The sequence below is a fragment of the Leptopilina heterotoma genome, unplaced genomic scaffold, assembly GCF_015476425.1.
Source record: "Leptopilina heterotoma isolate Lh14 unplaced genomic scaffold, ASM1547642v1 Lhet_81, whole genome shotgun sequence".
Taxonomy (NCBI): Eukaryota; Metazoa; Arthropoda; class Insecta; order Hymenoptera; family Figitidae; genus Leptopilina; species Leptopilina heterotoma.
Window position 1 is genome coordinate 3,317,348 of NW_025111185.1, and position 288,358 is coordinate 3,605,705.

The 288,358-nt window shown below is 24.6% G+C and overlaps 5 protein-coding genes across 9 annotated transcripts; 2 read left to right on the forward strand and 3 right to left on the reverse strand.

The window, feature by feature from the left end:
• Window positions 1–580: 580 nt before the first annotated feature.
• Window positions 581–229,116, reverse strand: LOC122511255 (rhoGEF domain-containing protein gxcI-like). 5 transcript variants are annotated; one of them, XM_043626396.1, is made up of 13 exons: window positions 206,518–206,617; window positions 149,451–150,214; window positions 123,843–124,136; window positions 119,972–120,366; window positions 116,713–117,041; window positions 107,634–107,832; window positions 92,571–92,822; window positions 72,752–72,954; window positions 64,621–64,727; window positions 9,836–10,028; window positions 6,316–6,722; window positions 1,817–1,994; window positions 581–1,489 (listed from the first exon to the last, which is right to left on the reverse strand). In XM_043626396.1, exons 3-11 carry the CDS (start codon window positions 123,912–123,914, stop codon window positions 6,397–6,399), a joined length of 2,076 nt encoding a protein of 691 aa, XP_043482331.1. In that variant the 5' UTR covers window positions 123,915–124,136; window positions 149,451–150,214; window positions 206,518–206,617; the 3' UTR covers window positions 581–1,489; window positions 1,817–1,994; window positions 6,316–6,396. The 5 variants fall into 5 exon arrangements, with proteins under 5 accessions (XP_043482331.1, XP_043482330.1, XP_043482328.1 ...); XM_043626395.1 differs by lacking the exon at window positions 206,518–206,617 and adding an exon at window positions 228,602–229,116 and having other exon boundaries at window positions 581–1,994; XM_043626393.1 differs by having other exon boundaries at window positions 581–1,994.
• On the reverse strand, window positions 193,097–198,566 carry LOC122511322. The gene has a single exon (XM_043626481.1). It carries the CDS (start codon window positions 198,564–198,566, stop codon window positions 193,338–193,340), a length of 5,229 nt encoding a protein of 1,742 aa, XP_043482416.1. The 3' UTR covers window positions 193,097–193,337.
• A 13,305-nt stretch (window positions 229,117–242,421) lies between the features above and the next one.
• On the reverse strand, window positions 242,422–248,544 carry LOC122511256 (PHAF1 protein CG7083). Its single transcript, XM_043626398.1, has 8 exons — window positions 248,306–248,544; window positions 247,670–247,752; window positions 246,633–246,860; window positions 246,236–246,448; window positions 245,797–245,946; window positions 243,612–243,776; window positions 243,119–243,295; window positions 242,422–242,680 (listed from the first exon to the last, which is right to left on the reverse strand). Exons 1-8 carry the CDS (start codon window positions 248,367–248,369, stop codon window positions 242,483–242,485), a joined length of 1,278 nt encoding a protein of 425 aa, XP_043482333.1. The 5' UTR covers window positions 248,370–248,544; the 3' UTR covers window positions 242,422–242,482.
• Window positions 248,545–249,325: 781 nt separating this feature from the next.
• LOC122511257 lies at window positions 249,326–252,602 on the forward strand. Its single transcript, XM_043626399.1, has 4 exons — window positions 249,326–249,578; window positions 250,582–250,735; window positions 251,121–251,571; window positions 251,730–252,602. Exons 2-4 carry the CDS (start codon window positions 250,593–250,595, stop codon window positions 252,411–252,413), a joined length of 1,278 nt encoding a protein of 425 aa, XP_043482334.1. The 5' UTR covers window positions 249,326–249,578; window positions 250,582–250,592; the 3' UTR covers window positions 252,414–252,602.
• Window positions 252,603–263,333: 10,731 nt separating this feature from the next.
• Window positions 263,334–276,369, forward strand: LOC122511258 (phosphoenolpyruvate carboxykinase [GTP]-like). Its single transcript, XM_043626400.1, has 7 exons — window positions 263,334–264,507; window positions 266,849–267,112; window positions 272,718–272,902; window positions 273,559–273,953; window positions 274,182–274,529; window positions 274,956–275,222; window positions 275,434–276,369. Exons 1-7 carry the CDS (start codon window positions 264,254–264,256, stop codon window positions 275,890–275,892), a joined length of 2,172 nt encoding a protein of 723 aa, XP_043482335.1. The 5' UTR covers window positions 263,334–264,253; the 3' UTR covers window positions 275,893–276,369.
• Window positions 276,370–288,358: the final 11,989 nt, after the last annotated feature.

The window sequence follows — 288,358 nt, forward strand, 5'->3', positions numbered from 1 at the left end:
AGTAAAGTAAAACTGCCATTTTCATTAAAATTTTACATTTAAATTTTGCATCCAAAAATTAACGTAGAATTCGAATATAATTCGATTAGAAAAAATTTAGAAATGGAAAATTTTTAATTATACAGAATGAGAGAGTCGAGCTTCAATGACGAAAGATTGGAAACAAAACACACTGTGCATTGAAATCTAAGTTAACAAACATGTCGACAATATTTGCTTTTTGGGCATTTTGTCAATTCTTTCCTTTTCTAATGAAAGGAATTTTTTTTAGAAATGTAACAGCGAAACGGAACACTCGATGATCTATCTATTAAGAAATACATTGAGAGCCTTTTAACGTATTTTTTTAATATAGTTTTAATAAGTCTTGTAAATGGATATTCACATAATTTTTAATCTAAATTCCATTGATTCCATTCGAGAGAATGTTCCTATCAAATTGACAAATATCCAATACAATACAAGAAAAAAAAATAGGCCATCAAAGTTTTTCTTAAAGAATGAAAATTTAATATTTGAATATTCTATTTTTTAGTAGAATTAAATAGTGATAAATATTCCAAATAACATTTTTCCGATTATCTATCATTTTTATTATTTATTCAAATCTTCAATGAAAATCTTGTAATAATTATTAATTATTATTATTATAATTATTTTTATTAATAATGGTGTTATATTGCGTGATATAATATACACTTATTAACTAGTGGACCTCGCATGCTCGCATTAAATTCAAAAAATTTATATTTATCTAAAATTGCTCGTTCATTAACTTCCTCGAGTTTTTATTTATTTATTATATAGGATTTTTAATAAACGATTTTTTTTAAAAACGTGATTTCACAAACTGAATTTCTTTTCGATTTTCGAAACGTCGTCCGTTTCTTGAAAAGCAACAACACGTTTTATTAATTAGGTATAATATTTTTAATCTGTCGACGTACAAAATAGTAATGTAAAAAATTGTGTAAATTCATACGTGTTATAACCTGGATTGACCAAAAGATTTATTGGTCGTCGATTAATAACGACAATCTTGGATATACATATATAAGGTTATTTTTTATATAGATCAAGCGTATTCAAAAATGGATAAGGGTTAAAAAATACAGCGGGTATAATTTTCGGGTACCCATTATTTCTGATTTTTTTTTTTTTAGTTTCTTTTAGAGTTCTACTTTTTTGTCTATACTTTAAAATAGGTGTGAAAATAATTTTGAATCGTGGACTCTTTTTTTGGACCTCGCTAATTTTCGCTTCTTTTTTCTTTTTAATTGAGTTCGACAACTCGAAATTAATACCGACTCGTAGGAAGGCGAGCGAATAATGACTTATCTAAACATTTCTAGCAACTACAGTCTCTTAATATTTTCCTTTTATTCACCCAATTTTTGAACTACTTTTACAATAGTAAAATCGCGAAATTGCCTTGGAGCGCTGAATATTTTTCTGAAAGTAAGAGGGAAGCGCTTCAAAAGACATGAAACTAAAACAAGAAAAAGAATATCACATTTGCAGACTCTAGCATACATTCTTTTCTCTCTCCTTAACTATGTATATCAAGGAAAAATCTTTCGCATGAACAGTTGGCGCAAAAATGCTTATTCGGACAAATATTCCTTTTTTCAAAAAAGATAATACTTTTTTATTAACTTATATTCAGCTAGTTCAATGCTAATAATAACAAAACTGGAATAATTACTTAATCATTTTTTTAAATCTAATTTCTTTCTAATTTCTTTGAATCATAATTGAAAATGCCAACAATTCAGAGATATACAATAAGTTAAGAGTATTTTTCTTTTAAACGTACGTTTTTTTTCTTTATGATCGTTGACTAAATCGCAGGCGAGATTTTCTTTTCTATCTTTGAAATTCACCATAGAAAATAATTCATGTGACCAGATTCTGATGTGTTGTATATTTTATTATCTGTTAATTCACGAGAGATAAAATGTCGCCGATGATTTCTCATGAACGCATCTGCAAAACTAAATTATTCAATTCATGCATGATTAAATAAACAGTTCATATATCAGTTAAAAAATAATGATGTGTTTCAAAATAGTAAAAATAACACAATTCAATTAAGGACGCACACTCGAGTCCCGCACAAACATTAATTGAATATTGTATTATTCATTTACTTTTTCAAAATCATCATTTGCTACTCTCTATCTGAATTAGTAAACATTTTAACAAAATTTCAATCAATCATGGAGTATTTGTTAATGAATTAATTCAATTTTACTAATTAATTACTGAACAAATGGTTTTTTCTTTCTAATCATTGGTAAAATTTAATTGATTTACAGCTGGTAATGTAATTACTAATTCATCAAAATCATTGGATAAAATTCTCGCTAATTCAGATTTTGAGAGTGAATTAAAAATTTGATAATTAGATAGATAGGTTTCGCACTCGTTAATTAATTAAAAAAGAAGTAGAAAAACGTTGCTTTATATGACTGAAAAGAAAGAAAATGTATAGCTATTGAAAAATTAAGTTTGATGACTGAAAAAATTTAGTTCAATCGATTTAATGTGCAAAAAAAGTATTTCATTTTCTTCATAGTTAACAGAAAAATTTGATTATGTATTTCTCCAATTTCCAGAAAGAATTACTTTTCCTATTTTGGTAACAACTTCAATTCTTAATTTTTTCCAAAATTTAATTATTTAGCAAATTTTCAGTAGGAATTCTTCAAAAATACGATTATATTTCAAAATAATTTTTAAAAGTAAAAAAATTAAATTCTTTAAAATATAAAAATTTTAATTAAATATTTAACAAAAATACTTATTTAAATTTTAACTTCAATTTTAAATTTCTAATTTAAATTTGGCTTCCAATTTTAAATTTCTAATTTAAATATCAATTTAAATTTTAAATTTCCAAAAATTTAAATTTGAATTTAAATTTTAAATTTCCAACTTCAATTTGAAATTAGTTTTGGGATTCCAACTATCTTCAAAAAGTTTTGAATATAATATTTTAAAGAACCTCATATTTTTCAAAATTTCTAAGTTCAATTATACAATTTAAATAATTTCTGTTAAATAAATATTTAAATATTTATTTATTCTTCCGCTAAATTAATTCATTTTAAATAATTTGAATGTAAAATCTTTTGAAATTTAATTATTTATAAAAATTACTACTGTAATTCTACCAAAATTCGATTCTTTTTCAAAATTTGAACTAAAATTCTCTTTCAAACTAATTCTCATCAGAATTCAACTAAGAGAATTGAATTACATAAATACACAAATAAATAATTGATTAAAACCTCATTGTTCTTAGAATTTCTAAATTAAACTATTCAAAATCTCAGAAATTTTTGTTAGGAAAATATTTAAATACTTTATTGTTATTTACTTTTCTACAGGAAAAACTTTTGTTTATGTCTAAAATTTTGTTGTTTACTTCTTAGTTTCCTAACTTTTTAAATATTTTTTCTTTTTAAATATTTACAATTTTAAAACTAATTTATTGAAAAGCATTAAATTTTTGCAAAGAATTCTATCCAAAAATTTGATAATAATTGAATTCCTTTGAAGAATTTTATTAAAATTTTTGTAAATCGTTATTAAATTCTATTGAAGATTTTCTGTGAATTATTTAAAAAAATTTTAATTTGTCGGTTAATAATTATAAATTAAAATTTTAATTGTTTTTATTAAATTTTATTAAAATTGTGTTGAAAATAATAGAATTCCTGCGAACAATTTTACTATTTTTAAAAATAATTGAATTTTTTGGCAAGAATTTGATTACAATTTTTGAAAAAAACGGAATTTTTTATTTTTTAATATCCAGAAATTTAAAAAAAATTGTAATGTTAGTAATTGAACCGCCGGATCGTAGAAGGGCATATAGCCAATGTAATTCAAATGGGCTATATGCCCTTCTACGATCCGGCGGTTCAATTGAATTCCTGCGAAGAATTTTAATATTTCTAAAAATAATGGAATTCTTGAGAAAAATTTTTGATAATAATTGAAATAATTTTTAGAATTTTATTTAAATTGTATTACAAATAATTAAATTCCTGTGAAGAATTTTATTATTTACGAAAACAAATGATTAATAATTATTACCTAAAACTTTTGAAAATTGAATTTTTTTGACGAATTTTTTAAATATTGCTTCCTCGTGGATGAAGTATTTTATATCGAGAAATTTAACAAAATTGTATTGAAAGTAATTAAATTCCTGCAAAGAATTTCAATGTTTAAAAAAAATTAAAAATAATTTAATTCTTGAGAAGAATTTATTTTATTAAATTTTTTGGCGAATTTTATTATTACAATTTTTTTAAATAATTGAATTTCATTGAAAAATCCTATTAAAATTTTATTATTAATAAAAATAATTGAATTTCGGACAAGAATTTTATTACAATTTTTGAAAATAATTAAAATCATTTGACGAATTTTATTATTAAATTTTTTTAAAAAAATTGAATTTCATTGAAAAATTCTATTAAAATTGTATTAAAAATAATTGAATTCTTGAGAAGAATTTTATTATTAATGGAAATAAATAATTGAATTTCTGGCAAGAATTTTATTATCTATAATTTTTGAAAATTGAATTTTTTACAAATTCTTGCGAAGAATATTAATATTTTTAAAAATAATTGAATTGTTTCGACGAATTTATTAAAATTTTAGAAAATAATTCAATTCTTTTGGAAAATTAAAAAAAATAATTGAATCTTTTCGTGAAATATTGTGTCTGAAATTCTGTGGAAGAAAGGCATAACAGCATAACTGCATTTGTCATGATAACGAGATAAATTAATTTTAATGTTCTCTCACTTCTGTCAATTCAGAAAATCAACAGATTTGTTCGGTCTTTTGCATTTAGTATTATTATTTAAAATATTTTCAAAATTCTTTTATAACATTTAATAAAACACACGATTTGATATAAATTTTGATAATTTTTCATCGGAATCATGAGTTTTATTGCACTTATGCGGTTATGCAAGTTCAGATTGTATATGAGTCCAACTTCAGACACTTTTAATGTCACAATTTATTTTGGTTTGATTTGTCATAATTAAAAAATTTTTCATACAAAGACAAATTAAACTATTAATTCGTTAGAAAAAATTATAAGAGTTTATTTAGTTATAAAATTTATTTTTTTATAAAATGTTTTTAATTTATTGAAACGAGAAAAAAATTTACTTTACTGTTCAACTTAAAGAATTTTTCAATTTATTTTTTTAAATACTTTCCAAAATTTTTTAGAATAGAAATACCCTTAAAAATAAGTACATAATTAAATGCACAATTTATGCTATAAAAAATTTGTTCCAGTCTTATTAAAATAAATATATTTAATTTAAAGTACGAAAAATGTATTTTACTAAAAACATTTTATTACAAAATTCTTATTGTTTTTATTCATAAAGGTTATTTTCATTTTTAATTATGTCAATTGTTTTTTAAGCTGAATGCAGTTATGTTATTATGCTGGTCTCCTTTTGTCAAAAACGCAATTATGCGATTATGTTTTCCATTATTTTCTACATTAATAACCATTTTAATGATTTTTCAGCTATTGAACTTTGAAGAGCAATATTAAATATATACAAATCTGATGTTATCTCAAATTTGATAAAAATGTCAGTTATGCTGTTATGCCTTTCTTCCACAGAATTATACCTGTATAAAAATTAAAGTTTAATTTTAAAAATAAAAAAAAATTGTAATTTGCATAATAAGAAATGGAATAAGTTGTTTCGCAAAAATTTGTTTAAAATAGATTCGTAAAGAAATTTGTGAATTTTAGATTTCAGTAGATGAGTGCGAAGCCTGAATAGAAGAGAGAAATTAAATTATAAACAGCAGAAAAAGTGTAGGAATGAAAAATTTTTGCTTTTCAACAATTTAAAAAAAAATGAATGTGAAGTTTTTCAATTTTTATGTTAATAGAGTTTCTCTGTAAATACAAATTATTGGAACCTCGTCCAGTTATCAAAGCAGTAAAATTTTCTCAATTTAGTTTAATAGTTTTTTTTTTTTACTGGAAGTTTTAGTAGACTTTTTTTCATGAATTAAAACTTTATAAGAAAAAAAATGCCAGATGTGACGCAATTTAGTAGAGGTCATTAAAATTTGAAGTCTCTAAAACAGAGGAGCTTAGATTGTTTTATCAGAAAGAGTAAATTACCATTTTAGCGACAAAGTTCGAAATTAATTTTCTATAGAACAAAAAAGCTTATCAGACAATTAAAGCGAGTTTAATAGGATTGTGCTTGTTTTTTCTTTAGTTTGGTGTAAGTGAGAGTTTCTCACCAAAGTTGCGCTTTAGTCCCCATGGAAAGACGACGTGAAAAAGTTCAGCTCACAATCAGTGTATATATAATTGTTTTTCTTTTACAGAACGTGTAAATTCTCGCAGCTCTTGGACTTGCTGTCTCTCGCCCAAACTTTGCCCAACAGATTTCGCACTTTAAGACTGGTACTGGTTCGACTGCCGCGATATTTCTTGGGCGAATTATTTTCTGAACACGATCCCAGTGGTGATCTGCTGCGATTCTTGCGGGATCTCTTTCTAAATAGGTCACGCGTCCGTTCGGGATTCTCGAGCTTGAGTCGAATCTGAGTCAAAAGTCCCACGAGAAGCTCGTCCACGTTGTGATTGATCATGACGGAGGTTTCCACAAACTTGCAGTCGTACGAGCAGGCCATGGATTTACCCTCTGCAACAAAGGTTTTGATTTAACGGATAATTAGCCAGCTCTTGGCTCTGGAGAATTCAGTGAATTTGTAAACCTGGGCTTTGCATCGTCCCAACACTTTGGGATCTGTAATGTCGAATGTCTATATTTGCCGAGGCAATCACATGCTTACACAATTGGACCAGGCACAAAATATATTTTCAACTAAATTTTAAGGCTAATTAATTGGAACTTTCAGGAAAGCCTCAAAATGTAAGTCTCAAAGTTTCATCCGCCATGATAAAAAAATATTGAACATTTCTTCAGAATTACATTTTGAGTCATTTCTGAAAGTTTCAATAATTTCGCCCAAACACTGAGAAAAACATTTTTTAATTCAAAAATATATTTGTATTAAACATATTTTTAAATTATTATTAAATAAATAAAATTATTAAATCAAAATTATTATATTTAATTCAAAAAGAATTTTTGGTTGACTGTATAATAAATATATATTGTTTTCTCTGTGAAGTTTTTTTTCAAAATACAAAAAAATTCTCAATGTAATGAAACTTTTTTTCAGAATTACCTTTTTAATTCTTTCCTGAAAGATTCAATTAATTTGAAAAAGTATTCTTTTCAACATAAAAAAAAAATTCTTAATGCAATGAAAAAAGGAAAAAATGTTTTCTAGGAAATTTTATTTTTTTTAATTACACTTTGAGTCTTTCCTGAAAGTTTCAATTTATTTGATCGAAAGTTTTTTTCATTGTAAAAAAAATCTAAAATATTTTAATGAGATTCTTTGAAAGAATTTAATTATTTTCAAAAATTTTACTAAAATTTCTAGAAGGAATTGAATTTTTTTAAAAAATGTTAATAAAATTCCTAAAAAAATTTTCATTTTTTATGAAACAATTAAATTATTATTAAAAATTGTAATAAAACTCTTCTCAAGAATTCAATTATTTTCAATACAATTTGAATAAAATTTCTCGTAGGAATTCAATTACATATTTTTAAAAATTCTAATGAAATTCGTCAAATAATTTAATTAGGTATTTCCAAAAATTTTAATAAAATTCTTCTCAAAAATTCAATTATTTTTATAAATATTAAATTTCTCCATATAAAATAATAAATTTAAATAATAAATTTTCCAAAAAATTCAATTATTTTCAAAAATAATAAATTTTTTTTACAGGAATTCAATTGACAATTTAAAAAAATTCTCGATGAAATTCCATTATTTTAAAAAATTTTAATAAAATTCATCCCAAAAATTCAATTATTTTTATAAATATTAAAACTCTTTGCAGAAATTCAATTACTTTCAATACAATTTTATTTAAATTTCTTGATACAAAAAAATAAAAAATCCTCCTAAAAAATTCATTCACTTTCAAAAATTTTAATAAAATTCTTTCCACGAATTCAATTATTTTCTTAAATAATACAATTTTTCGTAGGATTTCAATTATTATTAATACAGTTTTAAATGAATTTCTCGAAAAATGAAATTAATTTTTAAAAAGTGAATTGAATTACTTAAAAGAATTTAATAAAAATTAAAATTCTTCGAAGGAATTTAATTATTTTCTAAAATTTTGATAAAATTCTTTATAAGAATGGAATTTTAAGAAATAATCACTTATTCCAGCAATGAATTTAAAATTTAAATAATTAAATTCTCGTAGAACTTTCTAATAAGAATTGATTTGAAAATAAATTTCAATTAAATTTTTAGATAATAATTGAATATTCAAACCGTTTTAGTGTGAATGTTTAGAAATATAATTCAATTCTAAAATATTTAAAAAATTGAAATCTTTAAAAATTTTAATTTTTTTTTAAACTGTAATATTATTTAAATATTTACTTTTAAAAATTACCAATTTATTATTTTTCTGAAAAATTATTAAAGTTTTGAATAATTTTATTAAAAAATTGAATTTTGGAAGAATTATTACAGTTGTCATTTTTGGCAATAGTTAAATTTCGTATAGTGATTTTACATTAGAATTTTGAAAAATTATAATTCCTGCGGAAAAGTAAATTAGAATAATTATTAAACATTTTTTTTACAAGAATTATTGTCCTTAATTTAATTTTGAAATTAGGAAAAAATGAGCTTTTTGATGAATTGTAATTAAATTTTTTTTTAATAGTTAAATTCTCGTGAGTAAGAAGATCTTTTTTTCTTTCATTTTAAAAATTATTTTGAACTAGAGCAGTATTTTCGAAGAATTCTAACTAAAAAGCAGTAAATAATTGAATTTTAGAATTTAGAATTTATGTTATTACCAGATACGAAAAAAAGTTGGTATTTTTTATAGAAATCAGGAAAATCTGAGGAAAATACAGAATCAAATTTTTGTGATTATTGTCAATCAACTGAAATCAAATATAAATCTAGTTTTTTAGTCGTCAAATTTATATTTACGATATATCTACTTTTTTACTATACTCTTTTTATAGTCTTAAAGCTGCTTTTTGCTACTTTTTTAAAATTGCGAAGCCTGCAATAAAAAAATGGAATATTTCCTAGGAAACATTTTGAGTCTTTTATGAAAGTTTCAATTAATTTGACCGAAAGTTTTTTTCAAAGCAGATATTATTGTTTGCATGCTCTTTTAAATATCAAGAATATTTCACCGAAAAATATTATGTAAATTGCAATCAATACAAAACGAAAGCAAACTCAATTGCGAATGGTTTTTGTAATTTTAATCAACATGAAAAACTCAATTAAAAAGAAACATACTTTCCACAATCATTTAGAGGTTGATTTCAATTAATTGCCAGTAATCCAATAATTTCTCTTGATTTTGAATTGACAAAAAAAAAGAAAAAAAAAGAATAAAAATATTGTAATTGCTTTTTTTGAAATAACAGTTGTTTGGATTATTGAAAAATATTGCATTGAGAAAAATTTTCTCGTTATGATGCGAGACAATTTTTCCAGTTATTGAATTTAAGGGATGTTTTTTTGTGAATATATAAATTTTAATGATGTGTTTTAATTTAGGATTTTTTTTTGTTTTTAAACTATAAAATGTGTGTATATATGTGAAATGGATTTGTCAAAAGGAGAGATGCAGTGTGAGTGTGTGTGTGTGTGTGAGGTAGCAACGAACAATAATTGCACGTACCTTCAGTCGACACCAATCGGCACCTGACTAGGTCAACTTTGTTTCCAACAAGGATAACTGCTCGAGCGGATACATGATCGCTGCGCCAAAGCGTTTGAAGGACTTCTTCAGCCATCTGAATCGACGACCTATCGGTTGTTGAATAAACAACACAGTAAGCGTGTGGCTCATATGTTGCAATACAATTCTCCGGCTGCAACGAGAAAAAAACCAGGCATTTTATTCACTTCAATAGAAAATTCTAATAAAAATGTAAAAAACCATAAAAAAGACACTTCTTCAAACTTTTCTGCGTTTCAAGTAAAATTAGAAAAATGTAAATACTGCAGAAATTTTCCACTTGAAATAATATAGGGTTTTAGAAAAATTACAACTGAAAATTTACAAAGTAATTCAATTTTAGAAGAAATTAAGAATTTAAATTGTTACCAGTATAAAAAAGTAGTTAATATTCTTTCTGAAAATCAGAGAAATACATAATTAAAATTTTCCGTTAACCATAAAGTAAATAAACTACTTTTTTTGCACATTAAATTGACTGAAATTAATTTTTTCAGGACTTGAACCAAAAACGAAAAATTATGGACCATTTACGGACCAATTACTGACAAAAATGTAAATGTCATAATTTCAATTAAAGAAGAATTTTAGTTAAAAATTCTTCTTTAAACAAATTATTAATTATTTATTAACTATAATAATCTTCGTATTTCATTCTTTCATTTTTTCTGTTAGTTTTTCTAGTTAGTTATAGTCTAGTCTTTTTTTTTTTGCTTTAAAAAATATTGTTCGACAAATCGAAAATATGCAGGTATTTTTTCATAATTTATAATAAAATAATATTTGAAATTAACAAATTAAAAAATGCTAAAAAAATTATTAACAAATAAATTTTGTTTATTGTATTACAAACTAATTGCTTTATTTGCGAAAAAAACAATGCATATTCTCGAAAAAAAAATGTTTATAAATTTTATTTGTCAATTACAAATTTTAATTGAAAATGAAATTGAAATTTTTAAAATTTTTAAAAAATAAAGAAAAAAAATTGAGCAATTTATAAAAGTATTATTATATAAAAACATGAAGATATCGATTGCTCCGAGTCTTCGACTCGGAGTAATTGATTTCTTCCTGTTGTTTAATAATAATCAAAGATGACCGAGTGATAAAATCATTATCATTAATATTTTCTAGAATTTTTTAAGAAAATAATTAAATTCCTTAAATTTTTTTTTATTATTTATGTAAATAATTGAATTATTTCGAAGAAATTTATAAAATATTTGTAAATAATTGAATTCCTGTGACATTTTTATTATTTATTTTATATTATAAGAATATTGTTATTGTAACTTCTTCAACATTATTTTCATCATTTCAATTTAATTAATGTTTAAGGGCATTTGAACCATTATAACGTCACAATGTGTGCAAAGCATGAGTTTTAAAATTGTGACGTCATAATGGTTCAAATGCCCTTAATAGAATTTTTAATTATTTTTTATGAAAATAATTGAATTCCTTAAAAAAAAATTTATTATTTATGTAAATAATTGAATTATTGCGAAGAAATTTATCACACTTTTGTAAACAATATGTAGTGAAATTTTTATTATTGATGAAACTAATTAAATGTTTGCCTTCAATTTTATTAAAATTTTTTTTAATAATTGGGATTTTTACAAGAATTTTTTTTTAAATTTTGAATATAATTGAATTTTATTACTTTTGAAAATAATTGAATTTCTGCAATTATTTTTCATTTCTCCAAAATTGAATTTTTTTAGTGTCTTCAACAAAAATTTAAATTAGAAAATTTTGAAATTCTATTATTTCTAACATTTATTGCTAATTTTATTTGAAAATGTAAGTAAAAAATTAGCCGCGCGAATTGTTGCTAGTTTTTAATAATTTTCGAAAAAGTTCTTTGACAATTTTCTAATCCATCTGTTTACAATATTCAACTTTACGGAATTTCTATTATTCGTAAATTCTTCAATTAAATATATATTAGAAAATAAAAACTTTAAATAATTTTAAAAAAATTCAATTAAACTTTTTCAAAAAAATTAATTTCAAAATTCAATTATTTGTTAAAAATTCACGCTATATTGCTTTTAATACTTAATTATTATCTAAAATTTTAACTGAAATTTATCTTTAAATCGATTTTTATATTAGAAAATTCTACTAAAATTCAATTATTATTTAAATACAAAAAAAAATAATTTATTGAATAATTGAATGTTTTTTAAAATTGAATTCTCATAAAGAATTTTATCAACAAATTTTTAAATAATTGAATTCTTTTGACGAATTTTAATAAAATTTTTATGAATAATTACATTTTTCGAGAAATTTGATTAAAATTGTATTAAAAGTATAAATGAAATTCTGCGATGAATTCTATAATTTATAAAAATAATTGAATTCTCATAAAGAATTTTATCAACAAATTTTTAAGTAATTGAATTCTTTTAACGAAATTTAATAAAAGTTTTAAGAATAATTAATGTTTTCGAGGAATTTTATTAAAATTGTATTAAAAATAATTGAAATTCAGCATTGAGTTTTATTATTTATGAAAATATTTGAATTCTTGCGAAGAATTTTATTATTTCTGAAAATAATTGAATCCTTGTCAAAATTTTATTATTTATGAAAATAATAATTGAACTATTTAGAAGAAATTTATACAAAATATGTAAATAATTTAATTCCTGTGAAATTTGTATTATTTTATGCAAATAATTAAATTTTAATTAAATTTTTAAATTAATTAATTAATTAATTAATTTAGAAAAATTTTTTTTAATTTAATTTTTGGGTAGAATTTAATTTTATTTTTTTAAAATAATTGAATTCCTTTCGAAAATTTTATTTAAATAGTAGATATTGAATATCATTCAATTGAGAAATATTTTTAAAAATAATTGAAATTTTGCCAAAATTTTTATTATTTCTAAAAATAATTGAAATTTTGAAGTTAATTTTTAAAAATTTGTGAACATAATTGAATTTTTGAGAAGAATTTTATTACTTTTGAAAATAATTGAATTTCTGCAATCATTTGTAATTTCTCTAAAATCCTCCAAATTATATCGTACAATTTACGAACTTTCGTCCTTTTTTTTTATCAAATTACGGACTTTACGGACCTTTCTTTAAGAAAACTGACTTCTACGGACTTGTAGCAAATGTACGGAATTTTACAGGATTTATGGACCTAGTTCGAGCCCTGATTTTTTTTAGTCGTAAAATTTAGTTTTTCGATAGCTACATTTTCACTCTTATTTTCTTTCTTTTTAATTAGAAAGCAAGGGTCCAAACAGTTTTCCTAGTTTCTGTCAAACCTATTTTGAGGTCTATTAATTTAAAAATTGAAAACATTTAAAAGGAGAATTTTCTAAAATAAATAATACGCTATAGTTTTTGAACTATAAAGAATAATTTTAAATATGTGTTTGGAAAATAATTTCGCTTCCCTTCCGAGATTCTTGAAAAATCTTTTTAAGACGACGTTATGTCAAGTATTTTCTTATGAAAAGTTTAATAAAATGTTTGAGATTTCTGAAAATACATTTATTTTTTTTTCCTGCTAGTGATGAATGTGTTTTAAAGGAATTATATTGTCCTTGGTGGAGAGAAGAAAAATGAATGAATTCCTTCAATTAGTTTTTTAAAACAAATAAACTTTACCGATCGAGTTAAATTGCTCCTATTTTTCCAATTCCTCTATATTCTAAAACAACATTTTTTCTTGTTCTAAAAACTATTATTATTGCTTTGGGTAACATAATTTAATTTCTTTTTTGAATGTACAACTTGTTTAACAAGATAAACAAAATATTTACAATTTTATCGAAACGGTGATGAGTGCAAAAAAAGAGATATTTTTATAAATCAATTGTATTTTTTTTATCTCCACTATACTCTTCATCACTAAAGTGTATCATAACAATGTGTTTATTATCGTTGAAATTTCTTCTCTAATGAACTCTGAAGAGGAAAGTTACTAAATGCGGTAGACTGAACAAAAATATGGAAATTAATTCAAAATTGGAAAGAAATTATTTTCATATTTAGGTAAAAGTTATATATTTTCAATATTTTCGTTAATTTATTTTCAATAACTTCACCTCAATAAATTGAAAAAAGTGAAAATTTACAGATGCAATTAATATTTAAAACTGAATTTTGGCAATATCCAATTATTATCTATAGTTTTAACTAAAATTCATTTTTAAATCAATAATTATTAGAAAATTCTGCGAGAATTAAATTAATTAAATACAAAATCCTGCGATGAGCTTTATTGGTTATGAAAATAATTGAATTTAAAAAAAAAATGTTATTAAAATTTTTAAAAATAATTCAATTCCTTACAGAAATTTTTGGTTTTGTAGGTTTTGTAGGATTTGATGTTTACCGTTGTGATAGAAGTGTACATACAAGTGACAATTCTAGAGGAGGGGGTGTATTAATTGCTGTCAAATCTAACTTACGAAACTCTCAAATATTTTCTCATATAAATTCAATTGAACATTTATTTGTTAAAATTATTTTTAATAAGGAGCATTATTGTATTGGTGCATATTATATTCCTCCCAGTAATAAGGGGTGAATTAAAGTGGATTGGAGATTCAGACTCTGGTCACGTGGTTACAGAGAATGGAATTAGATAGAAATTATCAATTTAACAATAGAAAAGAAATTCATTAAGATTGCGGACAAAAACGGAATTGCGGTTTGGAATTTAAGGGCATAAAAGTACCAATCCACTTTAATTCACCCCGCTTATTACTGGGCTCCTAATGCAACTATTCAAATGTATGAAACTACATGTGAGTCAATGGAGTGTGTACTTGAAAAATTTCCATCCACAAAAGTGTGTTTCTTTGGTGATTTTAATATGCCCTACGCTGTTTGGAATTCTGATAGCAATCTTGGCCCTTTTTGCAATTTTTAAGCATTTTATGTAAGTTGATCTCTCAACTTACATAAATTAATAACAAGTATTGTATCAGACACACTTCATTTCTTCAATTTACCACAAATTAATTCTTTTTTAAATAATTATTGGTCTTTACTTGATCTTATTTTTTGCAATTTTTATGAATATTCGTTACATTTAGTTCAGGATGAAATTTTGTTAGAAGTTGATAAACATCACCCTCCTTTATTGTTTGTTACTGAAGACAATATAGAAACGTCACCAGACTTGACATTAGGACCGATTACTGATAAGTTTGATTTTAGAAATGCAGATTACGCTGCGGTAATGTATTTTTTGGATAATGTTGATTGGAGCATTATTTTTTTTGTAATTGTGATATTGATAATGCCGTTGAAATGTTTTATGACTATGTGTATACTTCCATAGAACTTTTCGTTCCTTTAAAAACAATATATAATTCTACCTTCCCCCCTTGGTTTACTTCGGAATTAAAAAATCTAATAAATAATAAAAAACTTGCACATTTGAAATATAAACATAGTGGTCTCTCCACTGACTACGAGTCTTTTTCTAATCTACGATCACTATGTAAAACTTTATCAAAAAAATGTTATAACAATTATATATGTTCCACCGAACTTGAAATTGTAAAAAATCCAAAAAATTTTTGAAAATTTGTTAATTCTAGACGTAAAACATTTATAAATGTATACAAATATCCCAAGTTTTATGCATTTGAGAGACACATATGTTGAAAACACTAATGACATCGCAAATTTGTTTGCTTCCTTTTTTAACTCGGTATTTACAACTCCTGACACAAACACTTTTCATTGTCCCACATGTGACCTTGATAAACTTGATCTTAATAATTTTTTCGTAAATCAAGAGACTATACTTTCTCGTCTCAAAACTTTAAATACTAATAAGGGTGCAGGTCATGATGGATTACCTCCACTTTTTATTAAGACATGTTGCTCGTCTTTTGTTTTTCTTTTTCCACTCTACTTACTTTTCAATAAATCAATTTCTTCTGGGACTTTTCCTTCTTTTTGGAAAAAAGGAATTATAGTCCCAATTCATAAATCGGGGGATCTAAGCGATATTGCTAACTACCGTCCTATAACAATACTAAGTGTATTTGCTAAAGTATTCGAAGGTATTATTGCGGATACTCTTTATTCTACAGTTTCAAATGTAATTATAGACGAGTAGCATGGTTTTACAAAGTGCAGGTCTGTTGACACTAATCTTAGTCTTTTTTCTGACTTCATTTTCCTTAATATGGAGAGTGGCCATCAAATAGACACAATATATACTGATTTTTTGAAAGCCTTTGATAAGGTCGATCATAGAATACTTATTGCAAAGCTCAGGAATCTTGGTATTCATGGTAACTTTCTGTCCTTGATTGATTCATATTTGCAAAATAGACCTCTTTCGGTACGTGTTAAAACTATTTTTCTGACTATTTCACCTCTACATCGGGGGTACCTCAAGGCTCTCTTATTGGTCCTTTACTTTTTATTATATTTATTAATGACGTACGGTTAGTTTTTAGTTATTGCAAATTTCTTTTGTATGCTGATGACTTAAAATTATTTAAGGTGATCAATAATCATGATGATTTTCTTGCCTTGCAGCATGACCTGAATAGTCTCGCAGAATGGTGCCTACTTAATAAATTACCTCTAAATGTTTCCAAATGTTTCGTTATATCATTCTCGAGATTAAAATTGGTCATTCACCATGATTATGTTATTGAAGATAAGAATTTGACAAGAAAGGACCAGATCTCTGCCCTTGGGTCAACCCTAAGTACAAATTTCTCGTTTAATGACCATGTTACTAGTATTGTAAACAGATCAATAAGAATACTTGGTTTTATCACGAGGAGTACTTTTGATTTTCATAACCAACGTGCTATGAAATGTCTTTATTTTTCTTTAGTAATGCAAATAATCTTGAATTTGTCAGTAATATGGCATCCGCGGTATGATTACTTAATAACAAGAATTGAGAGAATACAAAATAGGTTACTGCGCTTTATGGCTTTTAAATTAAAGATACCATTCGATCGCTTTAGTCATGATTATTTTCAACTAAGGCGACTTTTAAATATACCTACTCTAACATCTAGATTTTTATATAATGATATGATATTTTTATACAAAGTGATCAATCAGAAGTACAAGTGCCCTGCTCTCTTATTAAAAATTAACTTTTATGTGCCTACTAGGAGATTGCGTAATTATTTACCCTTTTATGAACAACATCACCGCTGTAATTATGCCGCTAATTCGGTTTTTTCAAGAATTAGTGTGGAGGCAAACAATTATTCCGATTTCATTGATTTTTTTAACTCAAATGAGAACAGATTTATCAGTGATCTTAAAAACTCGATTTTATCATTTGATTAAATTTCATTTACTTCGGCCAGTCTTATGATTTATTTCTTTTGTAATTTTCTTTAGAATATAAGATCTCTTTTGTTAAGGACTTTTTTGTCCGTCCAAACTTTAAATAAAATAAATAAAAATTTTTGAAAATAATTAAATTCTTTCGGGAAATTTATTTAAAAATGAAATTGAACTACAGTAGGATCTTTCAATAGTGCAGTCGTCGGGAATATTGTGCACTGTTCGAAGCGTGCAAAAACTAAAACATTCAGGTCCGTGTCAAGAAAATTAAGGGTCCCCCACTACTAAATACCGGGCACCACTAAATACTCAAATCACTAATGACTGCACTGTTCAGAACTGCACTATTCAAAGATCCTACTGTAATTGTTAATTTCTAATAAACAGATTAAATAAAAACTTTTTTTAAAAAATTGAAATCTTTTTCAAAAATTTTATTATAATTTTTAAAAAATTCAGTTTTGAGAAATTCGATTAAATTCTATTAAAAATAACTATTCTGCGACTAGTTTTACTATTTATGAAAATAATTGAATTTCTAAAAAGAATTTTATTATTTACGAAAATAATTGAATCCCTATAAAAAATGTATTATTGATGACAATAATGGAATTATTTTTAAATAATTGAATTCTTTTGAAAAATTTTATTTAAAATTTATTGTAGATGATATCAAAAATCATTGAATTGAGGAAAATTTTTGAAAATAATTGAAATTTTGACAAGAAATTTATTAAAATTTATGAAAATATTTGAATTTTGGAGAAGAATTTTATTATTTATAAAGATTATTATTATAAAAATATAAATCTAGACGAGAATTTTTTTTTTAATTTTTAAATGTAATTATTCTTTATTTTTAATAATTAATTAAATAATATATTAAAATTTTTTACTAATTTCAGAAGAATTTAAATTAATAACATTTTTCAACAATCTAGATTCTTTAAAATTTGTATTTAAATTTAGTAGGGTAGAGTGGGGTAAAAAAGCCACATTTTTACTTTTGATGCTGTAAAATCTGTATTTAAAATTATTTTCTCAAATTTCCAATTGTTATTGAAAGTTTAGTTATTAAGCTTGAAAATTCTTGACGGAAATATTTTTTATCTCATGAAAGGACTAAGTTATAAGAGTTTTACGGAAGCACTGTAAGTGGCTTTTTTGCACCACCTGGTGGGGTGAAAAAGCCACCCTACGATTTTAGCAAAACATGTTATCAATTTAGGTATTTTTATAGTTTTCCTTTATTTATATGACAAATAGTCTTATTTGAAAAATATTTTAATAATTATGAAAGAGTTTTTAGCAAGCAAAATTGAAAATTATATAGAGTTTACCTGTTTTCGATTTGCACTGCCAATTTTTCGTACCTTTTTTAGAAGTTCTCTTTAAGTTTCACCACAGATAACATATTTCGTTGCAACCGTTTATTCATTGTTTATTTTTTTAATGCACTTTGAACTACTTTTTCGTCGTGTTTAATTTATTTTATTAAATAAACACGAGAAATTTTGTAAAATAAGAAGGTTAGTTTAAATAGAAAACAAGTGAATTTCACAAAATATTCAATGGATTTTTTGCCCTGGCTTTTTTACACCCAAGACTAGTTATTAAAAAAAGCAAAAATAAATTGTTAATTCAGTTCAATTTCCAAAAATTAACATTGTATACGTTTTCGGTATGCTTTTCTCCTTATGTACAAACATTTATTTTTATTATTCGTTCACTTAATCAGACTGTAATATGTTTGAAAAGTTCACCAAAATGTTTTCAAAAAAGCAACAAAAAATTAAAATTACAATAAAAACAATATTAATCTAGGTACAACATTCAAACTAGATTCAAAAGTTGCGTATTACCTAATAGTATTTATATTCTAAACAGCTGATAAATCGGCTTAATAGTTTTTAAATAAAACTCAAATGGCTTTTTTACACCATGGCTTTTTTACCCCACTCTACCCTAAAAATTGAAATTTTATAAAATTTCAAATTAAACCCTTTTGAGATTCATCTATTTACAGGATGAAAATTGTAAACGCAACTCTTTTAAAATTCAATTAATTTTGAAATATTGAAGTAAAATTGTTCAAAAAATACTCCAAAATTCAGTATTTTCTTATGAATTCTAAAAACTTTTTTTTCGTACTTTTTAATAAAAATTTCTGACTTTTCCCTGAATTCCCTGACCCGAGGCCTAAAATTAGTAAAAATTGACTAAATCGAAAAAATGCAGGAATAATAGGAATAAAACTAAAAAAAGTTGACTAAAACCTGAAGAGAAAGTAAACATGATATATTGTTCTTAAAATAACATTTACTAATGAAAATTATTTTGAAATAATAAGAGAAACTTTTCGATATATAAACTGTAGTATTTAAAAGTGTAATGAAGAGATTCGGTTTCCATTTTAACGACAGAATCTGATATAAATTATTTTTATTGTCAAAGTGAATAAAAATTCACGACCTAATAGTAATAAAAGTTGAAAAAAGTATCAAGTTTTAGAGAGATATTGTATACATTAGTGGGAAGGTAGGCAAATCGGAGAAAATGGTTATTCGGATAAGGTTTGAAAACTGCTGTCACGTCTGGAACATTTTACAATATCTATATGCGCAGGAAAATTCTAACAGTTATTTTTACAAAGGATCAAACAGGTCGTGATGCATTTTTTAAAGTATCAAAGGCACAATTTATCCAAGAACATGTATATACGATAACATAAATATTTATCATAATTTTCGATCCTATCCTAAAAATTCGTCTCGATTTAAAGCCTCGTCTACACGTAGTTTAAAAACCAAAAAATTTACAAAAGCATAAAAAATTTATCAAATTTCACATTATGCTAAAATGCTAAAATATGAAATATTTCATCGTAAAATAAATTCTTTATTTAGAACATATATGAAAGCAGATTTAGGGGTTGTAAATTCAACACGCAGAGCTTAAATATAGATTGAAATAAATTCATAAACGGAAAGTGCACTTTATATAAGCTATAAAATATCTTCGCATATTTCAAAAGCCATTTTTCAATCATCACAAATGCATTCTTTTTTTTAAGGGAAAATCAAATTTTCGACATTTTGGAAATTAAATTCCTCAAGTTTTTATCAATAAACTTTTATTTTCAAATTTAATAAAAGCTTGCTTGTAAATCCAATTTGCAAGTTTGACACTTGAAGTTTGAAAACTTGAAATCTCATCAAATTGAGAACTTGAAGGTGTTTAAAGACTGAAGAGAGAACAGCGTCGTAAACTATAAATTGGAAGTATTCAAACAATTCGGAATGGAGATCTTTTCATAAAATATATACGATTCACCATTTATTACATGCAACTATAGCAGGATAATCTATATTGTGTGAATTAAGAGAATATTTCTGACAAAGTGTTATTTTCATATGGAATAAGTTAGTGGAAGTTGGCATAATTGTATGCGCAGTGCTTAATGAACAACTGATAGAATCTGAAGTTTGTGGTAGATATGTACCTCTAAACTTGGATATGGGCAACAAAACCAAGTAAGAGTCGACTTCGTGTTTGGTTAAAGCCGTCACAGTACATCAACTATAAGAGCGAAGCGAAACGCAAAGCCCTGTTGTACATAGAAACCCATAACATAAACCCATGTTGCCAACATTCTATGTTGGGTGCGCATCGAGTTACAGAAACCAGGAACTTAAAGCGACAAACAAAAGACGCTTAAGGAAACTTCCTTCTAGCAAACAATTTTCAGGTAATTCTATACGTATATCCACCATTGGAAATCTCATCGTTTGCAAGCAATTGAATTAATAAAATTTCGATTTACTTCGCAGTTCAATTCAGAGAAAAGAAAAGTCATTACGAATTTTAGATCAGAAATAATAATAATTGCAAAATTTAGATTATCCTTTATTCAAAAAATAATTACAGGGTTGTCACAGTTCAGGGAAAAGTCAGGGATTTTTATTAAAAGTACTGGAAAAAATTTAAATTTAAATTTAAATTAAATTAAATTAAATTAAATTAAATTAAATTAAATTAAATAAAATAATAATAATAATAATAATAATAATAATAATAATAATAATAATAATAATAATAATAATAATAATAATAATTAAATTTTAATTTAATTTAAATTTAAATTTAAATTTTAGAATTCATTTTGAATTTTGAAAAACCGACATCAGATTCGTAATCAGCGACCCCAAAAACCCCCGAGTAACGAATTTCAAACGAATCCGATAAACTTTTCAAAAATGTGTCCGCCATATTGGGTTTTTGAGGTTATGTCAAAATCCTGATCTGATGGGGTTAAATGGACCTCGGATTCGGATTCAGCGACCCAAAAACCATAAAGTCTACATAGTGAGACCCCCAGATCAGAACTTTTTTTTTTGTGGCTGTGTTATCTAATAATTTTTGTAATGAATCAGAATATTCTTCAGGGTCAGGGAAAAGGTCAAAATTTTGTCTGAAAATCATGGAAAAATAAAATAAAATTTTTGTGGCAACCCTGAATTATAATTCACAGTAATATATTCTAGAGCATAAAATATTTTGCAATTTTATATGAAGCATAGGATAGAAATACTTTTAATTATAATTTTTGAATTAATCTAAATCGTAAAATATTTTCTCCCCATTTTCGAAACACTTGAAAGTATGTGGTGAATTTTTAAAAACAAAAAAAATTGCAATATTCTTCAAGTAAGATAAAAGCGATTAGTAATTTAATCTCGAGAGTGTCAGAAATAAGTTAGAAGGAATTCTCACCAGAGATTTAAAATCAAGAAAAATTACAAGAAGGAAAAAATTTATGTTCAGAAGATAAAGTATTGTATGTGTGTGTACTTCCACCGTTTACGTCAACATAACTTTTTCTCAAGAATTCTGCATTTTTCACATGCACATATTTCTATATAATTTAAAAAATTGCATTTTGTAACAATGGAATTTTATAAATATTACAAAAAAATGCATTTAATGAATAAAATTTTTGTCGATCGAGAAACGCTTAAAGTTTTTCGAGTAAGAAACTTATTACTTTGAACTGATATAAAAATATGTCAATACAATTGGAACAGTTATAGAGTAGGAGTACAGGTGAAACTGCCTTTGTCTATTACAGTTGAATAGACCGCATGGTTCGATGCACAGATGCGTGGTTAACAGGCTCACAACGCTTCACTGCCCTCAGAAGACCTCTTTACACATTATCTCCTGACCATCCTACTCAAGATACTTTGTTATTGGTCTAAAGTACGGCAAACACAAATAACTTATAAAAATTCACCCCAATTTTATACGAAATTTCAATTTTCTTCTTATAGAGAACTTGCCAACATTCTTTTTCAATTTATTTTCAGTAACTTCTTCAAAATTATTTTCATCATTTCAATCCATTTTCAATTCATTTTTCTACAAATTTTAACTAAAATTCTTCTTCGAATCAATTATTTTTAATAATTTTTTAAACGCTTATCAAAATTCAATTAGAGGCGCATGATTATTCCCCAAATGTTGCCCTCGACCTCCACTCGTGTCACAAAAATCACCGTAAAGAAATGGCTGCCTTTCTCCTCTTGTTGCTTAATATACTATTCGCAACAATAATAACAATTTTATATATGTGACGCTCCACGAGAAAAGGGACCTTATGACAAGAGTAAATAAGGTCCCTTTTCTCGTGGAGCGTCACATATATATATATAATAAAATTCATTTTTAAATCAGTTTTTATTATAAAATTCTACGAGAATTCCATTATTTAAATTTTATTACTAATGAAAATAATGAAAATTGAAAATAATTGAATATTTGAAAATTTTTGAAAATAATTGAAATATTGACGAGAATTTTTTTAATTTTTAAAAATAATTGAATTGTGTTAATCGAGTTGCGTAATTTTTGAAAATAATTTCAACAGAATTGAAATTAAAATTTTTCAAGAACATAATTTATTGAATAGTTAAATGTTTCATAAAGTTGAATTCCTTTAAAGAATTTAATCAAAATTTGTTAAAATAATTCAATTATTTCGAAGAATTTTAATAAAATTTTTAAGAATTACATTTTTTTTAAATTTATTTTAAATTGTATTAAAAATAATTGAAAACCTGCAAGAATTTTATTATTTATGAATACAATGAATTCTTGCAATAATTTTTATTATTTATGAAAATAATTGAATACCCGTAAAAAATTTTATTTTTTTTATGAAAATAATTGAATTATTGCGAAGAAATTAATAAAAAATTTGTAAATAATTTAATTCCTGTGAAATTTGTATTATTCATGAAAATAATTTAATGTTTGCGTAGAATTTTATTAAAATTTTTTTTAAATAATTGAATTGGGGAAAATTTTTGAAAGTAACTAAAAGTTTGCCAAAAGTTTTATTAAATTTTTGAGAATTATTTCATTATTTATAAAAATATTTGAAATTTTGACGAGAATTTTAAAACATTTTTAAACATATTTGAATTTCTGCGAAGAATTCTATTACATTTGAAAATAATTGAATTTCTGCAATAATTTGTAATTTATCCAAAATTGAATTGCAACATTATAGTGTTAAGATTTTCAATAATTTCATATTTTTTCAATTTTTAGTTAGAATTTCTTAAAAGTACGATTACCTATGTTTAAAAACAATTTTTCGAATTTATAAAAATTAAATTCTTTTAAATATACCTAAAATTCATTTCATATTGAAATACGCCACAGTTTTCTATTGTTTTAAATTATTTTCGATAAGTCAACTTACAATTTTTCGAAAAACCTCAGTTTTTCAACATTTTTAAATTAAATTATTCAAAAACTCAATACTTTTTGTTAAATAAGTATTTAAATATTGTGTTATTTACTTTCCACAGGAAAACGACTTATTTGGATAAATTATAATAGAATTCAGAACTCTGAATTATAAAATTTTGAAATTTTTTGAAAACTTCAAAGTCCTGTAACTTTTTGATTTTAGATTTAAAACAAAATGTTATTAGAAATACTTATAGAACTCTTTATGACAATGCCAGGACTCTTTTCAGAATTCTCAGAACTCGGAATTTAAAAATTTTAGAGAATTTCAAAGTCCCGTAACTTTTTTTATTTTCGATTTAAAACAAAATGTCATTAGAAATACTTCTGGAACTCTTCGCAATGATGCCAGAACTCTAATCAGAACTCTCAAAACTCTAAATTTTTAATTGTTGAAATTTTTTAAAGTTCTGTAATTTTTATGATTTTGGGCTTAGAGAAAAATGTCATTAAAATAACTTCTAGAACTCTTCGCAACGATGCCAGAACTCTATTCAGAACTCGCAAAATATTAGTTTCATAACTTTTTTTAATTTGTTAATAACTTTTGAAATTTTGCAGAACTCTTGTTTTTTTGGTAGAGAACTCTAGAACTCTTTATTCTCTTTCAGAATATTAGGTCAAAATTCTTTTTTGCAAAAATCATAGTGCTATGCAAAGTTAGCACTATGATTTTTCATTGTCGCTTTTTTTATTGTTAATTATCAGAACTATTTAAATAATCGTTAGAGAACTCTAGAACTATTGCTAAAGTGCCCAGAACTCTCGTAAAATTTTTGATTTTTCAAAAAAGTAGACTTCAAAGTCTCGTAGTTCAGTAATTTTTGTGTTTTAAAAAATTATTATGAAGGTTTTTTGTCCAATACTATCGGAGGTTAACAGAACTCTGATCAGAACTCATGGAACTCTCAATATATAAAAAATAAAATTTTTTTTGAAACTTCAAAGTCTTGTAGTTCAGTAGTTTTTGGGTTTTGAAAAACTTGTTATTAAGGTTATTTGTCGAACACTATCGGAGGCTAACAGAACTCTGAGCAGAACTTTTTTTTAGTAACATTTTAATTTTTTTGAAAAATTCTTGAATTTTCAATTATTTTTTTATGATTTTGGATTATGAGAACTATTGAAATAAACTGTAGGGAACTCTAGAACTCTCTTACAGCTACTCAGAACTCTAATAATAAATCCATTTTTTCAATAGTGGGGGGCTGCGTGAAGTTAGCCCCCCATTATGAAAAAACCTATTTTTTACCATTTATTCGACGGAACTATTTCTAAAAACTATCAGGAACTCTAGAACTATTGTAGAGGATGTCAGAACTCTAAAGAAAATTTAATCTTTTTGAAAGTGGGGGGCCAACTTCACATACATAATGATCCTTAAAAAAAAAAAAAAAAAAAAATCCGGCTCGCATGTGAACTTTAAAAACTTTAGGGAAAATACATATGATTGGCAGGAATTAAAATACAACGCGGAATTGATTAAAAAAGTTACAGAATTCTTTGTTGCGAGCGAATATAAATTGAATCGTGCTCGCCTAACTAAAAAATGTATTCTCCACTATAAAATACTATACATATTGTATAATGTTGGTGAAGGTATATAAAAAAAAGTTGTCTCTGGTTTTACTCATATCTTTATGAAATAAAAACCCAAAGTACAAGAGCAATTTTACGATCAGGCATTGCAAGAAAATATTTCTAGTTTCAATTTCCTGTTTTATTACTAGTGTGGCTAATGACGGAGACATTGTAAATAAAATTTCCTCACGAGGGTAATTAAAACATTTATTCATCTGAAATAAGTATGAGCTCAAATCCAGTACTACTATTTTATAAGCACATATAGGAATCTGGCCCTTCAGGTTTTGAATTAACGGATGTCCGTCGGAAATGGCGAAACAGCGGCATGCTTTTATGGTAAAAAAGGATTTTCATGAGTAAAAAAAAAAGTAGTAACTGCATTTTCTCATAAATCTTCATATATAGCCAGAACTTTTAAATTTATACCTATATACGACCTTTGACCGCAATTTGCTTATAATAACTGTATATTGGAGACTAATAAAAAGTGATCGTTTCATTAATATATCAATTATAAAATTACTTAATTTTTATATTTTCAGACTCAAATTTTATATTTCATAAATTTTATATTTATGAAAAAATTATATATAAATTACATATAAAATTAATTAATTTAAAAATTTTACGTGAATTTAAAAGAAAATTTATCTCAGTTAAAAATACATAAAAGTATTAATTTTATAAAAGGAAATTTCTACTGACGAAAATATATTGAGCATTTTTTTTCATTGTGATAAAAAAAATATATATATAAAGAAAAATGTTATTCTCTTTAACAAACGCTTTAATAATATCCGTTAAATGGAAAATGAAAATCAACTGATTGCTTGCGTAAAATATAATAACAAAAAATAAAAATGTAAACTTTGTAATAATCAAATCCATTGTTATAGCTTTTTGTAGCCCCAGGGTTACAGGTTACTATTTTCAGTCTATTTTCAGTCTCGTTTTTCAAAGATATATTTACATACTCGTTAAAAAAATAAGTATGGCTTTAAAAGGAGAATTTTAAAACAAGGTACATATCAGTGTAAATTAGAAGGCTTTTTAAGGAAAAATACAAAATTCTAAAAAGATGTTGCTAAATAACAATTAATGTATATATATCTATACAGACATTGGATGGACTTTAAGGCGAATAAAAATATATAGGTAATTTTATTACTTTTGAATATATAAGCAGTTATCAGTTGTTTTCATTTTTTTAATTCTTTTATTTACTTTATTTATATTATTTATTTTATTTATTTTGAACATATTGTTTATTTTCTTTATTTTGTTTACTTTATTTATTTTTTTTTATTTTCTATTATTTATTTTCATTATTTTGCTTATTTTATATATTTTCTTCATGTTTTATAATAATAAAAGATGACCGAGTGAAAAAATCATTATTTTATATTATAGGAATTATTTGGACATTCTTCAATTACATATATCTTAAAAAATAACAACTTTAAATAATTTTTTTTTTAAATTCAATTATACTTTTTCAATAAAAAAAATGAATATTACAGAATTGTTAATTAAAAGTATGAAAAATTTAAATTTTCAAAGATTTTAATTTGAAACGTTTTCAAAGTTCGACTAACTAAAAATTCACTCTACAATTCTTTTAATATTCAATTATCTAAAATTTTAACTAAAATTCCATTTTTAAATAAATATATATTAAAAAATTCTACGAAAATTCAATTATTTCAATACAAAAATAAATAATTTATTAAAAACTTGAAAGTTTTTTAAAATTTAATTCTCATAAAGAATCTTATCAACAAACTTTTAAATAATTACATTTTTTTGACGAATTTTAATAAATTTTTTAAAAATAATTACATTTATCAAGAAATTTGATTACCTAAAATAGTATTAAAAATAATTCTGCGATGAGTTTTTTAGTTATGAAAATAATTGAAGTTTTGCATAAAGAATTTTATTAACAAATTTTTAAATAATTGAATTCTTTTGACTAATTTTAATACAATTTTTAAGAATAACTACATTTTTTGAGGAATTCGATTAAAATTTTATTAAAAATAATTAAAATTCTCCTATCAGTTTTTTATTTATGAAAATAATTGAATTCCTAAAAAGAATTTTATTAGGTATTTATGAAAATAATTGAATTCTTCCGAAGAATATTATTATTTATAAAAATAATTGAATTATAGCGAAAGAAATTTATAAAAAATTGAATTCCTGTGAAATTTTTATTATTTTTGAAAAGATAATTAAATGTTTGTGTTGAATTTTATTAATATTATTTTAAATCAATGAATTCTTTTGTAAAATTTTATTAAATTAGTGGATATTGTACATTTTTAAAAAATAATTGAATTTCTGAGAAGAATTTTATTATTTAAAGAATTTCATTAAATAGTAGACATTTAAAATAATTAAATTTTAATAAATTTTTGAAATAAATAAAATTTCCACGAAAAATGTTTAAAAAATTTTTTGAAAATAATTGAATTGTTACGAATAATTTCATTAAAATTTTTAAAAAGGATTAAATTTTTTCAAGAATTTATGAAATCTTTTAAATAATTTGAATAAAATTTTTAAAAATATTTAAATTTTGTCAAGAATTGATGAAATATTTTAAAGAATTTGAATAAAATTTTTAAAAATAAATTCATTTTTTGAGGAATTTGATTAAAATTTGATTAAAAATAATTGAAATTTTGTCAAGAATGTTATTAAAATTTTTGATAATAATTGAATTTCGGAGATGAATTATATTTATTTTAAAGAAAATTGAAATTTTTACGAGAATTTTGATGGTATAAGTCATTTGACATAAAAATTACTTGACATAAATTTAAATTGACATAAATTCAAAAATAAAAATTTCTGGAATATTAAATTCATGCGTTCATTTAAATATATTTTGTAAATATGAATTTTGGAACAATAATGAAGTTGATAATCAGTTATTTTCTTCGCTAAAAGATTTGAAGCTTTTTTCTACATTCCTAAATATTAGTACTCCATGTATGAATGGGTACTGCTCGTAAAAATGTTATAAATAAAATATGTTATTTCCCAAGTTTATTCCTTTTTCTAAAGTAGATGAAAAATTAGAATCATACCTTTCCTGCATATGATTTAACAAATTTTTTGAAACAAAGAAAATTTTACTCTATTTTTATTAAAAAAAAAAATATTATATATATAGACCGAGTTCATGCCATGCTGAGTTCGTTAAAAAAGATATTGTAAGAGTGCATCCACCGACGGAATCTCAAAGGGAGATTAATGCCGAGAGACCTTTGTAACTGGGGCAGGTGTTCACCTCTGAATTTTAAAGCCCACTATTGATAACTTCATTGATGTTGTTCATTATATGAATACTTTTTTTTTACATTTCACTTTCATATTCCCGTTTACGCAAAACTAATAAAAAGTTTTTTGGAAAAAGATATTATCAAAGTTTATTATTATTTTTAATCTTTTTAATTTTTACTTCTGATTTCTCAAAATCCTTTCTTAAAAAAGACATGAAGTGGAAAGGTCGAATGAATCGAAAAGTATCGAAGTAAAGAATGGGCAATGAGAATGTAAAATCTTAATAGAAGGGTGTTTTTAAAATTGTTTGTACATGTGAAGGTGGCGCTGCAGTCGTATGTTATTTAAAAAGAGCGCGAATATATAAATTTTATTTTTGTTAAGAGAAAGTACTCATAATAAATCTTATTTTGCATTGTCAAAAAAAAAACGTCAACATTTCAAATATAAATAAGCAAATTATTAACTGAAAAAATTTGAATATTATTATTAATGAAATAATGGACTTGGACAATGGACATATAAAAACTAGCACCGTAGACGGCCGCTTGCGGCCGTCGGAGGAGCTAGTTATATTAAGAAAAAAAGGGAATAAATTTTAAAAAGTAGGTTAAAAAGAGTGTTACGAAATTTAAAGATACATTTTTTAAAATTGTGTAAAAGAAAACTCTTTGACCTAGTAAACTCAAGTGAATCTTATTCTTGAAAAGCCACTAGTTTTTTTTTATTTTAAAAAGACTTTTTTGAATTTTAACTCCAGCTATACGACAGTAGGATATGGAAATATTTTTAAAAATCGTGTGAATTAAAAAGTTGTTTTCAAAGAACTGCTTTACTTCAAAAACGTATTAATAATTATTATTAGTTAAAATTTGTATCTAGTACTTTAAGAAAGTCTAAAAATATTTTTTAATTTTGAAACATTTTTTTTCATTAAAATTTTTTTTTGCTAAGCTTTGTGAATTTTTTTAGCGGTGAAGTACGATGAAGTATTCTGCAAAAGAAATTTTTTGCGAATAAACTTTTCTGATTTATCTTTTTAATCAGACATCGTGCAAAATTAATTTACTTCAGTCAATTAATTACGCTTGCATCTTGAACAATTATTCAGGCTTAAATCGGGCTATAAATCTAACATAATCGTGACCATAAATTCAAGATATAATGTAAATATAATAGAGCGAATTTTTTTTTTTGTAAAAAGAGAAGAAAATATGAAACAAGGAGAAATGCCTGATTTAATGGTGTGAATAGTGCGAGCAAATTGAAATTTCTTTTCTAAAAGGTAAATTACAATTTCTATTGGAAATGTATTAATTAAAGGCGGGTGTTTAATCAAATACGTTAATGTTTCGAGAATAATGTAAGGTTTGTAATTGCGTACCTTGTAAAGCTTAAAATACACTAATACGGTGGCAGAGAGTGTAGTATACAATATACATACATATATGTATCAGCCAACAAGGAACATGATTCAACTCTCTGATGCCTTTCCATCAGCGAAACGCTAGAATCCAAGATGATATAACCTTAGTTCCGCAAGATGATGAAAATTTCTCCAAGAAAATGTCAACTGTCGCATATAGTCTAGAATAGCACTCTCTTTGTTCTTTTTTTTATGTTTTCTACTTTTTATTCTCTCAACTATATATATAAAAGTTTCCGCTTTTTCTGTAAAATTTTAGGCATTATTCCTCACTAAGTATATACCTACATATATATATAAGAACAGTCAAATTTTATGATGATTCACAAAAGTAAATTATTTTTATGTTTGGGCTTTCTTGAGGCGGTTGCGTGTTTTAAAAACTTCTCAAAGAATTTCTTTTTATTCTTTTTCTTTTCCTTTTTATTTTTTGTTTTTGTTTTTTTTTGCTTTTTTCTTGAAAGGCAAAAAACAATTCGGGTCAAAATTAACGAACCAATAAATTCCTTTAATATATAATAGGCAGCTCTCGGACAGTCTGGAACTATTTCAACTGTTTTCGACCATTTTAAAAAAATACCACTTTTTCCACTCATTTCGATAAAATGCAACTCTTTCGATTCCTTTTTTAATTATTACAAAAAGAATACCTTTATTTTGATATAAAGAAAAATTGAATTTTTGAGAAGTTACAAATTATTGCAGAAATTCAATTACTTGCAAAGTATAAATAAAACTCTTTGCAGAAATTCAAATATGTTTAAAAATTTGTTTAAATTCTCGTCAAAATTTCAATTATCTTTATAAATAATAAAATTCTTTTCTAAAATTCAATTATTTTTAAAAATTTTAACAAAATTCTTAGCAAAATATCAATTATTTTCAAAAATTTTCCTCAAATCAATGAATTTCAATATCTACTATTTTTAATATAAAGGTTTTCAAAAGAATTCAATTATTTATCAATTTTTTTGATAAAATTCTTCGCAAAATTTCAATTATTTTCAAAAATTTTCTTTAATTGTATTATTCTATTACTTACAATTTTTTTATAAATTTTTTCACAATAATTCAATTATTTTCATAATTAATAATAAAATTTTTTACAGGAATTCAAATTATTTCCATAAATAATAAAATTCTTTCTAGGAATTCAATTTTTTTCAAAGGTAATAAAATTTTTTGCAGAAATTCAATTATTTTCCAAAATTTTAATAAAATTCTTGGAAAAATTATTTTCAAAAATTTTCATCAATTCAATGTTTTCGAATATCTACTATTTTAAAAAAATTTTCCAAATGAATTCAATTATTTACAAATTTTTTTATAAATTTCTTCGCAATAATTCGATTTTTTTCAAAAGTAATAAAATTCTTTCACAGAAAATTCAATTTTCATTTCATTTCATTTATTGTAAACAGGTTTTGTTAAAGATTTTTAAAAAATTTTCTTAAAATTTCAATTATCTTTATAAATAATAAAAATTTTCTCCGAAATTTAATTATGTTCAAAAATTTTAAATAAATTAAAAAGAATTCGATTATTTACAAATTTTTTATAATCTTCTTCGCAATACCTAATTTAATTATTTTCATAAATAATAAAAAATTCACAAGAATTCAATTATTTACAAATTTTTTATGAACTTCCTCACAATAATTCAATTCGTGTCATAAATAATTTAATTCTTTTACAGGAATCCAATTATTTTCAGAAATAAAAAAATTTTTCACAAGAATGCAATTATTTTTAAAAATTTTAATTAAAGTCGTTTGCAAAAATTCAATTTATTTTCATAACTAAAAAACTAATCGCAAAGTTTTAATTATTTTTAATACTATTTTAATCGAATTTCTTGATAAATATAATTATTTTTTAAAATTTTATTAAAATTCGTCAAAAATTCCAATTATTTAAAAATTTGTTGATAAAACTCTTTATGAGAATTCAATTTTAAGAAACATTCAATTCAATTATTCAATAAATTATTTATTTTTGTATTTAAATAATTAAAATCTCGTATAATTCTCTAATAGAAATTTATTTAAAACTGGAATTTTAATTAAAATTTTAGATTATAATTGAATATTAAAAGAATTGTAGAGTGAATTGAGTTTCGACAACGTTTCAAATTAAAATCTTTGAAAATTTGAATTTTTCAGTTTTAACTAACAATTCTGTAAAATTCATTTTTTAAAATTATTTAAAGTTGTTATTTTCTAATATATGTTTAATTGAAGAATTTCCAAATCATTCTTATAATATAAAATAATGATTTTATCACTCGGTCATGTTTTGTAGTTTTGAAAAAAGTAAATAAAATAAACAAACTAATGAAAATAAATAAAGTAAACAAAATAAAGAAAATAAACAATATATGTATAAAATAAATAAAAGAAATAATATAAGTAAACTAAATAAAAGAATGAAAAAAGTAAAAACATCTGCCAACTACTGCTCTTATTCAGAAGGAATAAAATTACTTCAATCAAATAAGTAAAAACTAAAAACGAAAATATCTACAATTTGTAACTACTTTTCAGTGTATACACAACCATTGTATTGTTTTTTTGTTGAATAAAAATAATATAAGAATAGAATAGAGAGTGAAAATTATAAGGGAACTGTGCGAACAAATACAGAATTCTCGTGTCTGACTAAAACCGTATTTTCTACTGGAAAATCGTAAAGAACTTGTCTGACAAAATATACGGTTTTCCACTCGGACGGGGAACAACTTTTTGCAGTGGAAACTGAACTCAATGGTCAGACACATTCATATAAAAATCAATTCTCCAGCTTGTAAATATTTTTTTTGTTATTCCTCTCCCGTCTTTTCAGCAAATTGCATGTAATGCTTTATCTTTTTTTACTTTAATCTTGAAAATTCGAATCAAGTTTCTGCACTCTGAAAATTATATATACATATATATATTAGATATCTTGGAGAAATGATATAAAAGGTCTTTTGTATGCTCTAAAGAATTTTTTCGCCGTAATAAATAAAATTTTTCTATAAATTGCTTGAAAGGAATATCCTTGCCAAAAGAATGAATCGAACCGCAAACAGCGATAGAAAATTTTCTTTGAATTTAACTCTTGCAGTGAGACAAAGTGAAAGAAAATCTTGTCTAGCTACTTTGTTTTTTTCATTTCCATTTACCGTCGTTTTCCCTTATATAGAGATATTTAATTCGATTCAGTTTGATTCAAAAACAATTTTGTGAATTACTATTCAGAAAATTATTTGAATAATTATTCACAAAATTATTTGAATCCAAACAGGATATTTGCTTTTAAAAACGAGAAATTACTCGAGACTTTTTATAAAAGTACTTTAAGATCCTTCTTTCTATAATTAGTAATTAGAATTCGAGCCAAAGTCTTCAAAAATCAACGAAAATGTTCAAATTAAATTCCTATTATCGAAAAAAAACTGTAAATTTGTCGAAAGGCTTTTTGTATATAACTTTAATTTGAATAATGTTATTCACTATATTTTTAGAAAATAGTCGACTTTTATACACATTATACAGACAATTATAGATAATCTCAAGATTTTAAATTCAAATTTTGAATCTATTTTAGCGATGAAGGAAAATATCGGGGTCAGTAATAAATTATATTACTCTTTAATATATATGTATGCTTTTTCTTTGATAAACAAAAGAAAAAAATTTGCACTGCTCGTATTCGAAAGTCGATCACTTAAAAGTTAAAAAATTATATAGTGATTATATATATTTGCTGACACGACTTTTTTCAAACGTTAAATGGAAATTTTATTTAATTTCGATCATATAATTAATCTCGTATGGAGATTTTATTTTTCATATATATTTTAATAAAATCTCTACTTCCATAATCCATAATTATAAAAAATTCAATTTTATAATACGTGTTAATTTTTTTGCAACATTTCACGTTGTTTCAATCCATTTTAAAGGATTTTTATTATCAAAATAGGTATTTATTAATTCAACGATCAAATATGTGTGAAAGACTAAAAAAGACTAAAAAGATATAAAAAGAGCTTTTATCATTATTTTATATTATTCTGTTATTTTTTATTTTTATAAAAAAATTGTTAATAAAAGAATAATTTCTCATTTTAATAAAAATATTGCATTCGAAACAAATTTTGCAAAAATGACTTAATTGACTTTTAAAATAAAAATTTTATAGGAATAAAAGTTTGTTTGATAATAATCAAGTAATCGATTGTTTAATAGGGTTGCCATAAAAATTTGATAAAATTTAAAAAATTTAAAATTAAAAAATTAAATAATTGAATAATAAAAAAAAATAATAAAAAATAATAATAATAAAAATAAAAATAATAATAATAATAATAATAATAATAAATAATTAAATAATTAAATAATCTAAAATAAATATTATTTTAAATAATAATAATTATTTAATAAATAAATAATAATATTTTATTTTAATAATTAATATTTAAAATTTTTTAATATTTATTTTGAATTTAAAATATAAAGTAAAAAAACCGCTGTCAAGTTGAATATTTTTTTTTATAATTTTGGTGCTCATTTCATGAACACTTTACTTCCTCATAGAGATAAAAATAATAGAAATACACGAATAACTTTTTATAAATATGGTAAAAGTGATTGAATTTTTGGTCAATCAATGTACTTTTAAATACCCTACAAGATAGTTACAATAATTTAATAGTTAAACAAAAAAGTTGAGAAAATGTCATTTTTCACAATTCTTGGTTTTTAAAATACCAATAATTTCGAAATTTATTATCGAATTAGGTTCAAAAATAGGTCAATCGAAGCGTTTTTTAATGCTTTACAAGTTGATAACGATAATTTTAAAGTTACTTCTACGTTTTTCAACAAAATTTTCAAAAAAGTCTTATTTTCCAAAATTTTTGATTTTTAAAAGTTTAATAACTCCGGTTAATATGGACGAAAAATGTTCAATTAGGGCTCAAAAGATGCGTCTAAAAAAACTCTACAAAATTATGCAGAAAATTCTACGAGAATTCAATTATTTAAATACAAAAATATATACTTTATTGAATAATTAAATGTTTCTTAAAACTTAAGTCTCATAAAAAATTTTATCAACAAATTTTTAAATAATTCAAGTCTTTCGAAGAAATTTATAAAAAATTTGTAAATATTTGGATTCCTGTGAAATTTTTATTGAATTCTTTTGGAAAATTTTATTGAAATAGTAGATATTGAACACTTTTTAAAAAGTAATTGAATTCCTTAAAAGAATTTTATTATTGATAAAAGTAATTGAATTCTCCTGAAAAAATTCATAAAAATCTTTTTAAATAATTGAATTCTCTCGGGAAATTTTATAATAATAGTAGGATATTGAAAACAATTGAATTTTAATAAACTTTTGTAAAATCAAATTTCCACGAAGAATTTTATTACAATGTTTTGAAAATAATTGAATTGTTACGAATAATTTCATTAAAATTTTTGAAAATAATTAAATTCTTTCAAGAAATTTATTTAAAAATGTATTAAAAATAATTATTAAATTCTAATAAACAAATTATATTAAATTTTTTTTAAATAATTCAATTCTTTGGAAAATTTTAATAAAATTTTTAAGAATAATTGTATTTTTCGAGGAATTAAAGTATTAAATAGAACTTCAAGTATTAAAAATACTTGAAGTTCTGCTATGTGTTTTACTATTTATGAAAATAATTGAATTCTTAAAAAGAATTTTATGAAATAATTGAATTATATAGGAAAATTTTATTAAAATAGTAGATGTTAAAAATAATTAAAAAGAAAATTTTTAAAAAAAAATGAAATTTTGCCAAAAATTTTATTAAAATTCCTATAAATAATTGAATTTTGGCTAAGAATTTTGCAATTTATAAATATAATTGAAATTTTGACGAGAGTTTTAAAAAATTTTTGAACATAATTCTATTTATGAAAAGAATTTTTTTTTAGGTACCTACTACCAGATTTTACAAAAAAAAAAGAAAATCGAGAAATGAAAAATGAAATTGCAAGATAGAAACAAGGGGAAGAAACGAAAAGGAAACTAATTACTGCTCACGAGAACTGTAATTTTTTTCTGAACTATACAATGATTTCTTTTCACGAAATAAAATATAAAATTACTACATTTGAAGAATTGAAAAAGCGATCATCACTAATTGGTTTTAGGTAAATGAAAAATTTTTCAGGAATTTCCCCGTCGTAAAAGATTGTCTAAATTCGATATCTCTAATAATTACTCGACCTAACTTTCTTCACATGTCTGTAATAAATTTTAACTCTCATGAGAAAGAAAAAGCGGCGCACATTTCTCGAGGCTAACTCGAAAGTAGTAAACCTTCGATCTAACATAAATTTCCAAATTGCGCTTTACCCTCTTAATAAGTTTCTCTTGCATTCTCCAACATTTTCGGAAACCTCTCTCCAAACTAAATGAAATTTATTTCAAAATTTACTGATTACTATTAGAAGAGTAGTGTGGAAATAGTAAATGAATATTTATATCGTAATTCAAAATTTCCACGCGTTAAAATTAATTTCATTTTCAATAACACTGTTCATTTGAAATTTCTATCTTTTAGAGAAGTTTAAAGCTTTTCATCCCATCACCCAATGGGAAATGCCAGTGTAGTGCCGATGTTCACCACTGGCTTAGTACTCAGACGATTGTTCGGCGTATTCTAGCCGAGCCTCGACAATTAGTGCTGGCGCAGTACAGAATTTTTGTTTCGCCAAAGCTTGGACAAGCCACGGCGGCAAGTGCTGGCTGAGTATAGAAAAATTGTTCACAACGCTCTTTGCCAACACTGCTTTTTTGACATAAACTTGAAAAAAATTATAAAAAAAGTTTATAAATGTTTATAAATATAAATTTATTGAAAAAAATTAATATTTTACTTTTCAGTTGTTCATTTTTTATTCTCATTAAATTTAATAATAACAATTTAACACAATTGTCTAATTTTGTAAATAATAAATTATTTAAACAAATTAAAATTATAAACAAAATTTAAACTTTATTCTCAATAATAATTTGGTTCCTATTAAAATACTATTATACTTCTTACTATAAATAAAAAATTATTATGCAATATAAAATACGTAATTTAAGAATTACGTAAAATGTTAAATGCAATAAGTAAAGTAATTTAATTTAATTATTAAAAATTTAGTTTAATTTATTTTATTTCAATTTATTATTTCTAACGTATCCCTATTTTTTTCTCATCTTTGACTCAATAATTGCATGTCTGAATGATACTGAGATATTAATACTTTACTGTACACATGTGTCGTTGGCATAGTGGTTAGAGCGTTAGTCTGTTAGTCCGTAGGTCGTAGGTTCGATTCCCCTCGTCAGCAATTTTGTTTATTTTCATAGGTTTGCGATATTTCTAGATTCCAATCGTTAGGTACTAAAATATGAAAATCTAATGCACACTTACTGTAATTGTCTATTATTTAATTTTTAAATGTTATAAACAATTTTTTTCTACTTCAATTACTATATCCATTGTTAGTCTCCATCTTTAATACAATTTCTTTAAGAAGAGAAATATTTTATGAATAATAACTATTTATTAATATTATTTACCATTTTGTTGTTAAATTATTTATAAGTATGAATTTACGACTAATTAATAACAATACGGCATTTATTGCGGCAATATTCTCAGCCAGCACTGGTCCAGTGCTGTCTGGCAGCACTGACAGACAGTACTTCGGCAGCGCCAGACGGCGTTATCATCCCAGTGCCATGCCAGTGCTGGCTCTCAGCCTTGCCGCCTGTGCTGCCAGTGCTGGCGCAGTACTACGCCAGTTGTAAATTTCCCATTGGGCAATGGTGTGTAGTTAAGGTTGAAGGATTTCCCTCCGCCGAGAGAGAGAGAGAGAGAGAGAGAGCTGTGTGATGAAATTGCATTTGCAATAAATTATTTTCTATGGCGAGTTTCACTATAATAATAATAAACCTCACACAAGAAATGTTTCCAATAAACCACGATATTTGTATTTTACAATTTCAGATTCCTTTTGCGTGTATATAATTGACGCAGAAAATATATGTCAGAATTTACTAAAATGGAAGTCTCGTTACAAAATGTGCTGACAGACAAACGACACAAAAAGCTTTGTTATTCACAAAGAGGAGAATTAAGAAACGATCCAAAAGTGCTTTTAGTCAATGTCACAAATAGAGAGCTAAAGAATGACAAAAGAAATGAGTTTTTAATAAAATTGCTTTTGCAAAAGGGAAACTAAATTTTTCCTCTTCAAAAAAAAAATAAGTAACAGAACAGCGTAGTTTTATATATATATATATTAATTCCTTACTTTAAAATCCAAGTGTAAGCAAATGGTAAAATTTAAATAGCAAATATTTGCGACTTTTTCAAATGGAAAAAAGCTGCTGCATATGCAATTTGATGAAATTCCTCTTTTGTAAAAACAAACGAAGCAAAAAAAAAAAAAAAAATTAATATTTTACGAGCAAACAGAAATAATCTTTCAAAAGTAAATAACAATTTATCTAGTATACATTATTTATTTGCCTTTACTGCCGTCCGAGGACGGATTATATTCTTTTATTTTAGAGAATATATTCTATACCTAAGATCCTAAATGTTTCCCTCGAGGAAGACATATCAGAAGGAAGAAAATAAAATTATTTTCGTCAGATGGACTATATTTTGTTCAGACTGCGTACTCGATATTTAATTTTAAAAACAGGGTTGCCACAAAAAAATTAATTTTGTTTTTCTCTGATTTACAGATTTTTTCCTGACTGATTTTGACATTTTCCCTGACCCTGGAGAATATTCTGATTCACTCTATAAATTATTAGGTACTCTAAAAAATGTTCTATTACATTTATTTACGAATTTTTTTAATTCATTATTAAATAAATATTTAATTATTATTATTTTCCTGTAAGTATTAAAATTCTTCAAAATATTCAAATTCAAACCTTTTTTGAAATTTAACAACTTATAAGAATACAATTCATAAAATTTTTCAACAAAAAATTTAATTAGTTACAAAAATTTTAATAAAATCCTTCGCAAGAATTCAATTATATTTACAAGTAATAAAATTTTTCACATGAATTCAATTATTTAAAAAAATTATAATAAAATTTTTCATTGGATTTCAATTATTTTTTATACAATTTTAAATAAATTTCTCGAGAAATGTTATTATTTTCAAACATTTTTTGCAAGAATTCAAATACATTTTACAAATAACGAAATTCTTCGCTGAAATTCAAATATTTTCAAAATCTAGTATTTTAATAAAGTTTCTCAAAAGAATTCAATTATTCAAAAAAAATAAAATTATAAATATGCTGCAAGAATACAATTATTTTCATACATAATAAAATTATTTACAGGATTTTAATTATTTAAAAAAATGTAATAAATATTCGTTTCAAGAATTCAATTATTCTCCTAAATAATAAAATTCTTCACATGATTTGAATTATTTTTAATACAATTTTAAGTAAATTCTTCGAAAAATGTAATTATCTTCAATGATTTTTATTAAAATTCTTCAAAAGAATTCAATTATCAATTATTTTTTAAAATTTTTACAAAAGTTCATTGAGAATTTTTAGTTATTTGTTTACAATTCAATTTTACGGAATTTCGATTATTCGGAAATTCTTCAATTAAAAATATTTGAAAATAAAACTTTCAAAAAAATAATTTCAAGTAAAATTGAAACAAACTATTTCAAAAAAATTAATTCTTCTACAGAATTGTTAGTTAAAAGTATGAGAAATTAAAATTTTTAAAGATTTTAATATGACACCTTTTCAAAATTCAATTTATTCTAAAAATCCACACTATAATGCTTTTAATATTCAATATGCAACTTTTTTTTATTTTCAAAGAGTTTAATATAAAACATTTTCAAATTTAAATTATTTCTAAAAATTCACGCTATAATGCTTTTAATATTATACAAAAATAAATAATTTATTGAATGTTTCTTAAAATTGAATTCTCATAAAGAATTTTATCAACAAATTTTTAAATAATTGAATTTTTTCTAATAATTTTAATATAATTTTTAAGAATAATTACATTTTTCGAGAAATTTGATTAAAATTGTGTTAAAAATAATTGAAATTCTGCGATGAGTTTTTTTTAGATATGAAAATAATTGAATTTTTGTAACGAATTTTATTAAAATTTTTAAAAATTCATGCATTCCTGTGATAAAATTTTTTTAGTTATGAAAATAATTGAATTTTAATATGTTTTTGAAATTAATAAAATTTCCAATTGGAATGTTAATAAAATTTTTATGATTAATTATCTTTTTTTCAGGAATTCGATTAAAATTGTATTAAAAATAATTGAAATTCTTCTATCAGTTTTTTTATTTCTGATGAAAATAATTGAATTCCTGAAAAGAATTTTATTATTTATGAAAATAATTAAGCATTTGCGCAGAATTTTATTAAAATTATTTTAAATATTTGAATTCTTTTGAAAAATTTTATTGAAATAGTAGATATTGAACACTTTTAGAATAATTGAATTCCTTCGAAGAATTTTATTATTTATAAAAATAATTGAATATTTGCAATGAATTTTATTGAAATTTGAAAAAATTATTTAGTTCGTAAAAAGAATTTTATTACTTATAAAAATAATTGATTTTCTGACAAGAATTCTATTATTTTTGTAAATAATTGAATTATAAAGAATTTCATCAAAGTTTTTGAAAATAATTGAATTCGATCGAAAAATTCTATTAACAGTTTCAAGAAGAATAATTGAATTACTGTCAAGAATTGAATTATTTATAAAAATAATTGAAATTCTAACTAAAATTTTATTACTTATAAAAATACTTGGATTTCTGTAAAAAATTGTATTATTTATAAAAATAACTGAATTATTGCGAAGAAATTTTTGAAAAATTTGTAAATAATTCAATTTCTGTGGAATTTTCTTTATTTATGAAAATAGTTTAATATTTGCTTAGAATTTTATCAAAATTTTTTTTAAATAATTGAATTCTTTTGGAAAATTTTTTTAAAATAGTAGATATTAAAAATCATTGAATTGAGGAAAATTTTTGAAAATAATTGAAATATTGCTAAGAATTTTCTTAAAATTTTTGAAAATAATTGAATTTCAGAGAAGAATTTTATTATTTGTAAAGATAATTGAAATTTTGACGATTATTTTTTTAAAATTTTTGGCATAATTGAATTTCTGCGAAGAATTTTATTATTTTTGAAAATAATTGAATTTTTCTGCAATCATTTGTAATTTCTCTAAAATTCAATTTTTTCAGTATGTAATTTAATAAAATTCCCTGACTTTTCTGATTTCTTTGACCAATTCTTCTTTCCCTGATTTCCCTGACCTGTGGCAAACCTAAAAAAAGTTGCTATATATTTACAACTTTAACTCTTCCAAAATTCAATCATTTCCTTGTTGAAATTTTAAAAAATTATTCCTTAATTTTTTAAGAATAATTTCTTTATTCCAACTATTAGCGAATTTGAAGTAGTGCAAAGAAAAAAGTAGCTTTTAGTATCACAAATCTAAAAAAAGTGGTAAATAGTAGATTTTTAGTTGATGTGAATGTACTAAGTTTAAGTTTTGTTTTATTATTTGTGGACGTCCACATGAAAAGGGCCTATTTTGGCACTATTGGAGTTATCTATATGGGCGTATTCCTGGAAAAATTTGGAAAATGTTGAGAGGTCTTAGAACTTTTTTGGTTAAAAATTCGCTGAGTTACGGAATTTCAAAGTTTAGAACGCCACAAACCTCATTTCGAGAAAAACGGAATTAAAGATTGCGATACCAACTAATTGTTGTATCTCTGGTTCTTCTTAGAAGTTATTCAGATAAGAATTGTTTCCAGTTCAGGGCACCTTGAAGATAAAAAACCAACAGGTTTTAAATTTTTAAAAACATCCCCCCCTCTTAATTTTGAAAAAACGAAAAATCGACAACATGGGCCCTTTTCTAAAAAGGACAGTTTTTCTTTTAAAAAATCATTTTTTTACAAGATTAATGATTAGATATAATTTTATTGTGTCATTTGAAGAAAAAGAATAGATATTAAACTTATTTCAAATTTTTTGACAGTCTCTGTTATGAAAAAATTGACGCAAAATCCAAATTTTCATTTTGACAATTACGAAAAAAAGACTGTAACATCAATATCTTTGGTTCTTTTGGGAAGTTATTCAGATAAGAATTGTTTACAGTCCAGGACACCTTAAAGATGGAAAATCAAGAGATTTTAAATTTTTCCACACCTCCATTTTTAAAATACGGATTACTTTTGCAAATAACCGACAAAATGGGCCCTTCTCATTTTTCTAAAGAACCAATGAAATCAAACAGTTAAATTATCGATAAATTAATGAAAACCGCATGATTCGACTTGTCAAAATATGTAGATTCATAATAAAAATAAAAAAAAATAAAGATTTTACTCCAAAATTACTAAATTGACATTATCTCGAAAACTAGAACCGACAATATGGGCCCTTTTCACGTGGACGTCCACATTTATTTATATAATGTGTAATAACGTAGAATGTTTTCAGGACCTTAATTTTTGTCAAATAAAATTATTTATATTGTGAGCACATGTGTTATTTATTTTGTTTATTATTTTTATGTTATTTATCAATTGGAAAGTTTTTTTGGATTGTAATTTATTATAGAATGAATGAAGTCTCAATGGATCTTGTTTAGACAAGAATCCAGAAAATCCAAACAATTTATATTCCATTTTTTGACAGGTCTCGACTTTGAGGTTATGTTGGCCTTCAAAACTTTTCTAATTTTAATCTTTAAAATTTTATAAATTTGTATCATTGAACAATGTGGTAAGTCTATAATCCACACACAATGTTGCTCTTGAATTCGTAATTTCTATTTACACAACTTTTTTATATTTTTCTGTAGTCCTGATGAGCTGTGTTCACAGTGAAAATGCATTCGATGAAATAAAGAAATAATTGCTGATTTTTAACAACTTCTTCAAATCTTTTGGACCCAAGGCCACAATATAAACAATTTTATAATGTGTAATGAATTTAGAGTAAATATATAATAATAATATTATATTGCAATAAATATTGAGGAGATTGATGTCTTAATAAACTTTGTTATAATCGATTGCCTGGTTGTAAAGGTTAAAAGGTGACCTCCCATTATAACTAGAACATCTTACTCACTGGTTTCAACTAAATGCGTTTCTAGTTAATTGACCAATTATGAAGACAATTTAGAAGTTAATGATGTACAGTGCATAAATTTCACAAGTGTTACTGACACTAGCCATACAAGACATTAATCAATGCCGAATTTCACTTTAGGCTTCAATTACCCAAACTTCGATCAAGTAAAAACTATCTTTCCTGACAGTTCATTATTGAACACTTAGTATAGTAAACCATCAAATTATTTCAACACAGACTGAAATCTATGCTCGAGACAATCACTTATTTATTGTTACCAACATCATTACCCTATATAAATGGTTGTTGCATTTTTTCAGTCGAGAAAAATATCAAACCAAATTTTATAGAAATAGAATCTAAATAATAATACCTAATTTTAATCAATTCAATAAAATCAATAAAATCAAAGTCTTCTATAGAATTATTCTGAGTGGATAAAAAAAAAGATATATTTAAAGTGTGTTCTATTTGAAGTTTAAAATTTGTTTCGAAAGCTATGTCGGTATTTGTTCACTAATAAAGTGTAGAACAATTTGAGTAAACTTAAAGGCAAAAAGACGCAAACACTTTAGGAAGCTTTGGTGGTTTTATGGTGTATATGTATATACTCTCGAGAAATAGGAACTCCCTCTTTGCCACATTACTGTAGAAATGAAATTTTCTTCTCCTGCAAATGCTGCCCTCCACTTTCAAGCACTTCAACCCCATCCTCTCGCTTGATGTAAATTCCATTCCTTACATGAAAGGTTTCATAGTTGGTTGGTGCCACAAATGAATAAGAAAAATCTCCAAATAATGTCTCTTTACACTGTTTAATATTAATGGAGAATTAAAGTACTTACTTTAATCTATTTACACTATTTCGCTTTAAATTGAGTCTTCCAATAATTATCTAAAACAGGGTTGACACAAAAATTTCATCTTCCTTTTCCCTGACTTTTTCCTGATTTTGAGACAAATAACACAGGCCTACAAAATTTAGAATTTTGTCAGACCCAGAAACGGAATAAGTCATTTCCGATGTAATTTGTCACTCTGAATCCAAAACTGGCAGCGAAATTGCTCTATCACGTCAGGATTCTGAGATATTCTAACCTAAAAGAGTAAAAAAGCCCATTTTTGGCAACACTCGACTCTCAATAAAATCGACAAAAAATTTTTTTATCATTCGAACAAATTTTTTTTTTCACTAAGGTACAATAATTTAAAGTTTAGGTTACACGACCTAAAAACTGAAAAAAGGAAGAAAAGAATAATTGGAAAGTACTTTAACTTAAGCATCTGATTCTTAATATTTTTGGATCGTTGATTAGAAAACCGATGTCGGATTTTCAAAATTCAAAATGGCGGATCCAATATGGCGGCTGTTAAAATAAAAAATTGATCGGATTCGCTTGAAGCTTTTTACTCGGGGGTTTTTGAGGTCGCTAATTACGAATCTGATGTCAGATTTTCGAAATTCAAAATGGCGGATGTAATATGGCAACATATTTTTAAAAAATTTAACGGATTTGCTTGAGACTCTTCACTCGGGTTATTTATGAAAATAATTGCCTTCTTTCGAAGACTTTTAATCAAATTAAAAAAAAAATTGAAATACTTCAAAGAATTTTATTAAAATCTCAAGGACATAATTGAATTCTTTACAAGAATTTTAATTTTTATAAAAATAATTGAATTTGTGAGTAGAATTTTATTATTTATAAAAATAATTAAATTTCTGAGTAGAATTTTAATATTTCTGGAAATAATTGAATTCTTTCCAACATTTTAAGCAAAATTTTTTAAAATAATTGAATTTTTGCCATTTTGAGGATTTTATTTAAAATTATTTAAGAATAATTGAAATCTATATTATAGCGATGAGTTTTATTAGTTATAAAAATAATTAAATTTTTGCAACGAATTTTATTTAAATTTGCAAAAATAATTGAATTCCTAAAAAGAATTCTATTACTTATAAAAATAATTGAATTTTTGCAAAGAACTTTAGTCATTTTTTTAAAGAATAGAATTCATGCGAGGAATTTAATAACTAATGAAAATAATTGAATTCTTTAGGCAAAATTTTTTTTAAATGTATATTTTAAAATTAATTCAATTTTAATAAATTTTTTTTAATTAATAAAATTTCCACGACGAATTCAATTAAAATAATTGAATTGTTACGAATAATTTCATCAAAATTTTTAAAAATAATTGAATTTTAGAGAGGATTTTTATTATTTTTAAGGATAATTGAAATTTTGACGAGAATTTTAAAAAATTTTTGAATATAATTGAATTTTTGCGAAGAATTTTAGTTTCTTCGCAAGACAAACAAAAAAGTCACAAAAATTCAAAATTTTCCTATGAATTCTAAAAATTTAATTTTCTTCAGTACTTTTAATAAAAATTCCTGACTTTTTCCTGATTTCCCGCACTTTTCCCTGACTTGTGACAACCCTGTAAAAAAATCACAACTTTTTTATTTCGCTATAAAAAAAAAGATGGCTTCTTATTCCCGTGAACAAAATTAAACTATCTACGTAGAACATTTCGTCACTAGCGAGAATGAAACTTTTCTTATTTGAAAATCCGTTTTCCAAATCCATAAAAGTTTAAATCCCTCAAACCGCACTCGCAAAGTTTTAAGCAAAATTGAAGGTATTTGATTGGTAAAATTTCGTATATATGTACATATACATTACTTTTTGCCTTTTTTTAGATATGTTTAGATATGTTTTCTAGTGACAGACACTTTAATATATTGATTGACAAATATAGATGTTGTTTAAGAAAAGGCCAATAGAGAAGGTGTTATTTTCCTGAAATTCGAGTGTAAAATGTCAAAAATAAATCGAGACATGAAAGATTTCACGAGACAAGGGTTTATCATTGTATGAACCAGTTTTTGACCCAGATTACCCACAGTTGAACTTTCACTCCTAATCCTAATCCCAAATGACTGACTCATTCTTTTTTTGTCTTTTCATTTCCTGTTTAATCATTCGTACTATGTGTATAAAAAATGAAATCATGACTTTTTTCTTTTTTTTTAGAAACTAGGTTTCCAATTTCAGTTTCAGATACGTCTTTAGTGTCCTGACGAAAAACTCGAACTGACATTCAATCAATTTTGCTATTCGAACTCGAAGTCAAGACAAAATTTAGCAGAATTCTCTAAAATACAGGATTTCAGCTTCTTTTCGTAATGAATTTCCATCGAGAGGATAAATTCGAGTGTTAGAGCAATGTAAACCTAGTTTACATATTACACTCTAGAAGTTTGCATTTCCCTTCATTCTTCTTTTTTTTGTCTATTTCTCACATTCTTAAACTTTTAATTTCCTGTTTGGAATTGTGCTGTCCCAAATGCATATTCAAAATTTAACGAGATCCTGTCAAGTGTCTTTTACTTCTAGAACCTATTTGCGCAGAGATTTGCATCGTTGGTAATATATTATATTTCACTAAAGATTTTAATCACAAATGGAAATGGTAAATTTACTTCACTCTTCTTGAAATCCAAACAAGATTTTTAAAACTATTGTTGTCAACTTTTTCTTTTAAATGCAAATTTCCCTTTTTCTTATCCTATATGCACGCAGTCATATTTTTTTTCCCCGGAATTTTATTAAACATCACAAACATGATGAAATTGAAATGTTAAAAAATGTTCCGCTATATGAAAAAATTATACGACATTACATACGAAGAGAATGTAAATAAAACGCAATAGTAAAAATAATAATAATAATATGTAATATCTTTTATATTCGGTTGTAAGGACTGGCTATTTATCATTAAACCTGATCCCATGGAGTAATAAAAACCATTTGAAAAATAATTTGAAAAAAACGTTTATAAAAAACATTTACAATACAAAAAAGATTAAAAAACGAAAAACATTTATATAAAACAAAAAACATCGATAAATTAAACTTTTTTTTACGGAAATAATAGAGAATACTGAAAGAGAGCACTCAGTTTTTTCCTCTAGTTTCATGATAGTTGTTTTTAATCAGAAGAGGTTCTTTCTCTCTATTTGTTTATTTATTCTTCCATCCATAATTCTTGAGTTAGTTTTCTTTTGAATTTAACGTCTATTAATCAAAGACTCTCTTCCGGAAAGTGCTTTCTCCCCCAGTTGTTTTCAATTAGAAAAAATCACACTTTCAGTTAAAGTTGTAGGGTCTTTTTTCATTCATTTCCGGGCATTTTTATTTCAACCTCAAATAATGAAACATGTAGCTACAAATGTCAATTAAACAATACAGAAAATATATTTCTACTACTTGCTTATTCATATTACATACGAAAAATAAGGATAATAAGCGAAAAATAACGAAGGAGTAATTTACAAAAAGAAATTACAAAAGTAAATTACTCATACGGTACATATTAGGGGACATTTCACAAACTACGTTCCACTTCTAAGAGGGGTCAAATTGTCTGTGATAAACTGTATACAGAAAAGTCTGGGTTTTGTATTTAGAACGTGATTAGGGGAAGAGGAAAATTGTAACAAAATAACGTGACATAGTTTTCGAATGACTCATTATTTGTTTATATTTATATGGAGTTTTAAACGACATAATAATAATTAATTAACTATATAATAATCTTCGTATTTCATTCTTTCATTCTGTCTGTCCACACTTTGAAGTTAGTTATTGTGTATGCTTTTGTTTTTTTTTCCTTAAGAAATATTGAAGACAAATCGAAAATAGGGTATTTTTTAATGATTTATAATAAAATAATATTTGAAATTAGAAAATTTTTAAAAAATTATGATATTGTTTAATTTTTGGAATTTTTTCTAGGACAATGTATATAACATTTAATTATAGCGTTTCGAAACCAGTACCGGTTTCCTCATCAGAATTTATTTAATCTATAAAATAATAATACACTTATTCTTAATTTATTAATTTCTATACTTCTTCTTAATTTGTTAACTTTAAGTTTTTTTAAAAAGGAAATTACAATTTTTATTTTAAATATTTACATACCATCTATTCTAACAATTTTAATTCAAAACGTCAATTAAATGCTATACCTATAATATACATTTTCCTGTCCTAAAGAAAATGCACAAATTGAACAATATCAAATTTATTATATGAGACAAAACATCAATAGAAAAAACTTTTAAAAAATTATGATTAACACATCAATTTTCTTTATCATATGCTTTTTTCTATAACAGATTTCGTTTGACTGATCTAAAATATAAAAATTTGTCTCCTATTTATTTATAACAATATTAAATAAAATTGTTAATTTTAAAAAAATTATCATTAAGAAATAGGAAATACACCCCTTTTATGCAAAATTTATATTTCTCAATATCATAATATTGTTCACAAACTCATTCTTTTCTTTTGAAAAAAAACATTACATATCTTTTTCAAATTTTGAACATAGTTGAATTTTATAAGAATTTTTTTTTTAATAATTGAATTTATTCGGCAATCATTTGTAATTTCTCCAAAATTCAATTTTTTTTAGTGTTTTCAACAAAAATTTAAATTAAAAATTTTTTTAACTCTATTTTTTTTAAAATTGCTTTTTTTATTTAAGAATTCTTTCATTCTGTCTGTCCACACTTTAAAGTTAGTTTTTGTGTCTTTTTTTTCTTTTTCTTTAAAAAATATTGTTTGACAGATCGAAAAAATGCAGGTACTTTTTCATGATTTATAATAAAACAATATTTGAAATTAAAAAATATAAAAAAATTATGATTAACAAATAAATTTTGTTTATTATATGCTTTTTTCTATAACAAATTTTGTTTGACTGATCTAAATTATGCAAATTTTTCTCCCTTTTATTTATAAAATTATTTATAAAATTATTCGAAAACATCAATAACTTTTTTTTAAATAAATTTTTAATCAATATTATTTTTCCGTAGGAATTAAGAATTTCAAAAATTTCAAATTCAAATCTTTTTAAATTCAATAACTTATAAGAATATTTTTATAAAACATGAAGATAGCGATTGCTCCGAGTCGACCGAGTAATAAAATCATTGTTTTATATTATAAGAATATTATTACAGTAACTTTTTCAAAATTATTTTCATTTCAAACCAATTATTATTTTCTAGAATTTTTAATTATTTTTATGGAAATAATTGAATTCCTTAAAAGAATTTTATTATTTATAAAAATAATTGAATTATTGCGAAGAAATTTATAAAAAATTTGTAAATAATTGAATTCCTGAGAAATTTGTATTATTTATGAAAATAATTAAATGTTTGCGTACTATTTTTGGGAATTTGAAATTGATTTGAAAATAATTGAACTTTGGGGAAGAATTTTGTTATTTATAAAGATAATTGAGATTTTGACAAGAATTTTTTTTAAATTTGAAAAATAATTGAATTTTATAAGAAAAATTTTATCTTATCTTGAAAATAATTGAATTTCTGCAATTATATGTAATTTTTCCAAAATTGGATTTTTTTAGTGTTTTCAACAATAATTTGAATTACAAATTTTTAAATTCTAATATTTTGAAAATTGCTAATTTTATCCTAAAAATTGTTGTTAGTAGCAGTAATAATGATAATAATAATAATATTGCTATTACCGTATTAATTAAACATTCATTATTTAATTAAACTCCCAACATTTGAAAAAGCATTCATTACATTTGTAATTTGAGCCTAAATATTCCGAGGAGATCGATTTTACTTCACGAAACGAGAAACTCCATTAAACTTCTAACACATATATGAGTTATGTATATTGAACGCTTTCGAAAGCTTATATTCACTGGCTTGCAAGAAATTAGAAAAAGAAAGGTCGTCTATCATTTAGAAAGATTCGATTGTTTCTTAACATTTAATCATTTGGATACGTCTTCAGTTTAATATACCTACTTCACAGAAAAAACAATAATAAAATCTTAAAGTGAAAAAAAATTCAGGTCTTTTCAAAAATTATATTAAAAATATTATTTTTATAACTCAAGTTTTTTAAAGAGTTTTATTGAAATTTTTAAAAATAATTGAATTTTCATCATATTAATTCAATTTATTTTTTTAAATTTAACTTTATATATGTAAATATGTTAAAAATTTAACTTTATTTATGTAAATATGTTAAAACTTTAACTTTATGTATGTTTAAAGTAGTTTGCCCTTAAAGTTTCTTCTCCAAAGTTTAATTATTTTCAAAAATTTTAATAAAATTTTTGGCAAGATTTCAATTATTTTCATAATTCTCCTTAATTCAATGATTTTCAATATCTTCTGCTTTAATAAAATTTTCTAAAATAATTCAATTATTTAGTAAAATACTTTTTAGGAATTCAATTATTTTCCATAAATTATTTTAAAAAAATTTTCATATAATTTGTTTACTAGAATTTAATAATTATTTTTAATGCATTTTTAAATAAATTTCTTGTAAAAATTTAATTTATTTCAAAGATTTTAATTAAATTCAATTCTTTTCAGTATCTACTATAGGTACCAATAAAATTTCCCAAAAGAATTCAATTATTTAAAAAGATTTTTATTAAATTCTTCGGGAGAATTTAATTATTTTTATAAATATAATAAAATTCTTTTCAGGAATTCAATTATTTTTAAAAATTTTTAATAAAATTCTTGGCAAAATTTTAATTATTTTCAAAAATCTACTATTTTAATAACATTTTTTAAACGAAATTAATTATTTAAAAACATTTTAATAACATTCTACGCAAACATTTAATTATTTTCATAAATAATAAAATTTTCTTAAAGGAATTTCATTATTTTCATAAATAATAAAATTTATCGCAAAATTTAAATTATTTTTTATACCTACAATAATTCTAATCAAATTTCTCGAAAAATGTAATTATTCTTAAAAATTTTATTCAAATTCGTCAAAAGATTTAAATTATTTAAAAATTTGTTAATTTTGATTGATTTCTTTATGAGATTCCAAGTTTAAGAAACATTCAATTGTTCAATAAATTATTTATTTTTGTATTTATATAGTTCAATTCTCGTAGAATTTTTTAATAAATATTGATTTAAAAATGAATTTTAATTAAAATTTTGGATACAATTGAATATGAGCGCTTCAATGCAACAACTCGTTAGACAAACGAATTGTTGCATTGGAGCGCTCATATTAAAACATTGTAGAATGGATTTTTAGAAATAATTAGATTTTGAAAAGATTTCAAATTAAAATTTTTGAAAATCAAAATTTTTCATACTTTTAATTCTCAATTCTGTAGAATTATTTTTTTTCAAAAAATTTAATGGAATTTTTTTAATAATTATTTGTAGTTTTTATTTTCTAATATTATATTTAATTGAAGGATTTCAGAGTAATAAAAATTTCATAAAATTGAATTGTAAACAATAGGATTAGAAAATTCTCAAAGAACTTTTTCGAAAATTGTTAAAAATAATTGATTTGAAGAAGAATTTTAGTTAAATATTCTAGAAAATAATAATTGAATTGAAATGATAAAAAAATTTGATAAAAGTTATAGTAACAATATTTTTATAATATATAAATATAAAATAATGATTTTATCACTCGGTCATCTTTAATAATTATTATAAAACATGAAGAAAGCGATTACTGATGTTTTATAATAATATTCTTATCATAGTTATTGAATTTCATAGGTTATAATTTGAAATCTTTAAAACTTTTAATTCGTATGGAAAAATAATAATGATAAATAAATAAATGTCATAGAACATTTTGTTGAGTATTTAATAATTTTTAGAGTGAATCGGAATATTCTTTAGGGTCAGGGAAAAAGTGAAAATTTTGTCTAGAAATCAAAGAAAAACAAAACTAAATTTTTGTGGCAACCCTGATTTAAAACAATTGCAAACAATTGAATAATTACACCATTTTTGTTTTCAAATAAATCAAACAAATTTTATTATCAAAATGCATATTAGAAGAGAATTAAAAGTGTAATAATAGTAATAAATTTAATTAGTACGTTTTACATATTGTGGTTGAATTGTTGAACATTCCATTTCTAATTCCGTAAAATTTGAATTTCACTCAGAATTCAAAATCGTGTAACCTAATCTAATATTAATTAACATCAACAAGTGTAGTGAGTATTTACTCTAGTATTTATTCCATTATAATTTATTCATTGCATTTTAGAGGAATTAAAAAAATTGAAACTATTCTTTTGTGTGTATAAGACAAAAATACATATAAAGAGCAACAGTTTTTAGTATGGCATGTATCTATTTTTATGAATCAATTTCCCAGTGATTGTATTGTTAATTGCGTTAATCAATATTGAGGCGATTGATGAGCAGCTTATTGTATGATTAAGTATCTTATCTATTATTGGGAAGTCGTGTCTGACCCATTTTGGCTTTAGTTCGTCCTGTTCACGCTAGATAGGAATTTAATCAATGTTTGCTTTCATATACGAAAGAGAAATTATAAATTTTAATTAGACATGACTTATTACTTCACTTCGTATATCATCCACGCATTTTATCATTTTCTAAAGAGGAAGAGGAAAATTGCAAAACATTCTTTTTTCATTTTCAATTTCAATTACTTTTGATTGTTAAAAAAATAAATCCGATATTTAATTTTTTTTCATCAGTGTTTAATTTTTACTTACAACTATTATTGGAGAGAGGGACTTCAATTTTTCTAATTGAACTAGCAACAGCGCGGCCAACTTCTTCCTACCTTTTTAAATAAAATTAACAATTTTAAAAATAATATAATTTAAAAATTTTCTAATTTAAATTTTTGTTGAAAACACTAAAAAAATTCAATTTTCGAGAAATTACTAATAATTGCAGAAATTCAATTATTTTAAAAGAAAAAAATTCTTATAAAATTCAACTATGTTCAAAATTTGAAAAACATCCCAATTATCTTTATAAATAACAAAATTCTTTTCCAAAGTCCAATTATTTTCATAAATGTCAAAAAAATTCTTGCTCTAATTTCAATTATTTTCAAAAAATTTTCTAATTTCAATGATTTTCAATATCTACTATTTTAATAAAATTTCCCAAAAAGAATTTAATTATTTTAAAAAAATTTTAATAAAATTGTATGCAAACATTTAATTATTTTCATAAACAATAAAAATTTCACGGAAATTCAATTATTTTCATAAATAATACATTTTTTTTAAGGAATTCAATTATTTTCATAAAAAATAATTTAAAATTCTAGAAAATAATAATTTAATTAAAATGATGAAAATAATTTTGATGATGTTAGAGTAACAATATTCTTATAATATAAAATAATTATTTTGTTTAATTTAAAAAAAGGTTTGAATTTGAAATTTTTGAATGTCCCTGTGGAAAATCCTGTTCCAAAAATAAGAATAAAAATAGAAATTGTGCAAATATTTTTCTTCTTTTTCTAAAACAAAATAATAATTTCATTAAAAAAATTGAGATTCATTAAGAAAAATAATACAAAATGAATAAATTTCCTATTTCTTAATCACAGTTGTTTAACAATTTTCAAATTTTGTTTAGAAGTAAAGAACAAAAATTTGCATAATTTCAATTTGACAAAACATAATATTTAACAAAATTTTAGTCTTTTAATGAAAAGAAGTGAAAAAAATTCTGATGATTTCTAATTGTCATTACAATTTTGAATTAATTATAATATAAAAATAATTATTCTTCGTATTTCATTCTTTCATTCTGTCTGTCCACACTTTGAAGTTAGTTTTTGTGTATGCTTTTGTTTTTTCTATTTCTTTAAAAAATATTGTTTGACAAATCGAAAGTAGGGTATTTTTCTATGATTTATAATAAAATAATATTTATAATTAGAAAATATAAAAAAATTATGATTAAAAAATAAATTTTGTTTAATATGAACTTTTTTCTATAACAAATTTTGTTCGACTGATCTAAATTATGCAAATTTTTCTCCTTTTTATTTATAAAAAATATTGTTAAATGTTAAAAAATTATAATTAAGAAATAGGAAATATATCCATTTTATGCATAATTTATATTTCTCAATAACAAATGAGTTCAGAAACTCATTCTTTTCTTTCACTAGCTCCTCCGACGGCCGCAAGCGGCCGTCTACGGTGCTAGTTTTAATATGTCCATTGTCCAAGTCCATTATTTCATTAATAATAATATTCAAATTTTTTCAGTTAATAATTTGCTTATTTATATTTGAAATGTTGACGTTTTTTTGACAATGCAAAATAAGATTTATTAGAAGTACTTTCTCTTAACAAAAATAAAATTTATATATTCGCGCTCTTTTTAAATAACATACGACTGCAGCGCCACCATCACATGTACAAACAATTTTAAAAACACCCTTCTATTAAGATTTTACATTCTCATTGCCCATTCTTTACTTCGATACTTTTCGATACATTCGACCTTTCCACTCCATGTCTTTTTTAAGAAAGGATTACACATTACAAATTTTAATTGAAAATGAAATTAAAACTTTAAAATTTTTAGAAAATTAAGGAAAAAATTTTACTCAAAAATATGTTCTGTTACATTTATTTACGAATTTCTTTAATTGTAAAATTATTCAAAAACATCAATAACTTTTTTTTAAAACTATTTTCATTATATTTCAAATCAATTATTATTTTCTACAATTTTTAATAATTTTTTATGAAAATGATTGAATTCCTTAAAAAAAATTTTATTATTTATAAAAATAATTGAATTAATGCAAAGGAGTTTATAAAAAATTTGTAAATAATTGAATTCCTGAGAAATTTTTATTATTTATAAAAATAATTAAATGTTTGCATACTATTTTTGTGAATTTGAAATTGATTTGAAAATAATTGAACTTTGGGGAAGAATTTTGTTATTTATAAAGATAATTGAGATTTTGACAAGAATTCTTTTTAAATTTGAAAGATAATTGAATTTTATAAGAAAAATTTTATCTTATCTTGAAAATAATTGAATTTCTGCAATTATTTGTAATTTTTCCAAAATTGGATTTTTTTAGTGTTTTCAACAAAAATTTGAATTACAAATTTTGAAATTCTAGTATTATTAAAATTGCTAATTGAGGGACAGGAAAAGTGAATGAATGAAATAACATTCAAATTATTAGTAGTACAGAATTTCAAAAAATATATAGAAAATTTAAGATTTGAAATGAATAGAAAGAATGTTGAGATTAAAATATTCTCAAAACTCTTTATAAAAAATATTAGAACATGTTCAAGGTAAAATTCTGTTTCATAGGAAATATTCCAGTCATATCACATAGAAGAAATCGTAAAAGGATATTGATTTTATACTTGCGTTTGATCAACCTTTCGTTAAATTCACCATACTTTTTTATTGTAAACCTCCTAGTTCACAAAGAGGCTCTATAGCAATTTATCAATCAATAGTTATGTATCGAAAATCGTTAAAAATTCAGTTGTAAAATTCTCGTTTCTTAGGTCTCGAAAATAAATTAACTGATAAAATATTGCTAATAATGATGATAATAACAACAACCTAGATTCATTTGATGTGTATAACAATGCCCTAAGATAGTATAACTAGTTTGGTATATACCTTAATTATTCCTTAACGTGAGAATTGCAACATCTGGATTTTGCATCTTATATATTCGACTATAATGAAAAGCACAAAGCAAACGGAATTTTAAATTATTCATGAAATCAATGATAAAAAAATCTTTTCATTCGATTGAGATGAATGACAGAAGAAATGGTATTTCGTAAACTAATATCGATATACTTTTTCTGCAACTAAAATGTCAGGAGGAAAGAAAAATATAAATGTGTTTGTGTGTGCCGTAAAAGATGTTGTAAAAAAAAGTCTTCTCACGCCTTCTAGATTATTTCTCAACAGCAAACTCTAATCGCTTCTTTCCATGCTAGAAATACTTCTTCTAAAAGTGGAAGCTTGTTGAAAAATAGCTTCCACAGTTTTATGCGTATGGCTTTGATAAAGTTATTCCCATCATCTTGATTATACTCTCTCAAAAAGAAAAATGTTCCGAGAATTGTGGATTTCTTTCTTAATACCGTAACTATAAATTCCAACACTTCATATCGAATATTTATTGTTACTTGTTAGATCAGTTAACGATTTTACCAGACTATTTTTTTTTTATAATTTACTTTACCCGGTTGGAAAATTTTTAACAAAATGTTAAGAAAAATTTTCTAGAATGTTTCTAAGAAATAATTCTGTTATGAAGAACTTTTTCGACTGAGTAGGACAGAAAACAACTCTTTAGAACAGCGTTAGCAGGGTTGCCACAAAAAATTAATTTAGTTTTTCCGTTTTCCCTGACTTTTCCCTGATTTCCAGACTTTTTCCTGACCCTAAAGAATATTCTAATTCACTCTATAAATTATTAGATACTCAAAAAACTGTTCTATTACATTTATTTATAAATTTCTTCAATTGTAAAATTATTCAAAAACATCAATAGCTTCTTTTTTAAATAAATATTTAATCATTATTATTATTCCATAGGAAATCAGATTTTCGAAAAAAATTCAAATTCAAACCTTTATGAAATTCAACAACTTATAAGTTGAATATTATTATCCGAGTCTTCGACTCAGAGTGATTGATATCTTCACGTTTTATAATAATTTAAATTTATAAAATATATATCCTTCGCTAGAATTCAATTTTTTTTACAACTAATAAAACTTTTCACATGAATTCAATTATTTAAAAAAATATAATAAAATTCGTTGTAAGAATTCAATTACTTTCATAAATAATAAAATTTTTCATAGGATTTCAATTATGTTTAATACAATTTTAAATAAATTCCTCGAAATATGTAATTATTTTCAAAATTTCTTGCAAGAATTCAATTACATTTAATAAATAATGAAATTTTTCGTTGAAATTCAAATATTTTCAAAATCTACTATTTTAATAAAATTTCTCAAAAAATTCAACTATTTAAAAAAAATGTAATAAAATTTGTTTTTTGTTGCAGGAATTCAATTATATTCATAAATAATACATTTTTTACAGGGTTTCAATTATTTAAAATAATTGATATAATGCTATTAATATTCAAATTTTATTAGAAAATTCTACGAGAATTCAATTATTTAAATATAAAAATAAATAATTTATTGAATAATTGGATGATTTTTAAAATTGAATTCTCATGAAACAAATTTTTAAATAATTGAATTCTTTCGACGAAATTTAATAAACTTTTTTTTAAAAAAAAAACCTTTTTCGAGAAATTCGATTAAAATTGTATTAAAAATAATTGAAATTCTGCGATGAGTTTTATTATTTTTTAAAATAATTAAATTCTACAAAGAATTTTATTATTTATCAGGGTGGATACATGTCAGTAAAGTCAGGGAAATGTCAGTAAAACAAAATTTTTGTCAGTAAAGTCAGAGAAAAAAATTTTTTGTCAGGAATATCTTTAAAATTGAGATTTTTTCGACTTATTTTCAAAACTTGCGACTTTCCCCGACTTTTATTACAAAAATTTCGAAAAATTAACATATATTTTTAAGTATTAAATGTAACTCATTTCGATTTTCATTGTGCGAAAAATAACTATATAATCAAATTTTTCAAAAATTATTTTTGAATCATTTTTCCCTTTAAATTTTAGAAATATACAATTAAAAAGATTTTGAGTAATTAAAATTTTGTAAAATTTAATTGAAAATAGTTAATTTTTAAGTATTTGTTAGAATTTCTGAAAATCAACTTTTGAAAAATTTTAATTGCAAATTTTCAAAATAATTGAATTGTTAAAAATTTTAATGAAAAATCTTTAAATGTAAATTTAAAAATGAAAATTAATGAAAATAGCTTCTAATTTTTTAAAATTGAGTATTTTCAGTACTTTCAATTATATATTTCCGAAAATTCAAGTACCTACATACAAAAAATAATAACATTTTAGAATTATTTTTAACATTTTGGTGAAAAAAATCATGTTCAAAATATTTCATTAAAATTCATCAAAAAATTAATTAGTTTTTTTAAATAATACAAAAACTCTTCTAAGAAATTCAATTGTTTTCGAAAAATTATATTAAAATATTTTTAAAAACTACTTAATTCTTATAATTTTTTATCATAATTTTTAAGATTTAATTATTTTCGAATATAGCAAATAAAAATTTAATTTTCGAACTCATTTAAATTTCGTTGAAATCATGGTCATATTTATAATTAAAATTCTTCAAAAATTTGATTATTTTTATTTTTTGAAAATATTATAAACTTTCATATTTTCCTGTGAAAAGAATTTTGTCGGGGAAAATAATTTTAAGGTCAATAAATTGTCAGGGGAATCGATAAACTGAAACTTGTGACCTCGTTGTTTATGAAAATAATTTAATTATTGTCAAGATATTTATAAAAAAAATTTGTCAATAGTTGAATTCCCGTGAAATGTTTATTATTTATGAAAAATAATTTAATTTTTGCTTAGAATTTTATCAACACTGTTTTCAATAATAATTGAATTCTTTTTTGAAAAATTTTATTAAAATAGTACCTGGTACTTTAATAAAATTCCCTGACTTTTCCCTGACCTGTGGCAACTCTTGTTAGTAAAAAAAAGAGATTATCACAACATGATGAGAAAGTATAATTTCGATAGTAGGCTTTAACCTACTTAAAGCTAGAATGTTAAAGTTATTTGCTGAAAATCTTGCGAGAAGCAATATTTATCTTTTAAAACTTTTAAAACCGGGAGATAACAGCGGATATAGAGAATAACCAAGATTTATGGATTTCATAACAATGAAAAATGGATAAAATTATCTCTTATTCGGTTGTTGAGCTTTAATACTAATTATAGAATTTCTAGAGAGGACCTAATTTGAATTTAGTTTTCGAGTGCACAGGGAAAAGAAAAGAGTCGCATTCTTATTTTAAACTATGATAAAAAATTGAAAAATTTGCAACTTTTAGTAGACACACGTTGTTCGCTGAGTAGAAGCATTTCTTTCTCTTGGGAAATACTCACTCTCTACTCTCTAGTCAGTACGATGTCTTGAAGCGTTTCAACTTGAAGCAGATTGCAGAAATGACCTTCGCACTTCTAGTGAAATGGATTCTGCCGGAAATCTAGTTTGGATCGAGTCGCCAGAGTAAATGCGGCAACGTCAACTGGAACGGTCATGTAACTTGGGGTCACTTATTCTAGTTGAAACAGCCGACGCGCTTAAAGCGGAAGTTGTTGAAAATGGATTATCGATTAAACTTTTACGTTAGAAACTTTCTCGACAGTTTTGACGAATTGACAATTAATGACACAATATTGACGAAACGATAATTAAACCAAGTTATATAAAATTTTTATTCTACCTCATCAATTATATAATAGGATAACTGAAATTTAGACCATTTTTTACCTATTCAAAAGAATATAGGAGAATATTGGAGAATATTGGAAGAAATTCTACAATTTTAGTCAGAAGTTTGCATATTTTCTAAGCGAACTTGAAAAAGTAGTTAAAACTATTAATACGACTTTACATAGTTATTTCAATTGTTTTGAAACTAGAATAGTTTAGAAGAACCTTATAGCTGTAGTTTAAATTTCCTTTCTTCTTCTTCAAGAAATTTTAATAATAATGGTTAATATAAGTTATTTTTAAATAAACTTGTGAAACTAAATTTTTTTCATTCATTGCATCTAAAGTGTACAAAAAAAAGAAACAAAGAAATATAATATTTATTTTATATGAATTATAATGTAATTGTAAACAAATATTTTCCATTATCCCTTAAAATTAAAACATTTTAGATGAAGACAGTTGCAATTTTCAGAATTAATTAAAATTTCAGAAGGTTTTAAACTAAAATTTTAGAAAATTTCAATCGTTTCGAAAAAATTAGTAATATTTAATTATTTCCTTACAAAATTGTTTTGGTTAAAAATAATTTTATTCACATGTCTTAAAAATGTAGGGTTTCTAACAAATTTTACTTCAATTTTCTAAAGTTATTTGAATTTTAAAAAACTTTTCTATTAAAGAATTATAGACTTAATAAAATTTTGTGAAATTGAGTTAAAAATTATTAAATTTGTTGAAGAATTTCATTAGGTAAAATTTTTTTAAAACATCGATTTTTCATTTAAAAATCAATCGAAGTTTAATTTAATAATTGAAAAATAATTGAATTTACAAATAATTCTCCTTAAAAAACGATTTTTTAAAGAATTTTAATTTTATAATCGAAAAATAATTGAATTATAGAAACAAATTTGTAATAAAATCGACTTTTAAAAGAATTTTACTTGGAAATTAATTACATTTTACTAAAAATTTCCCAAAAAATAAATTTTTGAGATAATTCTAATTTAATAATTGAAAAATAATTGAATTATCCCAAAAATGTTTCGAAAAAATTGATATTTCAAAGAATTTTAATTTAATAATTAAAAAATTATTAAATTTTACAAATAATTCTCCTAAAAAATTGATTTTTTAAAGAATTTTAATTTAATAATTGAAAAATAATTGAATTTTACAAATAATTCTCCTAAAAAATTGATTTTTTAAAAGAATTTTAATTAAATAAATGAAAAATAATTGAATTTTACAAACAATTCTCCTAAAAAATTGATTTTTTAAAAGAATTTTAATTAAATAAATGAAAAATAATTGAATTTTACAAACAATTCTCCTAAAAAATTGATTTTTTAAAGAATTTTAATTTCATAATTAAAAAATGCTGTTTATACTATTAATACGACTTTGCATAGTTATTACAATTGTTTTGAAACTGGAATAGTTCAAAAGAATCTTATAGCTGTAGTTTAAATTTCCTTTTTTCTTCTTCAAAGAAATTTTAATAATAATGCTTCTAATTTATTTTTAAATAAACTTGCAAAACAAAAGTTTTTCCATTCATTGCACCTAAAATGCACAAAAAGAAAGAAATTAAGAAACAAAGAAATATAAATTTATTTTATACGAATTTTAATGTAATTGGAAACAAAGATCTTTCATTATCCCCTTTTCGGAAAATATCACGGATGAAAACATGTCTGTCAACTTTATTAAACCACCTGAATATTTGAATCATCTCCTCTCTCCTCTATATATATAGACGGGTAGACATTTCCTCTACTTTTTAATTTTCTTTTTCATTCGTTTCAAAAATTTGTTCACGAGCGAAACTCCGCTTCTATTACTTTGCAAACTTTAGAGTTTGAAAACAAAGTTTTCCAAAAATTGTTAATTAAAGTTTATAAATTTCCCCTTACACAGCAAATAAATATAATAATTAATATTTATATATTCCAAGAGTAATTAATGTCAGAGTTTTGAATAAATAAAAAATAAAGTAGGTCAAGTTAATATTAACAATTATTAAACAAATATTATGATATTTTACTTACAAAATTGTAATGTACACATTTTTTAAAAATGTAAAAGTAAAAAATCCAAACAAAAAAAGTTGTCTAGTTTACTTTAATGACATTGTTTTGCGTCATTGTGGAGTTTTTTCACGTAAATTTGACTAAAATTCTATTAAAATTTAAAATTGTATAGAATTTTTTTGACAGCGAATTTTTGTTCCTTGTACTACGAGAATTATACAAATACGACTTGAATATTTGAATAACATTGTGAATAGACGAAACTTAATGACGCATTCTCTTTAGCAACGACTATCGAGAAAATGATTACACGTTCGCCAATATCCTGGAACGTTTCACAGAATTCTCCATCCGCCCCGTTTAAACTTTTCGCTAAATTGTCCTTTTTTCCTGTCACTCGTGTCACTCCAATACGCAGCACCATTAATCGTCCAGGATTTTCGATTGATCGAGCGCGTTAGATACTTATGAATTTATGACGGTTATTAGTCACTGTGTCAAACAAGCTGTTATCAGACATTAACCAATCGACGTTATATCTCCATCAATAAACTAAGTGCGGATTTCACATGAAGGTGCGCATAAATCAAAACAATATAACTTTATTACATCATCGGGGGAGTGTTCAGAAGAAGGTTTAAACAAGGTCCAAGAATAATGTGCCCCTGCATTTTCAATGACAGAATCTTTCAACTCATCATGAACTAGAAACACAAAACTTCCTTTTTTCCCTCAATTCATTAATTATTCACTACTTGCAACTACTTGTTTAGCGAGAGAGTGTGTTTTCCGTTTATTTATAATTTACAGAGTGTTTGCTGAAAACGTACTATACGATTTTTCAACTTCCTTTTTTCTGCTTGCTACACATAAAGTTTCCATTTCAAACGGAAATAAAAGGACGAATTTAAAATAAGTAGGTAGATTAAAATGTAGTTATACTAATACAAGTTTGCCGCAAAAAATTGATTTTCTTCTTTTCTGATTTCCAGACATTTTTCCTGATTTGTATAACAAAATTCAAGGTTCAATCATAAAAAAGATATCATTTTTAGAAGCAAAAATTGGATTTAAAACTTTAAGGGTTTTTTATTATTTTAAAAATTAAATTTACGTCCTTCGATTATTTTCGAAAATTACAATAAAAAACAAAATTCAATTATTTTTAACAGAATTTTAGAAAATTTCAATTATTTCAAAAGATTTCAATTTTCAATTTAAGGTCCCGATCAACGAAACGATTTGGAAATTAAATTAATTTTGATACAATTTGGATTTTTCAATACTTGTAAAATTCAATTATTTCTCAATTATGAAATTAAATTCTTTTTAGAAACAAATTTTTTCTAATTTTTTTTTTTAAATTCAATTATTTTTCAATTTATAAATAAAATTGTTTTTAAATTAAATTATTTTAAATTAAGAAATTAAAATTATTCCAAAAGTCGATTTTTTGTAAAAATTTTTATAGAATTAAATTATTTTTCAATTATTAATTTAAAATTCTTTGAAAAATTAATTTTTTAGGAAAATTCTTAGTAAAATTTAATTATTTTTCAAATTATTAAATTAAAATTCTTTAAAAATCGATATTCCTAGAAAAATTGTTTGTAAAATTAAATTATTTTTCAATTAATAAATATTAAAATTCTTCCAAAAATCGATTTTTTATGAAAATTATTTGTAAAATTCAATTATGTTTCATTATTGAATTTAAATTCTTTGAAAAATCGATTTTTTAGGAAAATTATTTGTAAAATTCAATTATGTTTCAATTATTAAATTAAGATTCTTTTAAAAATTGATTTTTTTAGGAAAATTCTTCGTAAAATTCAATTACATATTTTTCAATTATTAAATTTAAATTCATTAAAAAAATAATTTTTTAGGAAAATTCTTAGTAAAATTTAATTATTTTTCAATTATTAAATTAAAATTTTTTAAAAATCGATATTCTTAGGATAATTGTTTGTAAAATTCAATTATTTTTCAATCATTTTATATTCAAATTCTTTGATATTCGATTTTTTAGGAAAATTTTTTGGAAAATTTAATTATTATTGAATCGTTAAATTAAAATACTCTCAAAAATCTTTAGTAAAATTCAATTATTTTCCAAATATTAAATTTAAATTTTTTGTAAAATTTGTGAGCAATATTCAATTTATTTTCAATTCCTCGTTCAATTCTTAAGTTAAAATTCCAATGATTTTTTTAAGGAAAATCGTTGTTTTAAAAAGTTCCTTATGAAATTCTTCAACAAATTTATTAATTTTTAACTCTATTTTACAAAATTTAGTTAATTTTATAATTCACGAATAAAAATATTTTTTAAAATTGAAATAACTTTCAAAAATTGAAATAAAATTTGTCAGAAACCCTAAATTTTTTTTAGAAATTGGAATTTTCTGAAATTTGGTTTTGAAGAATTTTATAATTATTATTGATTTACCGAAATAAAAAAAACAAGTTATATTGTTTTAAAATTCATAGTAATTTAAAAGTTTTTAATGTTAAAAAAATTCAAGAATAATTTAAGTTTTAAAGTTTGTCTAAAAATATTTTTTAACACTAAAATCCATAATTTTTGTTGTAATTCTAAAAATTTGATATTTTTCACTACTTTTTTTTTAAAATTCCCTGAAATTTTCCTGATTAGTGACAACCCTGTAATAGTAACTATTTTTAAATCTACGCAATTACTGAAAATATTGGCAAAAACTCACCGTCATCTCGGAACAAGGATGGTCGATGAAAGTCAGTTCCGATTCCTCATCAGTTAACAGGACGCTGACCGTTTTTTCACCAGACTCGTCGTCTGAAACACATATTGCTACAAACTATACCAAAAACTCTAAGTACATTCATAAATTTTAAAAAATGAATTATGATTTGATAACAAAATTTAATGAAAAAAAAGGACGCGCAATATATGATTATGAATGTAATAAAAAGCATGCCTGTTTTTATGGTAGAAAATTGTAATTTTACTGTAGAAATGAATAAAAGAATCGTGTAAAGGTCATGGCGTATAAAAAATGTCAAAAATCCACCAAACTTACACTTAGTTTTTTTTTAAACAAGAAATGAAGTCACTATAACTTTCAAAATGAAACATATTATGCATTTTTTAATATCAAGGTTTCCTCATAAAATGAAGTAAATAGACTTTTAAGTTGACATTTATGAGGCAATAATTTTGTAGGTAATATAAGCTCAAAATTAATTGAAAATTAATAAGTAATATATGAAAAATATTTACTCCGTCACATCATTAGAGACAAAAATAATAAATTATTTCTAACAACATTTTTCTCTCAATATTATAATTATTGACTTTATTTATTTCACAAAATAATATTTCTGCTAAAAGTTCATATTTGTTTACTAATATATAGTAAATTCAACAAGTATGTAAATTTTAATGAGTATACTGATAAATATTAATATGCTCATATATGTTCGGAATAATAAAACATTTTATTCATCATACCTGTCATAAATAAAGTAATTTCCTTAAAATGAAAATAAATTTATTATTCGCGTTATATTTTTACGATCGTTATAAAAATACCCTGTATCCCTGTATTTCTAAAAAATATATTTTTAAATAAAACTATATCACTTTAAAAATACGGTTTTAATGGGAACTTTTGTTAAAAGTACGATTTTTACGTCTATGGTTTTGTAATAGTATTTAGTTTGGAGAAAAGTCGTTGGAAGAGGCATTAGAGTTAAGTTACGAGTTTAAAAGAGTTTTTTTTCAAAGGATTCGTTTCAACTGTTACATAAACGAAACGTGCCTCTGAATATACCTAATTTTAGTATCCAATTGCTTGGAATGGTCAAACCATTTATTTAAGTTTTTTTCTCTCAAAATATATACAATTCTTTTCCTTGAATTATATTTATATATAAAAGGAAAATATGTAGGATATAATATTTATAAAATATCTGCGGTTTTTTTTTTGAGAATTACTCATCCGTGTACCTACACATTTTGTGACATAAAAATTCTTCTCATTAAATTACAATGTAGTTTGCTTAAATAACTTTCGGGATGAATTTTTAAAGTGCTGGATGGCGGAAATTTCCGTTTTAGTAACGGCAGTATAAAGTTTATATACTAGGATATGTTGTACGTTGTCACCTGAGTTATAGACTGAAATCTAAACTTGTCCAATTTTGACACAAAACATATAAACATCAAAATTTACTGCATGTATTTTGTGTCTCTATAATTGCTTCTAAAAGCAATTCTAAACTTTTTCCTAATTTACAGGCAAAATTTTGATTTTTTCCCTGACGCTAAAAAATATTCTGATTCACTCTAAAAATGATCAGATACTCAAAACTGTAACTTATTCAAAATTATTTTCATCATTTCAATTCAATAATAATTATTATTCAGAAATTCTTCCATTAAATACTTATACATATATTAGAAAATAAAAACTACAAATAATTTTTAAAATATTCAATTAAACTTTTTATTTATTCATAATTAAACATTTTCAAAATTCAATTATCTAAAATTTTAACTATAATTCATTTTTAAATCAATTTTTATAAAAAATTCTACGAGAATTCAATTATTTAAATACAAAAATGAAAAATTCACTGAATAATAAGTTTCTTAAAACTAAATTCCCATAAAGAGTTTATTACTTATGAAAATAATTGAATTTTTATAAAGAATTTTATTAAAATTCTTGAAAATATAGTTGAATTTTTGCTAAGAATTTCATTACTTTCCGAAATAATTGAATCGTGTAAAGAATTTTACTAAAACTTTTAAAAATAATTGAATATCTGCGCAGAATTTTATTACTTATGAAAATAAATAAATTTTTGTAAAGAATTCTGTTGAAATTGTTGAAAATTAAATTCTTTCGAGGAATTTAATTGAAATAATTAAATTCTTTCGAGGAATTTAATTGAAATAATTAAATTCCTGTAAAATATTGAATATATTTATGAAAATAATTAAATGTTTGCTTAAAATTTTATTACAATTTTTTTAAATAATTGAATTCTTTTGGAGACTATTATGTATTACAATAGTAAATATTAAAAATCATTAAAATTGGGGAGAATTTTTGAAAAAAATTGAATTTTTAAAATAATTTAACTATTTATAAAAATAATTGAACTGTTGTGAAGAATTTTATTAAAACTCATAAAAATAATTGAATTCCTGGGAAGAATTTTATTAATTTAAGAAAATAACTGAATTTTTGATAAGAATTTTATTATTTATAAAAATAATTGAATTTTTTTGAAGAATTTTATTAAAATTCTTGAAAATAATTGAATTTTTGCTAAGAATTTCATTATTTAAGAAAATAATCCAATTACTGTGAAAAATGTTATTAAAACTTTTTAAAATAATTGAATTCTTGGGAAGAATTTTATTATTTACGAAAAGAATTGTATTTTCGAGAAGAATTTTATTATTTATAAAAATAATTGAATTTTTTTGAAGAATTTTATTAAAATGCTTAAAAATAATTGAATTATTGCTAAGAATTCAATTATTTTTCAAAATAATTGAATTAGTGTGAAAAATTTTATTAAAACTTTTAAAAGTATTTGAATTTGTTCGCAGAATTCTATTACTTTTGAAAATAATTGAATTTTTGCCGTGGATCTGTCTTATTTTTAAAAATAATTGAATTTTTGTAATAAATTTATTATTAACAAAAGTAATTGAATTTTTGAGAGGAATTTTATTATTTATAAAAATAATTTAATTTTTGTAAAGAATTTTATAAAAATTCTTGAAAATAATTGAATTTTTCCGTAGAATTTTATTACTTATGAAAATAATTGAATTTTTCTAAAGAATTCTGTTGAAATGGTTGAAAATTAATTTGTTGCGAGAAATATAATTAAAATAGTTGAATTCCTTTAAAATTTTGGTTATCTATGAAAATAATTAAACGTTTGCGTAGAATTTGTTTAGCAAAAATGTAATATTGGAAAAAATGATTGTTAGTAATGTAAAATTAAGAAAGAAGAATTAAAAAAACGTGGGGAATTTATTTGAGTTAAATAAAAGTACATTTTCTCAGAGCCTACTGAATTATTTATTGCTCTTAAATAAAAATTTTACTCGGCACGAATAAAACTTTTATCTGAATCAAATAAAATTTATTAAATCAAATATAAAGTTTAATAGGCTCTGAGTGAAATATTTTTTCCCTTATAGTGAAATATTTCTCGGTGTATCATTTCCGTTGACTGTATTCCAAAATAATAACTTTGCCAATTAGTAAAATTATACTACAGTGTAAATGAAATGTAATTTCAAAAAATGTAATTAAATCAAAGTTTTAAGCAAAATATACTAAACCTAATTTCAACTAAAATGAATATATTTATCTAATTCCACTTCACATATTTGTGTGAATAATAATGTGACACTGAAGGTCCTATTTTATTTTCGATAAAATTCCCGCTTTGATATTAAAAAGAAGAATTTGAAATTAAGGAGTGTCAATGCTAAATCCAGAATGATAAGGAGTGTATCCTTTTTTTCTGATCTTATATACATGAGCGAGCGCAAAAGTTTTATTTCCTCAAAGCACAATAGCAGAATATTTCGTCTTATCGGTGAAAATGTTTCACAAAGATAAATCTCGTATAGTAAATTTTTTGTGGAGCTATAAAACCTGATATATACGAAGGGCTGTACAAAAATCCACTAAATCTAAATGGAAGACATTTAAAATTATTCCATTGTATATACTATCTACAACCAGATATTTGTCACTGCTACACATTCTTATTCTCTGAACTCTACAAAAATGTTTAATGGAAAATAATATTTTTACCTTCAAGACGATATAAAAAGCAATTTTTTTTATTTTTACAGCTCAATAAAACCTGAAACCAAACCAAAAGATGTTGTTTCATCTTTCTAGATCATCTTTTTCTTTGAGACACACACATCGCGTTTTCTTTATCTTTAAATACCGTAGAATTTATACGTTCAGACATTTTTTTTCAAATTTCACCTTGGGTACAATTTTGCGCATTCATGAACATAAAAGAGTGATTTTTCAAAAAGTGATACTTTGGAACTTCAATTTTTTAATTTTTTTTTTTAATGTGTGAATCTGTTTCCAATTCGTCGAAGTGTTTGGGCCAAATTATTCCAAAAAGACCTACTCAAAGTATTTTCAAACTGTTTCATGCGCAAAATTGAGTTTTCTTTTTTAAAACCTCACTGAATACATGTGATGAATAGAAAACCACTAACCGGACACTCAAAAAGACTTCACATTTTATCTAGTGAAAGAACTCATAGAAATTTCCAAAATTTCACCACCGGGAAATGCGTCCCATTATGCACTTCACAAATATTTTTTTAAAATTTCATTTCAGTCTCGTTGAAAAAATATTACCAATATATTCAATGCTAATTAAGGTCGTTTTCAATGCAATTTAAGAAGCTTAAGAACATTGCACAACTTTTAAGAATAAGAAAACGAAGAAATTGAAGAAAAGTTTTTTTTGTGAAGGAGAATCAAGATCTGTTGAAGCAAATCACTGCAATTTCGATTGGACGAACGTGTTTAAACTTTCTTTTCCATCTAAGTCTCTTTTTAGAAAATTAAATTTGTGTTGGTTAATTGGAAGTTGACCGAGTCTGTCTGTGTGACTAACATTCTTAAAGAACATTTTTAAGGTTTAAAGGGTATTGAAACTACTAACGACTTGAAGAAAAGATACTTCTACAATTCTCCAGATCATTGTTCTAATCAATAAACTGATCAACTTTAATTTATAAGTTTTTTCTTTCATGAAAATAAAAAAAAAACAAGCAAAATCAATTCGACTTAATTTCGAATAAAAACTTTTTCTTTTGTCATATTTCAAAACTTTTCTGACATTGACCTAGTCACAGAGCTTTTTTTGCATACTGTATTCTAAAGGTTTGCCAGAAAAATTTGATTTGATTTTTTTCTGACTTTTCCCTTATTTCCAAAAAAAAATTTTCGGGTTTTTTCCTGACCGTATACAAAAATATTCTCATCTTATTATCTAAAAATTATTAGATACATGCTTCAAAAAATTCCATAGGAATTAAAATTTTTGAAAATTTCAAATTCAAACCTTTTGAAATTCAATTAATTAATTTAATTATAAGAATATTATTGTAAAATATGAAGAAATTGATGACTCCGAGTCAAAGACTCGGAGTGATCTATTTCTTAGTGTTTTATAATAATCAAAGATAAAATCATTATCTTATTATATTATATAAAAAACATTGTTACTCTAATTTCTTCAAAATTTCAATTCAATTATTATTTTCTACAATTTTTAACTATACAATTCTTCTTTAAATCAATTATTTTTTAATATTTTTGAAAAAGTTCCTTGAGAATTTTAAAATTCTTTTGTTTACAATTCAAATAAATAATTTTTAAAAAAATTCAATTAAACTTTTTCAAAAAAATTAATTATACAGAATTGTCAGTTAAAAGTATGAGAATTTCAGATTTTGAAAGATTTTAACATGAAACCTTTTCAAAATTCAATTATTTCTAAAAACTGAGGCTTCAATAAAATAACTAAATAAATAAATAATGCTTTTAATATTTAAATATTTTCTAAAATTAGAACTGAAATTCTTTTTCAAATCAATTCTTATCAAAAAGTTGTACGAAAATTCAATTATTTCAATACAAAAATAAATAATTTATTGAATGTTTGTTAAAATTGAATACTCATAAAAAAATTTTATCAACAAATTTTTAAATAATTGAATTCTTTTGACGAATTTTAATAACATTTTTAAGAATAATCACATTTTTCGAGGAATTCGATTAAAATTGTATTAAAAATAATTGAAATCCTGCGATGAATTTTATTATTTATGAAAGTAATTGAATTTTTATAAAGAATTTTATTAAAATTCTTGAATTTTTTATCACTCTTTCATTATTTTTCAAAATTATTGAATTCCTGTCAAAAATTTTATCAAAACTTTTAAAAATAATTGAATTTGTACTCAGAATTTTATTACTTACAAAAATAATTAAATTTTTGTAAAGAATGCTTTTAAAAATGTTGAAAATTAAATTCTTTCAAGGAATTTAATTGAAATAATTGAATTCCTGTAAAACTTTGAATATATTTATGAAAATAATTAAATGTTTGCTTAAAATTATATTAACATTTTTTTAAATAATTGAATTCTTTTGGAGACTTGCATTAAAGTAGTAAATATTAAAAATCATTGAATTAGGGAGAATTTTTAAAAATACTTGAAGTTTTGCCATGAATTTTATTATTTATAAAAATAATTGAATTTTTAAAATAATTGTACTATTTATTAGAATAATTGAACTGTTGTGAAGAATTTTATTAAAACTCATAAAAATAATTGAATTCCTGGGAAGAATTTTATTAATTTAAGAAAATAACTGAATTTTCGAGAAGAATTTTATTATTTATAAAAATAATTAAATTTTTTTGAAGAATTTTATTAAAATTCTTGAAAATAATTGAATTTTTGCTAAGAATTTCATTATTTAAGAAAATAATTCAAATACTGTGAAAAATGTTATTAAAACTTTTTAAAATAATTGGATTCTTGGGAAGAATTTTATTATTTATGAAAAGAATTGAATTTTTTTGAAGAATTTTATTAAAATGCTTAAAAATAATTGAATTATTGCTAAGAATTCAATTATTTTTCAAAATAATTAAGTTGCCGGCTAATTTTAAAAAATTATAATATTTTGCAGGAATGATTTTAAAGGTATTAGGGTCATTGAACAAAAAGAATTTTTTAAATATTTTTAATATTTATTGTTAAATAAGCATCTAAAGTATATGAGGTCGTAAAAACTGTCACTTTTTCATCTATTAGAAAATATTAAAGAAAACACATAATTTACTATGAAAACGTAACAAAATTATTAGAATTTATTAAAAACGACTTAGTTTATTATTTTAAATTGATAGAACCAATTATTATTAAGAAATATTACTTAAATGAAAAATGATTTTAAGGTTCTCCTGGCAAATAACCTAATTTTGAAAATAATTGAAATCATTTGACGAATTTTATTAAAATTATTGTATTAAAAATAATTGAATTCATGTGAAAAATTTTATTATTTATGAAAAAATTCATTTTCTGAGAACAATTTTTTTTTAATTTTTCAAAATATTTGAAATTTTTGGAAAAATTTTGTATTATTTTTTATCGAGAAATTTAAAAAAATTGTATTAAAAGTAATTGAATTCCTGCGAAGAATTCTAATCTTTATAAAAATAATTAAATTGAATTAATTTTTGAATATTGAAGTAAAATTATTCATTAAATAATTTTTAAGTAATAATTTTATGATAGTTCTTCGAGAATTAAGTTACATATTTATAAAGAAATAGAAAAACTTGAAAGTTTTGTATTAGAATTCGTGGTAATTTAATTGTTTATGAGGCAAATAAAAAAGACACGAAAATTCAGAATTTTCTCATGAATTCTAAACTCTTCATTTTTTTCAGTACTTTTAAAAAAAATCCCTGACTTTTCCCTGAATTCCTTATCTCAGAATATATGATTATTATAGTTGTAATATTATTAAAACTACATTCCATTTCATATTTTATTTTTATAAAAAAATATTTGAATTACAAATTTTTAAATTCTATTAATTTTTAAATTTTAAAAATTTTAATTAAAAAAAAGTAGGTAAAGAAGAAGTTAGTAAGAATTTTTGCTAGTTTCCGCAGTAAAATTACAATTTTGATTGAAAATGTACTAAAGGTGAAGGCAGTAATGTTTTTAGACGAGTTATAAAGGTTAAAAATAGAATTTTCCGAAAAGAAACTCACCAATTGAAGTATCGTAGGCGTGCAAATATTCGGAAGTCATAAATTGGGAGACGAGTGAACTTTTTCCGACTGCTGAAGCTCCGAGCATTAGAACCCGAAAGGGAGCAGGACCCTGGGAAGCACTACTTTCTCGCGAACTGGCCAAAGAATTTGCTGCTGAATTTCTCGCAGACCCGGGATACGAAGCCGTTAAATGCTCCGTACTGCAAAAAAATATACAAATTAAATTAATTAAATTTCAGAGAAATACGCTTAAGAGGATTTTTTTGCCTTTCCGACAAAACAATATACATTCGTTAAATAATTGCGAGTGGCTACTTCATGAAACATAGTTTCATTAACTGCTTTTATCTACACATAGATAGTTTCGTACATATGTAGATATTTCGTGTCGTTTACACCAATACAAGCATTTTTTTTACAAAAAACTTTGTTTGTACACATTTGGCTTCATTTGTAAATTTTGTGGCAGTGAGCAGGAGTTTGATAATAAACCACATGTCACTGCTTTAATTTACTTCACGGTAAATTTATCTGTCAGATAAGTGAGTAACACTGTTTAGTACGGCAAATACAAATTGCAAAATCTGTCTTGATAAATTGAGCGAAGTCAGTGCAAAATTAGTTCAATTTTGGTCACGAGAATTTAATTACTCAAATAGAATCCTAGGATATACGCGTATTGAGTATTTTCACATTAATTGTATATTACTTGATTTTGACTGCTTGATTGGCGTATCATTAGATTCTCCAATAAATGAGTACGTTTGTTGCGAATTTCGAGAAGATAATGATGTTTTCAACACATTTCACCAAAATTAACGTATTAATGCAGTTCAATTACTTTTACAAACAATTTTTAAAACTTCTCTTTCTGTGTATTCTAGTTTCTATTGCATGTATTAATAAATTTTCATCTTGTTAATCAAAAACAATTTTTTAGCTTGGGAAAAAATATTAAATTAAAAATCATTGATATTTCAGTCATACTTTGTCAGACTTTGCACTCGATAATTAATTTTAAAAAAGCAGCAAAAAGTCGCTTTCAAACTAATAAAAGTAGTAAAAAAGTAGCTATATCGAAAAATTAAACTTGAAGACCAAAAAAACTCGTTGTCATAGACACTTGACAAATCTGACAAAAATTCCTTTTCATATTTTTTATTTTCCAGACTTTCTCATCTAATAAATTAAAAGATAATAAATAAAAAAAAATTATAAGCGAATAAATTAAATTCCTGCAAACGAATTTTATTATTCATAAAAGAATTTCAATATTTATAAAAATAATTTAATTTTTTCGAAGAATTTTATAAAAATTTTGTTAAATAATTGATTTCTTTCGACTAATTTTATGCAAATTCTAATTTAAATAATTGAATTCTTGAGAAAGTTTTCTTATTCATGAAAAGAATTGAATTCTGTTAGAAAATTTTATGACAATAGTAGATATCAAAAACACAGCCACAAAAAAAAAAAAAAGTTCTGATCTGGGGGTCTCACTATGTAGACTTTATGGTTTTTGGGTCGCTGAATCCGAATCCGAGGTCCATTTAACCTCATCACATCAGGATTTTGAGATAACCTCAAAAACCAATATGGCGGACACATTTTTGAAAAGTTTATCGGATTCGCTTGAAATTCGTTACTCGGGGGTTTTTGGGGTCGCTGATTAAGAATTTAAAGTCTGATTTCAAAAATTCAAAATGGCGGATCCACTATGGCGGACACGTTTTTCAAAAATTCATCGGATCCGCCATATTGAATTTTTGAAATCTGACTTCAAATTCGTAATCAACGACCCCAAAAACCCCCGAGTAACGAATTTCAAGCGAATCCAATGAACTTTTCAAAAATGTGTCCGCCATATTGGTTTTTTGAGGTTATGTCAAAATCCTGATCTGATGAGGTTAAATGGACCTCGGATTCGGATTCAGCGACCCAAAAAACATAAAGTCTACATAGTGAGACCCCCAGATCAGAACTTTTTTTTTTTTTGTGTGGCTGTGAAATCATTGAATTGCGAAAAGTTTTTAAAATGAATTAAATTTTACAAAGAATTCTATTAAAATTTTTGACAATAATTGAATGTCTGTGTGCCATTTTATTCAATTTTTTTGAAAATAGGTGAATTCCTAAAAAGCATTTTATTATTTATGAAAATAATTGAATTCTTGCGAACGATTTTATTAGAATTCTTTTAAATAATTGAATTTCCAAGAAGAAATTTATTACTTCCAAAAATAATTGAATTCTTGTTATGAATATTGTTATTTATGAAAATAATAAATATAAATTTTGAAAAGAATTTTATTAAAATAAAATTTGAAAATAATTTAATTCCTGTGAAAAATTCTAATATTTTTGTAAATAATTGAATTATTGCGAAAAATTTTATTATAAAATATTTCAAAAAAATTGAATTCCTGTAAAAAAATTTGTTTTTTTAAAATAATTTAAAATATAGTATTCAGAATAATAGTTTTTTGGTTTTTAATATTAGCGAATTTAAAGCAAAAAAAAAAAAAAAAAAACACAATAATAGTAGTAGTTTCTAGTGGCTGAAATCTAAAAAAAGTACCCAAATAGTAGAATCACGTAAAAACGTAGTGAATAGTAGGTTTTAGTAGATAAGTGCGAAGCCTGGTGATATTTTCAGTAAAATTTCACTAAATGAAATCGCGAGAATAGAGTATTTCACTAATTCGGATTTAGAGACCATTTATTAGCGATTAATTGAAATGCCCAGGCGGAAAAGTCGGACGAATGTCGGAATTTACAACCGGCTGGGATCCGCGCCCGTACAGACCGCAAGTACCGACGGTCTGTACCGATTCGGATCTGAAAAAGCAACCGGCGCGGTACAGATTATGCTCCGACTGTCGGAACCGTCTTCCCACTATTGTCAGTACTGGCTCGGTACTGGATTTCTTCCGCCGGCGGATCTTATTCTTCTGCGGCGTCGGAAGAATGACGGATATGTTGAGTCTGTACTGGCTCGGTACTGGGGCGGATCCGACTGCGGATCTCGTCATTTATTGTCACATTATAAATTAAATAATTATTACAAGTAATTGCATTATTTTAGAAAATAATTATTAATAAATTAATCTAATCAATATATTAAGTAATTATTTATTGAGACTTTTTTAAAAATTAAATAATTAAAAAAATTCGTTATTAATTAATATTATATATTATTAATTAATAATATCTCAATAATAATTGAATAATTGTTTCTCAATATAATAATATTGAAGGTAATGATATTAATAATTTTAATTAATATCTCAATAATAATAAATTTATGGTTATTGATATATTATTAATTAATATTAATATTGATACCTAATTTATTATTAAATCTCAATAATATTAATGTTAATTAATAATATATAAAATTAATTAATAATATCTTAATAATAATAAATTTATTATTATTGAGATATTAATTAAAATTATTAATATTATTACGTTTAATATTATTATATTGAAAAACAATTATTCAATATATGTATTATATAATAATAAAAATATAACAAGTTTCTTTTTTAACGAAATATTGAAATAGTCCTAAATATACATTCAATAAAGTATTAAAAATATAGCGGTATCATTGACGCGTAGTAATTCTACAAGTTTTTTTTCAGCTTGTGACACTTGAGAGTATTTAAGATTTGAGAGTCCCATGCGAGCGTAGCATAGTGGTTAGCGTGCGAGATTTCGGTGCGTAAATATTCGGTTAGGCGTAGGTTCCGTACCCCCAAGCGTTAGGATTTTTCAAATGTCTATGTAATAAAAAATTGCGTTTAAGTGTATAAAAAAATAAAAAAAATGTGTAAAGTGAACTGTCAATGAATTGTCATCAGTATTTATCTTTTGCAATTAATTATTATTTTTTTTATTGATATTTGTTGAAATTATCATTTGGATCCGACCCGGTTGTCAGTCGGTAGAATGCCAGCGCTCGGCTGGCTATTAAATGAAAAATCCACGGTCGGTAGAGTGCCAGGTCCCAGCCGGTTGAATTATACACGGAACGGCTTCTCCCGGCCGGTCAGCGGGCGGTAGAATGCCAGTTCCGAGCCGGTTGCCAGCGCGCTCCTGGCCTAGTCACTATTCGGTAGAATGCCCGTTCACATTCGGTTGGCAGGCGGTTCCGAGCCAGTACAGTTACACCGGCGTCAGTACGGACTAGGATCCGCGCCGGTTGGAAATTTCCGCCTGGGTGTAATTGAATGCGCCAAAAAAATGAAAAAAACCTTTCACATTATATTCCAAAGGGATCTTATTAACGGAAATTATTGAGAGAAATTTTTCTCTTCTTTTAATGAAAAGACCATCAAAATCAATACTAAAATGGCTTCGTTCAATGTTTCTTTAGCGCATTATTTGTAGAACAATTTTAAAGCACAGAATGAAATATCGTGGCAATTCGATTTTACCGAATAAAAACTCAAGTGGCAAAAGCAGTGAAAAGTAAGAAAGCAAAACGGATCAAGTGGACATTTGAAAGGACGTTGTTCCTCTTGTTGTGGAGAGGTCATGACAAACTGGAGCATTGAATTTAATGCTCTGAAAAGTATTGCCACGTCTCAGATATCAAAAAGCTGTGTATATAGGAGGCGAAAATAATGTATAATTCCACTGGAGAAGAAAGGAGAAAAAAAGGAGAAAAATTTCCTCTCGATAAAAAATTTATTTTATTTATAAATATATTTACTCTTAGGATATTAGCAATTTTTTTCACCTATTAATAGAATTATATTTCGAATTAGTTCACACGACTTTAAGGCAAAAATTGGAGATTTTTCAGAGATTTTTTGAATCGTGAAAATGTACGTTCCTGCTCACAAAATTCACACCTGGTTCCAACTCCACTATAACGTGTGTGTTGTCAAAGCCCCTGGAAAAATAATAGCATAAAAGCTTCACTGAGACGAAAACCTTGTGGCCCGTGTAATACTCTGACCAAAATATCAACTATCTCTCATCGTGTTAGTGCTGAAAGAAAACTGTTTATGATTAACGAGCCGTGAAAAACTCCAATAATGTATAAATTACATAAACAAAACTTTCATCTACAACAAAATAATGATCAAACTTTTATCTCCGCATTATAAGTCTGTAATTGATTCATTTTTAATTACGTAATAAAAATAAGGTGTCGGTAAAACCATTTTTCAGTGGCTGAGTTATTTAAATATTTATGAGCAGCAGGGCTGACACAAAAATTTTATTTTCATTTTCCCTGACTTTACCCTGATTTCCAAACAAAATTTTGCCCCTTTTCCTGACTGTAAAAAATATTCTGATAACTTGAAATTTAATTATTATAAAACATGACCGAATGATAAAATAATTCTTTTATATTTTAAGAATATTGTTACTGTAACTCATTAAAAATTATTTCCATCATTTCAATTCAATTCAATTTCAATTTTCTACAATTTTTGAAAAATTCTTTAAGAATTTTCAAATCCATGTGAACCCCTTGATGCAAGAACCAAACATAGACCATTGAAATTGAACGGGCTGCGTCTGGTTCTTGCATCAAGGGGTTCATTTATTTACAATTCAATTATACCAAAAATTTCGATTATTCGGAAATTCTTCAATTAAATATATATGTATATTCGAAAATAAAAACTTCAACTAAGTTCAATAGAATTAGAATAAAAATTCTTTTAAAAATAGTTCTAAAAATTGTTAATTAAAAAAATAAAAAATTCATATTTTCAAAGATTTTAATTTGAAACGCTTATCAAAATTCAATTATTTCTAAAAATTCACGCTATAATGCTTTTAATATTCAATTATTATCTGAAACTTTAACTGAAATTCATTTTTAAGTCAATTTTTTATTAGAAAATTCTACGGGATTACCAATTATTTAAATACAAAAATAAATTTATTAAATTGAATGTTTTCTAAAATTGAATTTTTATAAAGAATTTTATCAACAAATTTTAATAAAATTTTTAATTTATTAATTTATGAAAATAATTGAATCTCTGAAAAGAATTTTAATAACATTGAAAAAGATTAAATTATTGCGAATAATTTTATAAAAAATATATTTATTTGATTTTTTCGAAAAAAAACTATTGTAAACTCTATTTTAAATAATTAAATTCCTGCGAAATTTTTTATTATTTATAAAAATAATTGAATTTTTGGGTAGAATTTTAACGAAATTTTATTAAAATAATTACATTACTTTTGAAAATACATTAAATTCTTTCGACGAATTTAAAAAAAAAATTAAGAATCTTTGCATTTTTCGAGGAATTAAATTATAATTGTATTAACAATAATTGAAATTCTCCGTGGAGTGATATTAGTTATAAAAATAATTGAATTCATAAAAAGAATTTTATTAATAATTGAAAATAATTTCTTGAAAATTAAAAAATTGTATTCTTTATGAAAAAATTGAATCCTTAAAATGAATTGTAATGTTTATGAAACATTTTTAATTATTGCGAAGAACTTTATAAAAAAATGTTTAATCAATTGACTTTTTTCCAAAAAAACATTTGGAAATTCTATTTTAAAGAATTGAATTCCTGTATTAATAAATTTTGTCAATGATTTTATTAAAATTTTTGAAAATAATTTAATTTTGGCGAAGAATTTTGCTATTTACAAAGATAATTGAAATCTTGTCGCGGATTTTAAAAATAATTGAATTTCTGCAAAGAAATTTTATTATTTTTGAAAATAGTGAAATTCTTGTAATGAACATTGTTATTTATGAAAATAATTTAATTTTAAAAAGAATTTTAACATTTCTGGAAATAATTGAATGTTTCGAAATAATTTCGACATTAGTCAATAAAATTGAATTCTTTCGAAGAATTGAGTTAAAATTTTTGAAATAATGTCAAATGTAGATTAAAAGATTCAACTAATTTCAACAGAATTGAAAGTAAAATGTTTCAAAAGAAAATTTAGTTCTTCAAAATTATTAATTAAATGTATGAAAAATTCAGATTTTCTAAAGATTTGAATTTAAACAGTTTTAAAATTCAATTATTTTTAAAAATTGCTATTATATATTGTAATTTCTCCACAATTTTAATTTTGTTTAGAATTATTAACTAAAATTTTCCTACAAATCCATTATTTTTAATAATTAATTAAATGCTTATATATTAAAAAATGTACCTAACTAATTTCAAAAGAATTTGACTTAATAAAATTTTTCAAAAATCAAGTTTTTTCTAATTAAATTCATTAAAAATTGAAATTTTATGAAATTAGAAATTGAAAATTGTTCTTCAAGAATTAAATTATTGAAAAATAACTTTTTGTCCAAAATAGAAAATATTTTAGGTTTTGTATTAGAAATTCGTGGCAATTTAAAGAATTTATAAGTTAAACAAAAAGGACACAAAAATTCATAATTTTGTTTGGAATTCTAAAAAGTTAATTTTTTTCCAGTATTTTTAATAAAATCCCTTGACTATTCCCTGATTTCCCTGATTAATACGACCTTTCTTGACTTTTCCCTGAATTTTCTGATTTACCTGACGAGTTTTAACCACCATTTTTATCAATTTTTATCAATCATTATAAAATATTAACTTTTTATGAAATATACATTTTCTATAACTGTTTCATAAAATTTCGTTACAACTAAGATATTTTCGATTTGAACTATTCACAACATTAAAATAATAATTCATCTCGCCTTAGAATATTCCAAGATATTAGGTATTGGGTTGTCTTGAGTCAAAGTGAGCTGTCAAATTAGTTTAAAGTTATAACTTATAGCTCCAAGGTTTGATAATTTCTAATACTGTTCCCACTATAACTTATTTGGCCAGGATCTGTTCAACGTCAAAGCTGTCGATTCAGCTCGAAAACCCAAGTATTATTTGCAAATGAACAGAAATTTCTTCGAAACTTGGTCAATATCTATATGCGAGAGTTGTCTCTTGTTGTTATTATTATTATTTTTTTTTTTTTTCAATACAAAATTCCAATCAAAGTTTCACACTTTCCTTCAATATTTCCATCAACTGATAGACACTCCATCGGAAGCTCCATTTGGTATTTTAAAAAATGGATGCCACAATATTATTCTTCGCCCGACAGAAAGGCGTTTCGTAGATTTTCAGATAAAACTCAAAGCTACCTTATCGATTTTGAATACATTATTTCGTGAATTATGAACACTAGCTCAGCTATTAGTCGGCTATTTTTAACCGAATGGCAATAAATTACGAACCACATTTGGCTATTTTTAATGGCTAAATCCCTTTTTTTTCTTTTTCTTTTTTTTTTTTTTTTTGATGACAAAAATTACTTTAGTGTAAAAGCGTCGTTAAAGTATCTCAATTTTTCTCGCGTTTCCTCTTAACTGCTTCGCATACACCATTGTTTGAAAATATAAAAAAATTCAGTAATTTTTCAAGCATGAATTTCAAAATTTAAAGTTAAATATTTAACAGATAATAAGAAAAAAAATTATATGTGTGGAAAAAAGATTTTATTCTACATTCACTTTGAACAAAATTGGCTGAATATTTTTTTAGATTTTCTATATAAAAATATAAATAGTTTCATCTTGTATAATGACCATTTTTCTCAGGAGACGAAATTAATTTTCAATAAACGCTAATTAAATGATGCACTCTCTTGATAAATACTGAAAAAAATTATTCTGAAATTAAGAACTATTTCAGAATATTTTATACTTAAACTATTAAATTCTGTTATCAATTACCTATTTAAAATAATAATAATAATATTTAATAATATCAATATTTAATAATATTTAACCGTACAAGGCCTCTTAAATAATGAAACATAATTAAATATTATTTGATTTTTTGTACAAGAAAATAATTAAACATTCTTATTTATTATTTTCAAAGATTTTAATAAAGCTCTTTGTGAGCATTCATTTATTTTAATAAATAATAAAATTCTTTAAAGCAATTCAATTTCTTTAATTTAACTATTTTCAAAAATTTTTAATAAAATTCTTCGCTATAATTCAATTATTTTTAATACTTTTAATAAAATTCATCAAATGATTTCAATTATTATCAAAAATTTTGATAAAATTCTTCTCAAGAATTCAAATATTTTTATAAACATTAAAAATCATTCGCAGGAATTCAATTACTTTTAATACAATTTTTTAAAAAATTTTCGATATAAAATAATAAAAAATTCGATTTCTATAAATTTTAATAAAATTTGTCAAATGATTTCAATTATTTAAAAAGATTTTAATAAAATTCTCCGATATAATTCATTTATTTCTACAAATATTCTAATTTTTGACAGGAATTCAATTATTTTCTAAAATTTTAATAAAATTCGTCAAATGATTTCTATTATTTTCAAAAATTTTAATAAAATTCTTCCCAAGAATTTAATTATTTTTATAAATATTAAATTTCTTCGTAGGATTTCAATTTCTTGATACAACAAAAAAATAAAAAATTCTTTCAAAAATTTGCAGTTATTTTTATTCAAAATTTTACGAAAATTTTTGCAAGGATTTCAATTTTTTTTATGAATAATAACATTTTTTACAGGAAGGCAATTATTTTTAATACAATTTTAATAATATTTCTCAATAAAATTCAATTATTAAAAAATTTTTTAATAAAATTCTTTGATATAATGCAATTATTTCCACAGATTTTATAATTCTTGACAGTAATTCAATTATTTTCTAAAATTTTAATAAAATTCTTAGCTTAAATTGAATTGTTTCTATAAATAACAAAATTCTTCGCAGAAATTCAATTAATTTTAGGTATAAACTTTGATAATATTTATTGCCAAAATTTAATTACTTACTTTCGTAAAAACTAAAAATCTTTGCACAAATTCAATTATTTTTAAAAATAATAATAAATTCTTAGCAAGAATGAACTTACTTTCAGAAATAATAAAATTCTTCGCAGAAATTCAGTAAATCAAATAATGAAATTTAATTTTATATACCTATAATTAAATAAATTATCCTTATTTTAGAATGAATTTTTTTTCAAATATTTTCGATGAACCTATACTTAGAACATTCCCTTTACATATGTTAATTAAACAAAAGCTGTTTGACAAATATTTTTCTTAAAAGGTACTCTAGAATGCATTCCACTCAATTTTCTCACAATTAAAAATAAATATTATTCTCTCGTTGAAATATGTAAATTATGCAAAATATCGTTTATCAATAAATATAAATTTTTAAAAAAAATATACATAGCAGCAGTTTTTTAATTCTGAAAAAATTCTATTTTCTCCTCACATTCTTTATTCTCTAGAATCTTTTTTTTTCATTGATTTAAATCAAAGTAGGATAATAGGAAATTTAAAATTTAAATTTACATTTAAAAATTGAAGGAAGCTAAATCGAAGTTTAAAAGTGGAGGATTCGAAGGAGGTAGAATTTAAAGGGTTATTTTATGGTTCAGAAAAGGAAAAAAAAGATAGACTCCCTTAACTGCAGGGAGAAAGAAAGATAGGGTAACAATAAGCATTAAACCTTTTTCGTTGTAAATTTTCTACTGTTTTTTTTCTCTTCTTTTTCTTCTTGTACATGATCAAGAATAAGCTTTCTTGCGAGGAGGTAGGGGAGAAGAGAAGGCTTATCTTCTATGACATCTTTCCGGAGCAATCGATCTCATGCTGATGTGGATGATTCTCTAAGGTCCAACACGTGTGTCTACGTCACCCCAACTCCACACGTAAACTCACGCGTTCGATCTAGAGCGATAATCCAATATTTCCGGATCATTTTCCGCTTTTCCAAGATGTTGACTCTTCCAGGTAAGAAACTCTTCATTTAAACGAAATCTTCACTCCTGGAATTAGTTCTAAGCCAAAAATAAAGGTAACCTTTTCCTTTTAAACTTTATTTACCTTAATTCAATTCATTTTATCTTTTTCAATTATCTCTATCGATTGAGAATGAGGAAAAAAAGAAATGGGTATAATAACAGTTTGTGAAAAATCTAATATTAATTTAACTTTTCTTCAGGGTTGCCATAGGTCAGGGAATTCAAGGAAAAGTCAGGGAATTTTATTAAAAGTACTGGAAAAAAATTAATTTTTAAAATTCATAAGAAAATTCTTAATTTTTGTGTCTTTCTTCTTTGCTTTATAAACTGCGAAATTACCACGAATTCTAATATAAAACCTTCAATTTTTTTCTATTTCTCACAATAATTTCTTTTTAAATAACTTCATTCTTGAAAAACTATTATATAAAATTATTACCTAGAAATTATTTAATAGGTACATAATTTTACTTAAATATTTCAAAATTATTTGAATTTTGAATATGTTTCAAATTAAAATCTTTGTCAAATCTGAATTTTTCATACTTTTAATTAATAATTGTGTAGAACTTTGTAAAAATTTTAATTTCGCTTCTGTTTAAAATGGTCGAATCTTTTAATAAATATTTGACAGTATTTCAAAAATTTTAATACAATCTTTAATTATCTTAATAAATATCGAAATTGTTCCCTCAAATTTAATTATTTTCAGGAATTTCAATAAAATTTTTTGCAAAATTCAATTATTTTCATAAATAATAAAATTCTCAAAATAGCAAAATTCTTCGCCAAAATTCAATTATTTTCAAAAATTTTAATAAAATAATTGAAAAATAAAGAAAAAGTTTTCCTTTTTATTTTAAATAATTGGCAAAATTTCAATTTTTTGAAAAATTTTTCTCAATCCAATGATTTCCAATATATTTTCATAACATTTCCCAACAGAATTTAATTATTTAAAAAAATGTAGATAAAACTTTACGCAAACATTCTATTATTTTTATAAATATAATAAAAAATGTTGCAGGAATTCAATTATTTAAAATAGAATTTGCAAATGTTTTTTTTTTTTGAAAAAAATCAATTAATTAAACATTTTTTTATAAAATTCTTCGCAATAATTTAATATGTCTCATAAATATTAAAATTCCTTTTATGGATTCTATTTTTTCGTAAATAAAACAATTTTTTAATTTTCAAGAAATTTTTTCTATTCTTAATAAAATACTTTTTATGAATTCAATTATTTTTATAACTAATATCACTCCACGGAGAATTTCAATTATTGTTAATACAATTATAATTTAATTCATCGAAAAATGCAATTATTCTTAAATTCTTTTTTAAATTCGTCGAAAGAATTTAATTATTTTCAAAAGTAATATAATTCTTGACAAAATTTCAATTATTTTCAAAAAATTTTCTTAATTAATGATTTTCAATATCTACGATTTTAATCAAATTTCACAAAAGAATTCAATTATTTAAAAACAATTTTCAAAACATTTTACGCAAATGTTCAATTATTTTTACAAATAATAAAAAAATTTCACAGGAATTCAATTATTTAATATAGAATTTGCATAAATTTAAAAAAAAATTAACTAATTAAAAATTTTTCATAAAATTGTTCGCAATAATTCAATTATTTTCATAAATAATAAAATTCTTTTTAGGAATTCAATTATTTTCTTGAATAATAAAACTCATCGCATAATTTCAATTATTTTTTATACAATTTTAAACAAATTCTAACAGTAAACTGTGAGGAAGTAAGTAACATGAAGAAATGGATCACTCCGAGTCGAAGATTAGGAATGATCAATTCCTTCATGTTTTACAATAATATTCTTATCAGTTAATTAATTTCAAAAAGGTTTGAATTTAAAATTTTCAAAAATTTTAATTCCTAACATGGAAAAAAATGAAAATATTCTAATATTCTTTAGGGTCAGGGAGAAAGTGGAAATTTAGCCTGGAAATCAGGAAAAAGTCAGAAAAAACAAAATTAAGTTTTTGTTGCAATCCTCTTCTTCTTCCTCCTTTTCCCTGTAATATATAGAAACATAGACGAGGAAAATTTGAAAATTTATTTTCAATTCCTGTTATTTAAACTACCAAGTATGTCAGAATATTTCCTAAGATAACAGTTTCTATTTATTCAGTATCTCTATCCAACTGAAGTCGAGTCATATTTGTCTAAGTTAAAGTTATATATTCAACTATTGATAATTCTGAAGGTTCTAATAATAGACTGTCAAGTTTATAAATAATTCAGATGAAAGAACAATGGGATAAAATATCTTAACAAGAATCTTAACAAAGCGTCGTTTTTCCCGAGAGAGAGGGGGATGATGATTTAAGAAAATTAAGGAACTTTTAGCAGACCCCTATAACCTGGGGCTGATTCTCACCCTAGACATGAATTCTACGTATATATAAAGCATTGATCCCAAAAGTTTTCAGTTATTGTAGAATGTAGATCTAACTTTAACCATATTCTAGACCACACTATTATTCTCGATAACGCTCACTAAATTTGTAATCTCTTTTAGATAAATTACAAATAAATATAATACAAATTCAACTATGTGCTCCAATTCTATTTCACCAGACCAAACGAAAATCGAAATTTTCCAAAATTCACAAATTCTCATCCTCCAATTTTGTTCCACTTTTTGCAAACATTTATTTTTGTTATTCACTATCAGGCTTCATATCGATTTTAAAATCGAAAAAAAGTGGCTTTACTCGATTAAAGATACGAAAAGTGTAGAAAAAGTAAAAAATAATATTTTATAATAATAATTAACTATGATAATCGTCTTATTCATTCTTTCATTCTGTCCACACCTGAAGTTAGTCATGATTATTCTTTTGTTTTTTATACGTTTTGATAGAAAATAGAAATAAAATATTTAAAATCATCACGATTTTTTAACAAAATTCATGCTTTTGTCTTTTTATATGTTTTGACAGATATTTACATTTCTTTTTTTTTTTATTATATCATTAATTTAATAATATTATTTTTATTTCTCAAATAATTCAAAAATATTTTTATTAATTTAAAAAAATTATTAATGTTATTATATTATTCATTATTTCCTTTGTTTCTAAAAAATTAGCATTTTGTAACAAACATTTTAGATAATTAACAAATGTAAATTTAAGAATTATTTTCATTGTGACATGTAATGTAAAAATTACATTATTGTTATATATATGTTAAAAGTGAAATAAGAAATTAACTTTAATAATTTGAATGTTCTTTCATTCATTCACTTTTTCTGTCCCTCACATTCTGAAGTTGTCTTTTGTTTATACTTTTGTTTTTTGTTAACTTTAGATAGATTGTATATTATATTCACGGTGAGTGTCGATAAAGTTCAACCCAAAAGTCTTGCCACTAAAATTTTTTTTACAGATATTTGTTCACACGTGAAATTAGAATATTTTTCGCCTAAAATGAAAATCATCTGTCGAGGGTTTTTAAAATGAACTCGATTTTTCTCGTTTTTTTGTAGGTTAATTGCTGTTATTTCATTAAAAATTGAAATATTAAATTTATTTTTTTTATTTCTCTCCTTTAAGGTCTCGTGAACAATTTCCCATAGATGAAGATTTATTTTTGTTATTAATTGTGTTTTAAAAAAATTCTCAAAAAATCTTGTTTCTTTGAGAAATTTTTGGGTTATTTCTTAAAATTTTAAGATTTAAAATTTTAAATCTTCATCTATGGGAAATTGTTCACGAGACCTTAAAGGAGAGAAATAAAAAATTTTAGTGGCAAGACTTTTGGGTTGAACTTTACCGAAACTCACCGTGTATTATTATGTTATGACTTATGATTATTTTTATTTTATAATTAATTCAAAATTGTAATGACAAATAGAAATGATCAGAATTTTTTCACTTCTTTTCATTAAAAGACTAAAATTTTGTTAAACATTATGTTTTGTCAAATTGAAATTAATGCAGATTTTTGTTCTTTACTTCTAAACAAAATTAGAAAATTGTTAAACAACTGTGATTAAGAAATAGAAAATTTATTTATTTTGCATAATTTTTGTTTATGAATCACAATTTTTTGAATAAAATTATTATTTTGTTTTAGAAAAAGAAGAAAAATATTTGCAAAATTTCTATTTTTAATCTTATTTTTGGAACAGGATTTTCCACAGGAATTAAGACATTCAAAAATTTCAAATTCAAACCTCACGGAGAAAAATGGAAAAATGATTTATGCAGTCAGTGTAGTACTCCTGTATAGAATAATATGTGACAGGTACACACTATAGTATTAGAAGTTTCATAGCTGAACAGTTTGGGACTCAACACAAGTTATCCCATTCATCAGCTTAAACAAGACTGTTTATATAGTTTATTTCACAGGATTTACATTTGTTAATTTTCTAAAATACTTGTTACAAAATGCTAATTTTTTAGAAACAAAGGAAATAATGAATTATATAATAATATTAATAATTTTTTAGATTGATAAAAATATTTTTGAATTATTTGAGAAATAAAAATAATATTATTAAATTAAAAAAATAATAACAAAATAAAGAATTGTAATATTATCTATCAAAACATATAAAAAACAAAAGCATGAATTTTGTTAAAAAATCGTTATTTTATATTTTATTTCTATTTTCTATGAAAACGAATAAAAAACAAAAGAATAACCATGACTAACTTCAGGTGTGGTCAGACTGGACAGAATAAATGAATAAATACGACGATTATTATAGTTAATTTTAAATTATTTTTTATGAAAATAATTGAATTCCTTAAAAAATTTTATTATTTATAAAAATAATTGAATTACTGGGAAATTTTCATTATTTATGAAAATAATTAAATGTTTGCATACAATTTTATTAAAATCTTTTTGTAAATAATTGAATTCTTTTGTGGAAAATTTTATTAAAATTGTAGATATTTAAAATAATTGAGATTAGAAAAATTTTTGAAAATAATTGAAATTAGGACAAGAATTTTTTTGACATTTATGTAAATAATTGAACTTTGGAGAAGAATTTTGTTATTTATAACGATAATTGGAATTTTAACGAGAATTTTTTTTCAAATTTTGAACATAATTGAATTTTTTGAGAAGAACTTTATTACTTTTAAAAATAATTGAATTTCTGAAATCATTTGTAATTTCTTCAAAATTGGATTTTTTTTAGTGTTTTCAACAAAAATTTGAATTAAAAATTTTTAAATTCTATTATTATTAAAATTGCTAATTTTATTTAAAAAAGTAAGTAAGAAGTTAGCCGCGGGCTTTAGAGCGCGAATTTTTGCTAATAAAATCATAATAAGCAGAATAATAGTTGTTTGTCTGTTTATGATTTTGTTATAATAATATTTATATTAAGCTTGTCATTTAGATAATTAAGTTGACACGGCAAAACTGTGGAAATATTATATGTACATAATTAATTTGATTCAACATTGTATTGAACGAAATAATTTGAATTTAATTTTTTAGGCCACAATTAGCGGCCATCTGTCATAGTCATTAATGAGAGTGGCATATGCGAGAAATTAAAACTCGCGGAAAGTTTAAATGAATGGGAATGTCAGTTTGGAGAAAAGAAAGGAAATGAGTTTATCTCCCCAAAAAAGAAAGGATAATTTTCACCGGGCTAACTCTAATTCTTCTCAAAGAACAAATTTTAATATACGGGGATATAACTTCTTTGAAGAAGAAGAAGAAGAAGAAGAAGAAACTTCGTACATTTAAAGACGAAAATTCTCTCCTAATAGAAAACTAAAATCTTAATGTAGTGTAAAATTGCTATTTATAAAAATTAAATGATCTCATTTTAATATTATAAATTTATAAATTTTTAAATGGCACTGTATTCTTTTTTTATAACAGAATCAGCAGCACTCAATGAAATATCATTATTTTAGTTTGAGAGATATTGAAAGTTGTTTTCAAACGTTGATTATGCAACTTGACGTCGTTAAGTGGGTTGCAAAAATTTAATATCAGAGAAATAATGAGATACACTCGAGAATAAAGTGTTAATTAAAATAAATATATCATATTATCTCTATCGATTCGAGACTGCACTTTACTCACAGAGGTAACATTTGCAAGCTTTTAACATGCGGAAAACTTGTCCTAGTCAAAAGGACTTTAAAAGGAGATTCATTAAAGGATAATAAATGTCTTTTTAAAAAGAAGTGAAAACATTTTTAAAAAACGTATATAAATATGTATAAGAATTTCAGCTTTGATAACCTAGATTTTGGAAATGATACCATTTTTAATTAACAAAAAAGCTCTGCTTCCAAAAAAATACTCTTTCTAAGAAAACTTTTCTCTGAAAAATAAGTAAGTTCCAAAAAACTTTTTTCCAAGAAAGTTTAGCTTCAAAAAAGTCTCTTTCTAAGAAAGATTTTTTTCCAGGAGAGTCTTGTTTTTAAAAAAGCTAAGTTTCCAAAAAAGTCCCTTCACTGGAAAAGAAGCTTTTTATCCAAAAAATAAATCTATACAAAGTTTTTTATTTAAGAAAATTTTGTTTTCAGAAAAGTCCCTTTTTAAAAAAGCTTTTTTAAAAAACTAAGTCATTCTAAAATGTTATTTTTTCAAGAAAGTCTTGTTTTTAAAAAAGCTCTGTTTCCAAAAAAGTCCCTTTCCTGAAAAATATTGTATTTTATCCAAAAAATAAATCGTATCAAAAAGCTTTTTTTGTAAGAATGTTTTGTTTACGAAAAATAAGTCTTTCCAAAAAGCTTTTGCCCAGAAAAGCTTTGTTTACAAAAAAGTCCCTTTTTAAAAAAAGCTTCCACCTAAAAGTTAGTCGTTCCAAAAATCTTTCTTCCAGGAATGTCTTATTTCCAAAAAAGCTCTGTTTAAAAAAACTTTTTTCAAACAATAAGTCATTCTAAAATGTCATTTTTTCAAGAAAGTCTTGTTTCTAAAAAAGCTCCTTTCTAAGAATGCTTTTTTCAAAAAAATAAAAAATTCCAAAAAGTTTTTTTTTCCAGGAAAATCTTGATTTAAAAAGCTCTGTTTTCAAAAAAATCCCTTTCCAAGAAAAAAAGCTTTTTATCAAAATACTAAGTTATTCCGAAAAGATTTTTATTCTAGAAAATTTTGTTTCCAAAAAAGTCTCTTTCTTTAAAATTTATAAAAACTTGAATTTTTAATAACTTTAATTAAAAATCTAAAGACCCTGGTTTTTTTAACAATTTTAGTTGTTTTAAAATTTTAAATTAAATTATATTCAAAAATACAAAAGTTTTTTAAAGTAAATTTTTAAATACCTGATTATTTATCATGCGGTGAGTTTTATTAGTTATGAAAATAATTGAATTAAATTTTTTAAAACTAATTAAATTCTTTAAAAGAGTTTTATTACCTACTAATAAAAATAATTGAATTCTTGCGAAGAATTTTATAAAAATCTTTTTAAATAATTGATTGTTTTCAAACAATTTTATGAAAATTGTGTTTTAAATAAATGAATTGCTGTGAAAATTTTATTATTTATAAAAATAATTAAATGTTTACAAACAATTTCATAAAAAATTTTTTTTTTTAATAAATGACTTCTTGAGAAGAATTTTATAAAAATATTTTTAAATAATTGACTTTTTTCAAACAATTTTATGTTTTAAATAATTGAATTCCTGTGGAAATTTTATTATTTACGAAAATACTTTAATGTTCATAAAGAATTTCAAAACAAATTATTTTTAAATAATTGAATTCTTGAGAATAATTTTATAAAAATCTTTTTTTTAAATAAGTGAATTTTTTTGGGAAATATTTTAATAAAAATAATAATTTTAATATTATTATTATTATAATTATCGCATATGCTAAATAAATATAATTATACTTGTTAAAAATGATTGATTTGAAAAAATTATCAAACGAATGGACGTATTTTATGAACTTCTTTCTGATTTTCAAAGCATTAATTAAAATCTGTGTCTAGATTTAATATTGATTTGAACCGCATCCATTGCAGCAAACGTCAACTGCAGTTCATTAATTTTCGTTGAAAGATATGATTTATAACCATCATTTTGATAAAAAAAAATTTCAATTTAAATATGAATTTTAAAAGCATGTAACAAATTATATTTTAACTAATTAGAAATGAATGCTTTCTCTTCTACATCATTTGTGCAAAGAACTAAAATAATGCATATTTAATTACGTAAGTATAATATAATATTATACGCGCACGAATTGTATTAAAATTTAGTTTAATTAAAAACTTTGTGCAAAAGGAAGAAAATTAAATTAAAAAATATATTTAAACAATGATAGGAAAAATGTGACGCGCACCTAGGAAAAAAACCTAGGATGAAGGTTATTTTTAGGTTATGTTTGTTCTATTTTTCCTCTTATTAAAAGTCTCTATGTTTCATTTAAAACTAAAATTATGTTTTTATTTATTATTTTTAATGTAATTTAATACTTGAATATTAATAATTTATGTTTAGATTTTATCTTTTTTCGTTTATTTTAATTTCTGAAATTACAAACATAACCTAAAATTTCAAGTCGTTGACGAGCGCGTCGACGCAAAGCGTCGAAATTTTTTTTTTTTATCTTATTTTTTAACCTAAATTCTTCGAAATAATTGAATTTTTTTACTTTTGCAACAAAAAAAAAGTTTTTTGACGCTTAGCGTCTCCTTGTGTAAGTACCTTTCTTTGGAGCATCTCTCTTGTCACAAAAAATGACAAAAATAAAAAAATCAATACAAAGATGAAATGAAATATTAAAATTTTTCTTTGGCACAAAAAATGACATAAAAATGATAAAAATAAAAAACCAGTACAAAGATAAAATAAAATTTGTAAATCGACAGTAAAATTACAATTGTCAATATAAGAATAACGAAAAGAAAATATAAAAAGAAAAAAATCTATTATCAAGCTCATTGATATTTAGAATTGTTCGAAAAAAGTAGTCCTGAAATAAAGAATTTCTTAATGAATGGAAAAATAATACTGTATGAACTCACCTCGAATTGCTGGAAGCGACGCTATTGTTTGAACGAGACCGCCTGCTTTTTAGGGAATCGCCTCTATTTACTACTCCTTTCCCGGTTATGCTGAAGTGCCTCAGTCGATAATATTCCTCCTCAACTCCGGTATTTGGCATACTTGCCACTCGTGACCTCTGCTGGGGCAAGCACAGGTAATTTGGACGTCCTGATGCTCGACTTCCAGGTGTTTTCACTGATTGAGAGCGACTGTGATGCGGACTGCAATATCTGCAAAAAGCAAAACCATATTTCTTTTATTTTTTATTTATGGAGCACTCCGAAGAAAGGCATCTAAGAAATAAATCATTTTAAGGTTATGTTTGTGTATTTTTACGTTATTTAAAACTTTCTGTGCTGAATTTAAAACAAAAATTAGTTTTCACTTATTATTTTAAACATATAACGAAGAATTAAACATCAGTGATTTATATTAAGAGTTGATCCTCTTTCTGTATTCTTAATTAAAAAATTACAAACATAACCTAAAAGCGTCAAATTTATTTTTATTTTCAATTTGACAATTTTTCAACCTTATTCTAAATTTAAATATTTTTTGCAATTAACTTCGAATAAGATATTTAACACCTTATATTTATAATGTAAAGTTTTGAGTTAATTTTTCCCTCCATTTCTAGAAAAAGCAGTTCATTGTATTTTTAATTTCTCTCCATCAGGAAGCGTTGTATTTTTTCATTTGGCGCGGATTCACAGTTAAAATTTCATTCCTCAAGTTTTGCATAATTAATAGGCTCAAATAAGCGTTTGAAACTGCAAGACTCGCGTGAGAATTGAAATGCCATGAAAAGTGGAAAATGTGAAGAGGGGAAAATTTGCAAAAGAATTAACTTTATGTAGTGCTGAGAAATTTACAGAAAGCGAAAACTATGCAGTTTGTCAAATACAATTTTTATATATTTGACAAACTCATCTACTTTTATTAATGAGAAAAATTTCAAGTTTTTTTGAAATTTTCAATTCATTATTTTCAAATTATTTTAAAAACACTGTTAACTTAATTAACTTAAATCAGGGTTTTGCAAACAAAATTTAATTTTCTTTTTCCCTGATTTCCAGCCAAAATTTTGACTTTTTCCCTGACCCTAAAAAATATTCTGATTCACTCCAAAATTTATTAGATAGGATTATAAAATTATTCAAAAATACCAATAACTTCATTTTCAGTAAAATATTTAATCAGTATTATTTTCCATGGAAACTAAGATTTTCAAAATTTCTAATTCAAACCTTTTGAAATTCAATAACTTATAATATGTAAAGGTGACCGAGTGATAAAATCATTATTTTATATTATAATATAAAATGTCCGTGATCGTCTATTATAATATAAGATTATTGTTACTGTAACTTTTTCAAAATTATTTTCTTCATTTCAATTTAATTATTATTTTCCACAAGTTTTAAATCAAATTCTTCTCTAAATCAATTATTTTTAATAATTTTTGAAAAAGTTCTTTGGAAATTTTCAAATCCATTTATTAGAAAATAAAAACTTGCAATAATTTTGAAAAACTACGATTAAGCTTTTTAAAAAAAATTAGTTCCATACAATATTTAATTACTTAAAAGTATGTATGAAAAAATCAGAGTTTTAAAGATTTTAATTTAAAAACTTTAGAAACTTAAGTTATTTCTAAAAATTATGCAATTATTAGTACCTACAAATTATTGAATTAAGAAAAATTTTTGAAAATAATTCAAATTTTGCAATGAATTTTATTAAAATTTTTGAAAATAATAGAATTTTATTAGGTACTCTTGAAAATAATTGAATTTTTGTGATGGATATTGTTATTTATGAAAATAATTGACTTCCTCCGAATGATTTTATTATTTATGAATAAAATTATTCCTGGTTGCCCCAGCAGAGTTAGTTCCTCATTTTTTCATAGTTTTAAATTTATTTTTCAATTATCTATTTATGAAAATAATTAAATCCCTGAAAGGAATTTTAAAATTTATGAAAATAAGTGAATTGCTGAGAAGAATTTAATGCAAAATTTTTATTAAAATAGTAGAATATTGAAAATCATTGAGTTAAGAAATTTTTTTGAAAATAATTAAATTCTTGCAATAAATATTGTTATTTATGAAAATAATTGAATTTTGCAATGTATTTTATAAAAATTCTTGGATATAATTGAATTTCGGAGAAGAATTTTGCTATTTATAAAGACAATTGAAATGTTGACGAGAATTTTTTAAAAAAATTTTGAAAATAATTGAAATTCTGGAAATAATTTAAATATTTATTATAGGTAGTTGAATTTATTCTTACAAAGAATTGCGTTAACATTTTTAAAATTGACACTAATTTCAACAGAATTGAAAAAATTAAAATTTTTTAAAAAATACTTCACTTGTAAATTTGTAATAATTTTATGGCAGTTCTTCAATAGAATTAGTTATTTTAAAAAAATTTTTGTTGGAATTAGAAAAAATTGAAGGTTTTTTTAGAATTCGTGGTAATTTATTAGTGTATGAGGCAAACAAAAAGACACAAAAATTCAGAATTTTCTTATAAATTCTAAAAATTAAATTTTTTTCCAGTACTTTTAATAAAATTTCCTGTTTTTCCTGACCTGTATCACCCTTTATAGTATATTAATTTGATATAAATCAAGAAACCTGTGAAATATTTTTGTGAATAATATTCATAGGGAGAAAAAGAAATATTGTTTTACTATACCTTTCTCGTTTGTCAATTGGAAATGAATGAATTATTTTTCAATGTAATTGAAATACAAACAGAAAATGAGTGAATTGATTCTAATGGGCCGCTCTCTGCGTATGAATCGAACCAGAAGGGTCTGCCTATTCATAGGCTACTCTACTGATTCGTATACTACTTGAAACTGTTTCTAACAACAATGTGCAGTGAAACATAAAACCAACAAGTTTCATAATTAATTATTGATATCGAATATTGCATCTGGAGCTGTGAAAAATGGTTCCAATATTACGTAAAAGTTACACAATATGTGCTCACATCGATAACTGAAACTCAATATTTTAAATAAATGCCTCCCTTTATTCAACTCTCTTTCAAGAAAAAAATCAGATTTCTTTATAATTATTTACTTTCCAATAGAAAAAAAATTAAAAAATCGTAATAAATAAAAATAAGTGGAATTACAATTTCACTTATTATTTTCTTTCACTGAAGACTGCACAGTACAGAGTTTAAATTAAAATTTTATTTTCATTTCACTTCGCACCATTTAAAAGACTTTCATTCCTTTTAATCATAATAAATTAATTAACCCATATTTGTAATTAATAATTAAAAAGAAATAATCGAAAATTTGCTCATTAAAGTGTATTAATTTGTATTACTATCTAAAGGAATGCAATTAATTAACCAAGGTTTTTGGGGATTATTCGCGTGATCTAAAGTATTTTATTTTCAACGGACTTTACGAGGCGAGATCATTAACTGCATTTTAGCCCCCGTTTCAAATATACAATACTAAATTCAACTGGAACACGTAATCTTGCTCTCCAAGCAAAAGCTGTCATCTCAACATCAATTATGTACACCACTGTTTTACAAACTCCAATAATATTGAAACTTTTCGTCCTTCATTGTGCGAATCTTTCTATAATCAAAAACGAAATGAATAGAAAAATAAAATTTTTTTCTTCTCTCTACAATTTATTCAAGGTTTCCAAATTCTAATCTGCCTTCTAACAAAAGTTTCAAGAACTTTTCATATTATATTAACCTCCAATTTTAAATTCCTAAGGGAATATTTTAATTGTAAAGAAATAAACTTTCACGCCAACACTATACTCTAGCTGGCAAATCAAAAAGTTAATTAAACTTCGAAATTTTTGTAGAGTCTGCTTGAAATGTATTTTTATAAACATTCAATCATGGTCTATACGTATAAATAAAGAAAAAACTTTAATTGAACCAATTAAACGGGATGCTGAATATGTAAAAAAAGTATTCAATTAAAAGTTTTTTTGTTTTTTTTTTGAAAAATAAAAAGAAAATGATTGTTAAAATAAAAAAAAATATATTCTCTCTGCATCAGGGTATGTACTATATTTCTGCGTTCACTATGAAAACAATTTTTTTATCAACAATTTTCGTTTTATATAAAACAGTAAATAACTTGGCTGCACTAAAAAAATTTATTTGATTTAAATAACCAATTACTTGTGTATTATTAAATAAATGTTTACTTGAATTAAATAATTTTTATTTAAATCAAATAAATGGATTTCTATAAATTACAATTAAACCCCTTACAAAATTCAATTATTTGCTACAATTTTTAATTAAACTTTATTTATCAGTCAATTATTTTAAATAATTTTCCGAAAACTCTTCGAGAATTTAATTATTTAAATACAAAAATTCAATTTTTTATAATAATTGTAACAACAACTGTCCTTTCTTAAAAAATTCATTAATGTATATTAATTTCAAAAAATTGTTTTCCGAAAAATAATAAAGAATTTCTTAAAATTAATTTTTAAAAAATATTTTATAATAATTTTTGAAAGATAATAGTTTTTCAATTATAATATTGAAAAAATTAAAAATATGAAACACGATTTCTCTGAAATTTTAATAAGCCTTATTCTTATTTTTAACAGAATTTTTTTATAATTTAAAAAAACTAATTAATTTTTTTAAGAATTTTAAATAAAAATTTTATACATGATTGTTTTTTTCAAAATGTTAAAAATAATTCTAAAAAATGTTAATGTCATTTTTTTGTATGTATTTGAATTTTCGGAAAAATGAAATTGAAAATATTGAAAATAATTGAATTTTAAAAAATTAGATTGAAAAATTTCTAAGAATTACTTTTTTCAAAAATATTTTACAAGAATTTTTAGGAAATTCAATTATTTCAAAAATTTTCAAATTCAAATCCTTCAAAAGTTGATTTTCAAAAATATTTTACCAGAATTTTTAGGAAATTTAATTATTTCAAAAATTTTCAAATTCAAATCCTTCAAAAGTTGATTTTAAAAAATTTTACTAAAATATTTGAAAAAATCAAAATTTTAATTAAATTTTACAAAAATTCAATTATTCAAAATCCTTTTATAATTTTTTTCTTAATATTTCAAAAATTTAATTAGAAAAATTAATCAAAAATAATTTTTGAAATATTTGTATATACATAGTTATTTTTCACACATATGTATATTTTTATTTCTTTTTATTTATTTTTAATTTATTTTACTCATAAAAATCGAAATAAGTTGCATTTTATTCTAAAAATTTGGTATTTCATTGCAATATTTGCAAAAAAATGTCGAAAATGTCGCAACTTTTGAAAATAAGTCAAAAAAAAATTCGCATTTTTGAAAATAGTCGAAAAAAATCGAAAAAGTCATAATATCCAAAGCCTGTTATTTCTATCAAATAATTTTTATTCAAGTCTCAATTAAATTATATTTATCTCAAATATTTATTATTAGTAATTATCAAGTAATTAATTATTTCACACAAATAATTTCTTTCTACTTAATTTTCTTAAATTTTTCTAAAGCATTTTTGATATTTTCGTTAACTTCTTTCACTTCTTTTTATCTCTGCGTAAACGGATTTATTAATAAAAAAAAAATTTTCAGAATCCGGGTCAGCGTAGATTAGGTAACTAACTTTTCACGAATAATTTTGTAATATTAAAAAATCATTTTGTTGAATAATAAAAAGACAAAAAAAAATCGTCTGAACGCAGCGGTTAGCCATTAATCAGAGTTGAACATTTGTAGGATTTCTAGCAAAATGACCCTATGGAATTTACCCGAATTCGCAGTTTAAATTTGTAGATTGCAACCCGTTGAAACGTAAATTTTAACCTACAACGCTGAATAATGCTTTTACGGGAAAAATTGACTTTTAATAGAGGCCAATTTTTGCAGATTTAGCACATTCATGGTTTTATAAAATTCCAATGTATAATTAAGAGTCCTAAATACCGAATAAAAAAAATAATAATAATAGAAAAAAATATAGGAAAAATAGAACCAAATAAAAAATAAATAAATAAATGAGAAAATTCTCTACGTGTAAAAAAGTAATAAAAAAACAAAGGTCCAAAAATACATCTCCTCGAATTTGTCCTACATATATAAATATATCTAGATTCTTAATAAGAAAAAGAAGAAGAAAAGTGTGATTTATAAATCACGTTTTTTCTCATTTCACCCAATCCTTTAGGAGGGACAATTTTTTCTTCACCCTAAAAATGTATACAGATTATTTTCTAGCACATGTCCCAAGGTGCTTAGTAGATGATAAGGGCAGTTCCGAAAGTCATGTGTAAGTTCCCTAAAGTTTTTTTAAGGGACGAAATTCAGGACTTAAATAGCTATAAAGGTTCTCTGTTTTATTCTCATTCCCAGAGGCACTTAACCATTTTTTATTTTTTCTTCTTCTTCTTCTTCTTTTTCTTTCTTTTACGAAACTTTTTGTAAATGCTGTTACTGGACTTGTTTCTGACGAGGGTTGTTATCGCGAACCGCGAGCTACCAACTTAAATGCTATTATTATAGATATTCTTATAAAACAACTTTAAATAAATGTAATCCAACGTAATTTCCAACTTTTAACTACAAACAATGAACTTATATTTAAATTAAAAATGTCGCAAGTAACATTTTTTTAAAATTATTGTACAAAATTATATGCAAATTGTTTGAAGTACAATTTTTTTCTTGCACTTCTTTTAATCTTGTTGCGGGAACAATTTAAAAAATGTAATTTAGTTTTTAATTTAGAAACTAAATCAAAAGTTTTTAATAACTTATTTCTTCAGCAAAAGAAAAATTACAGGAATAGAATAGGGAAACATAAATGAAAGCTAATTTCCTGATTTGCAATTATAGTAGTACGGGTGAGATTTTTAATGAAAAAAAATCGATTCAAAAAAAAATAATAATATAATCAAAGAAAGAGAGAAAAATAGTAAGAATAAAAGTTGCTTGAAGAAATAATATTAATACTAAAATGAAAATTTTAAACAGTTGTCAACTCTAAGCAATGCTCATGAACATAAAAAAAATGCAAGAGATAATGTACTTCTAAAAAAGTTGCTATAAACTCGAGTGAGTTTCTCATCGAAAAATGCATAAAAAAAATGTTTGAATAAGTTAGAAGCACTTTTGCGGTTTCAAGTCTATAGTACTTAATTTCTTCTTTTGAGATTTGATAGAAGCGGGAAAAAAAACTTTTGAAAAGATTAAATTTTTTTGAAGAGTTGCCAGTTTATAATAAAAGGTTTGTTTCAAATTTTTTCAAAAGATTTTTTTTAATGACTTAAAACAAAAAAAGTACTCTGCTACTTATTAATAAAGTACGTACGGTTCTTAATTTTTCATAAAAAAAATATATTTCCTTAATTATGTTAATTAAACTAAATGCGAAAAACTGATTAGAGTACCTATTCAGTTACTCATATTATAAACAAGACGACGAATATGCCAACGAAATACATGCATTAAAAAAAATTCTTTTATTCAAGAAAAAAATATTCTATTTAAAAAATGTTTATTTTCTATTTGAAAAAAAATGTTCATTTTATTATTAAAAATCGTTTTTAATTTTTATTTAAAAAAAATTTTCAATTTATTATTAGAAACCATTTTTACTTTATTATTTAAAAAAAACTTTTTATTTTACTATTGAAAAAAAGTTTTTATTTTATTAGTGTAAAAAAAAGTTTTTATTTTAATATTAAAAACTAGTTTATTTTATTATTAAAAAAAAGTTTATTTTATTATAAAAAAAATGTTTTTATGATAAAAAAAAACAATTCTTTTTATCGACGCATAACATTTCTATGATATCGAAAATATTTTTTCTATATGAAATAAAAAAAAAATGTTTCTTTGAAAATAAATAACAAAAAACAATTTTGTTTTATTTTGAATGTCTCTTCAAATTTTTATTTTCAAGCTATATTCTTTTAATAGTTGGTTTGATAATTTATAAAGTATCTATAAATCAAGCGGAGTTTATGGTGACGATTTAAGTGCGTTTTAGTCTCCAGAGAAAAGATCGTTACTTAAAGTAAAGGGATAAAATTTATTCTCCCTTTTAAAGAATTTATTTTTTTTGTTATTAAAAAAAATGTAGAAAATTGGAATTTAAAAAATTTTAATTTAATATAAAAGACTTCTTTTGTTTAATATAAATTTGTTGCTTCTGTTATTAATAAAAAATGACTGTTTTTTTAACGATTCTATAGCATCTATTTTATGAAGTTTAAATTTAAGTACAAATTTTATTAAATTTCATTTTTTTTATTATTAGAAAAAAACTTTTATTATATTAAAAAAAAAAGAATTTTTCGAATTTGAATTTAATAGTAAAAAGTTTTTTTTATTTTATAAAAATTTTCTTGCTTCTGTTAATAATAAAAAAAATGTATGATTATCACACGATTCTATCATCGATTTTGTTCTTCTGTTATTAATAAAAAAAAATGCCTTTTTTTCTTCACATGATTCTATCATCGATTTTAATAAATTCAAATTTAAATAAATAAATTTCTAAAATTTTCAATTTAATATAAAAGAGTTTTCTCTATATAATAAAATTCTTTGCTTCTGTTATTAATAAGAAATGTATAATTATCACACGATTCTATCATCGATTTTATTGAATTTGAATTAAAATATTAAATTTCTAATTATTAAATTTTAATTTAATTTAAAAAATTTTTGCTTCTGTTGTTAATAAAAAAAATCTATATATTTTTATCTATGTTCAAACGATTCTATCATAGATTTTATTAAAATTGAATTTCAATAAATTTTATTAAATTAAATTTTTTTTTATTTGAAAAAAATACAGAAAATTTGATTTTTAAAAATTTTAATTAAATTGAAGAGTTATTTAAAAAAAGAAATTTTCGTTTTATTAATAATAAAAAAACGTACGATTATTATCACACAATTCAACGATTGATTTTATTAAATTTAAATTTTCCACACTCAATATCAGTTACTCATTTTACATACAAAATAATGTTTGAATAGCATTTTATAAAAGGTACTGAAGGTAAATTGCAATAATTGTTTTATTCAGTACAATAGTAAGGCAAATGAAGAAAACTTTGATTTTCCATTGAATCCAATTATCCCGTTTATTGCTTTTATTTGAGGATAATAAATGAGACGAATTTTTTTTTAAATTAACTTCTCTGAAGGTGATATTAGCTTCTGAACACTTTTATTACAATGGTTTTAATATTTTAAACTCTATTATTGGAAATTGAGAGTCGAAATGGTCTCTTTTTTTTATAAATAATTATATAGATCTAATGAAGCAAAAATATATAGATGTCGACCTCGATTATAATATTTTTTTTCTGGGGGAGAAAATTGAGAAAAACAGTCATACATTGTTGAATGTTGGAATGAGTAGAGACTTAAGACAAGTAATTTTCTGGAAGAAAGGTCTCTTCGTGCAGGAAAAAGTTATACAACTTTAAAGTTTTCTATGTCCCTCGTCCCGACTGCTTTTTCTCAGATTAAAGTCTTTTCCCACAATAAAGACAGGCAGTTTCAAGATCATTTTACACGTTTTAAAATGTCAAATATTTTATAACTAGAGAAATTCTTCCATTGACCTTTACCTCCACACGAATGTAAAAGGGAAAAAAGTAAATAAAATCTAAATTTCAAAAAATATTTTTATACAAAAATTTTCCTACGCAATTTTTTGTTTTTACACAGAATTACAATCCCTTCAAAGTGAGAATTGAAAAGTTTTATTAAAAGGGAGAGGAACAAATTTAAATTTCCAGTTCTTTCTCGTTTAAATTTTATTTTTGTTTCTCTCGATATAAAAAAAAGAAACATTTTTTATTAAATAAAATCTACGTTTATTATTACCTCTGATTTTTTTCAACTATTTTTTTTTCAGTGAAAAAAAAATCCCCTTGTTTTTTTGAATTGAGAAGTGTGAAATAGAATGCCGATAAAAATAATTCGATGAGAATAAAAAAAAATCAATAAATCAACCTCTTCAGATCAAAATGAAAATCAACGTTCCAGCTTTTTGATATAGAATTCCTAATTCGTTCGCAGCAATATTTTTTCTCTGGAATTCGTCGATATGGTAGATCTATTGATCGAATAGGTTAAATGCCAACTCGCGTGTAATATGCGGCCCTGTACTTCCCATAATTCACCTGATAAGTAGACTGTGTGAGCTCTATGCCACCAGAGAGAGGGAAGTGAGAAATTTCTAAACTAATTTTATTCAGGAAATTTTCACGAAAATCTAACATTATTGCTTTCAAGAACTCTCTGGATTACTTTTCTCAAAGAGAATTCTCTTATATATTGCAAAGAGTTTATTAATATAAAAGTATTGAAACTAAAATTTTCATTTTAAAAAATAAGAGAAAATTTTTTCATTTGTTACACGGAAAAATATATATATATAGAGTAACTTTTATTATTTAAATTATTAAATCGTAGCAACTTTTATTGAAAAAATAGGAAAAATTGAGAAAAATGAACAAAAGTTTCCATCAAATTAAAAAATTTGAATAAAGACTAGAATTCGAAGGAATAGATCTTCAAAAGAAACCAAGAACAATTTTATATTAAAAAAAAATGAAAGAATTTTGAGTAATAATTCGAAAATCTTGTTGGTTCGCGGTTACATATTATATGCGCGCCTCTTTTCAACGTCAGAGCGGCATCAAAGACACAACTAATTTTCTAGGGAAGAAACTAGATCAAGCTTATTCACTGATGCCTTAACTATACTTAATTGCACATCAAGAGGTTTTAACCTAGAATTTAGGTGTACATACATGAATTTGCAGTCAGTTAGGCTTTAACTGACGTAGGAAATAGTAAATTTAAAGTTCGTGCGATCAACAACTGATATGAAACTGAAAATCATTTGCGCGAGGATTTTGATACCCTTTGAAAGATTAGAATAAACTTTACAAGCACAGAATATTTTTGATAAGCTTAAATTCTAACTAAAAATCTCAAAATAATATTTTTTATATGTAAAATTACTTATTGGTTATAATTTCTAAATACTTTTAAATTTCGTACGTTTAAAATTTTAGGAATAATTATTAGAAATTCATTTTTTCTGCAGAAAAAATGAATTTCTAATAATTGTTCCTAAAATGTTAAACGTGCAAAATTAATGACTATATTTTTATTACTACTTTTAATTTAAATATTATTACAAAACTGGTAAATCGCAAATGTTATGCGCGCGGAACGTGATATTCAATTTATTATTATTGTACAAATTACAAAACTTTTTATTTTACAATGTAAATTTTTAAATAATTTCATAATAAAAATTTTTTAAAATTCACATATTAAGTACATAATTAATTATTATTATTCATATTTTCAAAAATTTTACTGAAATTGTTCGTAAGAATTCAATTATTTTCATAAATAATAAATATTCTTCGGAAGAATCCAATTATTTTTATAAATAGTAAAATTTTTTGCAAAAATTCAATTATTTTCAACAAAATTTTAATAAATTCTTTCGAAACAATTCAATTATTTTTAAAAATAGTAAAATCCTTGCAAAAATTCAATTATTTTCAATAAAATTTCACGAAAGAATTCAATTTTTTTCTTAGTTCGTTATACAAATTTCCCAAAAGAATTCAATTATTTTCTAAAATTTTAATAAATATCCTTCGAAACAATTCAATTATTTTCATAAATAGTAAAATTATTAACAAAAATTCAATTATTTTTAATACAATTTGAATCAAATTTCATGATAGAATTCAATTTTTAATAATATTTTTCGAAAAAATTCAATTATTTTCTAAAATTTTAATAAAATTCTTGTCAAAATTTCAATTCTTTTCAAAAATTTTCTTCAATTCAATGATTTTCAATATCTACTATTATTTTCATAATTAATAAAATTCTTGGAAACAATTCAATTATTTTCATTGAATAATAAAATTCTACTCATGAATTCAATTATTTTCATAAATAATCTAATTCATAGCAGGAATTTAATTAATTTCAATTCAATTTAAATCAAGTTCCTCGAAAAAATTCAATTATTTTACAATTTTTTAATGCAATTATTTCAATATAATTCTATTAATTTCATAACTAATAAAAATTCTTTGGAAGCATTTAATTATTTTTCAAAAAAATTTCAATAAAATTTTTTGCGGTATTTAATTACCTATTTTTAAAAATTTTAATAAAATTTTTCAAAGGATTTAATTATTTAAACAAATTTTAATAAAATTCTACGCAAACATTTAATTACTTTCATAAATAATAAAAATTCTACAGGAATTCTATTATTTACAAATTTTTTATAAATTTCTTCACAATAATTCAAGTATTTTCATAAATAATAAAACTCATCGCAGAATTTCAATTAGGTATTTTAAAATTTTTATAAAATTTCAATTGTTTTTTAAAAGTTTTAATAATATTTTTCGAAAGAATTCAATTATTTTTTAAAAATAATAAATTTTTAATAATTAATAAATTAAGTTTCAGTTAAATAAATGTTCTATTAGAATATTTTTTATTGTAGTCTGTCAAATTTAAAAATATTATAATACAAGAAATATTTCGTTCATTTGAGCGAAATTGTTAGCTCGTTTTATCTACTTTATTTAAGACAATTATCTAAGTACGGAAATCATTAAATTTGTGATGAATTTAAGACAATGCCTGTTAAATTAAGATCTAACTCGATTTAAATTTCACGTTCCTTGATAAATCAGATATATAAGCACTTTATTTTCAGTTTTTCACACAAGTTTAACTTTTAATTAATATCTTATAATGAAAACTCAATTAATTTCGATTTTATCTGAAGACAAGTTGTCATTAAAAAAGAGAATTACGCAAAACTTTTTCTTTTTTTTCCTAAATAGAAAATTGTTAAAAAATTATGATTAGGAAATGAAAATTCTCATTTTACTTATTTTTCGAATCTCCAGCAGAATTTTGTTCGGAAAATTCTGTTTCTTTTAGAAAATAGAAGAAAAAATTCCTATTTTTAAACTAGTAAATTGAATTCACAATTTTTGAACAAAATTTTGTTTTTTTCGAGGGGGAATGTATCGAAAATGTCCAAAATATAAATTTACCAAAGTATGAAATTTCCTAAATAAAAAGTGTTGAATTGTTAAATAAGTTGTTTGAAAAAATAAGGCATCTCCAATATTTCACATTATTTATCTCATCTGAATGATTGTAATACAGAAATCCTTCGATATGTAAATAATTTTTTTCCGACTTGTATTAATTCTGCCATAATTAAAATTTACAATTTAATATAATTTCACTGTTCACTATTTTATAGTTTAAATAAAATTTTTAATTTCACTAATTTACAATTTAATATAATTTCACTGTTTACTATTTTTTAGTTTGAATAAAATTTTTAATTTCACAACATGGTTTTGAAATGAGCACACGTCGAATGACAATTTATGAAAATAACAACGATAATAACTGAAAGTTTCCTAACTTGAAGTTGCATTTTGAAATTTGAAAAATAAAGAAAAAATGTTTGGAAAAACGACTATTGGAAAAATAATACTTATTTGGTAAAAATGTCATTTGGGAAAATAATAATTTGGATCCTCCGGAATTGGAACTTTTGTTTTGGAACTTTTGACTCCATACCATAAATTTGTTTGCAAAAAAAACAATTTTTTTATGTACAATGACCAAAGTTATCTATTTGTTAATTAACATTGTTTGCAACAATTTAAAAAAATTGCATTATCCATTATTATTTGTCTGGTGGACATACTAGACCAATTTAAATTGATTTCGATCATGTGCAATGGAAAAATAAAAAAATACACATGATTTTTTCTAAAAATATTGTATATTGTTATTAACTTTGAGTAACAAAAAAATATAAACAATTAAAAATTCAAAAATCGGTTTAGAGGAATCTGTTATATATTTTATCTCCTTTAATTTAAGACCAAGAACCATCAAAATCCGATAAAAGTAGGCTCTAGACAATTTTGAACAGTAAATTGTAAAAAAATCCCACTGTGCACGGCGCGAGTTTAACGTCATGTAAAGCTCTACACAGCTGCAGTTTTTAATTAATAACTTTTTTTCTAATTGAGACTCAGTTTTTTCTCAATGGTTTTATACTCGGAAACAATTTTAATTTTATTGTTAGGACGTGAAGAGCGTATTTGTGTATTAACATTTTATGAACAAATAATATAAAAAATTTATTTAAATAGTGCAATTTAAGACGAAGAAAACACATATTTTGATTTTTAAAGTCGTCAATTGAAACTAGAGAAAATTTTTTTTTTAATTTAGCAGTTTACTAAAAAATTCAATTGTTAATAACTTTTACAAAAAAAATTTTTTTGGCTTAATATTTTGAGGGATACTTCTTAACGATATTAAGAGTAAAGAAAAAATATTTTGGTTCAAAATTAAAATTTTTTAGATTCAGGTGATCCGTTTGGGAAATTCTGATTAAAACAAATTGCAAAGCATTTGAAATAATATTTTTTTATTTACGTTTCAAAAAGTGAAATTCAACGTGTAATATTTTTGGTAATAGCTTAATACTCAATAATATATGAGTAATAAATAATTATACAGCAATTTTATAATTTAGAGCAATTATACAGCAAGATATTAATATTTGAGTGCGGGAATATTTTGGAAATAATAGGTAATACTTGGTAATAATGATAATAAGTGGAACAGGGAGTCAAGTGTACACTATTTTTACTAGTAAATTCCCCCTCGATTTTTTTACGGGGGAAAAAGTTATTTTATATCTAGTATATAATTTAATATGTAACATATTTGCTACAGAGTATGATTTGAATTATTTTTGAAGACCTGCCTTTTCACAGAAATGTGCATCAAACAGAATTTTTATTACATCAAGAGAGATGTAAGGCAAAGCCGTGAGAGAGATACTTTCCTTGTACATTCTGTTTTCTTCCTTTTTCATTTTTAATGAAAGGAAAAGAGGAAGAGAAGATATAAAACATAAAAACAGAGTACACTAACCTCATCTCGATGTCATGAATCTCCTGGAAAGTCAAGGTGTCAGCAACGTCGAGTAGTTGACGCATATTTTCTTCACGACGCATCGCATCCGAGTCGGCACGGAGAAGTATTGTTGCTGCAGGTGCATCCAGCGAAAGTGATGGTTGCTGGACCACAATTGTGGCTTGAGCTGTTCTTTTGGTCCCACCGGTATTTCCGCCTAATATTCGAAAAACACAAAAACAAAAAACAAACTTCTAGTATTCATTTCCTGCAAAAATCAGTTCGAAAAATTAGAAAATCGAGAAAATTCTTTATGTTAATGAGTCCTTTCATTTGTTAATAAAGAAAATTTCTGCAATTTACGAACTGAAGTTAATGCAACTTTTCCAATTTTAATTACTATCTTTTGATGGTTTTTCTGAAAGTGATACTTTTGAACTTCGATTTTTTTATTTCTTTATTCCTACGGGAATTTTTCTATTTATTATTATTAATATTATTATTATTATTTGCTAACTTCTTCCATCTTTGATAAAAAAATTGTTCTAAAATTTTTTCATAAAATTCTTCTTAGAAAAAATTAACAAATATTTTACAAAATTATTTGAAACAGTTCAATTATTTTCAAATATTTTTTCAAAAACTTTTCACAAAAATTTAATTATCCACACAAATAATTAAATTTTTCGCTGAAATTCAAATATTTTCAAAATCTACCATTTTAATAAAATTTTTTTAAAGAATTCAATTATTCAAACAAAAAAAAATTAATTAATTAAATTCTTCGCTGAAATCCAAATATTTTAAAAATTTACCATTTTAATAAAATTTCTCAAAAGAATATTCAATTATTTAAAAAAAAATTAATAAAATTCTTCGCAAAAATTCAATTATTTGAAATTTAATTTTCAAGATTTTTAAAAAGAATTAAATTATTTAAAATATTTTAATTAAATTATTTGAAAAAAATTAATTTTTTTCTAGAATTTTGAAGGTGAAAACATTTGTTAATAAGAATTTAAATTAATTTCATAAATAATAAAATTCATCGTAAAAATTCAATCATTTTTAATACAATTTAAATTAAATTAATCGAAATAATTGAATTATTCTTTTAAATATTCATAAAGTTTTAAAAAAAAATTTAATTATTAACAAAAATTTTAATAAAATGCTTCGTAAGAATTCAATTATTTTCTACAAATAACAAAATTTTCCACAGAGATTCAATTATTTAAAAAAATTTAATAAAATTTCTTGTAAGCATTCAATTATAATAAATAATAAAATTTTTCATAGGATTTCAATTATTTTTAATACAATTTTAAATGGACTTCTCGAAAAATGCAATTAATTTCAAAAAATTTAATAACATTCTTTATAAGTATCTTTAATAAACTAAAATTATTAAAATATTAAATATTAATACCTACTTTTAATAAAATCTTTCGTAAGAATTCAATTATTTAAATACAAATAACAAAATTTTTTACAGGAATATCTACAATTATTTTAAAAAATTATAAATAATTTAAATTTAAATAATAAAATTCGTCACAGGATCTCAATTATTTTTAATACCTACAATTTTAAATTGGATTTCTCGAAAAATGTAATTATTTTCAACAATTTTATTAAAATTCTTCGAAAGAAATCAATTGTTTTAAACAAATTTGACGAAATTCTCCAAAAGTATCCAATTTTAAAAAATAATCAATTATTTATTTTTGTATTTAAATAATTGAACTCTCGTAAAATTTTCGAATACGAATTGGTTTTAAAATGAATAAGTAATTTTTATATATTTATATATTTATTGAACAAAAATTATTCAAGTGTGTATAATAATTTAATTTAGAAATTATGAAAATAAATTAGCCTTTTGATAAATTTTAACTTACATTTTTTAAATATAGTCAAATTCTAGTAAAAAATTAAAAATATTTATTAAAATTTTCAATTAATTGGAAATTTTGTCAAATGTAATTGAAATAAATTTTATATTTTAAAAAAATTAATTTTTTTACTTATAAAAATGATTAATTTTAAAAGTTATTGAATCTTTTAAGAATTCTTACTGAAGGTTAGGAAAATAATATTAATACCTATTATATTCAATTTAATTGAATTTCATAAAAATTTAGAATTGCAGTTTATTTCTAGAATAAGAAAAAAGTTTAAGAAAGAGTTTAATAAAAATGCATAAATTCAGTTGAATAAAATTGTTTAATTTTTTTTTTTAATGAAAAGTAGGTGTTAAATTTTTACTGTGAAAATAGTTAACAATTATTAGAGAGTAAATTTTATAAAATTAATCAAGACGTAAAAAAAATTTAACTTTCAGAAAAATCACCCAAATTTTCTCATTTATGCTTAGGACTACTTATTCTATAAAGTCAAAAATGAATCTTTTTGAAAAAAATACAGTAAATACTTATAGAAAGAGATAATTGAAATTTTTCCAAGATAGCAATTTCAATTGATAAAAAGCCAAGTCACTAAAAAAAATGTTGTAAAACAGGAAACAAAGCGTGTTTCGTGTACCAATTTTTGCAAGCACATTCTCATCTTGTCACTACTTCTTATGTTCTTTTAATTTAATCAAAATGTCACTTTTTCTCAAAGGTAATCCTTTTTTTCAATTATTATATACTCTCTTTTGAATTCTTTTCTCTCGAATAATTTTCTTAAGAAAAAATCAATCAATATTAAAAGTATGTACTTATAAAATTTAGATGAAATTAAAAAAAATTCCTCGCCGCATTTCCAATAATAGGAAAACTTGACTTTTTTTTTAAATTTAAGAGAACTTAAGAATGCATTGAAAAACAGATGGTTTTCCAATTGTCATCAGTAGTGTACGCTGAATGCATATCAAACGCAAGTCAGTGAGCAAGTGAGACGATTCACAGAAATACCTTGACAATCATTCTTTCAAAATCTGTTTCTTTTTTTTCAAAATCAGGTCACTGGGCTCAATTTTTTTTTGTATTGTATATAAAACAATTTCGAAAAAAATACAACGAAAAATAAATATGAAAAAGATTAAAAACAAAACTTTTATTGATTCTCGGGGGTTTCTAATATATCAAAAAGGATTCAAGCACTTAGTAAATTAAAAATTGAGTTTCAAAATTTTGTTAAAAGCTGGAACAAAGCGATAAAACATAAAAGTATAAAGCTGTTATGATTTTAAAAAATATCTCAACTTTTATAATTGATAATTAATAACTTTTATCAATCCGGTTATAAATTTAAAAATAGAAGCTACGAAATAATCTACTTTTTCCAAATTCGGAAAAATTGCTCGAAAAATGTGTGTTTTATTTTATATTTCATTTAATATTTTATTTACTATTTTATTTAATATTTTACGTAATATTTTACTTTTTGAATTTATTTTAATTTACTATTAATTTTCAGAAATATTTCTCTTGGATTTAAATTATTTTTGAATTTCAATATTTATAAAGTTTACAAAAAGGATTTTTTTAAATTACATTTACATCAGAAAGTACAGACTTGTTTTAAAAATCTACTAAATCTAAGGTGCTTGCGTGCATATTGATGAAGAGCTTAGTAAACAGGATGCAGAGTAGTAAATGTAAATAAATTAATAGAACGAAAAAAATTTCTACACAGAATTTAATATATTATATCATCTCTCTGACGTTGAAATTCATATAAAAATATTCAGTATTTAATATATATCGGTTATTCTCCATATGAAAAATATACTCTATTTTTTTGTCAAATAAAGTAAAATTTATAATTGAAAATCAAATCACGTACTGCAAATAAACTTTGGAAAAAAAATTTATTATCAGGAGAGAGATTACATTAGAATGCATTTCGTGACCAAAAGAAAAGTGTAAACACGAATGTATGCAAATACTAATAACAGCTAATTCCGAAGTATTTCGCAAAAAAAAATAAATAAATAAAACGTAATAAAAAATTTCAACAGAATTTTTTAATTTTAGAAAATATTTATTTTAGTAAATTTTAATGAATAAATAATTAGGGTTTTTAACACTGTTTTGAACAAGTTTCGATGGATCACAAAACAAAATGCATTCAAGAAAGGAAAAAAAAAATTTCTGGTAAAAAACTGATTTTTAATTCGCACACTTTCTATTTGTTTTCGTCACTTCTTTGTATAATATGTGCGTTTTCTACCTTGCTTTTTCATAAACAAGAAACGAGTTCTCATTTAGGACCCATCGTTAAATGTGCATGAACCACAAAACCTATAGCGTTTGGCGTGCTTAAAAAATTTTTTTTCTTTTTGCTGTATGTATACTATTCTTGTGACAGGAAGCGAGATAAGGGCTGGTGAAATAAAACATGAATGTGAGAAACATATGAAGCTGTAGTTGTAGACAAAACTATAGGCAAATGTGAAATTACAGCACACATATAAAAAGCAACGAGATGAATTGTCTCTCAAGTTGAAACATCATCTCACGAATGGAAACTACAATCAACAATCATATTTATAGCAAAGAAATGTTTTCACTTTAATTATACTATTTTTAGATTTTAGCTGTACTATTATTTTAATTTTCAATTTCTAAATAAAATTATTTAATGGAAAAAAATACTCGATACAACAAAGAAAAAATATTTAAAACATATTCAAAACTTATGGATCATAGCAATTTGTAAAAATAAATTCTGATTTTTATTTTTATTGTTTCAAAAAACATAAAATACTATCTAAAATATTGAAGTCAATAAAAACAAATTTTCCTATTACTGCGTAAATTTCACAAAAACCCTCTCACAAAACACTTTCATTAGATTTCAAATTAATTTTTTATTTTTTTTATCGTGTTTTTTTTCAAATCCATTAAAAAATCATTTTTATGTGACAGCCTTTTGCTTCTGTAATGGTTTAAAATAGAATGACCCATAAAAAAATTAATCACTCGTGTTCGTAATACAGTCATATTTAATATACGTAAAATAATTGCTATCGAATTATTATTACTCTTTTCGAAAGTGACAGGCAAAAGTTAAAAAATAAAAGCCCATAGAAAAATTGATGGCGCCAAAATGTATATATACAAGAAACAGAAAGCTCACACGCCATTAGTAATTTTTGTTACCAACAAATTGCAACCATGAAAAGACGCCCAAAATTATAAAATAGAACATAACATGCTTTGAATTTTAATTATTCTCAAATTGCTCCAGAGAATAAAATTAATAATTTTTAGAAAATATTTTCGAAAAATATCGTGAATTGTGAATTAATTTTCCGCTCTATCTAAAATATTCAATAAAGTAATAATTAAAAAATTAAATTTCTCCGAATTAAAAACACTTTTGAATTAAAAAAATTAATAAAAAGTAATAAAGATTATTAATTATTAATATCCAACAATATTTAAAAATCAATTGTTTGAAGTTCAAATTTAAATAATGAAATTAAATTTTCAGTGTAAAATATATGAAGAGAGAAACAATACAATTATTACATGCAATCCACTGTGTTATGTAACAAAACAAATATATACTACGCTCAATTTTCCTAAGGCAAAGTATTTCGAGATAAATTTTCTTATATATATGTTCGTATTCAATTTTGTATAGTGTTGAATACAAATAATATTGAGTTGGGGAAAGTTCGCATGATAATAGAAAATAAAACAAGGGGAAAAAAAATTAGATTACAAAATTGTTTCATTAAATTATAAATGCGAGTGAAAAATGAAATATTTTCTAAAAGTAAAAATTATTTATTAATTTTTTCTCAATTATTTCAGGAGTCTTTTCTCAGCCAACGAATTTATACCTATTGCGCAAAACGGGAAAATGAGCCTGACCCAAGTATGAATTGCTGTAACGAGGGGATGAGATTCTGAAAGAAAGAACATCAATTCATTTCCTCTCACAATGGTCACAAATTAATTTTTTTTTCTCCTCTCATTATCGTCCACGTATTGATTGGAGAACCTTGCTCATTATCAACATATTGGGTGGGAGAATAAAACATAAAAAATAATAAATAAATAAAAATACAAAAATAGAAAAATAAATAAATAGTTAAAATAGAAAAATAATAAAAATAGAAAAATAATAAAAATATATAACTAAAAAATCAAAAATTCAAAAATAGTTAAAATACAAGAATAATAAAAATAGAAAAATAATAAAAATAAAGACAAAAAAACTATTTTCAACTAATAATTTTCTTTAGATATACATCTATGAATAAATGTATCCACTGTTCCTAGTTTATTTAATGAATGTTTAAATAAAATCTGACAAACACCAAATGGCGGGTGTTTATCGGACAAAATAAACCAAATACTTGTTTTTATTTACTTTAATGTTTGTATATATATCTGTTGGTTTGTTTCGTTTAATTAGTTAAGTGGCCCCAGGATTAGAGAAATTAGCGTTTTTGCGATATCAAAAGGACGTGAAAAATATTTCAGTATTTAAATTCAATAACCTTTAATTAAAATTTATTGAACGCTTTACTCTTTTATGCAAATGGTAGTAGCGACTCGAGGCAAATTGGTTAATTATTGTAATTCGCTTGACCGAGTCGAATTTCTCTTTGAGATAGAAAGAAATAAAATTTTTTTTTAATAATCAAGGAAAAGTGTTCGCAATCCTGATCAATCTAGTTTAACAATTTCGTTTAAAAAAATGAACAAAATCGTACAAAATTATTGTCAAATCAAAATAAAAGAGGTGAACATTTAAAAATATAAATTATAAATTAGGTATAAATTATTAATTAATAATTATTAATTACAAATTATAAATTATTATTATTATTATTATTTTGTTTCAAAAATTGTAATTGACAAATCGAAATCATAAAAATCATAAAATTTTTTTTCATTTTCTTTTATATGAAAATCTTATTTGTTGAAATTAGAACATAAAAAATATACTTATTTTGCATATTTTCTTTGTCTCAATAACAATAACTTTGTTTATAAAATTATGAGTTTCTTTTAGAAACTCATAATTAAATTTTGCACAATTCCTATTTTTAATCACAATTTTTAAAGAAAATTCTGTTTGTTTTTAATTTTCATTACTTTAATTCACAACTTTTGAATAAAATCTCTTTTCTTGAAAAAAAATAAATTTGCACCATTTCTATTTCTAAATTAGAATTTTTTAACAAAATTTCAAGTTTTTTTTAGAAATATAAAGGAAAAAAATTTTATGAAATATTATATTTTTTTACAAAATTTTAATTTGATTTTAGGAAAAAAATGTCAAATGTCATACTTTTTATTTATTAATCACGATTTTTAACGAAATTGTAATTTTTTTATAAATAAATGAAAAAAATACATAATTTCTATTTTCTAATCACAATTTTTGATCATAATATTCAAAGAAAGGTAATAATTTGCACAATTTTTATTTCTTCATTACAATTCTTTAACAAAATTTCAATTTTTTTTTATTAAATAAAGGAATAATTTTTTTATGAATTTTAAGTTTCTTTTGGAAATAAAAGTAAACAATTTCCATAATTTCTATTCTTAATCGCGGTTTTTAACGAAATAATAATTCTTTTTAGAAACAAAGGAAGACAAATTACATAATTTCTATTTCATAATCACAATTTTTGAATAAAATCTCTCCTTTTTTGGAAATTATTAATAATTTATTGATGATTTATTAATAATTTTTATTTCATAATCACAATTTTCGAACAAAATTCTTTTTTTGGGTAAAAAGAGAAAATAATTTTCACCATTTCTATTTCTTAGCTAGACAATTTTCTAACAAAATTTTTATGATATGCACATTTTTTTTGACAAAAATTGAAATTTCTTTCGTAAAAAAAGGGAAAAAAATTTCTATACTTAGATATAATTTCTATTCTTGACAAAATTATAAAATTTTTTAGAAATAATAAAAAAAAGTTTGCATAATTTCCATGTCATAATCACAATAATTTTTTAACTAAATTCTAAGTTTTTTTTCTTTTTTGAAAAAAAGGAATAAATTTGCATTATTTATATTTCACTATCACAATGATTTTTATAAAATTCCCAATTTTTTTTTTTAGAAATAAGTGAAAAAACTTGTATAATTTATAATTTCTCATGACAATTTTTTTTAAAATCTCAAGTGTCTTTCTCTTTTTTTGAAGAGATAGAAAATTTGCATAATTTCTATTTTTCATTCTCATTTTCTATAACAAAACTCTACTTTTTTTTTAATAAATGAAAAAATTGGCTTATTTTCTATTTTATAATCAACAACTGATTGTATTATTAAATTGATAAAAAATAAAATGAAAATCTACTTTGTAATATATTTTCATCAAGATAAACGCTATATTTTGACAAAAATATTTGATTTTCCCCGACATTTTAAAAGCAATTAATTTTTTTCCATCTCACGAAGAAGCTATGTCGTTTTTAGAATTTTCAATTACGAGCTTTGTAAAATCTCGTGTGAATTTTCCCGTGAAAAAAAAACTCGACTACCTGTGTTGCAGCGATAAATTTAAATATAAATTCCGACACATTGATACACTATACTGTGTTTCCTGTTTGTGTTGTGGTGGGAAAAGATGTTTCGAACCCGATTGGCCACGACCGATCGATTTATCGTGCTGCGAGTGGAAAAACGGGAAAAAGAATAGACAAATATTTTTCCTCTTATGCTCCAAGAGTTGATTGCATGATTTCTTATATGATCGACTCTTTTTTTCTTTGTTTCGTTTCTCATTTATTAACCGTACAATGCATCTCAATAATTCACTTAGCGTTCATTAAATCAAAAATAGTTTTCTATATTAAAAATATAAAAAATGAAGAACGTTTTCCTATAATTTTGCGCCTTAGGGATTGAAACATTCTTTCTCACAGGGGGAAAAAAATAGATGTATATTTGTTAGAGGAAAAATAAACTCTTTTCTAAACGTGAGGAAAGAGTTATTTCGTGATTTTAAGAGAGTGACAAAAATTGTTTAACTTTTTTTCTCGCATGAAAATAATTATTTCTTTTGGTAAAAATAATACGTATTTTCAATGCAATAGAAATATTTCGATGTAAATAAAATTCTGGATGTAATATAAAGATAGGGGGGAAAAAATGAACTCACCTGCCGTTCTTCCTCGACCTCTAGAACCAACGATCGATGTCTGAGTGTTGCATGGAGTTTGTGAACACAATGAAATATCTAATGGATTCGTGGTTACATTTATATTTGGTTTTGCTGATTTCTGATTTGTTTTAGCGTCAATTGCACCTTTTTCCAACTCAGGAGTAGTTTGGGAATTTTTTCTCGATGACTCATTGGATGTTATGTAATTCACTAAACTAGTACACGAGTTTTCCTTCTCTTTTTCTTTGGCAGCAACAAATGACATAAGAGAATTGATCTGGTTCGGATCTGGTTGGCCGGCATCCACCGAACCCCTCACTGGAGTACTAAAAATAAAAATGTTCACAAGTATTGTATTTTTCGTTCAATTTTTTTTTTTTTGCAATTTATTTCATGTACCAAGTATCTGGTGATTCGATCAACTCTAAGAAACATCTAGATAGTACTTCTCTCTGTCTACTTCCAAAATATCCAAATTAATTAAAAATTTAGGGAATATTTTCTTGTTGAAAAAAATAAATATATGGATTTTTAAATAAAAAAATTACATAACAATTAACTATAATAATCTTCGTATTGCATTCTTTCATTCTGTCTGTCCACACTTTGAAGTTAGTTTTTGTGTATGCTTTTCTTTTTTTTTGTTTTTTTTTTCTTTTTAAAATATTGTTTGACCGATCGAAAAAATGCAGGTATTTTTTCATAATTTATAATAAAGCAATATTTTAAATTAGAAAATAAAAAATTATGATTAACAAATAAATTTTGTTTATTATATGCTTTTTTCAATAACAAATTTTGTTTGACTGATCTAAATAATGCAAATTTTTCTCCTTTTTATTTATAAAAAATATGAGAAAATTATTAAATGTTAAAAAATTATAATTAAGAAATAGAAAATATAGGGGAGTATAGTCGAGGTCGGCCCACCTTTTGACTTTTGTTTATAACTTTTTTTTTTTTAATGAATTTGCTCAATTGAAAAATATTGTTGGAAAGTCCTGTTTAATAGGATCATTTTTCTGTACAAAGTAAATTGATTGGTTATAAAATGAAAAAGTTATAACTTATAAGAATATTTTTATAAAACTTGAAGATAGCGATTGCGCCGAGTCGAAGACTCGGAGTGATCGATTTCTTCATGTTTTATAGTAATTAAAGATGACCGAGAGATAAAATCATTATTTTATAAATTATAAGAATATTGTCACAGTAAATTTTTCAAAATTATTTTCATCATTTTCAATTGAAATAAAATTGTATTGAAATTTGAAACTAATTGAATTCCTGCGAAGAATTTTATTATTTATAAAGATAATTGAATTTTAGCAAAGAATTTTATTATTTATGAAAATAATTGAATTTGGCAAAGAATTTTATTAAAATCTTTAAAAATAATTCAATTCTTTTGAAGATTTTAACCAAATTTTTTTAACTAAATGAATTTTTATGAAGAATTTTATTACATATATCTATTTTAAAAAAAAATGAATTTCTGCTAAGAATTTTATTAAAATTTTTAAAAATAATTAAATGTAAATTATATTATTTAAATCTTTATCAAAATATTGAAATTAATTGAATTCATTCTAATATTTTCTTCAATTGTTTAAATATAGTCGATTTTGTTAATAATTGTAATTAAACATTTGATTATAGAATTTTTAAAACATTTTTAGAAAATAATTAAATTCTTTTAAAGAATTTCTTAAAGTTTTTTGAAAATAATAGTTTTTCTTAAATTTTTCATTGCAAAATATGAAAATAATTGAATTTAATAAAGAATTTCTTTCAAATTTTGAAAATAATCGTGTATCTTAATAATTGTAATCAAAAGTTTGATTATTGAATTTTATGGAAATTTTTTTGAAAATAATTGAATTTTTTCTATAATTTTATTACAATTATTTTTTAAATTAATTGAACTCTTTGGAGAAATTTTAAAAAAATTCTACTATCAAAACTTTGGAGAAAAAGTTATCAATTCTTTAGAAAAATTTTATTACAAATTTTTAAAAATAATTTAACTGTTTCGAAGAATTTAAAAATTTTATTGAAAATAGTTGAATTTTTAAAATTTTTAATTTGAAATTATCTAAAAATTGAAGTTGATATTTGAAAATAAAAAATTTTGTAAATTATTTTGTTTACTATAACAGTTTGTAGTCACTGTCAATAATTTATTTTTCATTTATAATATTATTTACATGTGACACGCTCCGAAGAAAGAAAATAAGCAAAAAGAGAAGAAGAAAGAGCAAAAGAAGCAAAGATTTGTATGTTTTGTTTATAATTTTTGGAGTAAGAACACAGAAAGAGAATCAATTTCTATTATAAAATATAAATTATCGATGTCCAACTTTTTATTAGATCAAAAATATTTAATGGAAACAGTTTTCGAATCTTAATAAATAAAAAAGAACTTTAAATCAAAATAAATCTGACCCAAACATAGCCCCAAACTAAAATTTTTGGTTCCTTTCACTGTAGAGCGTCAGATTTGTTTTATTGGAAAAAAAATTGTTTGTAATATTAAAGTAAAAGATGAAAGAGTGTTCTTTTGTAAACACAATTGAAATTTTATTTTATCTAAAAGCAAAGCTGAAAAAAAGATTTTTTTTTGTTTAAATAAAATCCTATGGCTCAAAGAGTATTTTGTTTGCTCTCATTTAAATAAAAAATAATAAGTAAAATTTTTCTACAATGTAAAGTAGATAAAAATATTATATTATAATACGAGAGAAATTTAGAGGATATTAAAAGAGAAATATATGATATTATAAAAGACGAGATACTGAAAAGAGGATAATAATCATTTAATAATAATTTATAGTAAAATACTTGAGAATAAAAAATAATGAGTTTATTTTTAATAAAGCCTCTTTATGTGCCAAGAAGATCTTTTGAAAAGAAAAGATTTTCAGAGGAACAAACGATGTGAACTGATTTTCGACAGTAGGGAGTAGAGAGTAGAGAGTAGAGAGTCTTTCTTATATTACTTGTCCTCAGATATCGTTATCGGATTTTCTTTTCAACTTTTTACCTATTCTCAGCAATCAAGACTTATATATACTATTTTCTTGGATTCGATATCTATATCTACAAATAGCAACGCCACGCTCGAGACGTTTACTTTTGTCGAAAACAAGGCTAGGTCCTTAAGGAAGTTTTGAGAGCGATAGAGAGAGAGAGAGAGAGAGAGAGAGAGAGAGAGAGAGAGAGAGAGAGAGAGAGAGAGAGAAAAGAAAATGCTTACCTAAAGAACTCGGTTGCCCTAAGATCTGGCAGGGGCGGTGTTCTTCCACTAATGAAGGTAAACCTGGATTCTTGATGAGCGCCAACCAAAGGAGTGGGTGGTGGTGCACCGGGACCATCTAAGACGCTATTTAAATTTGGTGCCTGAGTTTTGGGGGCAGTGCTAAGTTGTGCATTTATTGTGCCATTGGTCTTGTTGTTATTGTTGTTATTATTATTATTTTTCGTGCCATTTTCTACGTGGTTGTTGGAATTCGTCCCCTGGGGCTGATTATTCGAGTGCGAGGGATTGGTCTGTGAAGGGGGATTATTTGAAGTGGGAGGAGGTGACATTTCTGGAAGACCATCTACAAGGTCTAAACTATCGTCGTGTTGCTCTCCATCTGTATTCGTTACCTGAAAGCACAAAAGAACCTCCTCTTATTTCCACGAGACAAGAAAAACTTGTTCTTAATGTTTTATGTCCCTAAATATTTTACTAATGTTTGCATTTTCAAGGAAAAGTGATTGTCAGCGAAAATAAAAGACATCTTCTTCTTCTTCTTCTTTGATTAAAATTTTCTTCAAAAGTTTCAGGAATTCATAAAATAAAAGTGATGAAAAGATTAAAAATAGTTCTCTTTGCGTCTTATTTTTATAACTTTGATGCCTAAATAAAGTTCAACTATTTTAGTATTCTGTCTATAAACAGTTTACTCTCCTCTAAACTGCATATAATTTTCATGAGAATAGAGTAGAAATCGAGTATCGAAACAATAAAATGGGGTTGCCAGAAAAATTTATAATTTTCTTTTTCCCTGACTCAGGGTTGCCACGCTTTTACTCATTTCAAATTCCCTGACTTTTCCAAATTTTCCAGGTTTTTAAAACTATACATTTATTTTTAACCAAATTAAATAACTAATAAATTTTTATAAATACACGGAACTTTGATATAATACTGTATTCTGCATTATTATAATATTTATTTAATACTCAATCAGGGTTGCCACAAAAATTTAATTTTCTTTTTCCTTGACTTTTCCCTGAATTCCGAACAAAATTTTGACTTTTTCCCTGACTCTATAGAATATTCTGATTCACTCTAAAAGTAATTAGATAGTAAAAGAATGTTACAAATTTTTTTAATTGTAAAATTATATGCAAACATCAATAACTTGTTTTAAATAAAAATATACAATCATTATTATTTTTCTAACGGAATTAAAATTTTCAAAATACAGTCGGGCCGCAGAACTGTACGGTACCCCAGAAATAACCCCTCCACTTGATTTCAAACTGTACGCTGACGAACTCATCCCCACTATTTAATTTTCAGGACTGTACACAGTCTTTAAGGAGCATTTAAGGAGCAAGTTTTCAAAAGTTGATAAATATAATTTTTTTAAAATCGAGATAAACATAAATTTAATAATTTAAATATCTCACAAATCGTCATGTCCCTGTTAAATTAAAAAAAAAATTTATTAACAGCGAATTTTCAATTTAAAAACTTTTTGACATAACCAAGTTGACTTTTAATTTTTATGTTTGTTATTAGAACAAATTACCAAAACCTTAAAGTTACTTTATTATGTGAAAGTTTGATTAAAAACAGAACGTATTAAATATAAAAACATTGTTACAAATATTAAATATTACAAATTTTTTATTTTGAAATTAACTGAGTGGTTATGTCAGGAAAGTCATTTATTTCGATTTCTCGAAATAATAAGAAAATAGGAATTTATCAAGTTTTGAAAACTTGTTGCTCTTCATTTATCGTCTGGGACTATAATATACATAATTTTAGATTTAAAATTAATTAAAATCATAAAAATATATATTATTCTTAAAATTATAAATGTTAGAAAAATTAACATTTTTTAACCAAAATGTATTGCCTCATGAAATTAAAAGAAGTCCACTGATTTATCCAAATTATGGAAAAGAAAATAATTTGATTAAATCAGTAAAATTTTTAATTTTAAGGAAGAATTTGATAAACAATCGGAACAAAAGTTAGTCTAATGTCATAATTTCGTATTTTAAAAAAAAGTCAAATTAAATTTTAAATTCCTTTTGGTAAAAGCGTAAGGAATTTAATTTTCTAAATTTTGAACATTTTACATATATATTTGAATAAAAATGATAATTTTTTGTCAATAATGAATGATTTAAGTAACATAACCTAAAATTTAACAAATGTTTCTTATTGACAGAAAATTGTAATTTTTATTCAAATGAAACTTTTAATTGTTTTAAATATTCAAAATTAAATTCTTCGCCTTTCCAACAAGACGCATTTAAAATTTAATTTGTTTTTTTAAATTACGAAATTATGACATTGGAATAACTTTTGATTTGACTGTCCGTCAGATTCTTCCTTAAAAGGCAACATTTTCAAATATACGGCACTGAATTTAGTAGCGCCACCGTACACTGTGGAGCACTTAAAAACTAAAGCCAGCGTACACTTTGGCGACAGCGTACAGTTTGAAAGCGTACAGTTCGGAGGCCCGACTGTATTCAAACTCAAACCTTTATAAAACATGACATAATCATTAGTTTATTATACCTATTATAAGAATATTATTACTGTAACTTCTTCAAAATTATTTTCATCATTTCATGAAATCTTTTCTAAATTCAATTATTTCCTAAAATTCACGCTATAAGGCTTCTAATTTTTATCAATTATTATCTAAAATTTTAACTAAAATTCTTTTTTAAATCAATTCTTTCTAAAAAAAAATTGAATTTTAATAAAGAATTTTATTAACAAAAATTTTAAATATCAAAATCTTTTCACGGATTTTAAAAAAATTTTTAAGAATAATTTAATTTTTCTAGAAATTCGATTAAAATTGTATTAAAAATAATTGAATTCCTGTAAAAAAATTTGATTATTTATAATAATAATTGAATTACTGCGAAGAAATGTATAAAAAATTTGTAAATAATTGAATTCCTGTAAAATTTTTATTATTTATGAAAAAAATTAAATTTTTGCGTAAAATGTTATAAAATTTTTTTTTAAATAATTGAATTGCTTTGTAAAACTTTATTGAAATAGTTATTAAAATAGTAGATATTGAACATTTTTTGAACATAATTCAATTTCTGCGAAGAATTGAATTGAATTTCTGCAATGATTTGCAACTACTCCAAAATTCAATTTTTTTTAGTATTTTCAACTAAAATTCTTCTATAAATCTATTATTTTTAATAACTAATTCAATATATTTTAAAAAATTTAATTAATTTTAGAAAAATTTGAATTATTAAAATTTAAAAAAATTTAAATTCTTTAAAATTTCTAATGAAATTTATTGAAAATTGAAATTTGATATAATTTTAAATTAAAACCTTAATTTATAAAAATTGTAAACGTAACTCTTTTAAAATTCAATTAATTTTGAAATATTTAAGTAAAATTATTTATTAAATAATTTCTGAGTAATCATTTTATACACAGAAAAAAATAATTGTTAAATGTGTTGCGTGTAGTTTTCAGACAGTGTTGTTTTAACATATAATTTTGGTGTTATTTTAATCCCATTTGAAATGTATATTAATTTAACACCCTCGAGTGTTAATTTAACACACTCTATTGTTATTTTAACACCAAAATGTAGTGTTAAAATCACACAGTGTCGGTTAAAATTGTTGCATGTAGTTTTAACACTACTTTTATTGTTAAAATAAACACTTCTTTTTTCCTGTGATATGATAGTTGTTCAAGAATTAAGTTATTTGAATAGAAATTATTGTCAGAAGTAGAAAAAATTGAAGGTTTTGTATTAAAATTTCTGGTAATTTCATAGTTTATATAGACCCGTGACAACCCCGAATGAAAAAGCAGGAATTGATTCGAATGAAAATGATCATACCAAGGTCATCATGGTGTTTGCACTGTCTGTACTGGTGTTGATTGTAGTTTCGGATGCGGTACTTGATCCCATAACCACCACCTGGGGTACCGCTCTGCAACTACGAGTTCCAGCAGTCTTGAAATGAAATCTGCGTAAAGCAGAAGCTGCCTGAGACAGCAGATCTCCATCGCGGGAATTTTCAGTCCCATGTTGACCACGCGACGACTGCGACGTTGCTAAATTCCCCGAATCACACCCGTTACCCTTCAAGTTGACCACCTTGCTGAAAGAAGCCCGGTTATCCGAGCACTCCTGAAATCAAAAAACAAATTCCCACATTCAGGGCTCGAACCAGTCAAAGTATTTCAAAATACGGACTTTACGGACCAATTACTGACAAAAATATAATATTATAACCAGTCCGAGTCAAATTAAAGAACATTTTATCTGAAACTATAAATTCATGTTTTATAATAATTAAAGATGGCCCAGTGATAAAATCATTATTTTATATTAAGTAAAAGAATATTTTTACTCTAACTTTTTCAAAATTATTTTCACCATTTCAATTCAATCATTATTTTCAAAAACTTTTATCTAAAATTCTTCTCCTAAACAATGATTTTTAATAATTTTCGAAAAAGTTCTTTAATAATTTTCAAATTCATTTACGTATTCAATTTTACGAAATTTCAATTATTCGTAAATTCTTCAATTAAATATATTAGAAAACAAAAACTTCAAAAAATATAAAAAAAATTCAATTAAACTTTTTCAAAAAAAATTAATTTCAAAATTTAATTATTTCTTAAAAATTCAGTCTATATTGCTTTTAATTTTTAATTATTATCTAAAATTTTAACTAAAATTCATCTTTGAATGAATTTTTATTAGAAAATTCTACTAAAATTCAATTATTATTTAAATACAAAAATAAATAATTGAATATTTCTTAAAATTAAATTCTTATAAAGAATTTTATCAACAAATTTTTAAATAATTGAATGCTTTTGACGAATTTTAATAAAATTATTGAAAATTTGACAAGAGTTTTATTATTTTTAAACATAATTGAAATTTTGACGAGAATTTTTAAAAATCTTTGAACGTAATTGAATTTCTGCGAAGAATTTTATTACTTTTGAGAATAATTTAATTTCTGATGTCCCTAAAGTTCTGAACGTTCAAATGAACGAATTTTTTTTGTTACTTTTTTTTAAATTTGAATATTGGTAGAAAATATTAATTTACAAATTGGAAAATGAATTATTTTCTTAATGTATGTTAAATTTATCTTTTATTTCTCATTAAAAGATAATAATATTGGAAAATATTGAAAGGGATAAAATTTTTGTTCATTTGAACGTACGACATAATTTATGCAATCATTTGTAATTTCTTTAAGATTCTCAAAATTATATCGTACAATTTACGAACTTTTCAATGTTTTTATTTCGGGTAATATTTTGGTTGGGTAATCTCAATGATGGTAAATATTTATAATAGAAAATTCACCCTATTTTCGGTGTTAAAATAACACTTTCGAGCTAAAATTTGTTGCGGATAATACTTTCAACACTAATTTCAGTGTTAAAACAACACCCTGTTTTCTCTGTGATATTTTTCTATTAAAAATACGGACTTTACGGACTTGAAGCAAATTTACGGACTTTTACGGGATTTACGGATACAAAAATCAATTAGTTGATTAATGAATTTTGTTGAGTCAAGTTATTCTCGAAATACTCGATATACTGCTTCTTCTTTTTTTTTTTTTTTGAAAAAGATTATCCACTAATAATTTGATACTTTAATTACTTTTCCTGACCCTTTTTCCGCAATCCGAACCCAATGTCTCTTTAACGAGGGTACATTGGCACAATCGATTGCATTTTCCCGCAGTATAGCTGGTGATATCATAATATAGTTGCCATCGAGTAATCTGGGTCATGTGTTTTACACACTGCATGTGCGCGCAACGAGTGCAAATCAACCACGTTGTAAATTTTATCATGCTTACGGCAAGTGCAAGGTCGTCCATTGTAAACTTAGATTATTATTTGCATAAGCTTCTTAGTTTACACGGGGAACTTGCAAACAATTCTTTGAAAACTATATGCATATATAACACGAAACATATTTCATCTTTTCAGAATAAGTACATTGAACTAAGGCACTCAATATGTTCTTCTAACTTCAAAATTCATCTCCATAATATTTCCCTATTTCTACTAAAATTATTGCCACAATTCATTCGAGGCACTTCTCTTTCTCTGCAATTTTTTTCAGAATATTATATTAAGTGGTCTTTATTTTTTTCCTTGTTAGGATAAGACCCCATTCCATAATGTCGTTACTTCCGCCTTAGAAAGAAATGACCAGAGGGAAATAGTAAAGCTCGTCTTGCTTTACCTCCAAGAGGATAAGAGAGATAAGATTTTTATATCTGATTCCCTCTTAAAAAAAGATGACTCAGCTTTTTAAAAATTCACAATTCACATAAACATTTTTGCCCAAAAAAAAAAAATAAAAATGCCCTTCTCGTTGTTAATTGAACATTTTTCTAAAAGCATTTTTTGGAAACAAAATATGTTTTTTCACAATTATACATCGTCAATTACACATTACACTCTATAAAAATGCATATGAACCTACACGATATTTTTGCAACTTTTAAATATAACACAACCGGAAGGCAAAAATTAACAAGTTGAAAAATAAAAGCAGAACAACTAATTCTGCAAATGCAGATTCACATATATACACTATTGGAATGTATAGAAAACTATACGACTTACTGGATGCTTATAAGCGCAACAATGGAAAGCAACAAAGCCGACAGTGCCGTCATTGAAAAGTGAAGACAACTGGTAACAATTCTAGCAACTCGAGATTAATTACCACCCAGCCAATTAAGAACTGCGTTACAAATGTTTCTGCATAATATCAACCAAGGATTAAACAAAGGGAAACTAGCTATGCAAATTGTACACAAAAACAAAAATTTTATACTCTTTATCATATTGTATCGCTCATGCGAAAAAATCAAATGGATTTAAAAGTGTCACAAAACAGGAAGCAAACTTTTAATCCCTTGTTTCGAAAATTAATTACAGGGCTCGAACTAGGTCCGTAAATTTACTTCAAGTTCGTAAAAGTCAGTTTTTTTAAAAAAAGGTCCGTAAAGTCCATAAATTGTACGATATAATTTGGAGAATTTTAGAGAAATTCAATTATCTTTAGAATTAAATAAATTCTTCTCTAAAATTCAATTATTTTCAAAAATTTTAATAAAATTCTTGACAAAATTTCAATTATTTTCAAAAATTTTTCTCAATTCAATGATTTTCAATAAGGTCATTTGGGGTAAATGTAAACAGTAGATGTTTCAGCTAAATTTACAAATTAAAAATAAGTACGACGTCAATATTTTTACCTCAGCTCACCTACAAAATGTTCTGAGTATTGCCAATATTTTATTTTGACAATTGGCAATGCCATAGTGTAAGTTATTTTTTAATGCAAAAAAGATTGAAAATCAAAGTTTTACTGTTTCAGTATTTTGTCTCGCATTTGCATAAAAATAAATTTTAAAATCAAACAAAAATATCTATGTAATTCTTCCTTATTAATGCCCTAACAAAAATTGACTTTGATTTTTGATTTTCGTCAATTTAGTTAATAAATAATTAAGTGTTTACATTTACCCTGAGAATTCGAAAACTCGGGGTAAATGTAAACAGAACTTGAACTACATTTTAAAAGAAAATAATTGAATAAATTTGCTTCTATTTCACAATTTCATTAATTTGGCAATGTAAAAATCCATAGAAAAGGAAATTAGGTCCTCTTTGAAAAAAAATTTGATAAAAAAAAAAAAAAAAAAAAAAAAAAAAAAAAAAAAAAAAATTTTTTGAAAATTGGATTAATTTTTAAAAATATTTTTAGATTCATCCGCCATTTTGAAAATTTAAAATTGACCTTAAATTCGTATTCAGCGACTTCAAAAACTCCCGAGTAGCCAGATTTAAGCAAATTTGATGAATTTTTAACAATATTTTATGTTTGACCGCCATATTGGATCCACTATTTTGAAATTTAAAAATTCGATTTTAGATTCTTATTCAGCAAAATAAAAAAGAACTTCTTTTTACCAAGTTGAATGAAAATCTATTAAAATTTGTTCAAGTTATTCAAGTTTTTACATTACTAATTTTGTAATGGTTGATTGTTTATTTATATGATACATTATCAGTCAACTGGTTGATTTACTATACATCTACGAAGAATTTTTATCAGTTTTTCCATCCCTTAAAACAGTAGTATACTTGAAATAACTTGTTTCTTAAACCTCGCTTAACTACAGTGGTGTTTACATTTACCCCGAATTTTAGGAAAATTTCAAAATCTCGGGGTAAATGTAAACAGTCAGTTTTAGGCGGCTCAGGTGCATCAATATTTCTTTGTACCTCATACAATTTTTCTAGGGAAATAAAGTAAAGTTAAAATCTTTGAAAATCTGAATTTTTCATGTTTTTAACTAACAATTCTGTGGAATTAATTTTTTCGAGAAAGTGTAATTAAGGATTTTTTTTTAAATTATTTAAAGTTTTTAATTTCTAAGACATATTTAATTGAAGAATTTACGAATTATTGAAATTTCGTAAAATTGAATTGTAAACAAATGAATTTGAAAATTCTCAAAGAAATTTTTCAAAATTAAATTAAATTACTTTTATAAATAATAAAATTCATCGCAGATTTTCAATTACTTTTAAGTCAATTTTTATCAAATTTCTCGAAAAATGTAATTATTTTTAAAATTTTTATTAAAATTCGTCAAAAGAACTCAATTATTTAAAAATTTGTTGATAAAATTCTTTATGAGAATTTAATTTTAAGAAACATTCAATTATTCAATAAATTATTCATTTTTGTATTTAAATAATTAGATTTTAGTAGAATTTTCTAATAAAAATTGATTTAAAGATGAATTTCAGTTAAAATTTTAAATAATAATTAAATATTATAAAAGTAATATAGACTGAATTTTGAAAAAATAATTAAATTTCGAAATCAATTTTTTTGAAAAAGTTTAATTGCATTTTTTTTATTGTTTGAAGTTTTTATTTTCTAATAAATATGTACTTGAAGAATTTACGAATAATTGAAGTTTTGTAAATTTCAATATTTTAAACAAATGAATTTGAAAATTATCAAAGAACTTTTTCGAATATTATCAAAAGTAATTGTTTAGGAAAAGAATTTTAGTCAAAAATTTTTGAAAATAATAATTGAATTAAAATGGCAGTTGAATTTTAAGAAACATTCAATTGTTCAATAAATTATTTATTTTTGTATCTAAATAATGGAATTCTATTAGAATTTTCTAATAAAAATTGATTGAGAAATGAATTTCAGTTAATTTCTTTATTTGGCATTTTAAATTGGCTTAAAATAAATGACAAAATTTTAAAAAATTTGCCTAAAAAATATTTCAGATGAATAACGCTTTTTCTATTTGTTTTCGTGAGTTACGTGTTTTATAGTTTTTCTCGCGAATAATGTGTTTTCATTTAGCAGCCGTTGATAATTGAATATTAAATGCAATATAACGTGAGTATTTGGAAATAATTGAATTTTGAGATTAATTTTTTTGAAAAAGTTTAATTGAATTTTTTTTTATTAACATAAAAAAAGTTCTTTCAAGTTTTTATTTTCTAATTTTAATTAAAGAATTTACGAATAATTAAAATTTCGTAAAATTGAATATTGTAAACAAATGGATTTGAAAATATTGTCAAAGAACTTTTTCGAAAATTATTAAAAAATAATAGATTTTAAGAAGAATTTTAGTTACAAATTCTTGAAAATAATAATTAAATTGATAATAATTTTATCACTCAGTCATCTTTAATTATTATAAAACATGAAGAAATCGATAACTCCAAGTCGAAGACTCGGAGTTATCAATATCTTCATGTTTTATAGAATTATGAAAAATTGAATTTAAAGTTTAAAGTAAAATTTTCTCTTATTTAACTCGTAATGGTTATATTTTTGTCAGTAATTATTGATCCATAATTTTTAATTTTTGGTCCGTAAAGTCCGTATTTTTAAATACTTTCACTGGTTCAAGCCCTGAAATTACAACATTTTGTTTCTGCGAAATTGCGTTACAAAATAAGGTGAGGGCCAAAATTGTTAAGAGCATCGAATAAAATCAGGGAACGTCACGGAAATCAAATTTTGATTTCGTTACGATATTCCAAAACAAAACGAAATTATTAATGTATTTTGATTCCGATACTGTAACGAAACAAAATTCACTTCCTATTTTGATTCTGATACTGTAACGAAACAAAATTTACTTCCTATTTTGATTCTGATACTGTAATACTGCAATTCGGTTTTCTTATAGAAACAGAAGTCGATTCGAATATTCTACTTCAGATTTCGTATGTAAAAACGATATTATCTTCTGATATATTTGACATTTGCAACAAAATTTAGGTTCAATGAGACTTTTTCATGCGCAGTAGTATTTTATCAAAATTAAAACAAAAAATAATTTTGATTTTGATATTGGAATCAAAACGAAATAGAGTGGAATTTTGATTCTGATACCCATATCCGAATCAAAGCAAAAGTATTTTTTAATTTTGTTTTGATTCCGTGACGGTCCCTGAATAAAATTGATATTTTCACATAAATTACTATTAGCAACTTGTAAATACTTGGCGTGGAAAAATAGAAAATGAAACCTCTCTCGTGTTCAGAGAATTCATTAGACGAATTAGGGCAGCACTGAGATCTGTTTAATCACTTTGATGATTCAGCCCCTATGTTGTCAATTTAGTTTTACCTCAGTTGCATTAATGATAGTGTCGTCTGTTGAATATTCAATCCTTAAGATTATGTCCAACACAATAAAACCATCATTAGCATGATAATTTTCCCTCCCAAGCTCCCAAGCGAGCTCCCAAGTTCACTTCACATTTCGAGTAGCTCATTTATTAATAAACATAATATCAGTGAAGTAAAAGGAAAGAGAAGTTTAGTATACCATCTCCTGAATAATATCCGGATAATAATTGATATAGCTAATTTTCATATATGCAAAATGCATTAATAACAAAACAGCAACCGATTCCATAATTCTGATTAAGTAACAATGAACACATATATTATACTACCGCGAACAATGTTCACTTATATAGCGAGGAAAGATGAACTAACTCGTGTTTCACATACATAATGCATCTATCATACGTGCCCTTCATACAGAATTTGTAAAATGTCAGTGGTTAGAATCCACACATCATACAATAAGAAATTTTCAAAAGATTTCAACTTCACTTTTTTTTTTTTTTTTTTCTTATTTACCATTTTTCAAAGGGAAATGATGGAAATTGTTCAAGACTGCAAAATTAAATTTTTCAATAGAATTCAATTATTTAAAAATTTGTTGATAAAATTCTTTATGAGAATTTAATGTTAAGAAACATTAACTTATTCAATATATTATTAATTTTCGTGTTTAAATAATTGAATTCTCGTAGGATTTTCTAAAAAAAATAGATTTAAAAATGAATTTCAGTGAAAATTCTACATAATTACTGAATATTTATAGAATTTTTAGAAATAATTGAATTTTGGAAAGTTTTCAAATTAAAATCTTTGAAAATCACCATTTTCTTACTTTTAACTAAGAATTCTGTAGAATTAATTTCTTTGAAAAAGTTTTGAATATTTTTGAAAATATTTCAAGTTTTTATTTTCTAAAATATATTTAATGTTGAATAATTTCCGAATAATTGAAATTTTTGGTAAAATTGAATTTAAACAAATGGATTCAAAAATTGTCAGAGAACTTTTTCAAAAATTATTAAAAATAATTGATTTAAAGCAGAATTTTAGTTAAAAATTCTAGAAAATAATGATATCACTCAGTCATTTTTAATTATTATAAGTTGTTGAATTATAAAAAGGTTTGAATTTGAATTTGAAAATCTTATTTCCTTGAATTCTCAAAACAATTTTTTAGAATTTTTAACTAAAATTCTGCTTTAAATCAATTATTTTTAATAATTTTTGAAAAAGTTCTCTGACAATTTTTGAATCCATTTGTTTAAATTCAATTTTACCAAAAATTTCAATTATTCGGAAATTATTCAACATTAAATATATTTTAGAAAATAAAAACTTGAAATATTTTCAAAAATATTCAAAACTTTTTCAAAGAAATTAATTCTACAGAATTCTTAGTTAAAAGTAAGAAAATGGTGATTTGCAAAGATTTTAATTGGAAAACTTTTCAATATTCAATTATTGCTAAAAATTCTATAAATATTCAATAATTATGTAGAATTTTAAATGAAATTCATTTTTAAATCTATTTTTTTTTTAGAAAATCCTACGAAAATTCAATTATTTAAACACGAAAATTAATAATATATTGAATAAGTTAATGTTTCTTAACATTAAATTCTCATAAAGAATTTTATCAACAAATTTTTAAATAATAGAATTCCTAAAAAGAATTTTACTATTTACAAAAAAAATTGAATTATTGCGAAGAAATTTATAAAAAAATTGTAAAAAATTGAATTCCTGTGAAATTTTTATTATTTATAATAATAATTAAATGTTTGCGTAGAATTTTATCAAAAAATTTTTAAATAATTGAATTCTTTTAGGAAAATTTATTAAAATAGTAGATGCCAATTACTAAACTAAATTTTACTAAACTAAATTACTAAACTATTATTAAAATAGTAGTTATTGAAAATAATTGAATTTTAATAAATTTTTGTAATTAATAAAATTTCCAAGAAGAATGTTATTAAAATTTTTTGAATATAATATTGAATTGTTAAAGATAATTTCATTAAAAATGTTTGAAAATAATTAAATTATTATAAGAAATCTATGTATTTAAAAATGTATCGAAAATAATTATTAAATTCTAATAAACAAATTATAAATTGAAACCTTTTGAAGAATTTCCATAACATTTTTAAAAATAATTGTATTTTTCGAGGAATTCAATGAAAATTGTATTAAATATAACTGAAGTTCCGCGATGAGTTTTATTAGTTATTAAATATATAATGAAAATATTTTTCCAGTATTTTTTCAAAGATTTTAATTTGATACCGTTTCAAAATTCAATTATTTCTGAAAATTCACACTATAACGCTTTTAATATTCAATTATTATCTAAAATTTTAACTGTAATTCAATTTTAAATCAATTCTTATTAAAAATTTCTACGAGAATTCAATTATTTAATTATAAAATTAAATAAGTTACTGAATAATATTAAATGTTTCTTAAAATTGAATTTTCTTAAAGAATTTTTTAAACAAATTTTGAAGGAAATGGAATTCTTTTCACGACTTTTAATAAAAATTATAAGAATTTTTTTTCGAGGAATTCGGTTTAAATTGAATTAGGAATAATTGAAATTCTATGATGAATTTTATTATTTATCAAAGAAATTGAATTACTAAACCGAATGTTATTATTTATTAGAGATGTGCAAAAAGCTCGAAATGTCGAGCCGAGTCAAGCCGAAATTTTTTCGAGCCGAGCCGAGTGACTTCGAGTACTCGAAAAATTCGAGTACTCGATTATATTCGAGCACTCGAGTGAATTCGAGTACTCGAATGGATTCGAGCTCTTGACTTACTAAAAAAACTATTAATAAGTAGAAAATTTCTAATTTATTCGAATTACTGAATCAATAAAGTAAAGAAATCTTTAATTACAAAGTGTATTTCTATTTGCTAAATATAATATATGCGAAAATTATTATGAATTTTCTCTAAAACTCGAATTTACTCAAGAGCTCGAAAAAATTCTAGTACTCGAATTAAATCAAGTACTCGAATTCCCTCGAGTGCTCGAAAAATTCGAGTACTCGAAACTATTCGAGCTTTTTACACAGCTCGGCTCGGCTCGAACTGATTAGGCTCGAATCGGCTCGGCTCGAAAAATAAAAAGCTCGAAAAAGCTCGATCGAGCTTCAAGCTTTTTGCACAACTCTATTATTTATAAAAATAATTGTTTCCGTAGAATTTAATTAAAATCTACTAATTTAAACAGAATTGAAATTGATTTTTTTCAAAAAATTAGTTTTATAGAATTATTAATTAAAAGTATGAATAATTCAAATTTTCCAAAGATTTAAATTTGAAACATTTTCAATATTTAATTATTTCTAAAAATTGCTATCAATTGTAACTTCTTCAAAATTCAATTTTTTTACAGTTTTTAACTAAAATTCTTCTATAAATACATTATTTTTAATAATTAATTGAATATATATAAAAAAAAAATGAAACTAATTTCAAAAGAATTTAAATTATTAAAATTTTTAATGAAATTAATTCAAAATTGAAATTTTATAAAATGTAAAATTAAAAGCTTTTGAAGTTGATCTATTTACGAAAATTGTAAACGCAACTCTTTTAAAATTCAATTAATTTTGAAATATTTAAGTAAAATTACTATATGCACTTGTAATTATTATTAAACAACATTAATGCAGAGTTTATAATTGTGAAACTAATGCTCTTGGAATTATTATTATTATTATTATCACCACACAACTAATAATGATGAAATGCATTTAACATAATAATTGTAATACAAATCGATTAGGTACATGAAAATGACGTGTTGATAAAACGTATGCACGACGCTAATGAGAGCAAGCAAGCATTAACTTTACAAAAATCAATTAATCATTTAAAAATCAATAATATAAATAAATAACACAAACAGTTTTGCGAAATTGCTCTCTAAAGTTTTCTGAAATACTGATTGATTTGCGCGAGTCAAAACTGTATTTGAAGTGCACCTAGTTTCTTAAAAGTTGTTTTTAAGCAGATGAAATATTTTCATTTCTAATGCATTTCCAGGCCTCTATATTTCCTATATTCTATCTATAAAGATCGAAACACGTATAAATTTTCTTGAAATTCTAAAAATTTATAACACTAGTCTTCAAAGAAAGAAAAATAATTCTACAGATTTGATAAAGTTTTGCAATAAAGTATAAAAAATTAAAATTGATTCTATTATTATTCATTAAAAAAGTATATTTATAGTTTAGTTATTATAGTTCTGTATTCTTTAGTTTACAGTTTGTTGTGATGATGTGCAGTACAAATGCACAAAAGTTAATTCGATTTTCTTACTTTTCAATCAACTCTGTCAAGAAAGTTCAATAATCTACTCTCTGAAATTATATTTGAAAGTCTTATTATCAACTTCTTTAATGAACTGAAATAATTCATGAAATATTTTATTATTTAATTTATTAAAAGCTGTAGCTACTTTGCTTCTTTTTTCGAAAAAGGAATTACTTACTCAAACAGCTTCAACTAAAGTGAGAAGTTCATTACGTAAGTCAATATCAACATCTGAAGATACATTTTCGATATGGTTAGAGTACTCGAAAAACTTATATTCAAACTTATCCAATTTCCTCCTATTATTTTTCTTCTATTATCATTATTTGTAATAGTAAAAAGTCAAATTTTAGGGATATCAAAAATACGAATCATATAGTAATTATAGAATTCTATTATAGATGGATATTTTAAAAATTAAATTTTTTAATTACAGCGAAGATTTAAAATTACCAGATGAAAATTATTCAATTAAATATGTCTTAGAAAATAAAAACTTTAAATATTTTTAAAAACAATTCAATTAAACTTTTCCAAAAAAATTAATTCTACAGAATTGGCAGTTAAAAGTATGAAAATTTAGGTTTTCAAAGATTTTAATTTGAAACCTTTTCAAAATTCAGTTCTTTCTAAAAATTCACGCTATAATGCTGGTAATATTCAAATATTATCTAAAATGTTAACTTACATTCATTTTTAAATCAATTTTTAAAATAATTTATTGAATAATTGAATGTTTCCTATAGTTCATAAAGAATTTTATCAACAAATTTTTAAGTAATTCAATTCTTTCGGAGAAATTTAATACAGTTTTTTAGAATAATTGTATTTTTCGAGAAATTCATTTTAAATTGTATTAAAAAATAATTGATATCCTAAAATGAATTTTATTATTTCTGAAAATAATTGAATCCCTGTGAAAATTCTTATTATTTATATAAATAATTGAATATTATTATTGCGAAGAAATTTATAAAAACTTTGTAAATAATTGAATTTCTGTGAAATTTTTATTATTTATAATAAATTATCAATTTTTATCAGAAAATTTCACGAGAATTCAATTATTTAAATACAAAAATTAATAATTTATTAAAAAATTTGAATGTTTATTTCAAATTGAATTCTCATAAAGAATTTTATGAATAAATTTTAAAATAATTGAATTCCTTCGACGAATTTTAATAAAATTTTTAAGAATAATAACATTTTTCCAGAAATTTGATTAAAATTGTATTCAAAATAATTAAAATTCTGTGGTGTGTTTTATTATTTATGAAAATAATTGAATTATTGCGAAGAAATTTATAAGAAATTTGTAAATAATTGAATTCCTATGAAATTTTTATTATTTATAATTAAAATAATTAAATGTTTGAGTAAAATTTTATTAAAATTTTGATGAATGAATGAATGAATTAATTAATAATTAAAAATCATTGAATTGAGGAAAATTTTTGAAAATAATTGAAATTTTGCCAAGAATTTTATTAAAATTTTTGAAAATAATTGAATTTCGGAGAAGAATTTTATTACTTTTGAAAATAATTGAAGTTCATCTATTTATGAAAATTGTAAACCTAACTTTTTTAAAATTTAATTAATTTTGAAATATTTAAGTAAAATTATTCATTAAATAATTTCTAAGTAATAATTTTGTGATTGTTCTTCAAGAATTAAGTTATTTAAAAAGAAAATAATTTTCAGAAATAGTAAAAATTGAAGGTTTTGTATTAGAATTCGTGGTAATTTCATAGCTAATGAGACAAATAAAAAAGTTACCAAAATTCAGAATTTTCTTATGAATTCTAAAAATTTAATTTTTTTCAGTACTTTTAATAAAAATCCATGACTTTTCCCTAATTTTCCTGACCAATTTTCTACTTTCCCTGACTATTCCCTGAATTCCCTGATCTATGGCAACCCTAAATTAATTTCGTGTACCTTAAATTTTTACTCTTGAATCTGAAATAAAGTAATTCAATAGAAAAACCGAAAAAAAAAATAGAAAAATTTTAATAGAAAAAAAAAATAAATTAAACAAATCGAAGTTCAAAAGTAGCACTTTCAGAAAAATCACCCAGTTACAAATTATTTTATACCTCACCATAAAGAGCAAATAAAAAAATTTAAAAACATTTTTTTTCCGTGCATAAAGTTTTTTCTAGCTTTTAAAAAATGTAACTACTTTATGGAATACTAAAAACTAACTCTGATATGAAAAAAGTTTCATCACACTGATCGTAAACTTTCACTTGATTGGATCTGAAGTAAAGCTAAACGTTTCAATATTGATTAAAACATATTGCGAGTTTCTTTTTCCAAAAAAAATTTTACCCTATAAAAGAAATTAAACTTTTTTTTATTTTATTTTTATTTAACACGCGAAAACTATTCTTTATTTAAAAAAATGAGGTTAATTCTTCCTCTTCTAAATATCTATATATGATTTTGCTCATACATATGAGCAACTGATATCGCAATCGAATCGCTGCTCTGATTCGATATTGCTCCGTGAGCAATAGTTCAACTCTCAGATCATTAAATTCCTGCCTGGAGAACGCAAAACTTAGTTACTAATAATCGAATCCTATAGCCTGCAGCCTGAATCTTTCTTCCGGCTCGTCTTCTCAGAACGAGAAACAAACTGGAAAAAAGAGATAAATTTTTCATGGAAGGAATTCTCAAGAAGAATCAAGATTCTTTCTTGCGGCGGCAGCAGCTATAGAAAAGAAAAAAATTTCTTCTGTTTAAAAATTGCTGTCATGCAAAATGCCCTACTAAATTATTAGCCGACAAAAATCAACATTTAATCGATGTCGAAGCAAAGCGTGAAAATATTTCCACAAAAAAAAAAAAAAAAAAAAAAAAAAACGAATGAATATAGGAAACTTAAGAGGAAATTGAATAACAGAATTAATCCATCTCAGAAAGAGGAAATGAAATACATTGTAAATCACACCGATGGAAAAGTTGTTTATCATCCATAACTCGCATGAATTACAGCATATTTTAAGCCACGCAATCTGACGTTTTTATGAATTTGTTATTTAAGAATTATTTTTTCATAAAAGTAGCTGTTTATTTTTACCGTGAGCTTCAAATTTTAAAATTGGTAAAAATGGAGAGAGAGAGAAGATTTTCTTTTATTGCAGAAATACAGAAAAAATTTCTAATTATTTACTACGAGTCTCATTATGTACAAGGGAATATATATGTTGGTCAATTGTAACAAATTTGTTGATTAAATCGTTTCTATAATCATGATGTACGCCATTATCACAAGCCCAATAAGATACAAAGCTTTTGCAATTAATGTCTATCAATATCCTGAATCCGATAGCTTCAGAGATCGATGAACATTGATAGCAGCATAATCCAATTGGTGTTATGCATATATTTAGCTTCTGTGAAGAACTTTGATGCTTTAGGTACAGGAACCCGGTCGATTATCAGACACTTGCAGTGTCGTTGCGAACATTAATTTATTTTTCACACACAATCAAATAAACAGAAATTAATTTCTTTTTCTATTTCATCTCTTTCAATCAATATCTATGAAAACAACATTTTTTTTAATCCAAAAATAAATAGCCAACCAAAAAAAAAAAATAAAAAAAATAATTAAATTTTTAAATTAAAATTTGTATCAATTAAAATAATTTTTATTGAATCAAACTTATTGGATCACAATTCAGGGTTGCCACGCTTTTACTCATTTCAAATACCCTGACTTTTCCAGGTTTTCCAGGTTGAAAAACGAAATTTTTCCAGGTTTTTAAAACTACATTTATATTTTACAAAATTTTTAATTCAAACCTTTTTGAAATTAAACATCTTATAAAAAATTGTTATAAAACATGAAAATATCAATCACTCATAATTTAAAACCTTTTCAAAACTCAATTATTATCTAAAGTTTTAACTGAAATTCATATTTGAATCAATTATTATTAGAAAATTCTACGACAATTCAATTATTTAAATACAAAAAAAAATAATTTATTGAAGAATTGAATGTTTTTTAAAATTCAACTCTCATTTAAAGAATTCTATCAACAAATTTTTAAATAGGTAATTAAAATTCTTTTGACGAATTTCAATAAAATTTTTAAGAACAATTTCATTTTTCGAGAAATTAGATTAAAAATTTATTAAAAATAATTGAATCTCTGCAAAAAAATTTCATTGAATTGAGAAAAGTTTTTGAAAATAATTGAAAATTTATCAAGAATTTTATTAAAATTTTTTTAAATAATTGAAATATTACCAAGAATTTTATTAAAATTTTTGAAAATAATTGAATTTTAGAGAAAAATTTTAATATTTATAAAAATAATTGAAATTTTAACTATAACTTTTATTAAAATTTTGACCATAATTGAATTTCTGCTAAGAATTTTATTACTTTTGAAAATAATTGAATTCTTGAGAAGAATTTTTTAATAATATTTCTTTTTAAATACCTAATTATTTTTAATACAAAAATAAATAATTTATTGAATAATTAAATGTTTCTCAAAATTGAATTATCATAAAAAAATTTATTAACAAAATTTTAAATAATTGAATTCTTTTGACGAATTTTAATAAAATTTTAAGTATAATTACATTTTTCGAGGAATTCGATTAAAATTGTATCAAAAATAATTAAAATTCTGCAATGAGTTTTATTAGCTATGAAAATAATAATTGAATCCTTCAAAAAAATTGTATTACATATTTATAAAAATAATTGAATCTTTGTAAACATAAATTGAATATTTTTGAAAATAATAGAATTATTGCGAAGAAATTGATAAAAAATTTTTTAAATAATTCATTTCTTTTGGAAAATTTTATTGAAATAGAAGATATTAAAAATCATTGACTGGAGGAGAATTTTTGAAAAAAAATTGAATTTGTTAAAAAGAATTTCATTAAAATTTTTGAAAATAATTGAATTTTGGAGAAAAATTTTAAAGGCAACTCTTTCAAAATTGAATTAAGAAATTTGAATTAAGAAAATTGAATTAAAGAAAAATTAAATTTCAAGAATAAGCACAATAACTTTAGAAAACAATAATTTTTCAGGATTCTAATCAAAATTCCCTGACTTTTCCAGGTTTTTTCAAGGTTTATAAAAATTCCCTGACATTTCCAGGTTTTCCAGGTTTCCAGGTTGCGTGGAAACCCTGCAATTATTATGTTTAATTCAAAAATAATTTTTGGTTGACTACATAAATCAAAGATAATAATTATATTCGATTCAAATATATTGTTTTCTCAGTGTACTACTAAAATATTTACAGTATCTTTATTTTATCGAAACAAAATCAAATCACGAATTTAATAATTTAATTTTTTTACTATAAGAAATGTGATAATAATAAATTATTAATAAATGGATTAGTAAACTATCGTACAGGTAAAAAAAATACTTCATCTAAATGGCTAAAACACTAAAATATTTAAATATTTCATTAAAGCAGTGAAGAATGATTTCCCGGGAAGGGAAAACTTGAATTTAATAATAAAGGACTCATTTTCAGAAACTGTTAACTTTTCCGTAGAAAAAGAACAAATTTCCTAGTACATTTACTAAAGTTTCTTCATATAAAATTCAACAATCAGATTTTTTAATTTTTGATTTTAGATAAAATGCATTATTTTCAAGAAATTGTTAATTTAAAAAAAGTTATATATTACTCTGTGAATATTATTAAAAAACAAACAAGTGAAATTTATAACAAAGAGATTGTTATCGTAGTTTTCCTGTGGATATCAAATTGAGACAAAAAAATTAATGAAAAGTGTTGCAAAGCAACATTTTTAATCATTTTTTTGTCTCAATTTGATATTCTCAGAAAAAATGTGATTGAAAAAATTTATTTCTATTTTATTTTATTCAAATGAAAAAAATCAATTTAATTAATCAAATTAAATAATTTGACTATTAATAAACAATAGAAATCATGATCTTAAATGTTTAAACAATGAATTTAATAAAAATAAGTCATTAGTTAAGTAAAATAATTAGTTTCCAACTTCTCAAAAATTATTTTCAAGATTTCAATTCAATTATGTATTTTCGAGAAATTTTAATAATTTTTGAGAAAATTTTAAGTTTTTGAGAAAGTTTTTTAATAAATCAATTTTATTCAAAGAAAAAAAGTTTATCTAAAATATTTCTGAAATACATTTTTTGATAATTCAATTTTACAAAATTTCGATTAGTGGAAATGTTTTTATTAAAATTCTACATAAAAACTCAACTAATTTGAATAAAATGAAATAAAAAATTTTCAAAAACCAATCAATTTAGAATTTTTAAAATTATGTAAATTAGTAAAGTTTACAACTTTTGTAATCATCGATTTAAAAGAGAAAATATTTTTCTATTTAAATTTATATATATAGGGTAGGGTGGGGCATTACTATTCTTGTTTGGATTTTTGAGTCTATAAAATGTATATAAAAAAAAATTAAAAAATGAGTAGAACCGTTTGAAAGCTTGACTTCTTAGCTACAATTTTGCCATGTATCATTTTGCTGTAACTCGATTCTGTTCCGAACTACAGCGATTTTACGAAAAAAAAATTTTTTTGATGTCGAAAAAAACGAGGGGCGTAACTATTCTTGCAGCTATTAATGATATAATACTAAAAAAATATAAAAATTAATTTGTTAATTGGAGGATTTTTTCTGGTTTTTTCTTCCAATTTCTTACCATTCTAACCTAGAAACAAGCACACAAAAAAAAAATACACTGTTTTGTAGTTTTCGCTGTCATCAGTGGAAGAATAGTTGCGCCCCATCCGCCCATTTTTTGAAAAAACACTTGTAAAATTTTTGAACAATAGAATATCAAAAATCCATTATGATATTCGTGTTCAGCACTAAATTTGACTTTAGAAATAATTTTTCCGATAATTTTTCCGACCGTTTATCACTATTTACAATGGCAGACTAAATGAGTGAAAACAAGTAAGCGAGTATATCAAAATCACATTTGGGTACCTAACTCCAATGATAGATGGCGCCAGAAGCTCAAATGTGGCGTACAATGTTCATTTCACATGACAAGTATACAGTGTAAAAAAAACTTTAATCGGATGAATAGTTTTCTCTCCAGGACAAAGAATAGTTACGCCCCGCGAATAGTAATGCCCCACCCTACCCTACATATTTTTTTTTTGTAAAGAAAAATGTTTTGGATAAGTTTCTGACAAATAATTTGAAAAAATAAAAAGTTGTAAACTAAATATTTTATTGTTTTTGTGAAAAAAAAGAAGTTCATAAAAAATTGTCACAAAATTATTATTTATAAATTATTTAGAGAATTATTTTTACTTAAAAATGTTAACAATAATTTAATTTTAGAAGAAGTCGCGTTTACAATAATTAAATTTCAAATGGTTTCAAATTTAAATTTTTGGAATATTGAAAATTTTAATAATTAAATAATTGAATTTAATAATTTAATAATTAATGATTAATTTTTAATTATTTTCAATTTAATAGTATTACCTAATGATATTTTAATTTTTAATTATTATTTTCAATTTAGTAATTAAAAATTCTAAAGAAGTTCGTTTTCGTAAAATTTTTAATTAAATTTATTTTGAAATAAGTTGAATTTTTGAATATGTATTCAATTGAAATTTGTCAAAAACCAACAAATTTAGATTTTTTTAATTAAAATTATTTAAATTAGTGAAGTTCAGAACGTTAAAAATCATCTATTTAGAAGAAAAAATAATTTTCTATTTAAATTTACATACATTTTTGTAATGAAAATGTTTTAAATAAGTTTTTGATCAATAATTCAAAAAATAAAAAGTTGTAAATAAAATTTATTGGTTTTGTAAAAAAAAATACATTTTTTTCCTTCAAAACATTTTATTGTTTCAGTCAAAAAAATATATTTTTTCAATTGTCGATCAAAACTTCACTGACGTATTAATTAAAATACAAATATTCCAAAAATTCCAATTTGAAAACTTTTGAAATTCAATTATTCATAAAAATTATAAATTCAACTCTTTTAAAATTCAATTATTTTTGGAACCGACGGTATTTTTATTTATGAGTCTTCATTTTATTTTACATTTTAATTTTTATTTCACGATGATTTTCTTAGAAAATATATTTTTTTTTGTAGAAATATAATTTTTAAATTTTCCCTAACAAGATAAAAAGTATATTCTTTAATTTTTCTTTTATTCATGAAATATGAATTTTAAAAAATTTTTCACTTCTTAAATCATGGTTACATGTTATTGACTCATGAAGCTTTCAAAAGCTTAAACGTCAATTTGTTTACATATTCAACTTGTTCTAATGTAAACAAACCAGAAAAGAGTTTTCTTGTTAAAAACTCAATTTTAAAACTTGAGGAATTTATTAAAGTTAGAATACTAAAGAATAATTCATTCACTGAAGTTGAAGGCTATAATGTGAACATAAGAAATTACGATAAACATTAAAATATGGAAAATATTTTAATTTAAATAGTAATTAATAATTATTTCAAATTTAAATTATTAAAATAATTATTTTAATTTAAAATAAGGAAAATATTTTAATGTTTCTGTAGATAAATAAATTGAAAGTACAAATTAATTAATAATATTGTTTCTATAATCTCTTCTTCAAACAATTAATTATTTTTGAAGTAATTACTTTAAAAATCAATAGACAATTAAGTAAGAAATTAATTGTTACAAAATGTTTATACGCTTTTAAATAATAATGTATCATAACTTGAGTGCACTGAAAAAACAATATTTTTGAATCAGACATTATTATCTTTATCATACAGTCAACTAAATATTTTTTTGCAATTAAACCTAATAATTTTGATTCAATAAAAATTACATTTAATTCATTTATAAAATATGTTTAATTCAAACTTATTTTTTTTTCGTTGATTACTTATTTTTGGATCAAAAATGAGAATGTAAAAATTTTTTCCCAGTGTGATTAATTCATATAATAGTAAAATAAATTCATTGCCTTGTATTTTAAGAAAATACGAAACATTTATCTTAATATTTTTTTTTATCAAGATACACGCATATTATATCTATAAAGATAAAGTTGATTCTGTTCTTGAGAAGCTATATATATATATATACAATTCTGATCGTATTTCTATAAACTTTGCCAAGATAAACTGCAGAATTACAAGAGATATCTGCACCGGAAATAAAGATATTATTTATGGAGAATCCGGAAAAAATCAATTCAAAAAAATTATGCGATTGGATAGAATCAGAATATCCCGAATATACTCAGTTCGACCTAATTTAATTCTATCATAGGAAAATTTATCTTTGCAAATAAATTGTCGAACAAATAGCAAAGTTTCTCATGACATATTATATATATGTAAGTTTAAATTGCTTCCTCAAAAGATGCGCCCTCTTAAAATGCGCTCTCAGAAAATTTTCTTCACTTTAGAAAAAAATTAATTTTTCCGAAAAAAGTTTCCTAGCTTTTGATAAGAAAAAAAAGAGTAGTGTCGAAAAGTTAAAAGGGTTTTATGATTGAAAAAAAAGATCCAAACGAAAATTGACCTAATTACTTAAGTCAATTGAGGTAAAATATTTTAAGAGAAAGAGAGAGGAACAAATATCGACATTATTGTGAGCCATTTTATAAAGAATGGCCTATAAAACCGAGGATTCATTTTTTTTTCATTTCTCTTAGATCGGAAAAATAATGCTCCAATTTATATTTATTGATTTGATCCATATTTTCCACTCACAATTTCTATTTCATTACTTTTAATATATATCTCAAGTATTAATTATTAGGATACGAAATAATGAAAATAAAAACGAACTAACAGAGAAAATATTTTTTTTTCACTTTAAAATTGAAATTTTTAAAAGAAGAATATATTTGAAGATGACTTGTATTTTCTGCGCTTGTTTTAGCCAAAATTCTGGGTCAGACAAGCGCAGTGATAAAAGTCATCGTTCGACCAAACAGCCGGCTCCGGCACGTCTGGTTTAACGAGCCGTAAACTACTTGGTTCTGGCGTTCATAGAATGACGAAATACGTAAATTAATGAAAATTAGATTACTATTCTGGAAATAAGTGCACTTTTAACATCAAACTTTATCATGTGGAATAAATTACTTTAGCAGAATTATATATAGATATATACGAGAAAAACTAATTAAATGAAAAAAAGTCTATTGTACATACGCCTCCTTCACAAGAATATTTGTTTCTTTATAGCCAAGGAATTTCAATTTGTCAGGGTTTCAAAATTTTTGTCAAACTGGTATTTTTTTAATTTAGCCAATTTTCTAATTTTTTAAGAACAATTTTAGGAAATTGTATTTTGAATAAAAAATATTTAAAATAACCCTTTAAAATAGCAGAGTTAACCAGGAAACTTTAATTTCGTTTTTCTCTGATTTTCACATTTTCACTCTTACCTAAGGAATTTTCTGATCACCTCTAATATAAGTAAACAAAAAAATGTGAAATTTTAAAATTAAAGTGGACGCTGAAAAATACACTATTAAAATAACTATTATTTGTAATTTTTAGAGATAAAAACACTAATTTCACATCTTTCATTTACTTTTAAGAAGTTAAAAAAATGAGAAAAAGAATTATTTTTACATTCAGCGCCGTCGCTTACTTCATATGCCTCTAAAAAAACGTTTCTAATACATTTATTTATGAATCTCTTTAATTATTCAATTATATGTAATTAATTCGAAAAATTCGAATAATTTGTTTAATTATTTAATTATTTTTTTAATATTTTATAAGAATTGCTGCTGTAATTTCTCCAAAATTATTGTTAACATTTTAAAATTCAATTATTTTCTATTACTTTTAACTAAAATTCTTCTCTAAATCAATTTTTTAATAATTTATGAAAAACTTTTTTAAGAATTCAATGATACAAAAAAAAAAATAGTTTAACTAAAATAATTCTGAAATTAACCTGAATCAACAATAAAAAGTTTTTAAAAAATAAGTACATATTTTGTAAACGCAACTCTTTTAAAATTCAATTATTTTTGAAATTTTGAAGTAAAAATAATTGTCTAGATAATTTATAAGAATCTAATAATTCTATGATAGTTCTTCAAGAATTAATTTATTTAAAATAAATTAAATCTCTTATTCTTGTTAGAAATAAACAATTCTTTTATAGGTTTTATAATAAAATTCCTGGTGATTTCGAAGTTTAATTCAAAATTTTTGTAAAAATCAGCTATTTTCCAAATTTTTAGTTAGAATTCTTCAAAAACACGGTTTCTTAATTACTTCATAATTTTTTAAAGTAAAAAAAATTGAATTTTGTCAAATATAAAATTTATGCAACGAAATTTCACAAAATTTTCAATTGTATCAATTTTCTAAATTAAATTATTCAAGATTTTAATTACTACTTATTATTATTTATTTTTTCACAAGAATTAAAATTTAAAATAATTTAAATGTGAAATCTTATGAAATTTATTTTTTTCTTAAAATATTACAACTGCAATTCTTTCAAAATACAATTATTTTCTAGAATTTTTAAACAACATTATTTTCAAAACTTTAATAATTTTTTAGAAAAATAATAAATAATTCTAATAGAATGAAAAAAAGAATTATTATTGAAAAAATGCTCAAAAAATTTTTAATATAATTATTTGTTAAACAATTTATAAGTGATAAATTTTGTTTTGCAAGAATTAAATTATTATAAATCAAGTGCGAACTCCCTTTGATTATTTTCAAAAAGTTTCAAAAAATACAATTACTTTTAATCCAATTTAAATTTCAATTATTTAAAAAACTTTTTAATTGCTTGTTTATAAAAATTCAAATTTCATTAATAATTACAATTTTTTGAGAATTTCGAATAAAATCTTTTGAAATTGCGTAATTATTAAAAACAATTAAAAGTATTTTTAAAGTTAACTAATCATAAAAATTTTAGTTATAAGTCTTTCGTAATTAAACTGTTTTAGATAAAATTTAGATCCATTAAATCTATATTTAAAAAAAATATCAATACAAACAATTGCGAATCTTTTACTTAATTAAAATAAATATTTAATCATTATTAATTTTATTGTAGCAATTGTATTGTTTCAAAATTTAATGTTAATTCAAATAGGTTTAGGATGAAAAAATATTCCAAGGAGAATTCAAAGTTGTTAAGTTTTTCAACAATTTTATTTTGACACCATTAAACGGAAAAAAACAAAAATACCAGAATTTTTGTAGTTATATTCTAAAAATTTGTTATTTTTAGTATTATTTTATTTATTTTTATTAGTATTTTTTATATTATAATATTTAATTTAATAATAAATTTAATTTATTATTTATTTTATTAGTTATTTTTCTAGTATACCTTTGATAAAATGCCCTGACTTTTTCTTGATATGAACCTAAAGTCCGCAACTTTTTTAAAAACGAAAAATATATTTTTTTCAATAATTCAATTGAACTTTTATTTTCATGTTCGTAAGAACATGAAAATTAAAGATCTATTGAATTATTATAGGTTTTTAAGAAATTATTACTTGATAATTGCTACTTAAAAGACAATTTGTTAAAAAATACACGTAGAGAAAATATATATTAAATTTTGTAAAAGTATTTTACAATTTAGAGAAAAAGTGCAAGAAACCGAAATTTTTACATAGAAAATACTAAACAGTGAAAGAAATAATGTGAAATTTAGTAAAGTTATAAATTTAACTAAAATTCTTATATTTGATATAATTATACTAAATTTCACTTAAGTTTTTTCAAAGTTTAGTATTTTTTATATCAAAATTTTGCTTTGTCGCATTTTTCCCCCAAATTGTGAAATAATTTTAAAAAATTTAATATATACTTTCCCAGGTAGAAAAAATTTAATGGAAGCCTAGATATATGCTAGCGCCACCACTGGAATTTGCATGGCAATTTATCTCGCCGACGTCTTCTAGCGCCTTGCATGGCGCGAGCACTTTCCGCTAGAATGCAACATAACCTCAAATTTCTGTTGCATAAAGTGTCAAAGGTGTTTGCTTCTATTTTTAAAGTAAAAGTAAATGTTTGCTTGTAGAATATTGTGGCATTTAAAAACAATATATAGTAAAGGATTGTAAGTATTTATATATTTGTAATTGTATTAAATTTAAACATAAATTAATATTGCATTATAAATTTCTTGTTCATTCGTTAATTTATACACTTATTTATAAAAGAATTTTTAGTATATGAATGTTTTATTCAATCTCCAAGAAAATTTTTAAATATATTTTAAGTAATTAATTTAACGATTTATCACCAAGAGTAACAATAAATACTTTTTGATGGATCAAATATATATTAATAATTTTTCTCCATTCGAATTAAAAAACATAACCTCAAACTGGATTTATTTTTTCTTTATTTTTAATTCACCTGACAGAAAAGATTGACTGATTTTAAATAGGAACTTAATTTTTGCAATTATTATTATTATTATTATAAAAGAAATTGATTAATTTCAAAAATTTTAATTTCAATGTTTAACATGTGTAACTATTTTTGACACTGTTACTAAAGAAATAAATAATTTGTTATGAAAATTTAATAATAATTTATTCTTAAAATTTCCATATTTAAAAAACAATTTTATACAGCAAATAATGATCAAAATTTTGATTAGGCTTGGGATTAAGAAAAGGTTGCCGTTTTCTGAATTAAAATCTTACCATAACTTTAAACGAAACGTGAATTAACTCTTCAAATACGTTAAAACTTCATTGTAGGCAGATAATTAGTAAATGTTTTTTATATGTACACGATTTTTTTTAATTATTTTCGTCAAAAGAAATGACATAGGAATCATTTTTTAATTCGCGAAATAAAGTTTTGGCAGGTGAGGTTATGTTCATTCTAGCACTGCGGGCAGAATGCGAGAAAGGCGCTAGACTAAAAAAGTGTTTCAAATGCTCTTAGCGCCACTACAGCGCAATGGCACGCAAGAGTGGCACCATGCTAGCGCCACCAAATTTTTCTACCAGGGATTCTCTCCATGTAAGATGAATTAAAATTTAAAAGTCTAATAAAATAAATCTTCATATTATTTTTGAGTTTTTGTTTTCAAAAACGTTGCGGAATTCTCTGAATTCTCTGACTTGTCGCAAACCTGATTAATAATTGATCATTAATATTAAATAAAATTAATATTTTTGAAAACTGAAAAAAATGAAATAAAAATAAAAGATAAAGAAAATGATGAATAGAAGCAATCTATAATCACTGTCGTGAGTTTATAAAAAATCCCATATAGTTGAATTGAAGTCGATCAATTTGAAGGTATGCGAAAAGTCTAGAATAATGGGTATTCTTTTTCTTTTAGTGGCTATAGGGGGTAGGAAGGGGGAGAAGATAAAGTGTAGAAAATGAAAAAGAACGTACTTTTACTCGACTTACGTGGTCTCTATGTTCCGGGGTTGAGGGTGGATTCGGGGTATTTGGCAGGGAACCCCCGGAAGGGGTGCAGTGCCGCAGCCGCGCCAGGGCCGTACGAAGGCCCTCCGTCACGAGGCTCTTTTATTAAGCTTCCAGGATACAGCAAACTCCTCTTCCTCTTCCTCCTCCTTCTCCTCTCTTCCTCGACGACGATTCACCAAATTTTCTTAGTCCCAAATCACAAACTTTCGAAATATTCTTCTTCTTCTTCTTTTTCGATGACTGATTATTAATAATCATCATATCAGGACGGATCTTGGTATTTTTCTAATCATTAACAATGAACACGTAAACACTGCAAACACTAACACGAATATATAATTAAATTGTAACTTTTTCTTTTAGATATTTTAAACACGAATTTAAAACGCTTTAAGATCGATGTTGTAATTTCAGTCAAAATTCAAGAGAGCGAGTGCATTATAAATGCGTCGTCCCTTTTCAAAAGGTCTCTATAGTTAAGTAATAATTTTCACGATTATTTCACCTTCGAGATCGCGTGAAACGAAAGCGCTTTTGGCACTTTGAGCGATCGAGGTTAAGTGTTCTGCCCCCTTCTTCTTCTTCTTCTTCTTCGTTTCTCTGCTTTTACACGACGCGACTTTACAACCCTTTAAACGAGGCCTTTAGTTTGTCCCAACAACTCGTCTGGCTCCTCTCGCGACTAGTCGGCACTTTACACCAGATAACTTATCAACAATGCCTTTCTTCGACTGTTAGGTTATCTGAAACAATAAAACACGTTCAACATCAGAACAGGCTCTTACAATGAAAAATATATTCGAAAAAAAGAAAGTCTTATTTTTTTTTTCATTTGCTATCTTTTTGACCATCTTCATTGCAATAAAACAACAGTGCAGAAAGAAGCATCTTAAAGTACATTCTAGTCACTTTTAAGATATTTAAAACATCTCATTTTTCACGTGCCCCATGTACATTAGGGGAGAGTGGGGCAAAATGGGGTACCTTTTTGAAATTGGCTGTTTACAGAGAACCAAACGAATAAATTGATTCAGCTAAACTTCAGAATTTTTCTTTGTACACTTAGCTTTGAGGAAATTATGATAATAGCAGAGAAACAAATTTTTGAAAGAACTTATATCGTATTTTCTGAGAAAGTGCTAAAATCCCATTTTGCCCCACCCGTGGGGCAAAATGGGGTGGCATCAAATAACTATACAAAACATTGAATATTTTTTCAAAATTCATTAAATTCTTGTTGTATGAGATTGTAAATACAAACACAAAGTAGGATTCTTCATTATTATGAAAAAACAAGTAATATTTATTAGAATTTAACAAAAAAACATGAATATTGCAAAATATCGATAAACCGATAATGAAACATCGATAGTATAAATGCCTCGAAGCAAAAATATTGATTCTTCTGCAGGAAACCTTTAAATATGCATAATATAAATAGTTTTAATGAAACGGCGTAGCTTCCGGCATGCCCCACACTTAGGTACCCCATTCTGCCCCACACTGCATATTAAAACAAAATGCAATGTTTACAAGTTATTGTAAACAATTAAACAATCTATTCTATTGGAAATTACTCTAGAATAAGTACTGAAAAAGATCCCACACTTGCCAAACTAAATGCATTATCCCAAAAAGTTTGGTAAGCACTTTAATTTTGAAAAAAATTCATATTTTTTTTGCTTAAAACTTAAAAGTTGTATAACTTTCAAAAAAAAATTTTCTTTAGAATGTCTTCATAATTAATAACAGTTTCTTATCAACATGAATGATATATGTCGAGGATAAAAAAATTAAAAGTACCTATCATGGAAAAACAGAGGTACCCCATTTGACCCGCCTACCCCATTTTGCCCCACTCTCCCCTACTATGGGAATACGCCACACTGAATAACATGACCTTAAGATGTTTTTAAGATGTTTAAAGGTGGCATTAAAAATACCTTCTCTTTGAATTTTACTGTGATAAGAAAGTAATTTCGTTTATTATTTTGATCAAATAATTATGATCATAAATAAAATTTTAAATAATTTTCTTTAAAGCAGGGCTCGAACCAGTGAGAGTATTAAAAAATAAGGACTTTACGACCCAAAAATGAAAAATTAGGGACAACTTACTGACCAATTACTGACAAAAATATAAACAGTCCGAGTCAAATAAGAGAATATTTTTAAAAATAATTTTCAGGAATTACTGGATAATAATATTTATTTAAAACAATAAATCGTCACTCACGACGTTTCGATATCAACGTTGATATCCTCTTCAGGTGAAAAAAATCTGTGAAAAATTCATAAATTTAAGTAACATAAGAATATTTTAATTAAAATTATAATTTAAATTTCTTCACGTTTCATAATAATTAAGGATGGCCGAGTGATAAACTCATTATTTTATATTATATTAAGAATAATGTTACTCCAACTTCTTCAAAATTATTTTAAATTCAATTATTATTTTCTACAATTTTTAACTATAAAATTCTTTTATAAATCAATTTTTAATAATTTTTGAAAAAGTTCCTTGAGAATTTTCAAGCCTTTTTGTTTACAATTTAATTTTACAAAATTTCGATTAATAAAAAATTCACTTTTAAATCAATTTTTATTAGAAAATTCTTCGAGAATTCAATTATTTAAATACAAAAATAAATAATTTATTTCTTCGTTCGATTTCAATTATTATTATTATTTTATCTACTAAAAATCTTCCCAGGATTTCAATTTTTTTATAAACAATAAAGTTTTCCATAAGAAGGCAATTATTTTTAATACATTTGTAATAACATTTTTCGATGAAATTCAATTATTTAAAATTTCTTTTTTTAAATTCATCAAATGATTTCAATTATTTTTAAAAATGTTGATAAAATTCTTCTTAAGAATTCAATTATTATTTCTTATAAACATTAAAATTCTTTGCAGGGATTTAATTACTTTCAATACAAATTTATTTAAATTAATTAAGTGTTAAAGTTAACGATCATTATTTTTTTGTATCGAGAAATTGAAATAAAAATGTATTAATAATAATTGAAATCCTTCGAAGAAATTTAATATTTATAAAAATAATTGAATTGTTGAGAAGAATTTCATTTAAATGTTTGAAAATAATTGAATTCATTTACTGAGAAAACGATTTATTTGGTACCTACCATCAAATTTTGTTTAAATCAAACTTAATGATAAATCGTCCAACGTCTTTCCGGCAGGACGAAAAAGACTCAGGTGAGTCCCTCCGAAATCACTAAAGAAAACTAACATGGATTCAGATAAATAAAAAATGATATATATCATTGGAAAGGTAACGAAACAAGCTTTCAGCGCATATAAATATCGAGCTTGTAAGTTCAAAACTAAGGGCTGGGTAGTTTGAAGAAGTTACATGTTCCAAAAATTCACATAATTTTTAGTCACAGAATGACGAACCCCGGTCCTGCCGGCAGGACGCTTTTCGCTTTATTTAAGAGACTACCTAGCCCAGGTTTATAAATTTAAAGACTCGATATTTACATCATTTGAAAGCTTGTTTCATTACCTTTCGAACGATATATTTAGTTTTATATTTATCTGCTTCCATATTAATTTTATAGAGCAATTTCTAAGGGACTCGCGCCTGAGTCTATACTCAAATATACTGAAAAATATTAAAAATGAATTTTTTTTAATTAAAAAATTAGGTTTCATTCTTTGAACGTTTCTGAAGAGAAAGAGACTCGTCCGGTCAAAAAATATTGATTTTTGGGGATTTTACATTAAATTTACGAAAAAATGTTTTTTTCACTGTTTAAAAACAGCAAGTTTGAAGGCTTTGAAAAATGGTTTAATATTATTATTTTAAAAAGTCAAAAATATGTAGGGTAAGTGTACTAATTCCTGCGGTATTTTGGTCAAGACGTCTTTTAACTATAAAATATAATTTTTATATTGATCAAATTGAACTTATGTCTTATTAAATTTGTAGTTTGTGTTATTAAGATATGTTTACAATAAATACCATCTCTAAAATATAATTTATTTTAATAAATTTAATGAATTAAAAATAATATGCAATGCGTTTAATTCTGCGCGTTTGAGTCAGTTGCTGCGCATCAGTTGCTGCGCGAATTTAATTCCTGTGGGTCAGTTTCTGCGCATAATTTCGTGTTTATGTGTATAATACCGCAAACTACTATATGAAATCAAAATGGGACAATGATTTTAATCAATGTTTAATTGAATAGAATATAAACTTATTAAAAATAAATATATATCATATATTAACAAAAGTAACAAATAATTTCTGAATTATCACATTTTTGAAACATTTAGTTAAAACCTAATAACAGAATTCTTCCTTAATTAATTTATGTATTTATTAAATTTTCTTTAGTTTTTCCTCCATAATCTTCATTTTTTCTTTCATTTTCATAATTTTTTCTTGCTCTTTTTCAAAATAGATAGTCTATTGTAACCAGTCTTAGTTGATTTTCTGAGGGCGCAGAAATTAAATCAAGCCCAAATTCTGTGTTAATTACTACTCTTAAAAATAAAATATAATAACAGACAAAAATAAAGTAAAGTTTAATTTTTCTTTTAAAACAAGGTTTTCTTTATCTAAAATCATCATAATACTTTAAGTCTAAACACTTTAAGTCTAAAAACAATAATAAAGCCTTTTTTATGTAGGTATTTTTGCACCGCCAGCAAAGTTAGCAATGAAAATAAATAAAACCTTGAACACGTCAACTTTTAATTAAAATAAAATACATAAATATTATGTTTTGGTATATACTTCCTATATCTTGTGACATTGTAAAATTTATTATTTTACAATTCACAAAGTTTCATATAAAAAAAAAGTTATTTCGCGCTTCTATCATTCAAAATTTGATTTATTCGTGTTAGAGAATTACTCCATGATTTCACAACAATTCGAGATATAGGACAAAATTAAAAATTAATTAATTTAAGAATTAACTTTTGTGATCCTTTTTCTATTTCATGTAAATTTTTGCGAGTCAACATTATGAAGATTTCTGGATTCCTGGAAGATTAATATTTGAATTTGACATCTTTCGATTTTACTACTAACGGAAATTAAATTTTTGCTGTTCGACCTGACCCTTATTTTGGATTCTTCTATTTTATTTGAATTTATTCTTCTGACGTACCCTTGAATTGGACTATTTTGGGATGCCACGTAATTTTTCTGTGTTTATTATACTGAAAATTATTGACTGACTTCGTTTCCTGGTGAAATACTCAAGATTTCCCGATTCTTGGAAGGCTTTATCAGACAAGAGAACTTAGTTCGAAACTCTTATTGCTTCATGATAGATGGGCCCTATAATTTACCGTGTTCCTGTATTAATGTCAGTTTGTGATTGAAAAGGTATTCAGCCGTCCTATTCGTGTAAGTGGCACTTAGTCTTTTTGGAATTGCAACTTTTAATATTCACCACGTTCAATTATATGGAAGAGGACTTGATAACTTAACATCTGGCGTCAAATTAATCCCTCTCGAATTAATTTATTATTTACTGAAGAATAATTCAAGAAACCGATTTTTATTCAAGGATTTATTATTATTGTGAAGAATCAATTTTGTCAACATTTGAATTACCCTCCTTTTTGTCTGGCCAATCAGCATCAAGAAATATAAAGAAGATTCCTGGACTAATTTGCGACCAATCAGAAATTAGATATATTTCACGCGAATCTAGTGTAACCTCGCGATTTTCATTTTTTTATGTTGGCAACGAATTTCCTAGGAGATAAACAAACAACGCCATATTATTCATTCTTTTCTGTGAAATCGTGGAAGACAGTTCGTCTTTTTGTCATTATCTTTTCTTTTTGTCAATTCAAATTTAATTTTCTTTTTTTTATAAAAATTTAACTCTTTTAAATAAAATTGGAGAGAAAGTCAAAACCATTTGGGGATCAGTCGAAACCATTGGGGATCTCGAGAGCGGTCATCGTACATAGGAAATTCGTTGGCCGTGAATTTATTTTCTGGTACAAATTTGATTTTTTATTTTTTATGCATGATATCTCAAAATGTAATTTTCTTTTCTTGATTTTCGAGACTGAATGTCTTATTTTTTTTATTTTTTTAATTTAATGATTTAAATCTGTAATTTAATTGAGATATCATTCGATTATTAATTTTCTTTGATCTGACTAAATGTCAAGATTTTAGTTTCGATTATATTGTCCATCCTATATATATCTCGAATTGAAAAGAATCCTTATTCTATTTTAGAATAAGTTTAATATTCGCTTGATTTTTTTAGTTTGTCAAATTTAAATATTTTGATAATTAATTTTGAAATTATATAGAATCACATCAACTAATTTATGTGTCTAACCCCTAATTTTCTGATTTATTGAATAAATTGTTATTTTGTTTTGATAATTTTTGATTATTATTGACTTAATTTTGTGGATATTTATTTGGTTAAATAACGAATCACCCCCTCTACTATTTTCCAGTTATGGGACTGTAGCTAGCTTGGACATATTTTGGGAAGATTAAATTGGTGTCTTAATTTTGATTCTGTTTCTTTTGAGCTAAATACAAAAATTATTAATACTTAGCTTGGTAGCCTTTGTGTATTGATAATTAGTTTGTCTCAAAAGGTTTTTGTCTTTTTGTTGTGTAATTGTTTATTGATTGACACTTAGCCTGGTGGCCTCGTGTATCGATAATAAATAAATTTAATTTAATTTAAATAATTGCCGGTAATTAGCCTGGTGGCCTTCGTTTATTCGGAATTATTTACAAATCTGTTTTGTCCCTTTTGTGAATTTTGTTGAGTGTCCTTTTAGGACTGGCGCCCACCCTTTTGCATCACATTTAATCGTTCCTATAAGTAACCTTAAATTTTATTAATTTTTGCTAAATTTATTTTGTTTGAATTTTGGAAAGTAAATCATTGTTTGAAAAATATTGAGGTTACAATCTATTTTAAAACTTACATCGTTAAGTAATTTTAAAAAAAAATTTCAAAATTATTTGTGCCCTGAACAAATGTATTCACTTAAATTATTAAAATGCCGCAGAAACTGAAGCACCCGCAGCAATTGACGCACTTACCCTATTTTTTCGTCTTTTCGTCTACTTTAACCCCAAAGAGTGCCAGAAAAGAAAAGTTGAATTCCCTTTTTTTAAAAGCCTTTTTTTCGGAACGTCCTTCCGGCAGGATGGGCGCTTGGACGATTTATCATTAAAATATCCTTGCTATACAGTCAAACATATTTAACTTTAATTGAAACATATTTTTCGGTTCATTTAAAGAAATATTATTTTTAATTCAAATTTCTACAAGGAATTTCAAATTTTATAAAAATAATTGAATTCTTGAGAATAATTTTATAAAAATTTATTTTTATATCAATTTTTATTAGAAAATGCTATTAGAATTCAATTATTTAAATAGAAAAATAAATGATTTATTAATTAATATTGAATGTTTCTTGAAATTCAATTCTCATATAGAATTTTATCAACGTATTTTAAATAATTAAATTCTTATTTGGACTAATTTTAATAAAATATTTAAGAATAATTACATTTTTTGAGGAATTCGATTAAAATTGTATTAAAAATAATTGAAATTCTGCAGAGTTTTATTATTTATGAAAAGAATTGAATTCCTAAAAAATTTTTATTATTTACGTAAATAATTTAATCCCTGTAAAAATTTTATTATTTATGAAAATAATTAAATGTTTGCGTAGAATTTTATTAGAATTTTTGAAAATAATTGAATTTATTTCGGATAAGAATTTTATTATTTCTGAAGATAATTGGAATTTTGACGAGAATTTTATTACTTTTGAAAATAATTGAATTTCTGCAATCATTTGTAATTTTTCTAAAATTCTCCAAATTATATCGTATTATACAATTTACGAACTTTTCGTCCCTTTTCAATCTAATTACGGACTTTACGGACCTTTTTTCAATAAAACTGACTTTTACGAACTTCAAGCAAATCTAAGAAATCTTAATTCAATTATTTAAAAATACTGAATTAAAAAAAATGTACCAAAGAATTTATCAAATTAATGAAAATTTTTTTGGAATTGAATTGAAAATTATTAAATATTTGTTAAAGAATTTTGTTAGAGATTTAAAAAAAATCTATTTTTCAAAGAATCGCAATTGAATATATATTGATATGCTTGCGTTAGTAAAAAAAGCAACATCAATTAAAAATTTTAAATTATAATTAGTTATAATTTCAAAAAGATTTTAATTAAAATTTTTTTTAAAGTTGAAGTTTTGAAAAATTTAATTTAAATAAATTCTGAAAAATTTAGTTATTAAAATATTTAAGTTCTTATTTTTTAAAGATAATTGAATTTTTCTAAACAAGTATAATTGAAAATTCTTTAAATAATTGATTTGTATTTAATTTTAAAATTGAAAGTAAAAGTAAATTAATATAATTTTTAAAAAATTTTACTGAAACTCAAAAAAATTGTGTTTTCATTTATTTAAATACCAAATTGGATTATAAAATAAAGTGAAATTGGACTAAAATAAGACGGTTGTAGATTAATTTTAATCCATCAGAATTTTCTGAGAAGCGCAATTTAATTATCTAAGATAAAAAATATGATTTTTTTCCTCGGGATGAAGAGCAATTTATTTATCATTCTTTTTCAACTTTCAATGAAACTGTTATTCGACAGTCTGTTGTGAATATGCGGCGTTAAGTTTTATATGAATATTATATCAAGTTTGAAAACAGCACTTCACTTCATAATTCTGAAATATTATACTTTTTATTTCACTATTTTCCCTGAGAGTTTATAATTAAAAAAAAATTTTAATTCCTCTTTTTAATCATTTAAAACAATTTTTTATCATAATTAAATTTATTTATCCTTAAATTAATGTTTTTGTGGCATTTTCATGTTTTCAATACCTGCATTTAACGGACATTTGATATTTTATTTAGTGTGTGAGTGTTTATATATATAATTAATTAGAAATGAATATCTGTTGATGGATTGATATTAAATTTAAAATACGAAGGAGACTGAGAATTTGCTTGAAATTCAAGCTCCGATTGATGTTGTACTTGCTTCGGTCAAACTCTGAATTTTGATATCCTGAAAATAACCATCATTGCTATCAGATATACAAATCATTTCAAATAAAAGAAAAAATGAGATACGAAAAATAATATGATTGACGGACTCTGAAAAAATTAAGGCAAAATATTTTCCTGTATCATTTACATTTTCAGTATTCTGAAAATATTTAATTTGCTTATTGCAGAGAGAATAAAAGTGAAATAAATTTTTTAACCTTTAGCATTATATTTTTGCTGTTGAAACACTTCTTTATTTACTAGAGAATCATAGAAATTTTTTTTTCTTTTTCTACACCAGAGATAATTTTATATATAATAATTATTATTTTCAAATTAAAATTATTATTCCTCATTGCAATGCTTGGAGAAAAGTCTTTTGAGAAAAATTTCTTGATGAGAGAACGTTATTTGTGAGGGGAAAGCATTTCAAAGCAAAAGTGAATCTTTAATTATTTGGTTCGGAAGTCAAAGAAAATTTCAACTATAATATTTTAAAAAGTCTATTCCAAGCTTCATTATAAAAAGATTAAAGTCTTTTATATTTGTATTTAAGAATTCTCTCAGCTTTAATTTTATTTCGTCGCGCGAGTTTATTTAGAAAATAGAAAATAAGAATCCAATGAAGTAAAGTTATTTATTCGTAAAGAAGATTTTCATTGCTTGCTGACTGTTTCTGAAATTGGAGTTTTTTGTCTTAATTTCGTGAAAACTGCTTTATAGAACGTCTCTCATTAAAAGGGAAAAAAAATATTTTTGCTTAGGTATAACACGGCTTGAACCAGCGACGGACTTTACGGACCAAAAATTAAAAATTACGGACCAATTACTGACAAAAATATAACCAGAGAATGTATTACTTAAAACTATAAATTATATTCTTTCATTACGTTTAAGAAACTAGTCAATTTTTTGAAAAATTTTAATAATAATAAATTTTAAAATATATTGTAATTATTTTTTGTATATAATTTTGTATAATAATTGATTTTTTGTACAATGGAGAAAAAGTTGAGTTATAAATTCTAGAAAGTAATTGAATGTTGAAAGAATTGCAGTTGCAATTTTTTGGAAATAATTGAATTTTAGAAAACTAGAATTGAAAATTAGAAAATTTTTATTTATGTCCAAAAAATAATATCAAGTATTTAAGTAGATATGGAAAAAAATTGTATTTTTGAATAATTGAATATAGATTAGAGATGAGTGAAATTTTAGGAAAATTAAAAATTAAATTTTTGCGACAGCACTGAATGAAATAAACAACTTCTTTCGCCTTTTTTTGAACCTTTAATCGACTAAAGTGACTCTTTTTGCGCATTAAAGTCGATCCGAGGCCTGGATGTGTATATTTTTAATGTTATCGTTTTTAGATCTCTGAAATTTTATCCAATGCCAATTTTTAATAGTTCAAAGTGGTAAAAATAAAATACACTTTCTCTGAATCAGTTTCTAATTATAAACTACTTTTTAAATTGAAAAGCCAAAAATATATCTTTTAATAACTATAAAAGAAAGAATAAAAATCCATTTTCACCCAAACGATCGACAACATTACTTTTTGGGACAAGACTTTTTGACGCTTTTTGAAAAGTGTATACTTGATAGATAATCACCAAGATATAAAAAACAACTTTAGTTGGTCGTTTAGTTCAGATTGTATGTTTATGGTTTGAACAAAATACAGGAAACTCCTTCGTGCCTCATGCAAAAGAATTTTTATGTAAAGAGGGTACTTTATGAGCTTAGTATATATACATTGTTTATTGTTACATATACGTTTTCATTAATACCCGCAACTGCATACATATAGAAAGAAAAGAAATAGCTATAAATATTTCCATTGACTTGAGCTGAAAATACTGTGTATTAATTATGAACACGTCATCCAACACGAATTTAAATAATAACATATTTTTAACTGATTACCTACACGTTGATCATATTAAGATTGTGTCTAACTTTTTATCGATCGCAATAATTCTTTACACGGAAAAGTGAATATTATTTTCTAGCTAAAATCATTGTTATTTAAAATACTAGAAGGTATTTTACAAGGCATATTTTTATGGTACATAAAAATATATATTCTCCGCTAAAAGAACATTTGAACTCAATTTCAAGATGAAAAAACACTGGAAAAATATCAAATTTCTGGAATTACATTTTTTTTTCCTATAAAAATCTTTCTGTTTGACAAATCAAAATTATGCAGATTTATTTTCTTTTTTCTAAATAAAATAAGAAAATTATTCTAAAATTTATATTGACTACTGCTTTAATAAAATTTTCCAAAAAAATTCAATTATTCAATAAAATTTTTTTTAGGAATTCAATTATTTTCATAAATAGTAAAGCTCATTGCAGAATTTCAATTATTTTTAATACAAGTTTTATCAAATTCCTCGAAAAATGAAATTATTTTTAAAAATTTTATGAAAATTCTTCACAAGATTTCAATCATTTAAATAAAGTTTAATATCCTTTTTTTTAATAGAATTTAATGATTATTTTCAACACTTTTTTAAATTTTCTTAAAAGAATTTAATTATTTAAAAAGATTTTTTTGAAATTCTTCGGAAGAATTCAATTATTTTTAAAAATTTTTAATAAAATTCTTCGTGGAAATTTTATTATTTATAATGATGAAAATTTATTGAATTTCAATTATTATCAATATATCTACTATTTTAATAAAATTTCTAAAAAGAATTCAATTATTTAAAAAGATTTTTATGAAATTCTTTAGAAGAATTCAATTTTCTTTAAAAAAATATTTTAACATAAGTTTGTTATTAAGCTAATTTTAATTATTTTTTCAAATTTTTATTTCAAGATTTATTGATTATAATTCATGAGAAATAAATAATTTTCCAAATTTTGTATTTAAAATTCAATAAAATTTTAGAAAATTTCAATTATTTTCAAAATTTTTAATTAAAATTATGGAAAATTTTAATAAAATACTTAAATAAAATCAATGCTTATCAATGCAATTTTACAAAATTTCAATTATTTAAAAACTCTTTCAAGGTTGTGACAAAATTTAATTTTGTTTTTTCTGGACTTTTCCCTGATTTTCAGAGAGAACCTTAATTTTTTCCCTCATCCTTTTAAAAAAAAAACTTTTTAGGGAAGTTTATTTATTATGGAGAAAGTTAATTCTTAGGAGTAAAAATACAATGCAAATATTTAAAACTACCAAAAACCAAAAATTTCATTAAATTATTTAAACAATTTAATTATTTTTAATTGAAATCTTGGAAAAATTTAATAATCTCTAAAAGAAAATAATAAAATATACCTATTAAAAATGGTCAGAGGAAAATAGATTAAAAACTTAATTTTTCATAATTTTAAATTAAATTTTTCAAAATTTAAATATTTGAAAAAACATTAAATTAAAGTTTTTTTATAACTATATCTATCTATATATGTATTAAAAATTTCAATTCTAATTTTTCAAAATTAAATTATTCGTCATTTGGACCTTTTTAATACTTTGTGTAAAATTCAATTATTTATTATTTATTAAATTAAAATTGTTTCAAAATTTGATTTCTTTCAATATCTCTAAAGAAATATTCTTTAACAAATTTAATTATTTTTCATTCAATTTCACAAAATTTCTATTTAGTTTGATAATTCTTAAAAATAATTTTTTTTGAAATTTAAGTATCTTTAAAAATTGATTAAAAATTTTTCAGATATCATATTTTTTCAGAATTTAAAATAAAATTTATTTATTGAATTATATTAATTTTATTTTAAATAATTTATATTATATAAAATTTTTAAAAATTAAATAATTTTTGTAAATAAAAATTTAATGTTTTAAAGGCGAAAACAAATTTAAGTAGAAGTTTTTTAAGTTTTTCAAAAATATTTTTTTAACAGAAGTTTTTTATAATAATTTTAAAAATTTGACATTTTCCAATACTTTCGATAAAATTCCCTGATATTTTCTTGACTTCTCCGACCAATTTCATTTTCCCTGATTTTTGTGACCTGTGACAAATATGTTTTTAATTCTATCGAAAATTTATTATTCTAAAAAATTATTTGAAAAATAAATTTTGAAAGTTTTGGCTAAAGTCTTACGACAGTTCCGAGGGAGGGTAAAGGGCTCCAGAAGAAGGGTTACGGGTTTTAGTGGGTCGGGCTGGCAGTAGGTCGCCAGTTTATTAAATTTACTATTTTATATATTTATTTTTCTTTTTTTTATCTCCTTTTGTTTTATCACACCAACCCCACATAACCTTGGAGTGCGGAATCCAAGGTATCTGTAATCAGATTTCCCAAAAGTCCCTAAGCAAAAAAAAAAAAAAAAAAAAAAGTTGTAATAATTTATACCAAAAAAGTGGTATATTGTTGCAATTTGTTGAATATTCGGAAAATGTCCTAAAAATGGTACTATCCGAGGCATGCATATTGTTTTTTTTTTATTTTAAAAATTACTCATTATTCAGTGTCAATTTTTAATGCTTCAGGCAAAAATAATTAATATTGCTCTTGGAATGAAAAATACAAAAATACACGTTGGAAAAATTTTTTACCTAGAACAGCTAAAATATCTTAAAAATTCACTAGTATTAGTGAATTGTTTAGTTATTTCAGCCAAGACTTTCGCAATTCCAGGGCTCGAACCAGTGAAAGTATTTAAAAATACGATCTTTACGGACCAAAACTGAAAATTTATCGACCAATATTAATAATTTTCGAAAAAGTTCTTTGACAATTTTCAAATCCATTTGTTTACAATATTCGATTTTACGAAATTTTAATTATTCGTAAATTCTTCAATTGAATACCGTAAGTGAGGCTAAATTCGCTCAATTTTTCAATTCTTTTTTAAATAACTTCGGGAAACGATGAAAATAAACATTGGCACTGAAAATATATAATCTTTAACCCTTTATCTTTCCTATTACTGCATAAAGAAATTAAAATATGTTGCAGAAAATTATTTATAAGCCGTTTTTTTGTGAGCGAATTTACCTTTAAATGATGGGTAAATTCGCTCACCATTATTATTCTGGCAAAATATATTATAATCTGCAAAAATGAAACTAAATATTCTTTAGAATCAATAAAGAAAAAAATTAAGAACAATATTCAAAGTTATTGGAATAAATATTTAATATTGTTTTATCAATAAGTAATTAGATTCAATCATTCAATCAAACGTACTCATAACCATAAAAAAACAAGGTTAAGTTTGACAGTTTAGTGCTTAAACCGTTTTAAATCGTTTAATTTTCAGTTATAAGAGTACTATTATTTAAAAAAATCGAATTATAAATTATAGTAATTAACATACTTAAAATATCCAGGCCCAAACATCTTTTTTGTAGACTTATTTCCTGAGCGAATTTACACAACAAATTTGAATTTTTTTTAAATTGATTTTTTGCAGAATCTGTTTATTGCTTTAATTTTTGTGCTTTATGAAAATCATGTTGGAGATACAGGAAATGTAATGTTCAGAAGTATTCAACTTAAAAATTTTGAAGTAAAGCTTTATTTCCTACTTTTTTATACTACTTGTTCAATATGAAAATTATTCACTTGTGTTTTAAATATAATTTCTACTGAAAGTTACCAATGAATTTGCTGCAAATAAATTTTAAATTAAAGTTTATCATTTATATTAACCAAAACAATTGTAAATCTTAAATATTTCTGTCTAAAAAGTATGTTAATCGAATTTTAAAAAATAGACATCGGTTGAGCGAATTTACCCTACATGAGCGAATTTAGCCTCACTTACGGTATATATTAGAAAAGAAAAACTTTAAATAATATAAAAAAAAATCCGCAATTAAACTTTCTCAAAAAAAATTGATTTCACAGAATTGTTAGTTCAAAATATGAAAAATTAAAATTTTCAAAGATTTTAATTTGAAACCTTGTGACGTCAGAATTAATTTTCTTCCTCCTAAATTTTTTTTTTCTTATTATTTTAATTTCTCTTTCTCGTTTGATAAACTTGAAAAAAAGTTTATCGAGTTTAAAATTTGTTTCTGAAAATAACAAATATTGATTTCTCTCGAAGAAAGAATTTTTGTCAAATATCATATTAAGATTTTCAAAGAGAAAAATCAATATTTGTTAGCAAATAGATTTAAAAATGCGTTACTTATTTGGAAACCATAGAGCGATCTCATAGTAGAAAAATCTGGACCCTTCAGTCTAAATTTGCGTGGACAGATCCCGGCGCAAGATAATGATCGGTTGACGGCAAAGCGGGAAAAACCCAAAATTCGCCTGTTTAATGACTTTCTCTTATTTTTGTAAAAATTATGTTAAAATTGAATTTTGTCTTTTTCTTGTTTTTGCAACAATTATTAATTTATTGCATGAGGAAAATATTAATTTTTAAACCAATTTTTTTATTATTATTTACTCTTTATGCGATTTCATTTATTTAATAGGATTTGAATTTTCTTTTAATTTATCTTTCTCTCTCTTACTCATAAGTACCAAACGATCAATTAAATTTATAAACATTTAAATAATTGAAATTTCTTTCTTTATTAACAATAAAGTTTAAAATTTGATTAAACAATCGTTATCTTTAATAAATATATTCAATAAAATATTAATTCTATTCATGATTTCTATTCGTGTGTAAAATAAATTCTAAAATAAATTAGAAATTACTAATTAGTAAAATTCAATTATTTAATTGTTTAAATAATATATTATTAAAAATTTAGAACTTTAATAATCCTTTGACTAATTTCAACATGGCAAAATAATAAAATTGTTTAAATTAATGATAAATGCTAATTTACTAAATTTTGTAAAAATAAAATGTTTAATACTAATACTCTACAAAATTAAGATTTAAACAATTTTAATTTAAAATGATGAAATTAAATTAGTTCTAATAATTCACAAAATTTCAAATTTAGTTACTAAAATTAGTAATATACAAATATTCGATCATTTTTAATAATAAATAATAATTGTAATCAAAATTGGAAATTACTCTATATTTTAAGGTTTATTGTAAACAACTTAAATTAACTAATTTCAGATTCTTTGTTAAAAATCGTACTAATTTTTATATAAGATTTTTATTCGATTTAATTGTAAAAATCTTTGATAATTTCTCAAAAAGGTTGAATTTTTAAAACTTTGAATTTTACGGAAAACCTAACAGTATCTCCATCTTTTGGAAAAACTCTCAAGTTTTATCCCACTCTAAAGATTTTCAAATTCAAACGCCCACATGAAAATTTGGCAACTTTCGGAGGGACGAAACTAAGGGTCCCAATCATAAGACCCTCGATAATGAGATTTTACGCCTTCTTCTTTTTCTATTCGACAAAACTGAATTTTGCCATGCCCATACTCCTCCACTAGAAAATTTTTTAGAGGGGACAAAAGTATAAAAATTGGAATTTTGGCAAAAATCTGGACTTCACTTCTCTACACTTCTTCATTTTTCTTCTTCTTCTTCTTCATTTCTTTTTCAATACACACATTCACATTTCAACTTTGAATTTTTAAGTTTCAACTGTCCTAACTTCTTCAAATTACTACAAGTTTTAATAAGTTTTTCAAAGTTTTACAAATTTTAAAAAAAGTCAAACAAGTTTTTGACAAGTTTTAATAAGTTTTTCAAAGTTTTACAAATTTTAAAAAGTCAAACAAGTTTTTGACAAGTTTTAATAAGTTTTTCAAAGTTTTACAAATTTTAAAAAAGTCAAACAAGTTTTTGACAAGTTTTAATAAGTTTTTCAAAGTTTTACAAATTTTAAAAAGTCAAACAAGTTTTTGACAAGTTTTAATAAGTTTTTCAAAGTTTTACAAATTTTAAAAAAGTCAAACAAGTTTTTGACAAGTTTTAATAAGTTTTTCAAAGTTTTACAAATTTTAAAAAGTCAAACAAGTTTTTGACATATTCAAACAAGTTTTAACAAGTTTTAAAATATCAAATCAGTTTTCGACAAGTTTTATTATTTTTAAACGAGTTCTACAATCACCGAAAACCTTAAGGAGAAATTATCAAGGATTTCGACGACAAATTTATTTTGCTGCCTATTCTGTTTGCCGAAAAATTTAAATTACAACAACAAAAGTAAGTTTAATGAATAAATGTTATAAAATTAATTAATTCGTTTACATTCATTCATTTTTTCTTTTTTTTACACAAGTTTACTTTCTTCTACTCTTTACATTTTTTTCGTCTGAAATAGAAACTTGTACAACCGAGTTTCATGATGACAATTTTGAATAGGGAAAACGCGCGGTATTGATATGTATAGTTGCTAACCTTATTTTATTAAGCGCGTAGGCTATACATTTTCAATTTTCTTCCGTTAGCTTCTTTTCTTCTTTCTTTTAAACTTCCTTTTTTTTTTATACTCAAATTTAAGACAATTTAATTAATCAAGGTTTAGACTAAAAGTTTCCCGAACTATTGGACTTTAGAGTCTAGGTTCAAATATCTAGTTAATAATTATTATTAACTATTTTTTTTACTATGTTATATCTTCGGACGTAACAACCTTTTCAAAATTCAATTATTTCTAAAAATTTACGCTCTAATGCTTTTAATATTCAATTTATAATCTAAAATTTTAACTGAAATACATTTTTAAATCAATTTTTATGAGAAAATTCTACTAGAATTCAATTATTTAAATACAAAAATAAATATTTTATTATATTGAAGTTTTTTAAAATTGAATTTTCATAAAGAATTTTATTAACAAATTTTTAAATAATTGAATTCTTTTGACGAATTTAATTAAAATTTTTAAGAATAATTACATTTTTTCGAGGAATTCGATTAAAATTGTATTAAAAATAATTGAAATTCTGCGATGAATTTTATATTATTTACAAAAATAATTAAATTCCGAAAAAGAATTTTATTATTTATGAAAATAATTGAATTATTGCGAAGAAATTTATAAAAAAATTTGTAAATAATGAAATTTCTGTGAAATTTTTATTATTTTTTGAAAACAATTAAAAGTTTGTGTAGAATTTTATTAAATTTTTTTTAAATAATTGAATTCTTCTGGAAAATTTTATTAGAATAGTATATAGATACCTATTAAAAATCATTAAATTGAGGAAAATTTGTGAAAATAATTGAAATAATTACGAAAAAAAAGACTAACATCAATATCTCTGGTTCTTCTGGGAAGTTATTCAGATAAGAATTGTTTACAGTCCAGGTCACCTTAAAGATGAAAAATCAAGAGGTTATAAATTTTTCCACACCTCCATTTTTAAAATACGGATTACTTTTGCAAATAACCGACAAAATGGGCCCTTCTCATTTTTCTAAAGAACCAATGAAATCAAACAGTTAAATTATCGATAAATTAATGAAAACCGCATGATTCGACATGTCAAAACATGTGGATTGATAATAAAAAATAAAAAAAAAATTAAGAATTTGCTCAAAAATTACTAAATTGCGATTATCTCGAAAACTAGAACCGACAATATGGGCCCTTTTCATGTGGACGTCCACATATAATGGTTTTAAAAGACCGAAAAATGATTTCCGCAGGCTTGCCCGTGTTTCGCCCATTCTAGGCGATAAAAATGAAAATACAACTGAGAAATTGATGCGTGACGACGATTGATAAAGAATTTCCGGAAGAATATGGTGAAAATGAAAAAGGGGCCAAATGCATTTAGGGTAAAAGTCACTTCCGATTTCTTATGAAAGGCGGGCGTATTTTTAGAAAGTTAATTTGCTCTATCCAAGGGTTAAGGCAAGGCGGACAAGGCGGGCAAGGCGCATGAAAGCAAAGGGGATAAATGTAGGTTGACTTTGAATGATAAACTGTACGAGTGCATACCTGTGAGATGGTAATTTAGGTTGGGCGAGGTTAGGCAATAAAGAATGCGCAAGTCACAAGAACGGTCACTGGCCCGCGACTTAACACATGAAAGCTCACCCCTGAATCTCGCCCACGGAAAAGCGAAAAGGGGGTTCATGTCACAAATGTCCAGTGTCCTGAATCGGATTAAACATCGATATTATATTCCTATATACATATTGATTTTCACAGTCTTCTTCCAAGAAACATTTACTATTATTATTTTCACATATATTTTTATTCAAATAATATAGAAATAATAAAAAAAAAAATTAGTCGGGTCGGGGGTAGGTATAAAAGAAAACTTTTTCGCGGAATGGAAATTAAGTCGATCAATCGAAAGCAATCGAGAAAGGAGGAACGTTATCTCGGTTTTAGAACGAAAGATAAAGTTCCTTAACTTCCTGTCGGGGAAAGAAACTCAATCGTAAAAGAACTTGAAAAAGTATTCGATACGTGTTAAATAAATTGAATTTAGTCACTCACTGAGATAGTATATTGCAAAATTTCATGGGGTGGCTCAAAATATATAAGTCATTCTTTTCATGTATTGTATAAATGACACTTTTACATATGTCTCATTTATATTCCACGCACATACTTATTTTAATATAATATCAATTTTATACCACTTTCATATATTTCCAATTTACCATACTTTATTTTGTCATTTTGGAGATTAATTTCTTTAGACTAGGAAAAAAGGCTTTTACCTACTATTTTTCTTTTTCAAATTAAATTTCCTAGAGTGCGATGGTTATTTTTTATAATAGGTAAATTACCAAAATGAAGATAATGGATTTTCTTCAAATATTATAATGTATGTACACTTAAAGAAAAATTTTATTTTTAAAGCAAATAAATTTATTTCAGCTAAATAAAAGAATATTTGCAGAGAAAAATATGTAGTAACTTTTACTAAATTTACAAAGTGTAAAACCAAAAATATCTTAAACTTTTAGGCACTTTTCTGTCAACTTTTACTATTTTCAAAGTGAATTTTGCTATGCTCTTCGATGGTAGCAACTTTTATTCAAAAAACAGTAAAAATTGACAAAAATACTCAAAAGTTTCTATCAGTGTAAAAGTTTTACTTTGAAATAAGTAAAAATTACATACTTTTTTCGTTTTTTCCGCGTATCTCGAAGCTAACTAAATTATTTATTTGTTTTAAATATAAACATCCGATAAAAATAAAATTTCTATTTGAATCAAAACTTCGTACTCGATGATTAATTTTAAAAAAGTAGCAAAAAATAGTTTTAAGAAAGAAAAAAAGTTCTTTTTTGAAATTTTGACATAAAATTATTCAAAACATCAGTCATTTTATTTCAAAATAAAAATTTTGATATTATTACCTACAATTTTGCAACAATTAAAGTTTTCAAAGATTTCTATTCAAAATATTTTGAAATTCAATTACTTCTAAACATTCACGATATAATGCTTTTAATATTCAATTATTATCAAAAATTTTAACTAAAATTCAATTTTAAATAATTTTCAATTTTCAAATAATTGAATACCAGTGAAAATTTTATTATAATTCATTTGAATAAATAAAACAAGTAGAAATAAATGAAACAAGTATATAGAATGCTCAGAGTCAAACATATATCTTTTCTGTGGCTGTAATTTTTCTGAAAAAGAATTTTCAAAATTCTGGACGACATTTTTTTAATTACGAGAAAAATAAATAATAAAACACAACATAAAAAAAAATTGTAAAGAGAAAACAGGTATATTTCTCCCAACCTAATATACATTCTCATTTACAAATTTTCTTCTCAAGTTATATATATTCTGCTCTTTGAATTTACATACAATGGAATTTTCAAGTTTGCCTTACGAAAAAATAATTAAAAAAAAATCTCCTCAACAATAATTTCCCGAGTTCTTTTTTATTCTCACAACTTTATATTGAACTCTATTGAAATTTATTTTAATATTTCTAAAAAAAAATTTTTCATTAAATTAATAAAAGTATGTTATTCAAAAAACACGAATATTCTGTTCGTGTTTTGATAGTGAAAATAACGTAATATAAATTCTTTTCACTTTTGACATCCTTATAGAAAGTAATTTCGCCGATAGTCATGTACCACAGAGATGGTACGTGTATATATATCTATAAGCCAAATCGATTGGGTCACTAACCTTAGAGAAAAAAGAGAAGATTGCTTTCTAGAATTTCGTACACAAACATTGCCATATTCCCCTTTAGTTTTCAGATATTGTATACACGTAAATGTGTGGGGGCCAAGATTAAGATAAGGAACAAGACAAAATGGGATAATAAATTTTACTGAACCAGTGCGTAGAATAATGTAAAATATAACTAGAGTATAATAAAAAGGTTTTTTATATTGGAGGCGATACATTCTACTTTTATGAAAAATTTTTTTATTTATTTATATTTTTTTAGGCATAAAAAAACCTCATTACATTAAAAGTTTTTCTAAGGATATCAAATTTAGACAAAAAAGCGAATCAAAATTGTTGCTATGCAATAATTTTGATTCGCTTTTTTGTCTCAATTTAAAATCCTTAGGAAAACTGTGTCTAAATTTGAATTTGAAAAAATGTTTAGTAATTTGAATTAGTGACTGACTGTTTGCTTTTGAATTAGTAAATTCAGGGCTCGAACCGAGTGACAAAATAATAATCAATTCAATTATTATTTTCAAGAATTTTTAACTAAAATTCTTCTTTAAATCGATTATTTCTAATAATTTTCGAAAAAATTCTTTGATAATTTTCAAATTTATTTGTTTACAATTCAATTTTACAAAATAAACAGAATTTGAATTGAAATTTTTCAAAAAAAATTAATTCTACAGAATTATTAATTAAAGGCATGAAAATATCAGATTTTTAGATCTGAAAAGATATTTATCAAAATTTTTAAGAATAATTGAATTCTTTTGACAGCAAGTTTTATACACTTACAAAAATTTTTTTGAAAAATTTTATTGGAAATGATTGAATTCTTGCGTAGAATTCAAAATAATTTAAATTAACAACATTTTTAAGAATAATTGAATTCTGATATTTGATTAAAATTGTATATTGAAAATAATTAAATTCTTGTAAGGAAATTTAAATTATTGAAATTTTGACAAGAAATTTATCAAAAAATTTAAAAAATCGAATTTTCATAAAGATAAAAAAATTTTATTACTTATGAAAATAATTGAATAATTGCGAAGATATTTATAAAAAAAATTGTAAAGAATAGAATTGCTGTGAAATTTTTATTATTTATGAAAATAATTTAATGTTTGCTTAGAATTTTTAACAACACTTTTTTTTTAATTAAAGGAAATGATTTTATCATTCGGTAATTAAATATTAAAGGTGAAAGAAGTTAACAATTGTCGGAGAGGAAATTTTTGTGAAATGTCTTAAACTGGCTTGACAACAACTTTGGGTCTTATTTCACTGGATAAAGGAGACTCTGAGTTTTCGGCTTTTAGGCGGTTCGAGGACCATATGATAACCATATGGTCTATGCTAGACAAGGACAGTAAGGCATAGGAATTTGGCGACTCCCAAGGAAAGCGCGGTTTTCCAAGGGATGGCTTGGGCAGTTGCCGTTTTGGGTCCGAAGTGTCAAGATGCACTTTTATCTGGTCGAGAGAACGCGGCATCTCAGAATATTATATTTAATTGCTGACGATTCATGTATCCTGATTCCAGCTTCGAGGAATAAATTCTTTGTTTATTTAAAAGCTGTGTTTTATTGATTTATATATTTAAATCGGAATTATTATTATTATTTATTTATTTATTGTGGTAAAAACATGTTACCACACAATTTTTTTTAATAACTTTTTTTTTAAATAATTGAATTCTTTTAGAAAATTTTATTAAAATAGTAGACATTGAAAATCATTGAATGGAGAAAAATTTGGAAAATTATTGAAATTTTGACAAGTATTTTATTATAATTTTTAAAAATAATTGAATTTTGGCGAAGAATTTTGCAATTTATAAAGATAATTGAAATGTTGAAGATAATTTAAAAAAAAATATTACAAAATAATTGAATTCTTATTATTATGAATATTATTATTTATGAAAATAATTGAATTTTGCAAAGAATTTTATAATTGCATGTTTCTTAAAACTGAATTTTCATAAAGAAGTTTATCAACAAATTTTTAAGAATAAGTATATTTCTCGAGGATTTCGATTAAAATTGTATTAAAAATAATTGAAATTCTGCAATGAGTTTTATTATTTATATGAAAATAATTGAATTCCTAAAAAGAATTTCATTATTTACGAAAATAATTAAATCCCTGTGAAATTTTTATTATTTTAAGAAAATAATTAAAGGTTTGCGTAGAATTTTATTAAATTTTTTTTGTAAATAATTGAATTCGTTTGAAAAATTTTATAAAAATAGTAGATGAGTCATTCCATTATATTTCGACTAAAGTCGTTGCTGACTAATTTTAAAAAATTATAATATTTTGCAGGAATGATGTTAAAGATATTAGGATCACCGAACAAAAAGAATTTTTTAAATATTTTTTATATTTATTGTAAAATAAGCATCTAAAGTATATGAAGTCGTAAAAACTGTCACATTTTCATCTATTAGAAAATATTAAAGAAAACACATAATTTACTATAAAAATGTAAAAAAGTTATAAGAATTTATTAAGAATGAATTGTTTTATTATTATAAATTGATAGAAACAATTATTAATAAGAAATATTAAATAAAAAAGGATTTTAAAGTTTACCTGCCAAATAACCTAATTTTGCAAATTTCATTCACTAAATGTGAAAAAGAGAAATCATTAAATTGAATAAAACCTTATGAAATATAAAGAACCTGTGATTAACTTTTAGTTTTTCTTATCACTTTCTTCCTTTTTTCTTCATAAATGTTAAAAAATAAGCAATTAAAACTGGCACTTTGCTTATTTTCACGATTTTAAAATGCAAATAACTTCTGCCCAGAAAAATGAAAAATTACGAAAATTGGACAATAATTATTTGATCACTAAATACACTCACTGGAAAAAGATTTTCTTTGGTCCCGAAGCTATTTTCCGAAATAATTAATTTTAAACTTTTCACTATTTCTATCAGGTTAATACATGTGATTTTTTTAAAACTGAAGTTGGTTCAAAACGATTAAACAAGAAGAGCTAACTTCGTCCTTTAAAAAACACATGTATTAACCTGATAAAAATAGTAAAAAGTTTAAAGTTAATGAATTCGGAAAATAGCTTCGGGACCAAAGAAAATCTTTTTCCAGTGAGTGTATCTAGTGATCAAATAATTATTGCCCAATTTTCGTAATTTTTCATTTTTCTGGGCTGAAGTTATTTGCATTTTAAAATCGTGAAAATAAGCAAAGTGCCAGTTTTAATTGCTTATTTTTTAACATTTATGAAGAAAAAAGGAAGAAAGTGATAAGAAAAACTAAAAGTTAATCACAGGTACTTTATATTTCATAAGGTTTTATTTAATTTAATGATTTCTCTTTCTCACATTTAGTGAATGAAATTTGCAAAATTAGGTTATTTGGCAGGTGAACTTAAAAATCCTTTTTTATTTAATATTTCTTATTAATAATTGTTTCTATCAATTTATAATAATAAAACAATTCTTTCTTAATAAATTCTTATAACTTTTTTACATTTTTATAGTAAATTATGTGTTTTCTTTAATATTTTCTAATAGATGAAAATGTGACAGTTTTTACGACTTCATATACTTTAGATGCTTATTTTACAATAAATATAAAAAATATTTAAAAAATTCTTTTTGTTCGGTGATCCTAATATCTTTAACATCATTCCTGCAAAATATTATAATTTTTTAAAATTAGTCAGCAACGACTTTAGTCGAAATATAATGGAATGACTCAGATATTAAAAATCATTGAATTGAGGAAATTTTTTGAAAATAATAATTGAAATTTTGTCAAGAATTTTATTGAAATTTTTGAAAATATAATTAAATTTCGGAGAAGAATTTAATTATTTCTAAAGATAATTGGAATTTTGACAAGTATTTTTAAAAAATTTTGAACATAATTGAATTTCTACGAAGAATTTTATTGCTTTTGAAAATAATTGAATTTCAGCAATTATTTGTAATTTCTCTAAAATTCTCCAAATTATATCGTACAATTTACCAACTTTTCGTCTTTTCTTAGTTAAATTACGGACCTTTTATCAAAAAAACTGACTTCAAGCAAATTTATGGACCTTTACGGGATTTACGGACCTAGTTCGAGCTCTATAAATTTTACTAATAAATTAGTAGAAATTACTATTTATAGTAGTAATTTGCGTTTATTAGAGTATTTCAGTATAAAATTAATTAATTATTAATTAACTATATTAATTTGAATGTTCTTTCATTCTTTCATTCATTCACTTTTTCTGTCCCTCACACTCTGAAGTTGTCTTCTATTTATATTTTTGTTTTTGTTATCTTTAGATAAATAGAAAATTTTACTCGCGGAACGTGATATTCAATTTATTATTGTTATGCAAATTACAAATATTTTTAATCTTCAAATATAAATTTTTAAAATAATTTCATAATCAAAATTTAAAAAATTCACTTCTTAAGTACAAAATTAATTATTACTCTTCATATTTTCTGAAATTTTAATAAATCCTTCGAAAAAATTTAATTATTTTTATAAATAGTAAAATCTTTCTAAACAATATTTAATTATTTTTTTCAATAGTAAAATCTTTACAAAAATCCAATGATTTTTAAAACAATTTTAATTGAATTCCTCGGATGAATTCAAATATTTTTAAATATTTCCATAAATTTCAATTATGTCAAAAAATTTTAATAAATTCTTCGAAACAATTTTTATAAATATTAGTAAAATTCTCCGCAAGAATTCAATTATTTTCAATTCACTTTTAATAAAATTCAAATGCTTTCAAAATTTTCAATTAAAATTATTAAAGAAACTCCATTAGTTCAAAAAAAAAAAAATTCAGAGAAATTCTTCAAAAGAATTTAATTAGGATTTTAAACAATTTTAATAAAATTCTTTGAAGGAATTCTATTATCATCAAATTTTTTGATGAAATTCTTTGCAACAATTCGATGATTTTCAATATATTAATTTTAAAATTGAAAATATTTGAAAAGAAAAATTATAAAAAAGTTAATAATACATAATGCAATTTATTTTGCATTATTTTTGTTTATGAATCACAATTTTTTTAACAAAATTATTATTTTGTTTTAGAAAAAGAAGAAAAATATTTGCAAAATTCTTATTTTTTTAATCTCATTTTTGGAACAGGATTTTCCACAGGAATCTTAATTCAAAAACTTAAAATTCAATAACCTTTTTTAAATTAAACAACTTATAAAAGTATTTTGTTATAAAACATGAAGATATCGATTGCTCCGAGTCGAAGACTCGGAGTGATCGATTTCTTCATTTTTTATAATAATCAAAGATGACCAAGTAATAAAATTATTATTTTATATTATTATAAGAATATTGTTACTGCAACTTCATCAAAATTATTTTCATCATTTTAATTCAATTATTATTTTCTAGAATTTTAAATTATTTTTTATGAAAATAATTTATTTATTTATTTATTTCATAAATGGGCACAAAAAGTCCCTTTTGTACAAACGTACTTACAAAAGTATACAACAGAATACTGTTAGTTAAAGTAATTACAATTCAATAAAGGCTGCAGTATTATTATTATTAATATTCTTGAACACAATTTTACGCAAGTTGGATTTAAACTTAGAAATTAAATTATTCTTATCAAAGAAGTCCAGTCTGTCAGAAAAGTCATTAGCCAATTTTGAAAGTCTATTGATTGCTGAATTGTTACAATAATTGAGGCGAGAATGTTTTAAGACAAAAGGCGCTACATATCTCAGTGGTCTCGTTGGAGCTGAGAATTTAACCAGTGCCAAGATCTGGGGACAATTTATAATACCATTAATAATTTTAAAAAAGAAAAGTAAGTCAGCAAATAAAAATCTAGAGGAAATCGTTGGAATACCAAAAGATAATCTCAACTTACTATAATCATGTGTGAACATATCAAAAGGAGTTCCCGTTTGTCTAGCCACAAATCTCAAAAACCTATTTTGTATTCTCTCCAGTCTAATCATATGCACTTGATAAAACGGTGACCAAATTACGGAGAGATATTCGATTATAAATCGTACCAAAGAAAAATATAATGTTTTAAGAGTTAGAATGAGGTCACGAACCTCGGTAACTCTTGAAAGTTCAATGTCATCAATGCTGTACTTATGTATCAAATATTCTTTTCCTCTATGCAACGAAATAAAGTAACATTTTTTTTATATTCAAAGAAAAATTATTAGTAGAACACCATTTCTGCAAATTATTCAAGTCTAACTGTAGATTATTAGCATCAGTAAGTGAGTTAATGGATTTGATTATCTTAACATCATCCGCGAAAAGTAGAAATTCACTATAACGAAACACAACATTAATGTCATTGATAAATATTAAAAATAAAAGGGGGCCGAGATTCGATCCCTGTGGAACGCCCGATGTAGCCAAAAACATGTCGGAGTACTCATATTCTACACGAACAGTTTGATATCTTTCATATAAATAACTTTTGATCCAAGAAAGAATTTTGCCTGAGAAACCCATCAATTTCATTTTGTACATAATAATGGAATGATCAACTCTGTCAAATGCTTTGGCAAAATCAGTATAAATGACGTCGACTTGAGATTTTCTTTCAAGAAAATTGAGTATGTAATCAGTGAAAATAAGTAGATTTGTATTAGCCGACCTTCCCTTCATAAAACCATGCTGCTCATCTATAATGTGATTCTTTATGACTCCATATAAAACATCATGCACAATACTTTCAAAAATTTTAGAAATTGCACTCAGGAGAGTTATTGGTCTATAATTTCTTATGTCTTGTTCACAACCACTTTTATGTATAGGAATTATAATAATTGAATTCTTTAAAAAAAATTTATTATTTATAAAAATAATAATTGAATTCCTGTGAAATTTTTATTATTTATGAAAATAATTAAATGTTTGCATACAATTTTATTAAAACTTTTTTTAAATAATTGAATTTTTTTGGGAAATTTTATTAAAATAATTGAAAATCATTGAAATTAGAAAAATGCATTTTATTTTTGAAAATAATTGATATTAGGACAAGAATTTTTTTGACATTTAGGAAAATAATTAAACTTTGGAGAAGAATTTTGTTACTTATAAAGATAATTGGGATTTTTACAAAAATTTTTTTCAAATTTTGTACATAGTTGAATTTTATAAGAAGAATTTTATTATTTTTTTTTAAATAGTTGAATTTCTGCAATTATTTGTAATTTCTCCAAAATTGAATTTTTTTTTTTAGTGTTTTCAACAAAAATTTGAATTAGAAAGTTTTAAAATTCTATTATTTTTAAAATTGCTAATTTTATTTAAAAAAAAGTCAGTAAAAAGTTAGCCGCGCGCTTTAGCGCGCGAATTGTTGCTAGTTAACAATAAAAACTAATGATTCAATACACAGTTTTCTTGAGAGAATCAAGTTGATACTAAAGTGGATCAAATTGATGCAAAAAATTGGTATTAATTTTTTATTTGATCCACATTTATTTGGTATTAATTCGTTGCAATTTGATACTTTTAAGTTGCTTCAAAATTCAAAGAAAATATATACATTGAAAAATCGAAGTTGAAATAGCGCTAAAGAAATATAAATTCAGCACATAATTTTTTTCCTCAAGATATCGAAAGATGAATTTTCTCGAATAGTTATATTTTTGATGTTATATAGAGTGCGCACTGCAACGAGAGTTCAATATGACGTCTTTTATTCTTGCACAAAAGAAAAGCTTTTGAAAAAAGGGATATTATTATCACTACTTTTGCACACCTTCGATGAGTACCGCGATTATCCGTGTATACGTTGTTACAAACTGTGCACGGCCGGGTTAAAAGGTCAGATGAATGGGGTTGCTTTACTCTACGAAAATGTGTCAGTAAAGTGCGCTTCGTAGTGAAAGGAGAGGGGTCGCTTGCAGCACCCAGATATACAGATATACTATCCCTGTATCTATAGAAACAAATATACGATAGAAATATAAAACAAGAATATGAATGACCAACGTAATGTGATAACCCTTTTATTTAATTATGTTTTCCACTTTCAATAAAAAAAACCGAAAAATAATAAAAATTTAAACTTTCATATAGAGCAATGTTTCCATTTTTATTATTTCTCGATTTGGGGTTTTTATTATTATTATTTGAGCTCGAAAAATTATAACAATACTAATAATAATAATGAAGACTGCAACGTATTTGAAAACAAAAACGCAAAAATAATGAAAAGATTTTTTTTTAGCTTCAAGTTCATGCTATTTTTCTATCTTATTTTTAAAAATCAGTAGTCAATTAGTAAAAATGAGTCAATTTTTAAAAATCCTCGAAGTATTAATTGTCGCAATTTCGTTAAAAAATCATTTTTTTTTCTTTATTCATTTTTTTTTATCGTTTACAATCTCGTTTCAAGTTCTTAGGAGGATAATATTTTTTTATTGGATTATAAATTATTGAAAACTTGAAACCAATTACGAGCGATTCTTTTTTAAATCGTCATCAACGAAATCTTGTTAAGAGCTTATTTTCCAACAGTTACTTGATTCCGTAATTGTTGGAAACGATGTTATTATGTAAATCTTTGAAAAGACATGATTATTTATCAAAAACTCGATCAAAAATGTGCATATCAATTTAAATTATTTAAAACGTATAGTTAAACTTTTTCTACTTTTACAATTAATTTCACGCAACTTAAATTCTTCCTCTTGAGAATCAAATAAAGTGGTTTCAATAAAAAAAAAACCAAAAAATAGAAAAATTCCAATAGAAAAGAATTGAATTCCAAGTTCAAAAGTAGCAAAAATCACCCATATCGTTTAATAGTACACTGCAAAAAGAAGTATCTTAATTTAAGATGTTTTGGTAGACACTTTTTAGTTACTTGAAACATCTTAATTTAAGATGTTAAAAGTATCTTCGTACACATTTTCTGTGCACGGAAAAAAATTTCCTGTGAAAATTACAAGATTTCCTGTGCCATCTATGAACGGCGGTTGTAGTATCCACAAACGGCTGAGTTTGGGAAATACACAAACCAGAATGAGTCTTGTCACAAACTTCAGTTTATAATTCAACAGCTTAAACAGTCATGCAGCAGACGACAAGCAGACGTTCACTTGAATGTTCTTGCGCATGCGTGGATTTCTTGGTGTTATAACAGATTGGTTTGTGGTACACACAAACCAGCTTGTTGGAAACACAAAACTCGCCTGCATAAAGCACAACTTAACCTATTTGTATATTTTACGAAAAAGTTTGTGTTTTCTATAAGAAATTTTTTTCCGTGTGGTATTTTTGGGGAAAAAAGTTTTAAGGTTAACTATGGGCTCTTATGGAAAACACTTTATGTATCATAGTTTTTAGTAACTTACACTTATGGCGCATCTTACGATTCTTAAGTAACTTATCGCTAAACATCTTATTGAGACAGAAACATCTTAATTTAAGATACTTTAAAGAACTTACAAAAGTATCTTACTTTTCTAAGATGGAAGATATATCTTCATCACTGCTAAAACGTATAAAGCATCTTAAATATCAGTAAGATGCTTTAGAAAACAACTTAATTTAAGATGTAAGACACCATTTTTCCATCTTACATCTTATTTTAAGATATCAAAAAAGACACCTATTTTTGCAGTGTACAATTAACAATATCTAATGGTAAATATTTCATGTCCTCATTTTCGAGAAATCAAGTCTAATTTGCGTTATGTAAACTCTAGGTACTAATTTCTGAGAGGAAAAAATTGTGGGTATTATATAATAGCAAAAAGTAAAGGGTTAATGAGAAATTCCAATCAATGTTACAAATTAGATGCTAAACATCACAAATTACAACTACATCGAATAAGGAAAACTTTGTTAATTAACCTCGGCTGAACAAATTACAATTCTCTATTGTTCACCTTCCAAATAAATAGATTTACTTTTAATTGAATTAAAAGTATAAATTGATTTCAACTCGGAGAAATTTAAATATAAATTAAAACTTTTATAGGTAAAAATATATTTTATTCTCGATTTTCAAATCTTGTACGTATACCTTTACCTTATAAATAATACTTTCTATAAATTGTAAATTTTGAACATTAAAATTCATTGTCCTTCTCAAGAGTACATATTTTTATTTTATTTAACTATATTATTCTTTTAATTCAAACCTACATTATTTAATGAAGTTAAAATATTCTTTAATTAATCCTTTTTCGCTGTTTTTCCAAGGATATCAAATTACACTTTTCTTAAAAGTATCGAATTAATGCTAAAGTGTATCAAATAGATGCTAAAAATTTGGATTAATTTTTTATTTGATCTACATTTTTGGTATCAATTCGTCGCAATTTGATACTTTTAAGTTATCAGTGATTATCAAAGACTTACAGTACAACAATATTTATAATTTAATTTCAAAATGTAAAATTTAAATAAAATATTAAACAAATAGAGAAATTTAATTAAAAAATGTATAAATACCTTCCTTGTTTTATTATTTTGTAAAATATCTATATTTATATAAAAAATATTTCTTTCAAACTGAATAAAAAGTTAATTAATTTCGTGAATTCAGCGATATTTGGAAATATGTTTCAATTCCTTTTTCAGTTATAAAAACTTTAATTTAAAACATAATATATGCAAAACGTTAATTTAGTTTTTAATTAATACAAGTTACAGGTAGTATTTTTAATAATTTTTAAACATGTATAGAAATAATTTGAATTTAAATTAAAAACTGTTTCTGATGTTTTTTATATACACAGAGAGGGAAAAAAATTTCTCTTCATGACATATTTGAAAATAGATAGTATTATTGGTCAGAGAAAACACCTCATTTTATTTGAAAAATTGAACGATATTTACTTGTTTTGCTTCCATTGACAGGGGTTGGTTGAAAAAGAATTGGAGCGAAACAATAAAAATATACATTCTCATTGCGACACGTTATGTTTGCAGTCACAAATCAAATTCATAGATCTGCTTCTTCCTAACGAAACAAAATTACCTTCCATATGGGATTTTGAATTGTTTTCTTTTTCGCTCCACTGTAGTTAATCCACGAAAAAAAATGTCCCTAATAAATAAACTTCGATTTTTAAGTGAAATTATAACAAAATAGTCGATAATAATATTTTCGATTCCCAATGGGAAATGCCAGTGTAGTGCCGATGTTCACCACTGGCTTAGTACTCAGACGATTGTTCGGCGTAGTCTAGCCGAGCCTCGACAATCAGTGCTGGCGCAGTACAGAATTTTTGTTTCGCCAAAGCTTGGACAAGCCACGGCGGCAAGTGCTGGCTGAGTATAGAAAAATTGTTCACAACGCTCTTTGCCAACATTGCTTTTTTGACATAAACTTGAAAAAAATTATAAAAAAAGTTTATGAATGATTATAAATATAAATTTATTGAAAAAAATTAATATTTTACTTTTCAGTTGTTCATTTTTTATTCTTATTAAATTTAATAATAACAATTTAACACAATTGTCTAATTTTGTAAATAATAAATTATTTAAACAAATTAAAATTATAAACAAAATTTAAACTTTAATCTCAATAATAATTTGGTTCCTATTAAAATACTATTATACTTCTTACTATGAATAAAAAATTATTAAAAAATTACCACGTAATTTAAGAATTACGTAAAATGTTAAATGCAGTAAGTAAAGTAATTTAATTATTAAAAATTTAGTTCAATTTATTTTATTTCAATTTATTATTTCTAACGTATCCCTATTTTTTTCTCATCTTTGACTCAATAATTGTATGTCTGAATGATACTGAGATATTAAAATTTTATTGCACACACGTGTCGTTAGCATAGTGGTTAGAGCGTTAGTCTGTTAGTCCGTAGGTCGTAGGTTCGATTCCCCTCGTCAGCAATTTTGTTTATTTTCATAGGTTTGCGATATTTCTAGATTCCAATCGTTAGGTACTAAAATATGAAAATTTAATGCACACTTACTGTAATTGTTTATTATTTAATTTTTAAATGTTATAAACAATTTTTTCAACTTCATTTACTATATCCATTGTTAGTCTCCATCTTTAATACAATTTAATTAAAAAGAGAAATATTTTATGAATAATAACTATTTATTAATATTATTTACCATTTTGTTGTTAAATTATTTATAATTATGAATTTACGACTAATTAATAACAATACGGCATTTATTGCGGCAATATTCTCAGCCAGCACTGGTCCAGTGCTGCGCCAGCGCTGTCTGGCAGCACTGACAGACAGTACTTCGGCAGTGCCGGACGGCGTTATCATCCCAGAGTTATGCCAGTGCTGGCTCTCAGCCTTGCCGCCAGTGCTGCCAGTGCTGGCGCAGTACTACGCCAGTTGTAAATTTCCCATTGGGTTAATTCCCATTTCTAATATTCTATTTTTCTTGTTAGTTTTTCTAAAACTTTTGTGAAAAAATATAAAAGTACTAAATAAAAATGACTATTAACTTAAATTTTGAAAATAGTGAACAAATTTTTGAATTCGTGGACTTTTCGTGGTTTTTTTCACATAATAAATGAGTAAATTCCTTAAGGAAAGTAATAATAAGATATCGAGTCTGGAGCGTTAAATTGAAAAGTTTATGTAATTTATTTCTCAAGTTTTGTTTCTTATAAATGTTCAACTTTGTCGTGTAGTTATATAGTTTAAGTAGCCTAAAGCCGTTTTCGTCAATGAGAGTAGTTCAGCATAAAGTGAATCATGTTTCATGAGAGGGTGATTTCCAATACCCAATTACCGGAGCCTTGCTATCTTCAAGTATAAAATCTATCTATAAGTTACCTACGTACTTCCCTCGTTACACAGAAAGGCAACTTAAGATTTTAATCTTCAGAAGATCAATTCTTAAAAGCATGGAAATTAATTTGTGCAAGAATGAGGTCTCGATTCTTTGAAATGTCTCTTAAAGGTCATAACATATTTAATAGAAATTTGTCAAGCAAAATAATGAGAAAAAATTTCTATTTTCTTACCTATTTCATTAAAATATAGTGAATTACAATTTTTTGTCCGTAATTATATTTTCTATATTACCAGGGATGCCACAAAAATTTAATTTTCTTTTTCCCTGACTTTTCCCTGATTTCCAGACAATAATAATTTTTGACTTTTTCTCCCTGAACCTAAAGAATATTCTGATACAATCTAAAAATTATTTGATAGGAAAAAAATGTTCTATTACATTTATTTACAAATTTCTTCAAAACTAAAATTATTTGAAAACATCAATTATTATTTTCAAAAAACTCAAATACAAACCTTTTTTGAAATTCAAAAACTACACAATTACAAAACATGAAGAAATTGATAATGATAACTCTGAATCGAGGACTCGGAGTTATCAATTTCTTCATGTTTTGTAATTTTATAATAATTTATAATAAGTTTATGTTTTCTAATAATTAAAAATGAAGAAGTGATAAAATCATTATTTGTTATTATAAGAATACCCAGGTGCGAATTTTGGTCGGCCGCCAGAGTTGGAAGGTCGGGCGCAGGTCGGCCCATCTATGGCTGCCAATAGGTCGGCAGCCAAAGTCGGGCCGACTTTGGTTACTGTTTCCACCCAAGTTTGGGCCGACTATGGGTGCCAAAGTTTAGAGAACCTAATTTTAGTTGGTCGGGCCGACTCTGGCCTCAGTCGGGCCGATGGTCGGTAAAACTATGGCAGCCAGAGTTTAGAGAACCTAATTTTAGTTGGTCGGGCCGACTCTGGCCTGAGTCGGGCCGATGGTCGGCTAAAGTATGGCAGCCAGAGTTTAAAAAGGTTAATTTCTGTTGGTCGGGCCGACTTTGGCCTGAGTCGGGCCGATGGTCGGTAAAACTATGGCAACCAGAGTTTAGAGAACCTAATTTTAGTTGGTCGGGCCGACTCTGGCCTGAGTCGGGCCGATGGTCGGCTAAAGTATGGCAGCCAGAGTTTAGAGAACCTAATTTTAGTTGGTCGGGCCGACTCTGGCCTGAGTCGGGCCGATGGTCGGTAAAACTATGGCAACCAGAGTTTAAAAAACCTAATTTCAATTGGTCGGGCCGACTCTGGCCTGAGTCGGGCCGACGGTCGGTAAAACTATGGCAGCCAGAGTTTAGAGAACCTAATTTTAGTTGGTCGGGCCGACTCTGGCCTGAGTCGGGCCGACGGTCGGTAAAACTATGGCAGCCAGAGTGCAAAAAACCTAATTTCACTTGGTCGGGCCGACTCTGGCCTGAGTCGGGCCGACGGTCGGTAAAACTATGGCAGCCAGAGTTTAGAGAACCTAATTTTAGTTGGTCGGGCCGACTTTGGCCTGAGTCGGGCCGACGGTCGGTAAAACTATGGCAGCCAGAGTTTAAAAAGGTTAATTTCTGTTGGTCGGGCCGACTCTGGCCTGAGTCGGGCCGACGGTCGGTAAAACTATGGCAGCCAGAGTGCAAAAAACCTAATTTCACTTGGTCGGGCCGACTCTGGCCTGAGTCGGGCCGACGGTCGGTAAAACTATGGCAGCCAGAGTGCAAAAAACCTAATTTCACTTGGTCGGGCCGACTCTGGCCTGAGTCGGGCCGACGGTCGGTAAAACTATGGCAGCCAGAGTTTAGAGAACCTAATTTTAGTTGGTCGGGCCGACTCTGGCCTGAGTCGGGCCGATGGTCGGTAAAACTATGGCAACCAGAGTTTAAAAAACCTAATTTCAATTGGTCGGGCCGACTCTGGCCTGAGTCGGGCCGACGGTCGGTAAAACTATGGCAGCCAGAGTGCAAAAAACCTAATTTCACTTGGTCGGGCCGACTCTGGCCTGAGTCGGGCCGATGGTGGGTTAAACTATGGCAGCCAGAGTTTAAAAAACCTAATTTCTGTTGGTCGGGCCGACTCTGGCCTGAGTCGGGCCGACGGTCGGTAAAACTATGGCAGCCAGAGTGCAAAAAACCTAATTTCACTTGGTCGGGCCGACTTTGGCCAGAGTCGGGCCGATGGTCAGTTTGAAGTTGCAGCTTATAAAATCATTTTTGTTCTTAGGCTTTCATGTAAGCGTAGCGTAATGGTTAGCGTGTTAGACTTCGGTGCGTTAGGTTGCGAGTTCGATTCCTGCGAGCGTTAGAAATTTTAATTTGTATTTATGTGTAAGATTGCGTTTAGTGTTAAGATGTATACAATAAACAAATAAATAATGAATATTAATAATTAATAATAATAATAAATAATTAATAATTTTTTGCAATCGGTCGGCCGACTTTTGGCTGCCAAGGTCGGCACGACCAAGGTTGCCAAAGTGAATCCGACCTTCTTTCTCATGGTCGGCAAAGCTTTGGCACCCCTGGTCGGCCCGACTTTGGCAACCATAGTCGGCACGGCCATGTCAGCCACTGGACGGCGGGTGTTACAATTCGCTAGTTCGGCCGACCTTTGGCTGCCAAGGTCGGCACGACCATGGTTGCCAAAGTCAAGCCGACATTCTTTCACATGGTTGGCAAAACTTTGGCACCCCTGGTCGGTCCGACTTTGGCAGCCATAGTCGGCCCGACCATGTCAGCCACTGGACGGCGGGTGTTACAATTCGCTAGTTCGGCCGACCTTTGGTTGCCAAGGTCGGCACGACTATCCACTTGGTCGGCGCGACCATGGCCCGACCAACTTTTCGCACCTGGGTATTGTTATACTGTAATTTCTTCAAAATAATTTTCAATAACTCAATTCAATTATTATTTTCACAATTTTAAACTAAAATTCCTCTTTGAAATCAATTATTTTTAACAATTTTTGAAAAAGATCATTGAGAATTTTCAAATTTATTTGTTTACAATTCAATTTTACAAAATAAATAGAATTTGAATTAAAATTTCTCAAAAAAAATTAATTCTCTACATAATCATTAATTAAAGGCATGAAAAAATCAGATTTGTAGATTTGAACAGATATTTATTAAAATTTTTGACAATAATTGAATTCTTTCGACAAGTTTTATATATGTGACCTGGTCTATGAAAAGGGACCTTACGTGTCAAAAAATCATTTTTTACTTTTTTGTTGATTCGGATAGGGTTTGAAACGCTCTTTAAGATGGTGAAAACCAAAAAATCATAAGTTGATTGGAAGTTTAAAAAAAAAATTTTTTAAGTTAAAAGAAACAAGAGTAAAAATACGAAAAAACTGATTTTTCGTTATTATACAAATTAAAATAACGAAGACGATAATTTTTTATTATTTAGAAAAGTTGGCAGTTTCTTTGACAACTATCAACAGTTAAAATTCAAATTTGATATCATATTCGTAATCAGCGACCTCAAAAACCTTATTACTGTCTTTTTTACAAAAAACGATCACTTTTTAGAGAAGTTGACAGCTGTCAACTGTCAAATTGTCAATTTAACATCATATTCGTAATCAGCGGCCTCGAAAACCCTTACAAACATGTGTCACTTATTTATACTTATTGTTGCAAGTTAGAAAACTTAGATTATTTTTTCTATATTTGGGGAGTTTGTTATTAATTTATATAAACAATTATTAAAAAAAATTTTTCATTACTTGTATGTTATTTATTTAGATACTGTGATTCACGGTGAAGAAAATAAGCCTAAATTGATTAAAAAATATTAATATTTAAAAAAGTTACAAGGGTTTTTCTAAGTTAAACTTTAACTGCTGTTTTCTCGAAAACTTGTTTTCGCACGTAAGGTCCCTTTTCACTGTCCAGGTCACATATTTACAAAACATTCTGATATTCTGACAAGAAATTTATCAAAAATTTTAAGAACAATTGAAATTTTTTTTAAATTTCTATTGAAAATGATTGAATTATTATTGCGTACAGTTCAAAATAATTTAAATTAACAACATTTTTAAGAATAATTGAATTCTGATATTTTATTAAAATTGTACATTAAAAATAATTAAATTCTTGTAAAGAAATTTAAATTATTGAAATTCTGACAAGAAATTTATCTAAATATTTAAGAAAATACAATTCTCATAAAGATAAAAAAATTGTATTACTTATGAAAATAATTGAATAATTGCGAAGAAATTTATAAAAAATTTGTAAAGAATAGAATTCCTGTGAAATTTTTATTATTTATGAAAATAATTTAATGTTTGCTTAGAATTTTATCAACACTTTTTTTTTAAATAAATAATTGAATTCTTTTGAAAAATTTTATTAAAATAGTAGATATTGAAAATCATTGAATTGAGGAAAATTTGGAATATAATTAAAATTTTGACAAGTATTTTATTAAAATTTTTGAAAATAATTGAATTTCGGAGAAGAATTTTATTATTTATAAAAATAATTGAAATTTCAACGAGAATTTTTAACATTTTTTGAATATAATGGAATTTTTGCGAAGAATTTTATTAGTTTTGAAAATAATTGAATTTCGGAGAAGTATTTTATTTAAAATTTTTGAAAATAATTGAATTTTGACGAAGAATTTTGCTATTTATAAAGATAATTGAAATATTGAAGATAATTTAAAAAAAAATTAGAATATAATTGAATTATCTTATTATGATTATTGTTATTTATGAAAATAATTGAATTTTGCAAAGAATTTTATTAAAATTTCTGTAAATAATTGAATTTTGGCGAAGAATTTTGAAATTTATAAAGATAATTGAAATTTTATGAGAATTTTAAAAAAATTTTGTTTATAAATGAATTTTTACGATGAATTTTATTACTTTTCAAAATAATTGAATTTCCGCAATCATTTGTAATTTCTCCAAAATTAATTTTTTTTAGTATTGTTAACTAAAATTCTTCTATTTATGAAAATTGTAAACGCAACTCTTATAAAATTCAATCATTTTTTAAATTTTCGAGTAAAATTATTTTTTAAATAATTTCTAAGTAATAATTTTATGATAGTTCCTCAAGAATTAAGTTATTTAAAAAGAAATTATTGTTAGAATTAGAAAAAATTGAAGGTTTTGTATAAAAAAAGACGCAAAAATTGAGAATTTTCTTATAAATTTTAAAAATGTAATTTTTTCTAGTACTTTAAGGAAAAATCCCTGATTTTTTTCCATATAACATTATTAAAAAAAAATATTGCCGAAAATTGATTTTTCAAAAAAGATAATTGTTCATTCGTTTGATCACATAAAGTTTCTAAAAATAATTGAAAAATTTGTTTTTCGCATATGTGAAAAAAATATGTGCCTCAAAGGGTTAAAAAATAAAAAAAGCTTTTATAAAGTTGAGTATTTCGTATTTGTGTGACAGAGGAAATATACTGTCAAGGGTCAACCCGAACAAGTTGTTTTAAACGACCAAAGTGCTTTAACCTAGAAGTATTCATTTTCATTTTTATTACAAGAACTCGATATAGAAATTTGCAGTTCATCCAAAATTTTATCGATATATGTATTCATAAATTTTTTCTTCTCTCTCTCTCTCTCTCTCTCTGTGAATCTATATATATTTATAAATATAAAACACGAACAGAAATATTCTCAATTTTGTCGACATTGTGGTGACAATTTTTATTATGTACAATATTTCTTTTTTCGAAATATAAATGTGTGTGTGTATGCGTGCGTGCGTAAAAAAATCATTATTTAAAAAAAATTACCTTTGAAATCGAAGAGGGGAATTGGATTGAGAATTCTATCTTTTTTAAAAGCCTGTTATTATTCTCATTCACCCTTGTCAAAATCGATACTGTAAATCACCTGACATGGTTCGCAAAAGGGGGAAAAGATCAGAACGAATGGAAATTTTACTGCTACAGTCATGTCAAATAAGTGGGTATTCACGAAGATATGCAAATTGGAAAATGGATTACGTTACTTTTCCCAAATTGTCTCTAACCAGAACTCTCAAGACCGAAAATATTTGAATACATTAAAAATATATGGAGATACCAGTCTGTATTGTAAAAAACAGAATAAAAAAACTCGCAGTCATTCTCTGATTTTTTCGGATTTCAAATTGGATTTCCAAAAATTATTTTGCAAAAAAAATTTTATATTCAAATATTTAAATATTATCTTTCCCCATTATTATAATTATAATTATTATTCGAGACAAATTATAAACCTATTGAGAAACACACTTGTGAAATTTATTATTTTTTTCTCAAGTAAAAATAATTTAATGGCTCGAATTGAAGTAATTGATGAAAAAGTATCTTTCTTTAGTGGAAAGTACATGAGGCCAGAATATTTTAACCCCAATTCCATTTTTCAAACTTTCCCTCACAATTCTAAAATTTATGATTCTAATCAAAGAGAAAATACGAGGTAATTTATTTTTCAAGTGCTTTTCCGGGGTTGTGGTAAGCTTTTAAAATTTATCATTCGTTCAACATTTCTTTAAACTTGTAAATTACCAATTTTCTTTTCTTATTGTCCTTGTGTCTTCGAATAAACATGAAATGTAAAATACGATTAATCTGTTATTAATTAAATGGATAGGAATAATATAATTTTTTATTTATTAATAAAAATAATTTTTTTTCAAAAATTCTCAAATTCAAATTCAATTTTAAAATAAAAATGTCGGTCATTAATCTTTTTTCGATCTTTTTGAAACCTGATGAGGACCCAAAAAGGAATCGAAAAATGTTATCAAAAAATTAAACTTGACGACTAAAAAACTCGTTTCAGACACTTTACAAAACTGACAATAATTCAATTCTATATTTTATTTTCCTGACTTTTTCCTAATTTTCATCAAAAATATTTACTTTTTTCCTATCTTGCTGGTAAATTTTTTTAAATAATTGATTTATTTCGATAATTTTTATGAAAATTCTAATTTTAATAATTGAATTTCTGTGAAATTTTTATTATTTATGAAAATAATTGAATATTTGAGTGGAATTTTATCAGAAATTTTCTTAAATAATTGAATTCTGGTTGGAAATTTTATGAAAAATAGTAGATATTGAAAATCATTAAATTGCGAAAAGTTTTTTAAAATAATTGAATTTTACAAAGATTTCTATTAAAATTCTTGACAATAATTGAATGTCTATGTCAATTATTTAAATACAAAAATAAATAATTTATTGAATAATTAAATATTTCTTAAAATAGCATTTTTTTAAAATTTTTTATCAAGTATTGTATTAAAATTGTTGAAAATAATTGAAATTCTGCAAAAAAATTTATCAAACTATTTAAGAATAATTAAATTCTGCAACTTTACCAAAATTGCATTGAAAATAATTGAATTCATATGAATGATTTTATTATTTATGTAAATAATTGAATTTTTTGAAAGAATTATATTAAAATTTTTTAAAAATAATTGAATTCTTTTGGGAAATTTGATTAAAATAATAGATATTGAAAATAATTGAATTCGTGGGGATAATTTAATCCTGAAAAGAATTATATTATTTATAAAAATAATTGAATAATTCGAAAAATTTATTAAAAATGTTTTAAAATAATTTAATTCCCGTCAAGAATTCTACTATTTTTGTAAATAATTGAATTCTTCTATCTATAGAATTAAAAAATTTTTTTTAAATATTTTGAATTTAATATTTAATTAATTTAATATTTAATTTTTTAAATTTTAATCCTGCGATGAATTTTATTATATATGAAAGTAATTGAATTTATATAACAAATTTTATTAAAATTTTTAAAAATAATTGAACTCATGAGAAAAAAATTATTGTTCTTTAAAATGATTGAATCCTTCGTAAGAATTTTATAAACATTGTTTAAAATAATTTAGTTTTCCGAAATATAATAAATATTATGAACATTTTTTTTAAATTATTGAATTCTTGTGGAAAATTTTGTTATTTGTGAAAACTCGTAATTGAATTTTATGTTAAAATAATTTAATGTTTAAATTAATCAATTAATTTAAAATGGTATTCAAAATAATTGAAATTCTTTGATGAGTTTTATTATTTAGGAAAATAATTGAATTCTTGCTTAGAATTTTATCAAAAAAAGTTTTTAAATAATTGAATTTCCATGAAAAATCTTATTATTAGTGAAAGTAATTGAATTGTTGGGAAGAATTGTATAACATTTTTGTTAAATAATTGATTTTTTAGAAAATGCTATTGGGTCAGAATTCGTGAAATTTTCACAGAAAACAAAAAGTATTTTTTTTAAATATCGAAATGTTGAAAAAACATTTCTATTTGGCCTTAAGAATGTGTCCACCAAAAAACAGAAAAAAAAATTATTTTTTATAAAAGTTATTGCAAAATTCTCCTAAATGAATGAACCGATTTAAATGAACCAAGCGGGAATATATCAATTTTCAGAATTAAAACATTATTTTTAACTACGAAATGAACAAAACACTGTCAAATTAACATTTTTATTCAATTATATAACCATAAAAATTGATAAAAATGATCAAAAACTAAGTTCAGCGTTGATGCACAACACCGCGCCAATATAATTTGTTTATAACGTTTTAAATAATTGTCGCTCCAAAATTTTCTCAACGGATTTTGATTTCTTATAGTTTTAAGTGTATGTTAATATTTTTTTCAAATTTTTAAAAGGCGTAGAACATTTTAAAAAATTAATTGTTCATAAAAAATTTATTAAATAATTATTGAAAAATAAACTTTTTAAAAATTTTCTAATTCTAAACGAAAGTATATTTTATTCCCTTTATATTCCCGCTTGGTTCATTTAAATCGGTTCATTCATTTAGGAGAAATAAAATTTTGTTTAAAAAGTTGCAAAAAAATTACTTTTGGAATAACTTTTAGAAAAAATAATTTTTTTTTCTGTTTTTTGGTGGACACATTCTTAAGGCCAAATAGAAATGTTTTTTCAACATTTCGATTTAAAAAAAATACTTTTTATTTTCTGTGAAAATTTCACGAATTCTGACCCTATTCTAAATTAATTGAATTCCTGTAGAAATTTTATTATTATTTATAAAAATAATTGAATTTTGGATGAATTTTATCAAAAAATTTTTTTAAATAATTGAATTCTTTTGCAAAATTTTATGAAAATAGTAGATATTGAAAAGAATTCAATTTCGAATAGTTTTTGAAAATAATTAAATCGTTTGAAGAAATTTGATTATAATATTTTCGTTAAAATAATTTTTTGATTTAAACTATTATCGAATTTAAAGCAGTGGAAATTCTAGAAAAAAAAGAAATAGTGTCTTTTAGTGGCTGAAATCTAAAAAAATTAGCCAAATAGTAGCATAACTTAAAAAATGTAGTAAATAGTAGGTTTTTAGTATAGATGAGTGCGAAGTCTGGCGTTACGTAAAAAAATCTTCAAATAAAATTTATTCGAAATTTATAAAAGAAAAAAGAAAAGTCTTTGAGTCAAATATATATTTTTTCTAAATGAACTAAATTAATAAAATAATATTAATATTTTGATTGAGATGTTTAATACATTAGTTGCTATTTGGTACTTGAAGATAAAATCTTTCACAAGCATTAAATAAAATCAGTAGAGTTATTAATTGTACAAACTATAATATTAATAACTTTTGCATATATTTATTTAATAGTTAACGACAATGTTCTGCCGTAAAGTCTCTCTTTTTAAATAAATTTCACTACTTTAAGGCGTCTTGATAAAACAATAAATATTCCAAATTACATACATAAAGGCCTTTATTAAACTAATTAAAATTGAATATATAAAAGATTACAAAATCGTTTCTATAATTTATGTTTGCTTGACGACTACTCGTCGGGAACTATCGCACCTTCCTATCGTCGTCGTTTACCAAAATTCTCCCCACTCATTCAAATTAAAATTCGTCGAACACAATCGCGTAGCGACATGCCGCCCGCCTTGATTAATCAATTAACATACTTTAATCACAGTCTAAGGGTAACGGCGATACTCTTTTTACTCCTCGCTTGCAGATGCCATTTTTCGTCTTTACCGAAACAACACGTATTATGCCATCATCTCCTGCATGCGTTTCAATCACTCTTCCTAACAACCATTGCAGTGGTGGCAAATTATTATCTCGTAATACAACCATAGAATCTACCCTTACAATATCTGCACTACCTTGAAACCATTTACTCCTTACATTGAGTTCACTCAAGTATTCAACATACCACCGTTTCCAGAGATCTTGGCGCAATTTTTGCAAATGTTGCCATGACGTCAAAACATTTACCTTTGTAGCCGAATAATCAAGCGATGGCAAATCCGCAAACGAGGTTCCTATCAGGAAATGGCCCGGCGTTAACGCGTCAAGGTCATTTGGGTCAGACGACATTGGAGTCAATGGTCGCGAATTCAAAATTGACTCGATTTCCGTCAAAAAAGTATTTAAACTCTCATAACTAAACAAAGTGTCTCGTAGGACTCGATGGGCATGATGCTTCACCGATTTCACGGCCGCCTCCCAGATTCCTCCAAAATGCGGTGTCCTCGGTGGAGAAAAATGCCAATCGACTCCCCTTTCCGCTGCAAATTTGCGAGTTTCATCATCGCATTTTTTTGAATTGAGCAAGTCATATAACTCCCTTAATTGATTATTCGCGCCGACAAAGTTAGTTCCGTTATCGGAATATATCGACCTTGAAACTCCCCTCCGCGCGAAAAAACGTCTCAAGCAACCAATGAATGAATCGGATGTCAGATCGCCCACCAACTCCAAATGTACCGCTTTGATCGACAGACAAACAAAGACTGCTATATACACCTTCACTTTACCTCTGTTTCTATGCACCTTTTCTTTTATAAAAAATGGCCCACAGAAATCAATTCCCACATTCTCAAAAGGTCGAGCTGCCGTTAATCTAACTCTAGGAAGATTGCCCATTTTGTAAAATGGTTCTCTTGGTTTTACCCGAAAACATCTGATGCATGAATGCAATACGTTCCTGACCAACGATCTACCGTCAATTATCCAATATTTAGATCTCAGTGCGTACAGTGTGGCATTAACCCCAGAATGTAAATTTTTTTCGTGATATTCTCTAATCAATAAACGCGTTACAATATGTTTTTTCGGCAAGACAATTGGATGTTTTTTGTTGTCGTTAATGGCAGCATTCTCAATTCTGCCCCCCACTCTCAACATTCCAGCAACATATATGGGAGACAATCTGTTCAAGGTCGATGATTTCGAAATTTCCTTCCCTGCGTGTGCATTTTTTATTTCCTCTTCAAATTCTTCGCGTTGTACCAATTGCATAATCCGATCTTCTGCAATTTTCAATTCGGTGGCAGTGAGAGGACCATCTCGATGACTTAGTTTGCTTGCATTTTCCTTGAACCGAAACGACCAAGCGAAAAATCTCCTCAATGCTTTCATGGATGAAAATCTTTCCCAAAGATCAGAATTTTTTTTCGTAATCACTGTGAGTGTTACTACGTTCTCTGCAGAATCTGCTTCCATTATTTTTTCTCTTCGATATTCAGGCCAATGATCTTCATTCTTCTTCAGCCACTCTGGTCCCTCCTTCCATAATTCGTTCAGCAAGAAGGTTGATGGCAATACACCTCTCGAGACCAAGTCCGCAGGGTTTTGCTTAGTGGGTACATGTGACCATTTTCCAGCAGCTGTAAGTTCTTTAATCTCGGAAATCCTATTGGATACAAAAATCTCTCTTTTTTGTTCCGGTGATTGAAGCCAAGCCAAGACGATGGTAGAATCGCACCAAAAATGAATGGAATCGAGATTTAGATCTATGGCAGTTCCCACCATCCTGTAGAGCCTCGCGAGCAACAGAGCGCCACACAACTCCAACCTGGGCAACGTCACAGCCTTTATTGGAGCTACTCTGGACTTAGCACACACCAAGGTCGTTTTGATTTCCTCTTTCGTAGCTACTCGTAAATAAATGCATGCTCCGTATGCTTTCATGCTAGCGTCGGAGAAGCCGTGCAGTTGGATGTTTGTAGCTTCCGGCATCAACATATGACGATCAATGCTCCATCCATTCAGCACTGGCAGTTGAGCATGATAATCCACCCACATTTTTCTTATATTTTCAGGAACTCCGTCGTCCCATCCAAGTTGTGATCTCCAGAGATCCTGTAAGATGATCTTGGCCAATACTACGATCGGTGACACCAAACCCAACGGATCAAACAATTGGGCAATTCTTGATAATATATTGCGTTTAGTCCATTGTTCGATCACCGGTCCCTGACTCACTTCAAAGATTAACGTATCCTCGTTGGCACTCCAGCCAACGCCCAGCGTTCTAGTGATCTTCTCCGGATCCAGACTGATCATCGTGGTTCCAGATTTGTCCGGTAGATCCATCATGATGGCTGAATGATTCGAAAGCCATTTGCACATAGTGAGTCCCGCTCGATTTGTGATTGTTATGATATCATCTCGCAATCTCTTAGCTTCCTCGACAGAATTGGTACCAGTCAACAAATCGTCCACGTACATATCCTCTTCAATTGCCTTTGCTGCCAACGGATACGAGGTCCTTTCTTCATGAGCTAGCTGTTTAAGACATCGCGTCGCCATGAAAGGAGCACATGCTGTTCCATATGTGACCGTTTTCAGCTGGAACGTTCGCAACGGTTGAGACTGATTCCATCTCCACAGAATTTTCTGGAACTTCCTGTCTTCCGGATCTATCCAGAACTGTCTGTACATCTTTTCGATGTCTGCAGAGAGAACTATCCTATAACATCTGAATCGGAGTATTAATTCAAAAATTCCATCTTGAATGGTTGGTCCAATTCTCAAGGTATCATTGAGGGATAATCCAGTTGTTGATTTTGCAGATGCGTCGAAGACCACACGCAGCTTTGTTGTTAGACTGGATTTTTTTACTACCGCATGATGAGGTAGATAGTACCCCTCATTTGGTCCACTTCCTGACGGCTCCATGTGATTCAACTCCAGATATGATGACATGAATTTATGATACTCCAATTTTAAATCAGGATTCTTTTCCAATCGTCTCTCCAACATGAAAAACCTTTTCCTTGCCATCTCATAACTTAGACCTAAAAGTGATCTTTTTTCATTAAATGGTAACTTTAACATGAATTTTCCAGAAGTCAAACGTTGAACATACTTCTGAAAATGAGTCTCACATAATTCCTCATCACTAGAAATTTGTACTCGGTCACTCACCTCTTCTAATTCCCAAAATTTTTCTACCTTTTCGTGTAGACCTCCTCGGACCAAATGACAGTGTACTTTTTCCTGATTCCATGTTCCTCCTAGCTTCCCTGAGACTACCCAGCCTAATTTAGTATTCTGCAGTCCCAGTCCCGGATTTTTCAGTTTCATTCTTCCATTTAGCAGCAAATCGTAGAACACCTCAGCACCGATCAAAGCATCAACTCTCTTGGGATGATGAAAATCTGGATCCGCTAAGCAAATGTCCTCTGGTATAGATAATGAATTTCTCTCAACAATATTGGCAGGAACATCTCCTGTGATGTGAGGCAGAATCAAGAAGCTTAACACTGTCGAATAATTAGAACATTTAGATTTTAATCTCAAACTAATCCATTCCGAACATGAAGTTTCTATGTTATTAACAACTTCCACTGCTAAATTTATTTTCCGTTTTTTACAATTTAATCGGCTTGCTAACTCTCGCGATACAATATTTGGCTGCGAGCCACTATCCAAAAGTATTCTACACGAATATTTACAATTATCATCGTCGAAAATATCTACCATTGCTGTAGACAACAATACCTTTGATGCGTCATAAATATGTAAATTAGTAATACTCGATCTATTATTTGATTGTTTATTTTCATCGGTAACAGTGTATACTCTCGATTCAATATGAAGTAAGGTGTGATGACGTTTTCTACAAATAGTGCAATTACCCGACCTACAATCTCCCACTAAATGATTTTTTTTTAAACAATTGTAACATAATCCTAGTTTTTTCACACATGCCGATCGTTCCACGGTTTGCATTTTCTTAAATTCCTCACAAAATGGCACATTATGATTTCCGTTACACACTGGACATGTAAAATTAGATTGTACGTTCAATAATGATTTTAAATTTGCACCCCTGTTTGTCTGTACTGTTTTTCCCAATGACCTTGAATTAGAATCGTTTGTTTTATTTCTATCTGAATTAAAATTAACTGTCTCTAAAATTTGACATTTTTGACTTAAAAATTTTTTTAATTCGTTAAAGGTTGGCATTTTTGATCCCACTATGGACCTCTCCCACTCCTTCCGGGTATCTCTATCCAATTTGGAGGTCACCAAGAAAACTAACGGAGTATCCCATTTATCAGTTGGCTGATCAAGAACCGATAAAGCGCGAATATGTCTCAGAGCATCGTCGAGCAATTTTCTCATACTCGAGGACGAGTCTCTTGAGACCCCCGGCAAGTCAAAAAGAGCTTGCATGTGATTCTGAATAATAATTCTACTATTGTCAAATCTATCTTTCATCAGAGTCCAAGCTACTGCGTAGTTATTCTCGGTAGTCTCCAAATTCTCTATAATTCGCGCTGCATCATTTTTCACGAACGAACGTAAATATCTCAATTTTTGAATAGTAGGAATTGAATCGTCGTCATGAATTACTGCTGTGAACGCGTCTCTAAAAGCTAACCATTCGTCGTATGCACCGGAAAAAGTGGGCAACTCCAATTTAGGCAAGGGAAATAAATTACGCGATCTTTCACTGACCATTGTTCCGCGCGACGAAGCCATTTCCCTCAAGGACGCGAGTTCTGCTTCACGCTGAGCAATGATTTCTGATTCTAATTGAGCAATACGCGCTGATTGCGCTTCATTTCGGTTTTGTTCGATGCCAGAAACTTGAGATGTTTTTTGATTAAGAAATTTATTTCCTAAGGATACATATTTATAGTAATATTCTTCAAACTCTGTTCGTTCAGGGTCAAGATCCTGTGCAGGGAACATTAATTCAACGGCTGTTTGCGCTTTGTCAAATTCTTTCCATACTTCTTCGATTTTACTTAAACGCACCCGAAACTCTTCGATCGATACACTATCTTTATTTTGAGTTCCGACATATTTTTCAAGAAAAGTTTTAAATTTAGTCAATCTTGTTCTACACGTTTTCTTTATTTGTTTCAAAGTCTCGACGTCATCGGATGACATTTTTAAATTTATAAATTTTTGGCAATTAATTAATAGTTAAAGATTGACTAGTCAAAATAATTAAAATAATTTACATTCGTAACTATAATCATTAAATACTCAAAACGAAACAATTTAATAGTCAATAATAAATATAATCGTCGTTAAAATAAAATCGTTTAAACTTTCATAACTTACAAATCACAGTTTTGATAAATTTGCGTACTTACAATCAACTTGAAGATAACAATAATTAATTCTACTTGCGACAATGTTGATATTAGATGACAATAGAAGTTTATTTTTCTGCTTGTCCTCTCCTCGTCCTTATCCAAAATTTTCTCGTTCTTGATGAATAAAATTCCCAGTTGTCGAATAAAATTTATTTCCAAGTTTTATTTTCCTCAAATTATGAAAGTCCCAGATATAAATTGGTTAATTTTTCGAAATTGTTGAATTAAAATTGTTGAGTTCCCGACGCCAAGATTCTCTGATCACTTTACACAATGTTTTTTAATGATCAGCCGATTAGAGTTCACAATAATTTCAATACCATCCGGCTCGAAGGACCATGTTCTGCCGTAAAGTCTCTCTTTTTAAATAAATTTCACTACTTTAAGGCGTCTTGATAAAACAATAAATATTCCAAATTACATACATAAAGGCCTTTATTAAACTAATTAAAATTGAATATATAAAAGATTACAAAATCGTTTCTATAATTTATGTTTGCTTGACGACTACTCGTCGGGAACTATCGCACCTTCCTATCGTCGTCGTTTACCAAAATTCTCCCCACTCATTCAAATTAAAATTCGTCGAACACAATCGCGTAGCGACAGACAATTATTGGTAAAATGTTGAAAGAGCCCTATTGTAAAGTTTATGCAGAAAAGTGGAACAGTGACCTTTCACCGACCCAGTTCCATTGGGTAAAATCGTCGACCGTTAAGGGCGAGTGCTTTAAACCATAGAGTACTTCACAGCATCTAGTGGATCTTAAGCTTTATGCCCATTGTTAAGCAAAAACACGAGAGAATAGAGAAGAAGAGTAATGAGATATAAAACGCAAACCCTATACACATAAACTAAATATCAATAAAAAATGGAAACCGTTATTTCTGATACGGAGAATATTACCACGAGATATAAAACTTTTTTCTTAGTTAACTATTATGCGGTGCGTTCTGGTTTAGAAACACTAAAGCCATTAGCGTTTTATTTTTCTTTTCCCAATTTTTTCCCCCGTATTTACGATTTCATTAATGTGCGCGGGAAAAACAAAAAATTATAGTTAACACTAATTTAGTTTGTACTTTTCACTTTATGATCATTTTATTACAAAGTTATTTCGTGTATTGACTCTTCTCTCACGCTGCTGTTTCATGACTAATGAATCTTTTACACGACTATTAAAACAAAAGTGTGAAACTTTTTACAGAATTTATAATGCCACATTTACGAGAGACCGAGATTAATTTTATACTTTTGATAAAATTAATCTCGATATAATTTTAAACGTATATATTCACATTCATTATTGGTAATAAATTTTTATATATTTCGCCTTTCTATTTATATTTTAAATGTTAATTATCCTATTGGCAATAAAAATAATTTAATACATACAGTGCCGCTCAATAACTTTTGCCCACCCTACAGCGATTGAAGGCTTTACAAAAAGTTTTGTATTTTGCTTATTATTAAAGATAAAAAGCTCAAAAAGGTCTCTTTTTAAAGCTCTTTTCCTGAGTTTTAACACTGTATAAAACAAAAATTAAAAAAATTAATTTGTTAATGTTTAAAAAATGTTATTGCAACATAAAATTTTTCGTTTTTTTTCGTTTTTTTTAAAGCGATACAGTTTCATAGGAAATGGTCGCATTTTAATTAAACACATATTTTCTGAAAGCTAGTTTTATCACCTTTAAAATGCATTTTTAAAAATTTTTATACGATCATTTTTAAGAAAAATATGATTTTTTGTTTAAAAAATTAGCCATTTTTTTTAATTGTTGATAACTCAAAAACGCTTACTTTAGAAAAATATATTTTAAGAACATAAATTGTTCATTTTTGTGTCCAGAATTAGAAAAAAAATATTAAAAATTTTTGTTTGAAAAAAATTTTTTTGACTTTTTTTAAGAAAAAAAATTTTTTTCCTTTTTTATTTTTTTATGTTTTAATTGTAGAAACTCGCTTTTTACACTCAGTACAACAAGCAAGAAAATTTTTCAACGTATTTATTTAATTTTTTTCAATAATTTTAAATCACCAATCATTTAAATAACTTTTGATATAATACTTATTTATTATATTGTTTGTAAACGGATTAAAGGTTCTTAATTACTTTGACGATTGTCATCATAATGTCAGTCTTGTGACAATTGTCACAAGTGAGTGTAAAAAGCGAGTTTCTGTAATTCAAACATAAAAATATAAAAAATAAAAAAAAAAATTTTTTCAAAAAAAGTCAAAAAAAATTTTTCAAATAAAAATTTTTAATATTTTTTTCTAAAGTAACCGTTTTTGAGTTATCAACAATTGAAAAAAATGGCTAATTTTTTAAACAAAAAATGAAAAAAAAGTGAAACTGTATCACTTTAAAAAAAACGAAAAATTTTATGTTGCAATAACATTTTTTAAACATTAACAAATTAATTTTTTTAATTTTTGTTTTATACAGTGTTAAAGCTCAGGAAAAGAGCTTTAAAAAGAGACCTTTTTGTGCTTTTTATCTTTAACAATAAACAAATTACAAAACTTTTTGTAAAGCCTTCAATCGCTGTAGGGTGGGCAAAAGTTATTGAGCGGCACTGTATGCAGACATATTGTTCAAAAAATAAATCAGTTAATTGGGAAAAAAAAATTTTATGCTTAAAAATAATTCAGTTATTGTTCGATCGATGCTGGTACCAAGTTAAAAAAGAAAAAAGTTGTCTATTGACCCATATATGTGTATATAGACTTTTTTTTAAATTTATTTACTGTTCATGTGGAAACCTTTTCTAAAGAAATCTACAATGTCAGTAGAAAAGTCAGTTCCTGCAAAGACTGGGTATTTATAATCCCAAGTGGAAACAAAACTTTCTAGTCAGACACGAAAGTACATTTTCAAGATAAAACTTATACTACTGGTGAAACACCACAATATTTTCCAATTCGTTTTAACTTTTTCGTTTCTAAATTGAAAAGTTAAAATCGATTTCATAATACTGATTTAAAAAATTTATTTCTATATTTTCAGCAAAAATAAATAAATAAATAAAACCTTTACAAGATTGAACTATAATTTTTTATTTTTAAATCTTCTTTCTTCTTTTGTATATAAATGGAAATCTGATTTTATTTGAAGGATCAAAAGTGAATAAATCTTTACTGACAGTCAACCACTTTTGACTGAAACTTTACATTAGAATTTCACTGAATTTTCAAGAATATGCTTTTGAGTTCTGAAATTGGATTAAATTGACTAAAAATTGACTAAAATAAACTAAACACGATTAAAAATTACAAATTTAAATAAAAAAATAAAATTAATTTCAACTGCAAACAAGCTGTTTTTTTAATAAATTTAATAAAGAAATTTAATTAAAAATGCATTGACAAAAATTATTAAATTTTAATAAACAAATAATATAAAATTATTTTTAAATAATTGAAATCTTGCGATGAGTTTTAATAGATATGAAAATAATTGAATTTTTAGAACGAATTTTATTAAAATTTCTAAAAATAATTGAATTCTTAAAAATAATGTTATTATTTATAGAAACAATTGAATTCTTGAGAAGAATTTTATTATTTATAAAAATAATTGAATTCTTGCGAAGAATTTTCATAAAATTTTTAAGAAAATATGCATTTTTCGAGGAATTTATTAAAAATTTTATTAAAAGTAATTGAAATCCCGCGATGAGTTTTATTATTTATGAAAATAATTGAATTTTTGCAACGAATTTTATTCAAATTTCTAAAAATAATTAAATTTTTAAGAAGAATTTTATTAGGACTTATAAAAATAATTGAATTTCAGCAAGGAATTTTATTAAAATTTTTAAAAATTATTGAGTTCTTGAGAAGAGTTTTATTATTTATAAAAATAATAGAAATCTTGCGAAGAACTTTATTAAATTTTTTTTAAAATAATTGAATTCTTGCGAATAATTTTACAAAAATCTTTTTAAATAATAGAAATCTGCAAACGATTAAAAATTACAAAATATATTAATAAAAAAAATAAAATTAATTTAAAGTGCAAACAAAAAAAACTTCTTGCAATCTGATTTTTAATAAATTTAATAAAAGAAGCTTGTATGGAGTTCAAATGAATTTAATTTTTTCATTTTTATTCGTATGCACCTTGACGACATGCATTTTCAATTTGTACAGTCTTTAAATTCAATTTAATAATTTTATTATTAAAATTTGCTTTTATTCCGTTTCTCCGTATGCTATTTATTTGATGCAGTTTTTCCGTATGCAGTTCAAATTAATTTTATTCTTTTATTAAAATTTGTCATTTTTTATCGTATGTAGTTTGATGGAGAAGAGTTTAAATTCGTATTGCTTTTAAATTAAATTTAATAATTTTATTTTTAAAATTCTTTTGCATGGAGTCTTCCAGTTCAGAGTTGAATTGTTTGGGCAATAATATTGATACCGCCGCAAAATGTTTATGAATCTAAAAAATTATTCTTTTTTGCCTTGAAGCCCGTAAATATTAACAGAATAAAAGTGACATTATTATTATTGTTGTTTTTGTTATTATTGTTATTATTGTCATTTTTATTATTATTTTTATGATTGTCGTTGTTATTCATATTAAAAAAGATGAAATATCGAAATTCCGGAGAACGATTTCCATAATATCAAAACAATAATATTTTAGCTAAATAATTTATATCTCTTTATGCATACAAGGAATTATGTGTGTTATCAGTATATGGTAATTTATTGTCAGGAAGTCGCGTGCTTAAAAGAATAAATGTTTGACATACATAATTAACTAATCATACATCATAGTATGAAACTTGATCATGGAACAACGCAGTATTATCAGCCATTCAGGAAAGAATTTACAATGCTAGTCATTTTATCTCCGTTTAAATTTAGTTTCTAACTTTCTACAAAAATTAATCATCATTTTTGCATATCATTTTTCAACAATTAACTTAAAATGTCATTAGTGAAGGAAATGCACTTTATAATATACATTGACTATCAAGAAAAAAAGGGAGGAAACAAATTTTGATAATACAAAAATTACAAACCTAATTTACAAAGATTAGAAAAATTGAAATTATGATTAATTTTACATTTCCTTTTATCTGCTTGATTAAAAATAAAATCTTCAATACTAGCTCTCTTTTGAATAAAATATGAATAAATAAATGAACTTTTTTTCTTTCTGGTGTTCATGCGCAAAAATTATTTCAACAAATATAATTCAATGGAAAACCATTTTTCTTTTAGAACCTCCTCTTCTTTTTATGACATGAAAAAATATACCGTCTATAATAAGATCTTTTTTTTAAATGAATTATGCATAAAGTAGGATAGTATATTTGAATACTCGACTAATGAATTGAAAGAAAGGACGTGTTTAAAATAAGTAATTAATCCTTTGGGTGCAAGTAACCACTAAATGAAAAATGACCGCACAGTTTTTTCCCTGAGATCCTGACTTTTTAAAATATTTCCGATCTTGATTTTCTTGCCTACTCACGCTCTCTCTTTCTTTCTCTCGTTTCAAAATTCTTCACTTTTTCAAATTCTTTTTTTTATCTTTTACTTTATTTTGGAACACTACACAGTTTTTCTGCGGATATCAAATTGAGATAAAAAACGAATCAAAAGTTGGAAAAAGTTTGAAATTGCTCTCCGGAATTTCGATATTTCATCTTTTTTAATAATAATACGAATAACAACGACAATCATGAAAATAATAATAAAAATAACAATAATAACAATAATAATCATAAAATAATAAAAATAATGTCACTTTTATTCTGTTAATATTTACGGGCTTCAAGGCAAAAAAGAATCATTTTTTAGATTCATAAACATTTTGCGGCGGTATCAATTATTGCCCACAATTTAACTCTATACAGGAAGACAACATACAAACGAATTTTAAAAATGAATTTAATTTTAATTTAAGAACAACACGAATTTAAACTGCTTTCCTTTGAACTGCATACGGGAAAACTGTATGAAATCGAGTATGAAATAGACAGCACACGGAGAAACGGAATATAAGAAAATTTTAAAAATAAAATTATTATATTTAATTTAAATTGCATTTCATCAAACTGCATACGATTAAAAATGAAAAATTTTAATAAAAAAATTAAATTCATTTGACCCGCATGCAAGCTTATTTTTATTAAATTTATTAAAAATCAGCTTGTATGCAGTTTCTTTTATACAGTTTAAATTAAGTTTATTTTTTAATTAAAATTTATTATTTTTAATTGTGTGCAGATTTCCATTATTTAAAAAGATTTGTATAAAATTTTTCAATAGAATTCAAATTATTTAAAAGAAATTTAACAAAGTTTTTCGCAAAAATTCCATTATTTTCATAACTAATAAAATTTATCTTAGAATTTTAAATAAATTCCTCGAAAAATGCATATTTTCTTAAAAATTTTATTAAAATTCTTCAAAAGAATTCAATTATTTTTAAAAATGTTAATAAAATTCGTTGTAAAAATTCAATTATTTTCATAACTAATAAAACTCTTTGCAGGATTTCAATTATTTTTAATACCATTTTTAAATGAATTCCTCGGAAATCAATTGTTCTTTAAAATTTTATTAAAATTGTTTCAAGAGAATTCATAGTTATTTAAGCAAATTTTGATATAATTTGTATATTAGAATTTAATAATTTTTTCCATTTCTTGAAAGAATATAAATTATTTTCAAAAAATATTAATAAAATTTTTTTGCAGAAGTTTAATTAATTTCAAAAATATGTCGATAAAGAGATAATTATGTAGACAATATCTTGATGGAGAATTTTAAAAAATAGCATAGAAAGTAGCATAGAAACTAAAATGGAAACTATAAAGTAGAAACTAAAGTAGAAACTAAAATAGGAACTAAAATAGGAACTAAAATAGAAACTAATATTAATGACTAATTTTGTAAATTCAATCAATTATATGAGAAAAATTGTACGTATATTATAGATGATAAATCATTCAAATATCGCTTGATATAGCAAGCATTGTGAAAAAATATTTAATAAGGAAGAAAAATAAATTATGACTGAAAAACGTGCATTGTGGGAGTAAAAATGGTTGAGTGACCACGCTTTGTTGTATCACTTTTGTTGTAATACAGGTTTATCAACCTATCCACAAAGAATAGAAAGTAAGATATTTAGTTGTTTGATGGGAATCAAAAACTAAAAGAAATTAATGATACAGCAAAAATTACTATCAACCAACTAATGATGGTAAAAATAAACAAATAAAAAATATCTGACAAGCAATTGTAAATTTTTGCAATTCCAAATATTGTTGAATTGGTAAATCGATAAATAGTGGTTATATAAATATCTCTAGCAAGCATTTCACTATCAAGCGGGAAAAGGAGCTGTTTTATTTATACTTTGTATAAATATCGAACTTAAATGAGAATTTCTCGTGTGTCTTGAAAAAAAAACACTTTTTAGAACTTATTCACTGTTATCCACAACGTATAAAATTTTTGTACTGAATTTTTATACTTTTTTACTCAATTGTTGTACTAAATTCTTGTATTAAATTTTAGTACTCAATTTTCGAAAGAAGGCCACGTGAATTTTACGCTCGATTCGTTGAAATACGCTGCAAGCATGATTGCAAGAAAACGTGAATTATTGTGTCGAAATATAATTTACCGAGTTCGAAAAATGCTGCCTGCTAGGGAAAGGTAAATATCTATTTGAGAGGAGCATGCAATCGGGGAGGTTATGTACCTTCATGATGAGTAGAGCGACTGGAAAACAGCGCCAGCTCTCAAGTCGCTAGCTGGACAACCACTCTGATTCGCACCCCACGAATTACTGCTGGCGAACGTAAATGCGATCTTCGGATTGCGCTTGCGCCCTCAAAAAAGCTCAGATCGAGCTTTCGGAGGAAGGGATGACAAAACGAGAAGAGAGGGTTTGGGGGCAAAATAGGATAGAAGGAGGAATACCTCTACGACTTTTTACAAGCTACTCTTTCAGGCTCCTTGGAACGCTTCGCTTCGATCGACAAGACACTATCTGCTGCGGAGTACACACTACGTTTTTTTTCGTCTATTCCCCGTTATTCAACGTCTTCCACATGTGAAATTTAAAGAAAATTAGAAAACTGATAAATAGACTACACTTTTTACTTCCAGTATGGACTTTTTTTTGTTTTCTGGTTTTTTTTGTTTTTTTTAATAGGTACTCCATTGCCTTGGAAGAATTATTGAGTTAGCAAGTTGACAGAAATTGAGGTTTTGTCATAAAACAACTCGTAACCATCGTTATAAAGTTCAAACTTTGTTTGCACAATCAACAGCCAACCAAACTTGCTCTTCCTGAATGCAAGCAATTTTCCAAGTTTGGCGAGTTTGGGTACATGGATAGAAAAGATGACATTTTTTTCCACCCTCCCCAAATTTGTTGACTTCTAAAACTAACTCAAAAAAAAGTTAATTTAGATAAAAATTCAGAATCCAGGTTTTGTACTCGGAAATTCATTTTAAAAAAAGTAGTAATCGAAAAATTAAATATGACGACTCAATTTTTTCATAATTTCAATAAATATCATTTTTTTAAAAATAAATATTTAAATACCTATTCATTTCTCCATATAGGAATTAAAATATTTTAACGTACAGCCTTTATGTAATTTAACTATCCTATTTCTAAAAATTACAACTGCAATTCTTTTAAAATTCAATTTTTGTTAAAATTTTTAAATAAAATTATTCAAAACTTTCATTTATTTCACAATAAAAATGTTTATATTATCACAGTTTTACAACAATTAAAAATTGATAATAATTGAAAAAATAAATAAATAATTAAATTTTTAGTCTGAATATAATTGATTTGTACTACTGAAACAAATTTAATGTTAAATTCTTTCTTATACAAATTGATCTGATAGTAATTAGTTAATAATAATGTTTATAAAAATTAATTTCCATAGAAATAAATAAATAAGAAAATTTTTGGTCTGGCTATAATTGACTTGTACTACTGAAAAATCAACAATGCTAAATTCTTTATTATACGAATTTATATCTGTTAACAATTTTGAAAATAATTAATTTGTATTAAAAAAATAAATAAATACGAAAATTTTCGGACTGACAATAATTGACTTGTACTACTGAAAAATATTTAATGTTAAATTCTTTGCTATACGAATCTATCTGATAATAATATTTATTTAATTTGTATTGATTAAATAAATTAGAAAATTTTTGGTCCGACCAAAATTGACTTGTACTACTGAAAACCCGTTAATGTTAAATTCTTTTTTATAAAAAATTTATCTGATAATTTAAAATAATATAATTTGCTACTAAATACATAAGTAAATTTTCGGTCTGACTACAATTGACTTGTACTACTGAAAAGTTTTTACTCTATTCATTGCGTTAAATATTAATTATTATTCATTTAATTTTTTCTTTTTTAATTCCACCATTTATTCTTAGAAATTATCCTGATTGTAATTAAACGTTTCAAATTGAAGAAAATGCACATATTTTTACTAAAGCATAAAGAAATTTTGAAGAATTCATTTAACATTGTATTCAAAAAATTGAAATCCTGCGATGAATTTTATTAGTTATCAAAATAATTGAATTTTTTCAACGAATATATATTATTGAATTTTTTTAAAATAATTATATTTTTACGAAGAATTTTATAAAACTCATTTTAAATAATAATTTTTTTTCGAAGAATTTTATAACTCATGAAAATAATTGAATTCTTGCGACAAAATTTATTAAAAAATTTTCAAATAATTGAATTCTTTTTGGAAAATTTATTGAAATTGTTGATAGAGAACATAATTGGATTTCGACAAATTAAAATTAATCAAACTTCTATGAAGAATTTTATTAATATTTATTTTACATAATTAAATTCTTTTGAAGAATTTTATTAAAATATTTAAAAATAATTGAATTCTTGTGAAGAACTTTATTAATTTTTTTTAAATAATTGAATTTTTTGCAGAATTTTAATAAAATTTTTAAGAATAATTAATTATTTTTTAATTTTTATTAAAATATTTATTTTTTTTTATTAAAATATTAAAAATTTTTAATTTTATGATTAAGTTTTTTAGTTATGAAAATAATTGAATTTTTGCAACGAATTTTATTAAATTTTTTTAAATTAATTGAATTCCTGAGAAGAATTTTATTATTTGTAAGAATAATTGAATTCTTGCAAAGAATTGGATAAAAATCTTTTTAAATAATTGATTTTTTTCGAAATATTTTATGAAAATTGCATTTCAAATAATTGAATTCCTTTGCAAATTTTAGTACTTATGAAAATAATTGAATGTTTGCAAAAAATTAAAAAAAAAATTTTTTTTAAATAATTGAATTCTTTTGAAAATTTTTTTATTAAAACAGTAGATGTTGAAAGTAATTGAATTTCGAGAAAATTTTGAAAATAATTGACCCACGTCTTGTATAAATAATATACAAAAAATTGTTCTCTAAAATGAAAAATATTTTTTTTTCACAATAAAAGTTCACGCTTGTAATTAAAATCCGTCCAAATTTAATTATTTTTCATTTTTAAAATGTATGGAAAATAAATTGCATTCACGCTAGAATGTAAAACGCAAAAAAAAGGAGGAAATTAAATGGAATCTTAATTAAAATGTCACTAATACAAAAACAAAAAAAAACAATGGTTTTTAAAGTTAAAGTTAGAGCAGGTTAAAGGTACTTCAAATTCTATTGCTTTTGAGATTCAAAGCTTGGTGGCCTACCATCCTTTTCATTTTCCTTCGCCTTTTCCTCCTTTCACACTCTACCGACACTTTAACCTTAAAATACATCTACAATGGTCACAATGCTTTTCAATGTGAAAATATTAAAACAAATAAAAATATCACGAGAACGTAGTTGCATTTTGCGTTTAAGTGCGCTTATTGTTCTCTCTTGAATTTGTTTCATACGCTTGCTAATTACAAGTAGCACTCAATTATTTCATGTTTTGGAATTAATGTGCAGTTTGTGTTTCAATTATTTTATGAGCAAAATACGTTGCTTACGGTATAATATGGAATATATGTTATGGAATATATGTTCTGAAATATGAAAAACTTAAATTCAAATTCTTTAGCCTGCTTTTGAGTCGAATTCATGATAATTCGCATTTGTTCATTTACTGCCAAGTTTAGATAACTGGAAAAAAAATCCTTTCAAGTTTAGAGATTAATTGGAAAATGGAGGAAATTAAATGTGTCCTATATAGAAGATTATTTTTACAGGCCTCGAATCGACTTTAAGGGGATGTCAAAGTAGATGCGATTTATCCATTGAAGTTTACATGGAACAGCTGACTCGACTTTGACACCTCTTTAAGTCGCAAAAAAGTCATTTTTCTCGATTCAAAGTACGAAAAAAAGTCGAAAAAGTCGTTTCCTTTATTCCGGATTGTCACAAAAAATTTTATTATATTCCTTGACTTTTTCTGATTTTCAAAAAAGCTTTCCACTTTTTTCTTTTATTCTGAATAATAACTTCAATTCCAAGTTTTTCCAAAATACAATTATTTCAAAGCATTTTTAAGAATTTTTTGCACACTTTTCATCAGAAACTCAATTATTTTTCGACATTAAATCGAGAAATATTCACGCATATATTAAAAAAAATTATTAGTTTTCTTTAGTTATAAAAGAATGAATTTTAAAAATTGAAAATCGTATTTTACAGATAAACGGAAAAATTAAAATAAAAACACAACTAAAATTTCTTATTCTCTCATATCTTATATTATAATTTAACAAAAACATTGTTGATGCGCGGACCTATAGTGATATTAAGCTCCCAACTGAGAATTACGTCACTGAGAAGGTGAAACGCGACCTGCAATAATCTCTTGATTAAAATAATACATTCTCGTATTTTATGCACGATTCGCAAATACATTGCAAAAGTTACGGACTCGCACTTTAATTATTGGCTCTTAGAATAATTAGTATTTTCCTTTTTAAAAGCGCCAAGTTCTCTGAAAGATGTCGTCAACAATAAACGTAAGTCATTGCAACAAATTTGATATGCACTTTATGAATGATCTTATATTCAAAATGAAAAGAAAGATACGCGTTTATTTGGCCATTAAATTTGCAGGACACTTAATCAAAACTTTAATCATTTTATTTAAAAATAAAAATTTTAATATTATTACATCTTTACAACAATTAAAATTTCCATTGAGTTCAATTTAAAAATCTTTTGAAATTTAATTCTTTCTAAAAATTCACACTTTAACGCTTTTCTTATTCAATTATTATCTAAAATATTAACTGAAATTCAATTATAAATCAATTCTTATTAAAAATTTCTATACGATAATTCAATTATTTAAATACAAAAAAAAATAATTTACACAATAAACTAAAAAAGTATTGCAGCTTAAATTAACACTAAAAAAGATTAAATTACCTAATCAATTTTTGGATTAATTTTTTTCCTGAAAGAAATGTATTTTAATCAAAACCAAATCATATTATTAAAACATTTTGAAAATAATTGAATTCTTTCGAAAAATTCATTTGAAATTGTATTATAAATAATTGAAATTAAATTACTTAAATAATTGAATTCTTGTAACGAACTTTAGTAAAATGTGTTTTTAAATAATTGAATTCTTTTGGGAAATTTTATTGAACTAGTAGATTTGAAAAATAATTGAATTTTGACAAATTTTTGAAAATAATTGAATTTTACGAAGAATTTTATTAATATTCTTTTAAAATAATTGAATTGTCATAAAGAATTTTATTATATTTTTGAGAAAAATTGAAATTCTTTCAAGAAATTTAATTCAAAATGTATTGAAAAAATCATAAAAATCTAAGAAACAAATTACATCACAATTTTTTTAAAATAATTGATTTTCGAGAAATTTATTTAAAAATTGTTTTAAAAATAATTGAAATTTTGCGATAAGTTTTGTAATGTTTGAAAATAATTGTATTCCTACAAAGAATTTTATTATTAATAAAAATAATTGAATTCCCGTGATATTTTTATTATTTATGAAAATAATTAAGTGTTTGCGTAGAATTTTATGAAAATGTTTTTTTTTAATAATGGAATTGAAATTTTGTCAAGAATTTGATTAGTTATAAAAATATATGAATTGTTGAGAAGAATTTTATAAAAAATTTTTTTAGAATTATTAAATTCTTTTGGGAATATTTTTATTAATAAAATAGTAGGTATTGAATATAATTGACTATTTACAACGAATTATATAAAAATACCTACATAAAAATAATTGTATTCTTGCGAAGAACTTTGTTCAATTTTTTAAAATAATTTAATTTTTACGGAGAATTTTATAAAAAACTTTTTTAAATAATTGATTTTTTTCTATGTCCATTATTAGTGAGAAATGAAAAAAATTGAATGTTTTGTATTATAATTCATGGTAATTCCATAGTTTATGAAGCAAACAAAAAAGACCCAAAAATTCAGATTTTTCTTATGAATTAGAAAAATTTAGTTTTTCCCAGTACCTTTAATAAAAATCCCTGACTTTCTCCTGATTTAATTTAGGATCTCAAAATCAAATATTCTCAAAATTAAAATTCAATCGAAAATATTTTTAATATAAACGATTTGAGTGAAAAATAGACTAAAAGTAAGATTGATTTTTTACAGTGTGGAATTTATAAATTTACAAGACTAATATAAAAAGCCATTCCGCAGTAATTGGTACACGATTCTCGAAATAGGATATACAATCTCGAGAAAATTTGAAAATCGAAATAGTGATTCAATTCTGGTGCATGTGTGCAACATACTTGCATGGCATATATAGACGTCTTTTGTTTCGCAAGATTAGTGTAGAAACATCAATTTTAGTAGACGGTTACTTTACCCGAGACATGAAAATTAATTGGGCAAATTAAATACCTCCTTTAACTTGGCCCGATCTTTCCTACAACAATCCAAACTGTTACCTAACTTTTACCCCAATCACGACAGAGTTCCATTTTAACCCTCTTAAAGTGGCGTAATGTGTTCATTAATTATAGCACAATTAAATAAGTGACATCTCTCTTTACCTTTTCCTAAAAAAACAAGAATAACGAAGAAATGAAAAAGACAAATACGAAATATAAAAGCCATCTTCGGCTATGTTGCGCAGTTACGTAATTCGATCTCCCCCACATCCGGGGAAAATGATAAAATAGAAGAATTTCTCTCCCCAAAAATTTACGACGCATTTTTAAAAAGGCAATACAATACTGATCACAGATAAAATAGTCAGAGACATTTAGGATATTAGAATAAGACCCTGAAATTTCTAATTCGGAAATTATTCCAAATATTCAAATCCGCATGTACCTATAGTGAAGAGTCGTTTATAAAGCAAACTTTCCTAAGCGGATTTCCGTAACAAACCAAACAGGAAATCAAAACTACTGCAGGGTGACAACAAATATCATGGGCAAACATGTTCTATTATAATTAAAATTCAATAAAGGGAAACAATACCAATCTAATACAACTATGGACCAAGTAATTATTCAACAACCATGATACAGCTGTATAATTAGAAAAAAGTTTCTATAATGTGCAATTTTTAATGCAACTGTATTAGATACCCTTGTGAAAATTAAAAATAAATCTCCAGATACAATGCTGGAGAAAAGATATATCATATATATACACATTGCATAAAGTTATATTTGCAAATGAAACTCGTGCTTTTAGTGATGGCCTTGATTTCTACTGTCAGTTATATCCAGAAAGTCTGACAGCGACTTGAATTTAACAAGACATCAACTTTTCATAACCTTAGATTATTTCTTTTATTACAGTATATGGTTAATTACTTAACTAATTGAATAATTTCAAATCAATTTTATTAAATAACTCTCTAAATTTGAATTAGTAAAAATGCTTCACAGTTTTTCTATTATATCAAATTGAGACAAGAAACCAATTAAAAAACATTGCTTCGCATTACTTTTCATTCGTTTTTTGTCTCAATTTGACAATTAAGTGTTGCGAAGCAACGTTTTGATTCGTTTTTTATCTCAATTTGATATTATACTGAAAAAAATTTATTTGATTCAAATAACCGATTAATTGACAATTATCAATTAAATATTTAATTGAATTAAATAATATTTATTGCAGTCAATTAAATAGCAACGTTTTGATATATTTTTTGTCTCATAACTGTGTATTTGAAGCAAATATAAATAGAACCATTTAATTGACTCCAATAAATATTATTTGATTCAATTAAATATTTAAATTGATAGTAGTATCAGAAAAACTGTGCTACTAACTTGAATTAGTAACTGACGTTTAGCTTTTAAATTAGTAATTTTACTAACAAATTAGTAAGATTTAGGATTTACTAATTCAAAAGCAAAAAGTCAGTTACTATATTTAAAATTACTAAACATTTTTACTAATTAAAATTTAGAGAAAATATTTATTTATTTGTTTATACACCCGTCTTAAGCCTACAATCTTGGCTATACAAGTGTTTGTTTACATCTCGTAAATTTCTCTTACAATATTTCTTTATAGACATTTCCTTAATACTAAATTTTGCGCCTACAGAGCGACTTGAAAATTAGGAGTACTCGCATTTGCCTGGACCACCCGTCTAATGGGTTTTCTCGCCAGTGGAGAGGGAAACTGTAGAAAACCTCTGATTTCAAAATTTTTCCACAGATTTTTCCAGATTAAAAATAAAATTGTTTTGATGAATTTTTAGCTACTAATGACAAAAAATACAAAATAGTTCAATCAAATTACCAATAAAATAATAATATTAAATTATTAATTATTTAAATAATTAGAATTTAAGTTATTATTTATGACACGCACCGAAGAAATGTACCTTAGAGGGCTTAAAGGAAAATCGTTTTAAGGTTATGTTTGTGTTATAATTAAAAGTTAATTAAAAGTTTCTGTTTAATTATTCGAAAAACTAATATCAATTTTATTAATTATTTTAGTTGTAGTGAAATCTTAAACCTGATGTTTATATTGAGAGTCCCTTTGTGTATCTTCCTTCAAAAAAATACAAACATAACCTCAAATTTTTTATTTCTAAGGTACCTTTCTTCAAAGTGAGTCACAAATTTATTTTAAATAATTAATTTCTGAAATAACTTTCATAATATTATTAAATAATAATTATGCTTTTATGTTAGAAAAATTTTTAGCTAAAAGCAATTACAATTTTCAGAAATCATTTATTTTCAAAATGTTTAAAAATGAAATTTTTGAAAATTTCTAACAGTTGTGAAGAAATTAATAGAAAATATTTATTTAAAAAATGATTTAAGTTTTAAATACATTTATTATTTAAAATTCCAAAAAAATAAGGTTTCGAGAAATTTTTATTCAATTTTTCAAAGATAATTGAATTTAAAAACAAATTTTTTTTAACTATACAGTTAAATGTAATTAAACTTCTTTAACAATTTAATTTTTCTAAGATTTCAATTTGAAACGTTTTGAAACTCAATTATTTATAAAAATTGTAAATGCATCTCTTTTGTAAATTTCAATTTTTTTCAGCTAGAATTTTTAACTAAAATTCTTCTTCAAATCAAATACTTCTTTATAATTTTGTGAAAGCTCTTTAAGAATTATTAATTATTTAAGATAAAAGAATACAATTCAATTTCAAAAAATTTCGATTTTTGACAATTTTTCAATTGAATATATTCTTAAAAAAATTAATTTCAAAAACATTTTAATTGAAGTTTTTCCAAAACTAAATTGTTTAAAATTTTGAAATTCAATTATTTCAAAAAATTTCTAGCTTAAAGTCTAAATTTTAATTATTTTCTAGAATTTTTAACTAAAATAATTGAAAAGTTTAAAATATATTCTCTAATTACAGTTAATTAAAAATTTACAAACAAAAAAAATGAAATTCAATTATTTCTAAAAATTACTTAAGATTTAAAATACTATTATTTAAAATTCTGCAAAAATAAAATTTCGTGAAATTTTAATTGAAGTTTTTAAAAAATACTTGGATTTAAAAAATAAAATTTATTAAAAATGAATTTTGAATTATAAAATTAATTGAGATTTTGTGAAATCGACTTGAAAATAGGGTTTAATTTGTTAAAGAATTAAAATTAGAGATTTTTAAAAAATGAAAGTTTCTCAAAGAATCATAATTTAATAATTTTGTTAAATAATGGAATATTTCAAAGAGTCAGAATCGATTCTTAAAGAAAACAGAGAGTCGAAATTACATTTAAAATAATTTAATTTCTAAAGAGACACAATAGCATTTAGAAATTGAAATTTTTTCTAGTACATTTTGAATCAGCTTTCACTGATTTCGTCGTTGATTTGCAGCTGCATTCTTACATCTACTCAATCACCGACTTTGCGCTGATTCAAAAGAGAATAGATTGAACGATTTTGGGGAATGAAAGCGCACTTCTAACTGAATGAAAGTTTTTAATTTAAACTAATTTCATCATGTGACACAAACAAAATTGTTTCTTAATGAAATGAAATTGACTATTATCTGCGATATTTGAAATCAATTAAAAATCGTACCTGCAGTGTTAAGTTGTTGAGTGAGCTTATAAAATTAAATTTCAAGAAATTAATGAAAACAATTGAATTTTTACAACAAATTTTATTATAATTGGTATAAATAATTGAATTCTTGTAAAGAATTTACTTACTTATAAAATAATTGAATTCTTGTAAAGAATTTTTTTATTTATAAAATAATTGAATTCTTGCGAATAATTTCATTAAATTTTTTTAAATAATTGAATTCTTGTAAAGACTTTTATAAAAATCTTTTTAATTATATAAAATTTCTTGAAATGCATAAAATTGAAGAAATTAGTTATTAAATAATCTGATTTGATTATATTTTCAGTTCGTTAAAGTTAACGAACTGAAAATATAGTTAAGTCAGATTATTTAATAACTAATTTCTTCGATTTTCTGTATTTCAAATTTTTTTTTTTTTAAATTTACTTTTATTTTACTTTTACTTGTTTTTACCTTACTTTTACTTGTTTTTATTTTACTTAAAGTCTTTCAAGAATGAAATTTAATTTTGATTTATAACCATGCGAAAAAAGCTCATAAAATGTCCGATTAAATTCAATCAGAAACTTGAAAAACGTATATTCCCAAGAGAGGGTTGTCACAAAACATGGATTTTAAAATTCCATGACTTTTCCAGGTTTTTCAGACCATTTTTTTTTTTAAATTTCAGACCCAAAAATAATATTGTTTTGATAAATTTTTATCTAATTAAGACAAAAAATATAAAATTCTTCAAGTAAATTGTTAATAAAATAAGTTATTAATTTTTAATTTTATAAATAATTAAAATTTAAGTTAAAATTTGCGATATTATATTTATTTCACTCTGAAGAAAAATACCTACCTTAATAGAAGCAAATCATTTTAAGATTATGTTTGTGTTATTTTTAAATCAATATTAAAAGTTTTTGTTTAATTTTGTAAAACCAAATTTAATTTTGATTAATTATTTTAGTTGTAAAGAAGATTTTAATATTAGTTTTTTATATTGGGAGTTAATACCCTTAGTTTGTGTAATATCATTCAAAAAATTACAAACATAACTTATAATATTTTGCTTCTAAGGTATTTTTCTTCGAAGTGCATCACACTTATTTTAAAGTAGAAGGAAAAATATAGAGAAAAATGATAGGAATTTCAAAATTTAGTTTTGTTCAGAATTTTTAATAATTAAACGAGTATGTTAAACATTTTAATAACATTTTTAAGTTTCTGAAATGCATTTAAAAACATTAATTTTAAAATTATGCAAAGGAAAATACTGACCAGAGGAAACTAAAAGTTAGAAATGTCATATTGACTTCAACTGTAAGCATTAAATTTAAAATGAAAAAGTTGAAAACTTGAGATTTTTAATATTCAAATATAAAAAATTAAATTTTTAGAATGAGATTTTATAAAATTCCCTGAAAATCCCAGGTTTTTCAGGTCTGTGGCAACCCTGCAAGAATATGGATGTTTAAAATAATAATTGAAATATGGAAATATGTCGGTCGATCTTCCTAATCCAAAGAAAGCAACATTTTTAAATGATTTACATACATTATACCCTCTATATACCCTCATATGCATAAGATTATTCATAGTCGATAAATAAGATACTAATCTTGTGAATTTATCTCCGAATATACTCACTAAAAATTTAATTTTCCTTTTGCTTATATATATGTATAAGACAAAAAGAGTTTTATAATTTATGCGTAGATGAATGAGAAAAAAGACTACTCTACTGACCTCGAAAAATGAGAGCCAATGAAATGTTCAACCTTGCACCTAGATTTAGAACTTGTACTATAACAGCGATTAGAATTAGAGCTTATTAATATTAATGGAAATCCATGCACTTTTCTTCTCCGCTGACCGCTCTATAGGCTCTAGTAAAAAATTTAAAAACAACTTATTCATAAAACTCTACACAAAACTCTTACAAAGAAATGTTTCAACATTTCTTTTCAAAGATTTATCAAAATCAAAAGATTCACGCAATGAATAATTATTTTATTTCTCTCATTTTTTATTGTCTTTGCAAATTAGTTATTGGTAAAATACGTTTTCTGTCTTAATTTGATATCCTAAAAAAACCGCGAGTCTAATATTTAGTCAAAAATGTTTCTAATATCAACAGTTTTAAAAAGTAGGCTAAAAAATTTATTTTTTACAGTGTAATTGCTATAATAATGATTAAAATAATAAATATAGATATAAATGCTCTTAAAATCGAAGTAAACATAATTAAACAAATCGAGTTGAAAGTCAGTGCTTGTTCTCATATATAGAGAATAATTAATTATATTATATGTTGAAATTCCATGAATATATATACCACGATTTAATAATCGAGTAAATTGGTCAGGTATATGGGAATATTTTCACTTCATCGAACAGTAGAAGCTTAACTCAATCGCGGATAAATATTACATACAGGTTCAATAATAAATGACCTCACCATAATTAAATTCAAAATGATCGGTTCAAAGCATATTTTGTTGTATACCCTAGAAGTGTATAAAACTTCGTTAGCAGTCAAGCATACATACGAAATTAGCCTTCATAAAATTTCTATCAATAAATTAAGTACAGGAAATGTAAATATTTTTTTCATTAGTTCCTAAAGAGTAAAATTTTATACTCTTAAAAAAACAATACAATTTTAACTCTTTTTTTCGATTTAGAGCAAAAAAGAGTAAAATATTCTACTCTCTCAATTTTTTTTACAGTGTATAGGTTTAATTTATCTTTGAAATTTTCAGAAATATTTCCAATTATATTCAAGTATTTTTCAAGATTAAAAGACATTTCGAGATATACTTGAAGAGATTTCAAATTATTCCCTGACTATTTCCTATTTTTTAAGAGATTAAAATATATTTTAATCACTAAAAAAAATTCATGTCTCGAATCAAGTATTACTTCATTTCTGAATATATTAAAGTGCTTTGTGTGTATACACTTGAGAATAATTCAAAAGTGAGCTCCTTTTAATTGATAATAAGTTGTTTGCCTTTATAAAAAATCATTAGATTTCTAAAATAAATTGCGTATACTCTCTAATTTTAAATTAGTATAGAATTTTTCCTAATTCAATCAGTGCAATCAGGTTTAACTAATGAATCAGTCGGTTTTCAAAAATGTTTCAAAATTCTATTATTTTCAATATCTACCATTTTAATATAAAATTTTCCAAAAAATTCAATTATTTAAAACAATATTTTCATAAAATTTTTCAATAATTCTTTAAATAATTCTGAATTTCAAAATTCTTTACACTGTAAAAAATAGGGGGTTAAATTTTAACTCCCCCGGGGGGTCTATAAAAGTCGCACCCATTGGGGAGTTAATGCCAGGGGAGTTAAATAAAGAGAGTTAAAACTTCACACCCAAATGCTAACTCCCCAAGGAAAAAATAACTCGCGCGGGTGTTGAATGAGGGGAGTTAGAAATTAACTCTCTTTTGGAGTTGATTTTTAACTCGAAAAATTTAACTCCCAACTCCCGAGTCCGTTAACTCCCTAAATTTTTTACAGTGTACAAGAATTCAATTATTTAAAAAAGTTTAATGAAATTCTTCGCAAGAATTCAATTATTTCTAAAAATTTTAATAAAATTCAATGCAGAAATTCAATTATTTTAAAAAGTAATAAAACTCATTGCAGGATTTCAATTATTTTTATAAATAATAAAATTCTTCTCAAGTATTCAATTATTTTTAAAAATTTTATAAAATACTTTGTAACATTCAATTATTTTCATACATATTATAATTTTTACTGGAATTCAATTACTTAAATCACAATTCTCATAAAATTTTTCTATTATTTAAAAGATTTTTATAAAATTCTTTAGAAGAATTCCATTATAAAAAAAAATTTTATGAAATTCTTGGCAAGAATTCAATTATTTCTAAAAATTTTAATATAATTCAATGCAGGAATTCAATTATTTTAAAAAAATTTAATAAAATTCGATACAGGAATTCAATTATTTTAAAAAATACTAAAACTCATCGTAGGATTTCAATTATTTTTATAAATAATAAAATTCTTCTGAAGAATTTTCAATTATTTATAAAAATTTTAATAAAATTCGTTGCAAAAATTCGATTATTTTCATAACTAATAAAACTTCACAAGGATTCAATTATTTTTAACAAATTTTAATAAAATTCGTTGTAAAAATTCAATTATTTTCATAACTAATAAAACTCATCGCTTAAATCATAACTTTAATTTTCTTTGAAACAATTGAGTTTGTATTTTTACAAATTTTATTATTTTTATGTATTATTTTCATAAGTAATAACATTTTCACAGAAATTCAATTATTTAATGAATTTAATTTCGATTATTTTTAATATACTTACAATTTTAAATTATTATTTCGAAAAATGCAATTATTCTTGAAAATTTTATTAATATTTTTCAAAAGAGTTCAATTATTTTAAAAAATGTTGATAATGTTCTTTATAAGAATTCAAGTTTAAGAAATATTTAATTATTCAATAACACTTTAATCCATCAGAGATTTAAATAATTCATCGACGATTATTTTATTTTAAAATAAAATTATTAAAGTTTAAAATAATATTATTTAAAAGTTTCAAAGAAGAAAAAAGTAATTTAATTTTGGAACAATTACAGTTGTAATTTTTAGAAATAGTTAAATTTTGAAAAAGACTTTACATTGAAATTATTTAAAGTGTTTTAATTCACGTGGAAAAATAAGTAGGTATTTAAATATGCATTAAAAAAAATTCTTCTATTTTTGAATGCAATTTAATTTATATAAATTCACTGCAAAAAGAAGTATATCTTAAAATATACATTGTAGTTACTTTTAAGATGTTTAAAACATCTTATTTTTAGATCCTCCATCTTAAAGATCAATGCATTTTAAGATGTTTTTTTTGATATTCTTATATCAAATATCAGGGACCGCTTCGGAAACGAAACTAAATAGAAAATTACTTTCGTTTTAGTGTATGAGTTGACTCTAAACTAAATTAACAAACTGAGTTTAGTTTCGTGTCGACCCGAAACTAAATTAACAAATTAGATTTAGTATCGTGTCGACTCAAAACAAAAGATTGAAAAACACAATTATTTAGTGTCAATCACAGAAAAATTGTTTCCCCTGACTTACGTGACTAGAGCAACGTAAGTAATTAATATAAGTTACGTAACCAGCGTAAATTACGTAACTAAAGTAACTTACATAACTAAAGTAACTAAAGTAACTTACGTAACTTACGTAAATTCATTTAATTACGTAACTTACGTAAATTCATTTAATTGCTTAAGTTATGTAAATTACGAAAGTTTATTTAATTGCGTAAGTTATTCTAGTTGCGTAACTTATGTAAGTTTGATTAATTGTGTAAGTTATTTTATTTACGTAACTTACGTAAGTTACTGTAGTTACGTTATTTACTCTGGTTACGTTACGTAACATACGTAACTTCCTTTAATTATGTTAGTTACTAAACATACGTAACTTCCATTAATTATGTAAGTTATTATAGTTACGTAATTTACTCTGGTTACATAACTTACATTAATTACTTACGTTGCTCTAGTTACGATTTTCAATCTCTGTTTTGAGTCGTCACGAAACTAAATCTAATTTGTTAATTTAGTTTCGGGTCGACACGAAACTAAACTCAGTTTGTTAATTTAGTTTCGTGTCGACTTAAAACTAAAGTCACTTTGTTAATTTAGATTTGTGTCAACTCAAACACTAAAACGAAACTAAACTTTCGAGACGGTCCCTGTCAAATATATATTCTTATGTCAATTATATCTTAAAATAATATGCCTTTTTTACAGTGTTATGAAAAAAATGAGTCGTCAAATTTAACATTGTGCAGCAAAGTACTGTTTTGCGCCTATACTTTACATGCATGCAAAGTATTACTTTCCTTACAGGTGTTGCACAAAATTAATTATCGAGTACGAAGCTTGAAATACATCAGTATAAATTCTACTGATAATCAAACTTTAGAACTTTACTAATTCAAATTTAGAAAGTAACATTTTCAAAAGAAACGAATAACAGATATTTAATATACTCTTTTAATTTAAATCAGTTAAAAATCATATGGTTTTCACTGACAAACAGTGAATGAGTTTTTGCTTCTGAATCAGTTAAAAATAACTAAAAAATTAGTTAAACTTGACTAATTGAATCAGTGAAAAAAAATTTACTGAAACATTAGTTATTTTGAACTATTACTATTTGAACTAGTGACTGACTTTTTGTTTCTGAATCAGTTATTTTGAACTGATTGATATTTTGAGAAGAGACTATTATAAAAGAAATTGTGTCAGAGAAAAATGTAGAAGTACACATTATTTAAGAGATGTTCAGTTCCATACACGTCAAAGGTAAATGCGCATGTAAGTTATGATAATGAGTAAACACGGTATCGAGGAAATTAGAGGAGAATTGAATATACATAATCGGTGAGAACATGCCTTATGAATGCGCGCATTATTGTCTAAAATTTGGCACACACACACACACACAAACACTGGAAATATTTCCGGGATAAGCCAATGGATTTGTGAAGATTTGAGTGAGTGGTCCCTTGGTAGTTAAAAGGAATATATAACCTATATCCTTCGACGCAATAAGAGAGCGAATATAACTAGGGATCGTCAACTTGCCCCAGTTTTGTTTATTCCTGAATTTGTGGCAGGTGATAAATGTATACATGTGTCTAGAGCAATTGAATGTGTTGGTGTGTATACAATCCTTGCATGGGATACGGATAGCAAGCGCAGGAGTTGACCTCAACGCGGGTTGAGTGACCCCTGTGCGACAACACTGCACTATCGATTCCGCGCCCACGTGGTTGGCACACAAATCCCACCCCTAGCCAAAGCACTTCGTTCCCCCACTCTCTTTCGCTATTCCCTTTCTATCCACCTCCTGCAAACAGGGGCGAACTTCACTTTGGGAATTCTGTATTGTACTGTTATGTCCGAATTTCTCTCATTTTATCTTCTTCTAATCAACTGTCTCTCTCTGTCTCTCTATCTTTCTCTCTATGACATCTCTTCAAAGTAATAACATTCTCCGCAACCATCTTTCGATATTTTGTTCAACATTTTTGTCAAATCAATATAAATATATTTAATATTTATTCAACTTAAATTTAAATCTCTGCTTCCATTAACTGTTTCCTTTAATGCTTTTAATACGACTTCCCTTTATTTTTCTTTTATTTAATAAACATTTACTCTCTAAATTTCAATCAGTTAAAAATAACTGATAGTCAGTCACTGATTGTCAGTTAATCTAAATGTTCAAATACACCATTGACAGATATTCGTGCCATTTCTCTAACGCAGAGGGACAAATTAACCATCTTGAGAAATCCCTTCCTTATCCGGCGCGGAATGAATAAATATGGCAACCTAACCCCTAAATTAAATACATATAAAATGTCAGAAAAATAATTTCGCGCGCATCAGATCGTACACATTTTCTGCGCAACTTTTAACCCTCAGATATAATGGGAGAGAGAGAGAATATAATATACAAGTAGATTTCCATTATCAATTCAAAATTTATTTTAGAAGGACTATTTAACTCTCTTCATAAGCAAAGGAAACATACACTTTTTGAACCTCTGAATTTGACTCTCCATAGTTTTCTCAGTGTAATTAATTGTTAATATAGAACTAGCAAATCTGATTTGTTATTGCAACAATTTTTTTTGTTCTACAAACAAATTAATTGTTATCACAACAATTTTGTTTGTTAGGAGAACAAAAAAACTGTTTCAACAACAAATCAGATTTGCTAGTTCTATATTAACAATTAATTAGTAGATTTAACAATTCCTTTTTCTCCGTGCAGTCACTAAATTTTACTATATTTCATGTACAGTGGAACCTCGATTAGATTGTTTTAATATTATTTTGTACTATTTAGTGACATTCATGTCGTCTTGTAGGTATTTACATTTAAAATCAGTGGATGGTCAATAAATCTTTTCTATTTTTATAAGATTTTTAAACCAGTAGGTGTAAAAATTGAAAATTTGTGTTTTAGATAACAAAAAAGTTTGGATAATGGAAGTAAGGATAAAATGATTTAGAGTTCCGATAACAGAGGGTCGTATAATCGAGGTTCCACTGTAATAGTTTTATTTATTTGTATATACAGACGGATCAAACACTTTCGTATTAAATTTTTTACAAAACAGACCTGCCAGAAAAATTTAATGTTGACTTTTTTTTATTAAAATTCATGAAAATAATTGAATTTCTGCGAAGAATTTTGTTATTTATCAAGATAATTGACTTTATTCAAAAAATCCCGTTAAACTTTTTGAAATTAATTATATTTTAAAAATTTAACTTATCATTTCATCAGTATTGGAGTTAAATTTTTCAAAAAAATTAGTTTGACAGAATTGTTAATTAAAAGTACGAAAAATGTAGATTTTCAAAGTTTTAATTTGAAGCCAAAATTCAATTATTTTTTTAGAGTTTTTAACTAAAATTCTTCTCGAAATCAATTATTCTTAATAATTAAACATATATTTAAAACTTTAACTAATTTCAACAAAATTGTATTAAAAATAATTGAAATTCTGCGCTGAGTTTAATTATTTATGAAAATAATTAAATTCTATAGCAAAAATTATATTATATTTACGAAAATAATTGAATCCCTCAGATGAAATTTAATATTAATATAAATAATTGAATCCTTGAGTTCTATAAAATAATTTTAAATCATTGACTTTTCCGAAAAAATTAATGCAAATTTATTTATTTATTTATTTATTTAAGAAACATAACGGGACATGCCCTTTCGTACAAAAGTACTCCTAAATCTAATATAACAATGAATTTTCAACTTAAATCTAGGTTGAAACTTTTTATGTGCAAATTAAATAATCTCAGTTTCTATTAAACATTATGTTACGCAATGCCGTTGTGAACCTTGTAACATTATTATCAAAGAAGTTTATTTCATTAGAAATTAAATTAGCTTCTCTAGTGAGTCGATCAATTGATGAATTATTACCATAGTTCGTTCTATGAAATGCCACTGAGAATAACGTATAACGTCTAGTAAACAAATTCATATTTACAGTTGATATTGAAAATAATTTAATTTGAAAAAATTTTGTTAGTTTTGAAAATAATTGAATTTTGCAGAGAATTTTATAAAAATTCAAGAAAATAATTGAATTCCTGCGAAGAATCTTACTAGTTTTGAAAATAATTGAATTTTGGAGAGAATTTTATTAAAATTCATGAAAATAATTGAATTTCTGCGAAGAATTATTTGATTAGTTTTTGAAATAATAGAATTTTGCACAGAGTTTTATTAAAATTCATGAAAATAATTTAATTTCTGCGAAGAATTTGGTTTTTTATCAAGATAATTGACCTTTTTCGCGAAGAATTCCGTTAAAATTTTTGAAATACTATCAAATATATATTAAAACATTCGACCATTTTCAACAGAATTGAAATTTAAATTTTTCAAAAAAATTAATTCTACAGAATTATTAATTATTCAATTATTTCTAGAAATTTCAATTATTTGTACCTCAGTTCTCAAATATTCCATTATTTTTTGGAATTTTTAACTAAAATTCCTCTCTAAATCAATTTTTTTTAATAATTAAATATTTATTAAAAAATTCAATTAATTTAAAAAGAATTTGAATTAAAATTTAAAAAAAAAAATTTTGTATAAAGAACTTATAAGTTCTTTATAATTTCTAATTACGTTCCTTCAAAATTGAAATTTTCTAAAATCTCAAATTGAAACCTTTTGAAATTTATTTGTTAATGAAAATTGTAAACGCAACTCATAAAATTCAATTATTTTTTAAATTTTTAAATAAAATTATTCATTAAATAATTTGTAAATCATAATTTCACACTTTTCCACATTTATTGTCACAAAAAGAACAAATTTAATGTTTTGTATTAGAATTCGTGGTATAATTTCATAGTTTATGAGACAAACAAAATGACACAAAAATTCAGAATTTTTTTATAAATTCTAAACATTTAATTTTTTCCAGTACTTTTAATAAAATTTCCGGGGCGGTATCAATTGCCCTCAATTCAACTGTATACAGGAAAACTGCCCACAATAAACTGCATACTGGAAAACTGCATACAAGCAAATTTTAATAATAAAATTATTAAATTTAATTTGAAAACTGTATAAATCTAAACTGCATACCGTTAAACTGCACATAGGTAAACTGCACACAAGTCTAATTTTCTATTAAATTTATAAATAATTAATATTAAAAACCTGTATACAGTTAAAGTGTACATTGGTAAACTGCATACAAACTAAATTTAAAAAATTAAATTAAAAATTTATTTATTGTTTAATTGCACACCGTTAAACTGAACATTGCTCAACTGCATACAAAATAAATAAATAAATTAAAAAAATTTAATGTATCGTCAAATTGCACATCGGTAAACTGCATACATATCAACTGTATACAGCTAAGTTCTCTTCTATGAATATATTCGCAACTGTCAACTTCATAGAAGAGAACTTAGCTGTATACAGTTGATATGTATGCAGTTTACCGATGTGCAATTTGACGATACATTAAATTTTTTTAATTTATTTATTTATTTTGTATGCAGTTGAGCAATGTTCAGTTTAACGGTGTGCAATTAAACAATAAATAAATTTTTAATTTAATTTTTTAAATTTAGTTTGTATGCAGTTTACCAATGTACACTTTAACTGTATACAGGTTTTTAATATTAATTATTTATAAATTTAATAGAAAATTAGACTTGTGTGCAGTTTACCTATGTGCAGTTTAACGGTATGCAGTTTAGATTTATACAGTTTTCAAATTAAATTTAATAATTTTATTATTAAAATTTGCTTGTATGCAGTTTTCCAGTATGCAGTTTATTGTGGGCAGTTTTCCTGTATACAGTTGAATTGAGGGCAATTGATACCGCCCCAAATTTCCGGACCTTTTAAAAGTGAAAAAAAGTATATTATTTAGAGAGTATACGAGTGATACTGATACGTTTTTTTTCAAATAAAAGCCGAGATATAATGATAAGTTTTCTGGGTAAACTTTTAATTAATGTGGAAATGACGAAGTTGGACAACAAAGAATTAAAAGTGGGCCATTACGCCCTGGCCTCACCTAATTTTTCTTTTCAGAGTATACGTTCATACACATTCCGTTTTTAGAAGATTTAAAATATCTCACTTAAGAAATTTATTTTATCCTCGCAGATAAAAATAATACAATAAAAGCACAAAATTGAGAAAAAAAAGGAAAAAAAATTTATCACCAAGTTTATTTATTACAATTAAAAATATTATTTTTGCAAAGTTCGCGGAAAAAATTGGAAAAAATTCAAATTTAAATGAATCTGTATCAAAGGAAAATTTTAGAGAGTATAAAAGCATAAAATAATCTCACTACTTCGACGAACATTGAAATGACCAAGTACAAGAAAAGTTAATTAACTGAAATTAAAGTAATTAATTAGCAAAGTTACAGAGCAAGAGAGAGAGAAAATATCAAATATATTTTAAACACTATTTCTACCGTCCTGCGAAAAGAAACAATTTTCAGCTAGATTAACTTTATATTTAAAGAATTCGCTCTTTTATTATTTTTTACTATTTATTTTTCATTTTTCACATGGAAAAATTATAAGTAAATACTAAATTTTCATTAGGAGGAATTTTTTTAAGACACAGAACACAAAGTTATTCATAAATACGGAAGATATTTGATTTAAACAAATTTTCTTTGACCATTCTTTGTTCAAAGGAACTTTGATTGCACTTTGAGACAAACAAAATGTATTCAAGGAATTTTTTTTTTTTTTGAATAAGTACTTTCACGAATCTAAAGAAAAGATTTTGTTTGTAAACTTTATGAAACATGAAATTTTTACAGAACAAAGTAAAAGCTAATAAATTATACTTTTTTCTGGCAAAAGAAATATATCGAATGAATGAGAGAAAAAAAATTTAAATCGAAAAATTGCTATGTAAAATAATGAAAGAGTGTGCGGCGAAGAAATTCCATTATCAATAACCCAATGAATCGTTGACCTTAATACATCTTCAATATTACATCCCTATTGCCGAATATATTGAATCGAAATTTTTCTTTTGGAAATTTTTTCTCTATAAATATTTTATATATATATTTTTGTATCTATATTTTTTGATAGCAATTTATAAATTAATAAAGGAAAAAAATTTACCTATTACAGTGAAGGAAATTCTTGTTCGATTTGCAGCAAACGTTTTGAGGAATAAAAATTAGTAAATACACATTCGAATTAAAGAATATATTGTAGGAGAACACGCGGTGCGAACACACACGATCGAGTGGTGCGACTGATTCACTGACACCGAGAATAAACCCCTATTCTTTCCTTCACCCTCATAACGCCGATTTCTCCCCATTCACCCACTTTTAATATCTCCCTAAGACATGATGATTTGTAGAATTCGTATCTGAGATTATGTTCAGCAAACTCAATCGAACGTAAAGGGAATAAATTTTTTTATTTGCGCTCAATTTCTCTAATAATATCACTAATGCCTCTAATAATTGAAAAAATTAATTTCAAACGATTTGAGCAAGTTTCACTCAGTTAGTAATAATTTATTGTTTTATTCTCTAAATCCAGGCCTTGGGTCGACTTTAAGGCGCAAAAACATGGTAGCCACAGAGTCTGGAAATCCTGGGAAACCTGGAAAAGGTATGGAATTCAGAAAAGGGTATGGAAAACCTGGAAATAGAATGGAATTTTAAAAAATTTCTGGAATTTCGCCTGTTTTTAAAGATTTTTAACAAATTTTAATTTAAAATTATTATTCCATGATTTTTATAAATAATAACATTTTTTACAGGGATTCAAGTATTATTTTCATAAAAAATACAATACAACTCATCACAGACTTTCAATTATTTTTAATTTTTAATACGATTTTAATGAAATTCCTCGAAAAATGAAAATATTCTTAAAATTTTTATTAAAATTCAGCAAAGAAATTCAATTATTTTAAAAACATTTGCTTTAATTTATTTATTACAATTTAAGTATTATTTTTAATTAAATTTCTTCAAAAATTGAATTATTTTAATAGATAATGAAATTCTTTGTAACAATAAAATTTTTTTCAAAATAATTTTCATAAAATTCTTCGAAGAAATTTAATAAATTTCAAAAATTTGTCAAAATTCAATTATTTTCAATGTCTACTATTTAAATAAAATTTCACAAATGAATTCAATTATTTAAAAAGAAATTTTAATAAAATTCGTCTCAGGAATTCAATTATTTTTAAAAGTATTATAATTCTTCGCAGAAATCTAATTATGTTCAAAAATTTACAAAATTTCAATTATCTTTATAAAAATTAAAATTCCTCTTCGAAATTCAATTATTTTCAAAAATTATCATAAAATTCTTGGCAGAATTTCAATTATTTTTAATACAATTTTCATCAAATTTCTCGAAAAATGAAATTATTCTTAAAAATTTCATTAAAATTTGTCAAGAGAATTAAATTATTTAAAAATTTTGTTGGTAAAATTCTGTATGAAAATTCAATTTTAAGAAACATTTAATTATTTAATAAAATATTTATTTTTGCAGTTAAATATTTGAATTCTCGTAGAATGTTCTAATAAATATTGATTTAAAAATGAATTTCAGTTAAAATTTTAGATTATAATTCAATATTGAAAGCATTATAGCGTTGATTTCTTGAAATAATTGAATTTATAACAAGTTTCAAATTAAAATCTTTGATTATTTTTAATTTTATACCTACTTTTAATTAAGAATTGTGTACCTAGAATTAAGTTTTTTTTAAAAATTTAATGAAATTTTTTAAAAATTATTTAAAGTTTTTAATTTCTAATACATTTAATTGAGGAATGTCAGAATAATCGAAATTTTATAAAATTAAATTGTAAAAAAAAGAGTTTAAAAATTCTCAAAGAATTTTTTCAAAAATTATTTTTAAAAAATTGACTTAAAGAAGAATTTTAGTTGAAAATTCTAGAAATGAATAGTCGTAATGATGAAAATAATTTTCTCCAACACTTGCTCTGAAAGGAGTACTTTTCTTGGTAGAAAAGTGTGGCGAAAGTAGAACTTTTCTCAACTGCTCTGAAGAGCGTGGCGAAAGTAAAATTTGGCGTGGCGAAAGTAAATCATGAATTTATTCTTTTTTCTTGTTCTTTGACCGAGATTTATTTTGTATCTAACTTCTTCCCCACTCAAAACATTCGTCTTTTATTATATTAAACATAAGAACATTTTAAATAAAAATTATACGAAACTCACGAAGAAACCTTTCCTCGCAAGGCGTTGGAGAAAACGTAGTGCACAACTCGTGGTGAAAGAATGATTTTTCTCGAGTGATTGCTGCTCTCGCTACGCTCGAGCCGCAAACTTCGCCACTAGTTGTACAATGTACTATTTGAAGAAGTTACAGTAACAATAAAGTAGCAAGTTTTAATTATTATAAGTTATTGAATTTGAAATTTTTGAAAATTTTAATTTCTATATATGAAAAAATAATAATGATTAAATATTTATTTAAAAATGAAGTAATTGATATTTTCGAATAATTTTCGTATTAAAAACCTGGAAAAATTCCGTTTTTTAATCTGGAAAACCTGGAAAAGTCAGGGAATTCAAAAAGAACAAATTCTAAATTGTAATTAAAAAAAAAAAAGTTTCAAAAAAATTAAAATGACTATTCTTATGTGAAGAGGAGGATTATAGTAAGTCTCTAAAATATGTGGTTACGATCTTAATAAACATTATTGTTTAAAAAATAATTGTTTATTGTAAAATAATTGTTTCATTTTTTGTCGCAAATACAATGAGTGAATTGGCTTGAAAATGGTTACTCTAGGGTTTTCGAGGTCGCTGATTACGATTCTAAGGTCAGAATTCAAAAATTCAAAATGGCGGATCCAATATGGCGGTCAAATTTGTAAAAATTGATTGGATTCTTCTCAAATTTGTTGTCCAGGGGATTTTGGGGTCGCTGATTACAAATCTGATGTTATTTTTTTTAGAATTCAAAATGGCGGATACAATATGGCGGATAAAATATTTGAAAATTAATTGGATTCTCTTAAAACATGTTACTCGGGGGTTTTTGGGGTCGGTGATTACGAATCTGCGGTCATAATTCAAAAATTATAAATGGCGGATCCTATATGGCGGTCAAATTTAAAAAAATTAATTTTATTTCTTTGAAATTTGTTGATTAGGGGTTTTTGGGGTCGCTGATTACAAATCTGATGTTATTTTTGTTTTAAATTCAGAATGGCAGATCCAATATGGCAGATAAAATGTTTAAAAATTAATTGGATTAGCTTGAAATTTGATACTTGGAGGTTTTCGAGAGTGAAGATAACGAATTTTATTTAGAATTTATTTTGAAGCTAATCCAATTAATTTTTCAATATTTCGTCCGACACTTTGAATTTTAAAAAACTAACATTAAATTCGTAATCAGCGACCCCAAAACCCCCGAGTAACGAAATTTAAGACATTTTACTAAATTCTAAAATATTTCGTCAGCCATTTTGAATTTTAAAAAACTAACATTAAATTCGTAATCAGCAACCCCAAAAACCCCCGAGTAACGAAATTTAAGCTATTTCACTAAATTCTAAAATATTTCGTCCGCCATTTTGAATTTTAAAATAACTAACATTAAATTCGTAATCAGCGACCCCAAAACCCCCGAGTAACGAAATTTAAGCTATTTCACTAAATTCTAAAATATTTCGTCCGACATTTTGGATCCGCCATTTTGAATTTTAAAAAACTAACATTAACTTCGTAATCAGTGGCTCCAAAAACCCCCGAGAAATGAGTTTTAAAATTATTTATCATTTATTTAGCAAAAAACGAAAAAAGTACTGTCGGTTACGGAATGGAGTTTTTGCTCCCTTTGGCGACGCTTAAATTGATTAGATACTTATATATTAAAAAATTTTCTAAACTTTGAATTAAAACGTTAAATGTCGTTAAGTTTTATAAAAATAAAAAATTATTCAAAGAATTATTAATAAAAATTTTCATTTACTTATCAAAAAAAAAGAAAAGCCACTAGCGGTAACGGAATGGAGTTTTGTTAATTTCGATAGCTCCGAAATATATTGATTCTAATGTAAAAAGTTAAAATTTTATTAACAAACAATCAATAGTATTTGTTATATTTTATTTAAATAAAGGAATATTTTATAAATTAATAATAATATTTATAATTTACTTATAAAAATTTAGAATTTACTGCGGTAACGGAATGGAGTTTTCTTTCTGTCGATGCCGACTACTCAACTGAAAATCTCATTTATACGGAATATTTTCTTTTCTTTCATCCTAATTCGCACTGATCTTCAATCACACTAGTATTCTAAATACTATTTACCTCTGTATTGCTCCCCTAACATGTTTGTTTATCTTTAATTTTTATATTTGTGACCGGTAACGGAATGGAGTTTTCAATGGAGCACAAAACTAATTTAATTCTAGAAAATAGAATTTGAAATATTTTGCCTTACCTTTTCCGGATTTAAGTAAAATAAAGAATAATTAATAAATATTACTAAACAAGAGATGAAATTAGATTTTAAATGGAAAGTAATATTCATTCTTTGAGTAAAATTAGCTTCATGCACGGTAACGGAATGGAGTTTTTGCACCATATGAATATGGATATTTCAGATAATATAAAATTTTTATTTTTTTTCTCATATGACCTGATTAAATCGTATTAAATACTATCATATGGCGGCCATTATTTTTATTAATTTTAAATATTTTTTAGAAAAATGTCTTGAACGTGTCATTTGTCCTTTTTGAGAGATTCACCCTTCTGTATAGAATTCAATTATTTTCAAATAAACGATTCAATCGATTTTGATATTTTTAAAAATATTTCATGAAAAAACACGATTACTTTTAAAAATTGTAATAAATATTTTTAAAAAATAACATATATTTCAACACTAAAAAAAAATTTATTTGATTTAAATAAAAATTTAATTCAATAAGTAAATATTTATTTGATAATAGACAAGTAAAATTGGTTCTTTAAATCAAATAAATTTTTTTTCAGTGAATAATACAAATTTAATTATTTCTAAAAAATTACAACTTCAATTATAACTAATTTCACTGAATTTTAACTAAATATTTTTCAAAAAACGAAATTCTTTAGAAGTTTTTATTAAAGTTACTCAAAATTGAAATTTTTATTTGAATGTATGATTAAAATTTAAAGTTTTATATAATTTGAAATTTTATATAATTTAAATTTAGACAATTTTAAAAATTTTTATTAAACTATATTATATTAAAAATCAATTAATTTAGGGAGAAGAATTTTTAACTAAAATTATTCCCTAAATTAATTGATTTTTTATATATTTGGAAAATTAAATTATTAAAAAACTAAAATTCAAATTTTATTTTTAAATGAAGTAAAGTTACTAAATTGTTTCGATAAATTAATTATTTTTAGTTAATTTTAGAAAATCATTCGGAAAATCCAATTATTTAAATACAAAAATTAAATTTTTATTTCTTTTTAACTAAATTTCTTTGCTAAATTAATTATCCTTAGTAAATTTCAGAAAATTGTTCTTGAAATTCATTTATTTAAATTACAAAATTGAAATTTTATTTATTTTGAACCAAATTTTTTCGCATTTCTAAAAATATTTGACAAAAGTTACTTTTCACACTATGAAAATCGAAATTAACTGCATTTTACAATAAAAAATTGGTATTGTGTTGAAATATGTGAAAAAAACTAATTAAAAATATTTCTTACTAAAAAATTTTGTAAAAAAAAAATCTTATTTAGAGTGTAATAAAATATGAAAATAAAAAAAGTAATTATTCCACTTCATTTCGTGTGTAAAAGTTCTATGCTGCATATAAGAGTATATATTTCTCCTTTTATCGAAATTTAAAAATGTACTCAATCAAAGTCTTCTGCTAGATTACACTTAGCACGTTGTTTTCGGTCCGAGTATATCATCTGTCTTAACAAACAATAACGCATGAACGGTATATAACTTCTTTTATTCGTGCCGTTTGGTGTCTGTCTTGCAAAGAGAAATTTATTTTCCCTCAACTAAAATAAAAATAAAAAAAACTTTAAACAGAGAAACATTTTTCATTGAACAAGACAGAAAGAGAATAACATATTATACGAAATGAATTTATAAACCTTTTTTCAAAATTTCTGATTTCAAAAAAAGACTTCTCACAATAATACTAAAATAAGTGGATATTTTAATTTTAAAATAAACAAAATTACATCTTCCGAATTATTTCAATATTTTAGTATCTATTAAGATTGAATTTCAAGTTGAAATATTAGATTAGAAGTTTGGTTCCCCAAAGGGGTTAAAAGTGATATTCCCTTTGCACATCAAAGATGCATGTTACAAAAGCTCTCCATTTAGTTCCTAAGTTGTCTCAAATTCCCATATATTATTCCACGTCTATAATTTATAATTATATTTTATTTCAAACTCATTATTGGTTTGTAACCACTGCGAGAGCGCAAGTTTCAATGAAAAATGTTTCTATATACTAAATAATTTAGAGATATAAATACGCATGAAAACCAACATTTAAACTTTAAATCAAGCGTGAGTGTAATTAAAAAAAATTAAATAAACAATTATCTACTTCGTTAAATCGCAAAATTCTATAACCAAACTGAGTCGTATTTTGTAATTAAATTCAACCAGATTTTAGAATATTAAAGAGATTTCCTTTCAAAAGCTGATGTCAATTAAAAAAGTTTTCTATTCATTTTCAAATTCATCCGTTTTTGTTTTTTTTGTTCATCCTTTTGCCTTAGGTATACTGTACGGTGAATTAAAACTTGAATAATTTTGTTAAATAAATATTTAAATACCAACTACTTGTTTATTTAAATAAAATTTTTAAAAAATCAATTCGAAAACCTTCTGAAATTTAATAATTTTTAAAAATTACAACTGTAACCCTTACAAAATCAAAATAATTTTCTACAATAATTTTTCACTGAATTTCATCCCTAAGTCAATTATTTTTAATAATTTTCCGAAAGTTCTTCGAGAATTCAATTATTTATAAATATAAAAATTCAATTTTTTATAATAATTTGTATATAATTAATTTTTTTATTATATCTTTAAATAATTTTTGAGAGATAATAGCTTTTTAAATTATACACAAGTGAAAAATTTACAAACAATTGAAATTTGGTAAAATCTTTTAAAAATAATTGAAATTATAAAATTTAAAAAAATAATTAATTATTAAATTAATAATTAAAATTTTGAAGAATTTTAATTATAAATATGAAAATGATTTCTCCCAAATTTTAGTAAGTCTAAAAAATTAAATTTTTTAAAATTGTAAGTTACTTTGTCCGAAGATAATTGAATCTTAAAACATTATAAGAAAAAAATTCTAAGAATAAGTTTTTGAAAAATATTATAATTTAATTTTTCGAAAATAATTGGATTTCTTAAAAAAAATTTTGTATAATTTTAAAAAGAAAACTAATTCTTTTGAAGAATTTTAAGTAAAAATTTTGAAAATGATTGTTTTCTCCAAAATGTAAAAATAATTCTAAAAAATTTTAGTTTTTTTTTTGTAAGTATTTGAATTTTAAATTGAATTTTAAAAAATTAGAATAAAAAAAATCCAAGAATGACTTTTTTCGAAAAATATTTTAATATAATTTTTAGAAGCTAATTTTCATTAATTTTCATTTTTTTCTATAAGTAGTAGATTTTTCATTAACATTTTTGAGAATTCTATTAGGTTTAAAATTTACATTTAAAATTCTTCAAAGGTTGATTTATTTATTTAATTTATAAACGGACAAAATAATTTAATAAAAAATAAAATAATTACAAAATAATTGAATAATTTGAAAAAATTAGAAAGTAAAAATTCTAAGAATTACTTCTTTTTTAAATATTTCAATATAATTTTTAGAAGTTAATTTTCACTATAATTTTTATTTTTAAATTTACATTTGAAGATTTACCGTTAAAATTTTTGAGAATTCAATTATTTACAAAATTTGTAATTAAAATTCTTCAAAAGTTGATTTTCACGGATTGTAATAAAATATTTGAAAAAAATCAATTATTTTGAATTGAATTTTACAAAATTTCAATTATTTAAATTCTTTTTAATTGTATATTTTGAAAATTTAATTAGACAAATGATCCAAAAATAATTTTTGAAAGATTTGTCTATAGTTATTTTTCGCATTATAAAAATCGAAATTAGTTGCATTTTATACTAAAAATGTGGTATTTTGTTGTAATATTTGGAAAAAAGTCGAAGAAGTCGCAATTTTTTAAAATAAGTCGAAAAAAGTCACATCTTTTTTAAAATAATCGAAAAAAGTCGAGAAATCCATAATATCAAAGGTCTGTAAATTACAGAAATAATTTCCAAAAGATAAAATTAAAAACTTCATTTTTTTGTAAATTATAAAACTGGGTCTTATAGGGACAATAGAAGCTTGGAAACACTGAGTTAAATGCAAAAAAATTGGAAGAAAATTTTAATATCACTATAGATTTGCTTCTTGTTCGAGAAAAGAGAGGCAGTGCAGAAATTACTAACAAAACATTAAAATCAAAAGAATCAAAAGAAAAAGATAAGAGTAAAAAAAGGCAATAACATCAATCAGGTACAAGAAGACAATAGATAAAGAAGCAAAGAAATTTTTAAAGAGAAAATAATGACAAAAATGCGGATAAATTGTTTAATAAACGACTCGAGTACCTGCGGTCGGAAATCTCAGAAACTGAGAAAGAAAAAGATTAACTAAAATGCTCGACAATATAAGGAAAGAAAAAATGAAGAAGGAGGGACGAACAAATATTTTTAAATTAAAATTCTTTTTGCCGATGTTATTACAATCTCAGTAATAATATTTAATTTTAAATATTTAATTATTAAATAAAAACCTAAAGAAAAATCGTTTTGTTAAAAATTGAACAGACCTAAAACAAAACCTAAAAACAAACAACTCCAGAATTAGCAACTTTACAAATAACTAAATTCTGATTCCAATTGAAAATCTTCAAACACTTTGTATTTAAATTTAAATAATTAAAACTTCGTAGTTAATTCCCCATAATCATACATAAAGTATCATGTATACTTTTAATTTTTGAGATCTTTTATTTGTCAGGTAAACATACAAAAGGTGTACGCAATGCAAAGTGTATGCGATCCGATAAATAATTTCGGTTGTTTTTTTCTAACTTTCACAATCACTGTACGAAAACAGTCAAATTTCACTCCGGATCTTTCGTCTAATGTAACTTTCAATAAACATTCATTCACACCGGAGACTTTAATATTTCACAAATGTAACAAATTTGCAATCAAATTGTTATATCGCGCCAAGAAACTATTACTATTTATACAAACCTCGAGTTTTCAAGATTTTTTCCATAATAATATTAATCTAATTAAATTCTTAGGTAAATAAAATATTTTTTCTTAAAAATTTTAATTTTCGTGTTTTAAAAAATATATGAAAAATATTAATCGAATTTTTTTTTCTATAAATTATCGAACTCCCAAGTGCTGTATGATAAAATTAAATATTAGTCAATGAGGATAAAAAAGTCTTATTCATTAAATTAATAATAATATAGTCTCTAATTCTAATTTTTTTTTTTTTTGAACACTTTCAGAATATTTTTTAAAATTATACAAAGTGATTATTAACTCACAATGGACTAACTTTATAGACACATAGAATCGTAAATCTACAAACTAATTTTTAAATAAATAGTTCCTCTCGTGATATAACAAATTGATTATAAATATCCTAATTTGATTGTTGTGCCGAAGCAACAGTAAACAAAGCCTTAAATTCAAGTACAGGCTTGGCACCAAAAAATCAATATTTCAGTACCAACTGATGCAACATAATGTCAAAAAAAAAGGAAAAATTGGCACAGAAAAAAATGAGTATTCAGAAATAAATAAATATTTATATAATTATATTGGTATATTTGAATCGCTCTCAACATTTGAGCTGGTTTTTACTGAAACATTGACTTGGTGAAATATAAATTGAACTTATTATTATTATTATTAATATTGAACTTCGATTTTGGTAGAGTAATAGATCAATGGAATAGCCGAGTTGCATTAGTAAGTAGCAAAAATACTTTTTCTTTTAAAGAAACGCAACTATTCCTAGTTTCTAAGTTCGCTTTAGAACATAAACCTTCCCGTAAAACGAAAGAAAAATTATTACAAGATTTTTTTTATAAGGACTTTAATAAATCCTTTATATATAATATTTGCATCACTCTAGTAATAAATAACATTTTTTTCACTTTAAGGTTGTTTATCCATAAGAGAATTCAGACCTCTAGAAAAATAAAATAGAAAAATAAAATTTAATAATTTTATTATTTCCTAAAATTTTTCTGAAATATTATAAATATTTCAGGGAACTTTAAAAATATTTTTCGAAGAATAAATATCAATTTTTAGAAAAAAGAAATGAAAAACCCACTAAATTTATGTGTTGACACAATTTGCATATGATCCGAACTTTTTTTTTCATTTTATTATTTTCTATCAGTTTTTGATTTTTTTGATGATTTTAAATCATTGGATTTTAATGTAAAATGGATTATTTTCTTTAAAAAATGTTCAAGTTCAACTGCACCGTAAGGATTTTAAAACAAGCGCTTATTCAGATTTAGAGTTCCATAACATTATTTTTATGATAATTTTTTGTGAAGGATTCAATGGTCATAAAATATTTTGATCCTTTTGGAATTTATGTTTTTTTCAATTTAAAACTTAATAGACTTTGGAAGCCATGCGTAATTTTGCAGAAAATGTTTTTGTATATCCCAAAAAAATTGCCGAATGAAAAATTTCATTTTTACTACTTTTCAAACATTTTTTAAAATTGTTCTTAGACTTTTGTAAAAATGACAAAAGAATGTTAATCAATTTTTTTATGATAAAAATTTAATTATTTTCCCAACTAATGCCAAATCATAATTTTTAAATATTTTTATTTAAAAAAATTGATTTGAAATTAGTAAAAAAAATTAAAGAAATAAATTTTCAATAAAAAAAATCGAATATAACAATTTTTATTAGCATTTTCAGCTGAACAATTTAAAAAAAAATGCTTCAAAATTTCAAATCACAAGTTTCGAATATTTAAATGAATGAAATATGTTTTATTAAAAATATTTCCATAAATTACAGGTTGCAATAATTAAATTAAAAAATCTAAATTTTACATTTAGAAACATTAAAATTATTTTTTCATTTGTGACGCAAAATTATTATAATAAAACTTTAATCTGATGAAAAACTAAATAAATTATGTTCGTTTGAATGTTCAGAACTTTAGGAACATTTAAAAATCGTAAAAATCAAATTTTTTATTCGGAAAATTTTTTGGGAATAAAAAAAAATATATTTTCTTTAAAAATACGCATGAATTTCAATATTTATCAATTTTTAAGAAAAATAAAAATAATTTTATGAAATATTTAAAATATTTTCTTGTAGTTAAAAATATCGATATCAAATAATTGTTATATGAACCAAATAAATTGTATTTGAATCAAATAATTGTTATTTAAACCAAATAAATTGTACTTGAATTAAATAAATTGTACTTGAACAAAAAAATTCATTATTTGAAGCAAATTCTATTAAATTTATTTAAATAAAAATTATTCGATAATAACAAAAATTTAAATCACAGGCAAATTGAACAAAAAAATTAATTTTGTTGGTTTAAAATTTTTTTCTCGACAATCGAATCCCGTTCTTCCAGAAAATACAATTAATAACAAGTTTCCAGTTCTCCAAAAATATGAATTGATTATTTTCTTTAAAAGTCTGCCTTTCTTTGGATAAACGTCCTTAATAACTGACAATGAAAAATAAAAAAACAAAAAAGTAACTTTTGCATCAATGACAAAAGCAAGATTGATGTAAAACTAGACTTTTAAATTTAAACAATCTATTCGAATTTTGATGTCAATCAAATAAATGCTGAATCTAATGATCTAAGCTCATTACTAGTTTTTGGAAATGTTTTAGAAGCATTCTACAATGAAAATTTGTGCGAATTAATATTCAACAATTTTTTTTTTTTTTTTTTTGCATTGTGACATATTATGCAGAACACGAATTCTTTATAATTCTACAGTTTAAATAATTTTTGTCAAAGAGATCTCTTCTTTTCTTCCAAAATCGAAAATCTTGGTATTTTTTTTTTCTTTAATGAAGATTTCTCATCACTCTCTCACATACAATATTATTAATGTCAGCATATTCGAAATAGCTATGGAGGTATTATTTTGCTTCATTGTACATAGTCATTCTAGTTTGTACATCTTCACTCTAAAGTGTTTTCATTCACAGTTTGAGTGTTTATTTTCATTGGATTTCTTTGATATATGGTCGAACGTTATTATGAGCGTTAAACCAAAATTAATGATATTAATCAAGATGCAGTAGAGCGAAAAAAAACAAGAAAGAATTAAATGAAAAATTTATAATCAATTTAGATTTATATAATTAAGATAAATATACTAAAGTAAATGTAACAGTTTAATTAAAGTGACAAGTACCAATTGTTGAAAAAAAAATGAATATAAATAATTGTGTTTTAGTTCTAACACTATTGTGCAGATTATGATCTGTATAATCTGCTGATAAAGATTGTTATATTCCCTTTAATCTGTTTCACACTGTGGTTTAAAATTATAACTTTATCTGCAGAAGATAAAAAATTTTCTCTTGTTAAGAGTCAAGAATTACATATTGATTTCATCTCTAATCCACTAGAGGAAATACAATATAGAATATTTACATTCTTGTCGATTTTTAAAAATCAACCTTGATCCTAAGTATTTATTTTTATTTTATTTTTTTGTAATGAATTTCATTCCAGATATGTACACGCCTTTCTGTAAAAAATGTCAAGAGATCAGCAATCGAAAGAGGCAATAAAAAAAATGCCTTTATAGCTTGTATAGAGAATTCATAACTAGGGAAAATCTTGACTATAGAATTCAACTAATCAAATTAACTATTCTTGTTTTATGTCCCAATTGAATCGTCGGATTAAATATTATTATAGACGCACATTCATCAGGATTGATAAATATCCAAAGCAATTCTCGACGATCTATCGGCAAACACCAGAGCTAAATAATCTATTACACATAACAAGTATGAAAGCGAATTCATACTTGCTTTCATCACAATTTTATCTCTTATACTTCTACGCACATTACACTTGTTTGTGAATTTTTTAATCCATCTCTGTATAAACAAATATTATTGTCCTTCGAATGTTATTTTAAAAATCAAAAGTTCGGCCTAAATTTATTTCGAATTAGTTGAATAGTTTCTTTTTAGTTTCTTTTTAGAAGCAATTTGAAGTTTCCTTTTTTTGCCAATACAGTCTACTTTATAGACAAGATTAAAGAATCTTTGAAAAATTGAGATACTTCAGCTAAACACTTTATTAAATTGTACGATTATTAATTTTAGTTAATTAACATTACAATCTCTTCAATTACATCTTTTCATTTTACATAATTAAATTTTAATAAAGATTTCCGTGCAGTATAACATATTTTGAAAAGTGAAAATTTTTATAGATTGCTGATTAGAAGATATTTCATATCTTTAATTTTACCACAGAATAGCCATTAAATATCATTAATGATACTTATCCTAGACTGGCTCTTTTTAAAAAGTCTAATACAAATATATTGTTTAAAAGAACTGTTTTCTTATGCCGAACTGATTTCTTTTGCTACGATGATCACTAAATCAAGATTTTTTCATCCATCCAGTCTCACAATTTATTTTTATCACTTCATTCAGAAGTCTCTTAACACACTGAATTAAACTCACAAATATATATTTTTTTTGTAGTTTTTTCAATGTTTAAGGATTTTTTTTTGTTTTTTTTTTTTGTTTGTTTTAAATTTTTCTTTGCACCGCAAAGAGGTGCTTTGTTTTCGTCGAGTTGCAAACTGCTTACGAAGGTCACGCGGTAGTGTATAGGGTCACACTCGCAATGTGTTGATTTGCCATAACTTCTACAATGGCATCTCGAATTCCGTAACAGAATGTGCAACCAAACGGATTTGTGGTATTTGTAGAAGACGAGCGATTTAGAACGACCGGTCGAGCGCTTGCATTTAGTTGCTCGCTTACTCTGTCCCATTTTGTATAGGCAGTGATCTAAAACACATCACCTTTCATATTAATTCAAGGAGAGAGATTTAATTCAAGGTGAACGTGGCAAAAATGAAAGCCTAAAGCATGATTGTGCAAAAGCAATGAAGAAAGACAAAAATAAAATTGCAATTCGAAAATGGAAACAAGCAACCCAAACGAGAAAAAAAAACACAAACACCTACGATTTCTATGCAACTCTCACAAAAAAAAGGTCAGAAGAAAATATGAATACAAAATTGGAATTCGAAAGGTGAGTAGAATCACAGTCACACACTGTTAATAAAGCATTATTTCCAAAGCAGCGATTTCCTCTATACGAAATAAAAAAAACCTTCTTTACAAAGCGTTTTTAAGCAAAAAGCAAACTTTGCGTTTGTTAAATTTAAAAAGGCAAAAATTCACACATTGTAGAAAAAATAGAAATTTGTTTCAAAAACTCACAGTAACAGGAGTTGGGGTGACGTCGATGAGTTTCCCAGAATCCACGGAACTACTTTCTGGGGGTAAGGAGAGAACGAACTCACAGCGGTGATACATGTTGAAATTATAATGCCCTGGGTAATTTGTATGTAAAACGAATTTTTTAACACACTGGGTCTTTGCATCGAACAATACATCCTGAAATAAGAAACAATTATTTATCAATTATTCAAAATAAAAATCAGAATCAAATGCAGTAAAATTCATCTTAAACTTTTAATTACTTTTTTATTTTTCCCTTCATATTTATATTAATTATTTTTCCTTTTTTATTTATGTTTTATTTTTACTTTTATATTTATATTATACTTTTACTTTTATATTTTACTTTTACTTTTATATTTTTATTTTATTTTTTTTACTACTTAATTTATCCCACTTAACAATTTTATTTCTAATTTAATAAAGAAAATCATTTTTCGAAAGCTCAAATTAAAAAATAAAAAACACTTACCAATCCCAGCGTAAAATAATTGTAGAAAAAATCAGATCTTCTAACTTTATCCCGCTTATGCGCATGAGGACTGTGAATTCTCATTTTATCTTCAGCTTTGAAGAAAACACGAGACGGTGCTCCAAGAGCACTCAAAACATCTTCACAAGTGTCGCCAAACCAGACCTATAAAGAAAAAAAATGCAATTTCATAAATAAGAAATAAAAAAATCTTTATATCCCTAAATGTGCTATTTTAGAAATTTCAGGAAAGATTTAACAGAATTGCCACAAAAATTTAAGTACGTTTTTCCTTAATTTCCAGACAAACTATAATAACTTTTTTCCTAAGCCTGAATTCTGAAACGTTTTCAAAAACGAAAAAGCAAAAAAGAATTGTTTTTCCGCTTAATTCATCTCTAATTTTAATAAATTGATTTGTATTTAGTTTTTAGAAAACGAAAATACAAAAATAATTCGATTTTAAATCCACAGTCTCTTTAATTTTTCATTTTCGTTTCTAAATTATAAATATTAGAATTATCAAAAATATAATTTTAGGACATTTTAATGATTTCAAAAAATTTAAATTACTTGTTTATAAAAATTCAATTATCTTTAATTAATAGAATTGAAATATTTTTTAAATCTAAGTTTTCAGAATTTTAATTTTTAAAATTAACCAATTCATAAAAATTTTTATTCTCTTTCGAAATTAAATTATTTCAGATTCAATTTAGACCCTTTAATGCTTTGTAAAATTAATTTATTTTTCAATTATTTAATTAGAAAAAATGTCTTATGAAATTCTGTAACAAATTTAATTATTGTTAACTCAATACTAATTTTATAACTTTTTCATAGAATGTTTTTTAAAATTCAAGTAACTTTAAAAAATAAAATTTAAATTTCCTAGAAATCTATTTTTTTCTGAAATTTAAATAAAATTATTTAAAGATTAAATAACTTTTTTAATATTTCAAAAATTTTAATTTCAAAACTTCTTAAATTCAATTAATTCTGAAAATTACAAGTCTTTATTTCAAATTTTTTCCTTTCAGTTATATTCTAAATTTTAATTATTTACCGCAAAAAACAAGTTATTGTTTTAAAATCCATTGTGATTCAAATTTTTTAAAGTCGCAAAAATTTAAAGACAATTTAAAGATTTTATATTCTTCAAAAACATTTTCAGACACCAAACACTATTTAAAAACAACAAAATAAAAAGAAATTGAACTAAATATTTTAGTGTCTTTTTTCTAGTTTTTAATAAATATAGTTAATAAAAGTTTGTCATTTGTAATTTTCTTGATTCCAAATGAGTTGTTTTTTCAAAAACAAAATAAATATCTAATTATTTCTAAAAGAATTTAAATTTGGAAAATAAATTAAATTTAGTTTAAAAATTTCTTGTCGTAGTAGTCTATATGCAAAAAATTTACATTTATTAGCGTTGAAATTTATCAGTGACTTTTGCTTATAAAATGAGAAACAATTATTTGCTCCTTTCACTTCTACCATAATTGTAAATATGACGTCGCAATATTGCGCTAATAAAACCTAAGGAGGCGTGGTTAATAGTATGAATTATAACTGACTAATACAAATTATCTTTAATGCTTATTTTTCGATTAATCTCAACTGTATTTTTTATTAGTAGTCAATAATTTAAATAAATTATATTCCCGAATGTCGTTTCTCTCGAATTTTTTAATATGCAGTATATTTATTTTTTCAAAAATCATTTTATCGACTGAAATTTTACACAAATGTCCCCAATTCTCAAAAATGCATTTTTTGTTACTCTTTCACGAATATAATATTTTATTTTGAAGAAAGTTTTTTCAGCAAAGTTTTTAAAAATATGTTCCAAAAGTTTTGAACGTTAAAATTGAGCGAAAGTTTTTTTCTGCCTACATACATATTTTTCAATCAATTCAAATAAGACGACTAATTAAAATTAAACATAATTACTTAGTTGAAAGTTAATTTTTCTAATATAACAAATAATTTTTTTGCAGATACAAATTACAAGAAATTAAATTTATTTCTAATTTTCATGTCTGTGAATTTTAAAAAAATTAATTATAAATTTGAAGGCAAATCGTCGAATTTTTGTTTAAAAAACGCTGTGGACTTTAAGTTTCATGTTCTTTGAGAGTACTTGATTTCTAATTGGTCTAGTTATTATAAAATGCATTACCTCTTTTGTTAGGCAATGCTTTTTAGGCTCGAGAAGAACTCTTGTAGCAGAACTGCCTTCTGTGAAAAGGTGCAATTTCAGGCCACGAGTTTGTGTTTTGTCCCTGACAACTTCGGCTTTTTCTAGGTACAAATTATTGTGATAACAAACCTAAAAAAATGAAAAATTGATTAGAATTTAAGACTCTTTAAGCACAATTAGTAAAATATGCAATAAAGATATTTCCAAAGTTAGAAACGTTCAAATGAGGAAATTTATTTATTTCTCCTTCTGATTAAAATGTTAAAATAATTTTTGCGGCACGCAATTGTAGTTTCTAAATGTAAAATTTAGATTTTTTAATTTAATTATTGCAATAATTATATCAGTAATATGGAAAATATTTCATTCATTTGAACGTTCAAAACTTGTGCGGAGTATTTAAAAAGGCAATAATTACGAGAGGCAAAGGTGGAGGTGGAGCTTTTAAATTGTGTTCTTCACTTCCAGTGCCTCCAGCAGCCATATTTCCCATGTAAATGGCAGTTTTAGCGACTAAAGGAGACGTTCCATTTGGAAATTGTAGCGACCCAAGACCATGGGCATAGCCCGGTTGGAATTTTGAGTCCATTGGAAAATAGAAGGACAAGCCTCGGAAGTTCAGCACGAAGACCTAAAAATTCAATTATATTTTTACGTAAATAATTTTTGAACCAAAAATTTTTCAATCGCATTAAATTGTTAATGACTAATTTAATTGTTAATTGATTCTTTTGTTAAATTAAATTACCTAGAGAGTAATTCTAATTCTGGAGTTATTTTAAGTAATTTAAATATTTATTCTTCAAGAAAATTACCTGTTTATCACTGTCATAGACACCTGGATGTGTTGCGCCAAATGAATGTTCGATCTGTTCAATCGAAGGCAAAACTTCAGGAGAATTGAAAGCCAATCCACAGTATTTAAGTTTAACTAATTTCATATTGTAAATTTCAATAATCTTGAGCCTTTGCACAACGGGATCAAAAATAAGTCGTACACCATCGTGTGGCAAATTAATTACTAAATCTACTTCTAACGGATTCTGAAAATAAAAAAAGAAAATTTATTAATACGATATTATTCAATCAGAAGAAAAGAAATTGTGAATAAAAAAACAAAGTATATATATGACACACAAAAAGGTCTCATAACAAATCAGAAAATCCAATGAAATTCTTCTCTATCCACTTTTGCAAAACATTTTTTTTAGGTGAACTTTTTATGAATACTAGCTCACTGACAAAGACAGAAAGCTTCTGATATTTCGTAATCACTAAAATTACATCAGAGACGGTTAAGTCATCTATTTCTTTATCACTACATCTATAATAATTTAGAGTTTATACGTTTGATTTAAAAAAAACAGTACATACAATTTAATAAAAATTTTAAATTTTAAATTAGAAAGTAATTAATCCTTAATTAATTAATTAAGTAATCTTACAAGTAAATATTTGATTTTTTTCAAAAGAAGAATTGAAAATAAGAACAAAACAAAAATATACATGACAAAATAATAAATGTTGAACTATTTTTAACATTATTTATGAAATACCGAAAAATATTCTCTTTTAAATAAATTTAATAAATAAACTGATTTAACAGAATGAACTGAATCAGTCAAATAAAATTTGTTAAATTTCATTTAGTTCTATAAATGATTTCGACTCCTGGCCAAATTTTATATTCTTGTCATATGACAAGGTATATTTGTCGAAATAATATTGAAAAAGCCAAGTACATCGATTAGAGTAAAAATAAAAAGACGAAGAAAATATTTAAATTAACCCTAATTTTAATAATAAGAATACTGTAAAGTAAATATAAAAATTATGATAAAATTCTACTTACAACATCACTGTAGAGGACCTGTACTCCTCTAATAATGCCCACTTGAGACTGTATGATAGATACAGACTGAGAGAAATGCATTCCTGAAAATAAAATTATCGTGTTAGTAATTGCAGAAGCTAAAGTATTTATGTGATACAATAAAAAATAGAGAGAAAAGCGTCATTACGAAATACGAATGTTTGTCAACACTTAAAGTCGATACGAATTCATTATCAACCTGTTTGTTCAGGTTCAAGAAGGCGCGCAAAAGAAAACTATAGGTACAAAAATCACTATAAAAAAATGAGATCATCAACCTTTTTTTTTGCATAAAAAAATTATAATTTCAATTACATAATTCATAGGTCAAGAGTAGTTTACATGCCGCCCCTGGTTACCTTTGTTTACATGCGATTGTCAAAATAAACGCGTATCCGGAATTGAAGGAAAACACTAAGGTCTCTTAATAACAGTCTCTACAGTGGCGTCATTTTCTAATTAAACGTCGTCATTTCTTTCAGTATCGTCAAATTGTTAGCATTTCATTCGACAATGTAAAATTTTGTTTTGTTATCAAACAATTCAAATACGTAATACGATGTCAAATGAGAGAAGAGAATGATAGAATTTTACTGATCAAGTTTCATCACTTGCCTAATATAAATTCCCATTGCTCGCAGCCGAGGGATCTTTCGGGCACCACCTCGAGCTCCAGCATTCTACGATCGTTTCACTCAATTTTTATGCCCGAAAAAATCTAAACACACAAACTTGACACGGCCTCGATTTTCACGAGAAACTGCGTTCTTTGTCTACTCAGCCTACGACCAGCAATCAAGCGGCCATATTGCTTTTTAACCACTACTACCACTACACTTGGTTTGCAAACTGTCACTGAACAGCTGATGCACTTGCCCTCGCCTCGTGACAGGAGCGTAATCATAATTTTACAAACCCTTTCTATTAGTTTTAATATTTAAATACTTTCTTTAAAGGGAAATAAATAATTTTCTTATTGTTTCTTTCTACGTATTTTCTATTTGATTTTACAAAAAGGAATTGGCGCCACTTTTTTCAAGCGGTAAATTTGAATTTTGAAACTTTATTCATTACTAACTTTTCATCTTTTGAAAATTGTATAAATGTTATATTTAAAATTTCTGTTTATTTAAAATTTATGCAAACTGAAAAATCGGTTGTTTATTTATTTAAAAAATTAAAAAACATTTTTTTTAATTTTTTTAAATTTTAATAAAATAAGTGGAGACACTGACCAGTCGTACGGGCGAGTAAGAAGGGTTGTCATGAGTAGGGGCCTCTTTATTTGAAAAATTGTTTTCTCACACTAAATTATTATTTTATTATGTTTTATTTATTATTTTATTTATTTAATAAAAATTATAAATGTCAAAATTAAAATGTTAAGATTAATTAATTTTACCATTTAATTAAAATTGTTCTATTCAACATTTTCTCACATTGTATTTCAATTGTATACTTTTTTTATGATGTTGTAAAACTACACTTAGGAAAAATTATAAATTTTTCTAACTATACAATTAAGTGAATAGATTTCTTCAATTACTATTATTTTGTAATTATCGGCATTTGAAAGGAAATTTTATAAATTGTAGGGAGTGTCCAAAAAAGATGTATTCACCTACATATTTATGGGTTAAGTAATTAGCATTAATCCTTTTTACAATTTGCCTTTTCGGTTACAAAGGATTTCGGGATCCAATCGCAGGTATCAACAGGATGTGAAAATTCTGGAATTTATTTCAGTTTAAAATTGGCAACCAAAGTGAACAGTTCTCAGTTTGCACTGAACAAGTTAAAGAAAATTTTTCTGAAATTATAAGTGAGAAAGTAAAAAAGAGTGAAGAAATTTCAAAAAAAAAAAATTTTTAATTTATCAGAAAACTTGGTGAGTACTTATAGCTTATCCTAGCTTCTTATTTCGATATTATTATTATTTTTATTTTATTATTTATATATTATTAATTTTTGTTTTTTTATTATTTTTTTTATTTTTATTATACACTGAAAAAATTTATTTGATTCAAATACCCGATTGCTTGTCTATTATCAAATAAAAATATTTACTTGAATCAAATAAATTTTATGTAAATCAATTAAATTATATTTCTGTCTAATTTAAAATTAGTAAACTTGACTTTATGTTGAATTAGTAAATTTTATTAATTTAGTAAAAATTACTGTTTGTTACTAAAAATTACCGAGAAAATTACTAATTCAAAAGCAGGAAGTAATTATTACAAATTCAAATTTAGAGAGTTGAACCAATAATTTCAGTATTTGAAGAAAATACCATTTAATTGATTTAAATAAAAATTGTTTGATTCAAGTAAATATTTATTTGATAATAAGTAATTGGTTATTTGAATCAAATAAATTTTTTTAGTGTATTATTATTTTTATTATTATTATTATTATTATTTATTATTATTATTATTATTATTATTATTATTATTATTATTATTATTATTATTATTTTTATTATTATTATTATTTCCGAATCATTATTTATTTATTTATTTATTTATTTATTTACGGGCATTGAGTCCCATTCGTACATAAAGTACTAAAAATAATTAACAGTTATAAAGATGTTGTAAACATTAGGCTGAGTTATTATTATAATTAAAGAACAATTTACGTAGATCGCTAACGAAACTAGACAAAGAATATTATTAAAGAAATCCAGCTGATCCTTATTATTGCGAATTCAAATTATTTATATCATTATATTTTAATTATTATAAATAAATAAATGCTTTTTAATTCGAGATAATTTGAAAAGTTTATAAATTAATAATAATAATAACAATAATAAAAATTATTAATCGTGTAAATAGAAATTTTGAACATAAAAATTATTTATGAAGTTATTTGTTATTTGTCTTCAGAGCAATCAATTATGGGTAACATCATTTCAAATCGTGATGATATGGACAAAAGTGATACTGAAGAAGAAGTTATTCAATCAGATGAAAATTTATATACCGAGTTTGTTTTTCAAGATAGAATTGAAATGTACAAAAAAATGTTCGTTAAACAAAGGTAAGACTTAGTTTTAATTTTTATTATTATGAACTAAGAAAAATATTTTTCTATTATTTTTATAAAACATTGAATTGTATAAAGTTTATTTTCATTTCGTTATATAGTGAAAAAATTTTTCTGCTGTCTCAATAAAATGTTATTAGTTAATTTAACAAAACTTATACCTATTACCGACAGTTTTTAATTTTCTATTTAAATTGAATTCAGATTTAATTGAATTTAATTAAATTTAATTGAAACTTTAAGTTTTATTTTCGGCAAATTTAAATTGAATTCAAATTTAATTTATTTCAATTAAAATATATTATATATTAAATTTTTATAATATAGAGTTGAATTTTATTTTACGTTAATTGTCTATTTCTCCTTTTTTTGCAAACAGAGAACAATACATGTTAGACGTAGAAAAAGCAGAATCCTACATAGATGACAAAATTACAATTGCCAACAATTGTGAATATGGCAATGATGAAGTTAGCGCGACGAATTTAATAAAGGATCACGATTTACTGATGAAAGATTTGGAAGATTTAAGAAAATTGATTGTAAATTTAAAAACTCAAGTTGAAAATATAAAAATTCTAGAGTCAAAATTAAAAATTCTCGAATTAGAAGCATCGATTCAAGAACTTTCATCTACTTCGATAATTGAAGAACTTCTAACAATTCCCGTCAACGAAATACAAGCACATTTGGATTGTAAATTTAAACATTTAATAAAATCAGCGAAATATCGTCAAAAACAATTAAATGCAACCAGCAAGACATTTATATTGTTGAGAGAAGCTGGAGAACTTCAGGAGCAAATTAAAAATACAATCATCCACTCTGAGGTAAGAATTAATCCATAATTTTTCCACAGTTTTTCTAAGGATATCAAATTGAGACAAAAAAAACGAATCAAAAGTATCATAACAGTCGTTTTATTTATAATTACAATTTCTTTAATAATTTTTGATTTTTATTCAAATTTTTGCATTCTCATTTTCAGATGGAATATAAAAAAATCTCCGAGGACCTAGCCAAATCAGAATTCATCGAATACTACAAAAATTACCAAACTAGTATTAGAACGTGTAAAATAAATTTGATAATCCTGGATCAAATGGACAGGGAAATTTCAAAACTCGATAATAAAGAACATCAAGTTCTTGAACTTCGTCAACAAATTGAAATTCTAAAAGAAAAGAGTTCATCGACTTTCAAAAAAATGGAACCCACTTTTGAGAGACAACGACTCCTTCATGACATTGACGACATTAGCAACTCGTTAGATAGTAAATTTCATGAAATGTTACTAACACTCACACTGGCAGAGAAAGATGAAAGTATTTATTTAAATTTCCGAGCATTTCACGATAAAAATCTAATTAACGAACTTAGTACTTTTAATGAAAAAATTTACGAAATTAATAAACGACAAAATTTCTTTTTAAAAACAAATCCAACGCTCGCTGAAGATAATTGTAAATTCAAAAAAATTAATAGCGATTGGATGTTCTTAACTGAGAGTATAATGAAAGCTAGGGAAATTATTTTTCAACGGGAAGAAAAGTTGCGAATTTTTTATGATTGTCGGCAAATGTTGGGAACACTTCTTTCTCAGATGTCTGTCATTTCGGCTACAATGACAAATTTAAGGGATATTAATCACAATCTTAATTTGAGACGATAATTGAATTATAACTTTTAATGCTTATTTATAATTTAAAAAGTTTTTCTTTAAATTATTTTTAAATTCTTTTTCTTTAAATTATTTTTAAATTCTTTTTCTTTAAATTATTTTCTTAAAATTATTTTTCTTCAAATTATATTTTTAAGTAATGGAGCTTTTTAGAGTAAACTATCTCGAAGTGTAAAATAATGTCCCTAAAGTTCCATTAAACGAAATTTATTATTTATCAAATTAAAATTTTATTGCAAATAAAGTTACATAAACAAATATATGAACTTTTAAATTTTAATTCCGTTTTTACGTTTTATTATCATAGACAATAATTTTCGAAAAATAATAACGATAAAAAAAATTTGTTCATTTGAGCGTTTAGAACTTACGAATTGTGTAAAATATAAGAGTAAATATACCCAACTTGTTAAATATTAGGATTATATTTTTAATTTTAGAAAATTATTTATTCGGTGCTAAGTCATAAGTTTTGTAAATAAAATATTTTTGTAAACTGTAATATAAAAAATAAATATTGTCAATTTAAAAAATTTTTTGATTTATTTATCCATCGCATATGAAATTCTCAGCCAATCTATTAATTTTTTATTAATTCACGTTTGCCACATAATATAATTTTTTTTTTATAAATAATTTAGGGGAGACTGGGGCGAAAAGTTAAATTTTGCATAAATGATTTTTTTTTGGCAATATAAGCCGCTTAGATGCAAATATTTGTATATCAATATTGTAGGGCAACTTGTCCTCTACAACTTTCAATAAAAAAGTTCCTGATATTTTCGCAAAAAATACATGTTTTGTCCTTTTTTGAAAATTTTGTTTTTTTTAACTTTTCGCCCCACCCTGGGGCGAAAAGTTAAATTCTATTTTTAGCCTACTAAAACTATTTTCTGATAGGTGATAAGTAGTAGATAAGTTAAAGTATACGTAAACAAGTAATTTAGTAAATAAAAGATCTTTGTTTATTTGACAAAAGCTTTAGAATAGTTGTAAAGTTAAAAAATTGAAATTTCAAAAAAAAAAAAAAAAATTTTTTGGTTTATTTCACGTTAACCGGCTTATTTTTTGACAGAGTACTTGCCCAATGTCAAATAAATAATGTTTAAACAAATAAACCCAAAAAAACGAAAAATAAAAAAAAAATTTTTAACAACATGTAAAAATACATTTAACTTTTCGCCCCACCCATTATTTAACTTTTCGCCCCAGGGTGCGTTTTTGGCTTTAACAACAAATATAAAAAATCTGACTGAAGATATTTAGCAAATACCTTTAGGTATCTCTTCAGGGGACCCAAATAATGAAGTAAAAAAATCGCGGTGAGAATAAATGCAAAAAATATACTTAAAAGTTGATATTTTCTTTTTCGAAAAAATTTTCAAAAGTAGGTTGAAAAAAAACTTTCAATATCGACACCACAAAAATAAACAGAATTGCACACAACTCCGGACATTTATTTAGGGTGATAACACCCTTCTATAATTAAAATTGCAATGCTCTAACTATTTTCGTTCGAAAGATATTGAATTTTAACGGTTTTGGCAGTTTAACTTTTCGCCCCAGTCTCCCCTACTTTTACTTTATTTTCGTTTGTTTTTAATTTTTCTTTAGTTTCTATTTTGGTCTTAAAGTTTTGAATTAATCAAAACGAAATCAAGTTTTTATGGCAACCCTGTAATTATTTTTATTAATTTCACTCATTTTCCACTAATTCTGCAATCGACTTTTTTCCTAAAAGTTTAATTATTTAATATAAATAAAAAAAGCGAAGAAAATCTCACATTATATAAAATTTTCAAATAATAAGCAAAAAGCATTGGCAGGAAAATAAGAAAAATAGAAAATTATTGTAAACACACAATATGCGATAAAAGATTAGTATAATATATGAAAGAAGTAATTACAGAATATTTTTCATTTCTTTCTTATAACGTAATAGAAAAGTTTTTTGTTGTTTAAAAAAGCAAAACAATGTTTTCATTGTGTAACACTTGCGACAATAAAATAAATACTCTAAAGTAATTAACATTGGTTAAAATGTTAAATTAGATTTTTAATTTGTAGTTTAAATTTTTTTATCACATTTATATAAATTAATTGTAATTATAATTAGGAAAAAAAAATTGTGACGTTGATTTCACAATATATATAGGTATATTGACTGTCAGTATGACGTTTAGGAAGGCTCGTTCTCAACATGATACGGTATCAGTCATATGTTTATGTAGTCAACTTTTTTTATTCCATTTCTTTACAGACTTCGTTACTTCAAAGTGAAGTTATTTTCATCATTTCGTTTTGTTTTTTTAAAGCAAAAGGGAAAACAAACAAACAAACAAATAATTTTTGTTACACAATTTCATACATATGTATATCATCTAATCACATCATTAATATTTGTTTATATTAATATTCTAATTAACAACTAACGATGTTAATTATGAAAAAAATTATTTGATGCAAATAATCGATTACTTGTCTATCAAATAAATATTTACTTGAATAATTTTTATTTTAGATAATTTTTAATTAAAACAAATGAATTGTATTTGATTCAATATATTTTCAGTATTTGAAGCAAATACCATTTAATTGACTTAAAAAAATTATTTGGTTCCAATAAATATTTATTTGATAATAGACAATAGCAAATAATCGGCTATTTGAATCAAAGAAATTTTTTCAGTGTAACAACTAACGACAACAATTAATGTTTTTACGAATATTATTATCTTGATTATAAATTACATATAACATGTCTAATTAAATTAGATTTAAATTATGTATTATAATTACAATTAAAATTTTAATTTCTCTATTTCATTTCATTTTTTAATAATTTTATTTCTAGATAAATAAATGCATATAAATAAAATAGGTACAAATATATAATATAAATTATATGTAATTGTGTTATGATTTATAAATAATCCAATTTTTTTCAAATTATAAATAAAATTATAAATTAAATTATTTAAAGAGGCAAATGAATGGTTTTTTTGTAAGCATTTGTTAATTAAATCATTTTTCTACGAATAAATTTCGAAATTTGATGTTTACCCACAATCTATACGGATTATTTTTATTTAATTGCAAAATTTCTCGGGATAATCAACTACTGTGTGGGGAAATAATCGTGACCCCCTGCGATGTCTTGTCCTCGTTGTTACAAAACAGTTATCGAATCTCCTTTAACCCCAAGATTAATAATAAGCCTACAACAATCAATCTATAAAAGCACTTAGCATTGTTTCATCAAATTTTATAATTAGACACATTATTCCAAGAAATCTCAATTTTCATACTAATAGATTTCTACTATTAAATTTTTAATATTATAATCAATTCACAAATCTATAATTAATTCTACTCAACATAAAATAAATTGTCCTTATCTTTTTTCTGAGATTAAAACACAAAAAAAAATTACTTTTTTATTTCAACAACAATTTTATAGATTAATCGATTTCTCATTATTGTTCTTTGCGAGGAGGGTATCCAATATTATGAAGAGTATAAACTATCTTTATAATTCTGAATTGTAAATCACTTTTGTTTCTTAATGAGTATTTAAGTTATGTTTCAAAGAAATATAATCTATTTCTAATTATAAAAATTCTAAGGGCGTTGGTATTATTTAAATAAAAAGTGTTATATTTAAACAGGTGAAGTTCAATTTATATATACTCGTGAGAAGGAAAATTTGTAAAATTATTTTCACTTTCTTATTAATCAATATATGAGATAATTAATTTGCCCGATTGACCTATATGCATTTTTCTTTTTTTTGGAGAGTACTCTATAAACCAGTTATAACTGGAAATGATATAATATAGAAAAAAAAGTTAAATTCAAATAAATACGTTGTATGCTCACTCGGCTAAAACTAATTATTCCATTTTAATTACTATACAGATAGAACCAAATTTGTCGCGGGCATTTTCATTTTTAAAAGAATTCATTCTTGTATTTTTCAATTCTATATTTTGTTTCAATTCTTTTTCTACTTCAATTCTATTTCTAATTCAATTCCTTTTCTATGTCAATTATATTTCAATTCTATTTCTATTTCAATTCTTTTTCAATTTCAATTTTTTTTTATTTCAATTGTTTTTCCATTTCAATTATATATTTTTTTCAATTATTCTTCTATTTTAGAGGAATTTAATTAAAATTGTATCAAAATTTCTGCAAAGAATTTTGTTACTTTTGAAAATAATTGAATTTCTAGAATCATTTTTGTAACTTTTCCAAAATTCAATTTTTTTTTACTTTTTCCTGATTTTATGACCAATTCTACTTTCTCTGACCTGTGGAAACTCTGATTTATTGTAAAAAAAGATTAATTGAAAAAATCTTTTTTCAAAATTGAAAATTCTTTTTTCAATTTCCAGAATTATATTATCTAACAGAATAAAAGTTGATTATTGTTTTTTTCTCTTTCTCTCAAGGAAAAAGAAAGCGTTGTTGTTTTGTTTGTAAGTTTATTTACTTTTTTGCAGTTATTTTCCGTTTTAGCAAAAATACCCGAGGCTTTTGTCATATCAGTATTTTTTATGTATCGTTTCATTTTTAAAACAGGTTCCACTACAACTAATTTGAAAGTCATATTAGGACAAAGTCTTCAAAAAATATATGGTTATTTAGAATATGGCACAGATCATAGAGCAGAGTCCAAGTCCAGGTTGATCAGTGCAGTGAGAGATTTATTAAGTTACTCTATAATGAATCATTAATCACGAAGCTAACACAAAAGATCTTTTGTTTATTTATCTATATCCAAATTAATTTTACTCCAAACTTGAATTAGAAACTTTTTTCTTCCCTTTTTGTTCATCTTTAAAAACAATTTTAAATAAAGAATAAATAATAAATATTAAAATTTAAAAAAAAATTAAAATTCTCACTTCATTGTTGTAATAAAATTTAATTGGGTTTAATTATATTTTTCCAATCTTCAGAGCCATATTACATCAGTATGAAAAGATAAAAAATTTTGTTTCAGGGAATTTTCCAATTTCATTCGATAATTAATTTATCGATATCGAATAAGAACATTAAAATCATATCAGAAGCATCAGATTGATATACTTATGCTTTTCCTATTATGCAAATATTTTACATATTTGTTTACTTATTTAAAACTAGACTAAGCTGGACTAAGAGGAAGATATCAAAAGTACAGAGTACATCCTGTTCATTAAATGAAGAAGAGTTATCTGTTAATTAAGTGTGTAACCTTTTGTCAATGATCTTCAAATCACTTTTTTTATTCTTTTAAAAGCCAGTGTCAGGAGAGTTGTGACGTGAACACATGGAATTTTTTGCAAATCCACAAAAATATTCCGCAGTAACAAAAAAAAGTGAATGAAATATAAAAATCAATTTTTTCATTTATATTTCTAATTAATTTGATTAATTAATAATCTTAAGTTAACAAAAATTCTAATAATTGTTTATTTTTTCCAGAAATAGTATACTATTTCTCATTAGTTAATTAATTCTATTAATTATTTATCTTAATTATTAAAATAACCGAGTACTTGACTATAATCATTTAAATATTTACTTGAATCAAATAATTTTTGTTTGATATAATTTACAATTAAATGGTGTTTGCTTAACAAAGTGTATTTATAACTATAAAAAGGTGATTACCCAATTTATGATGAAAATATATTCACTATATTCATAATATTATTTGAATAGAATTCTTTCCACATCAGTAATTTCAAAAGGAATATTATAGAACGTAATTAAACGTTGAGGGCTTGACCTGATCTCAGCCAATAAGAGTTCTCGATTTTAGCTAATCTCCATACACATCATCTTTAACGGCGTAAAAACTTCAAAAAATTTCTCGTTGTTACCAAGTAAAACGATTATTACACAATAATTATTGGAATTAAAAAAAATTGTCTAGATAAGAGCAAAACAATTTCAAAAATTTAAGAGACATTCACTTAATCATTTAAATAATAATAAATATAATAATAATAATAATAATAAATTATTTTGATTTAAAATTTCAATCGAATTAATTAAGTTTATTGTAAGTAATTATATTATCGAACTTAAATCCTTCCACTTAAATTAAATTTGAACTTAAAATAGAAAAAATTACCTTTTTCTTAATAATTTAATATTTATTTAATACGTAAATAAAATTTTACCTAGAATAACAAAATTAAAAGTGTCTCTTAGGCAATATATACTACTATGTGGCAATATTAATTGTTTGAAGATCAATCGAGCGACTTTATCATCAAATTGTGCGACAAACAATTATTTAATTTCTCATCTGAAGAGAATTTTTTCAAACCAATTCCGTTCTATACTGAAAAAAAATGAGAAAACTTATAAAATTATAATTAAATAACTATTTCTCATATTATATTATGATTGTCGGAATGTTATCTCTTGGGGGTATAGGAAAATATCAAGTCCAGACAGAAAATGGACTACGGACTGATGCGCGTGGCAACGACCAGGAACTAATATTTCTATGCCAATTCTCTCCTGCGGAATTAATTTTCTAATACCATTTAATCTGAAAATCCTCTTATCGCAAAGAAATAAGTCGGCCTCCAATGGAGAAAATTTTATTTCACTTTCAACAGTATTTAATCATTAGCATTTTTAATTTAGAAATTGTATTTTTTATTTATTTGATTTTTTTTAATTTTATTAATTTATTTTTTATTCTTATTTATTCAAATTCACGGACGCAAAGCGCCCATGAAATTTATTTCATTTAACAATTTAAATTGTTTTACTTTTTGTACTTTTTTTCTTTAAAGCAATTATAATTATTGTAATAATTTTAAATAAATATTCTTAATTATTACGATTAAAACCACTTATAAAAGCTTATATTATATTCTACGAAATTTTTTACAAATTTTGTTTTTCTTCTAATCTAATAGGATATATATATTTATAAGTTATTTATTTATTAATCACTAAATTAAAAATATCTGTACTTTGAAATATTTTCAAATCTTATCTAAAAAGTCAAGAAGCAAAGGATTACAGTGAAGGTGAATTTTATATTTAACTTTTCTGATAAAATATTTAGTTTATTGTGACTTTGTTCATTGTAAATATTTATTCTACTATTAGTAGAAAATGTGTTTAGTACATAATTTTCTTCTACAATATAAATTAACTCCGCAATAAATACACGGTAAGAAAATAAATATTAAATTTTGTAAAAGTATTTTTTATAATTTAGAATAAAATTCACAATGTTTATTATATCAATAAATGAAAAAATATTTTTGTACTCTAATTTTTATAACTTTTCCCTTATTGATAAATTTTTTACAAAATTTTGTTATACTTTAAAAACCTTTTTCATACTTTATTTTTTTTTTTGAAGAAAAATTTAATTTTTTTTTTTTTTTTGTGAAAAATATTTATTTCAATTAATAATTGATTATAAACATTGTGAATTTCACTAACGTATTTCACATTTCTTTTTACAGTTATTTTTCATATAAAAGTTACCCTTTTTTGTATTTTCTCTCCCCAAAACTTTTAATTAATTTCAAAAAAATTTAATATATATCTGGGCTCGAACCAGTGAAAGTATTTAAAAATACGGACTTTACGAACCAAAAATTAAAAATCACGGACCAAATACTGACAAAAATATAACCAGTCCGAGTCAAATAAGAGAATACACTTTACCTAAAACTATAAATAAATTTTCCATAACTATAAAACACCAAGATATCGAGAACTCCGAGTCGATGACTCGGAGTGATTGATTTCTTCATGTTTTATAATAATTGAAGATGACTGAGTGACAAAATCATTTACAATTCAATTATTATTTTCAAGAATTTTTAACTAAAACTCTTCTTTAAATCCATTATTTTTAATAATTTTCGAAAAAGTTCTTTGACAATTTTCAAATCCATTTGTTTACAATATTTAATTTTACGAAATTTCAATTATTCGTAAATTCTTCAATTAAATAAATATTAGAAAATAAAAACTTAAAATAATATTAAAAAAATTCAATTAAGGGCATTTGAACCATTATGACGTCACAGTTTGTTCAAAGCATTTGTTCTAAATACGTGACTTCATAATGGTTCAAATTCCCTTAAACCTTTTCAAAAAAATTAATTTCAAAATCCAATTATTTTTAAAAATTAACGCTATATTGATTATAATATTCAATTATTATATAAAATTCTAACTGTAATTCATTTTTAAATAAATTTTTATTTGAAAATTCTAGGTACTAAAATTCAATTATTTATACAAAAATAAATAATTTATTCATTAATTGAATGTTTCTTAAAATTTGTGAAAATAATAGAATCTCTAAGAAGAATTTCATTACTTTTTAACAATATTTAATTTTTGCGAAGAATATTATTACTCTTGAAAATAATTAAATTTCTGTAATAATTTGTAACTTTTACAAAATTCAATTTTTTTTTCGTGTTTTTAACTAAACAACTTTTATAAATCCATTATTTTTATAATAATTTTTGAAAAAGTTCTTTAAGAATTTTCAAATTCATTTGTTTACAATTCAATTTTACAAAATTTCAATTATTCGTAAATTCTCCAATCAAATATATATTAGAAAATAAAAACTTTAAATACATAATTTTAAAAAAAATCCTCAATTAAAGTTTCTCGAAAAAAATTAATTCCACCGAATTGTTATATAGTTTAAAATATAAAAAATTCAAATTTTCAAAGATTTTGATCTGAAATCTTTTCAAAATTCAATTATTTCTAAAAATTTACGCTCTAATGCTTTTAATATTCAATTATAATTTAAAAATTATAATTAATAATAAATAATAAATAATTAATTAATTAATAATTAGTTAATTAGTTAATTAATTAATAATTAATAATTAAATAATAAATAAAAATATCTATAAATTTTTAAATAACTGAATTCTTTTGATGAATTTTAATAAAATTTTTAAGACTTTTTTCGAGGAATTCGATCAAAATTGTATCAAAAATAATTTATATTCTGCAATGACTTTTATTATTTATGAAAATAATTGAATTCCTAAAAAGAATTTTTTTATTTACGAAAATAAATAATATTAAATCCCCGTAAAAATTTTATTATTTATGGAAATAATTCAATGATTGCGAAGAAATTTTGAAAATAATTAAAAGTTTGACGAGAATTTAAAAAATTTTTTGAACATAAGTAATTGAATTTCTGCAAACATTTGTAATTTCTCTAAAATTATCCAAATTATATTGTACAATTTACGAACTTTTCATCCTTTTCACTGATTTTCAGTGAAAAAATAACTAATTTTCAGTAAAAAATAACTGAAAAAATAATTAAACTTGACTAATTGAATCAGTCAAAAAAAATTTACTGAAACTTCAGTTATTTTTAACTGACAATCAGTTATTTTTAACTAATTGTCAGTAGAAATATTACTATTTAAATTAGTGACTGACTTTTTGCTTCTGAATCAGTTATTTTTAACTGATTCAAATTTAGAGAGATAGTTCGAGCCCTGAATATATTTATTTTCTTTACACGAGAAAAAATTTGATTCTATTACAATAAATAAAAATGTCATGTAATTTTAAATTAGAAATAAAACTCTTAACAATTGTTCAAAAACTTTTAATCGAATTTCAATTGTGAAAGATCCCAAATAATAACTTTGTATTCACAAGTGTAAATTTTTAGTTAAAAAATTCATCGAATTCAAATAACAATCTTGTTTAATATTGAAATAGCGTTTTATCATTTTTGTTTTGAAACTAAAAAAATTTTTTACATTAAAAACAAATTTTTTTAGATTAAAAAAATTTTAGATATTTATATATAGGTATATGTAAGAAAGTATCGGTATATTTTTCTCATTGCGCATGAGTAACACAACTGATATATTACATGACTTGCGTGTGTAGTCATTCAATTACTTTCGTTTCTTCCTGGTTCTCCGGATGGGGTACTTTTATTTCTCTTTGTGTTCTCTTCTAATTATTACGTTTCTTAAGAAAATTAAACACAAACAATTATTATTTACGTATTTGTAAAATTGTATTTTTCTCCTTTTTATTTTCCGTAAATGTAAAATTTAATTTTCCACTCTCTACAGTTGAATTAGTAAATTTTACTAATAAATTAGTAGAAATTACTATTTATTAGTAAAATTTACTAATTCAAAAGCAAAAAGTCAATAACTAATTCAAATTTAAAGAGCAAATATAAAGTTTAATAATTTACAATTATAAAAAAGAATATTATTATTATTTAAAAAATCGTATGTGACATTTCAATTTGTAATAAAATCAAATTTTTCCTTATTCATCTAAAATAATATTGTTCATATTGCTAATAGTTTATTTAATTATTTATTTATACTTAATATTGCTAATTATTTTTTACTTCTGAATAAGAAAATATTCTATTTTTTTGTAAATATATTTTTTATATAAAATGTAATAATTATATATGTAAAATTTTAATAATTGTTCTTTCAAGTACTTTCTAATTCTGAATCAGTAAAATTGTTGACTTGAATTGACTGAAAATATTAGTGACTCTATTCTCACGATTTTAATCACTGAAAATCAATCAAATTTCCCTATAATCATTTCTCGACACACTCTAAATCTGAATCAGTAAAAATTCCACTGATTTCAATTTAGTGACATAGTTTTCTTTGATGAATCAGTAGAATTAAAGAAAACTGGTCCACTGAATTGAAATCAGTGAAATTTTCATTGATTCAGATTTAGAGTGCAGTACAATTCATTTTATTTCCTACAATTTTTTCGACAAAGATTTATTGAGTTTACATTTTGAAATTTTTTTTTGAAAAATGAATTTTCTCAGAAATAATGCTTTTCAGTATAACATTAGATTCTGAAACAGAAGCATCGAATCCAAAGGAGATAATTGTGAGGAAATCGCAGCTAGAAATGTCACCAGAGTTCTAATTATCATATTTACAAGATTGAAGAGAGGGCCTTGATTCAAAAAAAAAAAAAAAAAAAAGAAAAACATGAAAAATCTACAGCGTACACTTAGAGCTTGTATATCTGAGTGCACTCTACAATAATGCGCGTGCTAGATAGCGCGTAAAATGTGAGTCGAAAAATAGAAGGCGACGAGTTAAGTCTCGAACGGTCTCGTATAAAACCGGAGCGTGCGCCGCGAACTTGATTTACAAGAGGCCGATTAAAACAGTCGCCGAGTCAGGCCCCTTTTACTCGCGGAAGCTGGAGCCGCACTGACTCTTTCGATCTCAGTCAGTGGACCAGCTCGACTAAAAATTCTCTCCACACCTGAGCCCCCAACTTTATTATTCCCAGTAATCGAAAATTTATCCCAAAAAGTGTTAACACTCAATAGACTTCAGTACATCGTTAAAAAATTCGCCAGGAAATTAAAAGCACCAAGAAATCGAAACATTAAAACCATCAAGAAATTAAGAAATCGAGAAATCAAGAAATTAAGAAAACAAGATATCAAGAAATTAAGATTTTAAGCTATCAAGAAATCAAGAAATCGTCTTCAAAAGAAAAATATCCTCCAATCGACTGTGAATTATAAACTGACTGGAAGCAGTATTCAAAAGATCGTCAACAGCAAAGTGATCTTGGGGAAAAGAATTGTTGAACCGTGAATTGCAAACTAACGCAACTACCCAAAGATCGAAAGAAGTAAACCACTATTTACTCCCACCATCACCACCAAGAACCGAATGATCAAAGTGTAAAATATCTAGCCAATCTCAATCAATTTCATTTCCGGGAATTGTTTGCTGCCCTTGAATAGTATAAAAGCAGTTGGAATTCATTCAGTCAAGATGCCAACCATCAGATGGATAGTAACGGGGTGCCAAATAACGGGGAGTGTTCGTTGTTCACGTTTTTCGAGATACCCCACACCTAACATTGGGGTGCGAAAATTTTCTGGAATTGTCAATTCAAATAAATGTACCCGATACATTTGTGAGCCTCAAGGTATCAACAGGGTGACGAGGAGCAAGAAGAATTTTTCCATATTTTCCACAACTCAAATTAATACAATGCCTGCCTCCATCGATTCATTTTATCCACAGTAAGTTTTTGTTTTTCTTGTTGTTGTTATTTTTCTATTCAGTATTAATTTCGTTTGCTGGTGATAAAGCTCCGGAAGTCTTGCGTGCGAGTGTCTGACACAGCTTCCGATGAATCATGACAACTATGTGACATTAGATGCGGGAGAACTTTATTATAATTATGATTCTCTGGGTCCAAATGGGTTTAAGTGGATGTCTCAAGGGGGTTCGAAAGATTCTCTTTAAACTCAAGCTTCTTCTGCTTTCAATTTTACTTCATTTGCGACTAATTTCATTTTGAATTGAAGATTTTATTTTCTATTTACAAATTCAATTTGCGCAGTAAAAAAATTCATTTAATTCAAGTAACCTATTACTCTCTAAATCTGAATTGGTAGTTTTCTACTAATTGATAGTAGAAAACAACTAAATCATGTAGTATGTCGATTTACTAATTTGAAATAGTAAAAAATACAACTTACTGATAAATCAGTAGTTTTCTACTAGTAATTAGTAGTTTATTTCTAGTAATTAGTAGTTTTCTACTAGAAATCAGTAGTTTTTTTACTAGTAATTAGTAGTTTACTACTAAAAATTAGTCAAAACTGTTACTAATTCAAGTAGTAAACAAATCCGCACTCTTTCATTAGTAGAAAACTACTAATTCAGATTTAAAGAGTATCAAATAAATATTTACTTGAGTCAAATAAGTTGTAATTGAACCAATAAATTTAATATTTGGAACAGGTTATACCATTTAATTGACTTAAATAATTATTTGATTCAATATTTAATTGATCGGTCAAGTAATCGGTTATTTAAATCAAATGAACTTTTTTTCAGTGCAAATATCTCCCCAAAGTTCTGAACGTTAAAATGAACGAAAATTTATTTTTTCTTGAAATTAAATAATTTTAATTATAATTATTTTGCGTCACTATTAAGAAAATAAATAACTCACCCAGAGATATTTTATTTAAACAAAGAAATTTTATTTTATTTTATTTGAGTTAAATAAACGTAGGTATATTTGTCTCAAAACCAAGTAGGTTATTTATTTGACAAATAAAATTTTATTTAAACCAAATAAAATTTATTTGAAACAAATAAAAAGTCTAGTTGGTTCTGAGTCAAATATATCTTTACTCTGGGGTGTAAAGTTTTTATATGTGAAATTTAGATTTTTTTAAATTTACATTTAATTATTACAATCAGTAATGTATGGAAAAAATTTTTAAAAAATATTTCGTTCATTTGAACGTGCGAAATTTGTCGATTATTGCAAATTATATAAATGTAGCAATTTTCTTAAAGAATTTTTTCTTTATTCTTTTGTATAGAAACTGTTCTTTATTCATAAAGTTTAAGAATATATTTATTTAATATTTATTCTAAAAATGATCCTACAGTGGTTTTAATAAAATTTTTCGATATTTTTTCCTTATAAAAGATTTTTGCAAGATTTCGTGATTTCATGAATTTTTTGTATGAATATAGAAAATTATCAAGACTCCAAAACGCAAAAAAAAAGTCGTTTTAGTCAATTCAAACCGATTACTTGTCTATTAATAAATAAATATTTACTTAAATAATTTTTATTGAAATAAAATAAAATTGAATTGAATTGCAATAATTTCAGTCTAAAATTGCAGCAGTAATTCTTTCAAAATTTAATTATTTTCTAGAATTTCTAATTAAAATTCTATTTCAATTAGAATTCAATTATATATTTCTTTAATAGACTAAAAGTACAAATTTTATTTAAAAAACACATATTCTTAAATGTAGAATAAAGTTACAATGGTACATTAAAAACAATGAATGAATAAAAATAATAATAATAATAATAATAATAATTATAGAGATATAATGATTCATTGGAAGTTATTCGCTTTTTATTTTACTCTGAGGACTTTAACCATCAGATAAATTCGCTTCAATCTCGAAAAAAAATTGCCCGAAATTGAGTCACTGAATTATATGATAAATTAAAATACATTTGATAAGAAATATAACGTGTTTCTGGCTAAGAAGATTAGGAAATATTCAAAATATATTTTTAAACTTTGCAAAATATTTTGCCAAAATATAAGAATAAATATAGTAATATGAATAGTTAAAAAGTAAAAGAGTATAGAAAAATAGTAAAATAATAAAATAGAAAAATAGAAAAAGAGTAAAAGAGTAAAATAATAAAATTGTATAATAGTAAAATAGAAAAAGAGAAAAAAAATTAAAATAGTAAAATAATAAAATAGTAAAAGAGTAAAATAGTTAAATGTAAAAAATGAATTACTAATTGGTACAATTATTATAAATCAGCATTTTTCCTAAAATATTTTTGCAATTTGATTATTCTAGAGTTACGAGTCTTCTGACAACACACGCAGCTAAAAGTCCGTTAACGAAAAACGACTATTACGAGCAAATAGGAGGAGTACCGATTATAAGCCACATTAATAATCCACTATCACCGAAACTAAGAGCCTATATTGAAGAATGTGTCAAATTATGTCAACCGGACGACGTTTACATTTGCGATGGAAGTGAAGCTGAAAATAATCACATGATTAATCTACTTGTAAAAAAAGGGACCATTGAATCACTGCCAAAATACTTCAACTGGTTCGTACTCTTGTTTTTTATTCTAAACTATATACGATAAACATACACATAATGGTACATAACTCCCCCATTATATGTAATACCGTATACCTAATGGGAAATGCCAGTGTAGTGCCGATGTTCACCACTGGCTTAGTACTCAGACGATTGTTCGGCGTAGTCTAGCCGAGCCTCGACAATTAGTGCTGGCGCAGTACAGAATTTTTGTTTCGCCAAAGCTTGGACAAGCCACGGCGGCAAGTGCTGGCTGAGTATAGAAAAATTGTTCACGACGCTCTTTGCCAACATTGCTTTTTTGACATAAACTTGAAAAAAAATTATAAAAAAAGTTTAGGAATGTTTATAAATATAAATTTATTGAAAAAATTAATATTTTACTTTTCAGTTGTTCATTTTTTATTCTTATTAAATTTAGTAATAACAATTTAACATATTTGTCTAATTTTGTAAATAATAAATTATTTAAACAAATTAAAATTATAAACAAAATTTAAACTTTAATCTCAATAATAATTTGGTTCCTATTAAAATACTATTATACTTCTTACTATGAATAAAAAATTATTAAAAAATTACCACGTAATTTAAGAATTACGTAAAATCTTAAATGCAATAAGTAAAGTAATTTAATTTAATTATTAAAAATTTAGTTTAATTTATTTTATTTGAATTTATTATTTCTAACGTATCCCTATTTTTTTATTTTCTCATCTTTGACTCAATAATTGTATGTATGAATGATACTGAGATATTAATACTTTACTGTACACATGTGTCGTTAGCATAGTGGTTAGAGCATTAGTCTGTTAGTCCGTAGGTCGTAGGTTCGATTCCCCTCGTCAGCAATTTTGTTTATTTTCATAGGTTTGCGATATTTCTAGATTCCAATCGTTAGGTACTAAAATATGAAAATCTAATGCACACTTACTGTAATTGTTTATTATTTAATTTTTAAATGTTATAAACAATTTTTTTCTACTTCATTTACTATATCCATTGTGAGTCTCCATCTTTAATACAATTTCTTTAAGAAGAGAAATATTTTATGAATAATAACTATTTATTAATATTATTTACCATTTTGTTGCTAAATTATTTATAATTATGAATTTACGACTAATTAATAACAATACGGCATTTATTGCTGCAATATTCTCAGCCAGCACTGCTCCAGTGCTGCGCCAGCGCTGTCTGGCAGCACTGGCAGGCAGTAGTTCGCCAGCGTTAGACAGCGTTATCATCCCAGAGTTATGCCAGTGCTGTCTGTCAGCCTTGCCGCCAGTGCTGCCAGTGCTGGCGCAGTACTCCGCCAGTTGTAAATTTCCCATTGGGATATGACGTAAAGAAGATAATTAAAGTCACCTATTTATATATTAAAACAACTTTCAAATAAAACTTTAGACATCATATTTTTGAACCTCGAAATCATTTTTCATTCAATTTGTAGAAAAGTTATAAAAAAATCAAACAAAATTAAATAAATTCAAACAAAATCAAACGAAAATCAAACAAAATTAAACAAAAGCAGACAAAAACAAACAAAAACAAACAAAAATCAAACAAAAATCAAACAAAATTAAACGAAAATTAAACAAAAGTCAAACAAAATTAAAGAAAATTAAAGAAAAATCAAACAAAAGCAAACAAAATCAAATAAATTTAAACAAAATTAAATGATACTCAAACAGAATCAAAAGAAAAATTAAACGAAAATCAAACGAAATTATACGAAATCGAACAAAATCAAACAAAAATCAAAGAAAGTCAAACAAAAACTATCGGAAACTATCAAAAATCAAACAAAAATAAACAAAATTACCTAAGCAAAATTAAACAAAACCAAACAAAAATCACACAGTTTTTCTAAGGATATCAAATTGAGACAAAAAACGTAGCAAAATGTTGCGAAGCAACGTTTTGATAGGTTTTTTGTCTCAATTTGATATCCTTAGAAAAACTGTCAAAACAAAATCAAACAGAAAATCAAATAGAAAAATTAAAGAAAGAATCAAACAAAAAATAAATCAAAAAAATTATTAACAAAACAAATAAAAACAACGGACAAAATACATTTTACTCAAAATTTAATTACATCTAAGTCAATCGAAAGTGAAACTGGATAGTACGTATTACATCAAGTTTCACTTACTAGTTAATTTAACTTTCTTCTTTAGCCTAGATTTAAAATGCTCTTATTTTACAAATTTTCAATGTGTACTTTACAACAAATTATGAAAAAAAAAATTTTTCTCGAAATAATTACAAACTATGTGTGTGTAAAATAAAAAAAAATTGGTACACTTTCACTGAGATGATGTGAATTCGAGTAAAGAAGAAGAAGAAGAAGAAGAAGAAGTGTGACGTTTGCGTATGTACATCAGTAAATTATACACATATGTGTGTTGACCGTGACTTTATAAGACTTTACAGTTATCATGAAATATCAGCTGCAGGCAATTTGCAACGTCAAACGTCACACATTGGTCTTTGTACTCTTTCGAAAATTCAAAACCCACATTACCTGCTGCATATCGAAAATTATTACTAAATATATTTCCTCAATAAATAATGCTGATAATTCTATATATTCAAATAAGAAAAAAATAACGATTCCATTCTTTCATAAGAAATTATGTCAAAGTTAAAAAAAAAAACGCCCAAAAAACAGACACAACATTATTTATCAAAAATTATTCAAAACATATAGAGCATAATATTTTCGGGTCAAAATAAGTGAAACCGGCCACTTGAAAAATTTTTGTCCCCGAATTTAAAGTTATCTATGGTTTTTGATAGATATATGAGTAAACTTTTACCCGCTAAAATATTTTTCAAAAATTTTATTTATTTTGAAAGTTATCAGGTGTTAAACTTTTAGGTTACTTTTTATTCTTTTCATTATTACTCCGAAACGAATGAAGATAATTTCAATTTTTTTTTTGGAAATTAAAGCTAAAAGTCTGTAGTTTAAAGTGCAACTGAAAAAATTGCTGTATAATAAAAATTTCTAATTGTTATTAACAATTATTTTAAACAATTGCGATTTAAAGTATGTTCTCAATGTCGGAAAAAAATCAAACTATACTCATGTGATGCGCAAAACTCTAACGAGTAAATTAAAAAAAAAAAAAGTGAGTAACCTCTAAAATTACAGAAGTTATGCATATTTTTCTGACGACGCGCGGGAATTAACTGATTCGCAAACTCTCGAGCGCGCGGGAATACGCCCGCGCCCGCTCCCGCCGCACTGCTCACACTTGTGTTTTCAAACAATTTATGTTTACAGAGAAGGAGAAGTAATTAAAATATTATTTTCTTACTGAATAGTTTATTAATATTTTTACTTTTGGAGTAATTATATACATAAAAACCATTTTGTATGTACTCATAAACTGCTTTGCAGTTTTTATGCTTTGATAAAAAAGTTTTTTCGTGGGTCTGATATTCTTGAATCGTACAAAAATCGAAATCGATATTGTTTGTGTAGAATTTCATCAAAAAATTTTTTAAATAATTGGATTTCTAAATAAAATAATTGAATCATTTGTCACTTCTCCAAAATTCAATTTTTATTAGTGTTTTAACTGAAATTTCTTCTATAAATTCGCTATTTTTAATAATTTATTATTTCTTAAAATTGTATTCCCATAAAGAATTTTATTAACAAATTTTTAAATAATTGAATTCTTTGAAAGAGTTTTAATAAAATGTTTAAGAATAATTATTATTAAAAAAAAATAAAATAAAAAATAAAATAAAAAATAAAAATAAATAAAATAATAAATAAAAAATAATAATAATAAATAATAATAATAATAATAATAATAATAATAATAATAATAATAAATAAATAAATAAAATGTTTAAGAATAATAATTATTCTTAAACATTTTATTAAAACTCGTTCAAAGAATTCAATTATTTAAAAATTTGTTAATAAAATTCTTTATGGGAATACAATTTTAAGAAATAATAAATTATTAAAAATAGCGAATTTATAGAAGAAATTTCAGTTAAAACACTAATAAAAATTGAATTTTGGAGAAGTGACAAATGATTCAATTATTTTATTTAGAAATCCAATTATTTAAAAATTTTTTGATGAAATTCTACACAAACAATATCGATTTCGATTTTTGTACGATTCAAGAATATCAGACCCACGAAAAAACTTTTTTATCAAAGCATAAAAACTGCAAAGCAGTTTATGAGTACATACAAAATGGTTTTTATGTATATAATTACTCCAAAAGTAAAAATATTAATAAACTATTCAGTAAGAAAATAATATTTTAATTACTTCTCCTTCTCTGTAAACATAAATTGTTTGAAAACACAAGTGTGAGCAGTGCGGCGGGAGCGGGCGCGGGCGTATTCCCGCGCGCTCGAGAGTTTGCGAATCAGTTAATTCCCGCGCGTCGTCAGAAAAATATGCATAACTTCTGTAATTTTAGAGGTTACTCACTTTTTTTTTTTTTAATTTACTCGTTAGAGTTTTGCGCATCACATGAGTATAGTTTGATTTTTTTCCGACATTGAGAACATACTTTAAATCGCAATTGTTTAAAATAATTGTTAATAACAATTAGAAATTTTTATTATACAGCAATTTTTTCAGTTGCACTTTAAACTACAGACTTTTAGCTTTAATTTCCAAAAAAAAAATTGAAATTATCTTCATTCGTTTCGGAGTAATAATGAAAAGAATAAAAAGTAACCTAAAAGTTTAACACCTGATAACTTTCAAAATAAATAAAATTTTTGAAAAATATTTTAGCGGGTAAAAGTTTACTCATATATCTATCAAAAACCATAGATAACTTTAAATTCGGGGACAAAAATTTTTCAAGTGGCCGGTTTCACTAATTTTGACCCTTTCCCAAAATTCTCTTTGCAATTTTTGAAATATTTTTCTAACACGAATTCGATAAATTTCTATAAAAATCTTCCGCTATATTGAATCCGCCATTTTGAATTTTTATAAAAGATTTAAACTTATGCGATAAATTTCTTAAAAAACTATATTTCATATTAATATTAACTATATTTCATACATCATTTTCAAATTTTAAAAACTGATTTCGAATTCTTAATCAGCGACTCCAAAAAACCCTGGGTAATAAGTTTTAAAAAAATTCGATAAATTATTAATTTTTTTGTTCGCTATATTGAATCCACCATTTTGAATTTTTTAAAACTGACTTCGAATTCGCAATCAACGACCCAAAAAACCCCCGAGTAATAAATTTCAAAACAATTCGATTAATTATTAATTTGTCGTCCGCCATATTGGATCCGCCATTTTGAATTTTTAAAAACTGACTTCGTATTCGTAATCAGCGACCCAAAAAACCCCCGAGCAACAAGTTTCAGAACATTTCGATTAATTATTAATTTGTCGTCCGCCATATTGGATCCGCCATTTTGATATTTTAAAACCTGACTTATAGATATCAAATTGAGATAAAAAACGTATAAAAATAGTTGCGAACCAAAATTTTGATACGATTTTTGTCTCAATTTGATATCCTTAGAAAAACCTATGATAGTATAAAAAAATAGAGAATAATTTTCTGCAATAAATAAATTGTCTCATCTCACACAGCTGGTTAGCAAGAACAAATCCAGCCGATGTTGCCCGAGTGGAGAGTCGTACCTTCATTTGTACCAATTCAAAAAATGAGACCATTCCCACGCCGAGAAATGGAATCAAGGGAACACTGGGAAATTGGATCTCGCCCAACGATATGGAGGATGCTGTAATGGATCGCTTTCCAGGATGTATGAAAGGTAAACAAATAATCTAAAATGATACACGAGTGGTGATGATGATCAAATTTCATAATTGCGGGCAAATTCCTTCATAATACACATTTCACGCAGAGAACAAATTTTTTTCCCTGTAAATTCATCACAATGTTTCGAAATTCATATTATTGACGATTACATTTTTTTCAAAGATTGAATCGTGTGTGTGTATTCTATACAAAAGCGCTGATATTGTGACAGGAAAAATATGCGACCGTAGATATAATTGCTCGCTTTGTAAACAAGATCACTGCGAATTGAGGCGATAATGAATTACATTATTATGCGTATTTTTTTTCTTCATCGCTTTATAATTTTTCTCTGAATGTCAATAACCGTGTGTGGCGAATTATTTTCTTTTGTCTAAATCAGAGTTGTTGCCAAAGAATAAAAGTATTCTACATTCAAGGGGAATCCTTTTGTTTTGAGAGGATAACTTTCTTAATTTATCCTCTCAAAACAAAAATATTCCACTTGAATGGATATTAGAAGATAGCCTCTAAATACGATATAATTTATTAATAATTAATTACCGGAGAAATAATCGTTTTGAATAAATAAAATAAATGAATAATAAATCATCGAAAATGAATAATTAATTACAACACACTTGGCTGATATTGAATTTTCTATCGAAGGTCGCACCATGTACGTGATACCATTCAGCATGGGACCAGTTGGTTCTCCGCTATCGAAAATTGGCATCGAAATAACCGACTCGGCCTACGTCGTGTGCTCCATGAGAATCATGACCAGAATGGGTTCTCAAGTTTTGGACTTTCTGGGCAAGGGGGACTTCGTCAAGTGTCTCCACTCTGTGGGAATGCCAAAATTAGATTCCAAAGTCAAGGTGAATCTCTCCTGGCCCTGTGATCCCGAGAGGACAATAATTCTCCACAAACCAGCCAAGAACGAAATCGTCTCCTATGGTAGTGGCTACGGAGGGAATTCACTTTTGGGCAAAAAATGCTTTGCACTCAGAATAGGTTCCACCATTGCCAGGGACGAGGGTTGGCTAGCCGAACACATGCTGGTAATAACCAATGTTCTTTTTGATTTTTATATTTATTTATAATACTTTAAACAGATTTTAAACCTCTCTCCTCATTAAAATGCATCATTTTTATGTCCACAATGGGGAGAGAGGTTAAAAATCTGTTTAATGTCCATGTAGTGTGTTTAGACTTTAAACCCCTTACCCCCTCAGAAGTGCCCTAAAAGTGTTGATCATCTTTTAAATTTAAACACTTAACGTTTTTAGATTCTGGGAATAACGAATCCAAAGGGCAAGAAACGATACATCGCGGCTGCATTTCCAAGTGCATGTGGCAAAACGAATTTAGCAATGATGCAACCAACGCTTCCTGGTTACAAGATTGAGTGTGTAGGCGATGACATTGCCTGGATGAGATTCGACAAGAAAGGGGTTCTAAGGGCAATAAATCCAGAAAATGGATTCTTCGGCGTTGCTCCAGGCACAAGTATGGCGACAAATCCAAATGCCATGAAGACCATTTTTCAAAATACAATCTTCACGAATGTCGCCAAGACCAGTGAGGGTGGTGTTTTCTGGGAGGGAATGGAAAAGGAAATTCCAAATGACGTCGAGGTAGAGTATTTCAAATAATTAAATAGTAATCGAATGGTCACATCGAAAAATGACAGTAAAAATTTTAAATGCGAGTACTCCTAATTTCAAGACGTTCTGTAGAGGCATAACCCAAATTATATATTTAATTTGTCCGGCATCAGTGATTCAAACCGGAAGGCTCTGATATTAATGGACAGGTTTCAAGAAAGAGTAACTGTTAAATTATTAAAGTTTTTATTTGAATCCTTTACAATTAGAATCAGAGAGAAAGAGTAGATCCATTCTGGCCAGCCAAAGTGAAAGGTCCTGAGTGTAGATGTCGATGTAAATTAGATAAAACACCCCTCAGCCTAGGAGTGACCGAATTATTGATTTGTAATTGAAGAAGAAGAAAAATAAGACGTAGAAGTAGAAGAACAGCATAAAACTAATTTTTAATTCCAGATTACGGATTGGCACAACAATGAATGGAACTATGATGTCAAAGCTCCAGCCGCTCACCCCAATTCTCGATTTTGCTCACCAGCTGACCAATGTCCGATAATCGATCCCAATTGGGAAAATCCGGAGGGAGTTCCTATCGATGCTATTCTCTTCGGAGGACGAAGACCACAAGGAGTTCCTCTCGTTTACCAAGCACGCAATTGGGAGCACGGCGTTTTTATCGGAGCCACCATGAGATCGGAAGCTACAGCTGCTGCCGAATTCAAGGTAACTAATTCTTTCGACAACGTTCGTAATTTACTCACTCAATCTAGCAATTCAATCAACAATTGATTAAACATTCAATCAACATTCAAGCGATTCAATCAATAATCAAGTGTTTTTTCGATTCTTGATTGAATTGTTTGATTGACCAATCATCTAATGCCAAATGTTCCTTATCTAATGCATCAATCTAAACTCTTTTTATCTATTCCAGGGCAAAATCATCATGAACGATCCCTTCGCAATGCGACCATTTTTCGGCTACAACTTTGGTCACTACCTCAAGCACTGGCTAAGCATGGAGAATGTGGAGAACGCCAAATTACCCCAAATCTTTCACGTCAATTGGTTCAGAAAAGGAGAGAACGGAAAATTCCTCTGGCCCGGATTCGGAGAGAATTCTCGCGTCCTCGATTGGATCCTAAGAAGGGTAGAGGGCGAAGACATCGCTAGGGACTCAGTTATTGGTCTAATTCCAAAACCAAATTCCATTAATTTGGAAGGTATTAAAGAGAACGTCAACATGGATGAACTATTCAGGTTACCGAAAGATTTCTGGCAAAAGGAAGCCACCGACCTCAAAGAATATCTCGATTCTCAAGTGGGAGACGATCTTCCAAAGCAGATCACTTCTCAATTAAAAATTCTCACGAAAAACGTGGACAAACTTTAAAAAATACAAATTTATCCTTTTAATTTAAAAAAAAGGTGAATCAGTTTTCCTTCGAATCACTTCGGATAAAATTAAATTTTGTCTTGATAATTAAGAAAATTTGCTTCACTTTTTTTATCTTTAAAATTTTGTTATTTAATTCTTTCTTTTTCTGAATGTAAGAAAAATGCGATGTATATATTATATATGCACGATCACTCTTGTATGATGTTTGACATCCTGCAAACGTGTACATAGTATTATAAAATATAATGTATTTGTAAATTATAAAGTCTGCATTCCAGTTAAATTAAAATGCATTTCGTGTTCGTGTCACAAATGTGTGGCGATTTCTCATTTTGGCGTTCGAATAATAAGTGATGTAAAAAGAAGAAAAAAAAAAGTTTATACATTAAGTAATTACGTTCATATACCCAGTCATTGTCATGCTTCTAGAAAAAATTGACAAATAAAATTAATGTAATTTTTACAAACTGATTTACGATTCGTCAATTTTTTTCCAATAAATTGCAATTTCGAAGTTTTACCACTTTCTTACGGAATACATTTCTGATTATTTAAATGTATTATTATTATTATTATTATTATTATTATTATTATTATTATTATTATTATTATTATTATTATTATTAATAATAATATTATTGTTAATAGTATTATTATACATCATGTATTTATAATTTATAATAATTGATGCAAATACATAATTAGTTTTTAGTTTGTTTATAATATGAAAAATTATACTTTTACTAAATATTAGAAAAAAAACTAGCAAAAAGTGCTGCAAAATTGCTCTATGTCATTGCTAAAGAGGCAGTTTTGCGAAGAGAGTTTTATGAATTTCCAACAAAGATCTGTCTGTCTAGGAGCGACTCGATCTACTCAAAAAGTAACTAGAATGGATCGATAACAGAAACGTCGGCAATATAGAATTTCAACGCTTATAATGAAAAAAACTATTCTTTTCAATAAACTTTTCTTGTTATTATCATTAGTGATTTATCCACTCGGTAAATATTTCCCTTATAAATACCGCTCCTTATAAATATTTTTCATTTTTATCTGCAGTTGATAAATTACCAGGCGATTCTCTCAGTAGCTAAAGTATTCTACCAAAGATGGCATACCACTCTTCATCTAAACAGAAAATATTCATCATATTTCAAAAAGTCGAACTAATGTTAATTACTTGAATTCAAATTTAATTTTAATTCTAATTCTAGCTGTTGGAAACAATTTTCATAATAACAATTTAAAGAAAAGATCAGAAAATTAAAAAAAACAATTAAGAGAAGTCGAAAAGAAAGAAAAAAGTTTGTAATTAAAATCATTGCAGCGTACAGAAATTTTGATTCAATAAGCATTCTGTAAATTCAATTAATTTCACAGGTTTTTCTGCAGATATAAAATTGAGACAAAAAATGAATCGAAAGAGTTGCGATCTTTCTATATAATAGATCTATATAATACTATCAATGAACATTTGTTTTCTACAATAAATTACGCAGATTATATAGATTGTAGATAAATTATTTGATTAATTTTAAATTTATTATAGAATTAAAGAAAGATTTTTAAATTTTATTAATTAAAAATTGAAATTATTTTGCAAGGAATAAAGAAATACTATAAATGAAAAATTGTAAAGTAAACACGTGTTTTGTTCACGTGTCTTGTGAACGATTATTTTTGCATGCGTTTATAAATGCCCCGAAAGAAGCTTTTACAATATTGCATCGGGAAGTATTTTAACATTCAAAGGAGTTGCTTCAGCGCAAACTTTGCCAGCCAAAGCAGTGGACTTCCATGTGAGATTGGTATTTACAATTCAAGAGAAATCCTCCTTGCCTCTGGACAAGGATCGTCCCTCCATTTGTACAACTCTGTATGTCAATCCGTTATAATTTCTCCGCTAATAGAATCCAAGATTTCGTAGCGAATCGTGCAATGACTTTTAATTCCGCTCTTCTCGTCTCTCACCTTCCAACTTTTACCATACAGTCAAACTCTATAAGTAAATTCAAATCTTTCTAAATTGTAACATCTAATTTTAAATTGAACGCTGAAATGTTTTTTTTCTGAAACTGTTTCATAATAACCTCTAATTTTTTTTTGAAATGTATGCAAGAAGTTAGCTGTTTTTCTTTCAAAGTTTTTCACTTTCTTACAAAGTTTGAGAAATTAAAAATGCTTTGCAAAAGAGAGGTAGTTGAGGACTATAATTTTTAAAGATTCGATTCTTTTAATTTCTTATAAATGCCTGAACTTTAAGTTTGCGTCTTCATTATCGTGCATCGGTAAAAACTATTATAGTTTTTTACAATCATTCGATATTCCTTATTGTGATTGGACATAACAAAATTGTAACATGAATTGTAACTGCAATTGCAACCACCATCGATTGCAACTATAACTATAAATGCTCGCAATTACCAACAATTTATACCAAGCATCGATCGACTGGAACAATTCTATTGATTGATACTTTAATTGCACTATTAAAATTCAATAAAAGATAAAAGAAGTTTGTGGAAACAAAATGCTTTCTAAGTCTTCATGTTAAATAAAAGTTGCTTCAAAATTTATCGCATTTTTATATCTTCGTCGTGAAAATTAGTATTTGTCTTAAAATATATGCTTTTAAAAACGAATTTCAATATAATGAATAATGAAATAATGCAACAAAAAAACAAACGATAGTTTTGAAATAATTTCTAAAGAATATGAAAAAATTCTCTTCTCGACGGTTTCAGTTTGCATATTGTAAGAAGAGAGCATTGGCATGTTGGAAATCGAGTTCACTTTGTCTTGAATTACGCCGAATCGACTCGAAATCATTCCGATTTCTGTGCGAGGTCGCATCGTTTGGAAGCGATCCGCGTACATCTTTATGGTGCAAGAGAAGCGATTTGCGAATATGTAATCATTCTTATTCACAGATCATGCAGTCAATTAGTTTCTTAAATTTCTGTTGCTAAATGACGGAGTTTTTCTTGGAAATTTAGTTTCCAAATTGCTTTTTTTTCATTAGAAAAAAGCTAATGAAAAAGAAAAATGCAGTAGTATAGACTAAATATAATAAAAATTTCTGCATATAAAATAAAAATTACAGAATAAGAAGCGTATACAGAATAGTGTCGATTATCTCAAGATCATAATTGAATAGTGCGATCATCCTGTTTGTATCGATTTGAAATCCAAATTTGGAGTCATTTTATGCCAATTTATTTCAATTATGGCACGTCGGCTTTCTTCATATGGAAAGTTGAAACCTTCTTATTGTGCTTGGGATGTGTATTGACTATTATCAGCGAATCCGTTCTCCTTATTGGTGCGAATCAATAAGTCACGTCCATATTAGCCAACTCACTTGTCTGTGCTCATCTTCAAAAGCTTCCCATATTTGGGACTACCACCCACGGGCGATGCCAGTCGCATTCAAAACAATCCTCATACCTGCGAGATCTTAAATTCAGAAAGGATCTTCGCCATTCCGCCAAATATATCGCTTCTCAGTATTTTTTTATTAGCAATTATTTCCATTCTTCATTACTCTTAATCCCTTTGGAGTTTATACTGTTTCACCTTTTCATCTACTACTTTTTCTTCTTAAAAATAAATTTCTCAAACTTAAAAGCATCAAATTGCAACGAATTGATACCAAAAATGTGGATCAGATAAAAAATTTATCCAAATTTTTGGCATTAAGTTGATCCTTATTTAGTACCAATTTGATACTAAAGATTGTAAAGATTTTTACTGTTTCTTAATGAAAAGGCTTTGGCTGATGAATTATAGGTATCTATCTCTTCTTGAGTAATGGTAATTAATGTCTAAGATTTGTTACAACATTTAGTTGTCAAGGGACACGAAGAAGATGATTCCTTAAGTGAAGTTAGTAGTTTCCCGATGCGGAAGTTGAGAGAGTCTCATCGCAGTTAAGTATACATCCATCCCTCGACTCTCGCTCGCAGAACACGTAGGAGGAATGTCCTAGTACACGTAGCACACCTATATACCAACACTAATATTCTGAAAAAACAATCAACGAGAGCCTTAAGTAGTGACATGCTGATGTACTCTCTCAGCAACAGTTTTGAAACAGTTTCAGAAAGCAAATTACCCATCATATCCTTGTCTCTTTGATAAAAAAAGGGAAATAAAACAACAAATGATAATTTAAGTAATGAATAAAATAGCACCTACAAATAATAACCCCTATGTGCTCAATCTTCTTTCCCCTTTATTCACAATTTTCTTCCCTCTATCCAAATTGCTATCTACAAATTAGATAGAAATTTGGATATATGCTTGTTTCCAAAAAAGAAACCTATATATTAAATAGAGTTGTTCATTAATTTCACTAATGAATTTTGGAGAATAATCATGTGTCTTGACAGAATTATTGATATCCAATCGGGACGAAGATAGTATCAAAAGTCAAATGGAAAAGCGTATAAACAATTGTTAGTACAAAAATTATTTACTGGTCCCAAACTATTGCTAGAACAATAAAATTATTCCAATTAATATCTAGGTTGTCAAAATTAATTTAATTCACAATTCATAAAAAGTAACCACAGCCGATAATCAGCGCAGGAGATGAAAAATTATTTTTTGAGCGAACTTTATGTTTTGTTTGTTAACAGTTGTTAATAAAAAAATTATTTACTGTTCCTAAACAATATTGTCTAGATCAAAATTTTCTCAAAAATCTTTAAAAACAGACAAAATTCCAGAAAATTTTTTAAATTCCATACTATTTCCAGGTTTTCCATACCTTTTTCTAAATTCCATACCTTTTCCAGGTGAGGATTTCCAGACTCTGTGCCAACCATGAATTTCAATTATTTTTAATACTATGCGTTTTAAATTACAATTAATCGAAAAATTCAATTATTTTTACAAATAAAGTATTCTACAAGAATTCAAATATTTAAAATAAAATTTCCATAATATTTATTATATTTTGAAAAAATTAATTATTTAAAACAATGTTTATAAAATTCTTATGAAAAATTCAATTATTTGCAACAATAACAAAATTATTCACAGAAATTCAATTCTTTTTAAATATTTTCAAAAAAATTTTGTCAGTAATTCAATTATTTTCATAAGGGTTGGTCATTCACAATAACTTAACGTCACGCTTTTACGGACTGATTTTTACCGCCTCCCCTCCTTCGTCACATTTTTTACATGCAAAAAAATTTTTTTTACACACTTCGTCACACACAGCTTGACACCCCCCCCCACCCCTAGGAGTGTGACGTAGTTTATGAACGACCCCTAAATAATAAAATTCTTCTGAGGAATTCAATTATTTTTTAAAATTTTAATAACATTTTTAGCATTTATTCAATTATATTCATAAATAATCAAATTCATCACAGGATTTTGTAACAAATATTTATTCTCAGTATTTGAGAAAATATTTAGAAACAGTGTAATTACAAAAAAATCAGTTTAAATTAAAAATCAATTCAATTAATTTCCTATATGAGCATTTTATATAACACAGATTAATGCAAAATTACATAAATAAAAATAAAAGAATTAATTTATATAATATTTAACAATTTATTAATATTTATCTATAGTCAAAAGATTATTCTTTCTCTAACAAATTAAATTTGGAGACGCGTCTCAGTCATATACGCACACAAAACATACATATACATAAATAGATAAATAAAATGATTACATACAATGAATATTTCAATTAAATTTTATATAAAATAAAGCATACAAATACATAAATAAAATGATTCGAGTTCACCCTTTTTGGTCTAAGAATTTCAATGTGCTCTCAACAAAAATAAATCACATATAGATCCCGAAAATTAAATAAACAATAATAAATATATACATATAGTGTCATAAAAGAACAGAACTCATCTCTCAAACCATTCAGGGTGGAGTGATCAGAATTATCCATATTCCAGGAATGGATTAAAGTTTTCCTCCTACGATGGGAGTCCTGGATGAATTTGCGAAATCCAAGATAACGATAATGGAGGATAATTAATTAAAATTCGGGACTATTATAACGGCCACACTTTAAAGAAAAGAAAATAAACAAAATTTATAAATTCAACTCAAATAAATTAGATAAAAAAACACTTGAAAATTAAATAATGCACCTTTCCGTGCCATTTTTCTGGTATTGTCGACAAAAGGCAAAACTCGAATAAAAATGAATTTTCCTAAATCGACAATCAAACCCAAATCAATCAATACCCCACTCCTAGAGAACACGGAAATTACAAAATTGCAGAAATGTAAGACAGTAGTCAGTATCATCCAGGAGCTCCCTATTCTAAATACAATTAATTATTGAAAAATACATAAAGTAACCGCTTCAATTTCAATTATTTTTAATACAATTTTACAGGAATTGCTCGAGAAATGTAATTATTCTTAAAAATTTAATTTCAATTCCTTGAAAAAATCAATTAATTAAAATGTTTTTTTTAAATTCTTTAGAAAAATTCAATTATTTACAAAAATATTAGAATTTTTCACAGGAATTAAATTTATTATTTTCAAATATTTTAATAAAATTGTTCGAAAGAAATCAATTATTTTAAATACAATTTCAATTAAATTTTTTTGAATTAATTCAATTATTATCTTATTAAACTTTATTTTTAATAAGATGCTTTACCAGAATTCAATTATTATTTACATAAATAACTCTTCGAAAGAATTTAATTTTGTCGATAAATAACAAAATTATTCTCGAAAATTCAATTATTTTGAGGTATTTTAATAAAAATCTTTGCAAAATTCAATTATTTTCATAAATAACAAAATTTTTTTTATAAATTCAATTATTTTCAACAAAATGTAATAAAATACCACACAGACATTTAATTATTGTCAAAAATTTTAATAAAAATTATTTTAAAATTTAATTGTTTTATAAAATTTTTCGCAATTCAATGATTTTTAATATCTATACTATTTTGCATAAAATTTCCAAACAGAATTCAATTATTTAAAAAATATTTTGTAAAAATCTTTGTAAGAATTCAATTTCTTTCATGAATAATAAAAATTTCTCAGGAATTCAATTATTTATAATTAGAATTTGCATGAAATTAGTCGAAAGAAATTAATTATTTAAAAAATTTTATAAAATTTTTCGCAAGATTTAAAATATTTTTATAAATATTTAAATTCTTTCATGAATAATAAAATTTGTTTGCCGTGAAATTCAATTTATTAGCAGGATAAGAAAAAAGTGAATATTTTTGATGAAAATTAGGAAAAAAATGTGAGGAAAATAAAAAATAGAATGGAATTTTCGTCAATTTTGTGATGTATCAAAAACGAGTTTTTTTGGTCGTCAAGTTTAATTTTTCGATAGTTACTTTTTTACTACTTTTTTCAGTTTGAACTTTGAAAGCAATTTTTTGCTACTTTTTTAAAATTAATTATCGAGTGCGAAGTCTGCTAACGAACAGCCTCGACAGAAAAAAGAAACGAAGATTAGAAAATACTGAGACATATATTGACCGAAAAGGGCACAGAAACAAAAATTAAAAACCGCGAAGTATAGTCAAGAATTAGTTGACATTACGAACTCTTAATTCGAATCACGAAAATCCAAGAAAGGAGGAAAAGAACAAGAAACGAACCTTTTAGAAGAAAGCATTTCGCGGTCAAAACCGCACAAGTGAAAAGAAAGAGAAAAAATCTGTCAACATTAATGTTGAGGGTTATGTGCAGATGCACATACCTCTAGATATTAATGTTGACCCTTATCAAGACATATGTATAATGGTGCCTATAACAATTTTCCCAACTATTTCAATACACGTTTTATCCAACGAAATCCATCAAAAAACTGTCATGTATATATAATCAATAAGTGACAATGCTAACAAACTATAATAAGAGAAATTGACTAAATACCAAGAAAGAAAAAGAAAAAAAGACTGGAAAAAATGGCTGAAGCAATAATGAAGTTGTATTAATGCCCAAGCAATTTTCGTAATAAGAAGATAACTCTCATTAATTTGGAGGAACGACAGTCATCGAAATGGAAAGGATTTCGTTCGAGTTGAACAATTCGCCTACAAGGGGCGTGAGGAGAAAGTTAGGACCGTCTCTATACAAAACGTCTGTAATCAGAAAAAAAGAAAGCTTTTGATACATTTAGAATTGATATCTTCATCCCATTGTAATTAAGTCAATTACTTTATATAAAAGTCACATTGAGTAACATCCAGGCAAAAAACATATATATATCTTTGATTTTTCTTCCTCTTGCACACATATATACGTTTCGAGCACAGCAATGAGCATTTCAAATCAACTATTTATTGTTTCAAACTGAGTTTAATTTAAAAAAAAAACCACTTTCATTTCTTTTTAACTAAAAAAGTATTTTTAAGAAAGAAAGATTGCTGATATTTATGGCAGTGGGTAAATTTCTAGTAACCCAAAGTTTTCGAAGCATTATAGATTACAATTTGCATCATAATTGAAACATCAGACATATTAATAATAACAAGAGGTTATTTCTTAAGGAAGAAGTTTGTTTTTCTAACAATAAGTTTTAGCATGGTGTTCGAAGTTTGATCCTCTTGATAAAAATGCGGATTTTGCTAATAATGTTTCTTTGGGATGAAGATGAAAAGAGGAAATTTTCTCACGTTACAGGCGCCGATATTTTTTCTTGGCACGAATCTTTGGAGACTATTACAGCTTTCCTTCTTCGAGGCCTCAACTCGAGTATAGGAGAGTTTCGATTCGCGATCGGATATTCCATAGCCGTGATGACGTTTCGATGTCCGAGTGTCAGTGATCAGAGTGTAAGACTTAAGTCTTGATTCACTGGAGTCAATTGATAGTCTCCTCAGGTGCACGCTGAATTCTTATGCTAATACGAGAAAGGAGCCGAGAAGACAATACAAACACATTCACCATCCAGTGTGTGTATGCCGTATTCTGTATTCTTCCAGAGAATTAATACTGCCAAGAGGATGACCGTCAAGTGATTTTAGATGCGGAGAGATCGTGATCCGTGCGGATTGAATATTGTTCCCAATCTTGGGAAAGAAAAAATATTCTGGAAACATTTCAATAAAAGCGGACTTTTTTCATATTCGAAAATATCAAATCATGATGCGATATCATCATATATTGTATCATGCAATATGAAATCGAATAATGTCGCAATATGATTGGAACATAATTTCTATTTGCTCTATTATGGAATGACCCTTTCTAGCAGGAAGCAAAATCGCGGAAGTTTCTTAATTCAGCCCCAATTTCTTTTTATTATACGCACCCGTTAGTCGACTTAATCAAGTCATTTCGCAGATTGTAATTCGTTGCACGTTATTCCAGCTACTTTTTCGACTGTTTGACAAGTATCATCACCCGAATCTGAAAGCTGTTGGAGAAAATCATGAAATCGAGATCATTTGAATGTAAATACCTTAATCTTCATTCAAAGCGTTTGTAAAGCGTTTCAAACTAGAAGCTAATTCAAATTTCGATGGGAGATCATTGGCAAGAATTATTGAAGATATTAGGTGCAAAAAAATCCCTTCCCTGGAATAGCAATTTGCGTTAACCTTAATTAAAAGTCTCTGAGTATATAGGAAAGGAATAATCGACTTTAAAGTCAATTTTCCCAATTCTTATCATTAATGGTAATCTGAACATTTCCAATCAGAGTTACTTTTCTCATTTACTCCTCTCACGTAATTTTAAGAAATCATTCTAATTTTTTTTGCCCCTTGATGGTTTTTTTTAAACCGTAGACTCGTTACTTGACGCAAATAAAAAAAATCAATTTCTAAAAGTACCAAGAGAAATCTTTGGACAACATACCTGTAATTAATAAAACACAATAGAAAGAATAAATCGGCAAGAGAAAATGTCACAGGCATCATTTTTCCTGACACATCTGGCCTTGTTAATGCAAGAGACGGTCTTTGAATCGCCATTTTGCAGCGTTGTATACAACAGTATACAGCTCTCTCCGGACCTCAAAAGTATCGAAGTGTCTTTATGAATTCTAATCGATGAGTAATGCCCAGTCAGCTCTCGCATCGTATTCGATCAATGGCTTTACAGGAGAATTACTGAACTTTCCAAGTGTGCAACTGCGTAATTGGGAATTTTTTCTTTAATATGTGCACATGTCTGTGTAATTGTGTATTGTCCGCAAGATACGCAGTAAATTCGATACTAAATATAATGCAATATCTTTATAAGCTGTATTCTGTATATATGTGCAATCGCAAAAATAAATCTGCAGAAATTTTATGATACACTTATTGTTCAAGCTGAATGATTTGATGACATGCGAAATCCTAAATCGTGCAATTTGATCATTATAAACTATGTGTTGTAATAATTGAGAGACAATATATATTTATACACATTCTTCTCTGACCGCAGATTCTTGTTCTTTATTAAATTTAAAAATTATTATCAGAATATTATTGCGAATGTATAGAAACATTTACATTAACACAGTTTTTCTAAGGATATCAAATTGAGACAAAAAACGAATCAAAAATGTTGCAAAAGCAACATTTTTAATTCGTTTTTTGTCTCAATTTGATATCCTTAGAAAAACTGTGTTAATGATGATGATGATGATGATGATGATGTTTGATATATATTTTTCTTCTAACTCAATTTAATTGATTTTCAGACCGATGTAGACTCTCGTGGTATTTGAACGAAGAGAAAAATCGATGGAAATAAATAATTCAGGGGAAAAATGAACGAAAAAGGCAGGAAAGAAGGGATTTTTATTTTTTGAGATGAATAATTGACGAATCCACATTAGCGGTTGGTGGTGACCGGAAGTAATCGATACTACTGCGCTACTGCGTTCGGTTCCAGCTTACCGGAAGTGACTTCCACGTGTATCGTATGTAACTGATTCAGGGAAGGGGTGCGGAGAAAAGATTTCTTATACTTTCTCAGTGCGAGCAGCAACAAATCTTTATTGCGTAAAAGAAACCTTTCGTTCCAACAAATAAACTGATCGTATGAAATCTGATTTCTTTCAAAAACAATAAAAGAAATACAATTCCTCGAAAAGATTTCACAGAAAAATACAAAAATATCCAGAAGAACTTTGTAAAAATAAAATTAGGGCCAAACAGCAGTTTTTTTAACTTTCGCTAAACGGAAATTTTCTTTATATACAGAAATACAGAAATAAATAGAATACTAGTGGAATATTCAGTATAAAAATTTCATATTGTAGGTGAACAACGGACATGAAAACAGAGTACACGGATCAATACGGAGGGAATGAATTATTTTTTGTTTCCGAAGTGAAAATATGAAATCTAAAGATGAGAAAATGTGGAAAATGATGAGAACCTCTGTACTGACCTGTGCGACAGTCCAGTAAAGAAAAGACAAGAACTGAAGCATACAAAATTATACATTTCACATTGGGGCTTGCGCGTATGAAGAGTCCAGAAGTAGTGGAGCGTGGCCCAGATAATGTACACGGAACAATGGAATTCATGTTACAATCACCGATCCTCAGCTCCATCATATTTTTATGTGTCACGGTCATAGCGGTTTTCTGGTTCATCATCATCATCATCATCATCATCATCATCATCTACTTCTCCTCAATCAGAAAAATAAAGCATCATCAAGTTTCTCTAGGAATGACATTATTTTATCGTTTTGCGTCTCTTTATATTACTTTCTTTCGCACCTTCTGCTCACAAACAAATATATACGATGATTCAGTTGTCCACGCGCGAAATTTAATTTATCTGACAATCGTATTATCACTTATTAACTATATATTAGTAAATTTTCATTATCATTATGATTATCATTATCTTTATTTGTTTTGAAAAATTATGAAGTTGAAACTGGCACCCAACTTTAGAAAATTAAATTTTAAAGTTCAAATTTTTTAAGTTTAAAACCAAAATAAAATTTTAAAAAATTATAAAGTGGGTGCTGATAACTGGGTGCAAGTTTCAGCTTCATGAAAAAAAATTAACTTTAAAATTTAATTTCGAAAATTAAGTGGGTGTCAGTTTCAGTTCCATTGAAAAATTTACTTTTAGAAGTGATTTAATTAATCATTGTTCTCATGATTTTCCTGGACCAAAATAAAGAAATAATCTATATTAATAATCGTTGTATTCTGGTAAGTGCAGTTTGAAGTTAGTTGTTTGCTTTTTTGTTTTCTAACTTTTTTTAAATAATTTTTCTTTCTAAATATTTTCAATTTTAAAATAATTAATATATTGAAAATCATTGAATTCTTGCAAAGAATTTTATCAAAAAAAATTGAGAATACATCATTTTGAATTGCTTCAAAGAATTTTATTATTTATGAAAATAATTGAATTCTTGCGAAGAATTTTATTCAAATTTTCGAAAATCCTATAATTAAATTCTTTAGAAGAATTTCTTTGGTTTTTTTTAAATATTGAAGTTTCTTTATTAATTT

What these genes read in the sequence shown, in the direction of transcription:
- LOC122511255 (XM_043626395.1), bottom strand. Translation starts at nt 123,914, where the DNA reads ATGGGATCAAGTACCGCATCCGAAACTACAATCAACACCAGTACAGAC. An exon ending in CGCCTACGATACTTCAATTG is followed by an intron (nt 64,728 to 72,751) that starts GTGAGTTTCTTT and finishes TATAGTTTGTAG; the next exon opens with CAATATGTGTTTCAGACGAC. An exon ending in CCGATTGGTGTCGACTGAAG is followed by an intron (nt 6,723 to 9,835) that starts GTACGTGCAATT and finishes CCTTTGTTGCAG; the next exon opens with AGGGTAAATCCATGGCCTGC.
- LOC122511256 (XM_043626398.1), bottom strand. Translation starts at nt 248,369, where the DNA reads ATGCTGGAGCTCGAGGTGGTGCCCGAAAGATCCCTCGGCTGCGAGCAA. An exon ending in AGGTCCTCTACAGTGATGTT is followed by an intron (nt 246,861 to 247,669) that starts GTAAGTAGAATT and finishes TTTTATTTTCAG; the next exon opens with AATCCGTTAGAAGTAGATTT. An exon ending in ATTATTTTACGCTGGGATTG is followed by an intron (nt 243,296 to 243,611) that starts GTAAGTGTTTTT and finishes TTCTTATTTCAG; the next exon opens with GATGTATTGTTCGATGCAAA.
- LOC122511322 (XM_043626481.1), bottom strand. Translation starts at nt 198,566, where the DNA reads ATGTCATCCGATGACGTCGAGACTTTGAAACAAATAAAGAAAACGTGT.
- LOC122511258 (XM_043626400.1), top strand. Translation starts at nt 264,254, where the DNA reads ATGCCAACCATCAGATGGATAGTAACGGGGTGCCAAATAACGGGGAGT. An exon ending in ATCGATTCATTTTATCCACA is followed by an intron (nt 264,508 to 266,848) that starts GTAAGTTTTTGT and finishes TGATTATTCTAG; the next exon opens with AGTTACGAGTCTTCTGACAA. An exon ending in CTTTCCAGGATGTATGAAAG is followed by an intron (nt 272,903 to 273,558) that starts GTAAACAAATAA and finishes TTTCTATCGAAG; the next exon opens with GTCGCACCATGTACGTGATA.
- LOC122511257 (XM_043626399.1), top strand. Translation starts at nt 250,593, where the DNA reads ATGGGTAACATCATTTCAAATCGTGATGATATGGACAAAAGTGATACT. An exon ending in AAAATGTTCGTTAAACAAAG is followed by an intron (nt 250,736 to 251,120) that starts GTAAGACTTAGT and finishes TTTTGCAAACAG; the next exon opens with AGAACAATACATGTTAGACG. An exon ending in ATACAATCATCCACTCTGAG is followed by an intron (nt 251,572 to 251,729) that starts GTAAGAATTAAT and finishes TCTCATTTTCAG; the next exon opens with ATGGAATATAAAAAAATCTC.